The 288,358-nt window shown below is 48.7% G+C and overlaps 1 protein-coding gene across 1 annotated transcript; it reads right to left on the reverse strand.

The window, feature by feature from the left end:
• Positions 1 to 7,609: 7,609 nt before the first annotated feature.
• LOC146869436 (E3 ubiquitin-protein ligase TRIM39-like) lies at positions 7,610 to 230,913 on the reverse strand. Its single transcript, XM_085599839.1, has 7 exons — positions 230,101 to 230,913; positions 200,147 to 200,242; positions 191,225 to 191,455; positions 138,223 to 138,453; positions 118,879 to 118,901; positions 92,120 to 92,169; positions 7,610 to 9,898 (listed from the first exon to the last, which is right to left on the reverse strand). The coding sequence occupies exons 1-7, from the start codon at positions 230,581 to 230,583 to the stop codon at positions 9,369 to 9,371; spliced, it is 1,644 nt and encodes a 547-aa protein (XP_085455965.1). The 5' UTR covers positions 230,584 to 230,913; the 3' UTR covers positions 7,610 to 9,368.
• Positions 230,914 to 288,358: the final 57,445 nt, after the last annotated feature.

The raw sequence follows: 288,358 nt of genomic DNA on the forward strand, positions 1-288,358 counted from the left end.
CACATACAACATGCACACCCACCAGACACAAAAGCACAACTCACTGTGGGAACATGGCCCAGCCATGTACATTAGCCATCAATGGCATGGCACCTCAGCCACACAATAGCAGAATGTCGGAAGAGGTGGGGACCAGGCATGTGCAAAGGAAGCAAGTGAACGATGAATGAGAATGTACACAATGCCAAGTGTGGCATGGATGTGATGGCCAGACTGTGGTATGCAGACCACCCACACATCCGTGTCGACACACACTGCTGGTGTCTGGAGTGTAGTGGACAGTGGATGCAATCATGTCACCCCAGCCAGTGGGGAAGATTGCGGAACTGTAGCTTGTTATGTTTTCCCCCGTAAGCGTGAGCGGAGTGGGATTGCCCGGCGTACACCAGGCCAGCGTAGGGGTGTGAATAAAAGGCACGTAACTCAGGGCGTGGTCCTCTTCTGGAATGCCCAACGTCTCTGCCAGGGCGGCGCCTCTCACCCCGTCTCGAGGTCATCGCCGTGAGCGAGGTTGCCTGTGAGCGGGGTTGCCTGCGATCCGGTGCGCCTGCTGCACCCCGGGACGCTGGTTCCCGAACATGTCTGAGCCGCCTCTGCGCACCCAGGCCTCAATGCCCACCTGCCGACACCGGCGTGTGTCGAAGAGGGCCCACCACGTGCCAGTGCATGCTCCAAGCCAGATGCCTGCGACCCTGGCAACCTGCTACGACCGTCACCGCGAGCAAGGCGCACAGGACTCCTTTCTCATTTACGTACTCTACCGGCTGACACAGCGGACTAGTAGGTTAGACATTTGGAACTGAGTCTTGATTACACTATGGCAGAGGACGATGTTTATGGCTGACTTGAAATCACTATACTCCCTTCGATGTGGTGCCACCAAGTCTGGGCTTAGCATCACAACCACATGTGCATGTGGGCCCACGCAGACTACTGTCCGCGGCCTACGCTGCGCTCGAGTAGGTCACAGAATTGGAACTGGACATCTATGATTCAAAGGCAGAGTACATATCAATGCACGCAAGGAGAGGCGTAAGAGGATGACGGGTTGCATTTGGGACTAGAAAAGGATCAATGTTACGGAGGTGATCGGACACTACCGACAACTGCCCTGGTGCCACTAAGTCTGTGCATAGCGAGCCTACGACACATGGCTGTGGGCCACTGCTGACCGCTGCCTCCGGCCTACATTGCGATCCAGTAGGACACATAGTCCTGATTTAGCAATGGCGGAGTTCATATCAGTGTACCGGCATCATCACAGACTGCATCCCCTCTCAGTCTCGCTGCCACTAAGTCTGTTCCCCGAAATTCATGGACACTCACTGGTCGAACATTTGTGGCATCTGAGTCTATGGACTAGGGGGTAGTTTTCATCCTCATGCAGCTGACACCGAATTGTTGGTGGCAACGAGGCTGTCGCTTTCCACTCCCCCATTTGCTGTTTCCGGATAAGATCATACTTCTGCATCATGCCCTGGAGGACACCTTCCACTGTCCCCCGCAACCCTCCGTCACATTCCCCTTGGACCTCGACGAGGACCCGTTCAGTCCGCGTGGCCCTACCTCAGTGGACCGCAAGTCACCGTCTATGCCTGTGCTGGCCGCTGTGCATCCGTGGCCACTAACTTTTTGCTGTTCAGGTCCGGGACCCCTTCTTCTGAGTTAGTGGATGGCCTCCAAGGTGATGGTCTTGGGGTCATCTACGCCATGTGTCTGTGGCCCTGCGCTATCCGCTGCTTCCGGCCACAAATGCAGCCCACCAGGGCTCACACGTCAAATCAAGTCCCGACCGACCCGGACATCGCATCACCTCAGGAGGCACACGCCACCATCGCCAGGACCACCTCCAACTGCCGTCTGCCAGAGTCGAAATAGTGGTACTGACAGACTAACGCAGTTGCTCGCACCTGTCGTGGATTCCATCATCTGCCTGTTACCCTGCTCAGCACTCCAGGTGCCACTAACTCAGTGCACCGCAACCCATGGACCGTCACTGTGGTGTGGAGAGGTTGCGCAGCAATGTCACCTCAGGGATTGTGGGAGACCTGGGACGTTGATGTGGAGGATGATGCAGGTCTAACACACCCCACTGCGTCTGCATCAGGAATATCCCGAAGGGACACAATACAAGACATTTTCTTCACATGAGTGCCCCTACCTCAGTGCACTGCAACTCACTGACACTTCTGTTTGTATGTTGGGTGACCTCTGTACTTGCTCCGGCTCCCTCCATGTTGCTCAGCAGTAGACTCTGTTATGCAGGATTTCTATGTTTCTGTTGCACTGGTGTCCACTGTTCAGGTTGTTGCCAGCACCAAAATTTCCGTGCAGGCTGGCTTACACTCACCCCACACACATCCAGCACAGGCGTCACTCTACTTGTGGCCCTGTGTTTCATTCAGTAAAATAAAGATGAATGATTCCTCATTGTAATGTTCAAGTAGTATATTTATTCTTGGGATTAGATGGTCAGGTACAGCATTCAAGTAGAAATGTAATCTGGTAAGAAACCCCACCGGGAGCAGATAACCTCCTGCTCAGCCTCCAGGTAACTGATAAATCCCTTGAACAGCAACAGGTAGAATCATGGATGACATCAGAGAGATATGACATAGACAAGCAGACACTAACACTAAAGAGGGACAAACAGGGAGAAAGAGCAGGATGTAACACCCTGCCAATAAAGGGGCCGGGCGCACAAGCCCATAGCTAGTTCGAGATGATATCTGCATGTGACGCTGTGGCCTTGTTGTATGCATGAGGGCCCCGGGCCCTACCACATTACTATGTGCTGTGTACAGCGGATGCAACCATGTCACCGCAGGCAGCGGGTTCGAGCTTGGAGATGTAGCTTTGTCGATACCCATTCAATTCGTAAGGGTAGTGTACTGGGCCATGGTACGCAGAGCCAACGTGAGTGTGTGAATGGTGTTTGCGTGCCCCTGGGCGTGGTTATGTACTGGGTATGTGCATCTGCATGTGTCAATGGCAGTGTGAGTCTCCTCTGTGGGGTGTAGGTGGTCCCTGAAGGAGAATGGACACCCACGTCTGTGATCTAGTTCACCTTCCATGGGTTCGTACCCCACCCACACCTGTTCGGCCACCTCCTTTTGGGTTCTTACATCTGGCATTGGGGAGCCATGTGTGGCTCGGTGAAGTGTTGTGAGCCAGCCGTGCTTGCGGGTGCTTTCGGCTGTGGGGTCTGTGTTTTCCTCTGCGTAGCTTGGCTGCCCTGGTCCTGGTGGTGGGTTGCGTGGGATGTCCATGGGCTGTTGTAGCGGGTCGGTGTCGAAGGTGTGGTGGTCCTCCTCGGCATCACTGATGTGTGGTCTTCCCTGCTCTGCTGGAGGTGTTGTGTGTCCCTCTGCAATGTGAAGGGGAGATACATGTTGACATTGTGTTGACATGTATGTTGGCGCATTGTTCTTGTTTACATGCAGACTGTCTGACAATGTACATTGTGACTGTTTGGGAGGTGCAGGATTTGGATGCGGGACCGTGTACATTTGGACTACATGATGGATGTCAGTTTGTACACGTACCTGTCCATTTCAGTTTCCAGCTCTGTCAGATATAGTTGCCTGTTTCTGCGCGTGTGCGGACCCAGTTGTGTCCTCTGTTATGCAGTTGTGTTTGCGCATTGTACCACAATGTCGTCAATGTGGGTGTGCTGTTCTTGCTATGTGTGTGTGCAACATGGACATGATCCTGGGTCATTGTGGGTGTGCAGTGTGCTACACCTCGTTGTGCATGTGTGCCATTGTGCCCATCTCCCCCCATCTCCCCAGTCCCTGGTCGTTACTCACCCTGTTAATGTTGTGTCAGGTCCTCCAGAACTGTTTCCGCACTCCCGACTCCTTGCATCATCTCCATACTGATGACTGTGGCCTTCGTTTCTTCCAGCTCCTCCTGTGGCGCAGGACTCCCGCCTCCTGTCGCCGTTGCTGCCTTCCTGTTGGCAGCGGCTTTGGGCCTGGTTTAGATTTTCACATCCTGTCAGGGACTCTTGGCCTCCTCCATTGGCCTCCTCGACACTCCGACTGCATTCCCAGTAGTCTAATTGTGGGCAAGTTGATGGTAGTGTTCTGTCACCTCCGTGACGCTGATCTGGTTTTCCTGCGGACTGCACCCCGTCTTCCTCTCCCTCTTCTCCCTGGCCTTCCCCGACCCCGTTGTTCCTTGCTGGTGGTCTGTAGTGTTCGCGTCGGTCTCTGCACTCGGTCAGGGTGCATCCATGTTGCTACGCACTGTAGATTGTTTCTGGTGTGTTGTTTTTGTAGCTTTTATAGTGCATTTTCTCGCCAGACGCGTGGGATTTGCAGGCCTGTCGCTAGTTTTCGCTGCTTTTTGTACCGCGATTGGCCTCATCGCAGGATGTTTTTCATTTACGTCTCACATTTTCGCGACGTGGCGTTATCTGGAGACTATCGCATGCTGCGTTAACACGGTGTAATTTTCCTGAGATAGACTGAGATGGTGAAAGTTGCGTTAAGTTACTAACCAGTAGGCGGGTGTGTTCTGCCCTGCTCTCTCGCAGTCCCGTGGTAGATAGTGGGTCAGTGGCTGCGTGATTTTCGAGGTGAACTTACCAGTTTTCCAGATTGGTGAGATCTGCCTCTGTGTCCTATGCATGCGGGCCTGTGTGCCTAGGCAGTGTCCCCGTATCACCATCTTAAAGGCGTCCCATTCTACTAAAGCTGATGATGCGGTATCTGTATTTTCATCAAAATAGTTTGTTACGGCAGAACCGAAGGAGTCTTGGAATGGTTTGTCTTCTAATGTTTCTGATTGCATGCACCATCTAGGGATTGTCGTTGTGTCATTTCCCCATGCTATTTGTAATGTGTGTGGGTTGTGGTCAGAGTGTGTTCTCCTGAGATATTGAGGCTCTGCTATAACTGGTAGTAAGGCCTCTGTGACTAATACTCTGTCAAGTCGGACATGTAAGTCGTGTGATCCTGAGTAAAGTGAGTAGATCTGGTCCGTGGGATTTCTATGTCGCCAAGTGTCTACTAGGTGCCATTGTGTGGTCCAAATGTTTAATGCCTTCATGGCCGCAACAGTAGAAGCCCCGAGCAGAGGAGGAAAGGAACAGTCTAGGGACGTGTCGAGTATACAGTTAAAATCCCCTCCAAGGAGCATCAGAGTTCCGTGCCAAATCGAAAGTTTGCTCCATAGGAGTCAAGAAATAACACTTGCTCAGTATTGGGTGCATATATTGAGGCTATTACAATGGGTCTGCCATCTAGTCGACCGTTCACTATGACGTAACGACCATCTGTGTCTATGAGCGATTCCTTTGCTCAAAATGGGGTACCCGGCCTAAGCCAAACCAATATGCCTCTGGCCAGTGGCCACTGCCAGTGGCGTGTAACTGACCTCTCCATCTCCCCTGCAGATTCGACACCTCCGGCTCTGTGAGGTGTGTCTCTAGTAAGAGAGCTAATTGGACTTGGTGTCATTTAAGATCGGATTAGATCAGGTACCTGCGGGAAGGAGTATGTATCCCCCTAACGTTACATGTGCATATCTTGATAGACGTCATGATACAGGAGGGAATATGGACCCAAAACAAGTGAGGGGTGCTAAGGCATCTATGGCGTCTGCAGGGGAGCCTAGGGGTGGGGCCATCTGACGCTTCTCTTCTATGCCACCTTGAGTATTGTATCGAGCTGGTGTGTATTGGGTAGCTAAACTAATGAAAATCAAACCATGTAATGCCAGTATGGCGAGAATGCAACAAGCAGTCGTCCAACCTGTAAAACAGATATACATGCCGTCAGTGGCGGGGGTAGGGTCACCCAGGCGGTGTGTGTCAGTAGGAGTGAAAGAGTTTTTGGTCCCCCTTTGACAAAAGGAGAGCAATAACCGGGGCCTCGTAGACAACTGCGTATGTTGCCGTGCCGGCCGCAGCGGCATCCATGTAGATGTGGTTTACCCGCCCTTAGCTGCCATAGTTACACTTACATTATTTGTGGCTTATGCAGGGTGTTATAAATGTCATAGTTAGGAAGGAAATAATTGTTGCAGTGCTATATGAGTCCCTTAACACTTGCATGTTCGTCGCTCCATCCTCATGATTTGAACTCGTCAGACAGTGTTTAGTTAGTTATATTATGTCATCTGCTGTTTAGGGCGTGATCTCCAGCAGAGTCCCTGAGTCCTGTGAGTTTGAGGTTTCGTTTATGGATTCCGCGTCGCTTGCTCTGTCAAGTAGACTTGCCTCGGATAATTAATCGTCCTGAAGACTTCCGATTTCTGCTGCTGCTTATAACGAATTGCGCTGGTCCAACCTCATTTGCTCCAGATTTGGGCAGAGATTCTGTGACTGTGTTTGTTTTTTACGTCTCTTTTCCCCCCTGCATTATCCTGGCTCCACGTTCAAAGGCGATCTCACTGACCTATTGGGTAGGGCGTCTTCCTCAGGATTTATGGAGTCTAGCCATTCCCAGGCAGCGATGGGGGTATCAAAGAAATGGTCTTGCCTTTTGAAATCACTCGAAGGCAGGCAGGGAATAGCAGAGAATATTTAAGATCTAGTTTACAAAGTCTTCGTTTCACCTCCAGGCAGGAGTGCCTTTGCTTCTTCCGATGAAGTATAGTCCGGGCAGAACATGACTGCCCTGTTCGCCATTTATATTCTCAGCAGTTTTCTGGTCTCCTGTAGTATTGCAACTCTATCTTTGTAGTTCAGTACGTGGAACGGAAATGGCCTGGGAACCACTCTTGGGGGGGGGGGGGGGGGGGGATGGATTTGTCTGTTCAGTACTTTATGCGCTCGCTCTATGACAAAGTGATGCTATAGCGACTCTTCTGGCAGCAGGTTCCGGATCCATCCCTCTGTGTAGGCTGTTGTGTCTCTTCCTTCTTCATCCTCTGGAAGGCCTATAATGCATACATTGTTTCACCTGGAGCAACCATCTGAGTCTTCACTCTGAGAATTTCACTCTGGCCATAAGATCTTTGAGGCGATTTTCAGCATCCTGCGTCTGAGGGGAGAGTTCTGCCACGGTTGCCTCCAGCGTGCATGTTCTGTCTGTAAGTTTCCGATGGTCTACATGTAGGAGGTTCAGGTCAAGGGCTACCTTGTTAATTTTGTTTTCGAGCGAGTTTTGTGTCTGCTCCATTGTACTGCTTTAAACACAAAGAATGAGATACAATGATACAATTCACTTACAACATTAGCAACAGCAGTTTGGCGTTCTTGGACGTATGCGTAACAAAATCAAGCAAGGGATTGACAACCACAGTACACAAGAAAGAGACGGACGGCACAATCTATTACTGTTTCAAAGCTTTCACCCAGCAAATCTCATTCATAACCTACCTTACTCACGGATGTTAAGGACTAAAAGGATATCCTCAACGCCAGAAGCGTTTACTACAGCTCTTGAAGAACAAATAAACCATTCAAAAGAAAGGGGGAACCCACAGAGCATCGTAGACAAAGCAGTAAAAACATTGTCATCAATCAACGGTCAAGAATTGTAAATAACTAAATCTAAAGATCCTCAGGACCCTATAGTCCACTAAATCAACAGTAATCAAAAAGATAATCAATAAACGCTGGGAACTCTTACAAAAAGAACCAGACTTCAAAAACTTGTTTGAGAAAAAAACTTTATTAGCATACACAAGAAGCATATACATTAAAGAATTACTGACAAGTCCAACTTGGGAACTGGTACTAAAAAAAGCCACAACTGCATACATTGCAATAATGTGATAGTTGGTAATACAGTTTCACATCCCGTACAATAATTACATATTTGTGCTTAAGGCATGAATGGTAACCGCATATGTTTTGGTAAATAAGCACCTTTTTTTATATATATATTTACACACACACACACACATATATATATCTACACAAATGTATTTATTTAAATGTGTTTTTTTAAATATATTTTCACACACATTATTTATTAAGAATGTGGGTGTGTATATTTATCCATTAAATCCCAAACACAACCCAAAAATAAATACCCACCCTAAACCCTAAAATTACCCGTGCCACCCAAAAACCCATACACGCCCTAGATCCTAAAATACCATTGCCACCCTAAAACCCATACCCACATTAAACCCTAAAAATATATTTGCCACCCAAAAACCCTTACCCACCCTAAACCCTAAAAATGCCCCTGCCACCCAAGAACCCATACCCACCCTAAACCCTAACATTACCATTACCACCCAAAACCCCAAACCCACCTAAAACCCTAAAACTACCACTGTAACCCAAAAACCCATACCCACCCTAAACCCTAAAAATACCCTGGTCACCCAAAAACCCATACCCACCCTACCCTAAATAGTCAAAATAGGTCATGGCACATTGTTATCACTGCAGAAGGGGGTGGGAGGGAAGGATGAGGGGCAGAAGCTCCCTGCAGCTCTCACACCAGCCTCAGCCCCACTCCTCCCCTGTAGGGGGGGTGCGATGGAAGGATGAGGGGCTTAAGCTCCCTGCAGCTGTCACACTAGCCTCAGCCCCGCTACTCCCCTGTAGGGGGGAGGGGGTGCAATGGAAGGATGAGGGGCTGAAGCTCCCTGCAGCTCTCACACCAGCCTCAGCCCTGCTCCTCCCCTGTAGGGGGGTGTGCAATGGAAGGATGAGGGGCAGAAGCTCCCTGCAGCTCTCACATCAGCCTCAGTCCCGCTCCTCCCCTGTAGGGGGTGCGATGGAAGGATGAGGGGCAGAAGCTTCCTGCAGCTCTCACACCAGCCTCAGCCCGCTCCTCCCCTGTAGGGAGGGTGGGAGGGAAGTATGAGGGGCTGAAGCTCCCTGTAGCTCTCACACCAGCCTCAGCCCTGCTCCTCCCCTGTAGGGGGGTGCGATGGAAGGATGAGGGGCAGAAGCTCCCTGCAGCTCTCACACCAGCCTCAGCCCCGCTCCTCCCCTGTAGGGGGCGTGCGATGGAAGGATGAGGGGCAGAAACTCCCTGTAGCTCTCACACCAGCCTCAGACCCGCTCCTCCCCTGTAGGGGGGGTGTGCGATGGAAGGATGAGGGGCTGTAGCTCCCTGCAGCTCTCACACCAGCCTCAGGCCCGCTGCACCCCTGTAGGGGGGGTGTAATGGAAGGATGAGGGGCAGAAGCTCCCTGCAGCTCTCACACCAGCCTCAGCCCTGCTCCTCCCCTGTAGGGGGGAGGGGGTGCGATGGAAGGTTGAGGGTCTGAAGCTCCCTGCAGCTCTCACACCAGCCTCAGCCCCGCTCCTCCCCTGTAGGGTGAGGGGGTGCGATGGAAGGATGAGGGTCTGAAGCTCCCTGCAGCTCTCACACCAGCCTCAGCTCCGCTCCTCCCCTGTAGGGGGGAAGGGGTGCGATGGAAGGATGAGGGTCTGAAGCTCCTTGCAGCTCTCACACCAGCCTCAGCCCCACTCCACAGAGATAGAAGAGACCGAGACAGAAGATCGGGAAGAGCCTCTGTGTGAAGGGGGCCTGCGGAAAGGAGTAGAGAAGCTCCATGGAGTCAGCATTGTACAGGGACACCCGCCCCCCCTCGTAGTCCAGATACACTCCCAGTTTCAGGGGCTCCTCACGAGGGGACAGAGGGGTCCAAGTGGAGGTGTGAGCCCAGTACTGACCCTCCCACCCCTGCACAGCCCAGACTCCCTCCTCAGGTGACCATGTGATCAATCCCTTCCTGTTCACAGACTCTGCTGCGACCCCCACATACCACGCATCCCCCTCCTGCAGCAGCTGCACCTCCCAGTAATGTCTGCCGGAGGTGAACCCCTCGCTCCCCAGCACACAGGGGCAGGAGTAGTAGGTGAATCTCTTGGGGATGTCCGGCACGCTCAGTTGTCTGTCTGTCCGTCTCACTCGTCTCCGCCCCTCAGACAGGAGGAGCTGAGGATGAGCTGTGTAAGGATCCAGAGTCACCATCACTGCAGAGAAGAGATTCAGAGTTAGATATTTATTGACACAAATAAAGGCTGTAATTACTGCTTCTGTTTTACTTATGATTGATTTACAACACATCTGGCAGGAGCACGCGGCGCTAGAGAGCGCGGCACTAGACTGCTCACTACACTAAAGCGAACGGCACTAGACTGCTCACTACACTAAAGAACCCATTCATCCAGAGCACACACTACACCAAACAGCACACTGAACTACATAGTGGACATTCTACTGCACAATACACTGTTCCACGCAGAATACTACACTACACAACACTACCACACATGACACATACTACACTACACCATACTACAATACATGATGCATACTATACTGCAGCACATAGAAACTGAATTACACGACACTACCACGTATGAAGCATGCTACACCACACTACCACACGAGGCATACCACACTACATCACACTACCACACATGAAGTATGCAACACCACACAAGGCATACCACACTACATCACACTACCACACATGTAGCATGCTACACCACCTTACCACACGAGGCATACTACACTACATCACGCTACCACACATGAAGCATGCTACACCACCTTACCACACGAGGCATACTACACTACATCACAATACCACACATGAAACATGCTACACTACATCACACTACCACACGAGGTATACTACACTACATCACACTACCACACATGAAGCATGCTACACCACCCTACCACACGAGGCATACTACACTACATCACACTTCCACACATGAAGCATGCTACACCACACTACCACATGTGGCATACTACACTACAGCACACTACCACACATGAAGCATGCTACACTACATCACACTACCACACATGAAGGATGCTACACCACACTACCACACGAGGCATACTACACTACATCACACTACCACACATGAAGCACACTACACCACCCTACCACACGAGGCATACTACACTACATCACACTACCACACATGAAGCAAGCTACACCACACTACCACATGAGGCATACTACACTACAGCACACTACCACACATGAAGCATGCTACACTACATCACACTACCACACATGAAGCATGCTACACTACATCACACTACCACATGAGGCATACTACACTACATCACACTACCACACATGAAGCATGCTACACCACACTACCACACGAGGCATACTACACTACATCACACATGATGCATGCTAAACCACCCTACCACATGAGGTATACTACACTTCATCACACTACCACACATGAAGCAAGCTACACCACACTACCACACGAGGTATACTACACTACATCACACTACCACACATGAAGCATGCTACACCACCCTACCACACGAGGCATACTACACTACATCACACTACCACACATGATGCATGCTACACCACCCTACCACACGAGGCATAGTACACAACATCCCACTACCACACATGAAGCAAGCTATACCACACTACCACACGAGGCATACTACACTACATCACTCTACCACACATGAAGCATGCTACACCACACTACCACACGAGGCATACTACACTACATCACACTACCACACAAGAAGCATGCTACACCACACTACCGCACAAGGTATACTACACTACATCACACTATCACACATGAAGCATGCTACACCACACTACCACACGAGGCATACTACACTACATCACACTACCACACATGAAGCATGCTACACTACCTTACCAAACGAGGCATACTACACTACATCACACTACCACACATGAAGCATGCTACACTACCTTACCAAACGAGGCATACTACACTACATCACACTACCACACATGAAGCATGCTACACCACATAAAGCATACCACACTACATCACACTACCACACATGAAGCATGCTACACCACACTACCACACGAGGCATACTACACTACATCACACATGATGCATGCTACACCACCCTACCACATGAGGCATACTACACTACATCACACTACCACACATGAAGCATGCTACACCACCCTACCACACGAGGCATACTACACTACATCACACTACCACACATGATGCATGCTACACTACCCTACCACACAAGGCATACTACACTACATCACACTACCACACATGAAGCAAGCTACACCACACTACCACACGAGGTATACTACACTACAACACATGAAGCATGCTACACCACACTACCACACAAGGTATACTACACTACATCACACTACAACACAAGAAGCATGCCACACCACACTACCACACGAGGTATACTACACTACACCACACATGAAGCATGCTACACCACACTACCACACGAGGCATACTACACAACATCACACTACCACACATGAAGAATGCTACACTACACTACCACATGAGGAATACTACACAACATCACACTACCACACGAAGCATGCTACACCACCCTACCACACGAGACATACAACACTAAACCACACTACCACACATGAAGCATGCTACACCACGTTACTACACGAGGCATACTACACTACATCACACTACCACACATGAAGCATGCTACACCACACTACCACACAAGGCATACTACACTACATGTTATGTTATGTTATGTTAAAATGGGTCTTGTATAGCGCACGGCTACTCTACAGAGTGTCCCGGCGCTATACAAGACACACACTACCCCACATGAAGCATGCTACACCACACTACCACACATGAAGCATGCTACACCACCCTACCACACATGAAGCATGCTACACCACCCTACCACACAAGGCACACTACACTACATCACACTACCACACATGAAGCATGCTACACCAAACTACCACACAAGGCATACTATACTACATCACACTCCCACACATGAAGCATGCTACACCAAACTACCACACGAGGCATACTACACTACATCACACTACCACACATGAAGCATGCTACACCACCCTACCACACGAGGCATACTACACTACAGCACACATGAGACATGCTACACCACCCTACCACACGAGGCATACTACACTACATCACACTAACACACATGAAGTATGCTACACCACACTACCACACGAGGCATACAACACTTCATCACACTACCAAACATGAAGCAAGCTACACCACACTACCACACGAGGTATACACTACATCACACTACAACACATGAAGCATGCTACACCACACTACCACACATGAAGCATGCTACACCACCCTACCACACATGAAGCATGCTACACCACCCTACCACACAAGGCATACTACACAACATCACACTATCACACATGAAGCCTGCTACAGTACACTACCACATGAGGCATACTACACAACATCACACTACAACACATGAAGCATGCTCCACCATCCTACCACACGAGGCATACAACACTAAACCACACTACCATACATGAAGCATGCTACACCACGCTACCACACGAGGCATACTACACTACATCACACTACCACACATGAAGCATGCTACACAACACCACAGTACCACACACGAAGTATGCTACACCACCCTTCCACACATGAAGCATGCTACACCACCCTACCACACGAGGCACACTACACAACATCACACAACCACACATGAAGCATGCTACACCAAACTAACACACAAGGCATACTACACTAAATTACACTATCATATGTGACGCATACTACACCACACTACGCACGAGGCATACTACACTACATCACACTTCCACACATGAAGCATACTACATCACACTGCCGCACAATGCATGCTACACTACACCACACTACCACACGAGGCATACTACACTACGCTATCATACATGATGCATACTACACCACACTGCCACACGAGGCATACTACAATACATCAGACTACCACACATGAAGCATGCTACACCACACTACCACTTGAGACATACTACACTACACCACACTACCACACATGAAGCATGCTACATCACATTACCACACGAGGTATACTACACTACATCACACTACCACACATGAAGCATGGTACACCACACTACCACACGAGGCATACTACACAGCATCACACTACCACACATGATGCATGCTACACCACACTACCACACATGAAGCATGCTACACTACACAACACTACCACACATGAAGCATGCTACACTACACAACACTACCACGCAAGGTTGCCTACACTACATCACACTATCATACATGACGCATACTACACTGCACCACACAGTGCTAGATCGCACACTGTACTATACCGAACACTGCGGCAGATCAGGCACTGTACTAGTCAGTACACAGTATTAGATGGTACAGAGTGAGAGCTACTAGAAGGTATACAGTACTAGTCAGTACACAGTATTAGATGGTACAGAGTGAGAGCTACTAGAAGGAATACAGTACTAGTCAGTACATAGTATTAGATGGTACAGAGTGAGAGCTACTAGAAGGTATACAGTACTAGTCAGATGATGATGATGAATTTATAAAGTGCAACTGATACCCTGGGGTGTCTGTGCGCTACCTACAATGCATTCGGTACAGAGGGTGAGTAAACCAGTTACACCGAGAACAGCCAGGTTTTGAGGCCATTCCTGAACTTGAAGAGACTATTTTCATTTTTCAGAGTGATGGGTAATGAATTCCAGAGGCTTGCCGTTGTTACTGTGAAACTCTTTCCCCCCCATTTTACCTAGCTGATTCCAGGTACAGTTATGTTTCTGAGTGAGGCAGATCTAAGGGTTCTCATGGGGAATAGGGTTTCAAAAATTTCGTCAGCTCTACTGGCCCCATGTTAAGACATTTGAAGGCGATACATAGTGATTTAAATTGTATCCTCCAATTAGCGCCGGAGAAACAGAGACAAACTTCGGGATGCCTAGCAGTAGTCTAACTGCTGCGTACTGGGCTGTTTGAAGTTTGTTAATGCTGCGGCGTGAAGCACTGGAGAGGAGGGCATTACAATGATCAAGTCTTGAAGAAATCAAGACTGATACCATCGCCTTTCTTAAGTTCTTCGGTATTGCCGGGAGGACTTTCCTTAAGATCTTCAAAATTAAAAAGCATGCCGAGTTGGTGGCATTGATTTGATTTTCAAAGGTCAGCGTAGTGTCAAAGAGGACCCCGAGATGTTTTTTACTTAAGATACAGGCTTAGGCAGCAGACCCAATTGGTCAGGCCACCAGCTGTTGGTCCAAAAGGAGGGGTTATTTCCCAATAGCAGGACCTCGGTCTTGGACGAGTTCAATTTCAGACAACTGTCTGAGATCCACCTAGCTATGTGGCTCATACATTCCCTGAACCTAGTGGCCGTTTGGCTAGCCGAGCTACTTACTGAGACGATGATCTGTGTATCATCTGCATATGACACAAGGGTGAATCCAAAGGTTCTCACTAGATTAGCTAGCGGGGTGACATAAAGGTTGAACAGTGTTGGGCTAAGGGAGGAACCCTGGGGTACCCCAAAAGGCAAAACAAAGCGGGTTATGCAATTTTAGCCAATGCCACCTCCTGCAACCGTTTGGACAAAAAGGAGCTTAGCAGAGACAGTGTCTTGCCCCTGATCCCGATGATATATAGCCGGTCCCGCAGCAGCCTATGATTAACAGTATCAAAGGCTGCTGACAGGTCCAGTAGGATCAGTGCCGTGTTTCCACCTGCATCCAAGATCAGCCTGAGCTCCTCAGTAGCTGTAATGAGAGCTATTTTCGGTGCTGTGCTGAGCACGGAATCCAAATTGGGAAGGATCGAATAAGTTCTTGTCCTTAATAAAGGCTGAGAGTTCGATATTTATTGCCTTTTCTATAACTTTAGCAGGAAATGGGAGTCTAAAAATCAGTCTGTAATTAAGTGGCTCCTTAACATCCAGATTGGGTTTCTTTAGCAGCGGAAATATTAAAGCTCTCTTCCAGTCCACTGGGAAAAGTCCTGTTGTGAGCATTAAGTTAAAAATCTCCGTTAGGGGAATGGCTATCATTTCTGGCAAGATATGCAGAATTTTGGGGGGGACAGGGTCTAACGGAGAGCCTGATTTGGTGGCGGCGATAAGTGAGGTCGTTTGTTCAATTGTCAGTGTATTAAAATGGGACAAAGTGGTGATATCTGGATCGAGGGCACCTTGTGGAGTAGTGGGTGCAGCTGACTGGGTTATGTCAGCGACACTCACCAGTTGGCCTGGGCTTTCGTCCTGCTGCATGAAAAGGTAAAAAACCGATTTGACCTTTTGCTGAAAACATTCTGCTAGAGCATTGCAAAAGTCTTGACTCATACCTATGTAGGGTGTAGCTGGTAATTTAGCAAGATTTCGGACTGTGGTGAACAGGGCTTTAGGACATCTGTTAGCTGCCAGAAGTTTCTTGGAGAAGTAAGTAGCCTTTTCTTTAAGGATTCGTTTTTTGTAAGTCAGCAAGGGTGCCTTATACTCAAGTCTGGTGGTTGTATCATCATTGAGTGTCCACTTTCTCTCGAGTTTGCGGCATAGCTGCTTCTGAACTTTTAAGGCATCAGTGAACCAGGGTTCTGCAGGAGTTCTCCTAGATTGTCGACAAGTCTTTGGGGGCGCTAATGATGTCAAGGCCGAGTCAAGCCAAGAGCGATATTGCTCCGCAGCCTGATCAGGTCCCTAGCCAATTTTGGCATTGTTTTGTTTAAAATGATGGTTAGAGATCTTGCCTCTACTTTCTTCCACGGGCGGCTAACATAGTATTCACTGGGGATCTGAAACTTATTTTTTGGTGGTCGAGTAATTTGAAATAGGACGGCTTTGTGATCCGACCAGATCAAGGGTGTCACTCCAGTCCAACTTAGCATGGGGGTGTCTGAAAAGATGCCATCTAGACAATGCCCATCATTGTGTGCTGGAATCTTAACAATTTGGCACAACCCTGCACTATCCATAAGATCAAGAAGTGATTTAGTATCAGGACCATCAAGTTTTTCCAAATGGAAATTAAAGTCACCTAACATGGTAAAATTGGGGTGATCAATTTTATGGGCTAACATGGTGCCCGGGTTATCTAGGAAGGCAGCCTTAGATTTCGGCGAGCGATAAAGTAGAATTCCATTAAAGGAACATTGTCCAAACAGTTCAATTTTAAAAACAAATGCTTCAGTCTTCACTCTCCTTATTTATTTATATACAGGACTTAAAACTGGATTTAAGGATGAGAGCAATGCCCTCCCTTTCTTCCCTTCCCTGTACATTCTGTGAATTTTATACCCAACCGGTAAGGCCAGAAACAGATCCGGGTCAGAGGAAGCCTCTGCCCAGGTCTCAGTGTTAAAAGCTATGTCAATGTGGTTGGCCTCCTCGAACTCTCGAAATTCAAGCACGTTTTTGATCAATGATCTTGCATTGATCAAGGAGCATGCAACTCCACTAACTTGTGGCTTTAGTATGATATTGTTTTGATTACTAGGTGCAGTACATAGTGCTTTCAGACCGCATTTTATACTTTCTGCCCCCCTCTGAATTTTGAATAACTCAAAAATCAGTCCTGAGTAACTCTTACCCGCCCCTTGCAGATTGATGAGTTCCTCACGACTGTTTTGTAGATTAGAATGATGTTTGCAGGAGTCTGGTCTAAATCCGCCAGCATGGTTTGCGCTGAGCGCCTTCTGAGAGCTGACGGGTGCCTTCGTACCTTCGGCGCGCCTGCTGCGCACTGGGATACCGCCCATCTCAAGTAGTGGCAAGGTATCCTGCAATAGGCTGGAATGTAGCCCTCTCCCAATATAGCGGGACCGGAAGTGAGGTGAGCGTTGTACTCTGAGTCAACTCTCTCCGCAACAAACAGGAAAAATACACGGCAGCGGACCAGAGAGTTGATCCTGCTGGTATGCGCAGTGCAATCCTATATTTAACAGTCGGTGAGTACCCAGTGCTCTTAATGCTTCAATTAACCGTTTTTTAAAAAGAATGTGGGAACATAGAATTAGTTTGTGGAAACATAAAATAAGTTTTAAAATGCTATTAAATTTGCTAAAGCCGACACTACTGTCCCCCCCCCATTGATTCTCTTTGCCGTTTTCAGTAAAAAGTACTTACAGCCCCTCTAAAAATGAGCAAGTCCTAAAATGCTGAGGCAAGAGAGCTTGCGGCGCCAGGATTTAAACTAAGCACTAGTCAGTACATTGCAATAGACAGTACAGAGAAAGAGAGCTACTAGGAGGTATACAGTACTAGTCAGTGCATGGCATGAGATGGTAAAGAGCTACTAGAAGGTATAGTGTACTAATTATAGTGTACAAGTCAGTACCCTACATTAGATAGTACAGAGTAAGATAGTTACTAGAACGTATTCAGTACTAGTCAGTACACTGCGTTAGATGGTACAGACTGTGAGTGCTACTCAAATGTAGACTGTACTAGTCATTACACTGCTGTAGATAGTACAAAGTAAGATCTACTAGAAGGTATACAGTACTAGTCTGAACACTGCATTAGATGGTACAGAGTAAAAGAGCTACTAGAAGGTATACAGTACTAGTCAGTACATGGCATTACATGGAACAGAGCGACAGAGATACTAGAAGGCATATTGTACTAGTTAGTACACTTCATTACATAGTACATATGGACATAGCTACTGAAAGGTATACTTTACTAAACAGTAGACTGCATTAGATGGTACAGAGTGACAGAGCTACTAGAAGGTATAAAGTACTAGTCAGTACACTGTACTAGATTGAACGCAGTGACAGAACTACTAGAAGGTATAATGTACTAGTCAGTACACTACATTAGATGGTAGAGAGTGACTGAGCTACTGGAAGGTATACTGTACTAGTCGGTACACTGCATTAGATGGTACGCAGTGACAGCGCTACTATAAGGTCCACTGTAGTAGTGAGTACACTGAATTAGATGGCACAGAGTAACAGAGCTACTAGAAGGTATACAGTACTAGTCAGTACACAGCAGTACATGGTAGAGTGACAGAGCTACTAGAAGCCATACTGTACAAGTCAGTACTCTGCATTAGTTGGTACAGATTAACAGAGCTACTCGAAGGTTTACTGTACTAGTCAGTGCACTGCATTAGATGGCACGGAGTACGAGATCTACTAGAAGGTATTCATTACTAGTCAGGACATTGTATTAGATAGTACAGAGTAACAGAGCTACAACAAGGTATATTGCACTAGTCAGTACACTGCATTAGGTGGCATAAAGAAACAGAGCTAAAAGATGCTATACCATACTAGTTAGTACACTGCATTGGATGGTACTGAGTGACAGAGCTACTGAAATGTACTATTCAGTACATTGTATTATAGATGGTACGGAGAAGAAAACCTCCTCAAAGGTCTACTGTACTAGTCAGTACAATGTATTTGAGTGGCAGAGTTAGTCGAGCGTATACTAAACTACTCAGTACACTGTATGAGACGGTACGGAGTAACAGAGCAACTAGAAGGTATGCAGCACTAGTCAGTACACTGCATTAGATGGTGCAGAGTAACAGAACTACTCCAAGGTATACTGTACTAGTTGGCGAACTGAATTAGATGGTAGAGAGTGACAGAGGTACTGAAAGGTATACTGTACTAATCAGTACAGTGTTTTACATGGTACAGAGTAACATACCTATTCCAGGTGTACTGTACTAGTAAGTACACTGTGTTAGATGGTACAGAGTGACAGCGCTACAATAAGGTCTAGTGTAGTGGTTGGTACACTGAATTACATAGTACAGATAGACAAAGATACTGAAAGGTATACTTTACTAGTCAGTACACTGCATTAGATGGTACAGAGGGACAGAGCTACTCAAAGGTATGAAGTCAGTACATTGTATTAGATGGCACACAGTGACCGAGCGACTAGAAGGTATATAGGACTAGTCTGTACACTTTATTAAATGGTACAGAATAACAGAGCTACTAGAAGGTATAATACACTAGTCAATACACTACATTAGATGGTACCGAGTTATAGAGGTACCGAAAGGTACACTGCATTAGTCAGTACACTGCATTAGATGGCACAGAGTGACATAACTTCTGAAAGGTATACTGTACTAGACAGCACACAGTTTTACATACCTTCTCTAAGGTGTACTGTAATTGTCAGTGCATTACATTAGATGGTACAGAGAAACCGAGCTACTAGAAGGTATTGAATATGCTACTTACCAGTATGCATCTGTTCTTGGCATGTAGGGCTGCTGACATTCATATCTGTGCATAGATCGCCGCCTAGTGTTGGGTCCGGATGTTTGCACGTTGTTGTCCTGGAAGAGTCTTCGAAGTATCCTGAGATAGGTGACTCCTCCCCTGGACTACAGTGCGCATGGGCATCCTCTCCATCCTCAGATTGTTTTTCGCCATTGTGGCAGTGATGGAGTAGATACAGAAAGTGATGACCATGCTATACAGTAATTCTGAGAGCTGCAGTTGCTACAGGCGCCGGGGAGGAGGGTGGGCGATATGAATGTCAACAGCCCTACATGCCAAGAACAGATGCATACTGGTAAGTAGCATATTCAGTTCGAGGCATGTGGGCTGCTGAATTCATATCTGTGCATAGAATACATAGCAGTACCTCCTATTAGCGGCGGCTACCAGTGCCAGCTGCAGCAGTCTGAAAAAGAGTTTTGAGAACAGCCTGTCCCACAGCTGCCTGCTGTTTTGAGTGTACATCTACACAGTAGTGTTTGGTAAATGTATGTATAGTGGACCATGTGGCTGCTCTACATAATTCCTGTAAAGGAATGTTTCCCAGGAAAGCCATGGACGCCCCTAACTTACGTGTTGAGTGGGCTCGTGGGGGAATCGTTAATGTGCGTTTAGCCTTTTGATAGCAAATTTGAATACATTTAACGAACCATCTGGCTATACCTGCTTTGGAAATGGCGTTGCCCTTGTGCTGTGGAGAAAAGGCAACGAAAAGTTGTTTTGTCTTCCTGAAGACCTTAGTTCTGTGTATATAGTACATGAGGGCTCTCTTCACATCTAGTGTATGGAGCATTCTCTCTGCTACATTCTGTGGATTTTGAAAGAAAACAGGCAGTTCAATAGTTTGATTCATGTGGAACTGCGATATTACTTTAGGCATGAATTTGGGGTTGGTACGTAGTACGACCCTGTTTGCGTGAACCTGTATGAATGGCTCTTGAATGGTTAGTGCCTGGAGTTCACTAACTCTTCTTAACGAAGTGATTGCTACTAGGAAAGCTACTTTCCAGGTGAGGAATTGAATCTCACATGAGTGGAGAGGTTCGAAGGGTGGACCCATCAGTCGGGTGAGGACCAAGTTGAGGTTCCACACCGGTGCTGGTGGGTGTCTTGGGGGAATTACTCGTTTAAGTCCCTCCAAGAAAGCTTTGATGGCAGGCACTGTGAATAAAGAGAGGTGTTGCCTGTTCTGGAGATAGACTGCTATTGCGGTCAAATAGATACGTATTGAGGTGTATGCCAGATTGCATCGGTATAGGTGTAAGAGGTAACAGATTATATTTTGAATGGATGCGTCTAGCGGGTTAATGTCATTGTTGTTGCAATAAATGACAAACCTCTTCCATTTAGCTGCATAGCAAGCTCTGGTAGTAGGTCTCCTGGCCTCCTTAATGATCTCCATACAGTCAGGTGGCAGGTTTAGGTAGCCAAACTCTAGGACTTCAGGAGCCAGATTGCCAGGTTCAGCTGTTGCGGATCTGGGTGCTGAATTTCTCCATGGTTCTGCGTCAAAAGCGCGGGTTTGATCTGCAGCCTTTGATGCGGCACCACGGAAAGTTCCAGAAAGGTTGTGTACCATGGCTGGGGTGCCCATGTTGGAGCAACCAGGATGAGCGTCAGTGAGTGCTGTTGCAGTTTGCGTGCCACCAGCGGTATCAATGGCGCTGGGGGAAAAGCGTACGCAAATCTGCCGGACCAGTTCATCCATATCGCATTGCCCTGCGACCGTGGATGTGGGAACCTGGCGGCAAAGCTTTGGCATTTTGCGTTTTCGCTTGTCGCGAATAGGTCTATCTCCGGATGACCCCACTGCTGGAAGTATGGTTGGAGTACTGATGGGTGTAACTCCCACTCGTGCATCTGGTGGCTGTGTCTGCTGAGCAGATCCGCCATCTGGTTGTCCTTGCCCGGGAGGTGTTCCGCCATGAGGAATATGTTCCTCTGAATGGCCCACTTCCACATGCTCTGAGCCAGATGAGACAACTGTGGAGAGTGTGTTCCTCCCTGTTTCTGTATGTAGTACATGGCAGTCATGTTGTCCGTCCGGATCAACACGACCTTGTGGCACAGATGTACTTTGAATGCCTTCATGGCTAGGAAGATTGCCAACAGTTCCAGAAGGTTGATGTGCATCTTCTTTTGTTGTCTTGTCCATAGTCCCTGCACTGTGTAATTGAGTACATGAGCTCCCCATCCCTGGAGAGACGCGTCCGCTGTTAGTATTATTTGTGGAACAGGCTCTTGGAACGGTCGGCCCTTGCAAAGGTTTTGTGGATTCCACCAATGCAGAGAGTTGTATGCCCGACCGCTCACCAACACTAGGTCTTTTAATTGCCCGTGAGCCTGATTCCATTGACGTGCTAAGCACTCCTGAAGCGGGCGCATATGTAGTCTCGCGTGTGGGACTATGAAAATGCAGGAGGCCATCATGCCTATCAACTGCATGAACACTCGCGCAGGAAGGGAGTGTTGGGGTTTGAACTTGGAAATCAGCATTTGCATGCTGTTGATCCTCACTAAATTTGGCTGAGCTGTGGCTGCCAGAGTGTCTATGGTCGCACCTAGGTACTGTTGTACGTGTGCGGGTTGGAGATGTGATTTTGGGTAATTTAGTGAGAATCCTAGATTGTGAAGAAGCTGAATGGTGCGGGACATGTGGCTGGCACATTGCTGGGCTGACTTTGCCTGAACAAGCCAGTCGTCCAGGTAAGGGTAGACGTGAACGTGTTGCCTCCGTAGATGTGCAGCCACGGTAGCCAGGCACTTTGTGAAAACTCTGGGTGCTGTTGTCACTCCGAAGGGGAGGACTTTGAATTGATAGTGCTGACCCTGAATGGTGAACCGGAGATATTTTCTGTGTGATGGGTGTATGGGTATGTGGAAATACGCATCTTTGAGGTCTAGCGTGGCTAGGAAATCTCCCTGTCTGAGGAGCGGGAGAACCAGCTGCAGGGTGAGCATGTGAAAATGTTCTGAGAGAATGTATTGGTTGAGGGGTCTCAGGTCTAGGATAGGTCTGAGTGACTCGTCCTTTTTTGGTATTAAGAAGTACTGAGAGTACACCCCTGTTCCCTGCTGGTGTATGGGCACGACCTCTATTGCGCCTTTTTGCATCATACTTAGCGCTTCCTGCTGTAATAACGCTAAGTGCTCTGAGGACATAGGACGGTGCCTTGGCGGTATGGTGGGTGGAGTGGAGGTTAACTCGAGACAGTAACCGTGTTGGATAACATCTTTGACCCACCTGTCTGTGGTGATGGAATTCCACGTGGACAGAAACCGCTGGAGTCTCCCCCCGACAGGTGTTATGTGGTCGGGGGGAAGGGAGAGGGCGTCACTGTTTGTTCTTAGGGGAGGACCTGGTATTGCCGTAACCACGTCCTCTGCCCTTGGTGCTGGAGCCACGATATCCCCCTCGGGTGTTTTTATCGTAGGAGCTCTGTGTGCCCCCTTTATTGTAGGTTTGCTGTGCCCCCTGTCCTCTACCTGCACCTCTATTTCCGGGGCGACGAAAGGAGCCACTACGAAATGTCTGCGTTTGCAGAGCCCCCATTGACTTCGCAGTGTCCGTGTCTTTTTTTAATCTTTTCTAAGGTGGCGTCAACCTCCGGTCCAAATAAGTAGTCGGGGTTGACCGGTTGATTGAGGATGTTATTTTGGACCTCAGGTTTGAATCCGGAGATTCGTAACCAGGCGTGTCGTCGTAGCATGACGCTGGTGTTTATTGCCCTTGCAGCAGTGTCTGCAGCATCCAGTGCACACTTGATGGATGCGTTTGTGAGCAGTTGTCCCTCCCTGATGAGGAGCTCCGCTGCCTCTTTGTACTCGTCTGGCAGGTGTTGGAGTAGGGTCTCTAACGTGTCATAGTGTGAGCGGTCGTAGCGAGCTAGGAGGGCCTGTGTATTGGCGATGCGCCATATGTTTGCTGCCTGGGCTGCAATCCGTTTGCCGGAGGTCTCTAGAACCTTGGACTCTATGTCCGGGGGAGGAGCATCACCAGTTGTCTGCGAGTGCGCTCGTTTGCGAGCATTGGCAACCACAATGGAGTCCAGAGGCAATTGGCTCCTAATGTACGTGGGGTCCCCAGGTGCGGGTTTGTATTTTTTCTCGATCCTGGGGTTTATTACCCGTGCCCTGGTGGTCTCTTTGAAAATGTCCTTTGCTGGCTTGAGGACACCTTTTAACATGGGCAGAGTTTTTACAGTCCTCTCGGAGGATGCGAAGGTGTCCACCAAGAAATCATCCTCGATAGTGTCCGAGTGGAGTTGCACTCCATGATTGGCTGCGGCCCGTTCGATGAGGGCGTTGAATGCAGCAGTGTCCTCTGTGGGGGACGTTTTTGCGCCATAAAGTTGTGTGTCCTGTGTATCCAGAGGGGCACCTGGCTCTACTGGGTCATCCCAGACCTGATCAGGGTCTTGCTGGCCCTCAGGGTCCATGTCTTCGGGGTAGGTGGTGTCGTCACCCATGTAGTCCTCCACTGCATCTGCATCGGAGTGCGTTGGAGAGAATGATGGATCTGTGTAAGAGGTGTGGATGCATTCATAAAGAACTGGTTCCGATTCCGCCGGCATTTTTTGTTTTAGCGGGATCCTATAAGAGTCCAAAGCGTGCCCTGAAGTGATCTTCCGCTTTCGGAGCATAAGCCTACCGGTGTCGGCGTCGATGAAGTGGGACGGCGATGTCCCAGTAGTCGAGTGTTCGGTAGATGGGGACTTTGTCTGGGTAACGCGGGTCCTGATTTCGAACATCTTCGGCGCCGTGGGCGGCGGCAAACCAAAGGTGATGTTGGCCGGTGCTGAAGGTGCCTTCTGTGCCCGTTTCGGGTCGGAGCCCGACGAGGTCTGGAGGGCTGCCTTTTCCCTGATGCGTTGCAAGGACGCTGCCACTTGTTGCACCTGGAACGCCGACGGTTTTTTGGCGCCGAGCGGTTCCGTCGAGGCAGGTGTGGACTTCTTCGAGGTCACCGGGTCATCGAGCCGAGGAGGGGTAGTAGCCGTCGACGGCGTCGATTAATGTACCGTAGTAGGTGCCTTCGAGGTGGATAGCGATGAAGTGGCCATTTTCACTTTGATGGCCGGTGCCGATTGCTTCGGTGCCGGGGGCCGTGGCGCTTTGACGGTACCGATGGATTTTCTTTTTGGGTCGGCGCCGACATCGGCTGCAGCGAGTGCGGCACCGAAGTCCCTTTTGGTGCGGTCGGAGCCGACGGGTTTGGCTGGCGTCGAAGGTGTGGAGGTCCTCGAGCCGACCATTGTCAGTTTCACTTTCGGTTTCTGTTGAACCGGTGCGATGATTGGTTTCGATTTCGTGGTAGGGAAATCAGTCTTTTTAGGTAACAATGGCTCTCGCTGAACGTCCGTGGCCGGGCCAGAGGGCGGGGCCGAGGAACTGCGGGATTGGTCTTGGGTAAGGCCCGAAGGCGATCCCTCGACCGGAGCCGTCGACTGACTCACTGGGATATCCTCCATTTGGACGGGTAGGCCTTGCTCCTCACCGGAGCTACCTTCTTCGGCCCCTAAGGCCTCGTCGTAGTCTCCTACCTCATCGTTGGCTTCTTCCCTGTGAAAAAGCTCTTCATCGACATCTTCCGATCGGGAACCGTGTTCGGAAGTAGGGCTGGAGGGTATATTTTCCACGCTTTCGACATCTTCGTCCTCGGTGCTGAAGATGTTGGTCGGGGCCGGTGCCGCTTGCTGCGCTTCAAGTCTCGCGGCTCTTCGATTCCGTAGAGTCTTCTTGGATGGGAATCGTGCACAGGCCATGCATTTCGATTCGTCATGATCCGGTGAGAGGCATTTGTTACACACCGGGTGGACGTCGATATGGGGGTATTGGGCGTGGCTGTAACGCCCTGAACGTCTCAGGATCGTTTAACAGACACGACAATGAGGACGCAACCACTTGTGAAGGGTTAGTTCTTTTAATGAAGGCAAATAAAATACAAAGAACAAACAAAAGTTATAGTCACTGGAATCCTCCAGGCTAAGTACGTTACCAGCCCACAGCACGGATGGTCCTAACCGTCCTCTGCATATACGCCGATCCCGGCGTATGCCAACAGAGGGCAGAAATGAAATGGCCGACAATGCCAATCGGTAGGCTGTGAGGGGCACGAAGAGTGTTGGGGAGAATCGAGGAGTCAGGGAAACACCCAGCCGGGGTCTCTACCTGAAGGGAGCAGCCGCTCAACCTCTTCCTCAGACTGCACCGGGACGCGGAGTCACCTCCTGGTGATGCGTCACCGATACCCCAATCACAAGCAAGAAGACTGAACCGAGAGCAGCCGCTCGATCGATCCTGTGGACTTCCGAGTCTGTAACGCGGCAAACACCTCCTGGTGTGCGTTACAGCTGGCAGTCCCTGTGTCTCTGGTCGGGCTGGGAGTTACGACTCCAACCAGCAAAAGCGCCACTGCGCTTGGACTCAGCCGAGTCAAAAAGCGAAGCTCAATGGTTGACCGGTAGAGCTTCCGGGTCCTTCACAGGTGACGATGGGGCAAGACACGGCCCAGGGAGTAACGACTCGACCTACCTCCGTTCTTGCCTTACTGGAGCACCACTCCGGAACACTGCTCTTCACGAAGCAGGTACGTCGGTGTAAACACAATATCCGACAGCCTTGTACCTCCCGGTTCCTCCCTTTATAGGGCGTGTTTTCCTTGAGTTATGTAACAGCTCTCCTGTTTACATAAGGGCGTGTTTCCCTTGAGTTATGTAACAGCTCTCCTGTTTACATAAGGGCGTGTTTCCCTTGAGTTATGTAACAGCTCTCCTGTTTACATAAGGGCGTGTTTCCCTTGAGTTATGTAACAGCTCTCCTGTTTACATAAGGGCGTGTTTCCCTTGTATGACAGGAATTCTTGACAGTACATCCTCCCTCTCAGCGGCTCCCCACGGGCCCAGCGCTGGCAGGAAAACGCCGATGGAACAAGGAGACCAAGCGCGGAGCATGAACCCCTTCAGCCGGTTCCCATGAATGCTCCTCCGGGCCATAGCCTTTCCACGCAACCAGGTACCACAGCTTCCCCCTGCGCCATTTGGACGCCCGTATGCCCAACACTTCATACTCCACCTCCGACTCCACGCATACCGGCCTAGGTGTCCCAGACGGCTTGGAGGGTGCTGGTTTGAGCAATGATACATGAAAGACAGGGTGTATCCGCAATGACTGGGGCAAGCACACCTTCACGTTCACGGGACCCATACACTTGGTAATTCGATAGGGGCCCATGTACTTGGGATGGAACACACTGTTCTTTCGAAACCTCATGTTTCTTGTGGATATCCAGACGTAGTCTCCAGTGCGGTACAGTGGCCCGGGCCTTCTCTTCCTATCTGCCGCAGCCTTGTATCTTCTCTTGGCCTCAATTAGGGCAGCCCTTGAGCGCATCAACGTGTCTTTTATGTGTGCCACCCTGTCCGCTGTGGCAGGAATCCTGTCCTCTCTGAACGGATGTAGAAATTGCAAGAACCTGGGATGTTGGCCATAGTTGCTATAGAACGGAGATGACTGTGTGGAGCTGTGAGTGGCGTTGTTATAGGCTATCTCTGCAACCCATAGCAAGTCGACCCATTCTTCCCTGCCCTGGTCCACAAAACATCGCAGATACTGTTTGAGCGTTTGGTTCAGGCGCTCGGTTTGGCCGTCCGTTTGAGGGTGGTAGCTGGTGGACAGGGCGGTCTTAACATGCAGCGCAGTGCACCAAGTCTTCCAGAATTGTGCAGTAAACTGCGACCCCCGGTCCGACACGATCACCCCAGGTAATCCATGCAGTCGTACCACATTCTTTAGGAGTAGTGACGCCAATTCCCCGGCCGTAGGGACTCTCTTGCAGGGGATGAAGTGCCCCATTTTCGTCAAGTAATCCACCACCACCAGTATTGCCGTCATCCCCTGGTCTACCGGTAGGCCCACCACGAAGTCCAGTGATATGCTATCCCAAGGTCTATCCGGGGTCGGAAGTGGATGTAAGAGCCCTTGGGTTCGGCCATGGTCGGCCTTCATGGTAGCACACGTAGGACACTCCTGTCCCCACCTCCTGACATCCACTCTCATGGTTGGCCACCAGAAATGCCGTCCCATGCTAGCCACCGTTTTTTCAAAGCCCAAATGACCTGCGCATGGAGAGTCATGGCACCAGATGAATGCTTGTTTCCTTAGCCTAAGCGTGGGTATCAATAGGCACCTGCCCTTCAGGGGTATCCCGTCCTTCAGCTGCCATTCTCTGTGACTGAGGAGCCACCTCCGCCATGCGAATGACCTGATCCCTCTCTTTATTCCCCTCAGGAAAGTATCCGGTTGGATAACCCCCAATACCATCCTCGGGGAAATGATGGAACGCTCGGTTACAGGCAATGGTTCCTTAACTGCAGATTGACGGGACAGGGCGTCCGCCTTCCGGTTTTCCGTCCCCGGCCGATATGTGATGCGGAAGTTGAACCCCGCAAAGAAGATCATCCACCGCAGCTGCCTGGGAGAAAGGTGTCTAGTGGCCGTCATGAACTGTAGGTTCCGATGGTCCGTGTACACCGATACCACATGTCTTGCCCCCATCAACCAATGCCTCCATTCGGTGAAGGCGTCCTTGATTGCGAGAAGCTCCTTCTCCGCAATATGGTAGTTGCGTTCGGCGTCGTTGAGTTTGCGGGACATGTACGCAACGGGATGAAGCACCCCTGTGTCGTGGTTGCGTTGGGACAAGATAGCCCCCAGCGCCACATCCGACGCGTCCGCTTCCACCACGTAGGGGAGATCCGGATCGGGGTGAGCCAACACCGGCGCCTTACCAAAGGCGCTTTTCAGGGCCTCAAAGGCTTTGTTCGCTTCAGGGGACCAGACAAACTCCTTGGACTTCCTCAGTAGCTGTGTGATTGGGGCCACCACTCCTGAAAATCCATCTATAAACCGCCTGTAAAAGTTGGCGAAGCCAATGAAACTTTGGACGTCCTTCACGCTTTGGGGCACCGGCCATTCTTTCACCGCCTTGATCTTTCGTTCTGCCATCTCCTGTCCCTCTGGACTCAGCATCACTCCGAGGAATTCCACGGATGTGACGTGGAAGTCACACTTGCTGAGTTTACAAAACAGCATGTTTTCCCTCAGCTTTTGGAGCACAGCTTTGACGTGGTGTACGTGCTCCTCCACACTGGACGAATAGATGAGGATGTCGTCGATATATACGACCACGTAGATATCCAACTCCTCTCTGAATACCTCATTCAAAAAGTACTGAAAGGCTGCCGGGGCGTTGCACAGACCGAACGGCATGACGAGGTACTCAAAAAGGCCGAACCTGGTCTTAAAGGCGGTCTTCCACTCGTCTCCGTCCCTCATGCGCACCAGATGGTATGCCCCTTTCAAATCCAACTTGGTGTAGATACGAGCTTTCTTGACCTGTTCCAGAAGTACACTGATGAGAGGCAAGGGGTACCGATTTTTTATGGTTATCGCATTCAATGCCCTAAAGTCCACACAGGCTCTCAGCTCCCCATTAGCCTTCGGGATGAAGAAGAGTGGCGAGGCGGCCGGAGACTTGGACGGGCGGATGAATCCTAGCTTGAGGAGTTTATCCAGGTACCCCCGGAGATGCACGTTTTCAGGCTCCGTCAGGGCATACAGCCTGCCGCTGGGAACGCTGGCCCCTGGCACCAGGTCGATCTGGCAGTCAAACTGTCTATGTGGTGGTAGCACTTCCGCCTTCACCTCATCAAATACATCCTCAAAACTGTGATAAGCCTGGGGGAGAGCCACATCTTTTTCTGCCGCTGTAGCCACCGTCTGACTCCCGCTCTCATCTGCGTCAAGGGATTCCGTTCTTATTCCACAATGCAGGATGCAATACGGTGACGTCATTTCGATGCGATGTGTTGGCCAATCCACAAAGGGGTTGTGTTTCTGTAGCCACGGCAATCCCAATATGACGCCATATTGGGGCGCTCGGATGATGTTAAAATCGATTTGTTCCAAATGGTTCCTCCCATATCTCATCGGAAGGACCCCCGTGTGCTGTCCGATGGGCCCCGTCACCAATCGCCTTCCGTCTACCGCATAGACGTCTTCGGGTACTGCTTTGGGAAGAAGCACTAGCCCTAGCCTGCATGCCTCGTTGTGGTCCATAAACATGCCAGTGGCCCCTGAATCCACCATGGCCACAACGGGTATCCACTGGTCATGCACTCCCACGTGCACCGTGATAAACAGGTGTCGTTGTCCCTTAGTGACCGAGTTGGAAAGTGAAGGGATGGATGAGTGACTCCGAGATGCCCCTTCTCTGGTCTTGGAGTCCTCTAGTTTTCCGCCGGTATGTCCACCACGGCTGTTACCGACCGGTTGGCCCGATAACGTGACGTCTTCGGTTTGGCAGGGCATTCACGTACGTAGTGGCCTTTTTTGCCACAATATAGGCACAATCCTTGTTTACGGCGTGACTCTTTCTCCGTGGCTGTGAGGCTCGCTCGTATTGCACTGATGTCCATGGGTTCTCCCTTGGATGCGGTGGAAGTTTCAGGACTTCCCACCGTCACATAGGATGGAAGGGATTTTCCTTTTCTCCCATGATCCCCCTTTCTTTCACTTAGCCTATGTTCCAGCCGTAATACCAGGTTGATAAGGCCCTCACATGTCTTGGGTTGAGGGTCAATATGAGCCACGGCGTCCTTGAGCTCATCGCACAGCCCTTGATGGAAGAGCGCCGTCTGTTTAGCAACAGGCCACTTGGTTTCCGCAACCAGCCTTCGGAACGCGTTGAGATACTGCACCAGGTCGTTGGATCCCTGTCTCAACTCAAGCATTTCACGGTCCGCCGTGTACGAGTCAGCCCTTCTGTCGAATACCTTCAGGAATTGCTCGCGAAAAGCACCCCAATCACATAAGAGGGGGTCGTCCCTGCTCACCAGAGGTACGGCCCATTGTGCCGCATTTCCAGCCAAATAAGATATAAGGAAAGCCACACGAGCCTGACTCGTGGGGAACGCCCTTGGTTTGCACGATAAATGTAGCGCCACTTGTGTGAGGAATACCTGCACTGTGTTAGGATCCCCACTGTACCTCTCTGGTGTTGCCAAGGGGATGGCTACCGGCATTTCCACTACTACCGCAGGGGTCTGGTTCGTGAGGGAGGTGCTGGGCGTGAGCGGGTCCATTTGGATAGCATCCAGTCTGGCTTTTACATCGGCTGTTTCTTGCCTAGAGGCAGCCACTTCAACTTGCATGGCCGCTAAAGCAGCCAGCACATCATCAAGTGTTGCCATGTCTGTTATCGACCGGGAGACAGTTAGTGTTATTAAGGTCGGATATTTTGTAACGCCCTGAACGTCTCAGGATCGTTTAACAGACACGACAATGAGGACGCAACCACTTGTGAAGGGTTAGTTCTTTTAATGAAGGCAAATAAAATACAAAGAACAAACAAAAGTTATAGTCACTGGAATCCTCCAGGCTAAGTACGTTACCAGCCCACAGCACGGATGGTCCTAACCGTCCTCTGCATATACGCCGATCCCGGCGTATGCCAACAGAGGGCAGAAATGAAATGGCCGACAATGCCAATCGGTAGGCTGTGAGGGGCACGAAGAGTGTTGGGGAGAATCGAGGAGTCAGGGAAACACCCAGCCGGGGTCTCTACCTGAAGGGAGCAGCCGCTCAACCTCTTCCTCAGACTGCACCGGGACGCGGAGTCACCTCCTGGTGATGCGTCACCGATACCCCAATCACAAGCAAGAAGACTGAACCGAGAGCAGCCGCTCGATCGATCCTGTGGACTTCCGAGTCTGTAACGCGGCAAACACCTCCTGGTGTGCGTTACAGCTGGCAGTCCCTGTGTCTCTGGTCGGGCTGGGAGTTACGACTCCAACCAGCAAAAGCGCCACTGCGCTTGGACTCAGCCGAGTCAAAAAGCGAAGCTCAATGGTTGACCGGTAGAGCTTCCGGGTCCTTCACAGGTGACGATGGGGCAAGACACGGCCCAGGGAGTAACGACTCGACCTACCTCCGTTCTTGCCTTACTGGAGCACCACTCCGGAACACTGCTCTTCACGAAGCAGGTACGTCGGTGTAAACACAATATCCGACAGCCTTGTACCTCCCGGTTCCTCCCTTTATAGGGCGTGTTTTCCTTGAGTTATGTAACAGCTCTCCTGTTTACATAAGGGCGTGTTTCCCTTGAGTTATGTAACAGCTCTCCTGTTTACATAAGGGCGTGTTTCCCTTGAGTTATGTAACAGCTCTCCTGTTTACATAAGGGCGTGTTTCCCTTGAGTTATGTAACAGCTCTCCTGTTTACATAAGGGCGTGTTTCCCTTGTATGACAGGAATTCTTGACAGTGGCAAACAGGACACCGCTTGAATGGGGTCCTCGATTCCATCGTCGAAGTTCGGTCGATGGTCGGATTTAATGGATCCGAAAAGTTTTTAAAATCGCTAAACTAGCCTGTAAACTGTCGATACCGATCGGGAACAGTACCGACGAAAACTAAAGGCCTTTTGGCCTGAAACTAAATTTTCCTAACTTGAGTCAAGATAAGCACATCCGAACCCAATGGCGGAAAAAAACAATCTGAGGATGGAGAGGATGCCCATGCGCACTGTAGTCCAGGGGAGGAGTCACCTATCTCAGGATACTTCGAAGACTCTTCCAGGACAACAACGTGCAAACTTCCGGACCCAACACTAGGCGGCGATCTATGCACAGATATGAATTCAGCAGCCCACATGCCTCGAACACTGTACTAGTTAGTACACTGCATTGGATGGTACAGAGTGACAGATCTACTCCAAGGTATACTGTACTAGTCAGTACACTGCATTCGATGGTACGGAGTGACAGCGTTACTATTAGGTCTACTGTAGTAGTCAGTACACTGTATTAGATGATACAGAGCAGAAGAGCTAGTGCACTGCATTACATAGTACAGATTGACAACGCTACTGAAAGGTATACTTTACTAGACAGCACACTGCATTAGATGGCACAAAGTGACAGAGCTACTAGAAGGTATAAAGTACTAGACAGTACACTACTTTAGATGGTAGAGGGTGACAGAGCTACTAGAAGGTATAGTGTACTAGTCAGTACACTACTTTAGATGGTAGAGGGTGACAGAGCTACTAGAAGGTATAGTGTACTCGTCAGTACACTACTTTAGATGGTAGAGGGTGACAGCGCTACAGTAAGATCTACTGTAGTAGTCAGTACACTGAAATAGATGGTACAGAGTGGCAGACCTTCTCGAACTATTACTGTACTACTCAGTAAACTGTATTAGACAGTTCAGAGTAACAGAGCTACAAGAAGGTATACAGTACTAGTCAGTACACTGTATTAAATGTAACCGAGCTACTAGAAGGTACCCTGTTCTAGTCAGTACACTGCATTTCATATACAGAGTGACAGTCTTACTATAAGATCTACTGTACTAGTCAGTACACTGTATTAGATGGTACAGAGTGACAGCACTAGTATATGGTCCACTGTAGTAGTGAGTACACTAAATTAGATGGTGCAGAGTAACAGAGCTGCTAGAAGGTATACAGTACTACTCAGTACACTACTGTAGATTGTACAGAGTAGCAGAGCTACTCCAAGGCATACTGTACTAGACAGTACACTGCATTAGATCGTACAGAGTGAGAGAGCTACTAGAAGGTATACAGTACTAGTCATTAGATGGAACTACTCCAAGGTATACTGTACTGGGGAAGAGGGTAAGTGTGAGAAAGTGCCCTCTTTCTTGCATGGTATGCCCCCACTTTTTGCTGAATTGCTGATGTGCTTTGACTGAGTGTGCCCTGGGCTCCTGCCAATCAGGTACCCAGGGGCTGTGTTCCTTCCCTAAACCTGCATTGAAGCCTAACCCCAATTGGCATCTCTGGCCACATATCAGCCCCTGGTAAATGGTACCATAGGTACCCAGGGCACTGTGACCAGAGAAGGCCCCTAAGGGCTGCAGCACTCACTGTGCCACCCTTAGAGGCCCTGTGCCCTGACACACACACACTGCCTTTGCAGGCTGCGTGTCTTGGTGCAGAACAAAAAAAGAGTCGACATGGCACACATCCCTGTGTGCCATGGCCAGAAAACACTGCCCTTGCCTACATCAGTCACCCCTCTAGCTGGGTGCCCTATGTCAGTGGTGAGGGTACAGGTGCATGAGCCCTGTACCCTTACAGTACCCAGGTCCATTCCTGGGCACTGTAAGTGCAGTGCTGCCATTAAGAGTATATGGTGCTGGGAGTTTGTCATTACGAACTCCACAGCACCATAATGGCTGCACTGAAGACTGGGAAGTTTGGTATCAAACGTCTCAGCACATTAAACCCACACTGATGCCAGTGTGGGATACAATGTAAAATACACGACACAGGGCATCTTAGAGATGCCCCCTGAAACTCGACCAACTCTCAGTGACCTGACTGAGTGGCTGCCTAGGCTGCCACCACCAGACATGTTTCTGGACCCCTGGATCGAGAGCTTGCTGCTCTCGGTGGCCTGAAACAATCCACATCCTAGGACGAGGTGCCAAGCCTCCTCTCCCAGGATGGGCAGGGTTCACGAAGGAGAAGCTTCAAAGGCATTCCGCCTTTGTGAGCCTCTCCAGACCACTTGCTGATGTCAGCAACTGGTCCCCACTGGTTCTACCCCCCACTTTGGACAAGAGACCCGGCGGAAAAAACAAAGTGAGGAAGAGAGGTGTGCCCACCTCTGCCAACTCCACCCCTAAGGTGGGGGAGCCGAGGTGAAGCACAACCTCGAGTCCCCGCCAACTTGAGGATGGGGAGACCCAGCCAACCAGGGACAAGATCCTGCCCCACTCCCACAGGAGAGTGGCAGAATAGGGGGTGTAACCACCCCAGGGAAATGACCCATTGGTCCCTGATCTTTACCTACCTGTAACGCCCCAAATTTAGTATTTAGGGGCACCCTGAACCTTCCATACTCAGATCCAGCAACAACAAGAAAAGAAGAAGGACGAGAAGCCGTGCAGAGCCAACAAGAGGATGACGCCCACTGACCTGGCCCCAGCCCTACAGGCCTGTCTCCCCTCGAACCTGTCCCTGTGAAACCCCGGCGTGTCCAGCGGCCAGCAACCTCAAAAACCCCAGAGGACCTGCCTGCATTCACTTTCCAAGCTGTTTCTCCAGTGAACACCGGACGTTTTTAAACTGCAGCTTCTGGTGCCAGCCAGGAACCGCGAATCCGGCACACTCTGCACCCGCCGACCCCTGCCCGTATTTGAGTGAATAAACACCACAAGGAGGTCCCCCCGGTGATCCTGACCCGAGATCCGGCGACCCCTGACCTGTCTCAAGTCTCCAGATGATGCCTGCAGCCTCAATCCAGAGGACCCCCCCTACCGTGACCAGAGCGGGTAAGAAAATCCAATGTCCAAAGGCACCACGACGCCCCACAGCCTTGTGTGCCCAACCCAGCGGTGCCTAACCATCCCTCTACATCTCAACTTCCCCTCGAAGTGGTGATCACTCTTGAAAGATCCTCGTCCCCGAGCCTGCAGTGTTACTTTGTCCCAGAGAATCTCCATTGAATTCAACAGGGCACCGGACCGCAAAACAGCACCCTGCACCTGGCTGCCCTAGCGCCGCTGAGGGTGCCCCTTTTGTGCTAACTTGGTCCCCAACTTGCCCTGAGCTTAACCCTAGGAGCTTTGCTCCCACAACCCTGTGGCCTGCTTGCCAGACGCCACCAACCGGAGCCCCCCTATCCTCCATAGGATAACATTGGGTCTCAACACTCTGCACCCGGCCGCCCGAGTGCCGCTGAGGGTGCAACAACAGTGCATCACTGACCCTGGAAGACCCCTGAGTCTAACCCCAGAACCCTAACTCAAAAGACCGATTACTTACCTTGAAGCCGATAACTCATTTTTCCTCATAGGATAACATTGACACTTTTTCTCCCAAAAAGTTTTTGTGTCGACTTTTGAAAACTACAAATATTCCTTAAAAATCAAACGAATATCCAAAACGTATTTTCTCAACTGTTTTCAGGAAATGTCCCAGTGCTGAATCCAGGATCCAGCAATGAGTAAGAAAAAGTATCGATAACATAACTTACCCGCTAAGTGAATTTCCTCCCATAGGATGACATTGGTGATTCTATGTGAAAAAGTTTCTTAGTGTCAACTTTTGAAATGCAATAATATTCTTTAAAAATCGTACCTTTAACCAAAATGCATTTACTCACCTGTTTCCAGGAAATGTCCCAGGGCTGAATCTAGGATCCAGTCCTGTGTTAGCAAAAGTAATCTGAAAAGTAATGAACTGCATTTTACCTAAAAATCCTATTGAATTGAATGTACTATACCTGCAATGCGTTGCAAACTGATTACTTAAAACTGTAACCAGAACCAGTACAAGTTACACTGCAATTATGAACTGTGTTCATACAAGTAATTCACTACTGAAAAGTATTTTTATGCTTACCTGTACCAGGCTTGCTTGGTTCTAGAAATAAAACAACAGTATCTTTTTTATACAAAACCATTGGCCAAGAGTCCCGGTCTTTGAATGTGTGAATTCATGTGCTGACTGAGTGTGTATATCACATGCTTAAAACTGTCCTCTGAGACTGCCTTACTGATCGACCAAGCTACCACTTTAGAGAGTAAGGTTCTATCTAACTTTAACCTCTGCCAAACCTCTGGGGACCCTTGGACTCTATACACACTGTAACTCACTTTGGTACAGTATATATAGACCAGTTTCTTACAGTAAGAGACTACACCCAAACCTGAAACATTGTCTTCTGAAGCATTCTGCATATGGCAAACCAGGGAAAGCATAAAAAGACAACGTGAGCGCCCTGCCACTGACGTGGTCTGGCATATTACCTATTTTATATGTCACAACTGTCAGTTGTAAGGCGGCCTCGGAGGCATTCCTGAGGAAGTCACCTTTGTTCGATAGCTGACCACTACCTAAGGTGAATATAGTATAATAGAGTGTATAGCCCTTTATAGCTCCCAGGACGCTATTTTTGTGATACAGCTATCCTGATTGAGTGAAGTGGTCACCTCAGTCTCATAGCTTTTTAGCTCAAGGATTTCTCAGTGCTAATCAGGTTTCTCAACGCCATTCGTATCTGAAAGGAGTGTGGGACATGTGTGGTGCTTGGACCCTGGATGTGACACAGAGGGTGAAATCCTGTGCGTGACACAGGAGGTAATTCGGACTTTAAGGAAAACCTGGACCCAGGAAACTGGGCATAACTCATGTGTGGCCAAGAGAGGCCGGTGATTTAGAGGTTATTATTAAATGGTTTCTGTAAATTCCAACTTTGTCTAGAAGCAGATAGTGGCAGAGTATCCAGTTCACTTAGGAACATCTTCCATGCTTGCCTTCTCATGCTAGAGGATAATATGTGATGAACTTACCCATGTTTTATGTTGCTTTTTGGTCGGCTATTATTGAAATTCAAACCTAATAATAGGGGGGAGGGGCCTAGCGCGCAACCAAGATGGCCGCGTAGGCACAGGGCTCCCGAGGGCCTCCACAACTTCCCACGTCTATCCTGAATTTATCCTGATTCTATCGACGGGTTTCTACGGGCGAACCTATGTGGAGGTGATACCTGTTGTCCAAATCCAAATCGGACTTCAGGAACCGGAATAGCATCGATTCCAAGTTGGCGGCCTACTCCGGACCTTGCCCCGGACTCGAGTTGGCATGGTGCCCGGGCAGAAAGTGAACAACAACGGCATGCAAGACTTGGGCCAGTGCGCACCCCATACTTTCACTTTCGGGTCTCCTCGCTGAAACTGACTGAGGGGCCCCGGATTGTCAGCACGCATTTATAGTGGGACGATTGGGTATCCTGCCTGCTCTTGGACACTAGCCTGGACTACTTTTCGTGATCGCCGAGGCTCCCTAGATTGGCTCTCCGGGGATCGCTCATCGTGTTGGTGGCCGACACCCTTGGCGACCATCAGACAATGGCGGCTAGATTGGACGGAGATAAACAAAAATCCAAGACGACTAGGCGGGGAGCTCATACCCAAGCTAACAACATGAACCGCTATACCCAGTCGAAAGGATCCCCTAGTGGCCTGCATAAGTCACCGGAGAGACCCAAGGATGGCCCGGGATCGTCTACGGAGTTAACATTGCAGGACGTCATGGGTGCCATCGATGAGATGAAAGCGGCGGTCGGCCAGCAATTCGATACATTGGCCCATAAATTGGACACGGTTTTGATCGACGTTAAACTAGTCAGAGCGGACCTTTCACAAACGAATGAAAAGGTCAAATCCTTGGGTCTGACGACGTCGAGTCTGGTAACGGACGTGTCTGACCTGCAAGCCGAGGTCCGTAATCTGCGGACGTCCACTGCTTTGTCTGTCCGTCGACTGGAGGATTTTGAAAGTAGGGCTCGGCGGAATAATGTGCGCATAATCGGGGTGCCGGAGAAATCGGAGGTCACTGCGGCTGACCTTTTCGTGGAAGACCTCGTGATCAACCATCTCGCACCCAAAGGCTTGAGTAAATTCTTTGCGGTTGAGCGGGCCCATAGAGTTCCGGGTGGTAAGCCTAAACCGGGCGCTCCCCCACGGCCCATCATTGCCAGAATTTTTCATTTCAGGGACAGGGATGCTATACTGCAGGCCTCGAGGGTGAGTGGGCCGACGAAGTTCGAGAACACTCATAAATTTCTACCCGGACTTCACACAATTGGTCCAAAAGCAGCGACAGGAGTTCATGGGTGTCAAACGGCGACTGAGAGACATGGACCTGAAATATGCGATGCTCTTTCCGGCCAGGTTGCGTGTTGAGTTTGAGGAGCGGACGCATTTCTTCGATCGGCCGGAGGAGGTTGGAGATTGGCTTGATACCCTGCCTCAGCAACGACGTCGAGAGGGACAGACTGAAGGGAACGGTGTGGGCTTGGCTGGACAGGAATAGACTTTTGGTTCCCGGTGACTGACTATTGTGATGACACTTCCATATTTTGGTTTGGTGTTTCTATCCAGTGCCTTATCCTTCAATGCCCGGGGGTTGTGGGGTGCTCAGTGAGGCTCTTTCCTCCTCTGGGTTTTCTTTTTGTAGCGTAGTTAATGCTTAGGGCGACAGGCACACTGCAAGTTGGGGGGGCTATATGGGCTCACGCAGGGGTGCAGGGTGGGGGGAGTTGTAACGGGAAGGTTGGTGGGGAGGGGGGGAGTTGGGGAATGTTTGAATGTTCTACAAGGCAACGTCACGCCATACGACTGGTGGTCGGGATCGTGTTCTCTGGGGGGGGGGGAGGGGGGGGGGAGTTGTGCGCGGGGTTGGGATGGGGAGTAGGGGATTGAGCGTGCTCTCGTGGAATGTGAATGGCTTGGGGGATAGGATTAAACGTGGAGTAGTGCTGCAGTTTTTGAAACGGCTGTCGCCAGATATTGTCTTTCTGCAGGAAACGCATCTCATTGGGAACTCTTGCCATGCTATGAATAGGCGGGGATATCGTCTCGTTGTGCATTCTGGTTTCACTTCTGGCTCGCGTGGGGTGGGCATCTTGGTTAGAGCCTCTCTCCCGTTGGAGGTGGACGATGTGATCCATGATGATAGAGGGCGGTATGCTGCACTTGTAGGCCGATGGGAGGGCAGAACCATCTCGCTCGTTTCTGTTTATGTCCCACCAGGATTGCAGGCCGTAACTTTCGCTGATTTGGGGCGAATGGTCTTGGGACTCCCGGGGGGGGTTCTGGTGGTGGGGTGCGATTTTAACTCTGTAGTATCTGGCGGGGCGGATCGTCACCCTCCCAGGGATCTCCCGGGGGCACAGGCCTGGCTGAGTGAGTTTATAGATACCCTCGGACTGATAGACTGCTGGAGACCACTGCACCCGGGGCAGGCGCAATACACTTTCCACTCAGGGGCTCATGGGAGTTTGTCGAGACTTGATTATGTCCTCATGCCGGCGGCCCAAGCTGTGATGATTAGGGAAGTAAGACATCTGGCCCGGGGTATTTCCGATCACTCCCCACTACTGTTGCACATTGAGGTCACCCCCGGGGCTGAGGGGAGGGTGGCACCGATTAACCCCTGGTACCTGCGTAATCCTAAAATCCGGGCGGACCTGGTCAAGTCCATGGAGCGCTATTTCACTGAAAACGTGGGGTCAGTGTCCTCTGCTGTCTCGTTATGGGAAGCCTTCAAAACAGTGCTCCGTGGGCAGGCTCTTTCTCTAATTTCCCACTCCAAGAAAAGCAAGACTGAAGAGGTGGTTCGCCTTGAAAACGACATAGCCAAGTTGGAGGGGGACCTGGAGCTGGGTGTTACGAATGATAAGTTGCATGTTCTCAGTCTTAAGCAGCTTGACTATAGAGCGTTGGTTACTGACGCTGCCAAAGTGATGAGTAGAGAGCAACAGGGGCGCTTATACGATGTGGGGGACAAGGCTGGAAAATTGATTGCATGGTTGGACAAGAAGGAGAGAGCGAGTCGAGTGGTGCCGGTTATTGAGAGAGCGGATGGCGTGCGTGTGACTGACCCTGTGGAAATTGTTGAATGTTTTGCGACTTATTTCCGCGACGTATATTCTCCAGTCTCGAATGGCCTTGAGGATGACTCTCATCTGTTGCTGAGAGATATAGTGTTGCCGTCTTTGTCAGAGGCGGATAGGGTACTGATGGATGCGACGTTGTCGCCTGATGAGATTGCTTTGGCAATGGGTCCCAATGGCCTTCCCATTGAACTGTATAAACTGCGCCCGGACAAGATGGCGCCTCATCTCTGCGACATGTTTCTTGAGGCACGTGACGTGGGCTCCCTCCCCTATGATCTGCGTCTCGCTACCATAGTTGTGATTCACAAGAAGGGGAAGCCGCCGGATCGGTGTATTTCTTACAGGCCCATCTCCTTATTAAATGCTGAGCCTAAAATTCTTGCTAAGGTTTTAGCTAATCGTCTGGTTAGGGTCGTTGGCGACTTGATCCATCCGGACCAGTCCGGTTTCATACCTCACCGTAATACGGCTCTGAACCTGAGGCGTCTTCATGGAGTGCTCGCCAGAGCGGAGTACATACGTGAACTGGCCGTTTTGGCGTCCTTGGATGCCACTATGGCGTTCGATACCCTAGAATGGCCGTATCTTTGGGCGGCGCTTGCGAAGTTTGGTTTTGGCCCCGGGTTTATCGGTTGGGTGAAGTTGCTGTATAAGGAACCGTTGGCTCAGGTAGTTGTGAATGGCAGAGTGTCGGCACCCTTCGGGTTGGGAAGAGGCACGCGGCAGGGTTGTCCACTATCGCCCCTCCTCTTTGCACTTGCCTTGGAACCTCTGGCCGCCTGGTTACGATGGGAGCCCTCATTGCGCGGCATTGGGTGGACGCCTGAATTTGAGGACCGCATCTCTCTTTATGCGGACGACATTCTCCTGTACCTCACATCTCCCCGGCAGTCTTTGATAGTACTGGTCGATGTTCTGAACTCATTTGGTCGCAACTCCGGCTTGGTCATTAACTGGGCCAAGTCATGCGTCTATGTTCTCTCTGGGGATGCTCCTCTCCTTCCGCGTGGCTGCCCTATCCAGATTTCGCAGTCAGGGTTTAAATTTTTGGGAGTGTTCATAACTTTGGACCCTGTGGCCCGTTATGAGCGGAACAAACTCCCCCCACTCCAATGACTAAGGGCCGACGTCTCGAGGTGGCGACGGCTTCCGCTTTCGCCGCTCGGACGCGCGGCGTTGTTTAAAATGATGTCGCTGCCACGATTCCTGTATGCATTGCAAAATACACTCAACGTCATACCGGCCCGCTTTTTCCGTGAGGTGGAGAGCTTGCAGAGGCGGTTGTTTTGGGACGGGCGATCCCGAATCGCTCTCACAAAATTGACACTCCCTTGGTATGATGGAGGTATTGCACTCCCCGATATCAAGCGATATTATTGGGCGTCCCAATTGGCGGCGGTGAACCACGGGATGTACGGGCCGGCCCTGAACCCGGCGTACGAGATGGATAAAATGCTATTGCCTGGGGGGGATTATAATAGAGCACTCTATTCGAAGTCTCCTGGTGTGCAGTTGACAGGCCCAACAAAGATAGCGGTACGTGTGTGGCATGCTGCTAATGCTGCGATGGGTTGGAAGGACCGCCTGACTCGAGCGACTCCACTGTATGCTTCGGAAAGGCTGGGCTGTTTGTGGAAAACTAAAGGGTTTGAGAAATGGGATATGATTGGCATATGTAAGGTGAGTGACCTCTGGGTGAAAGGGGAGTTTAAAACGTTTGAAATGCTGAAAGCGGAATATAAGCTAAACGATAGGGAGTATTTCCGGTATGCTCAGGTCCGTCATGCGTTGCGCTCGGTTTTCCCTGATGCTACTGCTATCCCGGAAAATTCCCCGCTGGAGGATAGGGTGCTCGATGGCTACGTGCCTGACAGAACAATCTCCTTGATCTATAAAAAGCTTATCAACGATCGGGCGGATCTGTTGACCCGCTTGAGGGAGATCTGGGTGGCTGACGGTTTGGAATTAGATGATGAGGACTGGGTTTCGGCAATAGCCTCCCCGCGGGAGGTGGCAATTCCGGCCCGCCTTCGGTTCGTACAACTAAAGATACTCCATAGAGTGTATGTCACTGGTCCCCGCCTGATGCGCATGGGTTTCTCCGTGGATGGGATGTGTAAGCGTGGCTGTGGTTCGCTGGGTACTTTCCTTCACGTTATATGGGAATGCCCTGAGGTGGCGCTCTTTTGGCGTCGGGTGCATGCGGTAATGGAAGAGGTCACTCTCGTTGCTCTGCTTCCAGAAGCTAGGTGATGCTTGCTGAACGTGTGGGAGCCAAACGATTATAATGTGGCACAGACGCGGTGGGCGACTTTGGGGAATATGGTGGCTAAACGCAATATTGCCCAGTTATGGGGTTCCCAGAGGCCGCCCACGGTCTCGGTGTGGAAGGAGAATATGGATTGGTGCATGTTTAGAGAAAAGACGGTGTATGTAGCGAGAGGCAAGCCGAGGAAATGGACTGGGGTGTGGGGTCCGTGGAACGCTTATCGCGGAGACATTTGTGCCCCTCCTCTGGCTGTTGTATTGGATGCCTCTTTGTCCCCCTAGCCGAGCATTCCTCGTCTGTTAGGTTACGAGTGAGTTACAGTTTGATTTTTCCTCTGTTCCCGTGCCCCCCTCCCTTCTTTGCCGCTGATCATTGATTCCCTACCCCGGGGAGCGCGTCCTGACATTTACAATGCCTATTGCCTTGCTTGTGTGTAATGTTTTTTAGTTTTAACTTGAAAACTGAAACCGTATTTAATATTGTCACTCAACTATTGCTTCTGCCTTCACTGGGAGCATGATGGACTGACGGGCTCCTCGGATTGACCAATCTGTATAACGGTGAATGATACGTCTCATGCTAATTAGCGGCCGGCCCAAGGGTTGTAGGCCCATGTCTGTAACTCCTTGAAGTCAAATAAAGGTTTCTTTAAAAAAAAAAATAAAACCTAATAATAGCAGAAGCTGACAAGCCCCCCCACTGAAACAAGCATTGGCATAGCCAATAGGTCTCGCTTTTTGGACTGTATAAGTAATTCGTTATGCAGCAGAATATCCTTGGTGCAACAACACCAACTGTTGCATGGCTAAACACTTATAAGGTCCCAAATGCGAGACCTATTGGCTATGCCAATGCTTGTTTTAATTCTGCTTCTGCGACTGCATGGACGTTTGCGGTAATGTTTTCAGGTGAGTGTTGCATTGGGCTATATATAGATGATCCTAGCGCTCAAAACAACAGGAATCGTAAGTGTGCGCGTACGTTTACTGGTTAAATAAAGTGGAATTATGTAAGTAGTGACAATCTTTTACAACACGGAAATAAACTATGGAAAATAAAAATAGGACAAATACAGACGAGATGGACAAACAATTTATAACTATAGATGGAAATATTTAAAAAGTATTGACATAAAACTGAAAGCGGTTATTCTGGGTAAGAAAACCTTGGATACAAAAATTACTTTAGGTTCCCACAGTTTCAAGTTATCAAAAAAGACACTGAAATGCTATAATTCAATGGACACAGACGTTACTAGTCAAATGTACAGAGAACGCTGGCTATAAAAATATTTTAAACAATTTTTATTGCAAACTGAAGGATGTGGGTACCACAGAAAAAAATATATTGTGAACTTTGACACTGCAATTATATTATTGCATGCTCTTAGATAAGCTGTCGATAGCAGAAAGCCAGGGCGCTGAGATAGTACCGTATTTCCCTAATTCTAATTGTTGGGGTGAAGTCAGAGGCAAATGCGCGTGGGTGGGTTTGACCTCATGAACGTCACCACTTCCCATTTGCAGACCCCGCGTGAGTTTGTGCGGCACGCGCCGATGGCAATGACTTCACTTCCACCCGCCATGAACAAAGAGCCCGTAGAGTGGAAGGACTTAGGTCACTGCTCCTGAGCTGGGGAGGCGGAAGTCACATGTTGCTGATGTAACAACGAGACGAACGCAGATGTCCAGGATCAATGTGAGACGTAAAGATTTTTTTTAATTAGCTCACAGAGTACTGTGGATAACGTGGAGTGAGAATACGTCTCAAAAGTGAGTACGGAACGAGAAAGTGATCGCGGGGGAAAAATGCTACCGCCGGCCATAGCTTGCAGTGCATGTGCACGAGTGGTGCATGCGCAGCAGTAATCATGCCATATGGTGCCTCTGCTCAAGCTCAGATATGAACACCGATCCATCTACAACAGTACTCCATATATTGAATATGCTACTTACCAGTATGCATCTGTTCTTGGCATGTAGGGCTGCTGACATTCATATCTGTGCATAGATCGCCGCCTAGTGTTGGGTCCGGATGTTTGCACGTTGTTGTCCTGGAAGAGTCTTCGAAGTATCCTGAGATAGGTGACTCCTCCCCTGGACCACAGTGCGCATGGGCATCCTCTCCATCCTCAGACTGTTTTTCGCCATTGTGGCAGTGATGGAGTAGATACAGAAAGTGATGGCCATGCTATACAGTAATTCTGAGAGCTGCAGCTGCTACAGGCGCCGGGGAGGAGGGTGGGCAATATGAATGTCAGCAGCCCTACATGCCAAGAACAGATGCATACTGGTAAGTAGCATATTCAGTTCGAGGCATGTGGGCTGCTGAATTCATATCTGTGCATAGAATACATAGCAGTACCTCCCATTAGCGGCGGCCACCAGTGCCAGCTGCAGCGGTCTGAAAAAGAGTTTTGAGAACAGCCTGTCCTACAGCTGCCTGCTGTTTTGAGTGTACATCTACACAATAGTGTTTGGTAAATGTATGTATAGTGGACCATGTGGCTGCTCTACATATATCCTGTAAAGGAATGTTTCCCAGGAAAGCCATGGAGGCCCCTAACTTACGTGTTGAGTGGGCTCGTGGGGAAATCGTTAATGTGCGTTTAGCCTTTTGATAGCAAATTTGAATACATTTAACGATCCATCTGGCTATACCTGCTTTGGAGATGGCGTTGCCTTTGTGTTGTGGAGAAAAGGCAACGAAAAGTTGTTTTGTCTTCCTAAAGTGTTTAGTTCTGTCTATATAGTACATGAGGGCTCTTTTGACATCTAGTGTATGGAGCATTCTTTCAGCGACATTTGTTGGATTCTGAAAGAAAACAGGCAGTTCAATAGTTTGATTCATGTGGAACTGCGATATTACTTTAGGCATGAATTTGGGGTTGGTGCGTAGAACAACCCTGTTTGCGTGAACCTGTATGAATGGCTCTTGAATGGTTAGTGCCTGGAGTTCACTAACTCTTCTTAACGAAGTGATTGCCACTAGGAAAGCTACTTTCCAGGTGAGGAATTGAATCTCACATGAGTGGAGAGGTTCGAAGGGTGGACCCATCAGTCGGGTGAGGACCAAGTTGAGGTTCCACACCGGTGCTGGTGGGCGTCTTGGGGGAATCACTCGTTTAAGTCCCTCCAAGAAAGCTTTGATGGCAGGCACCCGGAATAAAGAGAGGTGCTGCCTGTTTTGGAGATAGGCTGCTATTGCGGTCAAATGGATACGTATTGAGGTATATGCCAGATTGCATCGGTATAGGTGTAAGAGGTAACAGATTATGTTTTGAATGGATGCGTCTAGCGGGTTAATGTCATTGTTGTTGCAATAAATGACAAACCTCTTCCATTTGGCTGCATAGCAAGCTCTGGTAGTGGGTCTCCTAGCTTCCTTAATGATCTCCATACAGTCAGGTGGTAGGTTTAAGTAGCCAAACTCTAGGACTTCAGGAGCCAGATTGCCAGGTTCAGCTGTTGCGGATCTGGGTGCTGAATTTCTCCATGGTTCTGCGTCAAAAGCGCGGGTTTGATCCGCAGCCTTTGATGCGGCACCACGGAAAGTTCCAGAAAGGTGGTGTACCATGGCTGGCGTGCCCATGTTGGAGCAACCAGGATGAGTGTCAGTGAGTGCTGTCGCAGTTTGCGTGCCACCAGCGGTATCAACGGCGCTGGGGGAAAAGCGTACGCAAATCTGCCGGACCAGTTCATCCATATCGCATTGCACTGCGACTGTGGATGTGGGAACCTGGCGGCAAAGCTTTGGCATTTTGCCTTTTCGCTTGTGGCGAATAGGTCTATCTCTGGATGACCCCACTGTTGGAAGTACGGTTGGAGTACTGACGGTGTTCCGCCATGAGGAACATGTTCCTCTGAATGGCCCACTTCCACATGCTCTGAGCCAGATGAGACAACTGTGGAGAGTGCGTTCCTCCCTGCTTCTGTATGTAGTACATGGCAGTCATGTTGTCCGTCCAGATCAACACGACTTTGTTGCACAAGTGTACCTTGAATGCTTTCATTGCCAGGAAGATTGCCATCAGTTCGAGAAGGTTGATGTGCATCTTCTTTTGCTGTATTGTCCATAGTCCCTGCACTGTGTAATTGAGTACATGAGCTCCCCATCCCTGGAGAGACGCGTCCGCTGTCAGTATTATTTGTGGAACAGGCTCTTGGAACGGTCGGCCCTTGCAAAGGTTTTGTGGATTCCACCAATGCAGAGACTTGTATGCCCGACCGCTCACCAACACTAGGTCTTTTAATTGCCCGTGAGCCTGATTCCATTGACGTGCCAAGCACTCCTGAAGCGGGCGCATATGTAGTCTCGCGTGTGGGACTATGAAAATGCAGGAGGCCATCATGCCTATCAACTGCATGAACACTCGCGCAGGAAGGGAGTGTTGGGGTTTGAACTTTGAGATCAGCATTTGCATGCCGTTGATCCTCACTAAATTTGGCTGAGCTGTGGCTGCCAGAGTGTCTATGGTCGCACCTAGGTACTGTTGTACGTGTGCGGGTTGGAGATGTGATTTTGGGTAATTTAGTGAGAATCCCAGACTGTGAAGAAGGTGAATGGTGAGGGACATGTGGCTGGCACATTGCTGGGCTGACTTTGCCTGAACAAGCCAGTCGTCCAGGTAAGGGTAGACGTGAATGTGTTGTCTCCGTAGATGCGCAGCCACTGTAGCTAGGCACTTTGTGAAAACTCTGGGTGCTGTTGTCACGCCGAAGGGGAGGACTTTGAATTGGTAGTGCTGCCCCTGAATAGTGAACCTGAGATATTTTCTGTGTGACGGGTGTATGGGTATGTGGAAATACGCATCTTTGAGGTCTAGCGTGGCTAGGAAGTCTCCCTGTCTGAGCAGCGGGAGAACCTGCTGCAGGGTGAGCATGTGGAAATGCTCTGAGAGAATGTAGTGGTTGAGGGGTCTCAGGTCTAGTATAGGTCTGAGTGACCCGTCCTTTTTTGGTATTAAGAAGTACAGAGAGTACACCCTTGTACTGGAGCCACGATATCCACCTCGGGTGTTTTTATCGTAGGTACTCTGTGTGCCCCCTTTATTGTAGGTTTGCTGTGACCCCTGTCCTCTACCCGCTCCTCTATTTCCGGGGCGACGAAAGGAGCCATTACGAAATGTCTGCGTTTGCAGAGCCCCCATTGACTTTGCAGTGTCTGTGTCTTTTTTGATCTTTTCTAGGGTGGTGTCAACCTCTGGTCCGAATAAGTAGTAGGCGTTGACAGGCTGATTGAGGATGTTATTTTGAACCTCAGGTTTGAATCCGGAGATTCGTAACCAGGCGTGTCGTCGTAGCATGACGCTGGTGTTTATCGCCCTCGCAGCTGTGTCGGCAGCATCCAGTGCACACTTAATGGATGCGTTTGTGAGAAGTTGTCCCTCCCTGATGAGGAGCTCCGCTGCCTCTTTGTACTCGTCTGGTAGATGTTGGAGTAGGGACTCTAACGTGTCATAGTGTGAGCGATCGTAGCGAGCTAGGAGCGCCTGTGTATTGGCAATGCGCCATATGTTTGCCGCCTGGGCTGCAATCCTTTTGCCGGAGGTCTCTAGCACCTTGGACTCCTTGTCCGGGGGAGGAGCATCACCAGTTGTCTACAAGTGTGCCCGTTTGCGAGCGTTAGCAACTACGATGGAGTCCAGAGGTAACTGGCCTCTAATGTACGTAGGGTCCCCAGGTGCAGGCTTGTATTTTTTCTCGATCCTGGGGTTTATTACCCGTGCCCTGGTTGTTTCCTTGAAAATGTCCTTTGCTGGCTTAAGGACACCTTTTAACATGGGCAGAGTCTTTACAGTCCTCTCTGAGGATGCGAAAGTGTCCACCAAGAAATCATCCTCGATTGTGTCTGAGTGGAGTTGCACTCCATGATTGGCTGCGGCACGTTCAATGAGGGCGTTGAATGCAGCAGTGTCCTCTGTGGGAGATGTTTTTGCGCCATAAAGCTGCGTGTCCTGGGTATCTGTAGCGGCACCCGGGTCTACAGGGTCATCCCAAGCTTGATCTGGGTCCTGCTGGTCCTCAGGATCCATATCCCTGGGGTAGGTGGTGTCGTCACCCATGTAGTCCTCCATTGCGTCCGTGTCGGAGTGCGTCGGAGAGAAGGACTGTGGATCTGGATAGGAGGTGTGGAAGCGTTCATAAAGAACTGGTTCCGATTCCGCCGGTAGTTTTTGCTTTAGAGGGATTCTGTAAGAGTCCAAAGCCTGCTCGGAAGCGATCTTCCGCTTTCAGAGCATGAGCCTGCCGGTGTCGGCGTCGATGAAGTGGGACGGTGATGTCCCAGTAGGAGAGTGTTCAGAAGATGGGGACCCTCTCTGGGTGACACGTGTTCTGATCTCGAATAGTTTTGGCGCCGTGGACGGCGGCAAACCAAAGGTGATGTTTGTTGGTGCCGAAGGTGCCTTTGGAGCCTTTTTCGGCTCGGAGCCCGACGTGGCCTGGAGGGCTGCCTTTTCTCTGATACGTTGCAAGGACGCTGCAACTTGTCGCACCGAGAACGCCGAAGGTTCTTTGGCGCCGAGTGGTTCTGTAGAGGTAGGTGTGGACTTCTTCGGAGCCACAGGGTCATCGAGTCGAGGAGAGGTAGTAGCTGTCGACGGCGCCGATGATTGGACCGTAGTCGCTGCTTTCGAGGTGGATCCCGAAGGAGCGGCCATTTTAACCTTGGTGGTGGGTGCCGATTGCTTTGGTGCCGGGGGCCGAGGTGCTTTGGTGGTACAGATGGCCTTTCTCTTTGGATCGGCGCCGACATCCGCTGCAGCGAGTTCGGCGCCGAAGTCCCTTTTGGTGCGGTCGGAGCCGACGGTTTTGGCTGGCGTCGAAGAAGTGGAGGTCTTCGAGCCGACCAGTGTCAGTTTCACTTTCGGTTTCTGTTGAACCGGTGCGACGATTGGTTTCGGTTTCGTTGAAGGGAAACCAGTCTTTTTGGGTAATAATGGCTCTCGCTGGAAGTTCGAGGCCGGGCCAGAGGGCGGGGCCGAAGAACTGCAGGATTGATCTTGGGTAAGGCCCGAAGGCGATCCCTCGACCGGAGCCGTAGACTGACGCACTTTGGTAGCCTCCGTTTGGACGGGTAGGCCCTGCTCGTCACCAGAGCTATCTTCTTCGGCCCCGAAGGCCTCATCGTAGTCTCCTACCTCATCGTCGGCTTCTTCCCTGTGAAAAAGCTCTTCATCTGCGTCTTCCGATCTGGAATCGTGTTCGGAAGCGGGGCTGGAGTGTATGTTTTCCACGCTTTCAACATCATCGTCCTCGGTGCTGAAGATGTTGGCCGGGGGCCGGTGCCGCTTGCTGCGCTTCTAGTCTCGCGGCTCGTCGATTCCGGAGAGTCTTCTTGGATCTGAATCGGGCACAGGCCATACATTTCGATTCGTCGTGATCCGGCGAGAGGCATTTGTTGCACACCGGGTGGACGTCGATATGTGGATATTTCGCGTGGCAAACAGGACACCGTGTGAATGGGGTCCTCGATTCCATCGTCGATGTAAGGTCGATGGTCGGATGAAACGGATCCGAAAAAGTTGTTAAGGTCGCTAAACTAGCAAGTAAACTGTCGATACCGATCGGGAACAGTACCGACGAAAACTAAAGGCCTTTTGGCCTGAAAACTAAATTTTCCTAACTTGAGTCAAGATAAGCACATCCGAACCCAATGGCGGAAAAAAACAATCTGAGGATGGAGAGGATGCCCATGCGCACTGTGGTCCAGGGGAGGAGTCACCTATCTCAGGATACTTCGAAGACTCTTCCAGGACAACAACGTGCAAACATCCGGACCCAACACTAGGCGGCGATCTATGCACAGATATGAATTCAGCAGCCCACATGCCTCGAACTGAATGAATACTGAAATGGTATCGATATATAGATTATGTGTGGTGCATCTGGGAAGGCAATGAGTCATCTCTAACTGAATTCAACGTCTGGCTTAACAACCGAAACCCAGATATTAAATTCAGTCTGTCACATAGTAAAAAACATCTTGCATTTCTGGATGTCGAAGTAAAAACATCGCCAACTGGTCTAATCACGTCGCTACACACCAAATCAACTGATAAGAACATCCTGCACTATAACAGCTATCATCCCAGAAATCTGAAAGATAATTTGCCATATGGCCAATTTTTACATATAAGACGTAACTGTACCAGAAGGGAAGATGACGAACTGCATGCCGAAACGTTGATTGGGAAATTGAAAGAAAGAGGCTATCACCACAAACTACTCAAGCACTCCATGAAGAGAGCGTGGTGCACACCAAGAGAACATCTTTTAACTAAAAAGTGTAAACTTCCAACAGAACGTCTGGCATGATTTACAACATTTGGGCCTCACAACCATTCATTCAAGAAGATTGTCAACAACAATTGGCATTTGATTGAAGGTTCGATACGAAAGATAGAGCCACCACTTTTCGCCCTCAAAAATAACGGCAGCATTGGACAACATATAATACGTGCCACAGAAATGCAAACAAAAAAAACAGATACCCTTCGCACTATGCTCAACCTCAAACCAGTTCAAGGACGCCACAAGTGTGGCAATTGTTCAGTGTGTAGCTCTACCCACGAAGGAACCACTTTTACAGATGGCCATTCACATTGGTAACATAACGAATTTACAAATTGTAAAATCAGAAACGTGGTGTACGCCATTGTATGCATATGTCAGAAAATCTACATTGGAAAAACCAATCAAGAAGTGAAGCAAAGGATGGTGCAACATCGTTCTAGACTCGAAAAACAAAATACTTACAACACCTATGGTAAATTGCTTCGTGGAATATAATCATGCTGAAAAAGATTTTAAGTGCCATCACAATGAACCCCAGAGGCGGAGACCCAGAAATGACAACACACAGCGAGTCATAAGCGGACAACATGCGAAAGAATACGCACACACGCTTAAATATTGTGATGCCTTCAATCGTCCAGCGCCCGCAGAGGGCAATCCTTTGAGCATTTATCAACCTACCACTATCACACGCTTCGGTGCGGGTTCCATATATGACTCAAAAATACACTGTCACCCAACAGGTTAAACCTATATTACCAGGCTTTGAAGTCACCATTTAACTGAGGAGCAGAGTTTTTCAAAAGACAAAGGCAAGACTCTCTGTCACTCTATCTAACTAGTCCACTCACACAGTGTCGATTACATATAATTATCCTAAGTGCCACACACTTTCTTCCAGTAGGAATCGGAGAGCTATTTTGGCTCCGCACCTGTTTTTCTCATGAAAATCTCCACTATAGGATAAAATACCTACAGTGTGTTTTCACATTAACAGTACTCTCTTGCTGACAAACTTTCCACCCAGTGTTTTAGATTTCAGTTAAGGACTGGTCATATGTGTATATGCTAAAAAGTCTGTATAACATGTTGAATTTTGCACATATGATTTTTTGTATATATAAGTGTTGTTTTTTGTAATTTCTGTATGTATATTGTTGACAAATAGTACTCGAAAATGGTCAGTGGTATGCTGTTAGGGAAATGGCGCTGCAAGGGTGATATCACCCACTATCTGTGTCTTAACACTTATCTATCTGACGGTGCTGCAAGGTGGGGAGAACAACTAGCCTTCCCAAACTTGTGCAGCCTAAGCTACACTCCCAGAACACAAAGCAGAACCCCAGCACACGTCCATTTAATATTTAGGCATAACAGCAGTTATATAGCACAGAACATACAAATATGATTCTTGTATTCTTTATTCTTTTCTTTGCTCCTTGGTTTTTCAGTTTTTTTTTGTTTTTTTTTTACAGAGGTTACAAGCCAATACGTGTTTCGTCGCCAACATGGGGATTAACCCACAACTTTTTCAAGGCTCCTGTGTCCCGTACTCAGTTTTCAAATGTGGTAATAATTTTGACCCACACGGTCCGTAGGTAAAATGTAGTCTCAAAGTGCGTCCAACAACCAGACCCGGTTTCTCGGTCTGTTGCCGTATGTGTAAACGGCGATCTCCTGTCGGTGTCTCCTTACGCATCCTCAATTACGAGGAATACGTTGCACAATCATGTGTTGCCCTTTATGATGACATGACTAAAATGCATCAAACACCCTTGTGAATAAGATAAAGATAAGTGAAATAAATCACACAGGCTTGTGAATTAGTGACACTGCCTTGTTTATTGGTAAAGTTTTGGATAACTAATGCACCTAGACACGAAGTTTGTATAACATTTTAAAATGGTCCTATCTAGTTGGCCTAGGGACCCAAGCCTCCCCTGGGTTACAAACTTTTCATGAGGGAAGCAGGGCCAGATACACGGCACAGCGCTGGGAAGAATAAGAGGTAGATGAAAGGCTCCTAGCAGGGCTCAGAGCCGCACCGTCCGGTCGACAAAGTAGAGGGGCTGACCAAGGAACAATGCAGTCTGGTACTTACTCACCCGTGTGGGGCCGGCTCAACATCTTTAAAAAAAAAAGATCTTTGCTGGTTTATATATGTTTATAGTAATCATCATTAATCCCCTCTAACTACTAGAAACGTGCTCAACAAGGATCACCTCCCAATACCTCACCAGATCGCGACAGGTAGATTGATGGGGTCACACGCCTGCAGTAAGAACCGGTTCTCCAAAATCATTAAGAACGGAACATTGTAAGATACTGGCTCTATATATACTGCACCAAAGTGAGGTACAGTGTGTATAGAGTCCAAGGGTCTCCAGATGTTTGGCAGAGGTTAAAGATAGATAGAACCTTACTCTCTAAAGTGGTAGCTTGGTCGAGCAGTAAGGCAGTATCAGAGGACAGTGTAAAGCATTTGATTTACACACTCAGTCAGCAAATGGTCTCACACACTCAAGAACTGAACTCTAGGCCAATTGTTTTGTATACAAAAAATATACTGTTGTTTTATTTCTAGAACCAAGCAAGCCTGGTGCAGGTACGCATAAAGGAATATGCTACTTACCAGTATGCATCTGTTCTTGGCATGTAGAGCTGCAGAGTTGTACACTTAGCATAGATCGCCATCTGGTGTTGGGCCCGGATGTTTGCAGTTTGTTTTTGTTCTTTGGACAGTCTTTGGAAGTCACGAGTTTGGTGACTCCTCCTTCGGTCCGTACTGCGCATGGGCTTCGGCTCCATCCTCAGATTGTTTTTCGCCAACTGGGAAATGATGGAGCGTAGTAATAACAGTGAGAAACCCATGTGTGTTGTATCTAAATAAGATGTACTGGAACGGATACAGGTAGCCGGGGAGGCGGGTGGGCGTGTACAACTCTGCAGCTCTACATGCCAAGAACAGATGCATACTGGTAAGTAGCATATTCCGTTCGAGGCATATGAGCTGCAGATTGTACACTTAGCATAGATTATATAGCAGTACCCAACCTTAGCGGCGACCACCGGTATCCGTTGCAGCTGTTTGAAAAAGTGTCTTTAGTACAGCCTGGCCCACCCTAGCTTGCTGCTTGGAATGCACATCTACACAGTAATGTTTTGTGAAGGTGTGCGGTGTAGACCATGTGGCTGCTTTGCAGATGTCATCTAAGGGTATATTCCCTAGAAAAGCCATAGAAGCCCCTAACTTTCTTGTAGAGTGGGCTTTAGGCGGAACAGATAATGTTCTCTTTGCCTTTTGATAGCAAATCTGTATGCACTTTACAATCCACCTAGCTATCCCTGATTTAGAAATGGGGTTGCCTTTATGTGGTGGAGAGAAGGAAACGAACAATTGTTTAGTCTTCCTGAAGGGTTGCGTTCTTTGTATGTAGTATAGCAAAGCCCTTTTCACATCAAGTGTGTGTAAGGCTCTTTCCGCAACAGATTGGGGTTGCGAGAAGAAGACAGGTAATTCCACCGATTGATTGAGATGGAAGGGGGAAATGACCTTGGGCAGAAACTTCGGATTTGTGCGAAGTATGACCTTGCTGTGATGTATTTGTATGAAGGGTTCCTGTATAGTTAACGCTTGTATTTCACCAACCCTTCTAAGGGAAGTGATAGCTACGAGAAAAGCTGTTTTCCAGGTGAGAAACTGTAGCTCACATTTATGCATTGGTTCGAAGGGCGGACCCATTAGTCGTGTAAGAACTAAATTTAGATTCCATACAGGGGAAGGTGGTGCCCTGGGAGGAATTACTCGTTTAAGGCCTTCCATAAAGGCTTTAATAGCGGGCACTCTGAAGAGTGATAAATGCTATCTGTTTTGTAGATAAGCAGCGATCGCTGCTAGGTGTAGGCGTATGGATGAATATGCCAGGTTACACCTGTGAAGATGGAGCAGATAGCATATAATGTGCTGTATGGATGCATCTAAAGGGTTGATTGTATTGTTACGGCAGTAAATTACAAATGTTTTCCACTTTGCGGGATAGCGTGCTCTAGTGGTAGGACGTCTGGCTTCCATGATGATGTTCATGCAATCAGGGGGAAGTTTAAGTTATCCGAATTCTAAGATTTCAGGAGCCAGATGGCCAGGTTGAGCTGAGCTGGGTCCGGGTGCCTGATTTCTCCATGGTTCTGGGTTAGGAGGCATGGGGATAGGTGCAGTTTTTGATGCGGTACCACTGACAGTTGTAGTAGCGTGGTGTACCACGGCTGCCTGGCCCATGTCGGAGCTACTAGAATGAGTGTGAGGGAGTGTTGTTGTAGCTTCCTTAACACTAATGGAATTAGTGGGAGAGGTGGAAAGGCGTATGCAAATCTGCCTGACCAGTTCATCCATATCACATTGCCCTTGGACAATGGGTGTGGGTATCTGGCGGCGAAGCTTGGGCATTTTTTGTTTTCGTGGGTGGCGAAGAGGTCTATCTGAGGATGCCCCCACTGTTGGAAGAATGGGTGAAGAACTTGTGGATGCAGTTCCCATTCGTGTAGTTGTTGCGTTTGTCTGCTGAGCAGATCTGCCATGGTGTTTTGTACGCCTGGAACGTGCTGTGCCAGGAGAAAGATGTTTTGGGGAACTGCCCATCACCATATGCTCTGGGCTAAGCGGGAGAGCTGGGGAGAGTGTGTCCCCCCCTGTTTTTGGATATAATACATTGCAGTCATGTTGTCTGTGCGAATAAGGACTGCTTTGCCCGAAATCTGTTTTTGGAAGGATTTTAGGGCTAGAAAGATCGCCAAGAGCTCCAGATGGTTGATGTGGAGCGTTTTTTGCTGTGGCGTCCATAGACCTTGCATTGTGAGGTGTAGGAGGTGCGCTCCCCAGCCGGAGAGCGATGCGTCCGCTGTTAGAAACACCTGAGGAACCGGGTCCAGGAACGGCCGCCCTTTGGAAAGGTTTGTGGTGTTCCACCACTGCAGAGAGTGATGTGTGCGGCCGTCCACCAACACCAGATCCGTCAGCTGACCCTGGGCCTGGTTCCACTGTTGTGCTAGGCACTCTTGAAGTGGACGCATGTGGAGTCTTGCATGGGGCACTATGAAGATGCAAGACGCCATCATTCCTATGAGCTTCATAAACACTCTTGCTGGAAGAGAGTGTTGGGGAAGGAATGTTTGGCGTAAGGCTTGAATGCTTGTGATTCTGGCTGAGTTTGGATAGGCAATACCTTTGGAGGTGTCTATAGTGGCCCCGAGATATTGCTTTGTGTGAGATGGTATGAGGTGGGACTTTTGGTAGTTCACCGTGAAGCCTAGCTGGTGGAGCAGTTGGATGGTGCTGTTTGTATGTTGCACACATTGGTGGTAGGACGCGGCTTTTATCAGCCAGTCGTCTAAGTAAGGGAAGACGTGAATATGTTGACGTCTGAGGTGTGCTGCTACTACCGCTAGGCATTTGGTAAACACCCGTGGTGCGGTGGTAACCCCGAAGGGGAGAACCGTGAATTGGTAATGTTGCCCGTCCACCACGAACCTGAGGTATTTCCTGTGAGAGGGGTGTATTGGAATGTGAAAGTATGCGTCTTTCAGATCCAAGGTTGTGAGAAAGTCTCCCTGATAGAGGAGCGGGAGGACTTGTTGTAGGGTGACCATGTGGAAATGGTCTGAATGTATGTAGGCATTTAGAGGCTGGAGGTCCAGAATGGGCCTGAGGGTCCCGTCTTTCTTTGGTATTAAGAAATATAGGGAGTAGACCCCTAGATTTTGCTGATTGACGGGGACCTGCTCTATAGCGTGTTTTTGGAGGAGGGAGAGTACCTCCTGTTTGAGTAGTGTGGAATGTTCTTGAGACATTGGACGGTGCCTTGGTGGGATATTGGGTGGGGTAGATGTTAGTTGGAGACAGTATCCTGACCGAATGATTTGGGTCACCCATTTGTCCGATGTTATGGACTCCCATGCGTGGATAAAGTTTTGTAGTCTGCCCCCGACCGGAGTGGGATGGTCTGGGGGGAGCTGAGGGAAGTCATTGTGTGGGCGGGGTGGCAGAACGGGTGTTGTTAGTTTTGCCCCTGCCCTTATTGTTGTTGCCTCTGTAACCACCCCTTTGGTTGCCCTTTGAAAAGGTATTTTGAGGAGGGGACTTGTAGGAGGTAGAGGCGCTATCGGTGGAGGAGCCTCTGCCTGTGCCACGAAAGGAGGAGCGTCGAAAGGAACGTTTAGAGGCTTGTGTTTGGAGTGCCCCCATAGACTTTGCTGTGTCTGTGTCCTTTTTCATCTTTTCCAACGCTTCGTCTACCTTTGGCCCAAAGAGTGTTTGTTGGTCAAAGGGGTGATTGAGTATGGACGCCTGGACTTCAGGCTTAAACCCTGAGATCCTGAGCCAGGCATGGCGACGAAGCAGGACACTAGTATTTATGGCTCTAGAAGCAGTGTCGGCTGCATCGAGGGCACACTTAATGGAGGTGTTCGTAATTAGTTTACCCTCCTGTATTAGTTCATGAGCCCTACGCTTGTGTTTCTCGGGAAGGTGCTGCATAAGAGCATCAAGTTCGTCGTAGTGTGCTCTGTCATAGCGCGCAAGTAGCGCTTGTGTGTTTGCAATGCGCCACATGTTTGCGGCTTGAGAGGCGGTGCGTTTGCCAGACGCGTCTAGGAGTTTGGATTCCTTGTCTGGAGGTGGGGCTTCTCCTGAGGACTGGGAGTTAGCCCGCTTTCTAGCTGTAGAGACAACTAGGGAATCTAAGGGAGCAGGGCCCTTAATGTATGCAGGGTCTGTGGGTGCCGCTTTGTACTTTTTCTCTATTCTAGGGTTTAGTACCCTGGCCCTGACAGGGTCTTTGAACACCTGTGCGGCATGCTTGGTGACACCCTTAAGCATGGGTAAAATAGATGTGGATTTGTCCTGTATGTCAAATGTGTCCAGTAAGAAGTCGTCTTCCACTGGGTCACTGTGCATGTCCACTCCATGGTAGTGTGCTGCTCTCTGCACTAAATGATGAAACCCTAAGGAGTCCTCTGGAGGAGACGGCCTGGATGGGTATAGGTCGTCCTGAGGCATATCGGGTACATCAGGGTTATTGTAATCCTCCTATGGGTCTGGGGTCCTTGGTGGAGTGGGATCCATTGGGGCGTCCGACGGGTAATTGTCCGGGTCCCCGTCGTCCGGATCTGGGGACGGGGTCGGAGAGTAATGAGGTAGAGGTGGCGGAGACCTGGGAGGGGGAGGGGGTGGAGGAGGTGGAGGAGGCAGGGGAGGAGGTAGTGGGGAGGGCACTCTGAGGGGAGAAGTAGCAGAGTCCTTCCGTTTGGGCGGTGGAGGAGGAGCCGGAGTATCAAGGCGTCTCTTCTTGATAATTAAAGTCAATAGCCCAGTCTTTGGATCTTTGGACAGAGTCTTTTGTAAAGGGTCTGGTGTAAAGAGAGCCAATGGTGCCGAGTCGTCCGTCGGCACCGATGATTTCGGAACCGAGGGCTTTGAAGGTTTCTGTGCGCCATGCTTTCTTGGGGCCTCCGGTTTTTCCGGCGTCGAGGGAGTTTTCGGCGCCGGAGCGTCGGTGCCGACGGGTTTGTGTTTGTGTTTGGTCGGCGCCGGGAGTCCAGGCTTCGGCACCGGTGGCTTCGGAGTCGAGCTGGGTATTACTTTCTTCGGTGCCGGATGCTGTTTTTCGGCACCGGGCGTCGGCTGGCTCGATCCCGAGCTGCCGTGAGACTTTGGAGGCTTCGATACCGGGCCCGAAGGTGGGGTGATAGAAGCTTTGGTCTTGGTTTTGCCCAGGCCAGCAGGCGAGGGTGTAACCTGAGTCTCTTTGGTTTTGGGCGCGGGGGTGGGAGGGGGCACAGTACTCACGGCCCGCTGCGCCGGTGTGATGTCCTCCACGTCGGAGTCGTCGGCCTCGGAAGCGCTGACGACGTCTTCTTCCTGCTCGGTGTGTATTTGCCCCGAAGCTTCGGCGCCATGGTGCGTCGAGCTCTTCGATCTCGGATGGTCTTCTTCGATCGAAAAGACTTAGAGGCGGGGCAGTCTCTGGCCTCGTGTTCTGGAGAGAGGCAAAGGTTACACACCTGATGGAGGTCGGTGTGGGGAAATTTAGACCCACATTTTGGGCACTTTTTGAACAGAGTCCTTTCCATCGGCCGGGACCGGAGTCGAGGAGGGCCCGAAGGCCGGTGCCGATGTACGGGATGGAGAAAGTGCCGCTTCGAGAGATGAAGATGATGATGAAGAAACTCGAAGAAACGAGGATTTTCCGTCGAGGCTGGAACCGTAGAAGTTCGAAGCCGGAGCACGAAGTATCACATCCGAGCCCGATGGCGGAAAAAAACAATCTGAGGATGGAGCCGAAGCCCATGCGCAGTACGGACCGAAGGAGGAGTCACCAAACTCGTGACTTCCAAAGACTGTCCAAAGAACAAAAACAAACTGCAAACATCCGGGCCCAACACCAGATGGCGATCTATGCTAAGTGTACAATCTGCAGCTCATATGCCTCGAACAATACTTTTCAGTAGTAAATTACTTGTATGGACACAGTTAAAAATAGCAGTGTAACTTGTACTGGTTTTGGTTACAGTTTTAAGAAAGCAGTTTGCAACACATTGCAGGTATAGTACATTCAACTGAATGGGCTTTTTAAGTAAAGTGCAGTTAATTATTTTTCAGATTACTTTTGCTAACACAGGACTGGATCCTAGATTCAGCCCTGGGACATTTCCTGAGAACAGGTGAGTAAATGCGTTTTGGTTAAAGGTACGATTTTTAAGGAATATTATTGCATTTCAAAAGTTGACACTTAGAAACTTTTTCACATAGAATCACCAATGTTATCCTATGGGAGGAAATTCACTTAGCAGGTAAGTTAGGTTATCGTTACTTTTTCTTACTCAGTGCTGGATCCTGGATTCAGCACTGGGACATTTCCTGAAAACACTTGACAAAATGCGTTTTGGTTAATCGGCTGATTTTTAAGGAATATTTGTAGTTTTCAAAAGTTGACACTTAAAAACTTTTTGAGAGAAAAAGGGTCAATGTTATCCTATGAGGAAGAATGAGTTATCGGTTTCAAGGTAAGTAATTGGTCTTTTGAGTTAGGGTTCTCGGGTCAGACTCATGGGTCTCCCAGGGTCAGTGATGCACTGTTGTTGCACCCTCAGCGGCACTCGGGCGGCCGGTGCAGAGTGTTGAGACCCAATGTTATCCTATGGAGGATAGGGGGGCTCCGGTTGGTGGCGGCTGGCAAGTAGGCCACAGGGTTGTGAGAGCAAAGCTCCTAGGGTTAAGCTCAGGGCACGTTGAGGTTAGCACCAAAGGGGCACCCTCAGCGGCGCTAGGGCAGCCGGGTGCAGGGTGCTGTTTTGAGGTCGGGTGCCCTGTTGATTTCAATGGGGATTCTCCGGAACAAAGAAACACTGCAGGCTCGGGGACGAGGATCTTCCAGGAGTGACCACCACATCGAGGGGTAAGTTGGGATGTAGAGGGATGGTTAGGCACTGCTGGGTAAGTTGGGATGTAGAGGGATGGTTAGGCACTGCTGGGTTGGGCACACAAGGCCGTGGGGCGTCGGGTGCAGGGGTGCCTTCGGACGTCGGAGGGGGGTCCTCTGGATTGAGGCTGCAGGCATCATCTAGAGGCTTGAGGCAGGTCAGGGGTCGCCGGATCTCAGGTCAGGATCCCTGGGGAGACCTCCTCGTGAAGTTTGTTCACTATAACACGGGCCGTGCTCGGCGGGTGCAGAGTGTGCTGGATTCGCAGTTTCCGGCTAGCACCAGAAGCTGTAGTTTAAACACATCCGATGTTCGCGGGAGAAAACAGCTTGGAAAGTGAATGCAGGCAGCTCCTGGGGAGACAGGCCTGTAGGGCTGGGGCCAAGTCAGTGGGAGCCGTCCTCTTGTTAGCTCTGCATGGCTTCTCGTCCTTCTTCTTTTCTTGTCGTTGCTGGATCTAAGGAAGGAAAGTTCAGGGTGCCACTAAATACTAAATTTACAGGTAGGTAAAGGGCAGGGACCAATGGGTCCCTTCCCTATTCTGGCACTCTCCAGTGGGAGTGGGGCAGGAGCCTGTCCCTGGTTGGCTGGGTCCCCCATCCTCAAGACGGCGGGGACTCGAGGTTGTGCTTCACATCGCCTCCCCCACCTTAGGGGTGGAGTTGGCAGAGGTGGGCACACCTCTCTTCCTCGCTGGTTCTCCCGCCCAAAGTGGGGGGTAGAACCAGTGGGGACCAGTTGCTGAGTACAGCAAGTGGTCTGGAGAGGCTCACAAAGGCGGAATGCCTTTGAAGCTTCTCCTTCGTGAACCCTGCCCATCCTGGGGGAGGAGGCTTGGCACCTCGTCCCAGGATGTGCTTTGGTTCAGGCCCCCGAGAGCAGCAAGCTCTCGACCGAGTGGTCCAGAAACATGTCTGTTGGTGGCAGCCTAGGCAGCCACTCAGTCAGGTCACTAGGAGTTGGTCGAGTTTCAGGGGGCATCTCGGAGATGCCCTCTATCGTGCATTTTACATTAAATCCCACACTGACATCAATTTGGGTTTAATGTGCTGAGAAGTTTGATAGCAAACTTCCCAGTCTTCAGTGCACCCATTATGGTGCTGTGGAGTTCGTAATGACAAACTCCCAGCACCATATAATCTTAAGGGCAGCACTGCACTTACAGTGCCCAGGAATGGACATGGGTACTGTAGGGGTACAGGGCTCATGCACCTGTACCCTCACCACTGGCACAGGGCACCCAGCTAGAGGGGTGACTGATGTATGCCAGGGCAGTGTTTTGTGGACATGGCACACAGGGATGTGTGTCATGTCGACCCTTCACTTTGTTTTGCACCAACACACGCAGCCTGCCAAGGCAGTGTGTGAGTATCAGGGTACAGGGCCTCTAAGGGTGGCACAGTGAGTGCTGCAGCACTTAGTGTTCTTTCCTGGTGCCATGGGTACCTGTGGTAGCACTTACCAGGAGCTGACTTGTGGCCAGAGGTGCCAATTGGGTTCGTTTTTGGGAGAAGAACACAGGCCCCGGGAACCTGATTGGCAGGGACCCAGGGCACACCAAGGAAAAGTACATCAGTAGTCTGGCAAAAAGTGAGGGGTTACTGCAACAGAAACCCACTTTCCTACAAACATGTAACGTAAGCTGAATTAACAGTCAACAAAGTTCTCATTCAAAAACAGTTATCCACAAGGACAACTAAGTGCACCAACTCCAACTTGTCATCACCCACCACGACCAAAGGAAGAAGCATTGGCATAGCCAATAGGTCTCGCCTTTGGGACCTTACAAGTGTTTAGTTATCCAGCACAATATCCTTGGTGCAACAACATCAGGTGTTGCATGGCTTAACACTTATAAGGTCCCAAAGGCGAGACCTATTGGCTATGCCAATGCTTGTTTTGAGTGAGTGGCTCGTGCAGGTATGCCACTGTAAGGTAGAGATGCTGCGAGTGCTTTTACAGGAGCCCCTGTGACATTGCACCTCTTCAAAATGTATCTTGGGTCTGGTGTAATACTTTTAGACCCTATTCCTGTCTTCTCGCACCCAATGCATCCTTAAATGTCCCATGTACAGCCAGGGTTGACACTCCTATTACCACTGCCCCCGTGACACTTTACCTGTTACGGGTGGTGGTGGTGGCGAACGTGGTGGTGGATGTGGTGATGGTGGATGTGGTGGTGGATGTGGTGGATGTGCTGGTGGATGTGGTGGTGGTGGACCTGGTGGTGGATGTGGTGGACATGGTGGTGGACGTGGTGGTGGTGGACGTGGTGGTGATGGAGGATGTGGTGGACATGGTGGTGGTGGACGTGGTGGTCGACATGGTGGTAGAAGTGGTGGTGGACATGGATGTGGTGGACGTGGTGTTGGACGTGATGGTGGTGGATGTGGTGCTGGTGTTGGACGTGGTGGTGGTGGACATGGTGGTGGAGGTTGATGTGGTGGACATGGTGGTGGTGGTGGATGTGGTGGACGTTGTGGTGGTAGATGTGGTGGTAGATGTGGTGGTGGTGGAGGACGTGGTGGTGGTGGACATGGTGGTTGTGGTGGATGTGGTTGTGGACGTGGTGGTGGACGTGGCGGTGGACGTGGTGGCAGTGATAGACATGGTGGTGGAGGATATGGATGTGGTGGTGGTGGACATGGTGTGGTGGACATGGTGGTGGTGGACATGGAGGTGGTGGATGTGGTGGTGGGCGTGGTGGTGGACATGGTGGTGGACATGGTGGTAGACATGGTGGTGGATGTGGTGGTAGTGGTAGATGTGGTGGTATACGTGGTGGTGGTGGACATGGTGGTGGACATGGTGGATGTGGACGTGGTTGTGGACATGGTAGTGGACGTGGTGGTAGTGAACGTGGTGGTGGTGGATGTGGTGGTGGTGGACGTGGTGGACGTGGTGGGGCTGGACGTGGTGGACATGGTGGTGGTGGATGTGGTGGTGGTAGATGTGGGGGTAGGCGTGATGGTAGTGGATGGGGTGTTGGTGGACGTGGTGGTGGTGGACATGGTGGTGGTGGATGTCGTGGTGGTAGCCTTGATGGTGGAAGTGGTAGTGGTGGATGTGGTGGTGGTGGATGTGGTGGTAGTGGATGTGGTGGTGGTGGTGATCATGGTGGGGGTGGACATGGTGGTGGTGGATGTGGTGGTGGTGAATGTGGTGGTGGTGGTGAACATTGTGGTGGTGGTGGACATGGTGATGGTGGTGGACATGGTGGTGGATGTGGTGGTAGGCATGGGGGTTGACGAGGTGGTGGTGGACGTAGTGGATGTGGTGGTGGTGCTAGACATGGTGGTGGTGGACGTGGTGGTGGTAGATGTGGTGGTCGATGTAGTGGTGGACGTGGTGGTGGTGGATGTGGTGGTGGACTTGGTGGTGGACGTGGTGGTGGACGTGGTGGATGTGGTGGTAGTGGATGTGGTGTTGGTGGTGGACGTGGTGGTAGTGAACGTGGTGGTGGTGGACGTGGTGGTGGTGGTCGCCGGAAGAACCCAGAGAGTCCGCCTCCCCCCGTTCCGGTCAGCGGCCACCGAAGTCATCTGCGGCGTTCCACAAGGGTCATCGCTCAGCCCCACCCTCTTCAACGTCTACATGAGCCCCCTCGCAACCATCGCACGTCAACACAACCTCAAGATCATCATCTACGCCGACGACACCCAGCTGATCCTCTCCCTCACCAGCGACCCGGACGCCGCCAGAGCCAGCCTACACGAAGGGATGAAAGACGTCGCCGAATGGATGAAGAACAGCCGCCTGAAACTGAACTCAGACAAGACGGAGGTCCTCATCCTGGGATCATCACCCTCCGCCTGGGACGACTCCTGGTGGCCCCCCGCCCTGGGAGCCACCCCCAAGCCAACGGACCATGCACGCAACCTAGGCTTCATCCTGGACTCCTCCCTCTCGATGACCAGACAAGTCAACGCCGTCTCGTCTTCATGCTTCAACACCCTGCGCATGCTTCGAAAGATCTTCCGGTGGATCCCCACCGAGACCAGGAAGACGGTCACCCAGGCCCTCGTCACCAGTCGGCTGGACTACGGGAACGCCCTCTACGCCGGCACCGCCGCCAAACTCCAGAAGAAACTCCAACGGATCCAGAACGCCTCAGCACGACTCATCCTGGACATCCCCCGACACAGCCACATCTCCGGACACCTGAGAGACCTGCACTGGCTCCCTGTCAACAAAAGAATCACGTTCCGACTCCTCACCCACGCACACAAGGTCCTCCACGACCTGGTCCCCAAGTTCCTCAACAGCCGCCTGACCTTCCACAAGCCCACCCGCCAGCTCCGCTCCGCCAGCCTCGCTCTCGCCACCGTCCCCCGCATCCGCAGAGCCACCGCCGGAGGAAGATCCTTCTCCTACCTGGCAGCCAAGACATGGAACTCCCTCCCCATCCACCTCCGGACAACGCAAGACCATTTCGCCTTCAGGAAGCAACTCAAGACCTGGCTGTTCGAGCAGTAGCGTTCCCCCCCCAGCGCCTTGAGACCCTCCGGGTGAGCAGTGCGCTATACAAATGCCTATGATTGATTGATTGGTGGACGTGGTGTTGGTGGATGTGGTGGTGGTGGATGTGGTGGTAGATGTGGTGGTAGATGTGGTGGTGGACATGGTGGTGGGTGGACATGGTGGTTGGACATGGTGTGGTAGACGTGGTGGTGGACGTGGAGGTGGTGGACGTGGAGGCGGTGGACGTGGAGGTGATGGACGTGGAGGTGATGGACGTGGAGGTGATGGACATGGAATTGGATGTGTTGGTGGTGGTGGACATGGTGGTAGACATGGTGGTGGATGTGGTGGAGTTGGTGGTGGTGGACGTGGTGGTGGTATATGTGGTGGTGGACATGGATGTGGTTGTTGACATGGTAGTGGACGTGGTGGTGGTGGATGTCGTGGTGGTAGATGTGGGGGTGGACGTGGTGCTAGTGGATATGGTGGTGGTGGACGTCGTGGTGGTAGACTTGGTGGTGGTGGACATGGTGGCGGATGAGGTGGTGGACATGGTGGTGGTGGATGTGGTGGTGGTGGACATGGTGGTGGTGGATGTGGTGGTGGTGGACGTGGTGGTGGACGTGGTGGATGTGGTGATGGACGTGGTGGACGTGGTGGTGGTGGACGTGGTGGTGGTGGATGTGGTCATGGTAGATGTGGGGATGGACGTGGTGGTAGTGGATGTGGTGGTGGTGTTGGTGGTGGACATGGTGGTGGTGGACATGGTGGTTGTTGGGGGTGTGGTGGTTGACGTAGTGGTGGTGGTGGATGTGGTGGTGGTGGACGTGGTGGTGGTGGATGTGGTGGTGGTGGTGGTGGACGTGGTGGTGGACGTGGTGGATGTGGTGATGGACGTGGTGGACGTGGTGGTGGTGGACGTGGTGGATGTGGTCATGGTAGATGTGGGGATGGACGTGGTGGTAGTGGATGTGGTGGTGGTGTTGGTGGTGGATGTGGTGGTGGTGGATGTGGTGGTAGTGGATGTGGTGGTGGTGTTGGTGGTGGATGTGGTGGTGGACATGGTGGTACATGTGGTGGTGGGTGGATGTGGTGGTGGTTGTGGGTGGACGTGGTGGTGGATGTGGTGGTGGACGTGGTGGTGGTGGACATGGTGGTGGATGTGGAGGTGATGGATGTGGAGGTGGTGAACATGGTGGTGGTGGTGGACGTGGTGGATGTGGTGGTGGTGGACTTGGTGGTGGATGTGGTGGTGGTGAATGTGGTGGTGGTGAATGTGGTGGTGGTGGATGTGGTGGTGGACGTGGTGGTGGATGTGGTGGTGGACATGGTGGTGGTGGACGTGGTGGTGGTGGACGTGGTGGATGTGGTCATGGTAGATATGGGGTTGGACGTGGTGGTAGTGAATGTGGTGGTGGTGTTGGTGGTGGACGTGGTGGTGGACATGGTGGTACATGTGGTGGTGGACATGGTGGTGGGTGGATGTGGTGGTGGTTGTGGGTGGACGTGGTGGTGGATGTGGTGGTGGTGGACATGGTGGTGGATGTGGAGGTGGTGGATGTGGAGGAGGTGAACGTGGTGGTGAACGTGGTGGTGGTGGATGTGGTGGTGGTGGACGTGGTGGTGGACGTGGTGGTGGATGTGGTGGTGGTGGACATAGTGGTGGACATGGTGGTGGTAGTGGACGTGGTGATGGTAGTGGACGTGGTGATGGTAGTGGACGTGGTGATGGTGGTGGACATGGTGGTGGTGGACATGGTGTTTGTTGGGGGTGTGGTGGTTGACGTAGTGGTCGTGGTGGACGTGGTGGATGTGATGGTGGTGAATGTGGTGGTGGTGAATGTGGTGGTGGTGAATGTGGTGGTGGTGAATGTGGTGGTGGTGGATGTCGTGGTGGTAGACTTGGTGGTGGAAGTGGTAGTGGTGGATGTGGTGGTGGATGTGGTGGTGGTGGATGTGGTGGTAGTGGATGTGGTGGTGGTGGTGATCATGGTGGGGGTGGACATGGTGGTGGTGGATGTGGTGGTGGTGAATGTGGTGGTGGTGAACATTGTGGTGGTGGTGGACATGGTGATGGTGGTGGACATGGGGGTGGATGTGGTGGTGGGCATGGGGGTTGACGAGGTGGTGGTGGACGTAGTGGATGTGGTGGTGGTGCTAGACATGGTGGTGGTGGACGTGGTGGTGGTAGATGTGGTGGTCGATGTAGTGGTGGACGTGGTGGTGGTGGATGTGGTGGTGGACTTGGTGGTGGACGTGGTGGTGGACGTGGTGGATGTGGTGGTAGTGGATGTGGTGTTGGTGGTGGACGTGGTGGTAGTGAACGTGGTGGTGGTGGACGTGGTGGTGGTGGTCGCCGGAAGAACCCAGAGAGTCCGCCTCCCCCCGTTCCGGTCAGCGGCCACCGAAGTCATCTGCGGCGTTCCACAAGGGTCATCGCTCAGCCCCACCCTCTTCAACGTCTACATGAGCCCCCTCGCAACCATCGCACGTCAACACAACCTCAAGATCATCACCTACGCCGACGACACCCAGCTGATCCTCTCCCTCACCAGCGACCCGGACGCCGCCAGAGCCAGCCTACACGAAGGGATGAAAGACGTCGCCGAATGGATGAAGAACAGCTGCCTGAAACTGAACTCAGACAAGACGGAGGTCCTCATCCTGGGATCATCACCCTCCGCCTGGGACGACTCCTGGTGGCCCCCCGCCCTGGGAGCCACCCCCAAGCCAACGGACCACGCACGCAACCTAGGCTTCATCCTGGACTCCTCCCTCTCGATGACCAGACAAGTCAACGCCGTCTCGTCTTCATGCTTCAACACCCTGCGCATGCTTCGAAAGATCTTCCGGTGGATCCCCACCGAGACCAGGAAGACGGTCACCCAGGCCCTCGTCACCAGTCGGCTGGACTACGGGAACGCCCTCTACGCCGGCACCGCCGCCAAACTCCAGAAGAAACTCCAACGGATCCAGAACGCCTCAGCACGACTCATCCTGGACATCCCCCGACACAGCCACATCTCCGGACACCTGAGAGACCTGCACTGGCTCCCTGTCAACAAAAGAATCACGTTCCGACTCCTCACCCACGCACACAAGGCCCTCCACGACCTGGTCCCCAAGTTCCTCAACAGCCGCCTGACCTTTCACAAGCCCACCCGCCAGCTCCGCTCCGCCAGCCTCGCTCTCGCCACCGTCCCCCGCATCCGCAGAGCCACCGCCGGAGGAAGATCCTTCTCCTACCTGGCAGCCAAGACATGGAACTCCCTCCCCATCCACCTCCGGACAACGCAAGACCATTTCGCCTTCAGGAAGCAACTCAAGACCTGGCTGTTCGAGCAGTAGCGTTCCCCCCCCCAGCGCCTTGAGACCCTCCGGGTGAGCAGTGCGCTATACAAATGCCTATGATTGATTGATTGGTGGACGTGGTGTTGGTGGATGTGGTGGTGGTGGATGTGGTGGTAGATGTGGTGGTAGATGTGGTGGTGGACATGGTGGTGGGTGGACATGGTGGTTGGACATGGTGTGGTAGACGTGGTGGTGGACGTGGAGGTGGTGGACGTGGAGGCGGTGGACGTGGAGGTGATGGACGTGGAGGTGATGGACGTGGAGGTGATGGATGTGGAGGTGATGGACATGGAATTAGACGTGTTGGTGGTGGTGGACATGGTGGTAGACATGGTGGTGGATGTGGTGGAGTTGGTGGTGGTGGTATATGTGGTGGTGGACATGGATGTGGTTGTTGACATGGTAGTGGACGTGGTGGTGGTGGATGTCGTGGTGGTAGATGTGGGGGTGGACGTGGTTGTTAGAAAGGGTAGACGGACCGGGAGGGTCGGCCGGGGTCAGGAGGAGAGGTCTCCGGGGAGAGCCGTCTCCAGCGATCGTACAGACAAGTAACTTCCCCCCCACAGACAGATACCACACACGGATAAGGTTCAGTGATCTTTATAAGCACTTCTTAAGGTACGGTTGAATGGTACAAGGAGGTCTGGACTCAGGGGTCCCCTCGATTCAAGTCTCTCAAAGCAGGGTAAGGGGTAGCGGGACAGTCAGTCTACCAGTCAGGTAGTCCGGATGAGATGATGACTAGCTCACAATCCTCGAGCTTGGTGGTTTAGTTGGTACGGGCCGCGGCAGCGCCAGCAGGTCCCGGTTGAGATGGTCGGTACACGGTCCGCGGCAGCGCCAGCAGGTCCCGGAAAGATGGTCGATGTACGGTCCGCGGCAGCGCCAGCAGGTCCCGGTGAGGATGGTCGATACAACGGGCCGCGGCAGCGCCAGCAGGTCCCGACCAGGATGGATGTTGCAGAAGGCCGCGGCAGCGCCAGCAGGCAGGACGATGGTTCACAAGAGCGGGCTACGGCAGCGCCAGTAGTCCGTCAAGGCTGAGTTCTCTCGGTGTCTCTCGACTCCAGGATACAACTGCCTTCTTGCTCTGGAGTTGCCCCAGTTATAGGGCAGGCGCCCTTTGATGTCCGGACCCTCGCACGTGGAGGTCGGAGGGCCCGGGATGAAGGTGTCCAGACACCCAGCAGGGAGTGGAGCCAGCGCCTGGGGGAGCTGGGGGCGATCGGCACCTGGCGGGGGAAGAGCTCTTGACACTTCGTTCTCCCATTGACCTGCCAAGTGGTCCGCTCACCTCCTGGGTGGAGGGTGGTGCCGGGATGTCGGGGCCGGCCAGGCCCGGGGTTAGGGTCGGGCCGAGGCCACGCGGCCTCGTGGTGCAGGGCCCAAGATGGCGGCTTGAACCGGCCGGGGGAGCCGGTGGGGCTGGGCCCCGTGATGAGTAGAGGTCCGAGGGCAGAAGATCCGTCGGGAGACGGGGTACAGGTGCTTTTCGTGGGTTATGCCTGGTGGGCCGGAGCTCGGGCCCTGTCGTGCGGGGAGGGAGCAAGCCCTTCGTGTGGCCTGTCCAACATGCGTCCCCCCCAGCTGAAGGCGGGGAGAGTCACCCATCTCCTTGGGGACTCTCTTCGTCGAGGCGGAAAAAGCGGGACAGGCCATCCGCGTTGGCGTGGTCTTGGCCTGGTCGGTGCTCCACAGTGAAGTCCATTCCCTGCAGGGAAATGGACCAGCGCAAGAGTTTTGGGTTCTCCCCACGCATCTGCATCAGCCACTGCAGGGGTCGATGGTCGGTTTGTACCCGGAAGTGGGTACCGAAGAGATAGGGCCGGAGCTTTTTGAGGGCCCACACCACTGCGAAGGCCTCCCTCTCGATGGTGCTCCAGCGCTGTTCTCGGGCCAGGAGACGTCGACTGATGAAGGCCACCGGCTGGTCATGACCCTCGGGGTTTAACTGAGAAAGGACGGCTCCGATGCCGTGCTCGGAGGCGTCGGTCTGTACCACGAATTCCCGACTGTAATCGGGGGCCTGGAGCACAGGGGCGGTGCACAGGGCGGCCTTCAGCTTCTCGAAGGCCGCTTGACAATCGGGGGTCCAGTTAATCCGCCTCGGCTGGTTCTTGGACGTGAGACCCGTGAGGGGCCCCACGATGCTGCCGTAGTCTTTCACGAACCGCCGGTAGTAGCCGGTGAGCCCCAAGAAGGCTCGGACCTCGGTCTGGGTGACGGGGGGCTGCCAGGACTGGATGGCAGCAATCTTAAGTTGTAGCGGGGCCACCAGCCCGCTTCCCACTTGGTGCCCAAGGTAGGTCACAGACCCTTGGCCAATTTGGCACTTGCCGGCCTTAATTGTGAGGCCGGCCCGCTGGAGGGCCTGTAGGACCTCTTGGAGGTGACGGAGGTGGTCGGGCCAGTGGCGGCTGTATACAGCGATATCGTCCAGGTAGGCAGCGCTGAACTCTTCGAGCCCCGCCAAGACCTGGTTCACGAGGCGTTGAAACGTGGCGGGGGCATTCTTCATGCCGAAGGGCATGACCTTGAATTGGTAGTGGCCATCGGGGGTAGAGAAGGCTGACCGTTCCTGAGCCCTGGGTGTGAGGCCGATCTGCCAGTAGCCCGCTGTTAGGTCGAAGGTACTAAGGTAGCGGGCGGCCCCCAGCCGGTCGATCAGCTCGTCTGCTCGGGGAATCGGATGAGCGTCGGTCCGGGTGACAGCGTTCAAGCCCCGGTAGTCGACGCAGAATCTCAGTTCAGGTGCGGTGCCGGGGGCAGCGGCTTTGGGAACCAATACAACCGGACTGGCCCAGGGACTGTCCGAGGGCTCGATGACCCCGATTGTGAGCATCTTGGCCACTTCCTCCTGTATGCGGGCCCGTACCCGATCTGGTACGCGGTAGGCCCGGTGTCGGACAGGGGGACTGTCCCCGGTGTCCACGTCGTTCAAACACCAAGGGGTGACCCCGGGGGTGAGGGAGAACAGGGTAGCGAACTGCAGCAGGAGGTTCCGGCAGCCCTGGCGTTGCTCCGAAGTGAGGGCGTCAGAGAGCCGGACCCCGTCCACGGAGCCGTCATTCTCCTGAGTCTTCAGAAGATCCGGGAGGGGTTCGGAGTCTTCCTCTGCCCCACTGTCCGTAGCCATCAGGAGGCTGAGTTCTGAGCGCACAAAGTGTGGTTTGAGTCGGTTGGTGTGGAGGACCCGGAGGGGGTTCCGGGAGGTCCCCAGGTCGATGAGATAAGTGACGGGGCTTTTGCGCTCGACCACTTTGAAGGGCCCCGTCCACTTATCTTGCAAGGCACATGGTTCGGTGGGGGACATCACCCATACTTGTTGTCCAGGCTCGAACTCAACGGAGGAGGCATTGTGATCATACCACCTCTTCATGTCCTCCTGGCTGGCCTCGAGGTTCGCCTTGGCCATCTCTCTGAAGCGCCGGGTCTGATTGCGTAGGGCCAGGATGTATTTGAAGACGTCTGGAGGGGTCTTTAGGGGGGCCATCTCCCAACCTTCTTTTACGAGGCTGAGGGGCCCTCGCACAGGGTGCCCGTACAGGAGTTCGAAAGGGCTAAAACCGAGGGACTTCTGGGGAACTTCTCGGTAGGCGAAGAGGAGGCACGGGAGTAGTACATCCCACTGGCGACGGAGGGGCTCTTCCAATCCCCCAATCATCCCCTTGAGAGTGCGGTTAAAACGCTCCACTAGTCCGTTCCCTTGGGGGTGATAGGGGGTCGTGAATCTGTAGGTGACCCCGCATTGTTGCCAGAGGGACTTCATGTATTTGGATATAAAGTTCGTGCCTCGGTCGCTGACGACTTCTCGGGGGAAGCCTACCCGGGAGAAGATCCCCATTAGGGCCCGGCCAACCACCGGAGCTGTCACGGTCCGTAGGGCACCGCCTCGGGGTAGCGGGTGGCATGGTCCACCAGTACTAAGATGAACCTGTGTCCTTGTGCCGTGCGGGGGTCCAGAGGCCCCACAATGTCTATCCCCACCCTTTCGAACGGGGTGGTGACCACAGGGAAGGGTTGCAGAGGGGCTTTCAGCTTCCGACCACTCTTCCCGCTGGCTTGGCATGTGGGGCAAGATCGGCAGTGGTTCAGGACGTCGTTCCTCATTTTCGGCCAGAAAAAGTGGGTCACTAGGCGGCTGTACGTTTTGTCCTGGCCCAGGTGTCCAGCCAGGGGGACATCGTGGGCCAGGTTGAGCAGAAAGTCTCTGAAGCGGAGAGGTACCACCAGTACTCGACCGGCCCCCAGCTCGGCGATTCTTTGCTCGCTGTATAGCAGGTCGTTATCCCAGTAGACCCAGTGAGTTCCGGTGGAGTCCCCTGCGTTCTGGGCGCTGGCTTGTTGGCGGAGTCCCTCGAGGGAGGGACAGGTCTTTTGTTCCTGGCGGAACTGTTCTTGGGTGGGCCCCCCTTGTTGACGCCACTGAGCCAGGTCAGGAAGGTCCTGGGGTTGCGCGCCCCCTTCGGTCGTCGGGTCTGGGAGGCTGGCCTCGTCGTTGTCTTCTACTGGGGCGACCGGGGGCGGAGGTGCTGGCTATTCCGGTTCTTCTGATCGAGGGACGGCACGGGCGGCCATGGACCGGGTGGTTATGCAGGCCCAGTCCGGGAGGCCCAGCATCCCCAGGTGCTCTCTTCTCTCAACGGTGGCCCACGGGGAACTCTCGAGGTCATTCCCCAGGAGGCAGTCCACGGGGGCATCGTCCCGGACCGTCACCTTCAACAGGCCGGAGACCCCTCCCCATTCGAATGGGACGCAGGCCATTTGACACATACTTTCAGGGTTGTCTGCCGAGCGGACGGGGCAGAGAATGTTCGGCAGGATCTGCTCGGGCTTCACCAGGTGACAGCGGACGGCCGTCACACTGGCGCCTGTGTCACGCAAGGCCTCGGCTCGCTGTCCATTAATGGTCACCCACTGACCGTATTTCCTGGTGTTAGCGGGTAGGGGAGCCCGCGGGACCATGTCTCTTCCCCCTAAGCACGCCAGGACCATGGCGGCCGGTTCCCACTCTTGCTGGGCCGGCTCATACTCTTCTGGTTCCTCCGATGATCGCTCTTCCCCCAGGGCGGCGGCAGCTACCTGGCGGGGCTTGGGTGTTTGGTTGTGCGGGCAGCTCGGGTCATTGGCGTATTGGCCGACTCGCTGGCATCGGTGGCACGTGACGTTGGCCCGGAACCCAGGACGCAACGGGGGGTTGCCCCGGCCGGCCGGAGGCGGGGTGCTGGCCACGGGTGTTGCCGGCAAGGCGTCTCTCCCTCGCCCCAGGCCTCCTCCTCCTCCCCGAGGACGGTGCTGGCCTTGGTTGCTTCGATTCTGCTCGTGTGGCCCTCTCCGGCCCACTCGGGTGCTTTCCCATCGGTCAGCTTCGGCGGCGAGCTGCCGGGGGTCAGTCAGCTTACTGTCGAGGAGGTGCTGCCTGAGCTCGACGAAACAGTTGTTCGACAGGTGCTCCCATACCATAAGGTTAAAGAGTTGTTCGTAGGTGGTGACATGGCTCCCCTTTATCCAACCCTCGAAGGCACGGCTGAAATAGTTCACGTATTCTACCCAAGTTGTACCTGGGATCCGGGTGCAATCTCTGAACCTCTGGCGGTACATCTCGGGTGTGAGGCCGTAGCGGGTGAGGAGGGCAGCCTTCATGTGGTCGTAGGACGACATTTGGTGATCTGGGAGCTGCAGTAGGGCGTCGCGACCCTCGTTGATAAACCTCCCCCAAAGTCCGGCTCCCCAATCACTCCGGTCGATCCGGTGGGAGGTCATGGCGATCTCGTAGGCTTTAAACCACTGTTGTATGTCGTCTTCTCGGACATACTCGCGGACAACATCCTTGGGGATGTGGACTTTTTTCTCGATTGGCCCCGGGGTGTGTGGTCGCTCAGGCACCCCCAGTTCTTTATTCTGTTTCCGAAGTTCTATCTCCGCTAGTTGGCGCTCGTGCTCGAGCGTTATTTTTTTCTCCTCCAGCTCTCTCTGTCTCTGCTTCTCTTCTCGTTCATCTCGGAGCCGCATATGCTCGAGGTTGAGTTTCTGTTCAGCTAACTTGAGTTCCCCATCCATCTTGAGTCGTGCCATTTCCAACTCGTGCAATCTGGTTCTTTCTCTTTCTCGGATCTCCTCCTGCGAGAGGCCCGTTCCCCGCTCCTCGGGAGCCGTGGCGTTCCCCTCTGGTGTGATGCTGCTTTGGTTGGAGGGTCCGGCGACCCCAGTTTCTGTCCACGACTCTAGGGCGTGCTTTAAATCATCCTTGGTACTCAGGCCGGTGGTAGCAATGCCAAGTTCTATGCAGAATTGTCTCAGTTCGCGGTGGTTGTATTCTTCTAATTTATCCATTTGGAATTTCTCGGTGGAGCTGCTATCTTTGGCTGACATCGTGTTTTTGTCGTGGGGTGAGCTACTCTCTGTACGATTACGCGTTGATTCGGATCGCGCCGCTGGCCACCAATGTTAGAAAGGGTAGACGGACCGGGAGGGTCGGCCGGGGTCAGGAGGAGAGGTCTCCGGGGAGAGCCGTCTCCAGCGATCGTACAGACAAGTAACTTCCCCCCCACAGACAGATACCACACACGGATAAGGTTCAGTGATCTTTATAAGCACTTCTTAAGGTACGGTTGAATGGTACAAGGAGGTCTGGACTCAGGGGTCCCCTCGATTCAAGTCTCTCAAAGCAGGGTAAGGGGTAGCGGGACAGTCAGTCTACCAGTCAGGTAGTCCGGATGAGATGATGACTAGCTCACAATCCTCGAGCTTGGTGGTTTAGTTGGTACGGGCCGCGGCAGCGCCAGCAGGTCCCGGTTGAGATGGTCGGTACACGGTCCGCGGCAGCGCCAGCAGGTCCCGGAAAGATGGTCGATGTACGGTCCGCGGCAGCGCCAGCAGGTCCCGGTGAGGATGGTCGATACAACGGGCCGCGGCAGCGCCAGCAGGTCCCGACGAAGATGGTCGTTACAACGGGCCGCGGCAGCGCCAGCAGGTCCCGACCAGGATGGATGTTGCAGAAGGCCGCGGCAGCGCCAGCAGGCAGGACGATGGTTCACAAGAGCGGGCTACGGCAGCGCCAGTAGTCCGTCAAGGCTGAGTTCTCTCGGTGTCTCTCGACTCCAGGATACAACTGCCTTCTTGCTCCGGAGTTGCCCCAGTTATAGGGCAGGCGCCCTTTGATGTCCGGACCCTCGCACGTGGAGGTCGGAGGGCCCGGGATGAAGGTGTCCAGACACCCAGCAGGGGGTGGAGCCAGCGCCTGGGGGAGCTGGGGGCGATCGGCACCTGGCGGGGGAAGAGCTCTTGACACTTCGTTCTCCCATTGACCTGCCAAGTGGTCCGCTCACCTCCTGGGTGGAGGGTGGTGCCGGGATGTCGGGGCCGGCCAGGCCCGGGGTTAGGGTCGGGCCGAGGCCACGCGGCCTCGTGGTGCAGGGCCCAAGATGGCGGCTTGAACCGGCCGGGGGAGCCGGTGGGGCTGGGCCCCGTGATGAGTAGAGGTCCGAGGGCAGAAGATCCGTCGGGAGACGGGGTACAGGTGCTTTTCGTGGGTTATGCCTGGTGGGCCGGAGCTCGGGCCCTGTCGTGCGGGGAGGGAGCAAGCCCTTCGTGTGGCCTGTCCAACAGTGGTGCTAGTGGATGTGGTGTTGGTGGACATGGTGGTGGTGGACGTCGTGGTGGTAGACTTGGTGGTGGTGGACATGGTGGCGGATGAGGTGGTGGACATGGTGGTGGTGGATGTGGTGGTCGTGGACATGGTGGTGGTAGTGGACGTGGTGATGGTGGTGGACATGGTGGTGGTGGACATGGTGGTTGTTGGGGGTGTGGTGGTTGACGTAGTGGTGGTGGTGGATGTGGTGGTGGTGGACGTGGTGGTGGTGGATGTGGTGGTGGACGTGGTGGTGGACGTGGTGGATGTGGTGGTGGACGTGGTGGACGTGGTGGTGGTGGACGTGGTGGTGGTGGACGTGGTCATGGTAGATGTGGGGATGGACGTGGTGGTAGTGGATGTGGTGGTGGTGTTGGTGGTGGATGTGGTGGTGGTGGATGTGGTGGTAGTGGATGTGGTGGTGGTGTTGGTGGTGGATGTGGTGGTGGACATGGTGGTACATGAGTTTGAGTTTGAGTTTAAAAATTCTTATATAGCGCTCTTACACCAGCGGTTTCATGGCGCTGTAAACTGGCAGATCTCCTCTAGACAAGGAAGGGAGGTCGGGTAACAAGGATTAAATGAAGATTTTGCTAAAGAAGTAGGCTTTAAGTTTCTTTCGAAACTGGGAGTATAGGGTTAGGGATCTGAGATCCAGGGGCAATGAGTTCCAAAGGATTGGGGCAAGAGTCGAAAATTTTGAGCCCCCCCACTTTTTCCGGCGAAACCGGGGAACTGTCAGGAGGGATTGGGAAGAAGATCGGAGCTCCCTAGTTGGCAAGTAGGGGTTAATCTCCGAGGAAATGAATGCAGGGGCCGTACCCAATCGAGCCTGGTAAGTGATAGATGCAAGCTTGAATTGGATGCGTTCCCGAACTGGAAGCCAATGTAAAAGTTTCAGCAGGGGAGTGACATGTGAGGATTTAGGAAGGTTAAAGACCAGCCGAGCCGCCTGGTTTTGGATCATCTGCAACCGCCTGAGACTATATGCAGGTATACCTGCATAAAGGGCGTTGCCATAATCCAGGCGGGAGATGACCATCGCAAGGACGATCAACTTCAAGGCCTCAAAGGTGAAAAATCGAGAGACCCTGCGGATGGTACGAAGAGACAGAAAAGAGGAAGAAACCACAGAACTAACCTGGGAGTGAAGGGTAAGGTGAGAGTTGAGTTTAATACCAAGGGTTTTGACCGAAGTAGAGGGGACCGGGGAGGGCCAAGGGAAGGGGGCCAAAAAAGTGAAGACCAGGGACTGGAACAACCACCCGTCAACACCAGCTCGGTCTTATCAGGGTTGAGTTTCAGGTGGTTGAAATCCATCCAGTCCCTGATGAAAACCATAGTAGACTGGAAATTAGAGATAGAATCAGAAGAAGAGGACAGATTGAAGACAAGTTGGAGGTCATCCGCATAATTATATACGGAGACCTCCATTTGTTGTAAAGAAAAAATGAGGGGAGAAATGTAAAGATTAAACAGAAGAGGTGAAAGGGAGGAGCCTTGGGGGACCCCGCACAGAACTTTCCGAGAGTCCGCAGTAAAGTCACCCAGGCGAACTGCCTGGGTGCGGTCCCTCAGGAAGGAGGACAACCAAATCAGGGCCGTACCCCCGATCATGTGGTGGTGGGTGGATGTGGTGGTGGTTGTGGGTGGACGTGGTGGTGGATGTGGTGGTGGACGTGGTGGTGGTGGACATGGTGGTGGATGTGGAGGTGATGGATGTGGAGGTGGTGAACATGGTGGTGGTGGTGGACGTGGTGGATGTGGTGGTGGTGGACTTGGTGGTGGATGTGGTGGTGGTGAATGTGGTGGTGAATGTGGTGGTGGTGGATGTGGTGGTGGACGTGGACGTGGTGGTGGATGTGGTGGTGGACATGGTGGTGGTGGACGTGGTGGTGGTGGATGTGGTCATGGTAGATGTGGGGTTGGACGTGGTGGTAGTGAATGTGGTGGTGGTGTTGGTGGTGGACGTGGTGGTGGACATGGTGGTACATGTGGTGGTGGACATGGTGGTGGGTGGATGTGGTGGTGGTTGTGGGTGGATGTGGTGGTGGTGGACATGGTGGTGGATGTGGAGGTGGTGGATGTGGAGGTGGTGGATGTGGAGGAGGTGAACGTGGTGGTGAACGTGGTGGTGGTGGATGTGGTGGTGGTGGACGTGGTGGTGGACGTGGTGGTGGACGTGGTGGTGGTGGACATAGTGGTGGACATGGTGGTGGTAGTGGACGTGGTGATGGTAGTGGACGTGGTGATGGTAGTGGACGTGGTGATGGTGGTGGTGGACATGGTGTTTGTTGGGGGTGTGGTGGTTGACGTAGTGGTCGTGGTGGACGTGGTGGATGTGATGGTGGTGAATGTGGTGGTGGTGAATGTGGTGGTGGTGAATGTGGTGGTGGTGAATGTGGTGGTGGTGGATGTGGTGGTGGTGGATGTGGTGGTGGTGGACGTGGTGGTGGACGTGGTGGTGGGGGACGTGGTGGATGTGGTGGTGGACGTGGTGAACATGGTGGTGGTGGACGTGGTGGATGTGGTCATGGTAGATGTGGGGGTAGACGTGTTGGTAGTGGATGTGGTGGTGGTGTTGGTGGTGGACGTGGTGGTGTTGGACGGGGTGGACGTGGTGGTGGTGGATGTGGTGGTGGGCATGGTGATACATGTGCTGGTGGACATGGTTGTGGGTGGACATGGTGGTGGATGTGGTGGTGGACGTGGTGGTGGTGGACATAGTGGTGGATGTGGAGGTGATGATGTGGAGGTGGTGACGTGGTGGTGGTGGATGTGGTGGTGGAGAATGTGGTGGTCGTGGATGTGGTGGTGGACGTGGTGGTGGACGTTGTGGTTGTGGACGTGGTGGATGTGGTGGTGGCAGATGTGGTGGTGGACGTGGTGGTGGACGTGGTGGATGTGGTGGTGGACATGGATGTGGTGGATGTGGTGGTAGTGGATGTGGTGGTGGTGTTGGTGGTGGACGTGGTGGTGTTGGACGGGGTGGACGTGGTGGTGGTGGATGTGGTAGTGGTGGAGGTGGACATGGTGGTGGACATGGTGGTACATGTGGTGGTGGACATGGTGGTGGGTGGACGTAGTGGTGGTTGTGGGTGGTGGGTGGACGTGGTGGTGGATGTGGAGGTGGACGTGGTGGTGGTGGACGCAGTGGTGGTGGACATGGTGGTGGATGTGGAGGTGGTGAACGAGGTGGTGAATGTGGTGGTGGTGGATGTGGTGGTGGTGGACATGGTGGTGGACGAGGTGGTGGTGGTGGATGAGGTAGTGTTGATAGACATGGTGGTGGTGGACGTGGCAATGGTGGATGCGGTGGTGGAGGTGGACATAGACGTGGTGGATGTAGTGGTGGACATGGTGGTGATGGTGGACGTGGTGCTGGTGGATGTGGTGGCAGTGGACATGGTGGTGGACATGGTGGTGGACGTGGTGGCGGATGTAGTGGTTGTGGACATGGTGAATGTGATGGTGGTGGATGTGGTGGTGGACATGGTGGTGGTGGACGTGGTGATGTACGTGGTGATGCTGGACATGGTGGTGGATGTGGTGGTGATGGTTATAGTTGCCTGCACTAACTATAACGGGGGAATTTCAATGGTTTTTCACGAGTGAAATGTCCAGCTAACTATAACATGTGTGAAACCTATGGGTTTTTAAGTGAATTTGCAAGGTTTTTTAAATGCTAATTCCCAACTATAACGTGTGTGAAACCTATGTTTTTTTCAGTGAATTTGTACGGTTTTTTAAATGCTAAGTTATGTATTTATTATTTTTTTTTTTTTAGGGTTTTTCACCGTGCGCGCACCGTACGCCCACGTTGCGCAGTTCGCGGAATTTTTCCGTTTCTACCCTGCGATTTATAGTTAAAAAAAATAAAACAAATTTTTGCCCTTGGGGGTCCTTCTGGGACCCCCTGACAAAGGCTAGGGGGTCAGGTACTGTCCACCCTGCCCCCTTTTCACGTTCTCCACCTTTGTTTTTCACCCCCTCAGACTGTGAGAGACAAAATGGCGGCCGACACTTCCTGGTTTCGACCGATTCGAATGTTTACTAAGATCTAACAACCAATCAGAAGCGCGCTATGTTTTACCGTAAGCGCACGGTGCGCGCCTATAGATATATATATGCTTTTAAATGCTATTTTCTCAGGAAATACTGAACAGATTTACACCATACCTGCAAAAGGCACATCCCTGAGGACTACCTCTCTGCCAAATTTCAAGTAATTCTGTTCAGCCGTTCGGGCTGTAGCTTGGACTAAAGGTCCTATGGAAAAATGCATGGGGAAAACGCGTTTTGGGACCCCCCCTTTTTCTCAGCCCCCGCTTGACGAATCCCCCCGAGACTTTCAGGGAAGGAGCGGAGCGGAGTGCCCCACCTATTTTGAAAATTTCGCGAGGATTCGTCAATTGGCGCCAAAGTTATTCCAAATAGAATGTTTCGGATTTCCTATGGAAACACGGTCCTAACTATAACTATCTACTGGCGACCGCCAGTAGATAATATATACACATATATATATATGAGATCAAAGGCAAGCAAGGGAGAAAGGAGCATACACCGCCCACTGGGGCAAGTAATTACGATTTGGTGTCTGCTCCGTACAGACTTACATGGCGAAGTCCGAGCCAGGTTTTCCCTACAGCACTGCCCGCAATGTTACCAGCCAATTGCAAATGGACATTGTATTTTTAAGAGTGGACTGGAGTAACTCACGTAATTGCGGCATCTGAGGAAGTTCAAACAAACGAAACGTGTCATGCCGAGTGATTTAATAAAGCGCTGCTTCCCTGAGAACCCGTGTGTGCTCAACTTCTGTGCTCACAGCAATAGGAGTGTGGTTTGGATATATATATCGAAAAGTTTCTTACCTGTCGGTGTAGTTTTGCAGCTTGAAGATCTTTCTGGATTCACTATGCTGTGCATTATTCCGCGATCTTGTGGTTGGGTCCGGATTCGTAGTCTTTTCTTTTTTTTTTTTTTTTTTGTAGCCCAGGTGGGCGGCGACGACCACCATTTGGTGCACCTTCCGTGACGTCGTCGTGCGGAAGTCCCACCTTTGGGGCGCCATCTTCGGGTTCTTTTTTCCCTCTTTTTTTTTATTTTTTATTTTTTTTTTATTTTTTTTACCCTAGGCGATTGCTTAATCCTTTTGTCCATTTTCTGAACGTTTCCATTTCTTTGATCTTTTCCATTTCACCCCCTCTTCCTCCAGCCTCATCTTCCTGGCGGAGGTGGGTGGGTTCGCTAGTGAATCCAGAAAGATCTTCAAGCTGCAAAACTACACCGACAGGTAAGAAACTTTTCGTTTTGCAGCGTGAATCTTTCTGGATTCACTATGCTGTGCATAGACTTTGTAGCGGTTTTCCTAATTTTGTGGTGGCTGGGTGGAAGATGAGCGTTGGTCGTTGAAAATGTGTTGTAGCACCTTCTGTCCGACCTGTGCTTCCTTATTCATCTGAATGTCTACGCAGTAGTGTTTTGTGAACGTGTGCACAGATGCCCAAGTTGCTGCGAGACAAATGTCTTGGATGGGCGTGTTTGCCAGGAAGGCAACGGTGGCCCCCTTCTTCCTTGTGGAGTGAGCCTGGGGTCCCTCCGCTAGCTCCTGTCCAGCCTGTTTGTGACAGAATTGAATAGTGAGGGCAATCCACCTAGCGATGGTGCCCTTGGTCACTGGTCTACCCATGAAGCTAGTAGCAAAGGACACAAACAGCTGCTTCGACTTCCTGAGTTCTTTGGTTCTTTCAATGTAGTGCATCACTGCTCTTCTGGCATCGAGGGTGTGCAGGGCCTTTTCTGCGTTTGTACTCGGGTTTTGGAAGAAACTTGGTATCTGGAAACTCTGATTCATGTGGAACGCCGACACTACCTTGGGCATGAAGTGTGGGTCTGTCCTCAGGACTACCCTGTCCTTGTGAATTTGAATGTAGGGTTCCTGTAGCGTTAGTGCTTGAAGCTCGCTCACCCTGCGTAGTGAGGTTATGGCCACTAGAAATGCTGTTTTCATCGTCAACATTTGCAGAGTGGCCTTGTGAATGGGTTCAAACGGCGCCTTCATGAGCTCCGTCAGAACCACGTTTAAATTCCATGCCGGCGGCGGCAACCTTTTCGGGGGGGCCATTCTTTTGGCTCCCTCCATGAATCTCTTCACCACCTGCGAGGTGAAGAAACTTGTACCCTTCTCACCTCTGGTGTAGGCAACGATCGCTGCTAGGTGTACCCTTAGGGAGCTCGAGCAGAGGTTACTCTTTAGAAGGTGTGTGAGGTACCTCAGCACAGTTGAGTCTCTTGTCATTCTGTTTTGCAGGCCTTTTTTCCTGCACCACACCGTGAATCTTTTCCATTTTGCGCTGTAGCATTTTCTTGTAGTTGGTTTCCTTGCCTCCCGTAGCACTCGCATAGTGCTCTGAGGTAACCTTAGGTGTGCGAACTCTAGGTCTTCAGGAGCCATGCTGCCAGGTTGAGGGTCTCTGGCTCTGGGTGCAGGACCTCCCCGTTTTGCATTGAGAGCAGGTCTTTTCTCCTCTCGAACCTGTACGGATTGCCTTGCGCCATTTCTTGAATTTGTGAGAACCATGTCTGCCTCGCCCACTGCGGGGCCACTAGGATTAGAGTCATGTTGCTGGTCCTGCACTTGCTGAGCACTGTGTGCAACAGGGGTATCGGTGGAAAGGCGTAGGCAAATGTCCTCGACCAGCTTATCCATAGGGCATTCCCCTGGGATTGCTGATCTGGTTCCCTGGACGCGAAGCTTTGGCATTTTGCATTTTGGCGTGTTGCAAATAGGTCTATTGTGGGAGTTCCCCATCTCCGGAAAAGCTTCTTCGTTTCCTGGCCATTGAGCTCCCACTCGTGAGATGCAGAGGTCTGCCTGCTTAGCCAGTCTGCCTCCACATTGTCCTTCCCCGGTAGGTGAATTGCCAGTAGATCTATCCTGAGAGGTATGGCCCATCTCCAAATCTCCTGAGCCAGAGAGGAGAGAGGGAACGACTGTGTCCCCCCCTGCTTGTTGATGTAGAACATTGCCGTGGTGTTGTCCGTTTGAACCAACACCCTCTGGTTGTACAGGTGCCTCTGGAATGCCTTCAGGGCTAGTAGGATTGTCTTCAACTCGAGGTAATTGATATGGCGAACCGCATCTGCTGGAGCCCACAGACCCCTCACTCTGAGGTTGTCCATGTGTGCCCCCCATCCCTTTTGCGATGCGTCCATGGTAATGGTCATTGTTGGGTTTGGTGGTGTCAGGCTTCTCCCTGCTGTCATGTTGTCTCTGTTCCACCAAGTTATCTCCTCCTGCACTGCGTGCGTAACAACCACTAGATCCTCCCAACTTCCGTTTGCTTGTGACCATTGCTGTTGTAGCCATTCCTGGAATGGTCTCATGTGCAAGCGTACATTCGGCACTAGCTGGATACACGACGCCATCATCCCCATCAATTTGCTCACCGCTCTCACTGTCAGAGCTCGCCCCTTCTGGTAGAGCCGCGTCTCCTTCAGTAGGGCATCTGTCCTCCTGTCGCTGGGCACCACGGTGCCGCTCAGGGAGTTGATTTTTGCCCCCAGGAAAATCTTCACCTGCTCCGGTTCCATGGACGACTTCCCCCAGTGGATTGAGAACCCCAGGTTCGTGAGAGTGTCTGTTACGCGTTTTGCGTGCGCTGCGCACTTTTCGCGCGAGTTTGCCTTGACCAGCCAGTCGTCTAAGTAGGGGTAGACGTGTATCCCCTGCTTTCGTAGGTGGGCCGCGACCGCCGACAGGCATTTTGTAAAAACCCTTGGTGCTGATTTTAATCCGAATGCCAGGGTTGTGAACTGGTAGTGTTCCTGGTCGATGTTGAACCTTAGAAGTCCCTTGTGTCTTCTGTTTACTGGGATGTGCAGGTAGGCATCTTTGAGGTCCACGGTGACCATGAAGTCTCCGTGTCTTATTTGTAGCAGCACCTCCTGCAGCGAAGTCATCTTGAACCTTTGCGTTCTGACGAACTTGTTTAGGTATCGCAGGTCTAGGATGGGTCTGAGGCTCCCGTCTACCTTCGGGACCACGAAGTAGTTTGAGTAGACCCCCTTGTTGCGTTCACTGGCTCTATGGCTTCCTTTTGTAGAAGCTTCCGTGTTTCTTCTCTGAGTAGGGTCAGTTCTTGGTCCGATCTTTGCCTTCCCCTTGGCTTCCTGTTTGGCGGTTTCCTTTCCAAATCTACGCAGTACCCGAACTGCATGATGTTCAGTATCCACTTGTCTGTGGTTATACGCTGCCACTCGTGAAGGTAGAGTCTCAGCCTTCCGCCTACTGGTGTTGTATGTTCGTAGGCTTCTGATCCTTCTCTCCCCCTCGATGTTACTGTTTCGCGCCTCACCCTTGGGGGCATGTCGAGGGTAGGCGTCCTCCTGCGTGCAGAGTCACTTTGATGAGGGCTGCTCCCCCCCTCTCCTTCTCTGGCCACGTCCGTTCCCTCTCCCGCGAAAGGACTGGCCCCGGGGCTGGTACTGCCAGTTTTGCTTCTGCTGACCCTGTCCGTGACCTTCACCCTGCTGACCCTGCTGGAACGTCTGGTGCGACGGGCCCTGCTGGTTTCCTCCCCTACCGTAGGGTCTCCTTGAGGGGTTGCCTCGCCTCATCCCCCTGTGCTGTAGGGCCCCCATGGACCTCGCCGTTTCGTTATCTCTTTTTAGCTGGGTGAGCTTCTCGTCAACTGTCGCTCCGAACAGTGTCTCTCCGTTGAAGGGGGTGCTAAGGATGTTGTTCTGCACCTCCGGTTTGAATCCCGAGATTCGTAACCATGCATGCCTTCTCTCGGTGACCCCTATGGCCATGAGTCTTGCTGAAGTCTCTGCCCCGTCCAACGCCGTCTTTATGCAGGAGTTGGCGATGTTTTTGCCTTCATCAACTAGGTGTGAGGCTCTCTGGCGGTATTCTTCGGGGAGATGCTTTACTAACTCTCCCATCTCGTCCCAGTGCTGGTACTGGTGTCTATTGAGGAGAGCATTGGAATTCGCCATGCGCCAGTGCATAGCGGCGTTCCTCTCGACCTTTCTTCCTGTGAGGTCTATCCTCCTGCTCTCTTTATCAGGTGGTGGGCCCGAGGTTGCTGGTACGTTGGCCCTTCTCCTGGCCGTGGACGCTATGATGGAGTCTGCGGTCACGCTACCCTTGATGTAAGGGGGGTCGAGGGAAGAGTGCTTATACTTCTTCTCAGTCCTCGGAGTGATCGACCGGCAGGTCGCTGGTTCCTTGAAGGCTTCTCTCCCCTGATTCATCACGCTTTGAAGCATGGGGAGGAACTGGCTCCTTGTCTGGATGGGAAGCAGGGTCTCGACGAGAAAATCGGCTTTCGGCTTCTCTTCGTCGAGTTTGACGCCGAAGGCTGCCGCTGCGCTCCTGACCACCATATTGTACACCCCGATGTCGTCGGGTGGCGAAGGCCTCGAAGGGTACGTGTCCACGGACTCCTCCGGGTTCTCGGTGTCGAGATCCTGCCATTCAATCTCGTGGCTGGTCGATGGTGCCGAGCCGTAGACCGACTGTTGGTCTTCTTCCTCGGCTTCCTCTTCATAATAGGTCTCGTCTTCCTCTTCGAGATCCCTCATCAGTCCCTCGGTGTCGAAATCGTTGGAATCTTGAATTCCTTCATCTTGGCGTCAAACTCCGTCTTCCTTTGAAGGATGTTCTCCATTTCGGCCTCGAGCCGCCTTTTCTTTTTCTCCATCTCGGAGATGCTTTCGGCGTCGACCGCGGATCTTTTCGTCGAAACTTGCGTCGACGTCGACCGTTCTTTCAGCGATCGGGCCGCTCCCTGGGTTGTCTTCGACGACCCTTGCCTTTCGGCGTCTTTCGGCACCAGGGAGTCCTTCTCTAAGGATCCGCTCGGCCTCTTGTCCATGGTTCCCCCTTTGGTCGTCGAAATTTTCGGCGCCGGGGCTCCCTTCGTGGACTTTGACTCAGATTTTTTCGAGTCACCCTCGTGTTTTCGAGGTACTTTCTGTTTTTCGCTCGACGATTCTCTTACCTCGTCTTCTTTTTTCTTGTCGGTCTCTACGACCGTGAAGTTTTCGGCTGTCCCGGCGACGTTGTCCTCGTCGTCCGAGGAGAGGCCCAGATCGTAGAGCGACGGGGCCTTACCCTTGCCATCCATGCTGGCGTTGGCTCTTCTCTGCCGATCTCTCACTCTGAGCGTCTTCGGCGCGAAGGCTGAGCAGGCGTTGCAGTCCTTACTCTGGTGTTCGACCGGTAGGCAGAGGTTGCAGACCGGATGCTGGTCCTTCTGCGCTAATTTGTGGTGGCAGTTTGGGCAGAACTTGAATGGCGTCTTGTCCATTGCGCTCAGGGCCTCTGAGTGCGCATTCTCCCAGGTCGTCGAAGAAAAAAGGGCGCTGAACCTCCTTTCTTCGCGCTGCTGATGAAATAACCTCCTTTCCTGTGAAACTCCGATGTATTTGTCGACGAAACTCGCTTTTCTTTCTTCTTTCTTCGGTTGTAACTCTGGAGCTTCTCGATGACGATCCAGACCCAACGGCGGAAAAAAGAATCTGAAGATGGCGCCCCAAAGGTGGGACTTCCGCAGGAAGCACGACGACGTCACGGAAGGTGCACCAAATGGTGGTCGTCGCCGCCCACCTGGGCTACAAAAAAAAAAAAAAAAAAAAAACAAAGAAAAGACTACGAATCCGGACCCAACCACAAGATCGCGGAATAATGCACAGCATAGTGAATCCAGAAAGATTCACGCTGCAAAAATATATATATCTATATTATCTACTAGCGGTCGCCAGTAGATAGTTATAGTTAGGACCTATTTTCCACAGGAAATTCGCAACATTCTATTCCCAATAACTTTGGCGCCAGTCGACGAATCTTCGCAAAATTTTCAAAACTCGTGGGGGGCTCCGGTTCGCTCCTATCTTGAAAGTTTCGGGGTGATTCGGCAAGCGGGGGCCAAGAAAAAAGGGGGGTCCCAAAACGTGTTTTACCCATGCAATTTCCCATAGGAAACTTTAGTCGGGGCTACAGCCCAAACTGCTGAACGGAATTACACCAAATTTGGCAAAAAGGTAGTTCTTGGTTCAGAAAGAACCCCCTTTTTTAAATGGTGTAAATCCGTTCAGTAGTTGCTGAGAAATTCATAAGCAGAAACACATATATATCTAGGGCCGCGGATCCTCCCGAGCACGAGCTTTCTGCTAATTGGCTGTCAACACTCCAAACGAGGAAGTGTTGGCAGTCATCTTGTGCCTCGGTAGAACCGAGGCACAAGAACCGAGGCACAAGAAAACAGAAATAAAACAGCGCAAAACACGAAAAGGGGGCAGGGTAGAAACACCCTGACCCCCTAGGCCTGCTCAGGGGGTCCCACAACGACCCCCACTGCCCAAATTTTATTTAAATCGGCAAAATCCACACAGGGTGCGCGGATCCGTCTGCGGGGAAAAAAACCAAAGCGCGGACTCCCACGCTTCGTTGCTAATTAGCCCCCGGGGGGGCTAAGTCCCGGGGGCAATGGGTTTAATGTAATGGGGGGCCCAGAAGGGCCCCCAGCCCCGGGAACAGCCACCCCCCGGGGCTTTTCTGAATTATAGGGGGCTCAGCCCCCCCAGCCCCAGGGACCGCCACCCCCCAGGGCTTCCATATACATGAGTGGGGGGGGCTCAAAGGCCCCCCCAAGCCCCTGGGAACACCACCCCCGGTGCTTCATGAAAATATATGCAGGGAGGCTCATGGCCCCCCGCAGACCCAGGGACCGCCACCCCCGGGCTTTTAAAAAAAAATAAACCTGTGTGGAGGGGCTTGAGCCCCCCCCCACACACCCCAGGGACCGCCACCTCTCAGGGGCACTAAGAGTTTACATTTGGGGGCCCGTTATGGACCCCCAACCCTGGGGACCACCACCCCCGGAGCTTTGAAAATGTTGGGTGGGGGGCCCTCCTGGAGCCCTTGATGGCCCTGGGGACCGCCACCCCCCAGGGCCGGCTCCTGCAGTGTCCCGGGTTGCCGACCCCGGGACACTGCTGTTTGCAATGACAGGGCGGGAAAACTGCTTTGCTTCATTGAAGCAAAAGCAGGGAAACCTGCTCTCGCTTCAATGAAGCAAAGCAGATTGCTTTTCCACATGGGGAGCTGCATGTTAGCAGGCCGCGGGGAGCCGGCTCGGACCGTGGGGGGATTGGGGACCCCCCACGGTCCCCAAAGAGAGGCCAGGCCCCAGGGGAAGGGGTCCCCAGGGCCATAAGTGGCCCGAGAGGGGGGCCACGCGGCCCTCCCCCCCCCCCCCAAAAAAAAAAACCAAGCAGAGCCCCGGGGGATGGGATCCCTGGGTCTAAAAGAAGTCTCAGGAGGGGGGCCACGCAGCCCCCCTCCTTGGTAAAAATAATAAAAATAAAGTGACCATGCTCCGGGGATGGGGTCCCTAGGGCCGAAAATGGCCTCAGGAGGGGGTCCAACGCAGCCCCCTTCCCGATTTCAAATTAAAAAAAATAATAATTAGGTGTCAGGCTCTGGGGGATGGGGTCCCTAGGGCCCAAAAAACAGTAAAGGAAGAGGGGGCCACTAAGCGCCCCTTCTAAAAAATAAAAATAAAAAAAAAGCCGGCATCGCGCTGGAGGCCCCGACCCTTCCCACCAACACTATGCAAAGGCACCCTGCGGCGCGTTTTAAGATGAGAAATGTTTCCCCTACAATCCTGAGGGTCCCTGGGGGCTACCTAGCCCACCAGGTACCTCCAGTTAGCGCCACAGGGCTAAGTTGCAGAGAGGTGGTCTGAGGCCACGCACCTTTTTTTACACCTCTCTGCAACGCAGCTCTGTGGCGCTTACTGGAGGTACATGGTGGGCTAGTTGGCCCCCAGGGACGCTCATGATTGAAGAGGAATTAATTCCCCAACTTAAAATGCGCCACAGGGCGTGCTTGCACACGTCACCTCAGGCCCCGCCCCCTTCCTTCACCATTGTGCAAACGCGCCCCCTGGCGAGTTGTAAGTTGGGGTATTAATTCCCCTTCAATACTGAGGGTCCCAGAGGGCCAACTAGCCCACCAGGTATCTCCGGTATGCGCCACGGAGCTGCGTTGCAGACAGGTGTTCAGAGACCACGCCCCTTTTTACACCTCTCTGCAACGCAGCTCTGTGGCGCTTACTGGAGGTACCTAGTGGGCTAATATGACCCTAGGGACCCTTAGGATTCAAGGGGACTTAATTTCCCAACTTAGAACGGACACAGGGCGCGTTTACACAGTGGTGAAGGGAAGGGGCCTGAGGTGACGTGTGCAAACACGCCCTGCGGTGTGTTTTAAGTTGGGGAATTAATTCCTCTTCAATCCTGATGGCCCATGGGGGTCAACTAGCCCACCAGGTGCTTCCAGTAAGTGACACTGCGCTGCGTTGCAGAGAGGTGCTGCAGGCCGTGCCCCTTTTACACCTCTCTGCAACGGCGCTTACTGGAGGTACCTAGTGGCTACTTGGACCCTAGGGACCCTCAGGGTTCAAGGGGACTTAATCTCCCAAATTAAAACGGCCATAGGGCGCGTTTACACAGTGGTGAAGGGAGGGGATGGGTCCTAAGGTGACGTGTGCAATCATGCCCTGTGGCGTGTTTTAAGATGGGGAAATAATTTGCCTTCAATCCTGAGGGCTCCTGGGGGCCAACTAGTCCACCAGGTGCTTCCAGTATGCGCCACTTGCAGAGAGATGGTCCAGGCCATGCCACTTTTTACACCTCTCTGCAATGCAGCTCTGTGGCCCTAACTGGAGATACCTGGTGGGCTAGTTAGACCCAAGGGACACTCAGGATTCAAGGGGACTTTATCCCAAAAATTAAAACGGCCACAGGGCACGTTTGCACACGTCAGCTTAGCCCCTCCCCCCCCCTTCACCAGTTGGCAAACGCGCCCTGTGGCACGTTTTAAGAGGTAGTTTTAATCCCCCTGCCCTATTATGTACTAGAGGCTTACAGAGGAGGTCATTCTAATCACAGGGGTACCCCAACGCATAGTGTTCCCTAGTGTATGTAGGTGTTTTAACTGTATTCTAAGTGTCTTTTAGCATAGCACTGGCTCTAGGACTCACTCCCCTTGCACTCCTCTAGTGACCCATTCAGCACCATCTACTAATCCACTCACTGCCCCAAAACCAAAACACTTATAAATTCACCTAGGCACTCTCCTTGCAGTACTCTAATCATTCAGTCAGTACCCTAGTACTCATGCAGTGAGCCAAGCCTTAGCACATGGACTGTTTCAAACGCCTATCCACTATGCATGCAGTCCTCTAACCACCTACACACTTGTCTTTCACAACTTCAATTCCCCAGTCAGTATCTATACACTTCCAGGAAAATCACTGTCACTCCCCTTGCACTCCTCTAGTGACCCATTCAGCACCATGTACTAATCCATTCACTGCGCCAAAACCCAAACACTTATAAATTCACCCAGGTACTCTCCTTGCAGTACTCTAATCATTCAGTCAGTACCTAAGTACTCATGCAGTGAGCCAGGCCTTAGCACATGAACTATGTTATGTTTGTTTTAGTGCTGCATGAGCATGATGGTCTATCTCCATGGTAGCGTCTCGTGTGAGACAGTTACTACCTGGAAAACTAAGCAGGCTGGCAGCTGGAGTTGGTGGCTCTATTAATGAAGAATAAAAAGGACGTTGAAACCTACCTGTGTAAGTCCTTTTAACACTGGGGACGATCGACGCTTTAGCATAAACGGTGACGCCGGCCAATGGAAAAGAGGGGTGGGACTTAAAGCCCTTTACAGAAATACCCCCAAAACGTTAAATCTGGCCAGCGAGACTGCGCATGTGCGCAGCCCACGCCAGCCGAGACCTAAAAGAACATTAAATCTCACCAGCGAGACTGCGCATGTGCGCAGCCCACACCAGCCGAGACCTGAAAATGAAGTCTAGATCTGGGTGGGGATGACGGAGTGGGTCGCTGGTTTTGAATAGGCGGCATCCGGGTGGGTCTATTGATGCAGTCTCCGTGGGAACTGCTGGAAAGATGTCCACACCAGGATGCATTGATGCTGCACTTACCAGAAAATGGTTTGGTGCGGTCCACAGGGCTGGAATTGATTAAAATAGTAAAAATGTATATAGAAACAGTGAAGGAGTCATGGAAAAAGACATTGGTAATGTGAAAGTAGTTGTTGCCCAAGACAGTTTGGAGGGGGGCAATAAAACCGACAGCTATCAATAAGGTATGGCAGGAGGTGAACAGAGAGGTGTGGGGATTTTGTAAGGTGCAGGGGGTAGCAGTAGTGAGGCATGTAGCCCTCACTTATGAGTGCCCACCCTTATTTAGACATGATAGTGTCCATTCTCCTTTGATGGGAAATACACTTTATTTAGAGAAGGCCACAGAGGTGCTGAGAAGGTGGTGGATGGGCAGGTCAGACAACCAATAGATTGGGGGGGCAGAAGTAACATCTCAAGGTTCCTTCTGGTGGTGGACTGAAGGGAGCTAAGGATGAGGCTGCACTGCCTTTTAGCTATGTTTGAGATATAGAAATGCCATATACATACATATTAATACGTGCAGCAATAAAACCAAGCGGTGCCTAGCTTGCTCCTGAATATAGTGGCTTTCTGACTACGAACAGGTGTCTGTGATAATTAACTCAGAAACAAACATTTCTGAGTTAATTTTCTCCTTCATGGGGAACATCTCAGAATACAGCAGTAATTGTGGAGCCTGAAATTACCGGTCTCCACAGTATCAGTATTTCCAAGAGCAAAATTACTGCAGTAGAATTTCTTAAGATCCAGGGAGGGAAGCAAGAATCAAACGGGAACCACGTCCGTAGGTCTATCAACTGCGGAGATGTTCAATGTTGAAAAAACACACTACATTTCAAAGGCATGAAATCCCAAAAAGTCTTTAAAACTTCTGGAAAAGTTCAAAGGTAGAGATACAAACCAATAAATTGCCCTATGATTTGAGAACTAGTGCATATTGTCATCACAAAAATACCTTCTAAGTTATTTTGCTTCTGCTGTCTTGAGTTGAACTGATTAATGTATTATATTGGGCTGTGTGTATAGTTAGATGTTTTGCTGTTTTGGCATGTGTGCACACTTTATCAAGCATATAGCTATAACGAACTATACCAATTTCATTAACAGTATCAAACATGCATAATAAACTCAATTGTATTTACCTTTATAACTCTTCACCACCTCTGGGCTCTGAGGCATCACATTATAACACCTGAAACCGCACATAAATCATGTTGGTGTTACAGAACAAACAGTGTTTACAGGATAACATGAAGAACACCACATACAGCCTGTTATTAGAACTATAATCCTGTGATCACAGGCGCTCCTGTGGACCAGGGCAAAGTGTGTGTTACTATTGATACACAACAATCAAAGCTCCAAAGATCCATGGCAGCCCAGTTACAACCGGCTGTGCAGTGGCTGGGTGAGGATAACAGGTGAAAACCCCACTAAAATCACAGAATACCGAACAAACCAGGGACACACAGCTTGCAATAATGAAGGGACATAGATTGGTAGCCAATGAAGCCTGTCAATTGGTAAAAAGGCTATTCGGCAACGCTTGATTCAAACTGGTCCAATTCAGTTATCGCCACATGAACTGTCCAACGCCCCTTACGTGGCCCTGGATAAGGACATACAGGGAGTTCTCCACAATCCCCAAGATGCTATGAAACACAGCTGACTCTCAGAGTATGCGGTGGCAATGTCCTTCAGTACAAACATACTAGTCTGAGTTAGAGAGAAGGTTGCCTCACTGCACTAAAAGGCTTCCCAAAACTGTGTTTGGTACTTACAGCAGATGAAAGAAAAGGAAAGATGAAAAGACAGGTCACTCCACTGGAGAATATACTAGCAGTACTTTCTAATGTCTTAAATAGCATCTTGTAATTAATCTCTAGATTCCAGCACTTGGGAATCTCCCGAATCCTGCATCTTGGAATCTCTGAGGTCCTGCATCTTGCAGTCTTTCAAGCCATGCACCTTGGAATCTGTGTGGTTCTATACCAGGGAATCTCTAAACTCCTGAATATTTGGGATGGTCATGTACTTGGGAATCTCTGTGGTCCTGCACCTGGGAATCTCTGTAGTCCTGCACCTTGGAATCTCTGTGGTCCTGTATCTTGGAATCTCTGTGGTCCGTCACCTGGGAATCTCTGGAGCCCTAAACAATTGAATCCTGTGATTTCTGCTCCTTTTGAGTGTATAGGGACATGCACCATGGAGTCTCTGGAGGCCGTCCCCTTGTAAACTTTCTAATGCTACATCATAGAATCTCTGAAGCCCAACTTGAACCAACACGTTCCAGCAACATGGAATCTCTGAACACTACACCTCAGAATCTTTCAGGCTCTTCTACTTAGAATCATCCCAGTCCTGCACTTTGGAATAATAGAGGCTCTGGCACCTTAGTATATCTGACGATGCCCATCTCAAATCCGTGAGGTCCTGCACCCATACCTTGAACTCTCTCAAGCCCTGCACTGGGGGATTTCTGATGCCATGCATCTTGGAGTCTGTGAAGTCCAGCCTGCTCTTTAAAAACCCACGAAGTCATGCACTTCAGAGTATCTGACATTCTGCCTCCTCAAACATCTAAAGATAGCCACCTTGCACTCTCTAAGGTCCTGCACCTTGGAATTTCAGCAATGCTGCATGTCTCCGTATCCCTGCACCTATGAATCTCCACAGCCCTGCACTTTGGAATCTCTGAAAACTGCACCTTGGAAGCTCTGAAGTCCTTTGTCTTTGAAATCTATGAAGCCTCACACTTTGCAATCTCTGAGGCATGGAATAGCTGAGGCCCTGTGCCTTCTACTTTCTCAGTTCCTGTACTTTTGAATCTCAGAGGTCCTGACCCTTTAAATCTCTAGTTCTGTAACTTAGAATTTCTGGGGTTCTAGAGAACAGAAACTCTGCTGTCCTGTATCTTGTAATCTGTGGTGTCTTGCATTTTGGAATCTACAGTGCCCTGCACACTAGAATCTCTGGTGCCCTGCCTCTTGGAATCTCTGGTGCCCTGCCTCTTGGAATCTCTGGCGCCCTGCCTCTTGGAATCTCTGGCGCCCTGCCTCTTGGAATCTCTGGCGCCCTGCCTCTTGGAATCTCTGGTGCCCTGCCTCTTGGAATCTCTGGTGCCCTGCTTCTTGGAACCTCTGGGGTCCTGCCTCTTGGAATCTCTGGGGTCCTGCCTCTTGGAATCTCTGGGGTCCTGCCTCTTGGAATCTCTGGGGTCCTGCCTCTTGGAATCTCTGGGGTCCTGCCTCTTGGAATCTCTGGTGCCCCATCTCTTGGAATCTCTGGTGTCCTGCCTCTTGGAATCTCTGGGGTCCTGCATCCTGGAGTCTCTGGTGCCCTGCCTCTTGGAATCTCTGGTACCCTGCACACTAGAGTCTCTGGGGTCCTGCATCCTGGAATCTCTGAAGTTCTGAACCTTGGAATCTGTGTTCTCCTGCACCTTGGAAGCTCTGAAGCCCTATAACTCAGAATATCTGAAGTCCTGAACCTGCAATCCAAGAGGTTGTGCTCACTGAAATCTTTGCATTTCTCAGTCCTGATTTCCCTGCTGTGAAATACGGAGTAGGTGACCCCTCTGCTGTGACCCACAACTGCTTACAGATTTATTATCAAGCAATTTGCAGATATCCACTCAAGGATAGCGCCACACAAGAGGGAATATATCTCATTCGCTCCGTCTCTGTATCTCTCTCTCTCTAAATCTTACTCTTGATATCGCTCTACATCTACCATTGTCTCGCTTGCTGTATCTTCCTCACTCTCCTTCTCCTGGGTCAATCTCCTTCTCTTCCTCTGTCACTCTGTCTCCCTCTTTCTTTCTCTCTCTCCCTCTCATCTCCTGTCCTGTCTCTTTATCTCTGTCTCTCTCTCACCCTCTCAATTTCATTCTCTCTTTACTTCTGCCCCACCCTTTCCTGTCTCCCCAATTTCTCCTTCCTCTCTCTTTGGCCATGTCCTTTAGGTATCCCTCTCTGCACTTCTCTCACTCTCTCTTTCTATCTCTGTTTGTTTCTCCCCTGCACTATCCCCTCTCTTATTCTACCACTCTGTTCTCCCTTCCTCTCGTTCTCTATTTCTCACTGTGTCCCTTTATGTCTATTTATGTCTCTCCCCATCCTTGCTTTCTGTATTCCTCTCCATCACAGTCGCTCCATCTCCGTCTGGCTAAGTCCCTCTCCTTCTGTCTTTATTCTAGTGCTTCTGTCACCCTCTCTCTCACTCTCCTTCTCAGTCTGTCTGTCTCTGTTCCTCTCTTACTCTCCTTTCGTCGTATCAGACCTGTTTATGAAGACTACAGTAGTTCATATTTATTTGTTTTGCCTTGTTTTATCAACATTTGACTAGGAATCGACCACCAACCTCGATACTTTATATTTGTTTAATTATCGGAGTAAAGTGAGTTCTCGAATCCATACCCAAAACAAGCCCAATTACTTTGTGTGGTCTGTCACCATCTTGAATTATTTTGTTAAGTGATCCAGAGGTCACGTATGCGTTAAGGCTTTGAAGAGATGGCGTTGTTAGCGACACAACAGAAGACATCTTTTAGAAGTACCATGTCTCATTAAGCTCTATTAATATTAATTCAGCCAAACTAGTCAGTAAACCACCAGGTAATGGGCTTATGTCATCTCTTTGAAGAGGGTTTGGATACTTTTTTATAGGATTGCACAGAGGCATGTGAAGACACAGCAGGGTGCACAGGAATGAAGGAGATTCACTGAGGACTTGGAGAAGCATTTGTGCCTGGAATGAGGGGTCAATAACCTGGGCAGAGGGTTGAGGATTGGAATGAGGCTTCTAAACACCCAAGAGATGGACTGAAAGGAAAGCACAGGCGACTTGGAGAAGCATTTGCTTCCTAGAATGAGCACTGAGTAACCTGGGCAGAGGTTTGAGGATTGAAACAAGGCTTCTAGAGACTCAAGAGGATGGACAGGAGGGAAGTACCAGACGACTGGAGAGAAATTAACAGGTCAAGGAGCAGATCTAAGGATTTCTGAGGTTTATGAGAACTGGATGAGATGTCTTCGGATTACAAGGAGCCAACTGGACAAAGTATTGAATATGCTACTTACCAGTATGCATCTGTTCTTGGCATGTAGGGCTGCTGACATTCATATCTGTGCATAGATCGCCGCCTAGTGTTGGGTCCGGATGTTTGCACGTTGTTGTCCTGGAAGAGTCTTCGAAGTATCCTGGGATAGGTGACTCCTCCCCTGGACTACAGTGCGCATGGGCATCCTCTCCATCCTCAGATCGTTTTTCGCCATTGTGGCAGTGATGGAGTAGATACAGTAAGTGATGACCATGCTTTACAGTAATTCTGAGAGCTGCAGCTGCGACAGGCGCAGGGGAGGAGGGAGGGCGATATGAATGTCAGCAGCCCTACATGCCAAGAACAGATGCATACTGGTAAGTAGCATATTCAGTTCGAGGCATGTGGGCTGCTGAATTCATATCTGTGCATAGAATATATAGCAGTGCCCTCTTATTAGCGGCGGCTACCAGTGCCAGCTGCAGCGGTCTGAAAAAGAGTTTTGAGAACAGCCTGTCCTACAGCTGCCTGCTGTTTTGATTGCACATCTACACAATAGTGTTTGGTAAATGTATGTGGTGGACCAGGTGGCTGCTCTACATATGTCATGCAAAGGAATGTTTCCTAGGAAAGCCATGGAGGCCCCTAACTTACGTGTTGAGTGGGCTCGTGGGGGAATCGTTAAAAGTGCGTTTAGCCTTTTGATAGCAAATTTGAATACATTTAACGATCCATCTGGCTATACCTGCTTTGGAGATAGCGTTACCTTTGTGGTGTGGGGCAAAGGCAACGAAAAGTTGTTTTGTTTTCCTAAAGGGTTTGGTCCTGTCGATATAATACATGAGGGCCCTCTTTACATCTAGTGTATGGAGTGCCCTTTCTGCGACAGTCTGTGGGTTTTGAAAGAAAACAGGCAGTTCAATAGTTTGATTCATGTGGAACTGCGAAACCACCTTGGGCATGAATTTGGGGTTGGTACGTAGTACGACCCTGTTGGCGTGAACCTGTATAAATGGCTCTTGGACGGTTAGTGCCTGGAGTTCACTAACTCTTCTTAAAGAAGTTATCGCTACTAGGAAAGCTACTTTCCAGGTAAGGAATTGAATCTCGCATGAGTGGAGAGGTTCAAAGGGTGGACCCATCAGGCGTGTGAGGACCAAGTTGAGGTTCCACATTGGGGCTGGTGGGTGGCTAGGTGGAATGACTCGTTTGAGTCCTTCCAAGAATGCTTTGATGGCAGGCACTCTGAATAGAGAGAGGTGCTGCCTGGTCTGTAGATAGGCTGATATTGCGGTCAAATGGACACGTATAGAGGTGTACGCCAGATTGCATCGGTATAGGTGTAATAGGTAACAAATAATGTTTTGGATGGATGCGTCTAGCGGGTTAATGTCATTATTATTGCAATAAATGACGAACCTTTTCCATTTGGCTGCATAGCAAGCTCTGGTAGTGGGTCTCCTGGCCTCCTTAATGATGTCCATACAGTCAGGTGGCAGGTTTAGGTAGCCAAACTCTAGGACTTCAGGAGCCAGATTGCCAGGTTCAGCTGTTGCGGATCTGGGTGCTGAATCTCTCCATGGTTCTGCGTCAAATGCTCGGGTTTGACCCGCAGCCTCTGATGCGGCACCACGGAAAGTTCGAGAAAGGTGGTGTACCACGGCTGGCGTGCCCACGTTGGAGCAACCAGGACGAGTGTCAGTGAGTGTTGTCTGAGTTTGCGTGCCACCAGCGGTATCAGTGGTGCTGGGGGAAAAGCGTACGCAAATCTGCCGGACCAGTTCATCCATATCGCATTGCCCTGCGACTGCGGATGTGGGAACCTGGCGGCAAAGCTTTGGCATTTTGCGTTTTCGCTTGTGGCGAATAGGTCTATCTCTGGATGACCCCACTGCTGGAAGTACGGTTGGAGTACTGATGGGTGTAACTCCCACTCGTGCATCTGGTGGCTGTGTCTGCTGAGCAGGTCCGCCACCTGGTTGTCCTTGCCGGGGAGGTGTTCTGCCATGAGGAACATGTTCCTCTGAATGGCCCACTTCCACATGCTCTGAGCCAGATGAGACAACTGTGGAGAGTGTGTTCCTCCCTGCTTTTGTATGTAGTACATGGCGGTCATGTTGTCCGTCCGGATGAACACGACTTTGTTGCACAAGTTTACTTTGAATGCTTTCATTGCGAGGAAGATTGCCATCAATTCGAGAACGTTGATGTGCATCTTCCTTTGTTGTGATGTCCATCGTCCCTGCACTGTGTAGTTGAGTACATGAGCTCCCCATCCCTGGAGAGACGCGTCCGCTGTCAGTATTATTTGTGGAACAGGCTCTTGGAACGGTCGGCCCTTGCAAAGGTTCTGTGGATTCCACCAATGCAGAGAGTTGTATGTCCGACCGCTCACCAACACTAGGTCTTTCAACTGTCCTTGAGCCTGATTCCACTGACGTGCTAAGCACTCCTGAAGCGGGCGCATATGTAGTCTCGCGTGTGGGACTATGAAAATGCAGGAGGCCATCATGCCTATCAACTGCATGAACACTCGCGCGGGCAGGGAGTGTTGTGGTTTGAACTTGGAAATCAGCATTTGTATGCTGTTGATTCTCACTAAATTTGGCTGAGCTGTGGCTGCCAGAGTGTCTATGGTCGCACCTAGGTACTGTTGTACGTGTGCGGGCTGGAGATGGGACTTTGGGTAATTTAGTGAGAACCCCAGACTGTGAAGGAGGTGAATGGTGCGGGACATGTGGTTGGCACATTGCTGGGCTGACTTTGCTTGAATGAGCCAGTCGTCCAGGTAAGGGTAGACGTGTATGTGCTGCCTCCGCAGATGTGCCGCCACAGTAGCCAGGCACTTTGTGAAAACCCTGGGTGCTGTTGTCACGCCGAAGGGAAGGACTTTGAATTGGTAGTGCTGCCCCTGAACAGTGAACCTGAGGTATTTTTTGTGTGAGGGGTGAATGGGTATGTGGAAATACGCATCTTTGAGGTCCAGTGTGGCCAGGAAGTCTCCCCGTTTGAGCAGCGGGAGGACTTGCTGTAAAGTGAGCATGTGAAAATGCTCTGAAAGAATGTACCGGTTCAGGGGTCTCAGGTCTAATATAGGTCTGAGCGACCCGTCTTTTTTTGGTATTAAAAAGTATAGGGAGTACACCCCCGTACCTTGCTCGTGGACGGGTACGACCTCTATTGCGCCTTTTAGTAGCATACTTAGTACCTCCTGTTGTAAGAGCGTTAAGTGCTCTGAGGACATAGGACGGTTTTTTGGAGGTAATGTGGGTGGAGTTGAGGTTAATTCTAGGCAGTAACCGTATTTGACAATATCTTTGACCCACCTGTCTGTGGTGATGGAGTTCCACGTGGACAGGAACCTTTGTAGCCTTCCCCCGACAGGTGTTATGTGGTCGGGAGGAAGGGAGAGGGCGTCACTGCTTGTTCTTGGGGGAGGACCTGGTGTTGCCGTAGCCGCGTCCTCTGCCCTTTGTGCTGGAGCCACGATATCCACCCCGGGTGTTTTTATCGTAGGTGCTTTGTGTGTTGCCCTTGTTGTATGTTTGCTGTGACCCCTGTCCTCTACCTGCTCCTCTATTTCCGGGGCGGCGAAAGGAGCCGCTCCGAAAGGACTGCATTTGGAGAGCCCCCATGGACTTTGCAGTGTCTGTGTCCTTTTTTATTTTCTCCAGGGTGGTGTCAACCTCCGGCCCGAATAAGTAGTCGGGGTGGACAGGCTGGTTGAGGATGTTATTTTGTACCTCAGGTTTGAATCCGGAGATTCGCAACCAGGCGTGTCGCCTCAACATGACGCTAGTGTTTATGGCTCTGGCAGCTGTGTCCGCGGCATCCAGTGCACACTTAATGGATGCATTTGTGAGGAGTTGTCCCTCCCTGATGAGGATATCTGCACCTTCTTTGTATTGGTCAGGGAGATGTTGGAGTAGTTGTTCCAGTGTGTCGTAGTGTGCTCGATCGTAGCGAGCGAGGAGCGCCTGAGTATTGGCAATACGCCATATGTTAGCTGCCTGGGCGGCAACCCGTTTGCCGGAGGTCTCTAGCACCTTGGACTCTTTGTCCGGGGGAGGAGCATCACCTGTTTGCGAGTGTGCCCTCTTGCGAGCATTTGCAACTACAATGGAATCCAGAGGTAACTGGCCTCTAGTGTAGGTAGGGTCCTCAGGCGCCGATCTGTATTTCTTGTCGATCCTGGGGTTTATTACTCTTGCCCTGGTGGGTTCCTTGAAGATGTCCTTTGCTGGTTTGAGGACACCCTTCAACATGGGTAGAGTTTTTACATTCCTTTCTGAGGATGCGAAAGTATCCATGAGAAAGTCGTCCTCGACGGTGTCAGAGTGAAGTTGCACCCCATGATTGGCCGCCGCACGTTCAATTAGGGCATTGAACGCGGCAGTGTCCTCTGTGGGAGATGTTTTTGCTCCATAGAGTTGCGGGTCCTGTGCATCCATAGGTGCACTTGAGTCTACAGGGTCATCCCAAGCCTGATCAGGGTCCTGTTGGCCTTCAGGGTCCATCTCTCCGGGGTAGGGGACGTGGTCACCCATGTAGTCCTCCAACACATCTGTGTCGGAGTGTGTGGGAGAGAAGGGCTGTGGATCCTGGTAGGGGGAATGGAGAGGTTCGTAAAGAACTGGTTCCGAAACCACTGGCAGCTTTCTCTTAAGTGGGATCCGGAAGGAGTCCAAAGCTGGCTCTGAAGTTATTCTCCTTTTGTGGAGCAGCATCTTGCCGGTGTCGGCGTCGTTGAAATGCGATGGAGACGTCTCCACAGGAGAGCGTTCGGCAGGCGTGATCGTGGTGTGGGTGACCCGTGTCCTGATTTGGAACAGTTTAGGGGCCGTGGATGGCGGCAGGCCAAAAGTAATGTTGGCCGGTGCCGAAGAGGCTGTTGGAGCTTTTTTCGGCTCGGAGTCTGATGTGTCCTGGAGGACTGTTTTGTGTTTGGTGCGTTGCGCAGCAACGGGCCGCACCTGGAGCGCCATCGAGTCCTTTGCGCCGACCGGTTCTGTAGAAGCGGGCGTGGACTTCTTCGGCGCCGGTGAGTCATCGAGTCGAGGGGCGGTAATGGCCGTCGACGTCTTCGATGAGTGTGCCTTTGTTGGTGCTGTCGAAGCAGTGTGAGAAGCAGCAGGCAGTTTGACCTTTGGGGTCGGTGCCGGGAGCCGAGTAGGTTTGGTGGCACCGAAGGTGTTTTTCCGTATGTCGACGCCGACGTCGGCCGTTGCAAGCTCGGCACCGAAGTCTCGTTTGGTGCGCTCAGTGCCGATGGGTTTTGCTGGCGAAGGTGTGGTGGGCCTCGATCCGACCAGCGTCACTTTCGGTTTCGGTTTCAGTTGAACCAATACAGCTTTCGGTTTCGATTTCATAGAAGGGAAACCAGCCGTTTTGGGTATTAATGGCTGCTGCTGAATGTCCGAGGCCGGGCCCGAAGAACTGCGGGATAGGTCTTGGGTAAGGCCCAAAGGCGATCCCTCGACCGGAGCCATAGACTGGCGTACCGGGATGTCCTCAGTCTGTACGGGTAGGCCTTGCTCGTCACCGGAGCTACTCTCTTCGGCCCCTAAGGCCTCATTGTAGTCTCCTACCTCGGTGTCGTCTTCATCTCTGCGAAAGAGTCTTTCTTCAACGTCTTCCGAGCCGGAGTCGTGTTCGGAAGCGGGGCTGGAGGGTAGGTTCTCCACGAGTTCGACATCTTCGGTCTCCGCGCTGAAGATGTCGGCCGGGGCCGGTGCCGCTTGCTGCGCTTCGAGTCTCGCTGCTCGTCGATTCCGGAGAGTCTTCTTGGATCGGAATCGGGCACAGGCCATACATGTAGACTCGTCGTGATCCGGTGAAAGGCATTTGTTGCACACCGGATGGACGTCGATGTGGGGATATTTCGCATTACATACCGGACACCGCTTGAATGGTGTCCTCGATTCCATCGTCGATGACGGGTAAGATGCGAGAAAGTTGGTTCTGGAAGTTAGTAAACTAACAAGATACTATCGATACCGATCGGGAACAGTACCGACGCGAACTAAAGGCCTTTTGGCCTAGAAAAAGTTTTTCCTAACTTGAGTCAAGATAAGCACATCCGAACCCAATGGCGGAAAGGAATATGCTACTTACCAGTATGCATCTGTTCTTGGCATGTAGAGCTGCAGAGTTGTACACTTAGCATAGGTCGCCATCTGGTGTTGGGCCCGGATGTTTGCAGTTTGTTTTTCTTCTTGGACCGTCTTTGGAAGTCACGAGTTTGGTGACTCCTCCTTCGGTCCGTACTGCGCATGGGCTTCGGCTCCATCCTCAGATTGTTTTTCGCCAACAGGGAAATGATGGAGCGTAGTAATAACAGTGAGAAACCCATGTGTGTTGTATCTAAATAAGATGGACTGGAACGGATACAGGTAGCCGGGGAGGCGGGTGGGCGTGTACAACTCTGCAGCTCTACATGCCAAGAACAGATGCATACTGGTAAGTAGCATATTCCGTTCGAGGCATATGAGCTGCAGATTGTACACTTAGCATAGATTATATAGCAGTACCCAACCTTAGCGGCGACCACCGGTATCCGTTGCAGCTGTTTGAAAGAGTGTTTTTAGTACAGCCTGGCCCACCCTAGCTTGCTGCTGGGAATGCACATCTACACAGTAGTGTTTTGTGAATGTGTGCGGTGTAGACCATGTGGCTGCCTTGCATATGTCATCTAAGGGTATATTCCCTAGAAAAGCCATAGAAGCCCCTAACTTTCTTGTAGAGTGGGCTTTAGGGGGAACAGATAATGTTCTCTTTGCCTTCTGATAGCAAATTTGTATGCATTTTACAATCCACCTAGCTATCCCTGATTTTGAGATGGGGTTGCCTTTATGTGGTGGAGAAAAGGAAACGAACAACTGTTTGGTCTTCCTGAAGGGTTGCGTTCTTTGTATGTAATATAGTAACGCTCTTTTCACATCTAGTGTGTGTAAGGCCCTTTCCGCAACAGATTGGGGTTGCGAAAAGAAGACAGGTAATTCCACTGATTGATTGAGGTGGAAGGGGGTAATGACTTTGGGCAGGAACTTCGGATTAGTTCGAAGTATGACCTTGCTGTGATGCATTTGTATGTAAGGTTCCTGTATGGTGAACGCTTGTATTTCACCAACCCTTCTAAGGGAAGTGATAGCTACAAGGAAAGCTGTTTTCCAGGTGAGAAATTGTAGCTCACATTTGTGCATTGGTTCGAAGGGCGGACCCATTAGTCGTGTAAGGACCAAATTTAGATTCCATACAGGGGAGGGTGGTGCCCTGGGAGGAATTACTCGTTTAAGGCCTTCCATGAAGGCTTTAATAGCGGGCACTCTGAAGAGTGACAAATGCTGTCTGTTTTGTAGATAGGCAGCGATCGCTGCTAGGTGTAGGCGTATGGATGAATACGCCAGGTTACACCTGTGAAGATGGAGCAGATAGCATATGATGTGTTGTATGGATGCATCTAGAGGGTTGATTGTATTGTTACGGCAGTACATTACAAATCTTTTCCACTTTGCGGCATAGCATGCTCTAGTGGTAGGACGTCTGGCTTCCATGATGATGTTTATGCAATCAGGGGGAAGGTTAAGGTATCCGAATTCTAGGATTTCAGGAGCCAGATCGCCAGGTTGAGCTGAGCTGGGTCCGGGTGCCTGATTTCTCCATGGTTCTGGGTTAGGAGGCATGGGGATAGATGCAGTTTTTGATGTGGTACCACTGACAGTTGTAGTAGCGTGGTGTACCACGGCTGCCTGGCCCACGTCGGAGCTACCAGAATGAGTGTGAGGGAGTGCTGTTGTAGCTTTCTGACCACTAATGGAATTAGTGGGAGAGGTGGAAAGGCGTATGCAAATCTGCCTGACCAGTTCATCCATATCGCATTGCCCTTGGACAATGGGTGTGGGTATCTGGCGGCGAAGCTTGGGCATTTTTTGTTTTCGTGGGTGGCGAAGAGGTCTATCTGAGGATGCCCCCACTGTTGGAAGAATGGGTGAAGAACTTGTGGATGCAGTTCCCATTCGTGTAGTTGTTGTGTTTGTCTGCTGAGCAGATCTGCCATGGTGTTTTGTACGCCTGGAACGTGCTGTGCCAGGAGAAAGATGTTTTGGGGAATTGCCCATCTCCATATGCTCTGGGCTAAGCGGGAGAGCTGGGGAGAGTGTGTCCCCCCCTGTTTTTGTATATAATACATCGCAGTCATATTGTCTGTGCGAATGAGGACTGCTTTGCCTGAAATCTGCTTTTGGAAAGATTTTAGGGCTAGAAAGATCGCCAAAAGCTCCAGATGGTTGATGTGGAGCGTTTTTTGCTGTGGCGTCCATAGACCTTGCATTGTGAGGTGTAAGAGGTGCGCTCCCCAGCCGGAGAGCGATGCGTCCGCTGTTAGAGTCACTTGGGGAACCGGGTCCAGGAACGGCCGTCCCTTGGAAAGGTTTGTGGTGTTCCACCACTGCAGAGAGTGATGTGTGCGGCCGTCCACCAACACCAGATCCGTCAGCTGACCCTGGGCCTGGTTCCACTGTTGTGCTAGGCACTCCTGAAGTGGACGCATGTGGAGTCTTGCATGGGGCACTATGAAGATGCAAGACGCCATCATCCCTATGAGCTTCATAAACACTCTTGCTGGTAGAGAGTGTTGAGGAAGGAATATTTTGCGTAAGGCTAGAATGCTTGTGATTCTGGCTGAGTTTGGATAGGCAATACCTTTTGAGGTGTCTATGGTGGCCCCGAGATATTGCTTTGTGTGAGATGGTATGAGGTGGGACTTTTGGTAGTTCACCGTGAAGCCTAGCTGATGAAGCAGTTGGATGGTGCTGTTTGTATGTTGCACGCATTGGTGGTAGGACGCGGCTTTTATGAGCCAGTCGTCTAAGTAAGGGAAGACGTGAACATGTTGACGTCTGAGGTGTGCTGCTACTACTGCTAGGCATTTGGTAAACACCCGTGGTGCAGTGGTGACCCCGAAGGGGAGAACCTTGAATTGGTAATGTTGCCCGTCCACCACGAACCTGAGGTATTTTCTGTGAGAGGGGTGTATTGGAATGTGAAAGTACGCGTCTTTCAGATCCAGTGTTGTGAGAAAGTCTCCCTGGCAGAGGAGTGGGAGGACTTGTTGTAAGGTGACCATGTGAAAGTGGTCTGAATGTATGTAGGCATTTAGAGGCCGGAGATCCAGAATGGGTCTGAGGGTCTCGTCTTTCTTTGGGATTAAGAAATATAGGGAGTAGACCCCTAGATTTCGTTGATTGTCGGGTACCTGCTCTATGGCGTGTTTCTGGAGGAGCGAGAGTACCTCTTGTTTGAGCAGTGTGGAATGCTCTTGGGACATTGGACGGTGCCTTGGTGGGATATTGGGTGGGGTAGATGTTAGCTCGAGGCAGTACCCTGACCGAATGATTTGGGTCACCCATTTGTCCGATGTTATGGACTCCCATACGTGGATAAAATCTTGTAGTCTGCCCCCGACCGGAGTGGAATGGTCTGGGGGGAGCGAAGGGGAGTCATTGTGCGGGTGGGGTGGCAGCACGGGTATTGTTGGTTTTGCCCCTGCCCTTATTGTTGTTGCCTCTGTAACCACCTCTTTGGTTGCCCTTTGAAAAGGTATTTTGAGGGGGGGATTTGTAGGAGGTAGAGGCATTATCGGTGGAGGAGCCTCTACCTGTGCCACGAAAGGACGAGCGTCGAAAGGAACGCTTAGAGGCTTGGGTCTGGAGCGCTCCCATAGACTTCGCTGTGTCTGTATCTTTCTTCATTTTTTCGAGCGCTTCGTCTACCTTTGGGCCAAAGAGTGTTTGCTGGTCAAAGGTGTGATTAAGTATTGATGTCTGGACCTCAGGCTTGAACCCTGATATCCTGAGCCAGGCATGGCGGCGAAGCAGGACACTGGTGTTTATGGCTCTAGAAGCAGTGTCTGCTGCATCGAGGGCACACTTAATGGAGGTGTTTGTGATTAGTTTGCCCTCCTGTATCAGGTCATGAGCTTGGCGTTTGTATTTCTCTGGAAGGTGCTGCATAAGAGCCTCTAATTCATCATAGTGTGCTCTATCATATCGCGCAAGCAGTGCTTGTGTATTTGCAATGCGCCACATGTTTGCAGCCTGGTAGGCGGTGCGTTTACCAGACGCGTCCAGAAGTTTAGATTCCTTGTCTGGTGGTGGGGCATCTCCTGAGGATTGGGAGTTAGCCCGCTTTCTAGCTGTGGAGACAACTAGGGAATCTAGAGGAGCAGGGCCCTTGATGTATGCAGGGTCTGTGGGTGCCGCCTTGTACTTCTTCTCTATTCTAGGGTTTAGTACTCTGGCTCTGACAGGGTCTTTGAATACCTCTGTAGCGTGCTTGGTGACACCCTTAAGCATGGGTAAAATAGCAGTGGAACGATCTTGTAAATCAAATGTATCCAGTAGGAAGTCTTCTTCCACTGGTTCAGTGTGCATGTCCACCCCATGGTAGTGTGCTGCTCTCTGCACTAAATGGTGAAACCCTAAAGAGTCCTCTGGAGGAGACGGCCTTGATGGGTATAGGTCGTCTTGAGGTACATTGGGTACATCAGGGTTATTATAATCCTCCCATGGATCTGGGGTCCCTGGTGGAGTGGGATCCATTGGGGCGTCCCCTGGGTCATTGTCCGGGTCCCCGTCATCCGGATCTGGGGATGGGGCCGGATCGTAGTGAGGTAAAGGTGGAGGGGGTGGTGGTGGGAGGGGGGGTGGCAGTGGGGAGGGTACTCTAAGGGGAGAAGTAGCTGAGTCCCTCTTTTTGGGTGGAGGAGGAGGAGCCGGAGCCTCAAGGCGACGCTTCTTAGTAATCACAGTCAAAAGGCCAGTCTTTGGATCTCTGGACAAAGTCTTTTGTAAAGGGTCCGGTGTAAACAGAGCCAATGGCGCCGAGTCGTCTGTCGGCACCGGCGATTTCGGAACCGGAGGTTTCGATGTTCTGTGTACGCCCTGCTTTTTGGAGGTCTCCGTGTGTTTCGGCGTCGAATGCTGTTTCGGCGCCGGAGCGTCGGTGCCGACCGATTTATGTTTGTGTTTGGTCGGCGCCGAGTGTCCAGGCTTCGGCACCGGTGGTTTCGGAGTCGAGCTGGATTTTGCAGGCTTCGGTGCCGAGTGGTGTTTATCGGCACCGGGCGTCGGCTGGCTCGATCCCGAGCTGCCGTGAGACTTTGAGTGCTTCGACACCGGGCCCGAAGGTGGGGTGATCGAGGCTTTGGTTTTGGTTTTGCCCAGGCCGGCAGGCGAGGGAGTAACCGGAGTCTCTTTGGTTTTCGGTGCGGGGCTGGGAGGGGGCATTGTACTCACGGCCCGCTGTCCTGGTGTTACGTCCTCCAGGTCGGAGTCGTCGGCCTCGGAAGCGCTGACGATGTCTTCTCCCAGTTCGGTGTGTGTCTGCCCCGAAGCTTCGGCGTCGTCTCCGAAGATGTCCGGTGGAGCTGTCGAGGATGAGTGCGCCATGGTGCGTCGAGCCCTTCGATCTCGGATCGTTTTCTTCGATCGAAAAGACTTGCAGGCGGGGCAGTCTCGAGCCTCGTGTTCCGGAGAGAGGCAAAGGTTACACACCTGATGGAGGTCGGTGTGGGGAAATTTAGACCCACATTTTGGGCACTTTTTAAACGGAGTCCTTTCCATCGGCCGGGACCGGAGTCGCGGAGGGCCCGAAGGCCGGTGTCGATGTACGGGATGGAAAAAGTGCCGCTTCGAGAGATGAAGATGATGAAGGAACTCGAAGAATCGAGGATTTTCCGTCGAGGCTGGAACCGTAGAAGTTCGAAGCCGGAGCACGAAGTATCACATCCGAGCCCGATGGCGGAAAAAAACAATCTGAGGATGGAGCCGAAGCCCATGCGCAGTACGGACCGAAGGAGGAGTCACCAAACTCGTGACTTCCAAAGACGGTCCAAGAAGAAAAACAAACTGCAAACATCCGGGCCCAACACCAGATGGCGACCTATGCTAAGTGTACAATCTGCAGCTCATATGCCTCGAACAAAACAATCTGAGGATGGAGAGGATGCCCATGCGCACTGTAGTCCAGGGAAGGAGTCACCTATCCCAGGATACTTCGAAGACTCTTCCAGGACAACAACGTGCAAACATCCGGACCCAACACTAGGCGGCGATCTATGCACAGATATGAAATCAGCAGCCCACATGCCTCGAACATTGTGTTACAATTGGATGTTTGACTTACTTGTCAGTCCCCAGTAAAGGGCACTGCGAGTGCCGGAGCTTGGGAGTCAATCGCTACACGTGGGCCCGCAGCACAGATTGTGCCTCCCACGTACGTAGCCCAAAAAAGCTATAAGTGAGTGAAGTTTGGTATGCCGGAACTCGGCGTCTAAAGACGCAACCTTTAGCGAGGGTGCCCTTTTCATTCCGAGTTCATAAACGCCACTTTTAGAAAGTGGATATTATTTTGCTCAGTCATTCCGTGTGCCTCTGTGGTTTTTGGACTACAGATGGCTAGGAAGCAGGGTGGCTCCCGATAGTCTAGATAGGTCAGGAAATGGTTAAATAGACCTAGGTTGCGATGGGGGAAGACGGAGGAGATTTCCTTGCACCTCAAAGGGCCTGGTCTGCCTCTGACAAAGCCGTCTCCACTTACTGCCAGGAATTCACACCAGAGACGGCCCAACTGGTTCTGGTCAGACACAATCACCCTCTGTGTGGAAGATCAAAGGATTTTTAGATACAAATACTGGGTCCCAGACCCCTGAACGGTAGAACTCATCTGGATCAAGAAGACTGCCGAGACGAGGGCTTGAAGTAGAGCTTGCTCCCTGTTCACAAAGTCTCAGGAACAGCAAAGACTTCACGTTCTTTGACCCACAGCACTGGGGACTGCGTGTTTTGTGCTACAACCTGAAGAACCCCAACCCGACGATGTCTACGACGCCATGGCCGACTCCGTGTCCTGAAGGCACCGCAGAGGTCACCACCGCACCGCAACCCTGGTCTCACCGACGACGCCTGTTGACGCTGCCACCGAGCTGCTGCTTGCACCGCGACCTGTGGGCACCGCACTACGCACCACCTCGCTTCACGCCGAAGCTTTGGCACTGCAGAGGGCACAGCCGCAACGCCGTACCGCAACCCTGGTCTCACTGAGGACGCCTGTTGACGCTGCCACCGAGCTGCTGCTTGCACCGCTGCCTGTGGGCACTGCACACCGCACCGCTTCGCACCGCAGCACCCGACGCCTGTTGGCGCCAGCGCTCCTGATCCCATCAAGAAAGGAGCTCGACCTGCTACGCGAGTGATTTCAAGTGCCCCATCGCCCTGCATCTCTGAAAGGTACTGTTTGCGGGTCTTCCCGACACTGTAGCTGGCCTGCGACCCCGCGGTCAGCCAGACCTGTTTGTGGATTTGTGTGTTCACGACGCCGTGGTAGCCCGGACGGAGCTATCAACACAAGGAACTCTTTTTAATCAGCGTATCTTTGAACTGTGAACTTTTAAGTATAGTATTGTTGATTTTTATCGTGATTGGTCTTGTTTTAATTATATAAAAATATTTTTCTGAACTGCTGTGGTGTCCTTTTGTAGTGCGTGCACTGTATTACTGTGGGTTCTGTGCAAATGCTTTACACACTGCCTCTAAGATATGACTTGCTGCTCGTGCCAAGCTACCAAGGGGGTGAGCAGGGGTTATTTTAGACGTGTAACTCCCTTATCCTGAATAGAGTGGTGGTTTTTGCCTGGCTTTGGCCCACGCCCTAGCCTACCGAAAGGAATATGCTACTTACCAGTATGCATCTGTTCTTGGCATGTAGAGCTGCAGATCTACACACTGTGCATAGATCGCCATCTGGTGTTGGGCCCGGATGTTGCAGTTGTTTTTCTCTTGGAAAGTCTTTGGAAGCCACGAGGTATGTGACTCTTCCTTTGGATCATATTGCGCATGGGCTTGGGCTCCATCCTCAGATTGTTTTTCGCCAGCGGGGAAATGATGGAGCTTTGTAAGAAAGAGGAAAGATGCCCATGTGTGCTGTATCTAAATAAGATAAAACTGGAACAGATGAAGGTAGCCGGGGAGGCGGGTGGGCGTGTGTAGATCTGCAGCTCTACATGCCAAGAACAGATGCATACTGGTAAGTAGCATATCCCGTTCGAGGCATATGAGCTACAGATTACACACTGTGCATAGATTATACAGCAGTACTCGCTCCTAGCGGCGACCACCAGTATCTGTTGCAGTTGTTTGAAACAATGTTTTGAGGACAGCCTGGCCCACACTAGCTTGTTGCTTAGTTTGCACATCTACACAATAGTTTTTAGTGAAAGTGTGCGGTGTAGACCATGTAGCTGCTCTGCAGATATCATGTAAGGGGATGTTTCCTAAAAATGCCATGGAAGCCCCAATCTTACGTGTAGAGTGGGCTTTAGGGGGAACAGATAGCGTTTGTTTTGCTTTGTGGTAGCAAATCTGTATGCATTTAACAATTCACCTAGCTATCCCAGATTTGGAGATGGGGTTACCTTTGTGTGGTGGTGAGAAAGACACAAATAGTTGTTTGGTCTTACGAAAAGGTTGTGTTCTCTTGATGTAGTAGAGTAAAGCACTTTTGACATCTAGGGTGTGCAGAGCTCTTTCTGCAATGGTTTGTGGCTGCAAGAAGAATACGGGTAGTTCCACAGATTGATTGAGGTGAAAGGGAGAAATGACTTTAGGAAGGAATTTTGGATTAGTGCGGAGAACAACCTTATTATGATGCATTTGCAGAAAGGATTCCTGAATGGTGAGTGCTTGTATCTCACTGACCCTTCTGAGCGAAGTAATGGCTACAAGGAAAGCAGTTTTCCATGTTAAAAATTGAAGCGCACATTTATGTAGAGGTTCAAATGGAGGCCCCATTAGTCTTGTGAGAACGATGTTTAGGTTCCACACAGGTGAGGGTGGCACATTGGGGGGAATTATTCTCTTAAGGCCTTCCATGAAGGCTTCTATGGCAGGTACTCTGAAGAGTGATAGATGCTGCCTATTTTGTAGATACGCTGCTATGGCAGCAAGGTGTAGTCTAATAGACGTGAAGGCTAGGTTGCATCTTTGTAGGTGCAGTAAGTAGCCTATGATGTGTTGGATAGACACATCTAAGGGATTTACTTTATTGTTGTGACAATAGATCACGAAACGTTTCCACTTGGCTGCATAGCAAGCTCTAGTGGTAGGTCGTCTAGCTTCTTTAATGACGTTCATACAGTCAGGGGGAAGATTAAGGTAACCAAATTCTAGGATTTCAGGAGCCAGATCAGAAGGTTGACCTGAGCTGGGTCCGGGTGTGTGATCTCTTCATGGTTCTGGGTTAAGAGGCGTGGAGAGAGGTGTAACTTTTGGTGCGGAACTATGGAGAGTTCCAGCAATGTGGTGTACCACGGTTGTCTGGCCCAAGTCGGAGCAACTAGGATGAGAGTTAGGGAATGTTGCTGTAGTTTGCGCATCACTAATGGAATAAGTGGGAGAGGCGGAAAAGCGTACGCAAATCTGCCTGACCAGTTCATCCATATCGCATTGCCTTTGGACAATGGGTGTGGATATCTGGCGGCGAAGCTTGGGCATTTGGCGTTTTCGTGGGTGGTGAAGAGGTCTATCTGTGGTTGCCCCCACATTTGAAAGAATGGTTGAAGAACTTTTGGATGAAGTTCCCACTCGTGGATCTGTTGTGTTTGACGGCTCAACAGATCTGCAATGGTATTTTGGACTCCTGGGACATGTTGGGCTAGGAGAAAAATGTTTTGAGGTATGGCCCACCTCCATATGCTCTGTGCTAGCTGAGAGAGCTGTGGAGAGTGTGTGCCGCCTTGTTTTTTGATGTAGTACATGGCTGTCATGTTGTCTGTGCGGACTAAGACAGACTTGCCTTAGACATGTGTTTGAAAGGCTTTTAGGGCTAGGAATATGGCCAGTAACTCCAGATGGTTGATGTGGAGTAACTTTTGTTGAGGTGTCCACCTGCCCTGCATGGTGTGATGTAGTAGGTGAGCTCCCCAGGCAGAGAGCGATGCGTCCGTTGTTAGTACTGTCTGAGGAACCGGCTCTAGGAACAGTCGCCCTTTAGAAAGGTTTTTGGTGTTCCACCACTGCAGAGAGCGATGGGCATCACCATCTACCAACACCAGATCTGATAATTGACCCTGAGCCTGGTTCCATTGGCGTGCTAAGCACTCTTGAAGAGGACGCATCTGGAGTCTTGCATGAGGTACTATGAATATGCAAGAGGCCATCATCCCTATAAATTGCATAAACACTCGGGCGGGAAGAGAGTGTTGTGGTTGAAATTTGGTGCGAGGGCCTGTATGCTTGTTATCCTGGCGGGACTGGGGTAGGCTAACTCTCTTGAGGCGTTTATGGTGGCACCGAGGTACGAACGGATGCAGATGGGACTTGGCGTAGTTTACTGTGAAGCCCAGGTCGTGCAAGTAGTTGGATAGTGGCGTGAGTGTGTTGTACACACTGGTTGTATGAGCTGGCTTTTATGAGCCAGTCGTCTAGGTATGGGAAGACGTGGATGTGTTGTCTTCTCAGGTGTGCTGCCACTACCGCTAGGCACTTGGTAAAAACTCGTGCTGCTGTAGTGACTCCGAATGGGAGTACTTTGAATTGGTAGTGCTGACCGTCCACTACAAATCTGAGAAACTTCCTGTGAGCGTTGTGAACGGGAATGTGGAAATAGGCGTCCTGGGAGAGCAGAGGAAGTACCTGCTGGAGTGTGACCATGTGAAAGTGGTCTGAGTGTATGTACTGGTTTAAGGGTCTGAGGTCCAGAATGGGTCTTAGAGAGCCGTCCTTTTTTGGTATGAGAAAATATAGAGCGTAAACTCCCTTGTTTTGTTGGTGGGTAGGAACTGGTTCTATTGCACTTTTTTGTAGGAGGGAGATCACCTCCTGCTTTAAAAGTGACAAATGTTTCTGTGACATTGGGCGCTGTTTGGGTGGAATGGTTGGAAGGTAGATGTTAGTTCTAGACAGTAGCCTGATTGAATTATCTGTTGCACCCATCTGTCTGAGGTGATGGTAGCCCAGACAGGAAGGAAATTGTGGAGTCTGCCTTCGACTGGAGTGGAATAGTCTGGGGGGAGTAGAGGGACGTCACTGGGTGGGGGTGGAGGCAGAGCGGGAGATGTTAGTTTTGCCTCTGCCTTTGTTGTTGTTACCCCTGTAACTGCCTCTTTGGTAACCCCTAGTGAATGTGGATTGGGTGGGGGCCTTGTAGGAAGTGGAGGCGCTGTCGGAAGAGTAGCCTCTGGTGGTGCTTCTAAAGGAGGAACGGCGAAAGGAGCGCCTCGGAGCTTGCAACTGCAAGGCTCCCATAAATTTTGCCGTGTTTGTGTCCTTTTTAATTTTTTCAAGGGCTACGTCGACATTAAGGCCAAACAGGTGTTTCTCATCAAAGGGGTGGTTGAGGATGGAACTTTGAACCTCAGGTTTGAACCCTGAAATGCGTAGCCAGGCATGCCTATGAAGAAGGATGCTAGTATTTATTGCCCTGGAGGCGGTGTCAGCTGCATCGAGGGCACAACGGATGGAGGTATTAGTGATAGATTTACCCTCCTGAATGAGTTTGTTGGCCCTATGTTTATATTTGTCAGGGAGGTGTTGCATTATTGACTCCAGCTCATCATAATGTGCCCTGTCATATCTGGCTAGGAGCGCTTGGGTGTTAGCAATGCGCCATATGTTGGCCGCTTGGGACGCTGTCCGCTTGCCAGAGGCGTCCAGGAGTTTAGACTCCTTATCTGGCGGTGGAGCCTCACCTGATGCCTGGGAATTGGCACGTTTCCTCGCATTGGAGATTACCAGGGAGTCTAATGGTGTGGGGCCTCTAATGTAGGTTGGATCTGTTGGGGTGGCCTTATATTTCTTCTCAATGCGAGGGTTGATGACCCTTGCCCTAACCGGGTCTTTAAAGACCTCTGGTGCGTGCTTAATAACCCCCTTAAGCATGGGCAGAATTGAGGTGGACCTGTGTGCAGTGTCAAATGTATCTAAGAGGAAATCCTCCTCCACAGGGTCTGTGTGGAGATCAACCCCGTGGTAGTGGGCATCCCTATGGAGTAGCTGGTTAAAGCCCATTGTGTCCTCTGGGGGGGAGGTTCTGGAAGGGTTAAGATCGTCCTGCGGGACGTTAGGGACGTCTGGGATGTTGTAGTCGTCCCATGGGTCTGGGGAGCCTGTAAGAGTAGGGTCCCCTGTTGGTTGGTTGTCCGCTCCGTCCCCTGTGTCGTAGATAATGTCATCATCATCATCCTCATCTGGAGATGGTGTGGGAGAATCATGGGGTGGGGGAGGCGGAGGAGGAGGTGGAGGAGGAGGAGGTGAAGGAATCCTCAAAGGGGAGGTGGCAAAGTCTCTCCTTTTTGGTGGTGGAGCTGGTGCAGGCTTGTCCAGTTGTCTTTTTCTGGTGCTAAGCGTCAAATGCCCCGTCTTTGGATCCTTTACAAGGGTTTTTTGGTAAGGATCGGGTCGAAACAGTTGATCTGTAGGGTTCAGATCCTTCGGTGCCGATGGTGTCGGAGCCGTGGGTTTTTTAGGCATCGATTTGGCACTGTTTCTTTGTTTGGAACCGTGGGGTTTAGAAATGTCTTTTGTCTTCCTCGGTTCCGGGGTGGGTTTCGGTTTCGAGGCTTGGGAGTCGAGGCTCTTCGATTTGTTGCTTGGCTCCGAGGATGTTATCGGTGCCGAGGAGCTGGTGCCAGTCTTCGTCGCCGAGTGCTTTGGTGTCGAGCTCGGCGCGGACGAGGAAAGGGGCGTTTTCTTTTTCGGTGCCGGTGTGAATGAGAGTTTTTCGGCACCGAGGGTAGGCTGGCTCGAACTCGAGCTGCCTGAAGGCTTGATGGGCTTCTTAACCGGGCCCGGAAGCGAGGTATGGGAAGCCGTCTCTCGGTGTATACCGAGGCCCGAAGGCGTGACTGAAGCCTTTCTTAATGGCGTGGAGGGGGGTTTGGGGTCGGGGTCGACGTCTGTACTCACGCCCCTCTGTGCCGGAGTGATGTCCTCGACGTCTGAGTCGTCAGCTTCGGAGGTGCTGACGAGGCTTTCTTCGGTGTGCTGTTATTCCGGAACATCAACGCCTTCTTCGAAGATGTCGTCGGGGATCAAAGTCGACGAGTGAGCCATAGTTCTCCTTGCTCGTCGGTCCCGAATCGTCTTCTTCGATCGGAAGGAGGCGCAAGCTGGACAGTCCCTTGCCTCGTGTTCTGGGGAGAGGCAGAGGTTGCACACCTCATGTAGATCGGTGTGGGGAAACTTCGACCCACATAGAGGACACTTTTTAAATGGCGTCCTTTCCATCAGCCAGGACAGGAGGCCCAGGTAGGCCCGAAGGCCTTCGTCGACGACCGGAATCGAAGACTTCGATCGTGGAGAGTTGCGTTGAGTGTGGAGAACACGATCGAGACAATACCGTCGAACGGGGAAGGAAGGGAAGAACACATCCGAGCCCGATGGCGGAAAAAACAATCTGAGGATGGAGCCCAAGCCCATGCGCAATATGATCCAAAGGAGGAGTCACATACCTTGTTACTTCCAAAGACTTTCCAAGAGAAAAACAACTGCAACACCCGGGCCCAACACCAGATGGCGATCTATGCACAGAGTGTAATCTGCAGCTCATATGCCTCGAACATCCCATTTTTAGCAATCATTTACTGTGTGGATAAGCAGCTAAAGCATAAAACTGGTTAATTCATACATTGAAGTGAGAAGGGTGCTGATCTGGAGTTAATCATATAGTCGGGTATGCTTCACAGTACTCGGTCTGCTGTGTAATTACTTTCCAATCTATCAGTTTGTGCCTTAACTATTCATCAGAACTCTATGGTTGTGACACTCACCCTCTGAGACCCACTGAGTCCCATGTGGATCTTCATCCTTTCACCCTATCGCCTCTTTGGCCTTTTGAGAATATCCTTGGAAACTGTTTTTCATAGGTCTTTTTGAGCTGTATGTGACGAGAAGTTTGGGATTGGCATCGAAGTCCAGCTGTGCACCACCCCTAAACCTGACAGAAAACTTGAGGGGCCTTTCCAGGAATGCAATGAAGTTTGCTGTGGCTCATGGCACTTTTTCTAGGTCTTGAGGTAGGTTAACAAAATGTAAAGAAGTTTTATGAAGATAGACATTCATTTGTGGAGGACTAATTCAATTATGTTATCTCTCAAACGAGTTTCCAGAGGATGGTAGTGAGTATTCTCAGGACTCAAGGATGTTTTCAGGGGACTTCGTAGAGATTTCTGAGATCTCAATTAAGTTTTATGAGGATCTGAAGATTTCTTAAAACCAAATGAAGGGTTTGAAAGAACCTGTGGATATATAGTGGATTTCGAGACCAAGGAGAATAGTGGGGTACAGTCTGGACCTTTCAAAGTACTGGACCATAAGTGGGTTTTTGAATTTTTTACAAAATGAGGTTCTCTGACATATTTCTTGTGCAGGATGGGTATTTGTGTGAGCTCAGCAGTGACCTTTATGTTATGTCATAGAAAATGTATGAAGCGCACTAACGCTCCAAGAAGCATCTTGGCACTATACGAAAGTTGAGACCAAAGGAGGTTCCAGGCTAATATAAACCTATCCAGGGATCAGATTAGAGAAAAGCACAGGGAGTCCGGCGCTGCAAAGACCCAGGTTATTAGCAGTTTCCGAAAGGCGGGTTGAGAGTTTGTGTGTCTGAGATGGTCAGGAAGTAGATTCCAGGCTTTAGCTCAAAGGACAGTAACCGTTTACCACCTTTGGTTTTACATCTGAAAGGGGCGGATGAGAAGGTTAGCCAAAGAAGATCGAAGCAGTCGAGACGTAACATATGAAGTAAACCTGGCCGATAGATAGTTAGGGCCAGATGTTATTTTCGTTCTGAAGGTGATAAGCAACATTTTGAATAGCACTCTTTTATGAATGGGAAACCAGTGTAGTGATTTGAGGACTGCTATCGCAGAGGAACAGTGAGGTAAATTCAGCACCAGGCGAGTTGCAGCATGTTGTACCATCTTTCATTTTTTTAGCGTTGTCCGATTGGTCCCTGCATACAGGCTATTACAACAGTCTAATCGTGAGGTGATAAGGGTTCTCGCCGTAAGAGGAAGTAAGTTGAATATTTTTTTAGTTTTAATCAGCTGGAAACACTTCCCAGCTACTGCTAGCACTTGTGGACGAAAGGAAAGTAGGGTATCAAATTTTACTCCCAAATCCTTTACCACTCCACCGTATCCGGTGGAGGGGAGCTATCTTTTGGCCACCAAAGACTGGGGGTGAAATGGTTGGCCTTGCCTATTAACATGATTTCAGTTTTCTCAGTGTTACATTTAAGATGATTAAATAGCAGCCAACGGAGGACTTCTTTAAGACATAGTTGAAATTGCACTTCTGCGATCCACTGAGTATCATCGGCATATGAAGTGGTTTAGATTTTAAAGGATTATATTAATTCAATGAGGGGAGCCATATATATGTTGAATAAAACCGGGCTGAGGGCGGATCCCTGAGGAACGTCAGATTTGAGTGGCTTTTCAGTTGACTGGTAGTGACCAAGCGTAACCACTTGCCTGCGACCAGTAATGAAGGACTTTAGCCAGGCCAAGGCTAGATGGGAAATGCCACACATCTTCAGGCGGTGCTCAAGAATATCAAGGGAGATCGTGTCAAATGCAGCTGATGGATCTAATAGGATCAGACTCCATTTTTCCCCACATCTAAGGCAAATTTGAGGGTCTCAGCGATGTCTAGAAGAGCGGATTCGGTGGAATGGTTAGGTCGAAAACCAGACTTGTGAGTGTGCAAAAGGTTGGTCGTTTCTACGAAAGTGGTCAATTGACTATTGACCAATTTCTCTGTGATCTTACTAAGATAGGGAAACAAAGAGATGGGACGTAGATTGGAGAGAGTAGTAGGATACTTTAATAGCTTTTTTTGAAGGGGCTTTACAGCAGCAACTTTCCAATCAGTGGGAACATCTGCAGTTAACAGGGAAGAAATGATTGTGTCATTGACAACATCAATAAAAGCGTGAAGAACCTCCAGCGGGCAAGCATAGAAAGGTGACCCCGACTTACAGGAAAGGATGGCTTGGCGTGACTGTTCTAGGCTAAGGGTCTAGAAGGTTTGCAGATTAAAGATGACCTTATAAGATACGGAAGACGTATCTATGGGAGGAACATGTCCAATATTAAATTCTGTTTTTAACTTTTTAATTTTTGGTTAAAAATAGTCTGCGATATTGTCACATAATACTTGAGAAGGGGGATATCTTGATTCAATACTTTAGGATGGGTGAATGATTTCACAAGTTTAAAGATATATTTTTATCTGATTCAGCTGATGTAATTCGATTCATGTAATATGCTTTTTCTCCACTTTAATTTGTTTGTGATAAGCTTTCAGAACTGTTTTGAACTGAGTTAAGTCTTCTGAATTGTATCCTTTCCGCCGTCTATGCTCAGATTGTCTACATTGAAGATGTCATTCAGTTAGTTTTTGAGCATACTTTGGTGGTCAATTTCCTTTTCAAGGAATTATGGGGGGTGAATATATTACTAAGAGTGATCATCCAATAGTTAAAGTTCTGGTTATGCTGAGAGGTGATGCCTGATAAGGTGGGTCTAAGCTCTAATGCATGGTTAACTGGTTAACTAGCTCTGAGTGCTTCAGCATGTTGCCCCACTTGGGTAATGTCTTGGGGAAACTAGTAGTAGGTGGCAGCGGGGGATTAACATGGGGCCCAGTGATTCTAAACGGAATAAGTGTATGGGCTGACCAAGGCAACAGAATCGGGGAGTTGACAGTTAATGAACATAGATTGGAGCAAATTCCATCCATTCACTGTGCCAGCAAGACGTGCTCCTTTCACACTGAGGGGAGGATAATAAATCAGCCATACCTGCTCAGGGTACTTCCGACATCCTGCAAAACAGAAAAAGAAATACAATGGACACAGTTGCCACTGAATATATTAAAATATTATATTACTTTAGGATTGAAACGTGTTTAGAAATCTAAGGTTCATATCTCTAGTTTAAAGACATTGGGAGCCGCCCCCACATCCTCGTACAAAGTCTGATATTCTGTCGGTACAGGCAGTGAGATCCTGAATGGAAATCCCATGACACAGCACAACTATAATATTCTGAATGGGGTCACATGACACGGCAGAAACTGATATTCTGAGTAATTTAAAAAGGGTCTCTACCCATGAAAACCCCAAGAGTTCACTTTTTCACCACTGGTACTTGACTTCTCCCGTGATGTAAGCCTTCCTAAAGACTTCTCACCCACTGTAATTGCTGCTAAAATGGAATTATGAGCAGCAATCTATAGAAATCGCTATTTTAAATGGCATCTTGCATTGCATTCAGGGCATCGCAATTTGCGAATCCTTAAATATAATCGCAATTTACAATTTTTGCATTTGGGATGATTCATCCCTAATGCAACAATACCGGTCGCAAAGGGGCAGATTCTGAGAATCTGCCCATTTGCGACAGTTTTTTTCCTTGATGCATGTGGCCCTATGTGTGCACTATTAGTGTTGCATGTGTGGATTAGGGTGAGCGTGGAGCGTGTCTGTTGTGCGTTAAGAGGACAGAATTTGTATCTGCTGTGTGTCAAGAATGCCAAACAAGGAGGTAAGTTATGGGTACATTAAAGTCCTTTGAAGCTGACCAGACTCCTCTGAAAGGAAGGAGGGAGACAGGTCACACTTAAAAGTGCCAGGACAGTCTTGGCCCACATCTTGCTTCATTCTTCTCCAGAATGGTTGCTGAAGCCAGGGTAGTTGAGTTGGAAGGCCTCTCCCTCTTTTGTGTCTTTGTCTCAGATTCCATCAAGCCACACCAACCTCTGCTCCCACTTACTGCCACGTTTGAGCAAATATTGGTTAGAAACCCAGATCAGTGTGCCAGGATTCTCTTTGACCATTGTCAGGACCATAAAGAAATGCAGGTGCGCAATACTGCAGCTTCAGAGCCAGGAAGCCTGATTGCTGACTTCCTGGGCGGGAGCCCTACAAGGAGAGCTGTAGACGGCCTAGAGAAAGCAGGAACTACCTGCTGGACATAGGGGGCCAGTGGACTGCATTCCCACCGAAACCTTCTTGTGAAGTCATCCATCAGCAGAACTGTCTGGTGACTAAGGAGCTGTGCGTGGGGCCTAACCCAGAAGGAGCTGCTGCATCTACCTTGAGGGTAGAGTCTAACTTACTAAGCAGATAGGCTACGAGAAGAGTACTATGCAAGTGGAGGTACGAGGAGAGGAGTGCTCTACATGAGGAGGTACAAGCAGATGGGGTATGAGAGGAGTGCTCTGCAGGAGGAGGTACAAGCAGATGGGGTATGAGAGAAGTGCTCTAAATGAGGAGGTACAAGCAGATGGGGTATGAGAGGAGTGCTCTAAATGAGGAGGTACAAGCAGATGGGGTATGAGAGGAGTGCTCTGCAAGAGGAGGTACAAGCAGATGGGGTATGAGAGGAGTGCTCTGCAAGAGGAGGTACACGCAGATGGGGTATGAGAGAAGTGCTCTAAATGAGGAGGTACAAGCAGATTGGGTATGAGAGGAGTGCTCTGCAAGAGGAGGTACAAGCAGATGGGGTATGAGAGGAGTGCTCTAAATGAGGAGGTACAAGCAGATGGGGTACGATAGGAGTGCTCTAAATGAAGAGGTACAAGCAGATGGGGTACGAGAAGAGCGCTCTGCAAGAGGAAGTACAAGCAGATGGGGTACGAGAAGAGTGCTCTGCAAGAGGAGGCACAAGCAGATAGGGTACGAGAAGAGCACCCTGCATGAGGAGGTACAAGCAGATGGGGTACGAGAAGAGCGCCCTGCATCAGGAGGTACATGCAGCGAGGGGCACTAGAAAAGCACCTTGTAGGAGGAGGTACAAGCAGATCAGGTACGAGAGGAGCGCCCTGCATGAGGAGGTACAAGCCGGGAGGGGCACTAGAAAAGCACCTTGCAGGAGGACGTACAAGCAGAAGGGGCACCTGAAGAGTGCGCTGAAGGAGGAGATACGTGCAGGTAGGGGTATGAGAAGTGCCTTGCAGGAGGACTCTGACTAGGAAAGGAGATTGCAGATATCCGGGAAGAACTAAGAACAGTGCCCACCTCTAAGGCAGGGGCTTCTCTGTGCAGCTGGATACTACAAACCCACATTAAAATGGGTGCAGCGCTAGTGGAGTTATGGACTTTTGGAGCCTCTGATTGAGTGTCTTGCTAATTTCCTGCCAGAGACCACAGCACCTGCACCAATCACTCAGGGCAGGACCAGCCGAATGCTCGAAGACGGCCCATGTCAGGAAGAAGTTCCCTCAAAAGTGTATTCCAGAAAGGAAAAGGCAGATGCCCTGGAGGAGCAGACACCTGTTTAAAGACCATCCTTGTGGGTCTAATGTTTGTTAAGGCACTGCGGGAAGGCGACCCATGTGTGGAGGGTCAAACAGGGTTTCCAGGCAACAGTGTAAACAAAGAGAACCCGACTCAGGTAACAAGTCATCTTGCATCTGGCTACATGATGGAACCGGAATGTCCTCAGTGCATGGAGTACGGGCATGTACCCTTGCCTTAGGGGTCCGAATGCATGTGAAACTGATATCCGGACATTTTGTGTAGCCCTGAAACACACTCATTAAGCAAGTGCACACAAGCCAGGCCTTCCCATGAAAATGTGAGGTTAGTCATAGAATGCAGTGATGGCACCGTTCCGAGATTTGTGAAACATTAGGCTTCAAAAGACATTTATTCTATGCCTGAGTAGAGTACAGCACATATAGAAAGAGGAAAATGCCTGAGGTGATTGTTTCTGTGCAAGAAGGTACCCCTTCCTGAACAAAAACAATCCTGCTTACAATGCAGACACCCATCTTCGTCCAACCATCACAAGGACCCCTGCTTCCCTTACATCAGAACTGAGGTGCCCCACAAGAATCGCTTACTCGTCTGAAGCCTTACATAAAATTGACAATTTGCAAAGAACCTCTGCTCCTCCAGACATCTCTTGCAACGGGCCTTTCCCAACCCAATTAGAAGGCCCTGTAGCCTGTCTACCCTGTTGATTTCACTGTCTTCACGAGGCTTTAAAAGACCCAAGCATGTCATCATGGTCAGTTAACAACAATAAACATAAGGCAGTTGACACCCCATAGACTCAAGTAGCACACCCCCTCTGCCGGTTGAGTCCTTAGCCCCCAAGTGCACTGACAGCCTCCTTCTCAATGTCCGGAGCAAAGCATGCGGTCGATCACTGGGACTTGCTTTCATCAATGCCATCCATAATGTTAAATATGCCCCTTAATTTCCTTTGCGTGGAGCCATTTCCCAGGAGGCTTCTCGGCTGTGAACTAATCATCCTATTTGAGCAGAGCATCAGTGTTAAGGGGACAGCGCATGACCATCATAAGTGGGTTTGTACCTCTATTCCTATCCTAAGCCATATCTGGTTCCAGTTCATGTTGTCCAGAAAATCGAGTTATAAATCAAAGTTTCTTGCTACCGGGCAGAAATTTGCCGACATTCATGTAGTGCACTTAGTGTTAGAAATTGGGTGTCTAGTTGACCGAGGTATCAGCCTTGTCCAAGTAGGGCCACAATCCTAGTCAGGGTAAGTCAGACACACACCATAAATTATCCTGTCTGTTAGTTTGACACTGAGCAGGCAGGACTAACTTAGGAGGAAAAGGGTAAAGTATTTGTGCAACACAACACACAGTAACACAATGAAAGCACCACAAAACGACTCCACACCAGGTTAGAACAATAGATATTATTTTTATTAATAAAACAATACCAAAACAGCACAAATTGAATAGGGAGAAGTCAAGTTATGAATTTATAAAGAATAAAAGTGTCTCTAGTCCTTAGAAGCAATAAGCACCAATGGGAGCCATCTGGTCGCACTGGACCGGGGCAAAGTCAACCGTTCAGGCCGACCACAATGGCGCATGGGCCGTAACAGGAGCCACGCAGGCCCGGTGAACACACTACCTTCATCGTGGTCACAACCACGAGATGCGGGGTGCAGACTAGCAATGCGTCGATGTTGATCCCTCAGTGGAAGTGATGCGTTGAATTCCATTATGCAGTAGTGATGATGCCGTGGTTCTGAAGACGATATGTTGAGCAAGAGGCATTGGTTCCATAGACTATGCTCTGGGTTTCTCCACTCAGTCAAGGAAATGTTCCCACACTGCATAGGCGGCAATGCGGCAGGTCTTTGAGGCGATGCGCCAATTCTGCTCCTGCAACAGGGTTGATGCGCCAGTTCTGCTACAGGCAGACTGGAGTTGCGTCGAGTACACTGGAGCAAGCACCTGGGCCCACTAGTATTTAGGGGCACCCTGAACCTTTCTTCCTCAGATTCCAGATTCTGAAAAACCAAAGAAGAACAAGAAGAAAGAAGACCTGCCGTGCAGCTGCTAAGAAGAGGGAGACACCAACTGCTTTGGCGCCAGCCCTACCGGCCTGTCGACCCTCGAACCGGCTTCTGCTAAATCCCGGAACCTTCTGTGGCCAGCAACCTCACAAACCCCGGAGGACCTGGCTACCTTGTGACTCTGAGCATCTGGGACTCCCTTGAGCAGTGGCTCTGCTCAAAGCAAAGTTTCTAACCCCTGGCATCAGCCCGGAACCGCGAACCCTGCACACTCTGCACCCGCCAAGCCTGGCCTGTGCCGGAGTGGACAAAGACCCCGAGGACATCCCCCCGGTGACTGTGACCCCGAATCCGGCACCCAAGGACCCACCTCAACGCTCCTGACAACGCCTGCAGCCTCAGAACCAGGGACCCCCCCAACCGCGATCAACAGAGGGTAAGATTTCCCGACACCAAAAGGCACCCCTGCACCCGGCGCCCCACGGCCCCCTGTGCCCAACTCCTGGGTACCTACCCATCCTCCAACTACCCAACTTACCTCTCGAATGGTGGTGGCACCTGAAGAATCTTCGTCCCCGAGCTTGCAGCCTTTGTTCGTCCTTGAGCTTTCCCATTGAAATCCATTGAGCGCTCGAAGGCTCAAAAGCACCCTGCACCCAGCCGCCCGATTGGCCTTGGCAGTGTAACTTCTACTCCTACCTACTTCCCCATTTGCCCTGAGCAAGTGACCAAGAGCCCAGCCCTGGATTACAAAAGTAACGAGAACATACTTTACCCGTAACTTGAATTTTCTTCCATAGGGAACCATTGACTGTTTTTCTATGAAATTTCTTCTAAGTGTCGATTTTGTAAACTTATAAATATTCCTTAAAAATCGCCTGTATAACTTAAACACAGTTTCTCAACTGCTTACAGGTGGTACACTAGTGCTGAATCCAGGATCCAACACTGACCTAGAAAAAGTAACCATAACCCCACTTACCTGCTAAGTGAATTTCCTTCCATAGGATAACATTGGTAATTTGATCAGAAAAAGTTTCTAAGTGTCAACTTTTTAAAATAGCAAAATATTGTTTAAAAATCACAACAGTGGGGGAGGAGCCTAGCGCGCATCCAAGATGGTCGCGTGAGCACAGGGCTCCCCGGACCCTCGCTGCTCCTCGGAATTTATCCTGACTTTATCCTGACTTGGCTGATGGAATCTGGAGGGCGAATTCTGGCTGAACATTGACCTTCTTTCAGAAATCGAATCGGACCTGGGAATCCTGATCTAAGGTGGTTTGAATTTTTGAGGCCCAATCGATGGCTGTGCCCGGTGCGAGGGTGAACTGTGGAGCAGGGGCGTAATTGAACAACAGCGGCAGCGGATTTGTGCCAGTGGCCGCTCCATTACTTTCGGTTTCACTTTTGGATCTCTGAGGGGCTGGAAATTGTAATTGCTTGGTGCGGCTGGGTGTTTACCTCTGCTGGATGCCTCTGTCTCCGCCTGCCACCAGTGTGCCCATTGACTTTGGTCCCCTCGCCCGGCCACATCACGGTCTCTGGTGCGGCTCCTGACTGAGTTGCCGGTGCCCCCTTGACGCTTGGCCGGTGGTCCCCTTTGGTGAGCGTGGTTCTCATGGGTGGCAGGGGGGGGCCCCGAGGGGCGTAAGACTAAGACATCCCTCCGCGGGGGATCGGTCCAGACGAACAACATGGACCGCTATACTCAAGGAAGAGGGTCCCCTGGAGCGGCCGGTGTCCCCCCGGACGACGCTGGTGGTGGCCCGTCCGTTTCTTCGGATCTGTCCCTGCAGGACATTATGGGCGCCATTAACGGCATCAAGGAGACCATCGCTACGCAGTACGAGGCCTTGGCCCGTAAAATGGACACGGTGGCCATTGATGTCGCACTGATTCGGGCGGATCTCTCTAAGACCAACGAGAGGGTTCAATCGCTTGATGTGCGGACGTCCACCCTGGTTGCGGATGTGTCGGACCAACGGCCACTCTCGGCGACCTCAAGTCGGCCAACGATCAGATGGCCCGGCGGCTGGAGGACTTTGAGGGACGGGCCCGCCGCAATAACATCCGCGTCATAGGCGTCCCGGAGACCTCCGACAACCACCCGGTTGATCTCATGGTGGAGGAGCTCATCCTCAGGCAGCTTGCCCCCGCTGGCCTGAGTAAGTTCTTTGCCGTGGAGCGGGCCCATCGAGTTCCGGGCGGTCGGCCGCGGCCGGGAGCCCCCCCGAGGCCTATTGTTGCCAAACTTTTCTATTACAGAGACCGAGATGTGATTCTGCAGGCCTCGCGGGCCCATGGCCCGGTCCGCCATGAGAATGCGTCTATTAACTTTTTCCCGGACTTCACCCAACTTGTCCAGAAACAGAGGATGGGTTTCCAGGGGGTAAAGCGTCGTCTCCGAGACCTGGGTCTCAAGTACTCCATGCTTTTTCCTGCTAGGCTCCGAGTGGAACACGAAGATCGGACTACCTTTTTTGACTCTCCCGCGACTGTGAGTGACTGGCTTGACTCGCTGCCGGGCCGGGGTGACCGGCCTGGGCCCTTTGCCGGTACCGAGGGTGGCGGGTCTCCCTCGGAGTGACTTTGGTCCTTGACTTTGCCATTTTGTATTGTTCGGCTGGGTTCAACTTCTTTTGTGCATTTTGTTTCATTATGATCTATGTGGGGGGCGGTCGGGGACGGGTCCCTCTCCTCCTCCGGGGTCTTTCCGTAGAATGGGGTTTGTGGGGCGACAGGCACACTGCAAGTTGGGGTGGTTTTTTGGGTCGCAGGGGTGCAGGGTGGGGGGAGTTGGAATTGGGGGGGGGGGGGGGTTGGGGGGTTTTGATTTGTGTGTTTTGTTTTTAATGCGAGGTCTTTGTTCTGTTCCAGTTTCGGGTGTTGCGCTATCTGCTGGGGGACCCTTGATCTATTGGAGGGGATGGGGGGGGACGGGTTGAGGTTGATGTCATGGAACGTCAATGGGTTGGGGGACCGTATCAAACGGGGTGTTGTGCTGCAGTATTTGCGTCGTATGTCTCCTGATGTGGTGTTTTTACAGGAGACGCATCTGGTGGGTAACGTTTGTCATGCCATGAACAGGGGGGGTTACCGACTCGTGGCCCATTCTGGTTTCACCACTGGCTCTAGAGGGGTAGGCATTCTCCTGCGTTCTTCACTTCCGTTAGAGATCACCAGGGTAGTCCCGGACGATAGAGGGCGCTATGTGGCTTTGACTGGGCGGTGGGAGGGGCAGTCCCTTTCCTTGGTCTCTGTCTATGTTCCCCCGGGCCTCCAGAACTCCACCTTTTCAGACTTGGGTCGTATGCTGCTTGAGCTTCCTGACAGTCTTCTGCTTATGGGTGGGGATTTCAATTCGGTAGTCTCGGGTGACCGGGATCGCCACCCGCCCAGGGCCCTCCCTGCTGCCCAGGCGTGGCTTGGCGGATTCTTGGAGACCTTCGGTCTGGTAGATTGCTGGAGGTTAATGCATCCTACACAGTGTCAGTACACCTTTCACTCTGGGGCACATGGGAGTCTCTCCAGATTGGATTACTTTCTTATGCCCGTGGCCCAGACTGCCCGGATTCGAGAGGTTAAGCACCTGGCCCGGGGTATTTCTGATCATTCCCCACTGTGGTTGCTTTTTGACACTGGGACGCGGTCTGCTGGGCGGATCGCTCCCATTAACCCTTGGTACCTGCGGGACCCCACGATCCGCGATAGCCTGGTCAAGTCGATTGACCAATACTTCCTTGAGAATGATGGGTCGGTGTTGTCCGCAGTGTCCCTGTGGGAAGCTTTTAAGGCAGTACTCCGCGGGCAGGCCCTATCCCAGATAGTGGTGGCTAAGAAGGTTAAGATGGAGGCGGTGGTGAAGCTGGAGACTGACATATTGGGGTTGGAGGCGGCCTTGGAGACGGGTGTCACTCCGGATGGGCTCCATGACCTCAGCCTGAAGCAGTTCGAGTACAAGTCCCTTGTCACTGACGCTGCCAAGACCATGTATAGGGAGCAGCAGGGTAGGTTGTATGATGCCGGGGACAAGGCGGGTAAACTGATTGCTTGGCTGGATAGGAAGGAGAGAGTGAATCGTGTGGTCCCAGAGCTCCGGGTTGCGGATGGAGTGTGTGTGACTGAGCCTGGCGAGATTGTGGAGTGTTTTGCTGATCACCTCTGGGCGGTGTATTCCCCGGTGTCTGATAGAGATGAAGACGACTCTCGTCTTCTACTGCGGGATATTGCCCTGCCCGGCTTATCCGTCGAGGACCGTGAGCAGCTGGATGCCCCCTTGTCTGTCGATGAGATTGCTACTGCGATTTGCTCCCTTCGCTCGGGCAAAGCCATGGGCCCCAATGGCCTGCCGATCGAACTGTATAAACTACGCCCGGATAAAATCGCGCCTTTCCTTCGTCGTATGTTTCAGGAGTCGCTCGAGAGGGGTTCCTTTCCCGCCGACCAGCGTCTGGCGACTATAGTCGCGATTCCCAAGGATGGTAAACCACGAGACCGCTGTGCTTCATATAGGCCTATTTCCCTCTTAAACGCAGAACCCAAAATCCTTGCTAAAGTCCTCGCCAATCGCTTGCTGAGCGTTATCTGTGATCTGATTCATCCGGATCAATGCGGCTTCATCCCCCACCGTAATACCGCTCTTAATCTGCGGCGTCTGCACGGCGTCCTAGCTAGGGCGGAGTACTTCTCTGAACCAGCCGTATTGGTTTCTTTAGACGCCACGATGGCCTTTGATACCATCGAGTGGCCATTCCTCTGGGCTGTCTTGGAGAAGTTTGGCTTTGGGGAGGGATTTCTTAGCTGGGTGAAGCTTCTTTATGCCGGACCAATGGCTCAGGTGGTTGTCAATGGGCGGGTTTCTCAGCCTTTTGCTCTCGGGAGGGGCACTAGGCAGGGGTGCCCGTTGTCCCCTCTGCTCTTTGCTCTTGCCTTGGAACCGCTCGCCGCCTGGCTCCGCTGGGAGCCCTCGATCAGAGGGATCCGGTGGGCCCCGGGCTTCGAGGATCGGGTCTCGTTGTACGCGGATGATATTCTTTTGTACCTCACCTCGCCGCGACAGTCGCTTAATGTTCTCTTTGATGTCCTTACTTCCTTTGGGAGAAACTCGGGTCTGATAATTAACTGGTCCAAATCTTGCGTGTACCCTATCTCTGGTGGCCCTCCTCTTTTGCCGCCTCTACTTCCTATCCAAACGTCTTCATCCGGCTTTAAGTACCTGGGGGTATATGTTTCGTTGGACCCGGCGGTCCGCTATGAGCAGAACCTCCTGTCTCCACTCCGACGTTTGAGGGTGGATACGGCTCGGTGGTGTAAGCTGCCCCTGTCTCCGCTTGGTCGCGCGGCCCTGTTTAAATGATGTCCCTTCCCAGATTTCTTTACGCACTTCAGAACTCCTTTGATGTCATTCCGGTGGCCTACTTTCGGGAGGTGGAGAGTCTACAGAGGAGACTGGTTTGGGTCGGGCGGGCGCGTATCGCTCTGGCAAAGCTTACTCTCCCCTGGTATGACGGGGGCATCGCGCTTCCTGACATTAGACGGTACTATTGGGCCTCCCAACTGTCGGCGATTAACCATGCCACGTATGCTCCTGGTTTGAACCCGGCGTATGAGATGGATAAATTCCTGCTTCCCGGCGGTAATTATAACAGAGCGCTTTACTCCCGATCGGCTGGTAGGACCCTTACGGGCCCTACTAGGATTGCGGTACGGGTGTGGAAGGCGGCGAATGTAGCGATGGGCTGGAGTGAGCGTTTAACGTGTGCTACTCCCTTGTTCGCCTCAGACCGCCTGGGGAGCCTCTGGACGACGAAAGGCTTTGAGCACTGGGACACGATCGGCATTAGCAGAGTGGGGGATCTGTGGGTTAAAGGCGCGGTCAAGACCTTCGCGGCGCTCCGGAGCGAGTATGAGCTTAGTGAGAGGGAGTTTTTCCGTTACGCCCAGGTTCGGCATGCCCTGCTCTCGGTCTTTGGGGAAGGGACCAAGGTCCCTGTTTCTTCGCCCCTCGAGGACCGCATACTTGACGGTCACGTTCCCGATAGTACTATCTCTCTGATCTATAAAAAGCTGATAAATAATCGGGCTGACCTCTTGGTGCGTCTGCGGGAGGCGTGGACGGGGGATGGGGTTGAGTTGGACGACGAGGACTGGCAGTCCGCGCTGTCATCTCCTAAGGAGGTTACCATCCCGGCCCGTCTCCGTTTGGTCCAGCTTAAGATTCTCCACCGCGTTTACGTGACGGGTCCCCGATTGGTCTCGATGGGGTTTTCTGAGGACGGGCTCTGTAAGCGTGGCTGTGGGCTCAGTGCCACCTTTCTCCACATCCTGTGGGAGTGCCGCGCGGTGGTGGAATACTGGCGCCAGGTGCATGAGGTTATGAGGCGAGTCACCGGGGTCACTGTTGCCGGAGGTGCGTCACTGTGTTCTGAATGTGTGGGAGCCCAATGACTATAACGCGGCCCAGACTCGGTGGGCGGCCCTGGGGAACATGATAGCAAAGAGGGACATAGCGCAGCTTTGGGGTTCCCAGCGGCCTCCCACCGTGTCTGTCTGGAAGGAGAACATGGACTGGTGCATGTTCAGGGAAAAGACTGTGTATGTGGCTCGTGGTAAACCCGGGGCTTGGGGTAGAATTTGGGGGCAGTGGAATGTGTATCGTGGGAATATTTGTGCTCCCCCCCTGGTGGATACGTCTGAGGTAGCCTTGTCCCCCTGATCCTTGAGGGTTACTTACTTATCTGGCACATCTGAGTATAGATTTGGTACTCCCGTTTCCCCCCCCTACCTCTTAGTTCTCCTTCTTCTTGACTGCCATCGGGTGGTCGGGTATGGAAGTGCCCCTGCTGTGGTCCGACGCCCATCTCATGTCTTCTTGCCTCGCCTTTTGTTTTTAGTTGTTATTTATGTTAAAAGGGTGTATCCTGATTTTCCTTTATGTGCAGTCTGATCTTCTGTAATGTGCGGAGCCCCGGTGGGCCAGTCATTGTGTTTGCACTGTTTGAGCTTTTTAACTATTAGCGGCCGGCCCAGGCGGTTGTAGGCCCGTGCTTGTACCCTTCTTTCTGCACAATAAAATTTTCAAAAAAAAAAATCACAACAGTAACTTAACCGAATTTACTCACTTGTTTCCAACAACCTGTAACTATTACCTACAAAAGTCAATTGCATATTGCAAAAGTATTTAACTAAAGCATCTCATTCTGAGAAAGTATATTTTCATACATAATGTTGGTTCTAAAATAAAACAACCATTTTTTTTTGTTAAAAACCATTGGCCTAGAGTGCAGTTCTTGAGTGTGTGAGACCATTTGCTGACTGAGTGTGTACAACAAATGCTTTACACTGTCCTCTGATACTGCCTTACTGCTCGACCAAGCTACCACTTTAGAGAGTAAGGTTATATCTAACTTTAACCTCTGCCAAACCTCTGGGGACTGTGGACTCTGTACACACTGTACCTATTTGGGAACAGTATATACGGAGCCACTTTCTCACAGTTGGTATGTATGCTCTAGGTATACAGGGTTTTAGGCAACACAAGGCTCCGGTCAGTAAAATCCGGCACGCGAAGCAGAAACAACCGAGGGCAACAGTACAAAGCATTTGGTTTCAATCCACACACGTTAGTTAATGTCAGCGCTGAAATGTTTGCTTTGAGTAAAGCGCCGCTGTTGAGGGATGCTAAGGGCTTCCTCCTCTTCGTTCCTTTGATCAAATGATGGCTGCCCCGTGCCCTCCCCCTGCTGCTCGGTCTTGGAGTATATTTACCATCAGGAGGTGGGGAAGTCCATCTCATGAGACCCACCTCCCTGTGCTTTTCCTCAACCATAGGAAAACCTCTCCCATCCTACAACTTCTCCAGCGGGACTCCTGCAGAGTCTCCAAGGCAGGCAGCATGTCAGAGGAGAACTCTCTCGTGATGGCAGATGGGCACCCCAAAGCGGGAACCCCGGTGAGCCCCAACTGTATCACCAGCACCCCTGGGCCTTTGATGGCGCCGCAAGGCTATAATGGGTGTAGACAGAGCCTAACAAGACTGTGAGCTTTTGCATTCGGTGAAAGAGATCTGAACCAGTGGTTAGTGCATCAGTTATGGCACCAGCACATGCGAGGTCTGCGAACTGTGTGATCCTGAGCAGACTACTTTATTTTCCTGTTTCTCAGTTATCCCCGTATCTACTAAATTGTGAATGCTTCAATGAAGGCTAACTGGGAGTACTGATCGCATTGTATAAAACAGTGCTTTTGAAAACCCTTTATTTTCCTTTGCTACAGAGGCAAATTAGCATTAATTGACATCTTCAGTTTCCAAAAAGCAATCGGAAGATTAGAGGCATATCTTACTCCTACCACGGATCATTTACTCATTCGTCTTGTAAATAGAAGACCCGTTATTTCGACACTAGGGACGGTTCATAAAATGGGATATTTGGGGATTTTACAGGGCTCTCATGTTTCCCGATTCCGTGCCCGAGTAACTCGTCCAGTTTAAATTAGTTTCAATTCAAAATGCTCTTTAGGAACCCCGCAGAAATGACACAGGGGAGACAGAGAGACAGAAAACAAAGAGGGTTATCTTACGCTTTCTGGGCAGGTTTCCGCGTATTTCGGCTTGCATAAATGGCATTGGTGTTTATCGTGAGCCCCTCCTGCGATGACGGCGCCCACTCTGTGGTCAAAATGCACTGCCACAGAGCTTTCCTTCTTCTGTTTACACTTTTGGCTCGGCTGGCGATGCTGGCTGTGCCCGGCTGCCGGAAACGCTCTGCGCCGCTCCAATGGTGGAAATGGACAGTAGGGGGGACCGGTGTCAACAGCCGTAAAGGAGGCTGTGCTGCAGTGACAGCTGCTGCCTTTAACTTTTCAGGTCAAATTATTCAAGCGCCGACAGCTGAGAGCCGGAGACGCACAGAACACGCTTAATTACTGTTATCACGTGTGCACAGAACCGAGCCCAACTTGGAGACACCCAGCCCACGAAGCACCGAGCTGGAATGCAGCATTGAGAGATTATTCACGGGCTAAAGTACGGGCGAAGCGCAGCCGAAGAGCGTTTTAGAACAGATACGGCAGATCCGTGTCCACGCAGGAAATTGGAAAAGTGAAAGCGTGCCATGCGAGTGTTCTGCTGAAACGCCGACAAGCCGTACACGTGCACGTCGCCTTTTAGGGCGCGTGCACATCTCCTGTCCCCCTTCCAAAGCGAAATCGACAATGTGCACATCGCCTGTGGGGGCGCGTGCACATCTCCTGTCCCCCTTCCAATGCAAAATCGACAACTATAGATCTCGCAAGCGAGAAACGCATGCGCTGCGTTGCTAGGCGAGACCTAAAACTGCTTATTAATGTGTTTCTTTCAAGCAAACCTACAACCCGCAGCTCTTATCCTGCAGGTCTGTGATCGAACTACTAGTGCACCAACACTGCCGAGGTCCGCCATTCCCTCGATCAAAACTTTCAAAGACTTTTTTTAACAAGGGCATTTGCTAAAGTAACGCAAATTCTGAACTGATATTTCTAGCCTTGTCTTAAAAGACATTTTTCTGCACCGCACCAGGACACAACACGTCTGGGTGCCCAGACACCGGACAACAGACAACAACAAGAAACAGACGACAGGCCCAGACGACAGACATCTCCCTTGAAGACAACTCTAAAGCCTACGAAATGCTTCCTAAGTTATGTGTTTTTGTATTTGTGTACATGCTCTCTCTAGCCCGGGTGCTCCCGAGCTCCACCAAAGTCAAAGGTTTACCTAATATCATGAGTTCCGCTTCTACATTTTTGCAACGCATGTGCAGAGACCTTCTCACCTCACATACACCTACACTGAACCAAATGCGAGTAGTCCTCATGCACTACACAGCGCACTTCCACACAACACCTGGTATCAACACATGACTGACGTGGGCACACAAACTACAAACAGGCCATCTTAAATATGTTCACTGATACCTTACGCCGTAGGCGCAGACAGGCTTTACTTATCACAGAAGATAGCCTTTGAAAAAGCAAAGTGCCTTGTAAATCTGTACCTATGCAGAAACAGGGCAAAAACCCAACCCAACAGAGTAGAACCCCTTCGGACACTAATAAACATCACCCGGGATGAGAGCACCATAGGGCTGGACACTGTTTGGCCCCAGGACTGTGTAGAAAAGAGGTTACTCGATGTAACAAGACCACCGTACTAGCGCACAAACACATCCACTCCTGCCTCAGTCTGCGGCCCTTAAAATCTTTGGAGCCAACTTCTTTACCGTCAAATGGGCACGGGACATGGAATTACAGTGCAGAGCCGCTCATTTCCATCACGCGGGGGGAAATGAGTCCCATAGAAGGGGGTCGCCCTGTGCAAGGAAATCCTGGATAGCGAGATCGATAGGTACACATGGTTGGAGGGAAAGTGGCAATCCTTAATTGTATGGAAACACACATTGTACTCTTTATGTTTCAGAGGCAAAAGAACCATACTGTCGGGCAACAATGACAATTGCTGCATGGTAATGCACATACCCGGTCTGCAAAGGTGCACCTCCACGTTGTTGGATTACTATTGGCAGTGTGGGGACCTTGCCTACTCACAGCTTGTCCAAGGATGGCGGGGTCACTGCAACCTCGTGACCATACACCCCAACCCTGATTATCCCTGGCAAAGATCTGTCTGAGTTGTCTCAACGTATGTTACAGAAGAGAACATCTCTGTTGCATCAGGCTTGAAGGAGAAGAACTGCTGATTATTTTGGCTGGGTTCAATCAAGGAAATTCTAGACGAGTTCTGACTGGCCACAGAGACTCGAATAAACGTAGGAGGGTCAATCCCCTTTTTCACAATGTAAACAAAAGCGATCTCCCGCTGGTTACAAATAACCAGGTGGGAGATGATGAAAATGATAACCAATACTGATACTTTATTTTCAGGACTTCTGATGAACTTACATCATTGCTGTTGAATTCGCCCACGGTGACCTTCCCATCAACCCCGAGTCAGAGACATGTGGTAAGACATGTCCTACGACCGACACCCACGCCTATCGAATACAAGGTCACAGGTGGGGTCTCTCTTAACCTAAAGACAAACGCACACCTAGGAAAAACCCTGGTCGACCCCACAGATAGATAGTTGCATCACAAACAGGTCCACGGAAATTGGACTCAATAAAACACGTTTGACCAAAGGCTTACGTCCCCCAGAAATACCACAAAGCTAGCTACCACATGTAGATAGAAACACTCAACCAAACAGGACACAACATGCACACCACATGTAGTGATCACGTGCTCCTCATGCTGGACATCTGGACACATACACACTAGCCCAAACTAGCTTTCCTCGAATAAAGCTATCTGTGTACTTATCAGATGCCCGCACTTGTTAATTTATGACTGAAATGCTTTTTTGAATGCAGAAAATTGCTTTATTGTACCTCATTAACTGTATATAACAAAGACCAAAACTTTGTACACAAAGAGACTTTGAGCAGTCGCACTCTGTCGAGGCTCTCCCAGTAGCCGAGTTTAATTAAACCAACTTGTTCCTGGTTTCCCAAACACCTCTTGTCTTTTCATTTATTTAAGGTAAATTCATATCCAAGCAACATTATCGCCCATAATTTGTGCGCTGGCTATGGAGCCATTTGATGAGTTGCTGAGAACCCGGGGCCCAGATTGGGATGTGGTGGTGGGAACAGATTGGCACACCGTCTCCTTATATGCGGACGACATGTTGGTTTACCTATGGCGTCACAAACGAGAACTGCCAACCTTGCATTATCTGCTAGAACTTTTCGAAGATGTGACAAGTCTCCGAGTAAGTTGGGGAGAAGTACTATATGTTTCCCTTACATACAATGGAGCATGCAGACGTGGAGGGGCAGGAGCCCGGATGCTTGCCATGGTGCCTTGAGAACTTGGATACCTTGGTGTCAATGTATACGACACAACAAGGATCTCCTGGACGGTAATCATGGCAGGCCTCTAACGTCGCTGTGCCAATCCCTGAGGTCTTGGATAGGCCTGCCCCTGTCGTCTATGGGACGCGCTTCCTTAGCCAAGGTGATAGTTCTTCCACGGCTCCTATATTTTTTGCAGTGATATCGATGATACCAACCAGAGACTTCTTCGTAGATTTGCAGGGCGTGAGCTCTGACAAGATATGGGGCGGTGATCGGAAAGTGGTGTCCATTTAGATATTTCACAGGTCGCTGTTGGAGGGAGGTCTGGGAGCACCTGACCTCGAGTTATAATTTGCGGCCACACAGATATAGTGGCCCTTGCCTTAACTGATAGGCGACATAATGGAGGAGAGCAGAGCTGGGTGATGTTGGAGTGTTGTCCTGGTTGCTGACTCCTGGGGGACTGTCCGGGGAACTGATTGCTAAACTCTGCTGGTATTGATATATCCAGCCCGACACGGGCGGATACCCTATGCCCCGCAGTTACTGCTGTGAAGCAATCCAGGGATGAGCCCTGCTGGTGGCGCAGGTTTCGACACCGTGTGAAAAAGTGGGAGTGTCCCATATAGGCGACTTATATAACAAAGGCACCCTGTGCTCCTTTCAAAATCTGCAAGACACATACAGACTGCGGGCTGATCTCTTTCTGGCTTATAATGCACTTATTTTGTAAGTCAGGAATACCTGATCAGTGGGACCAGAGGAACCACCATCATACTATAGGATACAGTGTATCCTAACACATGGGTTGGGCAGAAGGGCAGTCACAATGCTCTACACATGAGACTGGATTATGGGAATGCCCTCTCCCTCGGTCTCCCTGATTTTCTTCTCAATAGACTCCAGGCAGTGCAGAATTTGGCAGCTAGACTGCTACTTAGACTCCCACCTAGGTCTCACATGCCCTTTCATCTGAGGGCCCTCCCCTTGATCCCTATTAAAAAGAGGATTGTTTTTAAGGCCATTGTCTTAATGCATAAGTCCCATAAGGCCTTACACGGCGTGGGTGTGGTTTACCTCAGAGACAGGGTCAGCGAATACATCCCAGAGCGAACCCTTCGTTCATCCTCTGCGCGCCTTGCAAGAGTGCCCCAGATCAATCATCTTAGCGTAGGCGGGAGATCCTTTTCTTACTTGGGACCGCTCAACTGGAACAAAATTCCAACAGACCTCCATTTGGTCAGTAATCTTACTGCCTTCAAGAGGAAACTGAAGACATGGCTCTTCATGCAGTCAAGTTAGGTTCCTTGGTCTGTTGTCCTTAGCCTGAGCGCCGGGACACTCTGCTGAGTAGCCGTGTGCTTTACAAATCAGGTTAACATAACATAACATACACATGTCTGCAGGCTGCTGACGTGGACCATGCACTTCACAGCAAGCCTCGATGAGGAGTGTTTTGGGGGGCATTGACAGTTAAACAGTGGGGGGTGGCACTGGAACAAGGGAAGAGCGTTTCATGGACACCCAGAAGCGACATTTTTACACATGGTGTGGGATTGTCCGACACTAGCAAAGATATTGGTGCAGGTGATGGAACATATTTTAGCAGTAATTGATGTGCGCTTACCTCCCAAACCTCTGCTGTGCTCGAAAGAGTTTGCTAAACAAACGAAACGCACCAACACTAAATGAAATTGGATCTATTTAAGTGCTTGATAGCAATGTCCTGGAAGGCAGCACAGCCCCCTCGGTGGAATGTTGCATCCGAGCGGTACATAAATGGGCAGTAGCGGAGGCTGACGCCATGTCTCATGACCAGCAGCTCCGAGGGGGTGGTGGTGCTGCAAGGCTCTGGGATACTTAAGTGCTTAAACTCCTTGACAAATCAGACACCCCCGTGTGATGGTTGGTTTTGTGAGATGGCTCGGCGTTGATGCTAGCCTCAACTGTGAACTTCGTTGGGGAACCCAGGAGACCTGGTTTGTCTCCACGGCCCGTTGGGTGCTTTCTTGGGCCGGATGTTCTGTGTGCACTGCGCTTCCCATCCCCGCTCCTGCTATACACCCTGTTCTTACAGTGATCATGTTATTGTGCTTCAGTTGTCGCCCCCGAGGACCTAATCTGTTGTTGGCAATTTTTGGTATTATAAGGATAACTTTCTATTTTTGCCATCACCCTGATGTAGCTATAACCACTTTGTTACTTCCATTTGCTATAATATTGAAACAACACATTTCCATGTACACTAATTCCACTTCTACATTGCTTGCTGATATGTGGTCATGCTACTGTTTCCAGTGTGAACTTAAGGGCTGATATATTTATTGATGTATATCCGTGATCTGCTGTTATGTTATAACAAAATGCCAAAAAAGAAATATTTAAAAAAAATCAATACCTTTTCTAAATTACGAATTATATAGCTCACTGTTCACCCTAACATGAGGTTAAAAATATGTAGAGTCCATTAGGAAAAAAGTAAGCGCTGTAGAACAGAAAGAAGTGTTTTCACACTTCTGAGAAAATTGGTTTCTTTCAAATTCTTACAGATTTTGCTTCTCATTATGCTGCACATTTTCATCCTGCTTTTTTTTTACATACTGCTCCCTTTCTCCATATGTTAATTGCTTTCACTTGGATTGGTTGGTGTGCTGTACCGCCCATAATAGAAATAAATGCATAAATATAAAACAACTCGTCTTCATATTGAGATGGGTTATTGACATGTATGTGACACTGTAAGAAGTTAACGTAAAGTCAACGGTTTGTATGTTGTATTGAGCTCTCAGCATAAAAGGCGACAGAATAAAAATGTCTGTATGTTGTGTGCCTGTCGGAGTGCATGGCATCACTGTGCATTGACCCTGACAGGAGATCATGTGTGTTCCACCGACACATGTAATACTGCACACAAAATATGAATATTTCACATCCATTTTTTGTTGTATTTGCCAAACAGTATCTCACCTTCAGGAGTTCCCACGCCGGCGCCTCACACTTCCTTTCTATCTCCATTATCAGGGCATTGAGAGAGGTGATTTGATTGGACAGTTTTGTGATATTTGCATTTTCTACCATGGTGATTTTCTTCTCCATCTCCTCCAGTTTTTCATGCAGCGTTTCCTTATTTTCTTTCAGGAGCTGCTGCAGTTTTTCAAACTCAGATTCAATGTTCTGTTTGTCAATTCTTAACGTGTCCTGTGAGAACCAAAGAAAAGCTGGTTAGATATTAAAAAGCTTTCTACAAGCCGTCCAGAGGGAGGTGGAGAGGTTAATAGTTTCTTCAGAACACAAGCGTACTTTTCCTAATTTCTGAACTGCAGTCTCTTACTACCTTCCCTTCTACCGTCTTCTGTCCTTCTCACACTCCTGCCCTTCCCTCAGACACCTCACGAACTGTAGAGAGGTCAGAATTTGTGAAGCTGCAGAGACGCTCGACCCATAGAGCTAGTGCACGGAAGAGATCCCACTACAGGCAGAGACGCTCGATTCATGGAGCAAGTGCAAGGAAGAGAACCCACCGCAGGCAGAGACGCTCGATCCATGGAGCAAGTGCAAGGAAAAGAACCCACCGCAGGCAGAGACGCTCGATCCATGGAGCGAGTGCACGAAGAGATCCCACTGCAGATAGAAACGCTCAATCCATGGAGCAAGTGCAAGGAAAATAACCCACGGCAGGCAGAGACGCTCGATCCATGGAGCGAGTGCAAGGAACAGAATCCACCGCAGGTAGAGATGCTCGATCCATGGAGCGAGTGCAAGGAAGAGAACCCACTGCAGGCAGATATGCTCGATCCATTGAGCGAGTGCATGGAAGAGAACCTACTGCAGTCAAAGACCCAGAGACAGGCTGAGTGGAGAGACTGGCTGAAGTCAAGTGTGAGTCAATGTGACTCACATGAGAGAATGTAAAAGATGTGAAACAGGAAGTTTCAGCACTGGGGATGGAAGCCAAAACATTTAGGGAGTCCGGGCTGCCCCAGTGCTGAAAGGACATTGGCTGTGTTTGCCGAGGAGACACTCAGGGGATATCCTACTATTGCCCCCCATGGAGAGTGATGTGGAATTACTAATGTACTCGCAATTATACCAGGATAATGAGTTTTGTGCTATGAAACCAAGAGATCAAGAGATCAAGATTTCCCAGATAAATCAATATTACAGCACCAGTTCCTTCAGGTAATTTACAACAAATTCCTATAGAGGATGGACGAGGAGGTTGGTGTGACATCTTGTCCTATCCGAGGATAGGAGGCTGTGAGTTATCAGATAAGGTGTGTCACACCCTAGCGTAGGATAACAGGGTGTGCGTGTGAGAAAGTGCCATCTTTCTTGCATGGTATGCCCACACTTTTTGCTGAATGTACTTTGACTGAGTGTGCCCTGGACTCCTGCCAATCAGGTGCCCAGGGCCTATGTTCCTTCCCTAAAACAAACCAAACCCAAATTGGCAAACCCTGGCCACATGTCAGCCCCTGGTAAATGGTACCCTAGGTACCCAGGGCCTTGTGACCAGGGGCTGCAGAACTCCTTGTGCCACCCTTAGAGGCCCTGTACCCTTACACACACACACACTGCCTTTGCAGGCTGAGTGTTTGGGTGCAAGACAAAAACAAAGTCGACATGGCACACATCCCTGTGTGCCATGCCCATCACCTACACTGCCATGGCATACATCAGTCACCCCTCTAGCTGGGTGCCTTATGCCAATGGTGTGGGCACAGGAGCAGGAGCCCTGTGCCCCTACAGTACCCAGGTCCATTCCTGGGCACTGTAAGTGCAGTGCTGCCATTTAAGAGTACATGGTGCTGAGAGCTCATCAAACACGAGCTCCACAGCACCATAATGGCAACACTAAAAACTGAGAAGTTTGGTATCAAACTTCTCAGCACATTAAACCCACACTGATGCCAGTGTGGGATTTAATGTACCCAGCACCCCAGAGGGCATCTTAGAGGTGCCCCCTTAAACCTAACCTACAATCCACGTCTGCTCTGAGGCTGCCTAGGCTGCCACCCAGCAGACATGTTGCTGGACCCCTGGGTAGGAGAGCCCCTGCTCTCCTGGGCCTGCAACAATGCACATCCTGGGCAAGGTGCTAAATCTCCTCCCCCAGGATGGGCAGGGGGAAGCTTCAAAGGCATGCCGCCTCTGTGAGCTTCCCCAGGCCCCTGCAACCCCCACTCTGGCGGGAAGCTTTGGCCGGAAACCCCAAATAAGGACAGGGGATGTGCCAGCCTGCCAACCCCACCCCTCAGGTGGGGGAGGCGAGGTGAAGCACATCTCCGGGCTCTCGCCATCTTGAAGATGGGGAGCCCGACCCTATCAGGACTAGGCTACTGCCCCCCTCCCACAGGAGAGAGGCAGTATAGGGGGTGTACCCACCCCAGGACATGGACCCGTTGGTCCCTGCCCTTCACCTACCTGTAACGCCCCTAAATCTAGTCTTTAGGGGCATCCTGAACCTTCCTTCCCCAGATTCAAAACTACAAAGAGCAAGAAGAAAGAAGACCTGTCCTGCAGCTGCTGAAAAGAGGAAGACACCAACTGCTTTGGCCCCAGCCCTACCGGCCTGTCGACCCTCGAACCTGCTCCTGCTCCAACCCGGCATCTCTCGTGGCCAGCAACCTCACCAACCCCGGAGGACCTGGCTACCTTTTGGCTCTAAGCCCCTGGGACTCCCATGGCTCTACTCAAAACCCATCTCTAATCCCTGGCAGCAGCACGGAACCGCAAACCCAGCACACTCTGCACCAGCCAAGCCTGGCCAGTGCCGGAGTGGACAAAGACGCGGAGGACGACCCCACGGCGACTGTCACCCCGAGTCCAGCACCCAAGGACCTCCCTCGACACTCCTGAAGAAGCCTGAAGCCTCAGAACAAGGTGCCCCCCAACCGCGATCAACAGAGGGTAAGATTTCCCAACACCAAAAGGCACCCCTGCACGCGGCGCCCCACGGCCCCCTGTGCCCAATCCCGGGGTACCTACCTATCCTCCAACTACCCAACTTACCTCTCGAAGTGGTGGTGGCACCTGAAGAGTCCTCGTCCCCGAGCTTGCAGTCTTTTTCTAAACCGGAGATTTCCCATTGAAATCAATTGAGCGCCCGAAGGCTCAAAAGCACTCTGCACACAGCCGCCCGAGTGGCCCTGGCAGTGAAAACTCTACACCTACCCACTTCCCCACTTGCCCTGAGTAAGTGACCAGGAGCCCAGCTCCCACAGCCGCGTGGCTTGCCTGTCAGCAGCCACCAACCAAGGCCCCCTATCCCTCATAGGATAACATTGGGCCTAACTCTCTCTGCACCCGGCCGCCCTAGAGCCGCTGAGGGTGAACCAACTGTACCTACCTGACCCTGGGGGACCCCTGAGTCTATGCCCAGAACCTCAACTCTGCCAGTCGAGTACTTACCCTTAAACCGCAAACTCTATTTTCCTCATAGGGTAACATTGACTGGCTTTTTCCTGAAATTTCTTCTAAGTGTGGACTTTTCAAATCTTAAAATATTCACCAAAAATCAGCCGAGTAACGAAAACGAAATTACTCACCTGCTCTTAGGTGAGCTCCCAGTGCTGGATCTTGGTGCCCAGCACTGACTCTGAAAAATACTTACAACTGTACTTACCCTTAACTAAATTTTCTTCCATAGGAAACCATTGACTGTTTTTATGTGAAATTTCTTCTAAGTGTCGATTTCTGCAATCTTTAAATATTCTTCAAAAATCGTATAATATCTGAAAACGTAATTACTTACCTGTTTTGGATAAAGGTCCCAGTACTGAGTCTAGGCACCCAGTACTGGATTACAAAAGTAACGAGAACCTACTGTACCTGTAACCTGAATTTTCTTCCATAGGGAATCATTGACTGTTTTCTTTGAAATATTTTCTAAGTGTCAACTTTTAAAATAGCTAAATATTGTTTAAAAATCATTACAGTAATTAAGTCGACTTTCATCACTTGATTCTGAGTACTGACCCAGGACTGAATCTAGGATCCAGTCCTGGAATTCCAAAAGTAATCTAAAAAGTAATCTGTTGCAAATAACCTGAATTTACCATTGAGCTCAATGCATTGTTGTGTTTAAAAAAATAGAGTTGCCGACTGCAACCACTTGTAACTGTTTACAAAAGTCTATTGCATTTAGCAAAAGTATTTATATGAAACATCTCATGCTGAGAAAGTATATTTTAAATCCAAGTGTTGGTTCTAAAATAAAACAAGCATATATTTTTTATATATAAACCATTGGCCTAGAGTTCAGTTATTGAGTGTGTGAGACCATTTGCTGACTGAGTGTGTACAACAAATGCTTTACACTGTCCTCTGATACTGCCTTACTGCTCGACCAAGCTACCACTTTAGAGAGTAAGGTTATATCTAACTTTAACCTCTGTCAAACCCTGGGGGACTGTGGACTCTGTACACCCTGTACCTATTAAGGAACAGTATATACAGAGCCACTTTTTCACATTGGTGGATCAGCGGTGGGATACAAACTTGCATTTGTTGGACTACTTGGATACCATCTGATCACACGACAGAACTCTTAAAAATTGCCTTTAGAATTCTGATTGGTCTTTTCCAAAATTACTAAAAGTCTTGCTAGGGCCTTGCTTAAGTCCCATTAGAATTTTAGAAAAATAAAAGTCATAATAGTCAGGGTAGAGGATTAGAACTGTCAGGTTAGAATGTCTCAAACCAACCCAGCTGTTAGTGACAATAATAACATGGACCTGGTGGAGGAGCTCGACCTCACACCTTACTTACACTTGTCTTTCAAGGAATTGAGGTCCTTATGCAAACTTAAAAATTTACCAATGGGCCTGCATCCAACCAAACTAGGGCTCCAGGAGCTCTTGGCTGAGTATGCCAAGGACCACCCATCTGAACATGGTGATGACCAGTCAGATGAGTAAGGGGAAGCAGAGGAGGTTGACAATAACCCCCCATACTATTCCTTAGGGAGGAGAGGGCACCCATACCCTCCAATCCAAGGATTAGCATCTGGGCACCTAGAGACTACACAGGTGGCTCTGGTACCAGAGAGAACACTGGGGGACCCCCCAGTGAAGAGGACAGCCTTGTGAGGTTGGCCAAAAGACTAGAGCTAGAGTCCAGGCTCCTGGCTCTAGAAAAAGAAAGGAGAGCGATGGGTTTAGCACCCATCAATGGTGGCAGCAATAATAAAAATAAGGATAGGGAGGAAACTTCTGACCTTAAAATCCCCAAAGGGATTGTCCCTAAATTTGAGGAAGGTGATGATATCACCAAATGGTTCACAGCCTTTGATTGGGCTTGTGATATCAGAAAAGTAAGGAAACCTCTCTGGGGGCACTCCTGTGGGAACTGTTCTTTGGTAACTGCAGAGACAGGCTTCTGACCCTCTCTGGGCCAGAAGCAGGATCCTATGATATGGCAATATGGTTTCTTTTTAGAAGAGGAAGGATTTTGGGACCCACCCCCAGCACTGGGTTTTTGGGGCCCTTCAGGGGACTTTTCTGTTTTATTATCCCCACCTTTCTCTTTGGGCTTGGTAGAATCTTTCTTCTGGCCACCACCTTGGTTCTTGGGCCTGATCCTGGTTCTGACCCATTTGTCTGCCTTCGTTCCCAATTCTTTGTGAGAGGTCAGATCAGAGTCCACCAGGTGCTGGTGTAAGAGTTGGTTATGACAATTATTAAGAATCTGCTCCCTCATTATGAGATTGTACAATCCTTTGTAATCATTAACTTTACTGCCATTTAACCAACCTTCCAATGCCTTGGTAGCACAATCAACAAAGTCTACCCAATCTTGATCCTGTGCTTTTTGGGAGTCTCTGAACTTAAGTCTGTATTGATCAGTGGTTAAGCCAAACCCATCTATTAAAGCATCTCTCAAGATATAGTAATCATCTGCATCCTCTTCTCTTACAGAGAGGAGCTTGTCTCTACCTTTGTCTGCAAAGGAGAGCCACAGGATTGCTGCCCACTGCTCTACTGGGACCCTTTGTACTTTACAGGCCCTCTCAAGAGCAGAGATCCATTTGTGGATATCATCCCCTGTCTTATAGGGGGGCACAATCTTGTGGAGGTTCCTATTGTCAGGGACTTTCTCTCTAACTCTAGGGGTTTCATTACTGCCACCAGGGGTCTCTACACCCCACTTTCTTGAAGCTTTCTGAAGCTCCAGGGCTTCCCTGTCCAATGCTAACTGTTCTCTCTTAAGCTGTAGCTTAGCCTGCTCAAATTTGATCAGTCTGCATCTCCTCTCATGAGAGGATTCTCTTCTCTGAGAAGAGGCAGAGGTCCCTCTGGATCTCCCAGAATGGTTGGATCCCACTGAGGGGGATCTGTTCCTTCTTGGATCCACCACTCTCCCTCTAGGGATGGAGGGAGTGCCTCTTGGGCCATCACCTCCATGTTGTGAGTGGTCTGGTTCTTCCAGGTCAGGATCTTCATCCTCTCCCTGGTCCTCATCAGAGTCCTCTCTTGGAGGGTCCTCTTCTGATGGATGCCCACCCAACCTGTCTACCCCACCAGACCCTAAAGTCTGCATAAAGTCTGCTATGAGCAGGATTTCCCTGAGACGTTGGGTATTGGCACCTTTGTTTGTCTTAAGTTTCCTAAGGGTGCACATCTCCCTGAGATCAGCAAAGGAGAGATGATCATACTTGTCGACTGGGACCCTTTGGGGTCCTTCCAGAGCCTTAGGGGCACCTGAACCTAAAGACATTTCTAGTGTAGTGATAGTGGTGTATCTACCTACACTAAGTGTGGCCTACTGAACCCTTTCTTGAGTTGTAGTCAAGGTGTGCTAAACCCTCTACACACAACTCCTAAGTTCAGTAGAACTTATTGTATACCAAGCTTGTATTTATATGTACCTTTGGTACCAAGTGGCTTCCACTTTAGAAATTCAAATTGTTATCTGGTAAAACAATGGCAGGCTTGAATCCAACCGCTGCACACCAATGTGAGAAGTTGGCCTGGCATATGCTGGTCACTAGTTATAGTGGCCACCTTGCACCAGTCCAATTTGACTCTTATGATGTTAGGTTTAAAAGACAACCTTTAAAGAAAGCTATCCTAGTGGTAGCTGTGGAGAGCAGCCTCCAGGCTAAGTCTTGAAGGAGTGTTAAGCTTATTGTTTTACCATAGATAACCTCTTGAATGACCAAATGAAAGAGTATTCCACACAGGTATATATATAAAATATATGTATTTATTCTAGACAGAATCCCCAGGTCTCTTTATGAGGCTTGGGCAAAGTTATACATCAAACAAGCATTGATAGATACAAATAAATAGCACTGTTTACATTGGGCCCCGGGGGGGACCAAACCATATACTAAAATAGTGGTATAAGAACCACGACAATTCTACAGACAATGCCTAGGGCATTCAGGGTCGCTTGCCCCTTAAGAATCCACCCCAAGTGAAGAGGAAGGGGACCCACGGGAGGCGCGTGCAGTGGAAGTAGCTGCTATCGGGATCTCTATTAAAGCCTACGGAGAATGTCGCGGTTGGAAATAAAACATTTAAAAATACTTCTAGCAGGAGCACAAAGTTAACACTTTAGAGTTAGGCTTTTGAAGGGCCCACAACCTCGAGAGTACCGTAGTACCACTGTTACCTGCCCCAGGGAAGCCGGGTGCATAGGTCGATTCTGGTGTCGGGTCGCGGGCTGCTTTTCAATGGGAAAAGAGTCAAAAGTTCTGCTAGCCAAAAGCGTCGATGATTCCGTGAAGATCAAAGATGTGAAGATTGTAGAGAAGAACCTGAAAGCAGAGGGGACAGAGTCTGGGTCACGGCAAAGTGACCAGGAGGTTCAAAGCAAAGAGCCCTTCGATGTCGGGTGCTTCAAGTTGAAAGTGGTGTAGCTTGGATCTGCAGCCACGGGCTCTGGGAGGCTTCAAGGAAGGCCAGCTTCGGGAGGGCGACTGTCCCACGTCGGATGAGGGTCGCTGCGGTGTTAGTGTCCGGATTGGATCCACTAAGCCTTGGCAGCCGCAACCCACGCAAGATACACAAATCTGCTACTGTTGCAGACCCACGAGGTCTGAGAGAAGTCTCCTTTGGGGAGACTGTAGAGCAGGCCTGGAGCAACCAGGGGAACTCTTTAAAATCAAGATTGTCCGCCACTAGGGCCCACAAGTCAAGCGACAAGGGACCGCGGAAGGCAGCAAAATGGAGTGCGTAAAAGGACGCCCACAGGCCACCGGAAGGTGCTGGGGCGCTGGTCTTTGGCACTGATGCTGTTTGGTGGTTGGCTCAGAAATGGGCCAAAGCACGACTTCCCCACTGGTCAGGGTCGTGTGCTACGCAAGAGGTGGCCGGTGTCCTGGGGTATCGGGGATCTCGGCACCCACGGGGTCCACGGTGCCCAAACTCGTTGAGCACACTCACTGGCCTCTGGGATGCACTGGAAACCCACCTCAAGGGAGCTGGAGGTCGTCGAAGATCGTTAGAGCAGCGAAGTTCCAACCGGGTCACTTGCAGTGTTTCGGGTGCCTGCCAAGCAGGGGGATAACTCCTTTATCCCAAGGGAGATTTCTTCAGTCAGCTGGGCAGCAGCTCGTCGAAGGTCAAGTCTTTGAAGTCCAAGATTAATCTGAGGCTCTGGGGCCACGTTATTCACCTTTATGCCCAAGATTAGGGGAGTGTCCAGAGTAGCGTCCACCAATGGCTGGTGAGGCGGGAAAGGGTGGCTACACCCCCTCCCCTTTGTGTGTTTCCCGCCTGGGCGAGGGGCAGGATGCCCCTGAACCGGTTCCAAGCGGTGTATGCAGAATGAGGCTTCTGCAGCTGCCTACGTGCAACTCTGAAAGGACATTTGGTGCACCCACCCTGTTCCAATCCACATAATCCTGTCTGGGGAGATGCTAGCACCTCCCTGCCACAGGAGCCCTATTGTCCAGCTGGCGAGGCTGGGGTTTTCCCCAGCAACAGCCAGCCAGAGTCGTGTGGGTGGCGGGCATTAGCCATTTTGTACTACTAGTGCACTTTTAAATTGGTATCTAAATTCTACCGCTTTTCCCATATCGCCCCTCTAGCAGGGGGGAATCGTACCCTCATGCCCATGGCTGGACTGGGGGTATGATTCCTACATGTTTGACACCAAACACGATATGGTTCTGTGTAGCCATTCCCAAGTTATCGCGATGTCGCGATTTACTTATAATGCGGTTAAGGGTATATGGTATGGTTACACTACAAACAACCCAGCAAGGATTTACGAAGGTTGCAGAGAGGCCCTACACTCATGTAGGGGTCCCCCCTCACACACACCTCAGCACCCTGCAGGATTAGCAGGGCCTGCTATAGGGGTGACCTATGAGAGTATATGTGTTGTAATGGGGTGGGATATAGGGTACCTATATCCCTGTAAGGGGTGCTAGCACCACCTTACCCAGATTGCAGTAGTGGTCTGGTGGTGTCAGTTTGTATGGCTGTCCCAGGGTGGCACAATAAGTGCTGCAGCCCTGGTAGGCCTACTGAGGGACCCATGCCCTGGGTACCTAGGGTACCATCTACAAGGGACTGTCAGGGCATCCTCAGCATCCAATTAGTTTGTACCTAGGGTACTTCACATTAGTTTTAGGGAGAAAGCAGATAGGCTGGGGTCCTGGATAGCAGGATCCCAGCCAGACTAGTCAAAAACCACTCAAATACCAGGCAAAAAGTTGGGGGCAACCATTAGTCGTATTCCACCTTCCTACAGAGTTTGTCATCTCCTGTGTTACCTGTCAAGCCAGTGGCAAGACAGGTGGCCACCCAAAGGCCCCCCTAATCCCACTACCAGTGGTGGGGGTCCCCTTGGAAAGGGTAGGAGTGGACATTGTGGGTCCACCTGAACCTCCCACAGCCTCAGGGAACACATTTGTTCTAGTGGTAGTGGATCATGCCACTAGGTACCCTGAAGCAATTCCACTTAGGACTACTACAGCTCCTGCAGTAGCCAAGGCCCTCCTGGGTGTCTTCACCAGAGTGGGGTTTCCTAAGGAGGTGGTTTCAGACAGAGGTTCCAACTTCATGTCTGCTTACCTAACACACATGTGGAAGGAGTGTGGGGTGCAGTATAAGTTTACTACACCCTACCACCCACAAACCAATGGCCTTGTTGAGAGATTCAACAAGACATTGAAAGGTATGATCATGGGGCTCACTGAAAAACTCAAAAGGAGAAGGGAGTAGGTTTCTCACCCTTTGAATTTCTGTTTGGTCATCCTGTAAGGGGACCACTTTGCCTTGTAAAAGAGGACTGGGAGAGGCCTCTCCAAGAGTCCAAACAAGACATAGTGGACTATGTGCTTGGCCTAAGGTCCAGAATGGCTGAGTACATGGAAAAAGCATCCAAGAACCTTGAGGCCAGCCAGGAGCTCCAGAAGCACTGGTATGACCAAAAAGCTGCACTGGTTGAATTTCAACCTGGGCAACAGGTGTGTGTAGGAGAGTAGGGTCTGCTATCCTATGGTCACCCCAAATTTTTGCTTTTTGCTTCACTGGTTTTTGACATATTGAGGCTGTGGGCCTGCCAATCAGACCCCCAGCCTGCTGTTCTCTCTACTAAATTAAAACTATGCACCCTAGGTGCATAACCAATTGGAAGTGGATCACCCTGTCAGCCCCTGTACCAGTGTACACTAGGTACCCAGGGCATTGGTGTACCCAAGGCCTGCCAGGGGCTGCAGCATGTATTATGCCACCCCAGGCTTGGCCTAACAATCTGACACAACTGGCTGATCACTCAGCTGGGGTAAGTTGGTGTAATCACCTCTTACTTAGGTGTAGTATACCTATACCTAACCTTAAATGGGACACCTGGTAACCTCTAAGTCACTCCTATGGCAGGCCTTAACAATCCTGAAGGCAGAGTGCTTGGTTCCATGTGAGATGGTGCTCTGGCATGAGCTGAGCCTGTCTGCAGTGGTCGGAACAACTTCCTTCTACTGTTTCCAGATATCGTCATACCATATACTCTTAAGTGCATTATGAACCTCGCGGTTAAATGCTATCTTTGGTTTGGCTTTATCAAAACATGTCGAGTAAGGTGTCATACGAATTGGAATACTAACCCCTCGCCAATTCTGGCGACGGGGTTAGCATTCCACCCTTCTAGAGGGACACGACATGTACAGTACCTGAAACCCGGGTAAAATCAGACATAGCCTCAGCTCCACAAAATGGATGCTGCCACCACAGACACAAGTCTGCCCTCCTGCTGCTGGGAGTCCTTCCAGCTTGGGAGGTGTGGACAAAGGGTTTCCTGCCAGGGGAGGTGCATGCACCACCCCAGACAGGATTTTGTGTATTGGTCAGGTAGGGCTTGAAAGAAACCAGACATGCCTGTGGCTCACAAGGAGCCTCGGGGCATATGCCAGTTCAAACCGGTCCTGGGGCACACCAGTCCCGGGCCTGGGGCGAGCTGGACAAAGGATTGGGGGTGTAACCACCCCCCTTCCTGGTCCCACCCATAGGGAGGGACCTAGCAGGTAGTCCGGCCCCTAGAATCCGAATAAAGGTAGGAGCTGTGTCCTAAGACTTTAGACATCCTGGAATCAACTTGAAACTAAGAAGAAGACGGGAACTTCGACATTCTGCTGCACAGAAGACTGAAGAAAATCTCCCCTGTGGTCAGGGAGTGACCACCTTGCTAACGCAAGCACCATCCAGCGAATCAACGTCTGCTTTGCCGCCGCCTCCCGCCGGAGCCCGAGCCCAGAGACTGACAAGACCTGGACCTCCAGACCTCTCACCGCCCGATCCACAGTCCCTGAAAAGAGGAGACCCGTGGAGGCACCGAGACACGTGGAGCCAGCCATCTTGGAACGACTACGACAAGCTGACCAGTGCAACAACCGAGGCTCCCTCCAAGTTGTGCTTTGGGTCCTGAGAAGCCCAACCCTCGAGCAGCATCTGCACCAAAGGTGAGCCCTCCAGCATCTCCACGATCTGCGTGGGGCCCTTCTGCATTTTGCCACTCGACGCGCCTAACCGGTTGCTGGCCCGCTGGCTAGTGGCCATCTTGGCGACGAAATCTACGACAAACACCGCTGGTCTGGTTGCTCCAGACTGGCCCTTGCTCCCCTCCAAAGGAGCAATCCCTCTGACCTTGCTGGTCAGAACCAACAGCTGATTTCCGAATCCTCCTGCAATTGCTTTTGCCAAGGCTTGTTTGCTTCGATCAAGTCGCCGACACCGCCGACAGCGAGAGCCTGCGTGGGACAGCTCGTGAGCCGACTCCTGGACGTCGTCGACCTTCAGGGACCACGTGGCTGCGGAGACAAGCTACCCCTCATCACCTGTTTGCACCCGACATCGCCTGGTACCCACCTGGTGCCACGCTGGTCACTGGCTAGTGACTGTGAACACTGTCCCCTCTGCTTACAGGTCTTCAACATCTCCGATCCACTCTTGGATCCACTGCATCTCTTCCCGACCGACCGCCTGCAGCACTTTTGTCTACAGGCCCCACGGAACAGATAGAAGAAACCCGACGCACTTCGAGGCCTATGCACCCGCTTCCTGTGGGTGAGGTAAAGCTGGCACACCTGTGCCCAAGTGTAGTATTACATCTCTAGTGCCTGTGTTCCAAATCTTAAGTTCCTAGGTCATCCGGAAGATTCCTTTTGCAGTAACTTTGTACTTTTTACGCACCCATTGAAACCTATGGGAGCACGCGTGTGACTATTTGCTCTGCACACGCCACCCGTGGACCTCCTGGTCACTAACTGACGTTAGCTCCTTGTAGGCCCAGCGATTCTAGAGGCCCTAGGCCTTTTCCCTTTTCTGTTCGTGGTACTTATACCACTATTTTAGTATATGGTTCGAGTGGCCACCAGGGCCTATCCATATAAAGTGCAACTTCTGTGTATTCTGTGATAATCTTGTTTGACGATTTGTGCTCCTGTGCTCATAAAGAGACTAGGGGTTACTTTGAGAAATAAATACATATATATTTTGAATATATATCTGTGTGGTGTCCTTTCATTGGTATAAAAGGGGGTTGCATTTGGTAAAACAGCTGGCTTAACACGCTTCACGAGTTTAGCCTCAAAGACTGCTTAGCCTACGCTACCACTAGGGCAGCTAGTCCGAAAAGGTTGACTTACAACCACACCATAAGGGTTGCTTGGCATGGTACAAGGTGGTCACTAGAACTAGTGAACAGCATATACCAGGCCAACTTCTCACATTGGTGGCAGCGGTGGGATTTGAGCTTGCTGTGTTTTACCATTGTAATCTCTTGGTTACCAATTGAAAGATCACATAGGTACCTGTAGGTACATATAAAACAAGATTAGATATACTTAAGTTCTACTGAACTTAGTTGTTGTAGAGCAAAGGGAGTAGCACACCCTGACTACAACTACTAGATAGGTTTAGTAGGTAAACCCAAGTGTAGGTAGATTGCAACACATCCACCCACACTTAAGAGCAATGGCCGGGGCAGAGGGGTCCACTGTACCCATCTCTGTTGAGAGTGACCCCCAGAGGGCACCATCCAGCTTTGCTACCCTTAATCAGAATGAGCTCAGGCATTTGGCAACTCTTAGAGGCCTTAAACAGCCCAAGAACCCAAACTCTGCTGAGCTCAGAGAGCTCTTACAGAATGATGAGAATCAGAGAGCACTCAAGAAAGCTTCCCAGTTAGCCCCCTTAGGGACAGGAACAGGAGGCCCCCCTTCTAAAGATGCCACTGAAGTACCCCTTCCCAATAGTCACCCCTTAGATGGGATGCCTACCACAGAGGATGAGAGTGAAAAGGATACTGACAGTAGTGAGGATGAAGGGAGAACTAGCCCAGTGCCAAGTATTATACTTGGCCCAGCTAAACCAAGGCTATTGGGGACTGACAGTGGGTTCAACCCACTGGATCTCCCCAGTGGACTTAACACAGGGCTTGGAAGGCAAAGGAATCGCTCAGGTGACTCCAATGCTTCCCATGGCTCTAGAGGCTCTCAAGGTCACTCCAGGAGAAGGATGACCACCCCTCAGAGGAGGGAACATGAGGCCAAGATGCAAGAGGCTCAGCTGAGGATCAGGAAGCAGGAGCTAGAAGTAGCCCTGATGGAAGAGAAACTTAGCAAGGCTAGACAGCATAAAGAGAGTGGGTCTATACCCACTGGTGGCAGCATTGTCCCTAAGGACAAAGATAGGGTCTTTGACAATAGGAACCTGTCTAAGGTTGTGCCCCCCTACAAAAGTGGGGATGACATCCACAAATGGATAACTGCTCTTGAGAGAGCCTGCAAAGTACAGCAGGTTCCTGAAGACCAGTGGGCAGCAATCCTCTGGCTCTCCTTTGAAGGAAGAGGCAGAGACAGACTCCTCACTGTTAGAGAAGAGGATGTCAGAAACTACAGAGTCCTGAAGAGTGTTCTGGTAGATGGGTTAGGCTTAACCACTGAACAGTACAGGTTAATGTTCAGAGACACCCAAAAGACACAGACTCAGGACTGGTCTGAATACATTGAATGTGCCACTAAGGCTTTGGAGGGTTGGTTGCTGGGAAGTAAGGTATCTGATTTTACAGGATTGTATAATTTGATGATGAGAGAGCAGATTTTAAATAACTGTCAAAACCAGCAACTGCATCAACACTTGGTTGACTCTGATCTGACCTCTCCCCAAGAATTGGGAAAGAAGGCAGACAAATGGGTCAGAACCAGGGTTAAGCAAAAGAACCAGAACCAGGGCCAAGGGGGTGATCAGAAGAAAACAGACCAAAAGGGTGGAGATCAGAAACCTAAAGACCAGAAGTCTTCAACAGGGCCCCAAACTACTACTAAGGAGGGTGGGTCCCAACAGTCCAAAAAGAAGAAAGAAGGTCAGAAGAAACCCTGGTGCAATCATTGTAAAAATACAACTCACTGGACTAGTGATTGCAAAAAGGGTGGAGCCCCCAACACTGTTGCCCCTAAGGCACCTGCTCCCAGTACTACTGTTAGCAGTGTTGGTCCCCAGACAAAGGGTGTAGTGGGAATCACTATGGGAACTGAAGGAGATTCTGACTTAGACAGAACCCTTACACAGGCAGTCTTGATCTGTGATGGGGACATTGATTTGTCCCTGACTGTGAGCCCCAGTAACCTGGGCAAGTACAGACAGACTCCTTTAATTAATGACAAAGTGGCTCAAGCCTACAGGGACACATGTGCCAGTGTCACTATGGTGACACCAGGCTTTGTGGATCCTGGACAGTACATACCAGGTGAGAACTACCTGGTGACCAATGCCAGCAATGCCACTACTTCACATAGTGTGGCAGTTGTTAACTTCTCATGGGGAGGGGTAACTGGCCTCAAAAGGGTTGTGGTTAGTGCAGACCTCCCAGTAGAATGTTTGTTGGGCAATGACCTAGAGAGTTCTCTATGGTCAGAAGTGGAGTACAGGACTCATGCAGAGATGTTAGGTATATCATCACATGTCCTTGCTGTGACCAGGTCACAGGCCAAAAAGTGCCTCACTGAACCACAGGTCTTGGATCCTGGAACAATGGACCAAGCACCTACCAAGAAGAAGAACAGGAGGGTCAAGGCTGTGCCTTCCCCCCTGCCTCAGAGTGATGATCAGCCTTCCCAGGAAGCTGATCTAGAGGACCCTGAAGGAACTGTCCCTGAAGAGCTTGAACCTGATCAGGTTGAGTTTCTGGGGACAGGGGGACCTTCAAGGGCTGACTTGAGGCAGGCTCAGTTATCCTGTCCCTCTCTTGAACCCCTCAGACAGCTGGCTGCTGCTGAGGCTGCTGGGAATGCTCAAGGTACCCATAAAGTGTATTGGGATGAAGGGCTCCTTTATTCAGAGGCTAGAGACCCCAAGCCTGGTGCAACCAGGAGGTTGGTCATACCTCTGCAATTTAGGGGCTTCCTTCTTACCTTGGCCCATGACATTCCTTTAGCAGGACACTTAGGCCAGAACAAGACTTGGGACAGGCTTGTCCCTCACTTTCACTGGCCTCATATGAATGAAGATACAAAGGAGTTTTGTCGCTCCTGTGTTACCTGCCAAGCCAGTGGCAAATCAGGTGGCACAACAAAGGCCCCCCTAATACCACTACCTGTGGTGGGGGTCCCCTTTGAAAGAGTGGGAATAGACATAGTGGGTCCCATGGATCCTCCCACTGCATCTGGACACAGATTTATACTGGTGGTAGTGGATCATGCCACCAGGTATCCAGAGGCAATTCCCCTTAGGACCACTACAGCTCCTGTTGTGGCCAGGGCCCTGCTGGGAGTATTCTCCAGAGTGGGGTTTCCTAAGGAGGTAGTATCTGACAGAGGTACCAACTTTATGTCAGGATACTTGACAGCTATGTGGAAGGAATGTGGTGTCAACTACAAGTTCACCACCCCTTATCACCCACAATGCAATGGGCTTGTTGAGAGATTCAACAAGACCCTAAAGGGTATGATCAAAGGATTACCTGAAAAGCTCAGGCGAAGATGGGATATCCTTCTACCCTGCCTTCTGTTTGCTTACAGAGAGGTCCCACAAAAAGGAGTTGGCTACAGCCCCTTTGAATTGTTGTTTGGGCACCCTGTGAGAGGCCCACTGTGTTTGGTGAAGGAAGGATGGGAGTTACCTCTCAAAAAGCCTAAGCTAGACATAGTGGACTATGTACTTGGTCTCCGCTCCAGGATGGCTGAGTATATGGAGAAGGCATCTAAAAACCTTGAGGCAAGCCAGGCCTTACAGAAAGCTTGGCATGACCAAAAGGCTGTCTTGGTTGAGTATCAGCCAGGACAGAAGGTATGGGTGTTGGAGCCGGTGGCCCCAGCAGCACTCCAAGACAAATGGTCTGGACCCCATACAATCCTGGAAAAGAAGGGAGAGGTCACCTACTTGGTCGACCTAGGAACTCCCAGGAGTCCCCACAGGGTACTCCATGTTAACAGGCTTAAAGCATATGTTGACAGGGCAGACATGGGCTTGCTCATGGCTACAGATGAGGGACAGGAGGAAGAGAGTGACCCTCTCCCAGACCTGTTGTCTCAGAACCCTGAAGATGGCTCAGTTGAAGGAGTGACCCTTGGAGGCAACCTCACTGCCCATCAGCAGACTGAATGTAGACAGGTTCTACAATCATTTTCACATATGTTTTCCTTGATACCTAGTCAAACTGACTGGTGTACCCATGTTGTGGACACTGGTGACAGTCTGCCTGTAAAGAACAAACTTTACAGACAACCTGACCACGTCAGGGACTGTATAAAGGCTGAGGTACATAAAATGCTGGAATTAGGTGTCATTGAACCCTCAGAGAGCCCCTGGGCTAGCCCAGTGGTTCTGGTCCCCAAACCTCACACCAAAGATGGCAAGAGAGAGATGAGGTTCTGTGTGGATTACAGAGGACTCAATGCTGTCACCAGGACAGATGCACACCCTATTCCAAGGGCAGATGAGCTCATAGACAAACTAGCTTCTGCAAAGTTTTTGAGCACATTTGACTTGACAGCTGGCTATTGGCAAATCAGGTTAGCTGAGGAGTCTAAGGCCAAAACAGCATTCTCAACCCCAGGTGGGCATTATCAGTTTGTGGTGATGCCCTTTGGTCTGAAGAATGCACCTGCCACCTTCCAAAGGCTGGTGAACCAAGTCCTTACTGGGTTGGATGACTTTTGCGCAGCATATCTTGATGACATTGCTGTCTTTAGTTCCACCTGGGAGGATCACCTGATCCACCTGAAGAAGGCTCTTGAGGCTCTGCAAAGGGCAGGCCTCACTATCAAGGCTACTAAGTGCCAGATAGGGCAGAGTAAGGTTGTGTATTTGGGCCACCTTGTAGGTGGGGGCCAAGTTCAACCACTGGAGAGTAAGATACAGTCCATCAAGGATTGGTCCCCTCCAACCACCCAGACTCAAGTTCGAGCTTTCTTGGGCTTGACTGGGTATTACAGGAAGTTTGTTAAGAACTATGGGTCCATTGTGACTCCTCTTAATGATCTGACATCCAAGAAGATGCCCAAAAAGGTTCAGTGGACAGTAAGCTGTCAAAAGGCATTTGATGACCTGAAGGAGGCCATGTGCTCTGCACCTATCCTGAAAAGTCCTGACTACTCCAAAGAGTTTATTGTCCAAACAGATGCTTCTGAGTTGGGTGTGGGAGCTGTGCTGTCACAACTTAATGTAGATGGTCAAGACCAACCCATTGCTTTTATTAGCAGAAGGTTGACCCCCAGAGAGAAGAATTGGTCAGCTATTGAGAGGGAGGCCTTTGCTGTGGTGTGGGCCCTGAAGAAGCTGAGGCCATACTTGTTTGGCACTCACTTCAAGATTCAGACCGACCATAAGCCCCTCTTGTGGCTAAATCAGATGAAGGGTGAAAACCCCAAACTGCTTAGGTGGTCCATTTCCCTACAGGGGATGGACTTTACAGTGGAGCACCGGCCAGGTACTGACCATGGGAATGCAGATGGTCTCTCCAGGTACTTCCACTTAGGACATGAAGACGAGACTGGTCAAGGCTAGTTTAATGTCCCAGCGTTTGGGGGGGGGTTGTGTAGGAGAGTAGGGTCTGCTATCCTATGGTCACCCCAAATTTTTGCTTTTTGCTTCACTGGTTTTTGACATATTGAGGCTGTGGGCCTGCCAATCAGACCCCCAGCCTGCTGTTCTCTCTACTAAATTAAAACTATGCACCCTAGGTGCATAACCAATTGGAAGTGGATCACCCTGTCAGCCCCTGTACCAGTGTACACTAGGTACCCAGGGCATTGGTGTACCCAAGGCCTGCCAGGGGCTGCAGCATGTATTATGCCACCCCAGGCTTGGCCTAACAATCTGACACAACTGGCTGATCACTCAGCTGGGGTAAGTTGGTGTAATCACCTCTTACTTAGGTGTAGTATACCTATACCTAACCTTAAATGGGACACCTGGTAACCTCTAAGTCACTCCTATGGCAGGCCTTAACAATCCTGAAGGCAGAGTGCTTGGTTCCATGTGAGATGGTGCTCTGGCATGAGCTGAGCCTGTCTGCAGTGGTCGGAACAACTTCCTTCTACTGTTTCCAGATATCGTCATACCATATACTCTTAAGTGCATTATGAACCTCGCGGTTAAATGCTATCTTTGGTTTGGCTTTATCAAAACATGTCGAGTAAGGTGTCATACGAATTGGAATACTAACCCCTCGCCAATTCTGGCGACGGGGTTAGCATTCCACCCTTCTAGAGGGACACGACATGTACAGTACCTGAAACCCGGGTAAAATCAGACATAGCCTCAGCTCCACAAAATGGATGCTGCCACCACAGACACAAGTCTGCCCTCCTGCTGCTGGGAGTCCTTCCAGCTTGGGAGGTGTGGACAAAGGGTTTCCTGCCAGGGGAGGTGCATGCACCACCCCAGACAGGATTTTGTGTATTGGTCAGGTAGGGCTTGAAAGAAACCAGACATGCCTGTGGCTCACAAGGAGCCTCGGGGCATATGCCAGTTCAAACCGGTCCTGGGGCACACCAGTCCCGGGCCTGGGGCGAGCTGGACAAAGGATTGGGGGTGTAACCACCCCCCTTCCTGGTCCCACCCATAGGGAGGGACCTAGCAGGTAGTCCGGCCCCTAGAATCCGAATAAAGGTAGGAGCTGTGTCCTAAGACTTTAGACATCCTGGAATCAACTTGAAACTAAGAAGAAGACGGGAACTTCGACATTCTGCTGCACAGAAGACTGAAGAAAATCTCCCCTGTGGTCAGGGAGTGACCACCTTGCTAACGCAAGCACCATCCAGCGAATCAACGTCTGCTTTGCCGCCGCCTCCCGCCGGAGCCCGAGCCCAGAGACTGACAAGACCTGGACCTCCAGACCTCTCACCGCCCGATCCACAGTCCCTGAAAAGAGGAGACCCGTGGAGGCACCGAGACACGTGGAGCCAGCCATCTTGGAACGACTACGACAAGCTGACCAGTGCAACAACCGAGGCTCCCTCCAAGTTGTGCTTTGGGTCCTGAGAAGCCCAACCCTCGAGCAGCATCTGCACCAAAGGTGAGCCCTCCAGCATCTCCACGATCTGCGTGGGGCCCTTCTGCATTTTGCCACTCGACGCGCCTAACCGGTTGCTGGCCCGCTGGCTAGTGGCCATCTTGGCGACGAAATCTACGACAAACACCGCTGGTCTGGTTGCTCCAGACTGGCCCTTGCTCCCCTCCAAAGGAGCAATCCCTCTGACCTTGCTGGTCAGAACCAACAGCTGATTTCCGAATCCTCCTGCAATTGCTTTTGCCAAGGCTTGTTTGCTTCGATCAAGTCGCCGACACCGCCGACAGCGAGAGCCTGCGTGGGACAGCTCGTGAGCCGACTCCTGGACGTCGTCGACCTTCAGGGACCACGTGGCTGCGGAGACAAGCTACCCCTCATCACCTGTTTGCACCCGACATCGCCTGGTACCCACCTGGTGCCACGCTGGTCACTGGCTAGTGACTGTGAACACTGTCCCCTCTGCTTACAGGTCTTCAACATCTCCGATCCACTCTTGGATCCACTGCATCTCTTCCCGACCGACCGCCTGCAGCACTTTTGTCTACAGGCCCCACGGAACAGATAGAAGAAACCCGACGCACTTCGAGGCCTATGCACCCGCTTCCTGTGGGTGAGGTAAAGCTGGCACACCTGTGCCCAAGTGTAGTATTACATCTCTAGTGCCTGTGTTCCAAATCTTAAGTTCCTAGGTCATCCGGAAGATTCCTTTTGCAGTAACTTTGTACTTTTTACGCACCCATTGAAACCTATGGGAGCACGCGTGTGACTATTTGCTCTGCACACGCCACCCGTGGACCTCCTGGTCACTAACTGACGTTAGCTCCTTGTAGGCCCAGCGATTCTAGAGGCCCTAGGCCTTTTCCCTTTTCTGTTCGTGGTACTTATACCACTATTTTAGTATATGGTTCGAGTGGCCACCAGGGCCTATCCATATAAAGTGCAACTTCTGTGTATTCTGTGATAATCTTGTTTGACGATTTGTGCTCCTGTGCTCATAAAGAGACTAGGGGTTACTTTGAGAAATAAATACATATATATTTTGAATATATATCTGTGTGGTGTCCTTTCATTGGTATAAAAGGGGGTTGCATTTGGTAAAACAGCTGGCTTAACACGCTTCACGAGTTTAGCCTCAAAGACTGCTTAGCCTACGCTACCACTAGGGCAGCTAGTCCGAAAAGGTTGACTTACAACCACACCATAAGGGTTGCTTGGCATGGTACAAGGTGGTCACTAGAACTAGTGAACAGCATATACCAGGCCAACTTCTCACAGTGTGGGTTTTGGAGCCAGTGGCACCAAGGGCTCTCCTAGATAAATGGAGTGGCCCTTACCCTATCCTAGAAAAAAGAGTGAGGTCACCTATCTAGTTGACCTGGGCACTAGCAGGACACCCAAGAGGGTCATCCATGTGAGCCATCTCAAGCTCTACAATGACAGGGCTGACATCACCATGCTGATGGTGACTGATGAGGAGCAGGAAGCAGAGAGTGAATCTCTCCCTGACCTTCTCTCCTACAGCCCAAAAGATGGATCAGTAGATGGTGTGATCTTCTCAGACACCCTCTCTGCCCAACAGCAGACTGACTGCAAGCAAGTCTTGCAGCAGTATGCTAGCCTCTTTTCCCTGACCCCGGGTCTGACAAACTGGTGTACCCATGATGTTGACACTGGTGACAGTGCACCTGTCAAAAACAAAATCTATCGACAGTCAGACCAAGTCAAGGAGAGCATCAAAGCTGAGGTCAGCAAGATGCTGGAGTTGTTATTGTTATTGTTATAGTGGGTTTGTATAGCGCCTGGGTCACCTGCAGGTCTCAGGGCGCTTTGACCACAGAACATAACATCCGGGATATCGAAAAGGGGGAGTACTTAGGCTGAGCTGAGTGCTGTTCTGAACAAATTTGTCTTCAAGGCTTTCCTGAAACGGAGTAGATTTCCCTCCTTTCGGAGTGTCTCAGGCAGGGCGTTCCAGAGGTTCGGTAGTAAAACCGAAAAGGATCTCCCTCCCATTGTGGACAGTTTAAAACGAGGACATACAAGGAGATTGGCATCAGCGGACCTGAGATTTCTTTCCGGCCTATATATCTCGATCCGCTCCTTGATATAGGTCGGGGCCTTCCCATAGATGGCTTTGTGGGCTATACAAAGGCTTTTAAAAACGGACCTCTGTCCAATTGGCAGCCAATGTAGACTTTTTAGTAGTGGAGAGGCGTGCGTTCTCCGCGGAAGGTTAAAAATAAGTCTTGCGGCGTCATTTAGGACTACCTGAAGTCTGTTTGTCAGCATTTTTGGCAGGCCTAAGTAGAGCGCATTGCCATAGTCAAGTCTAGATACTATGGTAGCTGAGACCACAGTGCGTAGCATCGACTGGGAGAGGAGAGGGACTAATTTGCGCAACTGTCTTAGAAGACCTGTACAGGTGCCAACCACGGTAGAAACCTGGTTGGTCATTGAGAGGGCACTGTCCAATTTAATACCCAGACTTTTTACCGTGGCTGCTGGCTGTGGAGTTGGGCCCAGCTCCTGGGGCCAGTACACATCACTCCAGGAGGAGCACTTGGATGGTACTACCAGCACCTCTGTCTTTTCGGGGTTAATTTTAAGCTGGTTGGTGGACATCCAGTTGACCGTGTATCTAAGAATGTCCTGAGCGTGGGACTGGGCTTGTGCTGTGTCACCTATGCCCAGCAGCAACTGTGTGTCGTCGGCATAGTTGAACACCCGGCAGCCCATCCCCGCTAGTGTATGAATCAGGGGCTGTAGATATATGTTGAACAGGAGTGGGGATAGAGCTGAACCCTGGGGGACGCCGCAAGTCAGACTTCCCACTCCTGATACATTATCTCCCATCTGGATTCTCTGGGTTCTCCCAGATAGAAATGATTCCAGCCACCGGAGGGCTAAGTCCTGAATTCCAAACCCAGCTAGCCTATTCAACAGAATGGAATGGCTGACAGTATCGAACGCCGCTGATAGGTCTAACAAAATCAGGGCGCTCGGTCTTTTACTGTCAGCCATCCTTCTGAGATCGTCCAGCACCGAGAGCATGACCAACTCGGTGCTGTGATGTGCACGGAAGCCTGCCTGCCTCTCATGGAGTAGATGGTTAGACTCCAGATAGCTTGACATATATTTTAGTACATGTTGCTCAAGTACTTTAGACAGGAAGGGCAGCTGGGATATGGGTCGATAGTTTTTTAAGACATTGGGGTCTGCCCCCACCTTTTTCAGCAACGGTCTTACACGAGCTTCCTTGAAGCTAGTGGGGAGCCTGCCAGTGCTCAGCGATTTATTCAATGTAGTTAGGATATGGTCCTCTAGGATTGGACCTGCCAGGCAGAAAATACTTGGAGGGCATGGATCTGCTGGGGAGCCGGATTTTGTCTTTCTCATCAATGATTCGAGGGTTAGTGAATCTATGGGGGGAAATGATGATAGGCAGCTGGCAGTTGGATTTAGAGCGATATGCTGCTCAATTGGGCTGCACCCCATGCTTTTTATTTCGCACATGATAGTATCGACCTTATCCAGAAAATATTTCTGGAAAGTATCGCAGTCTATGCTACTTTCTGCATCCTGGGCTCTTTTTGTTAGTTCCTTCAGGATTTTAAATGTTTCCTTTTGAACATTGTTCGCCCTATTTATACGGACCTCATAGAATGCAGCTTTAGTTGTCCGAATAGATTTTTTGTAGCTACGAAACGCCGAGTTAGGGGTCATTGAACCCTCTGGGAGCCCCTGGGCCAGCCCAGTGGTTCTGGTCCCCAAACCTCATCAACAGGGTGAAAAGAGAGAGATTAGGTTCTGTGTGGACTATAGAGGGCTCAACTCTGTCACCAAGACAGATGCTCACCCTATCCCAAGAGCAGATAAGCTGATAGATAAATTAGGGGCTGCCCAATTCCTCAGTACCTTTCACTTAACTGCAGGATACTGGCAGATTGGCATGGCCCCAGGAGCAAAAGAAAAGACAGCATTCTCCACCCCTGATGGGCATTACCAGTTTACTGTGATGCCCTTTGGGTTAAAGAATGCCCCTGCCACTTTCCAGAGGCTGATGAACCATGTCCTGGCAGGGCTGGAGTCCTTTAGTGCAGCTTATCTTTATGATATTGCTGTCTTTAGCTCCACCTGGCAGGATCACCTGATCCACCTTGGAAAAGTTTTAGAGGCTCTGCACAATGCAGGTCTCACTATCAAGGCATCCAAATGCCAGATAGGGCAAGGCACTGTGGTGTACTTGGGCCACCTTGTAGGTGGAGGCCAGGTACAGCCCTTACAACCCAAGATCCAGGCCATCATGGACTGGATAGCTCCAACAACCCAGACCCAAGTCAGGGCATTCCTTGGCTTGACTGGATACTACAGGAGGTTTGTGAAGGGGTATGGGTCCATTGTGACCCCCCTCACAGAACTCACCTTCAAGAAGATGCCCAAGAAGGTGAACTGGACAGTTAGTTGCCAAAAGGCTTTTGACACCCTAAAAGAAGCAATGTGCTCAGCACCAATTCTAAAAGCTCCAGATTATGCCAAGCAGTTCATAGTGCAGACTGATGCCTCTGAGCTAGGGATAGGAGCGGTCCTATCACAGACCAATGATGAAGGCCAAGACCAACCTGTTGCTTTTATAAGCAGGAGGCTACTCCCCAGAGAGCAGTGTTGGAGTGCCATTGAGAAGGAGGCCTTTGCTGTAGTTTGGTCCCTGAAGGAGTTGAGGCCATACCTGTTTGGGACTCACTTCCTGGTTCAAACTGACCACAGACCTCTCAGATGGCTAATGCAGATGAAAGGGGAAAATCCAAAACTACTAAGGTGGTCCATCTCCCTACAGGGAATGGACTTTGAAGTGGAACACAGACCAGGGACTAACGCGGCGATCTAGGCTGCGTGTTGTATGTTGATGTGGACTCTGCTTATGTCATTGTACTTTGCTGCTGATTTTAATGAGCACGTTTAAAAAGCTTTTTTTTAAAACAGTATATTGCATTTCTTGTACTGACCTGCTTTTCGCTCCCTCGTGACCCCGTTCCGTCCCGGCTTTGTGCCGTTTGTGCGGAGGGTCAGTTCGAGGAATCTCACTCCCTGCTCGCGACACCACTTCCGCCCTGCACGTCATCTTTGCAGGTTAGCGGTCTAGTGCTGCCGAGCCTGAAGAGTATTTAGACTTCGTTTGCAGCTCCCAGCCCATTGACTAACGCGGCGATCTAGGCTGCGTGTTGTATGTTGATGTGGACTCTGCTTATGTCATTGTACTTTGCTGCTGATTTTAATGAGCACGTTTAAAAAGCTTTTTTTTTTAAAACAGTATATTGCATTTCTTGTACTGACCTGCTTTTCGCTCCCTCGTGACCCCGTTCCGTCCCGGCTTTGTGCCGTTTGTGCGGAGGGTCAGTTCGAGAAATCTCACTCCCTGCTCGCGACACCACTTCCGCCCTGCACGTCATCTTTGCAGGTTAGCGGTCTAGTGCTCCCTCGCCTCAAGTATTTAATGGCAATATGGAGGAAGCGAAGCGGACGAGCGCAGCGGGAGCGCCGTCTTCGCGCCGAAGTCGCGCACAAGTCAAGCCCGTCTGCACCCGTCCGCGGCCGACCAGGCCCAGGGCCCTGCCGTAATGCCCAATCTTTGTCTTATTCCTCCTCCGATCTTATGAGACTCAAATCCTCAGGACCCGTTCCCGCCCGTGCTGTCAGAGCGGCCCAGGCATGTGGCATTTTCGTTCCTTCTGACTTCTCGGCACCTGATTCTCTGTATGACCCTTTCCCCTCACCACCGCAGATCTCCGCCTCCTTATTGATTTACTATCTGAATACCCGTTCCCTTATCCGCCATCAGCTTGAGATTTTTCAATTATTGCATCAAAGCACCATAGATATCCTTCTTTTAGCAGAAACCTGGATCACTGAAGATTCAGCCCCGGACATTCTTGCTGCAATCCCTTTGGGATACTATATTATGCACACAAACCGGCCTGCGGGGAAGACTGGTGGCGGAGTGGCGGCCATCATCCGCTCGGCACATACCTTCTCCGAGGTCACGGCGACTGCTATCCCTAAAACTGATCACTTGGCACTAAAATTCACTTCCCCTAAGTCGTCTTTCATCTGTGTTCTTGTATATCGACCCCCCGATCATATGCCTCTCTTTCCCAAACTCTTTAGCGATTCTATTGCCCAATTAGCAATTAACCACGCTAACCTCGTGGTGATTGGTGATTTTAATTATTGGCCTTCTGATGTCCACGAAAGCCAACTGTCGGTCGAATTCACTGACCTTTTAAAAGGCATGAATCTTTCCCAACACATTCACACCCCCACTCATCAAAAAGGTCATATCCTCGACCAAGTCTGGACTTCTGACCTCGACATTTCATCTCCTTTAGTTTTCCCTTGCTCCTGGTCTGACCACTACTTTATCTCCTTCTACCTTCATTTGCACATTCTGTGTCCTCCTCCCCGCATTAAGAATCTTATGGCCCGAAATTGGAAAAGAGCCAACCTGTCTGAATTTTATGACACTCTAGCCTCTACTGCTCCCACATCTCTGACCTCTCTTGAGGGACAGGCAGACAATCTTGACGAATGGATACGTCAGGCTAGTGACAAAGTAGCCCCTCTAAACAAGATCAAAACTAAGCGCCCCCACGACGCACAACGATGGTTTACGGACCAACTTAAAGCAGACAAACTTGCTTTGCGGCAAGCTGAACGCCGTTGGCGTCGCCATTATGACCCACAGCTAAAACTTGCTTATACTGGGGCGTTAAAATCCTATAAACAATCGATCCTAACAGCCAAGACGGCATATTTCTCACAACTAATCCTGGACTCTAATAACAAATCGAAAGATATTTTCTCAATTGTAAATGAGCTCTCCCTGCCGGACAGGGTCACTCCTCAGCCCCAGCCGACCCAAACCCTCTGTGACTCGCTAAACTCCTATTTTATAGAGAAAATAACAATCATAAGGAACAATATCCCGAACCCGTCATCTCCTATTCCCCCTCCTCTCCCTCCCAGAAACACTAGTACTTTGTCGGAGTTTCCACCTATCTCTTTCCAAGAATTCGCCTCACTCCTTCTCAAAGTCAAGTCAGGTTCCCCCAATGATTGTTGCCCCCCGCAGATCTTGAGAGAGGCCCTCCTTGCATGTCCAGGCCCCCCCCTAGCTCTACTTAACAACTCTCTCGCAATGGGGGAGGTCCCTCTCTCCTTCAAGCAAGCTGCCATCCTACCCATCTTGAAGAAATCCAACGCAGATCCCACAATACTCAGCAACTATAGACCCATCTCCCTCCTCCCCTACCTAGGAAAAATTCTGGAGACCTACGTTACCCGCTGCTTGAGCTCTTTTATAGAGAAATCCTCCTATTTGGATCCTCAACAAGCGGGATTCAGACCCCTCCATTCCACCGAGGCGGTCACAGTAGCAGTCTTGGACACCCTTAGGAAGGGCGCTGACAATAACATCCCCCAGGCCCTTGTCCTACTAGATCTCTCGGCGGCATTCGACACGGTCGATCATACCATCTTGATCGACCGTGTCCACAATGCCGGCATTCAGGGAGTGGTCCTCGACTGGCTCAGATCTTTCCTCCACCAGCGATCACAGTCCGTCCATCTCTCCACTTTGTCCGCACCCTACACATCCCTTCCCTGCGGAGTCCCACAGGGCTCTGCATTATCCCCGCTTCTTTTTAATTTGTATCTCCAACCCCTATTAGCCTCCCTTCGCAACTCCCCGGTCACAATCTTTAACTATGCGGATGACCTTCAGTTAATTTTTCCTATAGATTCCCTTCCTTCCTCCCGCGTTAATTTTCAGACCACCATGTTGACCATTGCGGAGTGGATGTATCACAGCCACTTAAAACTGAACCCTACCAAAACTGAGCTCGTCTTGGTAGGAGGCCCTAATCACCCATGGAATTCCACCTACTGGCCAACATCTTTGGGGACAGCACCCACTCCCGTGCGCTCAGTCAAAAGCCTGGGGGTGATCATTTCTGAAGATCTCTCGATGAAACCGCAAATCAACTCGGTCACTTCAGCCTGCTTTTTCCACCTCAGGCGGATCCGTAAGATCAGCAGGTTTCTTACCAAAGACGCCCTGACCCAAGTTGTTATTGCACTCATCACCTCAAGGCTCGACTACGCCAACACGCTGTATGCGGGTATCCCGGCTTGCCTCCTTCACCGACTACAGCTGGTGCAGAATCAAGCTGCCCGCCTGATTTTCCACCAGCCCAAACATCAGCACGTCACTCCCCTCCTCCATAGTCTGCACTGGCTCCCTATCTCCAAACGTTGCACCCACAAATTGGCATGTTCTACCTTCAAGGCCCTCTCGAATGCAGCCCCCGCGTTCATCTCTTCGTGCTTGACTCGCTATACCCCTTCTAGGGCTCTTCGTTCAGCTTCTCTCAATCTTCTTGAGGTCCCCAAATTTAAAAGGAAAAAGCATGGTGGCTTGAGTTTTTCTGTCCAGGCCTCCTCTACCTGGAACTCTCTGCCACTCTCACTCCGTCTCTGCCCACAGTATGACTGTTTCCGCAGACTTTTTAAAACTCTGCTTTTTCATTCTGCGTATAACTAACCCTCTCATCCTGGATCACGCTACCTGTCAATTGAGCGCCAAGAAACCAATGGTGATAGTGCGCGTTACAAATATTTTTTAACATAACATAACATAACATAACATGCCAATGCAGATGGACTTTCCAAGTTCTTCTACTTAGACAATGAAGACTCCATAGGGCAAGGTTAGTCTCATCACCTTTCGTTTGTGTGAGAAAGTGCCATCTTTCTTGCATGGTATGCCCTCACTTTTTGCTGAATTGCTGAATGTACTTTGACTGAGTGTGCCCTGGACTCCTGCCAATCAGGTGCCCAGGGCCTATGTTCCTTCCCTAAAACAAACCAAACCCAAATTGACAAACCCTGGCCACATGTCAGCCCCTGGTAAATGGTACCCTAGGTACCCAGGGCCTTGTGACCAGGGAAGGCCTCTAAGGGCTGCAGCACTCCTTGTGCCACCCTTGGAGGCCCTGTACCCTTACACACACACAATGCCTTTGCAGGCTGAGTGTTTGGGTGCAAGATAAAAACAAAGTCGACATGGCACACATCCCTGTGTGCCATGCCCATCACCTACACTGCCATGGCATACATCAGTCACCCCTCTAGCTGGGTGCCTTATGCCAATGGTGTGGGCACAGGAGCAGGAGCCCTGTGCCCCTACAGTACCCAGGTCCATTCCTGGGCACTGTAAGTGCAGTGCTGCCATTTAAGAGTACATGGTGCTGAGAGCTCGTCAAACACGAGCTCCACAGCACCATAATGGCAACACTAAAAACTTTTGGTATAAAACTTCTCAGCACATTAAATCCCACACTGGCATCAGTGTGGGTTTAATGTACCCAGCACCCCAGAGGGCATCTTAGAGGTGCCCCCTTAAACCTAACCTACAATCCACGTCTGCTCTGAGGCTGCCTAGGCTGCCACCCAGCAGACATGTTGCTGGACCCCTGGGTAGGAGAGCCCCTGCTCTCTTGGGCCTGCAACAATGCACATCCTGGGCGAGGTGCTTCAAAGGCATGCCGCCTCTGTGAGCTTCCCCAGGCCCCTGCAACCCCCACTCTTGCGGGAAGCTTTGGCCGGAAACCCCAAATAAGGACAGGGGATGTGCCAGCCTGCCAACCCCACCCCTCAGGTGGGGGAGGCGAGGTGAAGCACATCTCCGGGCTCTCGCCATCTTGAAGATGGGGAGCCCTACCCTATCAGGACTAGGCTACTGCCCCCCTCCCACAGGAGAGAGGCAGGATAGGGGGTGTACCCACCCCAGGACAGGGACCCATTGGTCCCTGCCCTTCACCTACCTGTAACACCCCTAAATCTAGTATTTAGGGGCCCCCTGAACCTTCCCTCTCCAGATTCCAGATTCAAAACTACAAAGAGCAAGAAGAAAGAAGACCTGCCCTGCAGCTGCTGAAAAGAGGAAGACACCAACTGCTTTGGCCCCAGCCATACCGGCCTGTCGACCCTCGAACCTGCTCCTGCTCCAACCCGGCATCTCTTGTAGCCAGCAACCTCACCAACCCCGGAGGACCTGGCTACCTTTTGGCTCTAAGCCCCTGGGACTCCCATGAGTAGAGGCTCTACTCAAAACCTATCTCTAATCCCTGGCAGCAGCCCGGAACCGTGAACCCAGCACACTCTTTACCAGCCATGCCTAGCCAGTTCCGGAGTGAACAAAGACCCTGAGGACGATCCCATGGCGACTGTGACCCCGAGTCCGGCACCCAAGGACCTCCCTCGACACTCCTGAAGAAGCCTGAAGCCTCAGAACAAGGTGCCCCCCCAACCGTGATCAACAGAGGGTAAGATTTCCCGACACCAAAAGGCACCCCTGCACGCGGCGCCCCACGGCCCCCTGTGCCCAATCCCGGGGTACCTACCTATCCTCCAACTACCCAACTTACCTCTCGAAGTGGTGGTGGCACCTGAAGAGTCCTCGTCCCCGAGCTTGCAGTCTTTTTCTAAACCGGAGATTTCCCATTGAAATCAATGGAGCGCCCGAAGGCTCAAAAGCACTCTGCACCCAGCCGCTCGAGTGGCCCTGGCAGTGAAAACTCTACACCTACCCACTTCCCCACTTGCCCTGAGTAAGTGACCAGGAGCCCAGCTCCCACAGCCGCGTGGCTTGCCAGTCAGCAGCCACCAACCAAGGCCCCCCTATCCCTCATAGGATAACATTAGGCCTAACTCTCTCTGCACCCGGCCGCCCTAGAGCCGCTGAGGGTGAACCAACTGTACCTACCTGACCCTGGGGGACCCCTGAGTCTATGCCCAGAACCTCAACTCTGCCAGTCGAGTACTTACCCTTAAACCGCAAACTCTATTTTCCTCATAGGGTAACATTGACTGGCTTTTTCCTGAAATTTCTTCTAAGTGTGGACTTTTCAAATCTTAAAATATTCACCAAAAATCAGCCGAGTAACGAAAACGAAATTACTCACCTGCTCTTAGGTGAGCTCCCAGTGCTGGATCTTGGTGCCCAGCACTGACTCTGAAAAATACTTACAACTGTACTTACCCTTAACTAAATTTTCTTCCATAGGAAACCATTGACTGTTTTTATGTGAAATTTCTTCTAAGTGTCGATTTCTGCAATCTTTAAATATTCTTCAAAAATCGTATAATATCTGAAAACGTAATTACTTACCTGTTTTGGATAAAGGTCCCAGTACTGAGTCTAGGCACCCAGTACTGGATTACAAAAGTAACGAGAACCTACTTGTTTTCTTTTTGTTTATCTTTTAACCTGTTTTTAGTTGTTGTTGTGTTATTCTGAAATCTGTTTCCCTTACCTAAAAGCGCCGGGACACTTTTTTTGAGTAACCGTTGCGGTATACAAAAGAATAAATAACATAACATAACATACTGTACCTGTAACCTGAATTTTCTTCCATAGGGAATCATTGACTGTTTTCTTTGAAATATTTTCTAAGTGTCAACTTTTAAAATAGCTAAATATTGTTTAAAAATCATTACAGTAATTAAGTTGACTTTCATCACTTGATTCGGAGTACTGACCCAGGACTGAATCTAGGATCCAGTCCTGGAATTCCAAAAGTAATCTGTTGCAAATAACCTGAATTTACTCAATGCATTGTTGTATTTAAAAAAATAGAGTTGCCTACTGCAACCACTTGTAACTGTTTACAAAAGTCTATTGCATTTAGCAAAAGTATTTATATGAAACATCTCATGCTGAGAAAGTATATTTTAAATCCAAGTGTTGGTTCTAAAATAAAACAAGCATATATTTTTTATATATAAACCATTGGCCTAGAGTTCAGTTATTGAGTGTATGGGACCATTTGCTGACTGAGTGTGTACAACAAATGCTTTACACTGTCCTCTGATACTGCCTTACTGCTCGACCAAGCTACCACTTTAGAGAGTAAGGTTATATCTAACTTTAACCTCTGTCAACCCCTGGGGGACTGTGGACTCTGTACACCCTGTACCTATTAAGGAACAGTATATACAGAGCCACTTTCTCACAGTGCGCCATCAGGTGAAGTATATCGCACCCCAGCCTGGAATAGGAGGGTTTCAGCTGATGAGAGGTTTGTCTCTCAAGCGTCACCATGAAGAGCTGTACTGAGGAATACTGCGGAGTCAGGTACGTCTCCACTCCTGCTGGTGGCCTGGGCTCCTATATGTGTCACTAGTATACAGGTGGAGGGTGGTGCTCTTGTAGGTGTCGATAGTATACAGGTAGTGGGTTGTGCTGCTGTATGTATCACTAGTATACAGGTAGAGGAACGTGCTCCTGTATGGGTCACTAGTATACAGGTAGAGGGACGTTCTCCTGTGCAGTGTCACTAGTATACAGGAAGAGGGTTGTGCTCTTGTATGTGTCACTAGTATACAGGTAGATGGTCGTGCTCCTGTGATGTTCCACTAGTATACAGGTAGTGGGTTGTGCTCCTGTATGTGTCACTAGTATACAGTGGAGGGCTGTGCTCCTGTATGTGTCACTAATATACAGGTAGAGGGTTGTGCTCTTGTGCTGTGTCACTAGTATACAGGTAGAGGGTTGTGCTCCTGTGATGTACCACTAGTATACAGGTAGAGAGTTGTGCTCCTGTATGTGTCACTAGTATACAGGTGGAGGGTGGTGCTCCTCTGCTGTGTCACTAGTATACAGGTAGAGGGACGTGCTCCTATGCTACGTCACTAGTATACAGGTAGAGGGATGTGCTCCTGTGATGTGCCACTAGTATACAGGTAGAGGGTGGTGCTCCTGTATGTGTCACTAGTATACAGGTAGAGGGACGTGCTCTTGTGCAGTGTCACTAGTATACAAGAAGAGGGACATGCTCCTGTAAGTGTCACTAGTATACAGGTAGAGGGTTGTGCTCCTGTATGTGTCACTACAATACAGGTAGAGGGTTGTGCTCCTGTATGTGTCACTAGTGTACAGTGGAGGGTTGTGCTCCTGTATGTGTCACTAGTATACAGGTAGAGGGTTGTGCTCCTCTGCTGTGTCACTAGTATACAGGTAGAGGGACGTGCTCCTGTGCTGTGTCACTAGTATACAGGTAGAGGGTTGTGCTGCTCCTCTGATGTGCCACTAGTATACAGGTAGAGAGTTATGCTCCTGTATGTGTCACTAGTATACAGGTGGAGGGTTGTGCTCCTCTGCTCTGTCACTAGTATACAGGTAGAGGGACGTGCTCTTAAGCGGTGTCACTAGTATACAATTAGAGGGAAGTGCTCCTTGACTGTGTCACTATTATACAGGTACAGAGGGATGTGCTCCTCGGCTGTGTCACTAGTATACAGGTACAGAGGTCTGTTCCTGTGCTGTGTCACTAGTATACAGATGGAGGGTTGTGCTCCTGTATGTGTCACTAGTATACAGGTGGAAGGTTGTAATCCTCTGCTGTGTCACTAGTATACAGGTAGAGGGACGTGCTCCTATGCTGTCTCACTAGTATACAGGTAGAGGGATGTGCTCCTTGCCTGTGTCACTAGTATACAGGTAGAGGCCTGTGATGTGTCATTAGTACACAGGTAGAAGGTTGTGCTCTTTTGATGTGTCACTAGTATACAGGTAGAGGGTTGTACTCCTCTGCTGTGTCACTAATATACAGGTGGAGAGTTGTGCTGCTTTGCTGTGTTACAAGTATACAAGTGGAGGGCTGTGCTCCTGTGCTGTCACTAATATACAGGGGGAGAGTATTGTTTTTGTGCTGTGTCACTATGATACAGGTAGAGGGTTGTGCTCCTGTGGTGGGCCACTAGTATGCAGGTAGATGTTTGTGCTCCTGTGCTGTGTCACTAGTAATCAGGTACAAGGCCGTGCCCCTGTGCTATGTCACTGGTATAAAGTTTTAGGGCTTTGCTTCTGTGTGTGTCACTAGCATAAAGGTAGAGAGGAGGTTGTGCTCCTGTGCTGTGTCATTAGTATGCAACAGGTACATGATTGTGCTCCTGTGATGTGTCACTAGTATATAGCTAGACAGCTGTGCTCCTGGTATGTCAAAAGCATACAGGTAGAGGTTTGTGCTCCTCTTCTGTGCCACAAGTATACGGTAGAGGAATGTGCTCCTGTGCTGTGTCACTAGTATATAGGTAGAGGATTTTGCACCTGTGCTGTGTCACTAGTATACAGGCAGAGGGTTGTGCTTCCGGGCTCTGTCACTAGTATACAGCTATAAGGAAGTGCTCCTGTATCTGTCAGTAGTGTACAGGTAGAGAGGGTTTGTGCTCCTGTGATGTGTCACTTGTATACTGGTAGAGGGTTCCGCTGATGCGCCACTAGTATACAGGTAGAGGGTTGCGCTCCTGTGATGTGTCACTAGTAGAAGGTAAAAGGTGGAGGATTGCGCTCCTGTGATGTGTTACTAGTATAAGGTAAAAAGTTGTGCTCCTGTGCTGTGTCACTGGAGTGCAGGTAGAGGATTGTGCTCCTGTGATGTGTTAGTAGTATACAGGAAGAGGGTTACGCGCCTGTGATGTGTCACTAGTATACAGGTAGAGAGTTGCGCTTCTGTAATATACCACTAGTGTACAGGTAGATGGTTGCACTCTTGAGCTGTGTCACTAGTACACAGGTAGAGAGTTGCACTTCTGTGATGTGTCACTAGTATACAGGTAGAGTGTTGTGCTCCTACTGTGGTGTGACACTAGTATACAGGTAGAGGGACGTGCTCCTATGCTGTGTCACTAGTATACAGGTAGAGGGACGTGCTCCTCGACTGTGTCACTAGTATACAGGTAGAGGGACGTGCTCCTCGACTGTGTCACTAGTATACAGGTACAGAGGTCTGTTCCTGTGCTGTGTTACTGGTGTACAGGTGGAGGGTTGTGCTTCTCTGCTGTGTCACTAGTATACAGGTAGAGGGACGTGCTCCTATGCTATGTCACTAGTATACAGGTAGAGGGATGTGCTCCTCGCCGGTGTCACTAGTATACAGGTAGAGGCCTGTGATCTGTCACTAGTATAAGGTAAACAGTTGTGCTCCTGTGCTGTGTCACTGGAGTGCAGGTAGAGGATTGTGCTCCTGTAATGTGTCACTAGTACACAGGTAGAGAGTTGCACTTCTGTGATGTGTCACTAGTATACAGGTAGAGTGTTGTGCTCCTGCTGTGGTGTGACACTAGTATACAGGTAGAGGGACGTGCTCCTATGCTGTGTCACTAGTATACAGGTAGAGGGACGTGCTCCTCGACTGTGTCACTAGTATACAGGTACAGAGGTCTGTTCCTGTGCTGTGTTACGGTGTACAGGTGGAGGGTTGTGCTTCTCTGCTGTGTCACTAGTATACAGGTAGAGGGACGTGCTCCTATGCTATGTCACTAGTATACAGTGAGAGGGATGTGCTCCTCGCCGGTGTCACTAGTATACAGGTAGAGGCCTGTGATCTGTTACTAGTATAAGGCAAACAGTTGTGCTCCTGTGCTGTGTCACTGGAGTGCAGGTAGAGGATTGTGCTCCTGTAATGTGTTAGTAGTATACAGGAAGAGGGCTACGTGCCTGTGATGTGTCACTAGTATACAGGTAGAGGGTTGCGCTTCTGTAATATACCACTAGTATACAGGTAGAGGGTTGCGCTTCTGTAATATACCACTAGTGTACAGGTGGAGAGTTGCACTCCTGTGATGTGCCACTAGTATACAGGTAGAAGGCTGTGCTCATGTGGTGTGTCACTAGTTTAGAGGTAAATGGTTGTGCTCCTGTGCCGCGTCACTAGCATGCAGGTAGGGGGTTGTGCCCCTGTGCTGTATCACTAAAGATACAGGTAGAGGGTTGCACTCCTGTAATGTGTCACTAGTATACAGATGGAGGGTTGTGCTCTTGTGGTGGGCCACTAGTATGCAGGTAGAGGTTTGTGCTCCTGTGCTGTGTCACTAGTAATCAGGTACAAGGCCGTGCCCCTGTGCTATGTCACTGGTATAAAGTTTTAGGGCTTTGCTTCTGTGTGTGTCACTAGCATAAAGGTAGAGAGGAGGTTGTGCTCCTGTGCTGTGTCATTAGTATGCAACAGGTACATGATTGTGCTCCTGTGATGTGTCACTAGTATATAGCTAGACAGCTGTGCTCCTGGAATGTCAAAAGCATACAGGTAGAGGTTTGTGCTCCTCTTCTGTGCCACAAGTATACGGTAGAGGAATGTGCTCCTGTGCTGTGTCACTAGTATATAGGTAGAGGATTTTGCACCTGTGCTGTGTCACTAGTATACAGGCAGAGGGTTGTGCTTCCGGGCTCTGTCACTAGTATACAGCTATAAGGAAGTGCTCCTGTATCTGTCAGTAGTGTACAGGTAGAGAGGGTTTGTGCTCCTGTGATGTGTCACTTGTATACTGGTAGAGGGTTCCGCTCATGCGCCACTAGTATACAGGTAGAGGGTTGCGCTCCTGTGATGTGTCACTAGTATAAGGTAAAAGGTGGAGGATTGCGCTCCTGTGATGTGTCACTAGTATAAGGTAAAAAGTTGTGCTCCTGTGCTGTGTCACTGGAGTGCAGGTAGAGGACTGTGCTCCTGTGATGTGTTAGTAGTATACAGGAAGAGGGTTACGCACCTGTGATGTGTCACTAGTATACAGGTAGAGAGTTGCGCTTCTGTAATATACCACTAGTGTACAGGTAGATGGTTGCACTCTTGAGCTGTGTCACTAGTACACAGGTAGAGAGTTGCACTTCTGTGATGTGTCACTAGTATACAGGTAGAGTGTTGTGCTCCTGCTGTGGTGTGACACTAGTATACAGGTAGAGGGACGTGCTCCTATGCTGTGTCACTAGTATACAGGTAGAGGGACGTGCTCCTCGACTGTGTCACTAGTATACAGGTACAGAGGTCTGTTCCTGTGCTGTGTCACTGGTGTACAGGTGGAGGGTTGTGCTTCTCTGCTGTGTCACTAGTATACAGGTCGAGGGACGTGTTCCTATGCTGTGTCACTAGTATACAGGTAGAGGGATGTGCTCCTCGCCGGTGTCACTAGTATACAGGTAGAGGCCTGTGATCTGTCACTAGTATAAGGTAAACAGTTGTGCTCCTGTGCTGTGTCACTGGAGTGCAGGTAGAGGATTGTGCTCCTGTAATGTGTTAGTAGTATACAGGAAGAGGGCTACGCGCCTGTGATGTGTCACTAGTATACAGGTAGAGGGTTGCGCTTCTGTAATATACCACTAGTATACAGGTAGAGGGTTGCGCTTCTGTAATATACCACTAGTATACAGGTAGAGGGTTGCGCTTCTGTAATATACCACTAGTGTACAGGTGGAGAGTTGCACTCCTGTGATGTGCCACTAGTATACAGGTAGAAGGCTGTGCTCATGTGGTGTGTCACTAGTTTAGAGGTAAATGGTTGTGCTCCTGTGCCGCGTCACTAGCATGCAGGTAGGGGGTTGTGCCCCTGTGCTGTATCACTAAAGATACAGGTAGAGGGTTGCACTCCTGGTGTGTCACTAGTACACAGGTAGAGAGATGCGCTCTTGTGCTGTGTCATTAGTATACAGGTAGAGGGTTGCACTCCTGTATGTGTCACTAGTACACACGTAGAGGGTTGTGCTTCTGTGATTTGTCACTAATATACAGGTAGGGGGTTGTGCTCTTGTGCTGAGCCACGAGTATAGCGGAAGAGGGTTGTGCTCCTAAGCTGTGTCACTAGCATGCAGGTAGGGGATTGCATTCCTGTGATGTGTCACTATTATATAGGTAGAGGATTGAGCTCCTGTGATGTATCACTAGAATACAGACAGAGAGTTGTGCTTGTGTGTGGAGGCACTAGTCTAGAGGTAGATTGTAGGAAGGTAGTATCTACCCCCTCTTTTTGCCTGGTGTTTTACTGGCTAGTCTGCCTGGGATCCTGCTAATCAGGACGGGAAACAACCATTACAATGCAGTCATTACAACACACTACATTTACAACACAGTCATTACAACGCAACTGCCTTTACATCGCATGCCATTACAACACATGTCACTACAACACATGTCACTACAACGCATGCCATTACAACACATGTCACTACAACGCATGCCATTAAAACGCATGTCACTACAACGCATGCCATTACAACGCATGTCACTACAACGCATGCCATTACGACGCATTATAAGGTAAGTAACGGGGAGTAGTAATTTTTATCCCTACACTATCCAACACACCCTTCTGTTGCACTCACTGGAGTGGGAATAGTAATTTTTACCCCTACACTATCCAACACTTACCCTACTGTTGCCCTAAAAGTATTATGCGTTGTAATGGTATGCGTTACAATGGTATGGGTTGTAATAAAATGCGTTGTAAATGTAGTTTCTAAAAATGCATTGTGATGACATGCATTTTAAAATCATGCGCTGTAATGGATGTTGCGATGTAACGTGTCCTATTCAATCAGGACCCCAGTCTAACTGCTTTCTCCCTAAAATGTTATGTCATGTTACTTAGGTACGCTCCAGATTGGATACTGAGGTACCCTTGTCAGTCCCTAGTATATGGTACATATGTACCCAGGGCATAGGTACCCCAGAGGCCTCCCAAGGGCTGAAGCATGTATTATGCCACCCATGGGAGGTCGTCCAAAATGGAACTACAGGCCTGCCATTGCAGCCTGTGTAAGATGGTGCATGCACCACTTTCTTTAGATATAGGTTTACTATATCTATAGGTCACTACACTTAAAACCTATAAGTCACCCTATAGCAGGCATTGACAATCCTGAAGGCATGGTGCTAGGTTTTATGTGAGAGGGTGCCCCTGCATGAGCAGAGCACCGCTGCAGCCTTCGGAGACCAGCTGTGGGTGACACAGCCAGACATATAGGTAGAGGTGCATTATATGCTTGCTTTGGTATCAAACACCTTGAAATCATACCTCCAGATCGGTACCGGTGTGAGAGGTATGATTCCACCCCTCAGAAGCAAGCTTCGTGGGTCCCTGGTCTTCCCAGTACCAGCCTTCTCGACCCGGACAGCACAAAATTGTTGCTGCCGACCAGAGACACATTTCTTCCCTCCTGCTGCTGAGCCAAGCTCGAGCAGAGGAAGGCAGCACAATAGGCATCCTGTCACAGGGAGGTGTGACCACCTCCCAGACAGAATTTAGTGTATAGGGGAGGGGTGGGTGCACTTCCAAAGTGCCTCAAAGTCTGCATGAGGGGTACATTTGGTGCCCCTGTGCATACTCCAATTCAAACCAGTCCTGGGAGCCGTTAGCTCCTGCTCTGGTGTGAACCTGGACAAAGGACACAGGACATGGGAGTAACCTCCCCACTGTCCAGACCCTCCCCTGGGAGTGTACCCTGAATCTGTCAAACCCTCTCCTGTGGGTGCCTAAGGGCTTACCTGACTGTAGAACCCTAGATTCAACATGGACAAGATTCTGAACAAAAAACCACTGACCTTCGATCGTCTGGACACTCCTGACTTCGCTTGACTTCAACTGGGCCCGACTTCGTCTCGCTCTCCGTCCAAAGCATAGTCTGTGCCTGTGCACCATACAAGCTTTGTGCAGGACCTGTGGAGCATCAAGGACAACTGAAGTTATCTCTCGTGGGGTGAAGGAGTCACTAACCTGCATTCGCAGGGACTGTAACACAAATGAGTGGTCTGCTGATCCTGAGCTCCTCTGGACCCCGAAGGCTCCAGCAACACAGGAGGTGGGTTTCTACGTTCCTTGAGGTCGAGCTGCCCTCTCACTGTGTTTGAGGCCAGTATCCCTTGTGGGGACCGCATACCCAAAACCCCTCTGCACCGCGTACTTTTGCAAGTGAATATGCTTGTTGGTGTTCCCAAACTCCGCACATTGGGCTATCCATAGCCCCAACCTATGCGCACATTTCATACAAAGGACTCCGGCCTCCTCGCACTCTGTGCCCTGCAAGCTGTGACTTTGTGAAACTGCTAAGAGGTCCCCAAGCGACTCCGGTGCCTTCGGCCTGTGGGTCCAATTGAGGGACAACACTGCTTTACTTGGGCTCCCCTGGTTGCTCCAGGCCTGCCCTGACTGACCTTGCTGTGGTGAGTCCCCTGGTCCTTGCTGGGCCAGACCATAACCTTCGTTGACCTTCTTCGTGGGTTGCCGCTGCCAAGACTAGTTGGTGCTCCCGCAGGGCACCGACCCCTCAGCACTCGACATCCTTCGTGGGACAGCTCATATCCAGCTCCTGGTTGTCCTCAACGTATCGTGGTCCCTGAAGCTGTAGAGTCAAGGTCTCCATCATCACACCTGAAGCACTCGACATCGGTGGGCATTCGTCTAACGAGCCCCTGGTCACTCCTGAGTGACCCAGACTCTGCCCCCTCTGCTTTCAGGTTCCTTCCTTCAAGAATCCACTTGTAGATTCCACCTGACACTTTTCTTCTTTCCAGCAGTGGCATTTCTTTGAAGAACGACGGTGGTTTCCGATGCCACTTCGACCCTATGCACCCAGCTTCCCTGGGATAGGTAACTGGTACTTTGGTATCCACAGGTGGAGTGGCTCTCCAACCTTCTAGGTTCCACAGGGTTTATTTGTAGTACACTGGGAAGGGTCCTTAAACAGTAAAACTGCAACCATGACTCTCCCATTGAATGGTACGTAGCATGCGGTCATGTTCTCACACTGAACCAGTCCTCCCTGGAGTCCTTCCTTACTCACCTTGGGTGGTTCCTTGGGGTCCCAGTCATTCTACATCCTCTAGAGACTGTCTTGACTCGAGTCATGGTTCTTATACCACTATTTTAGTATATGGCTTGGTCACCCCCTGGATCCCACTGTGTATTAGTACTACTTACAATTGTTTCTGTGCTACAGTATTCTGTGCTGTGTGTTTATCTGCGTGTAGCAGATACTGAGGTATTTAAGGTGTGTTATAATAATAAATGCATATCTTTATAACTACTGTGTGGTTCTCCTTTCATTTAACCAATACTATAAGGCTGCATTCTGGTAAAACAGCTGCTTAACATTCCTTCTAGACTAAGCCTGGAGGCTGCTCTCCACAGCTACCACTTGGATAGCTTTCTAAGGTTATCTTTGACTTCTTAATCACCATAAGGGTTGTTTGAACTGGTGCAAGGTGCCCATTTTAATTAGTGGACATCATATACCAGGCCAACTTCTCACATTGGTGTGCAGCGGTTGGGATCCAAGCCTGCATTGTTTTACCAGATAAATCTTTGTATTGATTTAACTGAAAACCACTAAGTACTAGGTACATATAATACTAGCTTAGAATAAGTAACTTCTACTGAATGTAGGGTTGGGTAAGTCAAGGGTCTAGCACACCCTTTCTCCAGTCACAGAGAGTTTAGTTCCAACTAGGTTAGGTAGGTGCAACACCTCACCACACTTAGTATGTCTTCTAATAAAAATGCCGCCAGTGGCTCTCTGCCCTCTGGATACAGTGAGCTTTTCTTTCATGAACTGAAAGCCCTGTGTATCTCTAGAAAGCTGAAGACAGGGAGAAATGCCAACACTCAGAAACATAGAAACATTACTTCTTGATGACCTTGGGAAGACCCCTGGGTCAGACGAACAGGTGAGAGTGGGAGGGACAGGGAATGAGGAAAGGTCAGGAGGTGACACCTTTTATGACCTAGACTCAAACCTTGGCCAGGAGGAACAAGCTGGTTCCCACCTGGACAGCTCAGCTCTTCAGTGAGATAATGGAGAAGACAAAGATGGCCCCCATGTTACTTGCAGTTTACCAGGAGGCACATCAACGGGGAATGTTGCCTGATTCCCTACAGGAGCCCATCATAGTAGTGTTGCCCACGCTTGGCAGAGATCCCTTCGAGGTGGGCCCTTATAGCCCGTTATCAATGCTCAACATTGATTATAAAAGTTTTGGCAAGCACCTTGCTTATCGGTTGCTTCCACTGCTTTGTTCACTGGTCCACCCTGAATATGTGGGTTTACCTCCCAAAGGACAAACTACTATAACACACGTCGGTTGTGTCACATTATGGGAAAGGTGGAGGAAAGCGTGGAACTTCCAATGGTGGTCTCCTTGAATTTTGAGAAGGCATTCAACACCTTAAGGGTGTTGTATTTGCTGTTTGTGTTAGAGGCCCTGGGGATGAGACTGGAGTTCCTTGGTTGGGTCAGATTGCTCTACACGGCACCAAGAGCCAGGGTGAGAACGGGACACCAGATATCGCGTCAGTTTCAGAACAGCAAAGACACCCACCAGGGCTGCTCTCTATTGTTGGAACGGGTGAATACGATGTCAATGAATACCATGATATGTGCAGGCCTGACAACGGCAATACCAATAAATGCAATATCAACATATACCATAACCTGTGCCCGCATGACCATGCCAATACCCGCCAATGCAATATCAATGTATGTCATAACCTGTACTCGCACTATAGCGCCGACACCAGCAATGACGATAACAATCCACGCACAAATGACAATACTATTACTAGTTAGAACAATGTTGATGTGCGTTAAGACCTAAGCAAACATAACCGTGTCAATACCAGTAAGAACAATGTTAATGTATGCTATGACAACTGTATGCACAATGTTACGTATTTCGATACAAATGATAACAGTGACTGCCGGACCCCCAGTTATGGCAAGGTGAGCGACTGTCTCGGGTGGCAATGCCCTTAGCACGATCAAAGGGTACAAACACAACATAAGTCCAAACCATTTGCCCAAAACGACGCAACCCCTACATATCACTCCCAGTCTCACTTCCTTACCTGCCTCCACAGCCGGTCTTCAGGACAGCAATGCTATGTCAACAAGGAAAACACACTAGAGTTCGCCATCCGGGCCCCCACTGGTGCATAAAAACTGGCACACAGGTCCAACTTTGGGCAGGCTTTGCAAGTCTCAACCACCTCAGGGTTTACCACAAAACAGAGGCCCTCCTATAGTTCCAAAAAAAGGCAGCTTCTCCAGTGACGGAAGCCAGGCTCCCGGGCATATGTGAGAAGCAGTTTTTGAGAAGGCCGGAAAACTCAGCCAGCCATTCACAAATTGGGCACCAAGTCAGTGGGAAAGATCCACTCAGGCGAGTAGCCAGTTTGGTTCACTTACTCACAACATAACAAGCCCCAGCTGCCACCTGATTCACATCATAGGGAGAACATTCAGCCATCTCCTTCCCTTCCCTAAAAGCTTCTGAGAAACATCCAATGTCAGCCCAGTGGATAGACCGGGTAGGAATCCTCAGTTTACCACCAAGTGCAGTAAAACCAGAACATCCTGGGGCCGATGGAGAGGGGTGCGACGAGAGGGAAAGGGTCTCCATAGATGACTTTCGTAGCCCGCCCCTGGGGTGTAGGGATAGGCTCACCAGCCTTGCTCAGCAGGTCAAAATGACATTCACAAGACCTCATGATCGTCCGACCCCAGGCATGGCCATATCCAAGTCATAGAGACCACAGCCCAGCAATGGCCATGACGGCCGCACTATCGTCTAGGGAAAATCTATTGAATTCATTAGCACCACCTCCATCAGACTGAATATATAAAAGTCCCAACGAGACCCCTGTCTCTTGCTGAGAATACACAGCAAACCAACATAGTCCCAGGCTTTTTCCCCTGCAGGCTCCAACGGGGGTCCACACACAACCTCCAGTGTCCCTTGTTGAAGTTAGCAACACCCAAAACCGCAGGTAACAGCCCTCTGGGACCTGCAAAAAACAGCCTGACAACAGCCCAAAGATTCTCAACCCTTCCAGAAGAAGGGCATAACCCAGTAACTCAGCTCAATTAGAAAGAAACCTCGTTCCACGCCCCGTGCAGAGACCCAAGGGACACGCATGTGTCAACAGAAACATTATCCTAAAACATCTGCCTCTCCTCACAATTGCACACTGCCCATGCAGGCCAAAGGGTCACCCCTGTGCTGGTTAAAACATCACATTTAAGCAGAGCAGCCAGCAGGTAGGAGTACTGGCCCCCTGTGGCAAGGAGAGGGGGAAAGCCAGAATTCGAATAGCCTTCAAAAGTTTATAAGTCACCAATTTCCTCAAAATGCAAGCACCTATTAAATTATGTTAAAACCCCACCATTCCACTAAAATGATGTCACCTCCATCCAGTCCTAAAATATTTGCCCCCAGTAAAACCACAGAGTCTACCATTTACAAATGAACACAGGAAGGTTCAAAAACTGCCTAATAATGTGTTTCTCTCAAGCAAACCTACAACCCGCAGCTCTTATCATGCAGGTCTGTGATCGAACTACAAATGCACCAACACTGCCGAGGTCCGCCATTCCCTCGATCAAAACTTTCAAAGACTTTTTTTAACAAGGGCATTTGCTAAAGTAACACAAATTCTGAACTGACATTTCTAGCCTTGTCTTAAAAGACATTTTTCTGCACCGCACCATGACATGGCACCTCTGGGTGCCCAGACACCAGACAACAGACAACAACAAGAAACAGACGACAGGCCCAGACGACAGACATCTCCCGTGAAGACAACTCTAAAACCTACTAAATGCTTCCTAAGTTATGTGTTTTTGTATTTGTGTACATGCTCTCTCTAGCCGGGGTGCTCTCTAGCCCCTACAAAGTCAAAGGTTTGCCTAATATCATGAGTTCTGCTTCTACATTCTTGCAACGCATGCGCAGAGAACTTCTCACCTCACATGCACCTACACTGAACAAAACGCTAGTATTCCTCACGCACTAAACAGTGCACTTATGAACACAACACCTGGTATCAACACATGACTGACGTGGGCACACAAACTACAAACAGCCCATGTTATATTTGGTCACTGATACCTCACGCCGTAGGCGCAGACAGGCTTTACTTATCACAGAAGATAGCCTTTGAAAAAGCAAAGTGCCTCGTCCATCTGTACCAATGCAGAAACAGGGCAAAAATCCAACCCAATAGAGTAGAACCCCATCGGACACTAGTAAACATCACCCGGTGTGAGAGCACCATAGGGGAAGACACTGTTTGGCCCCAGGACTGTGTAGAAAAGAGGTACCTCGATGTAGCAAGACCACCGTACCAGCGCACAAACACATCCACTCCCGCCTCAGTCTGCGGCCCATAGAATCTTTGGAACCAACTTCTTTACGGTCAAATGGGCACAGGACATGCAATTCCAGTGCAGAGTCGCTCATTTCAATCAAGCGGGGGAAATGAGTTCCATGGGAGGGGGTCACCCTGTGCAAGGAAATCCTGGATAGCGAGATCGATAGGTACACATGGTTGGAGGGAAAGTGGCAATCCTTAATTGTATGGAAACACACATCAGAGGCAATAGAACCATACCGTTGGGCAACAATGACAATTGCGGCATGGTAATGCACATACCCGGCCTGCAAAGGTGCACCTCCACGTTGTTGGATTACTACAGGCAGTGTGGGGACCTTGCCTACTCCCAGCTCGTCCCCGGATGGTGGGGTCTCTGCAAACTCGTGATCATACACACTCCAACCCTGATTATCCCTGGCAAAGATCTGTCTGAGTTGTCTCAACATATGTTACAGAATAAAACTCTGTTGAATCAGGCTTGAAGGAGAAGAACTGCTGATTATTTTGGCTGGGTTCAGTCAAGGACATTCTAGAAGAATTCAGACTGACCACAGAGACTCGAATAAAGGCGGGTCAATCCCCTTTTTAGGTCGAGGACTACCGGTCTGCCGAAGGCAGAACCGGAAGTCGGAAGATTTAATGTTTCCTAGAGTGGCTATTTAACCCGCCTCTCTTTTAGCTTCTCCTCCATTGGCTGGCTTCCTAAACGGAGGCCAGCCATTGGAGGAGAGAGCCGTCCCTCCAAATAGGCTCCGTCTTTTCCAGATTCGGGGGCGTGTTCCTTGCTGTTCTTTCCACTTTTTAGCCACGCCCTTTTAGAACAGCAGGAACACGCCCTCGAAGCCGAAAAAGTTTTGGAGCTTCCATCCGTCCTTTTCGGATTCGGGGGCGTGTTTTTGTTTTTCTCTCCTCCAGCCAATGGCAAGAGGAGAGAAAAAGAAACACGCCCCCGAATCCGAAAACGTCACTGCGTTTCTCCGAGGCATTTCTGCTTCGCCTCGGAGAAAGGCAATTGGTTTAATGGCGTCCTCTCCCCCTGCTCTCGGTCCCCGTGTGGTGAATTACTTGGCTGGCTGTTGTTCCGTCGTCCTGAATGCACTGTCTGTACTTGTTGTAATTGTATCGCATCCTCGGCTGCTAGTAGGGGTTGACAATTGCGCAACAAAGTGGCTGCTGGTGGCAGGACAGGGCACTGAGATCCGGCCTGATTAGACAATCGTTAAAACCGATTTGGCGCTCAAAAGGTAATCTGATGTCAAGGCTCCGTGATCTGCATCCGGATTTGTTGTGTCCGTCGAGAGTTCTGCAGGCTGTGACGGCTGCATGTGTAATGGAGTCTGATGTGTTGAAAGTAAACTGCAGGATTCTTTACCCTACTGAAGCTCAGTACGTCAGTGTGCGCTGGGATTTTGGGAACCGGTTAGTCGGCGGTGCGCGTTTTCCCGCAGCTTGATGTAAAAGTGCAGCCTGTAAACCCCCCCCCCGCCTTCGTCCGAACCATGAGCGTTCGGAAGCTGACTGTTGCTCCATTTGTCAGTGCGTCCCGATCCAGTGTACCTCAGTGTAAACCTGACCTGTCTTTTGCTTGGAGCCTTCCAACGCTTGCGCAGTAATCCAAGCATTAAAAGCATACGCTGTCACTGTTTTTTGTGCCAGGTGGCGGGATGGCATTTGTATTTCGATTTTCTTCTCCACCCGCCCCCCCCCCTGATGTTCGCATAGCTGCTGGTGCGCTCTTTCCTCAACCCACCCTTGGGAATGTTGGCCTCCATGTTGAGCACTGTTCCATGGGGCTCAGCTCACTGAGATACCTCTGCACCAGTGTGCTTGTTTCTAGCGCTCATTCCACTGCACGGGCCATTCCCTTGCTTCACCTGACACTTGTACCCTTATTACAATTTAGTGGGAAACAGTATCTTTATTTCTCATAGAAGCCAGACTTGTTCCACGAATTAAAGAGTCACTTTAGCTTATTTTTAAAATCACCTTTTTAAAAAAAATGCAATCAGTGGCCACGTTTTCGAGTCTGGGCAACATAACTGTTGTCTTATTTGTGCTGGGTCCTGGCAGCCACGGGTGTTCCTCGTTCTGGAGGATTCTTTTACTTGCCCCACGCATGCCATCTCTGGTTAAAGTTGTGGCGCAGTAGAGCCGTGTTACCTAGGCCAGTGTTCTAGTTTTGTGCTGGGCCTTGGCCCAAGGTTCTACGCTGAACTGGTACAGTGTGACTGTATTGTGGCATCTGTGGACCGTGAAGGGCTGAGGATTGGGGCCTCTCTATTGGAGCTAGGCTTTCAGAATAAACTAAAGGGCATGTTTACGTCCCTTCTAGTGACGTTCTGGTAGTGTTCACTCCTTCGCCTTATTTACACAGTAGCGTTAAGCCACTTTAAGTGGCTTAACCCCGCCATGCAAATAATGCCCCTGTTCACGCAGCACTTAGCGTGAAAGGGACAGGCAACGGACAGGCAACGGGTGTTGCAGTGGGCTTTCGGCCACAACACCCATTGGTTTTTGATGCGGACCCATATCTACAAGCTATGGGCATGCGCCAAAAATGAGGCCAGGAAATACCTGGTCTTAAACAGGTGCTACACAGAGATGTTTTATTTCTCATCTTGTATTACTCTTTCCACGTGTGCTGCATTCTGCAGCTCACATGGATAGAGCAAATCGCCTGTTAACATTATGTGCAGGAAGATATCCATTCCTTCACATAAACAATTGCTCCTGCAGCACAGGCACCCAAGCAAAATGGCAGCAGAGTGCCTGTGCTGGCGCTAGGCTGCTCCAGCGCTAAGGGAAATGCTGGGGTGCACCATATTTTTGTAAATACGGTGCATCCCTGCGTTTTGAAACTGATGAAGTGCGGTGTTACAATTTTTGGCATAACACCGCGCTTGGCCAGTTTCTTGTACATACGCCCCTAGGTTTGGTTTTAGCCCCTATGTCCTGGAGTTTATTGGACAACACTTCAAGCACCTGTTTCTGAAAGCAGTATTCAGTTAGTACTCCAAGAGTGAGTTCAGGTTCCCGAAGTGACAAACCAGTTTTTAATTTTTTACTCTTTAGGTCATGCAGTATTGAATGTTCTTTGAAATGTAGTGTGTTTGGTCTTTTTACATCTCTCCTGAGACTGCGCATGTACTTTAACTTGCAGGCCTTTTTTTTTTTTTATTTTAAACTTACAGCTGATTTGGAGAGGGCTCATTGCTTACCACTGGTTGACTTTTTCGTTTCTCATTTCCTTGTTTCTTTGGTCTGCACTTGCTGGCTTCACTACCTCTTTGTGTGTTTGTCCCTCAACTGGAGCATTGTCCAACCTTTCATTGTAATTTTATTATTTTAGTTTTTTTGTTGAAGGGCTCCATAAGAGTGCCTAAGCTTGCAGGCAGTCTCCCTCATGTGCTGCTACATCATTTCGTTCTGTTGCATTCCCCCCTCCCACCCTCCTGTCCCTTTTTATTGTCACTTGCTCTCTTTCCTTACCCACTCCCTTATTGTTGCTTGCCCCCTCCTGCTCCTTCCTACTTTGTTGCATGCCTACCTCCACCCTCCTGCATTGTCCGCTCCCCCCTCCTGGCAGGGGAACAAAAAAAGCATTGACAAAGCCAGTAGTTCTCACCAACACAAACTGTTGGTTTTGTCCATGTTAATAGACAAGTTGCACAAAAGTGTGGCTGCAATGCAACATGGCTAACAAGTAAAACATTTTTTTAAAAAAAGCGCTTATGATCTGGCCAGAGATGGCTCACTCTCTCTCTGCTAATGCAATAGGTATCACATATGCAAAAAAAAAGCTAATGCCAATAGAAATGACAATGCCATTTATTTAGGGATACAAAAATAATAAAAAAATAATGAGCAATACCAATAGCTCTACCTATAATATTGCCGAGACCATTGCATTGTAAATGCTTGTTCACTATGTAAACAAAAGCAGGTGGGAGATGATGAAAATAATAAACAAAACTGATATTTTATTTTCAGGACTTCTGATGAACTCACATTATTGCTGTCGAATTCACCCAAGGAGACCTTCTCATCAACCCTGAGTCAGAGATATGTGGTAAGAGAAGTCCTACGACCGACACCCATGCCTATTGAATACAAGGTCACAGGTGGGGTCTCTCTTAACCTAAAGACAAACGCATGCCCAGGGAAAACCCTGGTGGATCCCACAGTTAGATAGTTGCACCACAAACAGGTCCGAGGAAATTGGACTCAATAAAACACGTTTTCCCAAAAGGCTCACATGCCCCAAAAATACCACACAACTAGATACCACATGTAGATAGAAACAAACAACCAAACAGGACAAGACATGAACACCACATGTAGTGATCACACGCTCCTCATGCTGGACACCTGGACACATACACACTGGCCCAAACTAGCGCTCCCCGAGGTCAAGAGCCATCTGTGTCCTTATCAGATGCCCGCACTTGTTAATTTATGACTGAGATGCTTTTTTGAATGCAGAAAATTGCTTTATTGTACCGTCATGAACTGTATATAACAAAGACCAAAACGTTGTACTCGAAGAGACTTTGAGCAGTCGCACTCTGTCGAGGCTCTCACAGCAGCTGAATTTAATTAAACAAACTTGTTCCTGGTTTCCCAAACACCTCTTGTCTTTTAATTTATTTAAGGTAAATTCATATCCAAGCAACATTATCGCCCATAATTTGTGCGCTGGCTATGGAGCCATTTGATGAGTTGCTGAGAACCCGGGGCCCAGATTGAGGTGTGGTGGTGGGAACAGATTGGCACACCGTCTCCTTATATGCGGAAGACATGTTGGTTTACCTACGGGATCACAAACGAGAACTGCCAACCTTGTATGATCTGCTAGAACTTTTCGGAGATGTGACAGGTCTCAGAGTAAGTTGGGGAGAAATACTATATTTTTCCCTTACATACAATGGAGACGTGGAGGGGCTGGAGCCCGGATGCTTGCCCTGGTGCCTTGAGAACTTTGATACCTTGGTGTCAATGTATACGACACAACAAGGATCTCCTAGACGGTAATCATGGTAGGCCTCTAATGCCACTGTGGCAATCCCTGGGGTCTTCGATGAGCCTTCCCCTGTCGCCTATGGGACTCGCTTCCTTAACCAAGGTGATAGTCCTTCCACGGCTCCTATATTCTTTGCAGTGATATCGATGATACCAACCAGAGACTTCTTCGTAGATTTGAGGGGCGTGAGCTCTGACAACATATGGGGCGGCGATCGGAAAGTGGTGTTCATTTAGATATTTGACTGGTCGCTTTTGGAGGGAGATCTGGGGGCACCTGACCTCGAGCTATAATTTGCAGCCGCTGAGATATAGTGGCCCATGCTTTAACTGATAGGCGACATAATGGAGGAGAGCAGAGCAATTCGGGAGGAGCTGGGTGATGTTGAAGTGTTGTACTAGCTGATGACTCCTGGGGACCTGTCCAGGGAACTGGTTGCTAAACTCTGCTGGTATTGATATATCCAGCCCGACACAGGCGGATGCCCTACGCCCCGCAGTTACTGCTGTGAAGCACTCCAGGGATGAGCTCTGCTGGTGGCGCATGTTTCGACAACGTGGGAAGAAGTGGGAGTGTCCCATATACGCACCTTATATAACGAAGGCAACCTGTGCTCCTTTCAAGATCTGCCAGACACATACAGACTGGGGTCTGATCTCTTTCTGGCTTATAATGCACTTATTTTGTAAGTCAGGAATACCTGGGACAAGAGGAACCACCATCAAACTATAGGATACAGTGTATCCTAACACATGGATTGGGCAGACGGGCAGTCACAAAGCTCTACACATGAGACTGGATTATGGGAATGCCCTCTCCCTCGGTCTCCCTGATTTTCTTCTCAATAGACTCCAGGCTGTGCAGAATTTGGCAGCTAGACTGCCTCCACTCGATCCCTATAAAAAGGAGGATTGTTTTTAAGGCCATGGTCTTAATGCATAAGGTCCATAAGGCCTTACACGGCGCGGGCATGGTTTACCTCAGAGACAGGATCAGCGAATACATCCCCGCACGTATCCTTCGTTCATCCTCTGCACGCCTTGCAAGAGTGCCCCAGATCAATAGTCTTAGCGTGGGCGGGAGATCCTTTTCTTACTTGGGACCGCTCAACTGGAAGAAAATTCCAACAGACCTCCATTTGGTCAGTAATCTTACCGCCTTCAAGAGAAAACTGAAGATATGCTCTTCAGCCAGTCAAGTTAAGTTCCTTGGTCTGTTGTCCTTAGCCTGAGCGCCGGGACACTCTGCAGAGTAGCCGTGTTCTATACAAATCAGGTTAACATAACATAATATGACATACATATCTCAGCAGGCTGCTGACACGGACCATGCACTACACAGTAAGCCTCGATGGGAGGAGTGTTTTGGGGGGGCACTGACAGTTAAACAGTGGGGGATAGCACTGGAACATGTGAGGAGCGTTTCTTGTAAAGCCCGCCTGAGGTTTACGCAGTTTCATTATTTACAGCAAAGCTACCTTACACCGCAGGGGCTCCACAAGATGTTCCCAGGTGTGGATCCACTCTTCCTGCACTCTGGACACCCAGAAGCAACTTTTTTACACATGGTGTGGGATTGTCCGACACTAGCACAGGTCTCGGTGCAGGTGATGGAACATATTTTGAGGTAAATGTGCGCTTACCTCCCAATCCTCTGCTCGAAAGAGTTTGCTAAACAGATGAAACGCACCAAACACTAAATGAAACTGGTAGACCTGGCCACAGCTCTATTTAAGTGCCTGATAGCAATGTCCTGGAAGGCAGCACAACCCCCCTCGGTACAATGTTGGCTCCGAGTGGCACATAAATGGGCAGCAGAGGAGGCTGACGCCATGTCCCATGCTCTGCAGCTCCGGGTGGTGGTGCTGCTGCCAGGCTCTGGGATACTCAAGTGCTTAAACTCCTTGACAAATCAGACATCCCTGCATAATGGTTGAGATGGCTCGGCGTCAATGCTGGCCTCAACTGTGAGCTTCGTTGGGGTACCCAAGAGACCTGGTCTGTCTCCACCCCCCGTTGGGTGAATTCTTGGGCCGGATGTTCTCTGTGCACTGCGCTTCCCACCCCCCCTCGCACAGATGCTCCTGCGATACACCCTGTTCTTACAGTGATCATGTTGTTGTGCTTCAGTTTCCGCCTCAAGGACCTAATCTGTTGTTGGCAGTTTTCGTTATTATAACCGTAATGTTCTAATTTTGGCATCACCCTGATGGAGTGTTAACAACTTTGTTAATTCCATTTGCTATATTATTGGAACAACACGTTTCCATGTACACTAATTCCACTTCTACATTGCTTGCTGATATGTGGTCATACTACTGTTTCAAGTGTGAACTTAAGTGCTGATATATTTATTGATATATATCTGTGATCTGCTGTTGTGATCAATACCTTTTCTAAATGGCGAATTATATAGCTCACTGTTCACCCTAACATGAGGTTAAAAATATGTAGTGCCCATTAGGAAAAATGTAAGCGCTGTAGAACAGAAAGAAGTGTCTTCACACTTCTGAGAAAGTTGGTTTTTTTCCATTTCTCACAGATTTTGCTTCTCATTATGCTGCACATTTTCATCCTGTTTTTTTACATTCTGCTCCCTTTCTCCATATGTTAATTACTGTCACTGGGATTGGTTGGTGTGCTGCACCGCCCATAACAGAAAAAAATGCATAAATATAAAACAACTCATCTTCATATTGAGATGGGTTATTGACATGTATGTGACACTGTAAGAAGTTAATGTAGTCAACGGTTTGTATGTTTGTATTGAGCTCCCAGCATAAAAGGGACCGTATAGAAATGTCTGTATGTATGTTGTGTGCCTGTCGGAGTGCATGGCGTGACTGTGCATTGACCCTGACAGGAGATCATGTGTGTTCTGCCGACACATGTAACACTGCACACAAAATATGAATAATTCACCTAATTCTTTTGTTGTATTTACCAAACTGTATCTCACCTTCAGGAGTTCCCACGCCGGCGCCTCACACTTCTTTTCTGTCTCCGTTCTCAGGGCATTGAGAGAGGTGATTTGATTGGACAGTTTGGTGATATTTGCATTTTCTATTATGTTAATTTTCTTCTCCATCTCCTCCAGTTTTTTAAGGAGTGTTTGCTTATTGTTTTTCAGGAGCTGCTGCAGTTTTTCAAACTCAGATTCAATTTTCTGCTTCTCAATTCTTAACCTGTCCTGTCAGGAGCAAAGAAAAGCTGGTTAGATATAAAAACGCTTTCTACAAGCCGTCCTTAGAGTGGGAGTCCAGAGGGAGGTGGAGAGGTTGATAGTTTCTTCAGAACACTAGCGTGCTTCTCCTAATTTCTGACCTGCAGCCTCTTACTACCTTCCCTTCTACCGTCTTACGTCCTTCTCACACTCCTGCCCTCCCCCTTCCCTCTGACACCTCATGAACTGTAGAGCGGTCGGAATTTGTGAAGCTGCAGAGACGCTCGATCCATGGAGAGAGTGCACGGATGGGAGAACCCACGGCAGGCAGAGACAGTCAAAGACCCAGAGACGGGCTGAGTGGAGCGACTGGCTAAAATCAAGTGTGAGTCGATGTGACTGACAGGAGAGAATGTAAAAGAGGTGAAACAGGAACTTTCAGTACTTGGGATGGAAGACACAAGATGCGGGGAGTGCGGGCTACCCCTGTGCTGAAAGGACATTGGCTGTATTTGCCGAGGAGACACTCAGGGGATATCCTACTATTGCCCCCATGGAGAGTGATGTGGAATTACTAATGTAGTAATTTCCTACTCAAAATTGTACCAGGATTATGGGTTTTGTGCTATGAAACCAAGAGATCAAGAATTACCAGATCAATCAATGTTACAGCACCAGTTCCTTCAGGTAATTCGCAACAAATTCCTATAGAGGATGGGCGAGGAGGTTGGTGTGACTTCTTGTCCTATCCAAGGATAGGAGGCTGTGAGTTATCAGATAAGGTATGTCACACTCTAGAGTAGAATAACAGGGTGTGAGCCATCAGGAGTACGGTGGAGTCACGTATGTCTCATATCCTGCTGGGGGCCTAGGCTCCTGTATGTGTCACTAGTATACAGGTGGAGGGACGTGCTCCTGTGCAGTGTCACTAGTATACAGGAAGAGGGACGTGCTCCTGTGCAGTGTCACTAGTATACAGGAAGAGGGACGTGCTCCTGTGCAGTGTCACTAGTATACAGGAAGAGGGACATGCTCCTGTGCAGTGTCACTAGTATACAGGAAGAGGGACGTGCTCCTGTATGTGTCACTAGTATACTGTAGAGGGTTGTGGTCCTGTATGTGTCACTAGTATACGGTAGATGGTTGTGGTCCTGTATGTGTCACTAGTATACGGTGGAGGGTTGTGCTCCTGTATGTGTCACTAGTATACGGTAGAGGGTTGTGTTCTTGTGCTCTGTCACTAGTATGCAGGTAGAGGGTTGTGCTCCTGTATGTATCACTAGTATACAGGTAGAGGGGCTGTGCTCCTGTGCTGTGTCACTATTATATCGGTAGAGGGTTGTGCTGTCACTAGTACACAGGTAGATGGTTGTGCTCCTGTGATGTGACACTAGTATACAGGCAGAGGGTTGTGCTCCTTGTCTTTGTCACTAGTATACAGCTATAATGATGTGCTCCTGTATCTGTCACTAGTATACTGGTAGAAGGTTGTGCTCCTGTGCTGTGTCACTGGAGTCCAGGTAGAGGATTGTGCACCTGTGATGTGTTAGTAGTATACAGGAAGAGGGTTGCACGCCTTTTATGTGTCACTAGTATACAGATAGAGAGTTGCGCTTCTGTAATGTACCACTAGTATACAGGTAGAGCGCTCCTGAGCTGCTTCACTAGTATACAGGCAGAGGTCTCTTCTGGGTCTGCCAGGTGCTGCCATGTGTGATTGCGTTTAGCCCGATGTAGCCGATCCAGAAGAGGACCGCGCTGCATCGCTGAAGGGCTACCTACCACCGGAATAGTTAAGCCAATATTTGTGCCTTTGGGACCGCAGGGGACATACCACCATTGGTACTGCACACCCCTTGACTCTAGTGACTGAACTTACTAACAGAGTCCAAGATAAGAATTATTGAGTACGACTTACTGATTTACATTCCCTGGATGGGGCCATCAGTGAATGGGGAATAACACTGAACCTGTTGCACTGGAGGAGGGAGGACAGGGAGTAGCTTGACAACTACAAGAACCCTGATTCCAACGGGTTTGTAATATTGCTTTTGAACATTGTTTACCTTTGTTTGTGTAGAGTTAGAATTAAAATACTTCTTTTTATATATAAACAAGTATTTGACAGGACATTGATTTATTGTTTGCACTGCTCACACATTGAGTTATGAGTCATGTTCAGTGATCTGTATCTGAGCTTCCCTCGAAGGAGCCTTGATATAGATTCATATCTCCGCTCTGTGCACACATAACCTCACTGAGGCACATATTCACACAGATGCACACATTAGTGTGCGCACCTACAGATGCATAGATGCATGCACATACTCACAGATGGATATCTCTGACCCGTGCATACATAACCTCACAGAGGCACACACTCAGACAGATGTACACAGTGTGCACACTCACTGGTGCACGCACATACTCACAGATGGATATCTCCGCTCCGTGCATACATAACCTAACCGAGGCACACATTCACACTGATGCACTCATTAGTGTGCGCACGTACAGATGCATAGATGCATGCACATGCTCACAGATGGATATCTCTGGTCCGTGCATACATAACCTCACAGAGGCACACACTCATACAGATGCACACATTAGTGTGCACACTCAGAGATGCATAGATGCATGCACATACTCACAGATGCATATCTTCACTCCATGCATACATAACCTCACAGAGGCACACATTCACACAGATGCACACATTAGTGTGAGCACTTACAAATGCATAGATGCTTTCACTTACTCACTAATGGATACCCTCACACCATGCATATATAACCTCACCGAGGCACACATTCACACAGATGCACACATTAGTGTTCACACTCACAGATGCATCGATGCCTGCACATACTCACAGATGGATATCCCCGCTCCGTGCACACATAACCCCACAGAGGCACACACTCACACAGATGCGCACATTAGTGCATGCACTCAAAAATGTATGTGCATACTCACAGCTGGATATCTCCGCTCCAGGCCTACATAACCTCAGAGAGGCACACACTCATACAGATGTACACATTAGAGTGTGCGCTCACAGATGCATCGATGCATGCACATACTCACAGATGGATATCTCTGGCCCGTGTATACATAACCACACAGAGGCACACATTCACACAGATGCACACATTAGTATGCGCTCTCACAAGATTCATAGATGCATGCACATACTCACACATGCATAGATGCACACACCTCGCAGAGGTACAAACTCACACAGATGCGCACATTAGTGTGCACACTCACAGATGCATCGATGCATGCATACTCTCAGATGGATATCCCCGCTCCGTGCACATATAACCCCACAGAGGCACCCACCCACACAGATGCACACATAGATGCATGCACACACTCAACGATAGATATCTCTGCTCCATTCACACATAAGCTCAGAGGCACACACCCGCACAGATGCACACATTAGCATGCGTGCTCACAGATGCATAGATGCATGCACATACTCACAGATTCATATCTCCGCTCCGTGTATACATAACCTCACTGAGGCACACATTCACACAGATGCACACATTAGTGTGCGCACGTACAGATGCATAGATGTATGCACATACTCACAGCTGGATATCTCCATACCATGCATTCATAACCTCACAGAGTCACACATACACAGATGCACACATCAGTGTGCGCACTTATAGATGCATGCACATACTTGCAGATGGATATCTCTGGCCTGTGCATACATAACCTCACAGAGGCACATACTCATACAGATGCACACAGTGTGCACACTCACAGATACACAGATGCATGCACATACTCACAGATGGATATCTCCGCTCCGTGCATACATAACCTCACGGAGGCACACATTCACACAGATGCAAACACATTAGTGTGCACACTCACAGATGCATAGATGCATGCACATACTCACAGATGGGTATCTTCACTCCATGCACACATAACCTCACAGAGGTACAAACTCACACAGATGCGCACATTAGTGTGCACACTCACATATGCATCAATGCATGCACATACTCACAGATGGATATCTCCGCTCCGTGCATACATAACCTTACAGAGGCACACACTCACACAGATGCTCACATTAGTGTGCACACTCACAGATGCACCGATGCATGCACATACTCACAGATGGATATCCCCGCTCCGTGCACACATAACCTCACAGAGGCACACACCCACACAGATGCACACATAGATGCATGCACATACTCACAGATAGATATCTCTGCTCCATTCACACATAACCTCACAGAGGCACCCACCCACACAGATGCACACATTAGTGTGCGCATTCACAGATGCATAGATGTATGCACATACTCACAGATGGATACCTCCGCTCCGTGCATACATAACCTTACAGAGGCACACACTCACACAGATGCTCACATTAGTGTGCACACTCACAGATGCACCGATGCATGCACATACTCACAGATGGATATCCCCGCTCCGTGCACACATAACCTCACAGAGGCACACACCCACACAGATGCACACATAGATGCATGCACATACTCACAGATAGATATCTCTGCTCCATTCACACATAACCTCACAGAGGCACCCACACAGATGCACACATTAGTGTGCGCATTCACAGATGCATAGATGTATGCACATACTCACAGATGGATACCTCCGCTGTGTGCATACATAACCTCACAGAGGCACACACTCATACAGATGCACACATTAGTGTGCGCACGTACAGATGCATAGATGTATGCACATACTCACAGCTGGATATCTCCATACCATGCATTCATAACCTCACAGAGTCACACACACACAGATGCACACATCAGTGTGCGCACTTACAGATGCATAGATGCATGTACATACTCACAGATGCATATATTCACTCCATGCATACATAACCTCACAGCGGCAAACATTCACACAGATACAACCATTAGTGTGCACTCTCACAGATTCATAGATGCATGCACATACTCACAGATGAGTATCTCTGTTCTGTGCATACATAACCTCAACAGAGGCACACACTCATACAGATGCACACATTAGTGTGGGCACTCACAGATTCATAGATGCATGCACATACTCACAGCTGGATATCTCCATACCATGCATTCATAACCTCACAGAGTCACACATACACAGATGCACACATCAGTGTGCGCACTTATAGATGCATGCACATACTTGCAGATGGATATCTCTGGCCTGTGCATACATAACCTCACAGAGGCACATACTCATACAGATGCACACAGTGTGCACACTCACAGATACACAGATGCATGCACATACTCACAGATGGATATCTCCGCTCCGTGCATACATAACCTCACGGAGGCACACATTCACACAGATGCAAACACATTAGTGTGCACACTCACAGATGCATAGATGCATGCACATACTCACAGATGGGTATCTTCACTCCATGCACACATAACCTCACAGAGGTACAAACTCACACAGATGCGCACATTAGTGTGCACACTCACATATGCATCAATGCATGCACATACTCACAGATGGATATCTCCGCTCCGTGCATACATAACCTTACAGAGGCACACACTCACACAGATGCTCACATTAGTGTGCACACTCACAGATGCACCGATGCATGCACATACTCACAGATGGATATCCCCGCTCCGTGCACACATAACCTCACAGAGGCACCCACCCACACAGATGCACACATTAGTGTGCGCATTCACAGATGCATAGATGTATGCACATACTCACAGATGGATACCTCCGCTCCGTGCATACATAACCTTACAGAGGCACACACTCACACAGATGCTCACATTAGTGTGCACACTCACAGATGCACCGATGCATGCACATACTCACAGATGGATATCCCCGCTCCGTGCACACACAACCTCACAGAGGCACACACCCACACAGATGCACACATAGATGCATGCACATACTCACAGATAGATATCTCTGCTCCATTCACACATAACCTCACAGAGGCACCCACCCACACAGATGCACACATTAGTGTGCGCATTCACAGATGCATAGATGTATGCACATACTCACAGATGGATACCTCCGCTGTGTGCATACATAACCTCACAGAGGCACACACTCATACAGATGCACACATTAGTGTGCGCACGTACAGATGCATAGATGTATGCACATACTCACAGCTGGATATCTCCATACCATGCATTCATAACCTCACAGAGTCACACACACACAGATGCACACATCAGTGTGCGCACTTACAGATGCATAGATGCATGTACAAACTCACAGATGCATATATTCACTCCATGCATACATAACCTCACAGCGGCAAACATTCACACAGATACAACCATTAGTGTGCACTCTCACAGATTCATAGATGCATGCACATACTCACAGATGAGTATCTCTGTTCTGTGCATACATAACCTCAACAGAGGCACACACTCATACAGATGCACACATTAGTGTGGGCACTCACAGATTCATAGATGCATGCACATTCTCACAGCTGGATATCTCCACACCATGCATTCATAACCTCATAGAGGCACACATTCACACAGATGCACACATTAGTGTGCACACTTACAGATGCATAGATGCTTTCACTTACTCAAAGATGAATACCCCCACACCATGCATACATAACCTCACAGAGGCACACATTCACACAGATGCACACATTAGTGTGCACACTTACAGATGCATAGATGCTTTCACTTACTCAAAGATGAATACCCCCACACCATGCATACATAACCTCACAGAGGCACACATTCACACAGATGCACACATTAGTGTGCACACTTACAGATGCATAGATGCTTTCACTTACTCAAAGATGAATACCCCCACACCATGCATACATAACCTCACAGAGGCACACATTCACACAGATGCACACATTAGTGTGCACACTTACAGATGCATAGATGCGTTCACTTACTTAAAGATGAATACCCCCACACAATGCATACATAACCTCAACAAAGGCACACACTCATACAGATGCACACATTAGTGTGCACACTCACAGATGCATGCACATACTCAAATGGGTATCTTCACTCTATGCACACATAACCTCACAGAGGCACACAGATGCACACATTAGTGTGCACACTTACAGATGCATAGATGCATGTATATACTCCCAGATGCATATCTTCACTCCATGCATACATAACCTCACAGAGGCCGACATTCACACAGATGCACACATTAGTATGCGCTCTCACAGATTCATAGATGCATGCACATACTCACACATGCATAGATGCACACACCTCGCAGAGGTACAAATTCACACAGATGCGCACATTAGTGTGCACACTCACAGATACATCGATGCAAGCACATACTCACAGATGGATATCTCTGCTCTGTGCACACATAACCTCAGAGGCACACACTCACACAGATGCTCACATTAGTGTGCACACTCACAGATGCATCGATGCATGCACATACTCTCAGATGGATATCCCCGCTCCGTGCACATATAACCCCACAGAGGCACACACCCACACAGATGCACACATAGAGGCATGCACACACTCAATGATCGATATCTCTGCTCCATTAACACATAAGCTCAGAGGCACACACCCACACAGATGCACACATTAGCATGCGTGCTCACAGATGCATAGATGCATGCACATACTCACAGATGGATATCCCCGCTCTGTGCACATATAACCCCACAGAGGCACACACCCACACAGATGCACACATAGAGGCATGCACACACTCAATGATCGATATCTCTGCTCCGTTAACACATAAGCTCAGAGGCACACACCCACACAGATGCACACATTAGCATGCGTGCTCATAGATGCATGCACATACTCACAGATGGATATCCCCGCTCCGTGCACATATAACCCCACAGAGGCACACACCCACACAGATGCACACATAGAGGCATGCACACACTCAATGATAAATATCTCTGCTCCATTAACACATAAGCTCAGAGGCACACACCCACACAGGTGCACACATTAGTGTGCACACTCACAGATGCATAGATGCATGCTCATACTCACAGATGGATATCCCCGCTCCGTGCACATATAACCTCACAGAGGCATACATTCACACAGATGCGCACATGAGTGTGCGCACTCACAGACGCATAGATGCATGCTCATACTCACAGATGGATATCTCCGCTCCGTGCATACATAACCTCACAAAGGCACACATTGACACACATGCACACATTAGTGTGTGCACTTACAGATGCATAGATGGATGCACATACTCACAGATGGATATCTCCGCTCCGTGCATACATAACCTCACAAAGGCACACATTGACACACATGCACACATTAGTGTGTGCACTTACAGATGCATAGATGGATGCACATACTCACAGATGGATATCTCCGCTCTGTGCATACATAACCTCACAGAGGCACACATTAGTGTGCGCACTAACAGATGCAGTCTTTAGGAACTGAGAAAAGTTCTATTGTAGAAAATGTCTTTTAGCACACTACACTTTGTTCATTTTAGGACAAACCCTGGGCAAATTTGAGCCCCAATATCCATGGCAGTGACTCCGGTCAGTGAATTTACCTGGTGGGGATGATAACCCATTCTTTTGGGTGACTCGTCGATTTTTGTATGTTTGGAACCTTAACAGGTCCACGCATAGACAAGGGCACAGACATGAACAGACACACAGGACTCACTGCTGGCACTCACCCTTATGGTTTTATATTGTTCCTCTTCCTTGACTTTAGACTCCAGAATATATTCCTCATCCTTCTTCAGAGGACGCAGCTGCTCTTGAAGTTTTACCTGCAGAGATTAGAGTTCAAGAAATATGTAAAGATGGATAGGGAGTGGACTCACTAAAGAGTCAACTGCACAAGCCCTGGGCCCGATTCACAAAGGTAAACTTAGATCAAATGTCTAAGTTTAGAACCGAAGTCCAAGTTTAGCCCTAAAGTCTAACTTTACTACCAGTAAAGTTAGACTTTAGGTCTAAACTTAGACTTCAGGTCAAAATGTAAACTTTTGGTTAAAGTTTGCCTTTGTGAATCAGGCCCCCACACTTGAAGTACCAGCCAATCCTATCCCGCTACTTGCCTGTGGACTTCAGTTCCTGCTTGTGCCGGCCTGATCCACTTGCTGCTGTTTGACCAAGCGACACCGCCGCTGCCTAGGTTTTCATGCCTGGTCTTTCTCGACCAGGCATTCCCACCTGTTTTTTTCCCCACTCACTGGGAATTCCTATAGCCCGATGCTCAGGACAAATTTTCTGGGGTCAAGTACAACAAGTTTTCATGTTTACTTTGTCCTTGAAAGAAGTAGGCCCAACCCCCTGCATCATAAACCCATTTGGCTGCCGGATTTTAGTACTGCATTAGAGATTAGGAAAGGGCACTGTTTGCAGTTAAGGTAATATTTGTGCCCATATGTTAATGCTGTCTGAACTTATATTTATGCTCCCTTAATACTAGGCCTATATTATTAGGGTGAGTGCTCTAAGGACATTTTTTAAGTTCAGACTGCACTACTGATAGTGATTACAGTATAAAAATGTGTACACACGGTTGCAAAGTTGAACAATATGCAGGGTAGTATTTCCAAAAAATACTTATAATGGAAAATCCCTGTAACCAATTTTAACAAAATTATAGGAAACGTGAAAATAAACAAACATTGGCAAAGCCAATAGCTATGAAATTGGTGATCAGCCTTTTGGTTTTGTCAATGTGTGTCTTGTTTTAACATGGTTTTTGTACAACTTTATTGTTGTGGGAGCTGCCAGGCCCTCATCATTCTACCAAACATTGGCAAAAGAAAAAATATTTTTTGTCTCAAAAAAACACATTGCCACAGTAGTTCCTGGCACAGAACAAAACTACTTTGTGTGCTGAAATGCTCCTTGCTACAGAGCGGATGCAGTCACTCACAGTGAAGCCAGAAGGTAGGTAGAGAGAGAGAGAGAGAGAGGAATTGAATTTTAATAAAAACATACGGTCTTGGTTAACGCCAGATCTAAATAGGGGCCCAATTCTTAAAGAAAGCCACAAAAGTGCACCAATGGTATATGTCCTTGCATTAGTACAGATTTGCAGCTTTCATAAACCCACTAGAATTTACAGAAGTAGGCCAGGAAATCCTACTCCTAGAAAATATTTGTGAACTGCATTTTAGCACGAGCAAATTTGCATGTGTGGATTTGCTCATGCGAAAATCTGTTGAGCGGTAACAGTCCTCTTTCCCACAAACCACCCACCCCCCAACCCTGGAAAAAGTTTAACTTCTACCCTTCTCAGGAGTAAATTTCCAGCCTCTCTCTGTATTGGAAAAGATTAGAGATGAGTTGATGAAACCCCATTGAACATACATGTTCGTAGGTTTGCAGAGGCTCAAAAGGGTATTCTAACCATGGGGAACTATTGCTTACTGCTACCTCCAGCCCCAGTATGTAGATCTGCAGAAAGGTGGTAAAATAAGGGAATTGCTAGTATTCAAACCCTACTATGGTATGAGCACTGGCATAATCAAAGGGGCTATTATCAGAGCTTTTAAATAATGAAATTGCTGACATAATGTGTCATCACTCTACATAGCATCAAAAGGACAAGTGAATTTCGTTACAGGTTAAGTAGATTTATGAAACAAACTGTCCCATGGACAAGTAGATATTTTATTAAATTCCACACCCCTGATGTAAGTACCGGCCACCCACATCCAGATTGTAGGTACCAGTCCCAAGTATCATAGACAAGGACACAGACAATGGTGTCACCTATTTAGGCCTGTTTGGGCCTAGGTCCAGACTCCCTGGTAAACTAGCTTCATCATTGGCACTTATTGCTAATTGATAAAGACATTGTGAAGCCCTTTACGCCTAAATGCTTGGCAACATTTAGACATGGAACTACTTTAAAGAAGTCAACTAGACAAGAGAGAAGGACCCCACAAACCAAGGGAACAGAGCACCGTATTAACAGTAAATTCAATTCTCCCCTTGAGGAAGGAAATACGAAAACCACCTATTTATCTTCAGACAATCACTCCACAGTCTTCGCTCACACCACAAATATATACATCACTAAATCCATACCGAGTCAATGCCAAGATTGCACAGAGTTTTAATTTCTCGTAAAATCCCACACAGGAGTTCACAAAATATTCCTATACAGCGCAATGCAGTAAAAATCCCACATTTCATCACAGTGTTCTAAACAGAATAAAATTGTTTTCCGACAAATAATAAGCAGGGAAGCAAGGGAAAGAAAGCACCTTTTGGCACCTGGACTAGAAAGTGAAGGCCAGGCAGATTACGTTTTATCGTTATTGAATGGGGAGTGTAAAAGGTTTGCAGTATGATTGTAAGAGATGTGTGGGTTTGGAACCACTGGGTGTATTGACAAAAATTTGACTGAGAAATAAATAATTCACATAACTGTATGACACTGAAAACTGGGGAACCGAAATGATAACTTGGAACCCACAGTACCCTAATGAGAATGGGTGTTAGGGTGAATTAACTCCACTGTGGGAACAAAGTAGAACGGGGTGCTGTGCGAATGCACATGGGTGTTGAAGGTAATAAAAACACTGCATATTGTGTGGGGAAGAAGTACAAAGGAGTGCTGCATAAATGTATATGGTGGTACTGAGGCAGTAGGAATACCCCCTTTGAGAATGCATATGAAAGAAGAAATAACTTATGAGTAAGATGTAAAGTATCATGTCGATGTTTTGTACACTGAGATTTGACGTTTGGGAAATAACAGTCGAGTTATTGTTATTTTATATATTACTCCACACAGGTATTTGTTTTAATTTTTTTTTTTGTGAAGTAGTGTGGGATATTGCATTTTATGTTTTTGTCCTGAAGAAGGTGGCAACATATCAAAAAATCCACCGAAAAGCATTGACGTACAATTTTTTATTGCAGGATCCGCTTGACATTTTGATATGGTAGAGAAATACCTTTGTGAAAATACCACATACTATGTATCTTTTTCTTAACTGATTATGTGATTTTGTGTATTTTTAACTGTTATTACATTTCTACGCCGTATTGTGGGGAGGGGGTCAAGAGTTGCATCGTGAGAACTCAAAGCTCTGGGGCCCGTCCCGTTTATAATTTTATTCTTCTTAGAACACTGACGAAATGTGGGATTTGAACTGCATAATGATGTATAGGAGAATGTTCTGAACTCCTGTGCAGGATTTTATGAAAAATTAAAACTCTGTGAAAACTTAACATTGACTTGGTACTGATTTATGGATGTAGATCTTTGTGGTATGAGCGAAGACTGTGGAGTGATTGTCTGAAGATAATAGGTGATTTTCAGATTTGCTTCTTCGAGGGGAGAAATTATTTTCCTATCACTTTAAAAAAGAACTTTTTTCTAGTGAAACTATCAAACACTTCAGAACAAAACTAAACAAAGTGAAAATATTTATTCTAACAAGTTTTGTAAGCATAATAACTGTATATGCTGCCCACATACGAATAATAAACAAAACATTTGGGACTTTAAGCACAAAAAAGATGCATTATTGGTGAATTTCTATAGTGTAACAGTTCATACTGTGTTTGTATCACAACCACACACTCAGATGATGCTCATTGATGCACACCGTGCAGTTATACTCGCTCCAGACATTAATGACATGGTCATCCAGCACAACCTAGATTTACTCTTCATCAGTGAAACTTGGTTCACACCCTCCTGGACACATCCTGGACCATCTCATGATTTAAATTAGGCCCGTCCAACACATAGAGCACTCATTCAAAAAGAGGAGGGGGATTGACGTCTTCATAGGACCTTCTGACCCTCGCTCTTAGTAATTCTACCACAGACAAGTTATTCAACCTCCTCTCCTGCCACTTCCATCCATCACTCTCCAGATCAGCATCCTTTTTGATGATCTACAGACCACCCGGACCAAACAAGCACCTAACAGAAGGAACATCGGACATCACCTCTGCTTTCATCCATCACAACCACCACACATTCCTGGGAGACTACAACTTCCACCATAACTCCACCACAAAAAAACATGGAGGAAGCGTTTTACACACTTCTCAACATACTGGAAATAACACAACTCTTCAAAAACCCAACCGATTCTAATGGCAAAACATCTACCTCACAATCCCCTTCACCGTCATATACTACACCTCAGCAGTAAGGGTGAATAAAAAGAGGAAAAATACCCCTACACTCGATCAAAGACATACTTCTGAAAAAATTCAAGAACTTGTCAGAACACTTCATCCCTTCACAGATGTCAGCGATTAATGGAAATAAATGTACCATACGAAAACAGGAGACGTTCAAACTCCCGGACCGTCTGACCCTACTAAAATCTCCAACTGCGGATCCTTCATCATAGCAGCCATCAGAGAGGTAACTGACAGAAACAAAGCCCTCTTCAAGGCGGTCAGACATTGAACCAATCCTCTCCCAGAAACTATAGCCCCTCCATCAGTCGACAGATGCAATGCCGTGAACCTCTCCTTCATCAAGAAGATCGACAAAATCAGATCCCATATTATTACCTCCTTGACGTCCCCCAACTTCCAAATACTCCCCTATTGCCTCCCCACCAAATGAACATCCATCAATTCAGTCTTGTCCATGGGTCTCACTAATATCCTGAACACTCTCAAGTCAACCTCCAATGAAGACAACGCCCTTCCTTCATCCATCATCAAACTGCTCCAAGGAGGGCGCCTTACACACTTTTGCTACATTGTCAACATGTTTCTCAGTCAAGGGGCCCTCAGATGCTCTGAAGGTAGGTCAGAACCTTTACCCTGCTAAAGACACTATCCCTGGGCCCAACCTACCTCACCAACTTCTGCCCTATTACCTACCTTCCATTTATAGAGAAAATCATCAAGAAAGCTGTCACCGCACAGCTGCAGGAGCACGACTACAAGAATAATCTACAGGAATACCAATGTCTTCAGACCACGCTGCAGCACTCAGAGCCACACTCCAAGCAGTCAACGACGCTCTCGTCCTCAATGAGAAGAACAATCCCTGACCTCCTGGTCCTGGACCTCTCTGCAGCGCTCAGAGCCACACTCCAAGCAGCCAATGACACCCTTGTCCTCATTGAGAACAACCACAGACCTCCTTGTGCTGGACCTCTCTGCAGCGCTCAGAGACACACTCCAAGCAGCCAATGACACCCTTGTCCTCATTGAGAAGAACAACCACAGACCTCTTTGTGCTGGACCTCTCTGCAGCCCTGACACAGCCACACTCCAAGCAGTCAATGACACCCTCAATGAGAAGAACAACTACTGACCTCCTGGTCCTGGACCTCTCTGCAGGGCTCAGAGCCACACTCCAAGCAGTCAATGACGCCCTCGTCCTCAATATGAAGAACAACCACTGACCACCTGGTCCTGGACCTCTCTGCCTCCCTGACATAGCCACACTCCAAGCAGTCAATGACGCCCTCGTCCTCAATGAGAAGAATAACTACTGACCTCCTGGTCCTGGACCTCTGTGATATGTTTTCTAGATCATCATCTAGAACACAGTCCGTAATTCGTTTGTCTAGATGCGCCGGCACTAAGGAGTTATGGCCTAATTTATATGTTGGCTGAGAGGGAACTCCGTTGCAACGGTGACGGTATTTCCTCTCTGCCAAAATAGTGGTCTACCAGATCTAAATGTAGGCGGACCATAGTTCATCACGGCAGAGACTACTCCGTCCCTGCCGTATTTAAATCCCTCCAATACACGTGTGGAATTAGAGCCATTGGAGGCAGAACTCAGACCAAACCTTGAGGTGCCTCAAGATCGCACTATTGGCACACAGACTGACGACGCCCTACTGGAGCCCGTAAGCGGTGCTCTTGGGAACACTGTGCCCGTCATCGCTGGGGGAATCACTGTGGGTATGGCTATTGCACAACTGAAAGAATTAATCAATAACAGCTTTGCTGAACTGCGGGTCGACTAGACTTTTTGGACACCAAATTACGTAAATTGCAGAGCCTAAATGGGTCATCGCAGCTTACTGCTCCCATAGGAGAAGGCCTCGGTATAAATGCTCCACAGACTATGGTTATAGCGCCTCTAGAAACCATGTTGGTCAGGGTAACAGCTATTGAGGATTTGCTGAGAAAGGGTCATACAGTACATATCACTAATTCTTTACGCAATCCCCCAGATTGTTTATTGGTAGATGGAGCTGTGACCTCTTCCTCCCAGGCAAATTCTTTGCACACTTCAAACTGGGGGCCCTCATGACCCACGCTTATAATTGGCCCAATACATAATCCTGCTTTAGCCTATTCCAAGCCCAGTGAAATCCAACTGCCACCCCTCTCAGACACAATCCCTATGGGAAGGGAGGAGAAGAGTCTGAACTTGCCCCCCAAAGCCACCCCACATACCATAATTATAGTGACTGTACCTCACCCTTCCACCCAGGTATTTGAATCATGGGAGACATTGAGAAACAAGGCCCTCTGTTGGCGCGCGACTAAAACCGGGCTCACAGAGGCCTTGTTTGGCGAATTCAAAATGGTGAGAAGAGTAGGCTGGGTTGGGAGAAGGGAAAAAAAATTGCCCGGCGACTGCATTGTTCTTACCTTTAGGTCACCGAGATTGGTACGTGAGATCCTGTGTAGACTTGGTAGTGAACATGTGTCCCAAAACGGAATCAGTTCTACCACTAGGATACTTTTACCCTACTAGGTACCATGTACATCAGCCTTCATTACGGAGACCTATAATCCCTACTATTTGCCAACAGTTCAGTCGACCGCTACAAAACTGAAGATATAGACTGACTTATTTCTACTGCACAACAAGCAGATTTTAGCGGGACCACTGAATACAATTGCCCTAGCCTTGCCCTGGCACCCATGGACTAAACGGAGGTTGCTTGCATTGGCCATAGCAATTTTTGAACTTTTAAAAGACAACCCTACTTTGCAATGCCCAAGGCCAACGTTCGAAGCACATCCATGTAGCAAAGGGGCTCCTGGCCATACTGCGTTCTGTAATAACATGCAGTGACATCATTTGACAACCACAAATACTAATTACCCTTATCCCCCAAATTACATTGTCTACGATTCTGTTTCTAAAGCGGTTTGAGGTCCTACCAGGTGCACTACCATTGGCGAATCCCAGCGCAGCTCTATGAATATCCTCTTCTGGAACGAGGCAGGTTTAACAACCAAATTGGTTAATTCCGACTGGCTTAATTTTATTTATGGTTTTGATATTTTATGCTTTCAAGAAACCTGGGCAGCCGATATTTGTCACATGGGTCAATGGGTTTAAAACATTTTTTACCCCTGCTACTTTGTCCAGTCATGGGAGGAACAAGGGTGGACTATGTACTTTCGTATCATATAGGCTGAAAGTAATTAGGATAACCCTTGAAGTATCCAATACCTATTATCAGGTTTTAAAAATACATATTGACAAATCCTATTGTTCTGTTCTTTTAAACTTTTACAATAACATACCCACGCTGCAAACCAGGGAAGTTTTAAGGCAGTTACAGGAGGATTTGGACTCTATTTATGGCACCATAACTAAAGACCTTGGTGTAATCTAGGGCGGGGACTTTAATACTAGTCTTTGCACTCATATGGTAGGAGGATATTGCGGTCTATCACCTGATGATGATATAGACAGCTCTCATTTCTCTCATTCCCTCCTTGAGGATATGTTAAACCTGGTCATTTACACTTTTGATTTGGGCTTTGCCAATGTCCTTTGTTCACCACTTATACCGTTTAGCTCTACTTTTAACGGTCGCGGGTCATGCACAATTACAGACTTTCTTTTAATATCTAATAGATACGCCGATAGAATACATAATTTTAAAACTCACTCTGTCGCCTTTAGCGACCATTTTCCAATTAGTGTTGCTGTAGGCCTGCCGTCCAAATTGCTATCAATAGGACATATGGTCAAAGGGCCTTTACAGGACCCTGTTATTAATAGAACTAATGGATACATGATTAGATGGGCAGGTGTAGAGACTTCTTTTTTAACTAAATCACTTCTAATTGCAAAACAGATTTTTTAGCAAGTCTCGACGAGACTGCGTTAGATGTCAACATTCTTAACTTTTTCTGTAAAATTTCAAAGGCCATCAACAATAGTTTGAAAATGACCCCAAAAGATCCTCTAATGGTACGCGAGGTTGGTTCGATTCCCAGTGCAGTAAGTCACATGCAGCTTTGAAATTTGCCCTACACCAGCCGAGGAGAGATCAGGAAGCAATAAGAAGGGCTAGGGTGGCGTATAAAACGTCGCTCAAAGCATGCAAGGAGGCTATCAGAATTAAAACTATGGCAGGCCCTTAAGCGAGCCTCTGCCGTAAAGGATATGAAAGGCTTTTGGAAGGCCGCGAATGCTCCGTTCTTGGCCCCGAAAAAAACTCTACATGTTTTGAAAACGCGATCAGGGAAGACCTTTCGGTGTCCCACTTTTCCAGCATTTACTGTAACAACCCAATCCCCAATACCAGAGAGGACACTGGACCAGGCACTGTAAGTCACCTCCCAATCTGCATTGATTTCAATGTGAACGAGGTGATCCTGGCTATTAATGCAAGTATAGGGGGAAAAGCTCCGGGACCCAACAGTATTCCTGTTGATTTATATAAATCCTGCCCGTTGCTTTGGGGCCCACTTTTATCCCTGGTTCTAAGGGCTTGCTGCACACAAGGGTTTACCCCGACATGGACGGAATCCATCCTCCTTCCTATCTTCAAGAGAGGCGATCATAACGACCCGGCCTGTTACAGACCAATTTCTTTGTTAGATTCCCTTGTGAAAGTGGCTGGACGTGTAGTATTGAACAGACTGCAGTCGTGGGTGGAGGATTCAGGTGTCATCTCAGAGCTACAGTACGGATTCCTTCAAGGTCTTGGTACTGTGGAACAGAGCTTGAACCTGAACCGTATAATGATTAAATACATGCAGACAAAAAGAGGGAGCCTTTTTATGTGTTTCGTTGGCTTAAGTTCGGCGTTCAACTGTGTCAATCACCGGAAGTTGCAGTGGCATAACGAAAGTTGAGGGAGCCCCCCAGCCACACACACGGAGGGGCCCCCGCTCCAGATTTAATTCAGAGCAATTTGTCTTGAGTACAGTGCTGAGGGGGCCCCCTGCAGCAAGGGGCCCCCCCGCACCGCGGGGGCCTGTGTTACGCCCCTGAGAGTTGTGCTGCATCCTAGAGGACATGGGGTGGAAAAGTTATTAATCAACTTCCTCCAACAGTCGTACTTAGACGCTCGGGCTAGGGTGCGTTATGGTAGATCTGGTGAACTCAGTCCTAGTTTCCCTGTTAGGAAGGGTGTCAGGCAGGGGTGCTAAAACGCACCCATCCTTTTTACCTTTTACATAAACAACCTAGGGGACACCTTATCAACGGAATGCCAAGACCTACACAGATTAGGTACAAGGACAATAGGTGCTTTGCTATACGCCGACGATGCGGTCTTGTTAGCCCGCACCCCAATAGGCCTGCAGAAAATTGTGACGAGTTTTGCCTCTTATATGTCGAGCCTGGATCGCCATGTTAATATAAGTAAAACCTCTGTAATGAAATGTAGTAGGCCCAGTGTGAAGTGCCGCAATATTTTTATTAATACTAAAAAACTTGAATTCACTAATCACTTTTCCTACCTGGGAATTGTCTTCGATAATAGGGGCTCATGGTCAAAACCTATTAACTGCAGAAAACTGCTTTTTGCCAAAGCCACCGGTGCCTTGATTAAGTTTTCCAAGAAGTTAGGAAAGCGCTCCATCGAGGACTTGCTGGTAATATATAAAGCTAAATGTATTTCAGTTGCTCAACATGGAGCTGGCATTTGGGGTTATGCAAATGTAGAGTCCCTTCAGCAAGTTGAGAATAGGTTTTTGAGATTTCTGATAGCCATCCCAATTTCTACGGCTAAGTACATTTGCCATGCTGAACTAGGGCTGTCATACCTGTCCGACCTTATTAGAATCCAGCCAATTTTATTATGGCATAAGGTTTGGACAGCTGTTACAACCAGCCTTAATCAGGATGTGATCAAAGACTGTCTGAACTTGCAACGGGCCCAACGTATTCCGTGACTCGCCAATGTCAAAAACGTTATGCATGACCTAGATTGATCAGATTAGTTTGCCAAACCTGATACCCTGTCTCTTATCTCAAGGAAGGACCCCAAGGCTTTATGTATTAACCACCTGGAGACGATTAGGTTGTCATTTAATATCATGAAAATCTCAGTCAGAGCCAATCAATTGCTCTTGACTCAGCCACGAATCCAACCCTACTTATTAACAACTCATAGAAATTATGACAGGATGCTACGGACACGTCTACGTCTTGGCAATTTCCATAACCTGGTAACATTCCCTCAGGTAAATGACTGGTCAAACGCTCTTTGTTCATGCCCCTGTGACAAATCATCTGCACAGTCCACCATTTACACACTATTTTTCTGTAAGTTTTTTACCCTTCTTAGGAAAAGATGGATTCTTCTTTACTTGAAACTGCAAGGCCTGAGACAATATCGACCCGTTTTTGTTAAGCTGCAACTTCAAGATGACTACATTTTTAATGATCATATTGTAAAATACCTGAAAGGGGTGATAAGAACAAGGAAATCAATGCAAGGCCCATCTTCTGCTTAATTGATTTTGGTTTTTAGGTCTCGCCTACGGAGCGCGCATGTGCTACATAGGAGACCTTTAGCCGTCGTGCAGCTCTTTTTCAAAGCACATACTCGTGAATGTGGCGGCATACGCCTTGCGGGAGTGCGCAGCAGCGCGCCACAAGCACGAGTATGTGCTTTGAAAAAGAGCAGACTGCTCTCCCCAGCGCGCACACACCACTTGCGGGTGCACCCCTCCGCCTCTCTCTCCCGCTGCAGCCTGCACGCCTCTTTTTCCCCCTCTCCTTTGTTTTTGAGTGAGCTTTTTTGCCCCTTTAATTCCCTTGTATTCGTCCCTTTCTCTCTTTAATTATTTGATTCTCTACTCCTCCTCCTCCTTCGTCGCATTCTTCTCTTCTTCTTTTGTCTCCTGTAGTTCTGTTTTTTTCCTTCTCTTTAAACTGCCTGTTCTCAATCTGTGTCCCCTTGCTTGTTTCTTGACCTGTTTTCCATACTATGTCCGTGAGTTTTCTTTCTTTGATGACTAGGGTGTATTCATAGTACCGCGTCCCAGTATTTATTTTGCACGCATCTTTTCGCTTCTTCTCTTCTTCTTTCCCCTTTCCTGGCGTTGATTCCATTTCTCACAATGTAGATCTAAGTTCAGAGTTCACCACACCTTGTGCGTTCGAATCTTTATCATGACGCATTTGTTTTTCATAAACAGATCCTCTCATTAAACGTGCAGTTCTTTTTCCAGTGCAGTAGTTACAATGCAAATTTGTTACCCATGCAAATTCACGGGCTTCACCTTAACATTTAAATGCCGGCTCCATTATGTAAACTTTGGTCAGTCTGCAAATTTAATTGTGTTTTTCATGATTGCTGTGACTCATGGTAGCGCTCTCCGTTTTGTTGGCTCTTTGAATTAAAATTAGTGTCATAATTCCTGAACAGTGGGAGAAGACAAGAGTGGTGATTTGCATCGTCGTAAAAAGCACAATTGTTGTCTCGTAATTTGTAAGTACAATGGGGTCAAATTAGAAAATTCATTCAAGGTGTGTGTTCCCGGGAGCATTAATCGGTCTTCGCTCGGGGACCTTTACCGCTTTCAATGTTGGCATAGCATAGGGAACACCCCTATGCAACCAACTCTAGACTGCACAGCAGACAGAACATCAAGCTGACCTAGCGCCGTACATTTCTGCCTCACGGCGCGCGATCGCAGTTTAGAGCAGCCAGAGCCTCCAGTCTCAGCACCTCGACAGGAGGGACTGCATCCAGCTCTAGCTTTTACCAAAACTACAGCAATCATACAGACACGGGGCAAAGGCCAAACTCAGCCGCCCATCGGACCCCCTTAACACTCAAGCCTTCTGGGGTTTTCAGACTCGCTCTATTCAGGGCTGGCTGTGGGTAGTCACAAACACAGTCCGCAGCAAGACAACCCTCACCAGTTCTAGGCAGACCCAAAAACAGACTCCAAAGCAGTCCCAGAAGAGGGGCCCATCGCTCCAATCTAATCTCTACCGGCCCTCACAGGAATCTCTCCGATCTACACCAGAGCCAGGGCCTGATGGCCCCTCTCAGTGCACCCCATGCTGTGCCATCTACTCTGGCTCCCCATTACATGGCCACCCGCCAAGCCCCCTACTCCAACTGCACACGCCGCTTCACACGCAACGGATGTGTGGCCCAGCTTACGCCATGGCAGCTGCTCTATCATACCAGTCGGACAAACTAGATGGCCAAGTGGACATCTTGGGATCTCTAGCGACTCTCATCACGGACATCGATAACAAATTGGACAACTTGAATACCTTGATCAAACGCGCGCGATCAGCGGCTGAACTGGCTGACCCTCCAACAAGCCAGTGGGGCACCTGTCCGTGTTCTCCGATCTTAAACAAGCTGCCCACCCTTCCGCAAGCCATGGAAACCCTGCTGCAGGGTCTCAAGACCCCTCGGCCGTCCCTCCGTTCTCAGCAAAACAAAGCTTGCCTCCAAGTCGTCTCCCAGGGGAACGGACACGCCACAAGGCTTTTTACAATGCCAGCCTGCACACTCTGGCCCCGACAATGGCTCAAATGCTGGATGCAGCAGAGTCCAACAATCAGGGAGTGACGCTCGCTTTCCTGCCCAAGAGCCATCTCCACAGCCGCCCACAGCTCTGCAGTCGCCCCAGCACCCTAATGGCAACTCCCAACAGTCTAGTGCCTCTAGCTCCCAACAGTCTAGCGCCTCTAGCTCTCAACAGTCTAGCGCCTCTAGCTCCCAACAGTCTAGCGCCTCTAGCTCCCAACAGTCTAGCGCCTCTAGCTCCCAACAGTCTAGCGCCTCTAGCTCCCAACAGTCTAGCGTCTCTTGCTCCCAACAGTCTAGCGTCTCTAGCTCCCAACAGTCTAGCGTCTCTAGCTCCCAACAGTCTAGCGTCTCTAGCTCCCAACAGTCTAGCGTCTCTAGCTCCCAACAGTCTGGCGTCTCTAGCTCCAAACAGTCTGGCACCTCTAGCTCCCAACAGTCTAGCACCTCTAGCTCCCAACAGTCTAGCACCTCTAGCTCCCAACAGTCTAGCACCTCTAGCTCCCAACAGTCTAGCACCTCTAGCTCCCAACAGTCTAGCACCTCTAGCTCCCAACAGTCTAGCACCTCTAGCTCCCAACAGTCTAGCACCTCTAGCTCCCAACAGTCTAGCACCGCTAGCTCCCAACAGTCTAGCACCTCTAGCTCCCAACAGTCTAGCACCTCTAGCTCCCAACAGTCTAGCACCTCTAGCTCCCAACAGTCTAGCACCTCTAGCTCCCAACAGTCTAGCACCGCTAGCTCCCAACAGTCTAGCGCCGCTAGCTCCCAACAGTCTAGCGCCGCTAGCTCCCAACAGTCTAGCGCCGCTAGCTCCCAACAGTCTAGCGCCTCTAGCTCCCAACAGTCTAGCGCCTCTAGCTCCCAACAGTTTAGCGCCTCTAGCTCCCAACAGTCTAGCGCCTCTAGCTCCCAACAGTCTAGCGCCTCTAGCTCTCAACAGTCTAGCGCCTCTAGCTCTCAACAGTCTAGCGCCTCTAGCTCTCAACAGTCTAGCGCCTCTAGCTCCCAACAGTCTGGCGCCTCTAGCTCCCAACAGTCTAGCGCCTCTAGCTCCCAACAGTCTAGCGCCTCTAGCTCCCAACAGTCTAGCGCCTCTAGCTCCCAACAGTCTGGCGCCTCTAGCTCCCAACAGTATGGCGCCTCTAGCTCTCAACAGTCTAGCGCCTCTAGCTCCCAACAGTCTAGCGCCTCTAGCTCCCAACAGTCTAGCGCCTCTAGCTCCCAACAGTCTAGCGCCTCTAGCTCCCAACAGTCTAGCGTCTCTAGCTCCAAACAGTCTGGCACCTCTAGCTCCCAACAGTCTAGCGCCTCTAGCTCCCAACAGTCTAGCGCCTCTAGCTCCCAACAGTCTAGCGCCTCTAGCTCTCAACAGTCTAGCGCCTCTAGCTCCCAACAGTCTAGCGCCTCTAGCTCCCAACAGTCTAGCGCCTCTAGCTCCCAACAGTCTAGCGCCTCTAGCTCCCAACAGTCTAGCGCCTCTAGCTCCCAACAGTCTAGCGCCTCTAGCTCTCAACAGTCTAGCGCCTCTAGCTCTCAACAGTCTAGCGCCTCTAGCTCTCAACAGTCTAGCGCCTCTAGCTCCCAACAGTCTAGCGTCTCTAGCTCCCAACAGTCTAGCGTCTCTAGCTCCCAACAGTCTAGCGTCTCTAGCTCCCAACAGTCTAGCACCTCTAGCTCCCAACAGTCTAGCACCTCTAGCTCCCAACAGTCTAGCACCTCTAGCTCCCAACAGTCTAGCACCTCTAGCTCCCAATAGTCTAGCACCTCTAGCTCCCAACAGTCTAGCACCTCTAGCTCCCAACAGTCTAGCACCTCTAGCTCCCAACAGTCTAGCACCTCTAGCTCCCAACAGTCTAGCACCTCTAGCTCCCAACAGTCTAGCACCTCTAGCTCCCAACAGTCTAGCACCTCTAGCTCCCAACAGTCTAGCACCTCTAGCTCCCAACAGTCTAGCACCGCTAGCTCCCAACAATCTGGCGCCTCTAGCTCCCAACAGTCTAGCGCCTTTAGCTCCCAATAGTCTAGCACCTCTCCTCTAGCAAGACTAAGCAAACGCTCCCACAAAAATGACTAAGGAAGCAAAGGAACAAAATCCACAAGTTATTCCTCACAGCAAAGCAGGAGTTGATATATCCCATCTTTAACAAGACCAAACCCAAGAAAGCCTCTCCCTCCTCGGACACAATGGCGCCGTCTCCGGAAACCCCGTTAAAGGCCCCCTCAATAGACCTGGCATTGCTGAACAAGCAGGTCAAACATGCCGCGAAGCAGCAGCAAGTACCAGTGCCACCTGTCCCGAAGGCAGGACTACAGTCAGGGTCTGGGCCAAGGCCCCTCGACCTCCCAAGTAGGGTAGTCGCAAATCACCTCATGTGCGCCAGAACATCCCATTCGGTCAAGCAACCTAAGCAGGCCGTCCAAGGTACATGTTGATACTCAGCAATTTAAAAACCCAATCAAATCCACGCTCGGAGTCTTCTATCTGAGTACATGACAGCAATACATTATATACCAGGACCCTAACAAAGAATGCGACCCTCTGCTTCAAACCTTGAACAAGCATTGGCATAGCCAATAGGTCTCGCCTTTGGGACCTTATAAGTGTTTAGTTTCCCAGCACAATATCCTTGGAGCAACAACATCAAGTGTTGCATGGCTAAACACTTATAAGGTCCCAAAGGCGAGACCTATTGGCAATGCCAATGCTTGTTATTCAGGATAATATATTAAGTAACAACAAGAGCACCCAGAAAGGTCAGCTAGGGACCTTGGGAATTAGGTAATTCTAAACAACAAAAGCCCCTAGTCATAGGAAGAATAAGGTTAATGATAAATAAGGACCCAATCAGTACTTATTTTGAGGAAGACTTGTCCAGCCGGACAGAGGTCATGAATTTTACTAATATACAAAAATAACCAAAATTTAAGAAGATTTATAAAGTGGGACACAAGCCAGCGTCCAGTACATACATTAGGTCAAGAAGACAAAGAGGTTTAGGCATAAAAACATAGTGTGCTTAGAAGTATCAAGAATAATTGAGAAACAAACATTTTAAACAACAACACCCTTATGTGTCAAAATCACGGTTTTTTCAACATATCGGGTATTTGTAAGTGTCGACGGCGTTTCGATCCTACTGAACAATTGCAAGGATCATCATCAGGACAAGGGACAGTAATGCCTGTACGATATAACCTGAATAACCTTAAGGAGAAGAGGAAGGAAGAGGGAGAGGGTATTTAAGATCATTATGGACTCGTGAGAGCCATGACTGAAATGGTGACAACAAGAGAAACACAGGAAACCATAGTGCACCATTTGTACCGTGTGCTCGTAATAATACTCAGAGGAAAGGATACACATAAGCACAACACATTGAATTATTACAACTCTAGGTTGAAGATGAAACAATAAGGAGTGAAATTGGCACTCAATTTAAGGTGCAAGTAATGCATATTGCTGGAATCCGATAGCATTGGAGAATAAAGACAGCAAGAAATAGAAAAAGTTGTCAGGCAGGTGTGCAAAAACCGATCAGCTAACGCGTGAGCATTCAGGTGCATGCTGTTTAGGTTACGATGCCGGGTAAGGTGTGTGCTCGTGATAATCTTAGTACGGAATCGCTACGGTGAACGGGACGGATGGCAAAGTGAAGAGCGAAGGCTTACCGCAGCCGCGGTTGAATCAGAGACGTTCAACTGTAAAAGGAGAGGGTACGAATTAGTGGAGAAGGTGAGAGGGTAGACGGAATCAGTGTGCTAACCGCGGGGAAATAAACTTACTTGGAATAAACAAGAAGAAAGGCGTAGCCAAGGGGCTAGGGTGATAAATTACTTTTTTTCGTCTGGACTGGTAGGTCAGGGCACCGCGGACCTAGGATGAGGTTCCTACGGATTGGGAGGAAGGCAGAGTCAAGGAAGGTACTGGTAGTGAGGAGGGTGGGCAGGCGTGTGTGAGCAGGAAGGGCACTTACCAGAGTGACTGCGATACTGCAAAACCGGCGATGCGGGAGCAGGATTCCGACAATACGGCTGCTAACGGGTGCTTGGGAGCATGCGTGTTAAATCCGCGTTGTAGTGGGACGGGCTACGGCTGCTTAGAGGAAAGAGTAAAAGGACTTCAATAGAATAGAAAACAAAGCGGCCATCTTGGGATGGTGAGGGATGATTGAAAAGAGATTAGCCAGCGTATAAGGACAAAGTAAGGAATAAAAATTATAGAGTTGTAGTGAGCACGTAGTTCAACCAAGGGGGACAGTATCCCATGGGACAAAAGGAGAACACATGAGTACATAATGGAAACAGAATGGTGGATGGATCGAATGGTTTACAGTTCAAGGATTTCAAGGAAAAGAGTTTAACTTCGGAATCAAATGATGGTAGTCCAATCCTCAAAACGATTTAGCCCCGTGTTCAGGCTGTCAGTTTTAAGGATCCATTTCAGCTCTTCTTTACTTAGAATTTTAGTAATGTCACCGCCCCTCGGTGGTAGCTTCACAACAGTAATCACAGTCCAACGTAGTTAGTCCTCAGAGTGGTTCTTTTCAAGAAAATGTTCAACCAAGGGGGCAGTAAGGATTTTGCAGCGAATTCTGCTCCTGTGTTGTGAGATACGCAAGCGAATCTTTTGCGTGGTTTGACCGACATAAATTTTGTCGCATGGACAAAAAATAGCATAAATTACATTGGTAGAGTTACAGTTGGTAAACAGTTTTAATTTGTTTCTAATGTCACCAAAAACAAATATTTTACATTCAATCGTCAATGGACATACAGCACAATTGCCACATTTAGCATGACCAGTTAATGGAGGAAGTGACCAGAGTTCATTCAAAGTGTTCAAATTGGCAGTTACAGGGAGTGCTGCGCGGACCAAGTGGTCTTTAATATTTTTGTTCTTCTTGAATGCAAACAAAGGTCGATCGAAACCGAGATTGCCTGCATTCAAGATAGGCCAATTTCGTAGAATAGTTTTGCGTATGGCACTCGAGATTGTGGAAAATGTTGTGACACATACTAGTCGATTGGACTCCTGTTTGGTTTTTGGTTCTAAAAGAGTTTCACGGGGGCAGTACCAGGCGCGTTTCATAAAATTGCGCACTAGTCTGCATGGGTAACCTCTTTTGAGCAGTTTTTGACAAAGTATTTTAGCTTCATAAAAGTAATCTATTTTTAGGAAGCAGTTTCTTCGAATTCTCAGGAATTGTGAAAATGGCAAAGAATCTCTAAGAGCACGAGGGTGGCTGCTATCATAGCTAAGTAAGGTATTGCGTTCAGTGGACTTTCGGAAGAGGCTAGTTATAAGATAGCCGTCCGTGTGTTTAATTGTCAAGTCAAGAAAGGGAATTGATTCTTTGTCGTGTGACATCGTAAAATTAAGTCCACCGCAATTATTGTTTAGCCAGTGGAGGAAAGGCGCAAGTAAGTTATCATCGTCCTGCCAAATCATGAATATATCGTCTATGTATCTTTTCCATTTATAGATACATGACGAAAAGGGGTTGTCTGTAGTGAGTATATGTCCCATTTCCAATGTGTCCATGTAGAGAATAGCCAAATTGGGTGCAAAAATTGCGCCCATGGAAGTGCCTTTGACCTGTTGAAAGAACTGCTGTTCAAAGGTGAAAAAGTTCCTGGTGAGGCATACTTCCAATAGTTGCAATATAAAGTTGGTCGGAACAGCATGGGGACGGGGTCTTTGGTTAAGAATGGTTTCAATGACAAGTAGCGAAACCCTTTGAGGTATATTAGTGTACAGGGATTCAACGTCCAAAGTACATAGGGTATTAGAATCAGGATCATAGGGAAGATTCTCTACCATATTTATCATTGCCATGCTGTCACGAATATAACAGTGGGTATTGGGAACAAAATCTTTAATAAAGTAGTTGACATAGTGGCCCAATGGCTCCAAAATTGAGCCACATCCAGACACAATTGGACGACCTGGTGGTTTCTCAAGACTTTTATGAATCTTTGGCAGCGTATAGATTACAGACAGCCTTGGGTTTTTTGTGTTTAGGAATTGGTATTCTAACTTGCTCAGGAAGCCCTGGTGTAAGCCTTCATCAGTGATCTGTTTAATCATAGTTTGTAGTTCTTTGGTCGGGTTAGTGAAAAGTTTACAGTAATGATCTGTATTTGCCAATTGCCGATTTATTTCAGCTTTATAGTCATTTTTCTCCTGTAAAACTATACCCCCACCCTTATCTGCCGGTTTGATTATCAGTTTAGTATTTTCACGTAATGATGATATTGCTGCCTTTTCGTCCCTGGTTATATTATAGGGAATGTAGTGATGTGCGGCAGAAATATTCATTACTTCTTTTAGTACCAGTTTTTCATATGTAATGATCTCACTGGGGATCAAATTAGCAGGTGGGGAAAATGTGGATGGGAGTCTAAGCGGGGTGTTAGATGCTTTAGGCGTAAAGGGATTCACTTGGAAGTAGCTCTGAAGTCTTAACTTCCGAAAGAACCTTAAGAGTTCCGTTTGCAGGTCTAAGAAGTTGGGGTAAGTGGTAGGGACAAATGACAACCCTTTGCTCAGTAGTGAGATCTCATGACTAGATAGTACGTGTGCTGAGAGATTGAAAAGGGAAACTGTTAGAGTTTCATCAGTCATATTGGTTTGCAGTGTGGGGTTTACCACCGATAAAACTTCTGTCGCGTTTGGCGTTCTCCTGGAGGATTGTACCAGCGAGAGCGTTGTCTCCCCCTGCCTCTCCTGGGTGGGTCTTGTTGGTCTCGACCTAAAAAACAGAGGATTCGGGGTTCTGGTGATGTTACTTGTGCCCTCTCCTGGATCTGAATTATCTGAGGACTCTGCTGATGTGTCAGAGAACCCTACCAAATTCTGCCGTTTATTGAAATGGCCCCAAGGGAGAGAGTTCCGAGGGTTATTGTAAGCGCGATTGGCATAGAAATCTTTATTAAGATAAGGGTACGCTCTCTCTTGGGTGAATGATTTTATATCCCTTTTGACTTTATTGGATTTCTTGTTCTGTTCCAGACGATGGAATTCTTCAGATGTTTTTTCAACTTTTTCCAGAAGTTTTTTAGCTTCAGGAATTGTGTTGTTATCTTTAATGTTTTTCTCTATGTCATTAATGATTTTGGTTAACTCTTTGAGTTCCTCAGAGGCAATGTCTATTCCGAGTACAAGCCAGTGCCTTGAGCAGGTGGTACCAATAGAACTAAAATTATTGATATATTTAGGGTTGTCAGTGAAGACACCAGGAATGTTCCTCACTATTATTCAGGATAAGGCAACACTGAAACCTGTTTTTAGTCTTTGCTTTTTGTGTAAATTGTAGATAGCTGTCTTCCATTTAAAATATTCTTTTTAACTTCTAATGTTGTTATTTTATTATATGTCTGTCAAATTGTGATTACATGAATTTACTTTCTTATGCTTATTGCTATGTATTCCGCTTTTATGATTTGACATTTTTAAAATCGATAAAACGTATCATGACTTGAATAACAAGACACATAGTTGTCAACCTTGCATGAAATGTTGTTCACAATTCAATAACAATAAATAAAAAGAATAATCTGCTTCAGATTAAATACTGTGAATATGTTCAAGCAGGCTTGATTATCAGGTTGAAAAGAATAATGACAAACTAAATGTGCATTCAATATTAATCACACGCCTTCCCTTCTAAATTACTAACATGTGTAACCTGACAAGCGGATACCTGGAAGAGCAAAGCTATGATAACCATAACATCAGCAGTTGATACAAAGAGGTTCTACAATATCACAGACATTCCCCGTCTCTTGCGGAGTGCCTCGGGGCTCCCCCCGTTTCCCATCATCTTGAACTTCTACAAGGGATCTCTCAGATCCATCCTTACAGACAGCAGCATCAAGATCCAGCAATATACTGATGACACTCAACTCCACCTCAAAAATATCCTCACCCAACAACATCCCTAAATCCAACTCCTAATCCTACTTATTCATACTTGAATGTCAACTAATGTCCTGAATTTAAACTCCACAAAGATTGAATTCTTCCTGTATGCCACCAGCTCAAAACAGCCCCAGGTTTAAGCCCAGCTTTCCAACTACCGTGTGTTACCCCACCCTCGACACAGACCTCTCATTCAAGCCACACGCTGGAAAGAAGTAAATTTGGTTCCAAATCTCTCTCTTGAAGAAAATAAAGTTACCTTGGAAGATGACTTCAGAATAACCGAACAAGTTCTCTCCGTAGTGGAAGTAGTCAAAGCCATGTTCAATGGTCTCCCCAATACTACACTAACACCCCTGAAAGGTAGCATACACAAAGTAACATCAGACCAATAGTACAAGTCCTCTTTCACGTGGGTGGAGGCAAAGCCCTGCTCAACTCTTTCCCCAATACCACACCGGCATCTATTAAAGGAAGCACACACGAAGCGGCACCTCTCATCAAGGTCTTGAAGGAATTTGATCATATCATCTCCACGTCAAAAGACCTACACTGGAGGTAACCGACCTACTTGGCCTCACTCAACGTAGCCCTGATTCTTCACCTAAACAGTCACAGCGCTCTTCCAGTGATGGCTGGCAGCGGAAGGGACGTCGTCGATCACCAGCGACGGCAGTGAAGCCGGACCACGCCACGATGACCATCGAACGGGCCTCGGCTCTTGCAGCAGTCACAAGAGACACTTCAAGGCCGGACTCTCCGTGACCTCACCATGGGGGGCCTTACTTAGCATCATACTTTCGCACCCGTGGGGGGGGGGGGGTGAGGGTTGACGCCATGATTACCCAGCTCTTCATTTCCCGTTTGTCCTTGGGTTGTGCTGCGTACACTGGACAATCTTTGGTTTCTGGAACTGTTTCGGGGGGGATTGAGGGAGGGGGAGGGGGTAGGGAAGGGAAGGGAGTTTTGGAGGTGGGGTAGGGGGTTGTAGCCAGGGTCAGGCAATGGAAGCAGAGGGCACCCTGGAATGTGAACCCACTTATAGCGGCGTCACTGAGTTGATGCTTCATAGGCACCACTTCTTGTTCAGCTGATACACACTCCTTGAACCTCGATGTCTCCCATGGCAACCCAGGTTCTTACTATTAATGTAAAGGGGTTAAACAACCCCATTAAGAGACGGGCAGTTCTGAGCTACCTAGAGAACTCCGGGGCCTCGATTTGTCTGTTGCAGGAAACACACTTACTTCCCAAAGACTGGCATAGAATGCGTTTTCGAGCATTTCCCCACCAGTTCTACTTGTCTATGCCGGACAAGAAAGGGGGGGTTGCCATACTGTTGGTGCGACATTTTCAGAGCGGTGTTAGGGAGAAAATAGCGGAGGTGAAGGGGAGGCTATTGGCCTACTATAGGCTCTGGGTGGGGGGTTTCCCCGTTATTGTAGGCTCCCTCTACGCTCTTAACGCTGGACAAGAGGCGTTTCTCATTGATTCCCTGTCTGAAATCCTTCGGCACCACGACCGACACATTTTAATCGGGGGCGACCCCAATCTCGTTATGGACCCTGGGAGGGATCGATCGGGTCATCGCCAGGGGTGTGCAGGAGCGATCTCGATTGCAGGACGGGATTTGCTGCAGAGTAGGGGACTGATAGATCTTTGGCGGGTGGCCCATTCTTTGGCACGCAATATTCCTTTAATTCCCACGTACATCACACGTATTCCCGGCTAGATCACTTTATAGGGTCATCCGACCTTAACGCACTGGTCCAGACCATTGACATAGTCCCGGCGGCTCTTTCTGATCATGACGCCGTGACCGCCACGCTTGACCTTCGCCCTTTGCATCGTCCAACTGGGAGGTGGCGTCTTCGAGAATCCCTACTACAGCGTCCCGACGTTGTCCAGCAGGTACATCAACACATCACAAACTATTTGATGACTAATGACCTCCCTGACGTCTCCTTGACTGCATTATGGGGGGCACTTAAAGCTGTGGTGCGAGGGGAACTAATAGCCATTTCCGCGGCCGATAACAAAACACGCAGGGAGGAGAGAAGCTGAAGGCCAAGGTGGCGGAACTCGAACGGGTTCATAGTCGTACTGGGGCCCCGAGAATGTGGCGGCAACTGAAATCAGCCAGGGCCCAGCTGGCTAGCCTGGACCTAGACAGGGCGGAGTACGCCACCCTACGACTTAAACACTCCTACTATATCGGGGGTGATAAGACGGGGAAGCTCCTGGCGAGTAAACTTCAAGCAAGGGCTCAACGATCCAAAATAGTGGCCCTCAGCATGATGAGCGGATTGCAGAAGCCCTTTGGGAGTTTTACGCCACATTGTATAGTAGGGATCTTACGGTCGACGGTTCGGGAGAGGCCTATCTTAGCCAGGCAGCGGTTACCGCCCTAAATGCGTCTGGTGCGGCGGCATTGGACGCTCCCATTCGGGTGGAGGAGGTTGTGGGTGCGATATCCCACCTCAAGCCTCTAAAGTCCCCTGGGCCGGATGGGTTCTCGGCGGGTTTTTATAAGGCCTTCTGCCAGCCCCTGGCACCGATTTTAACCCGCTTGTTCACCTCCTTCGAGGGACTGGGCTCTATCCCTGCGGATATGCTGGAAGCCGAGGTGGTGGTCATCCCCAAGCCTGGGAAGGATCCTACTCAGTGCGCAGCTTATCGTCCAATCTCTCTTCTCAATCTTGACCTAAAGCTCTTCACGGGTGTCTTGGCTGCCAGACGGGGCCCGCGCTTGCCGGGTATTATCGAGCCTGACCAATCGGAGTTTATACCCAACAGGAAAAGTAGTGACAACCTCAAACGGTTGATGCATTTAATAGACAAGGCCCACTTTATGGACCTGGACGCTGTCCTGCTTTCAGTCGACGCTGAGAAAGCGTTTGACAGAGTGGATTGGGGCTTTTTGGACAAGATGTTGGCACACTTTGGCATAGGCACACGTTTTAGGGTTTGGGTCGCGAGCTGCTATGATCAACCCACTGCGACTATCTGGGTTAATGGGGTCCGATCCTAGACGTTTGACATCCGGAGAGGAACACAACAGGGGTGTCCTCTTTCACCCCTGCTCTTTGCGCTATATATTGAACCCCTGGCGCACAGGATTAGGGACAACCCCGACATCTCTGGAATTCCCTTTGGGGGGGAACGTCACACGGTTAATCTATACGCAGACGATATCTTGGCGACTATTGATACTCCCAGCCGCTCTGTCCCAGCGTTCCTACAGGAGTTGACGGACTTTGGTAAAGTTTCGGGCTTTAAGGTTAATGTGGGGAAATCCATGTTGCTGTTGCTGGGTCTTAATGCGACTGCTTCTGAGAACATAGTGGTAGGAGCTGGGGAATTGCGAACTCAATCTGAAATCCCCTACTTGGGGATAACCTTGACCCCATCCACCGACCAAACTATTGCCTGGAATTACTCCGCCCTCTACTCTCAGATCACTTGCGATCTTCGCAGATGGCAGTCTCACCCCCTATCGCTGCTCGGCCGCGTTGCAGCGGTTAAAATGTCCGTCTTGCCTAAAATACTTTACATATTTCAGACAATACCAGTGGTGCCCCCTATAAGGCACATCCAATCTTTGCAGTGAGAACTCCTCCGTTTCATTTGGGCGGGGAAGCGTCCGCGGGTCGTTAGAGACATTGCCTACCACTCTCCGGATGAAGGTGGGTTGGGGATCCCTCACTTACTGACTTACTTTAGGGCGGCGCAACTTCGCTATCTCGTGGAATGGAGTAGACCTGAGTCAGAGACGAGACGGCTGTTTCAGAACAGATCTATGGCAGGTGTCTCCTTGTGGAAGATACCATTTCTGAACCCTGCAGACAAACCAAGGTACCTCAATAGATCTCCCATTACGCTTTACGTGGTGCGGACGTGGGATGCGGTGGCAACCCAGCGGCGGCTTACGACCTTTCCCTCGCCGCTGACGCCTTTGTTTGATAACCCGGCCTTCCCCCCGGGATTTGACGCGAGGGCGTTTTCGGAGTGGCGGGAGTCGGCCTGTAAGTTAGCAGGACACCTCTTCGATATTGATGGGTTCCTCCCCTACGCAGAGTTGACTCCTTGGCACGGCATTCAGCGCCCCAAAAGATTCCAATATCTCCAACTTCGCATTGGCTACTTACTCCGGACACTCGCCCGTTTGTGAATAGACACCTTACGACCAATGAGAAGAGGCTGTTATCGAAGCACTCCGACCGCCATTTGATTTCTGAACTATATCTTATGTTGCGACCGCCGGCTTCTACGGAGCGTTCGGCTGGGCAGCGACGGTGGGAGGCGGAGTTAGGTAGAAGCCTTTCATTAAAGGAGTGGCAACAGATCTACTACAGAGCGAATCATACCGCTAGGAACACGGCCAGCAGAGAAGCAGCGGTTAAGGTCGCCCTGTACTGGCACCTGACTCCGGCCCGCCTTCATAAAATTAACCCAGATCGCAGCCCTACCTGTTGGAGGGCTGTGATGAGGAGGGCACATTGACGCATATCCTTTGGGACTGTAGGGAGGTGACCGGTTTCTGGAAAACAGTCCTTGACGATATAGACACTTACTTTGACACCGAAATACCCCACTTCCCAGCTTACACTCTGTTAGGGTTACCTAATACACTCACCTTCCCGTTGAAGTCCATTCGGGGGAAACAAATGGGACTAGCAATGGGCGCAGCGGTACATCATATTTTATCACTCTGGGGCACACACACTCGTCCAACGCACACCAGGTGGCTACACAAACTGTGGTACATTATTGGGATGGAACGCATACACGCTACCCTGACTCACTCATCAGACTCCTTCTGCACTATCTGGCGCCCAATCCTGGCTCTGCTGGCGCACAAATTTAATGAAGTCACATGCCCCAAATACCTCCGCTCACTCCGACTCACTGACGACCCACGTACTCCGGCTACAGATTAGGGGATACTTCGTCTTTTAGCTCACGAGGAATGGCAGCACACCGGTTCCGGGGAGGGAGGGGGTGTTGGGAGGAGTTGGGCTAGGGAGGTAGGGAGGGGTAATTCATGGGTGAATTTCGTTAGGGTGCTGAACTAGCCTCTGCCCCCTCAATGTATGTTATGGTATCTGGGCCTCATGATGGACATTTCCCCTTTTTTCGAATGGGCAGTCGATGTCAATTCTGGTTATGCCTGATGGGGATCCATCGCTTACCTTTAGGCATGAGGTCTGGTGGGCCACGACTGGGCAAGGTTGAGCTTGTTGGAATGTCAATTTACCTGCTTAAACTCCTTATATAAAGTTATTAAAAAAAAAAAGACCTATACTGGCTCCCTCGTCCAGCCCAGGCCCTCTTCAAGATCATCTGCATCACTTATAAAGCGCTTGATTACAAGACCCTGGCTTACCTGGCAAAGAAATTAGCCAAGTCTAGGGGATGCAAGCTATCCTGGCTGATGAAAGGTGAAACCCCGAAAGCAATCCTAGGATGCTTGTTTCCAGTCCATGGAAGACCTGGCTTGGCAGTTCGGGCTGGACTGTTCCCATGAGGCACAGGGTCAAGACTGATTTGCATATGGCCAGGTCTAAACTGTGGTGGCAAGGTGAGCAAAAGAATGATGGATTTAACCCAAGTCTCCTGACTGAGGGTGAATGTTTTGATTTGTTCTGCATTTCATTCATCAATTGGGTGTCTTTTCCCAAGTCTAGGGGTCAACATCAGTCCAGGAGCATTGGTATCAACTGACTGGAGACAAAACAAACGTAAGATGGAGACAAAATAGAAGGTTAGCCTTCTCCGTTCATGCTCTCAGGATGTGGCACAGCATCCGTATCCTGCAATATAGAAAAATGCTGAAGACGCATCTCTGCAAGGAACTCTACCCCTGACCCGTCAGCCCACCTTGACCTTCCCCGACAATTGTATCTTCCTAGTGACCCACCTGGTATACTGCTCTATACTGGCTAATAATGAAAACTCAGATAGTAAATTCTGGCCACACATATCCATATTGCTCTTGAATATGTTACATCAATACCTCCCTGACTAATTAAATATTTACCCTAAGTCTTTTTGCATTTGTGAGGTACCCTTTGGGTGTCTCTATTCCAGTTCCCTTTAAATGTCCTCAGGGCCGTGCCCTACAGTGATCCCTCTTTGAGGCTTCTCTATAGAGCAATGCTTTCTACTACTAAACATTAAATAGGAGCAAGAGCAGACAGTGAGAGAGCAGATGCTAGCACCATGCATGGCATGCAACAGAGAACAGACAATCAGAGAACAGACAAACAGAGACCAGCCTCATACAGGGTCTGCAACAGTACAGACAACCAGAGACCAGCCTCACACAGGGTTTGCAACAGAGAACAGACAACCAGAGACCAGCCTCATACAGGGTCTGCAACAGAAAACGGACAACCAGAGACCAGCCTCATACACGGTCTGCAACAGAGAACAGACGACCACAGACAAGCCTCATACAGGGTCTGCAACAGAGAACAGACAACCAGAGACCAGCCTCATACAGGGTCTGCAACAGAGAACAGACAACCAGAGACCAGCCTCATACAGGGGCTGCAACAGAGAACAGACAACCAGACACCAGCCTCATACAGGGTCTGTAACAGAGAACAGACAACCACAGACTAGCCTCATACAGGGTCTACAACAGATGACCAGAGACCAGCCTCATACAGGGTCTGCAACAGAGAACAGACGACCAGAGACCAGCCTCATACAGGGTCTGCAACTGAGAACAGACAACCAGAGGCCAGCCTCATACAGGGTCTGCAATGAAGAACAGACAACCAGAGACCAGCCTCATACAGGGTCTGCAAAAGAGAACAGACAACCAGCCTCATACAGGGTCTGTAACAGAGAACAGACGACCAGAGACCAGCCTCATACAGGGTCTGCAACAGAGAACAGACAACCAGAGACCAGCCTCATACAGGGTCTGCAACAGAGAACAGACAACCAGCCTCATACAGGGTCTCTAACAGAGAACAGACAACCAGACACCGACCTCATAGAGGGTCTGTAAAAGAGAACAGCCAACCAGAGACCAGCCTCATACAGGGTCTGCAAAAGAGAACGGCCAAGAGACCAGGCTCATATAGGCTCTGCAACAGAGGAAAGACAAACAGAGACCAGCCTGATACAGGGTCCACAACAGAGAACAGGTAGCCAGAGACCAGCCTCATAAGGGGTCTGCAACAGAGTACAGACAACCAGAGCCCAGCCTCTTACAGGGTCTACAACAGAGAACGGAGCCAGAGACCAGCCTCATACAGGATCTGCAACAGAGAACAGACGACCAGAGACCAGCCTCATACAGGGTCTGCAATGAGGAACAGACAACCAGCAACCAGCCTCATACAGGGTCTGCAAAAGAGAACAGACAACCAGCCTCATACAGGGTCTGCAACAGAGAACAGACAACCAGAGACCAGCCTCATACAGGTTCTACAACAGAGAACAGACAACCAGAGACCAGCCTCAAACAGGATCTGCAACAGAGACAGACAACCAGAGACCAGCCTCATACAGTCTGCTAGATGGAACAGACAACCAGAGACCAGCCTCATACAGGGTCTACAACACAGAACAGACAACCAGCCTCATACAGGGTCTGTAACAGAGAACAGACGACCAGAGACCAGCCTCATTCAGGGTTTCACAAGTGATTCATTAAATGTTTAAGAGGATACAAAGTATGTTTGGTTTTGTAATGGATCAAAAGTCACTCTGAGGCTCCTAAAGAGAAGGGTGCCCAAGAGCACACAGTACGTATACAACTTGCGAACCCTAAAAGCTGACATATATTCCTTGAATTTTTCTATTTGACTCAGAAAGTGTCTTCACCTGTCAATCCTGACTACCAATGTGCACACTATGCACTCTTAGGAACCCTACTCAATGGGATTTCTCAATGGGATTGTCGGTGTGATATTTATCCCTTCACCCACAAAATATACTTTGTATCTTCTTAAAGACTTAACGAGTGAATTCACTAGTACCTTGTGCTCCTCTGCAACTTCTTCCTGTGTGGAAATTACGTCTTTACTTGTGAACCCTCAAAATCCACAAACTTTCCGTGATGTTTTCTGCAGCCTCCTCCGTGGGACACACAGGGTGACTTGTGACCTGTGAACATTTGTACACACTGCTTTTGATCTCCAGGTGCCCCTTGATGTGAAGCACCAAGGGCCATATGTAGGCAATTTCTATTTACCGATTCCTAAATACCGAATTTTACCGATTTGGTATTTAAGAATCGGTAAATAGAATGTAGGTAAAAAATTGGTAAATTTTACCGATTCGGTGATATTCGTTATTACCGATTCGGTATTTACCGAATCGGTAATAAGGGATACCTTCCCATTCATTCCTATGGGCCCCGAGGCCCATAGGAATGAATGGGAAGCCATTCACTATTACCGATTCGGTAAATACCGAATCGGTAATAGGGGGAGCATAATCAAGGGTGGCAGGGTGTCACATTGACACCCTGTTGCACCCCTGAATTGTGCATGTGTGCACATGTGGCGCACATACATGCCCGAAGGGCATGTATGTCTGCCACATGGCACTTTTAAAAAAGCACAAAATTGCTTTTGAAAAGGTATTCGGTATTTACCATCAACTTGTAGTTGGTGGTAAATAACGAATCCTTAAACCAAAAAGGCACTCACTTGAGTGCTCCCTACATAGGATTTAAGGATTCGGTAATTTACCGATTCGGTATTTTACCGATTTCTTAAAATACTGAATCGGTAAATTACCGAATCCTTCAATCCAGCCTCCTACATCTCAAAGGGCTAAATACCGGTCGGTAACGGGAAATTTACCGATTTTCGGCCGTTACCGACCGGTATTAGCCCACCTACATATGGCCCCAAGTGACTTTCTGATCTCTGAATTTCCACAGACACTCGTTGTGGTCTTCTGTTGTCCTTCCAGACACAAACATACACACACACCATGTACACCTTTGCAGGCTCCTCAACAGGGTTAATATTATGAGTTTGTGGTCCCTGAATGCCCACAGACGTACCTTGTACTCCTCTGCAGCCTCCTCTATAGGACTGGCTGAGTGAGTTTTATGCTCCTTGGACTCCCGGCAGACCAAGCATAGCATCGTCTGATCCTCTGCACAGAACAGCCTCAGTTTCTCATCATGTTTCCCACACTTATTCTCATCCGGGGCCCTCATTGGGGGCAGATAAAGCTGTTTTGCAATGTCCACTATGTTCCCCAGTTGCCTGTTTGGCCGGAGTTTTTTCCTCCGAGATATTTCCCTGCATTGTGGACAGGGGAAGTTTCCATCTCTTCCCTCCCAGCTCTGAGTGATGCAGGCGCGGCAGAAGTTGTGTCCACACTCTATGGATACAGGATCTTTAAAATACTCCAAACAGATGGAACACGTGGCCTCTTCCTGAAGGTTCCGGAGCTGAGCTGCTGCCGCCATGATGCAGAAAGTAAGCTTGAGTTTCAGTTTCTTAAGTGGGCGTGTTTGGGCTGGGACTTCCGGGTTCATGTTGCAGGTGTTGTATAATATCCGGTATCACCATTTTTGTTGGTTGCATATTTATATAGCGCGAATAGCACCGTATTTACATTACACATTCAGGCACGGGGAGGTTGGTTGCATATTTTTTATATAGCGCGAACTCGATCCGAAGGTATTGGAGGCTTTACATAGCACCGTATTTACATTACACATTCAGGCACGGGGAGGTGAAGTGATTTGCCCAGAATCACAGGATGTGGACGCGACCCCGAGGCTCGAACGCTGGTTTCCTGCACCAAAGTCGGCAGTCTAGCCGAGAGACCACACCTCTCCCTTTCGGACCGTGTATCTCCGAGAATTAACTCAGCCCGGGCAGGATCAGACAGAAGCAGTCGATCTCTGGTCGGGCTGAGTGCGGGGATACACGATTTCATGGGATACCAGACTAGGCACACGCAATAAATTACCTGACGTTTCTCTGAACCCTGGAGCCACTGCTGCTCAAGAGACAGGAACCAAAACGCAAGCAGTTCAAAGAGGGAAAGGAAATGAACATTGAATGCATACACAGAGTAGAGGTGAAAGAATGGAATGCTTATTTTCCAAGCAAATCGCATCAAGTGCAAAGAAAGAAAGGTGAAATTAATGAAATGCACGCGAAAGAAAGGTGAAATTAATTAAATGCACGCAATTTGCAAGTAGGACAAAGAAGGAAGCGTGAAATAAATGAACATTAAATATATGCACGGAGTCGGAGTGGAAGAATGGAATTTTTACTTTTAAACAAATCGCAAGTAGTACAAAGGAGGAAACATGAAATAAGTGAAAATCAAACATGCACAGAGTCGGAGTGAAAGAATGGAATTTTTATTTTTGAAGAGATGGAATCACATTGTAAATGAAAACACGAGGAGAGAGAATGGCAGAGCAGGAAACATTGCTACCAAGGTTTTAGATTGCTATGTGTTACATTCTCATACATTCAGGGTAATTATGTGTGACATTTCAACAACTATGTAACCCTGGACGTAGTTTGCAAAGTAGCGCTACGTGTAGCTACGCGAAGTGCACTTCGCAAGCTACGCGTAGCTTCGCAAACTGCGTAGTGCACTGTGCAAGATGCTGTTCGCACTGATTGCACAGTGCCGGATGCTTGTCCGCACTGTGCAATCAGTGCAAACTGCATCTTGCACAGTGCAAGCGGTCGTTTTCTGCTGCTCAAGTAGATTTCTACTCGAGCGGCAGCTTTCTCAACACGGACTGGTAGTTTCTCATCGCGAGCATACGCGACCACTCGCAATGAGAAACCTGACCTCCCCGCGTTGAGAAGCTCGCCGGGAGGTTTATTTTCCACGCTCGCGATCGAACGTGGAAAAAGTCTCGCCGGGATGTCATTTTGCTTGCTCACCGTCACCAACTTGACGTTGAGGACCGCGAGCAAGCAAAAAATGACCGCTGCACTACGCTGCGCGTGTTTGCACTATGCTACATGCAATTCGCGTAGTGCGAAGTAGCGCAAACTTCGCAAACTACGCGAGCGTAGCGTAGTGCTTTGCCCAGGCTTACAACTATGAGTGACTCTTTCTCGCAAGCAAATGTTGATGTTTAATCTCTATCTGCAACCCCTGATGGATGAACTCACGCGCAGGAACTGTGAGGTCTTTAACTACGCAGACGACACGCAGTTGCTGGTTCAGCTGGGAGATACACCAGAGGCCCATGAATCAGTCAGGAATCTTCTGAGATTCACGGTCAACTGGATGACCAACAACTTCCTCAAAGTTAATGCAGAGAAAACGGAGGTGTTGGTGGTAACCAACAAAGCCAATCCCTGGGATGATTTGTACTGGCCCCCAGAACTCGGCAAAACCCCTATCCCCGGGACGGTAGTGAAGAGTCTTGGCCTAAAGATCGATGCGGATCTTACTATGGCCCCTCAAGTGTCGGCTGTGGTGGGCTCGTGCACAGCCGTGATGCGGCAGTTACGTAAGCTTACTACCATTCTCTCTGCCTCCACGCTGCAAACTATCGTCTCAGCGACTGTCATCTCGAGGCTAGATTATGGTAATGCTTTGTATCTGGGCCTATCACAGAAGCTGATGAGGAAACTGCAGGTTGTGCAAAACGACGCGGCCAGACTGGTTTTCTCTCTTCCCAGAAGTTCGCATGCATCTACTCTTCTTCGCAAACTGCATTGGCTTCCCGTGAAGCTTAGGGTCCAATTCAAAGGCCTCTGCATGGCCCACAAAGCATTCTTTGGCAATGCCCCGGAATATGTCAAACAGCGCCTGAGGAAGTATGTTCCCGGTAGGCCCTTACGCTCGGGGTCTGTCCCAAATCTGGCTCAACCCAGATTCAATTTAAAAACTAAAGGAGGTTGTGCTCTCTCATTACTCATTCCTCAACTTTGGAATGATCTTCCATCCAGCCTGAAGGAAGACTTTCACCTTCTCTCCTTCAGGAAAAAACTGAAGACATTTCTGTTCGGAAAGGTAACATCTTCGGTCTAATTGGAGCTGGCAGATGGTTTTGGAGGCGTCATTATGTTGTTGGTCGTCTGTCTTGCGCTTAGAGACCGGTGGTGATAGGCGCTTTATAAGAACCATATAACATAACATAACATAACATAACAAAGTCAAGTAATAAAGATGATGGAAGCATATAAATATCAGAAATTATACCCATTTCACCAGAGAGAAACTCTAAGAAGTTCTTAAAATTACTGCAAAGCCCCAGCTCTGGAAGGGCACTAACCTAGTACTCGCGAGCCGCCCCAGACAGCAGCAAGGGCATTGAGAAGGCTCAGGAGAGTGAGGTGCACACCTTACAGCCAGCCAGGATGCTATTTGTTTCAAATCTGAGGGTGTCAGCCCGGTTGGCACGCCACTACCTGCCCCACCCCGCAGCACCAGATCTCACCAGCAGGCTGCAGCTGTACCAGAGCTACTGAAAACACCAGGCTCGTGAGTGGACTCCTCCCTCTCCATGACCAGGCAAGTCAACAACGTCTCCTCGGCGTGCTTCAACATCCTACGCATGCTACGGAAGATCTTCTGGTGGATCCCCACCGAGACCAGGAAGACCGTCACCCAGGCCCTCGTCACCAGCCGACTGGACTACGGCAACGCCCTCTACGCCGGTACCACCGCCAAGCTCCAGAAGAGACTCCAGCGGATCCAGAACGCCTCAGCCAGACTCATCCTCGACATCCCACGAACCAGCCACATCTCCGGACATCTGAGAGACCTTCACTGGCTCCCCGTCAACAAAAGAATCACCTTCCGCCTCCTCACCCACGCACACAAAGCCCTACACGACCAAGGCCCGAGCTACCTCAACAGCCGAGTCAACTTCTACGCTCCCAAACGCCACCTCCGATCAGCCAACCACGCCCTCGCCGCCGTCCCCCGCATCCGAAGAGCGACTACAGGAGGAAGGTCCTTCTCCTACCTGGCCGCCAAGACCTGGAACTCCCTCCCGACCGACCTGCGCCTGACCCAAGACCACCTCTCCTTCAGGAAGAAGCTGAAGACCTGGCTGTTCGAGCAGTAGCGGCACCCTCCCCCCCCCCCAGCGCCTTGAGACCCTACGGGTATGTAGCGCGCTTTATAAGTGTCACTGATTGATTGATTGATTGACACAGCTGCAGGCCATGCTGAAAGTTGGATTGGCACCATTACCACAATAAGGTATCAAGTTGTCGATGCTAGGGGCCGGACTCACTCCGCTAGGCAGGCGCTAACAGACAGGCTCTAGGGAGGCCGCAACCATCCTGGTGACTGCTCCCTAGGACACAGCTTCCAGTTTGTTTATATGTAGGCCTACTCACCTGTGGCAGTCTTGTGTGCAGGGGGTGTGCCCGGTCAGTCCTATGCAGAAGGGAAGTATGGAAGCGGGGATGCTGGGTGGAGAGTGGACAAGTGTATGGGTTTCTCTGGTGTTTTTAGAGGGTGTGGGGGAAAGATGCTAGGTGTAGGCCGGTGTCTCATGCAGGGTCCCTTACTTCTTATGGCACTGCAGATAACTGCTGTTTATCTGCTGTGAAGCACCAGTAGGGTAGCATGCCATTTGGGGGGTTAGGTGCTAAGTGCAGACCCCTTCACCCCTGTGGCGCCCATTACCTGCTGAGTGCGAGTAGAATCCCTAACTTGTTTTTCTGGCCTGCTCTGTGGGAATTTAAGACCAACCGACTGGGGAAGCTAGTACTGGCCCACGTGGAGTGAGATTAAGTTTCAAGGTGGGGGCGCAGGTTGCCTTACCTGCTGCCGGTGTAGGCACACTCTCTCCCTCCTGGGTGCTGCTGTTTTTGGAGTCGGCTGCAGCCACTCCCCTCCAGGAGTCGAGTTGACGATTCCTTGCTGGCTGCGCCACAGCATGCATTCTGAGATGAGCTCAGTGCTGCCTGTCAGACACCACCAATCCTGCGGCTGTCTGGACTGGGACGGGACTGGCCGCTTGTTATGCCATGACTGTCGCGTTTTTCGCTCGCACCGTGCCGGCTCGCCAATATATAAAGAGAGCGAGTCTCTTGATAGGAGCTGTGGGCCATAATTTTAACACTGACTGTGAGGTGCCATCATGTGATGGGTCTCACAGTGAGTCACACAGTTAACCTGAATGAATTGCCGGTGTCAAGGGGAAGTAAATAAACCTTGCTACATTGTAGCTTCTGCTCTCAGTCTTCCTAAGTAAGCCCAGTCACGAGCTAAGCCAGCCGCCCTAAGACTGCGCAAGCAGAGCAAACCGTGGGCTGCAACCTGGATTTGAGTTTCTAACAGAGCACTAATAGCACTCTGGATTGATACTGAGGTCCTACAAATACATGACGTTCCATTTCAGTACTGTGATGCAGACCACCACACTGAAATGCGTTAGTCTAACCCCTGATGCATGGTACTTGGCAGAGCTGAGGGAAACAATGGCATAACCAATAGGTCTCGCCTATGGGACCTTGTAAGTGTTTAGACATGCAGCACATGCATCACCGGGCAGATTTCTGTAAAGGAACTAGTACTTATGTAAAGTGCTTTGATACCTTCATTCATGCTACATAATGCAAAAAATAAAAAGGAATGAAAAGCGAAATGTTTGCAGATTTCTGAGGTGGCAGAACCATTAGGTTATAGGATACGATATTCGTTTGTGGCAAATGTATAATCACAGCTAATCGACATTCTAACACTTGACAATTATCGACGTCCATTAACTGCTTTAAACTGAAAATGCAAATACGTGTCAGCAAAGACAGAATCATAACAAAGTGAAGTATGCAATTGGCAACGCAATGAAAGGGTGAAACATACAAAACGGGCTCCAAATCCGCACAAGGCCGGCCCAACCTTCGCACTGTTTGTAAACATGTTGCACGTATTAATGTATGTATATTCTCATCGTTCGGTATATTGTTTTGAAATTGGCAGTTCAGTTGTATACTCCTTTCTACAGAAAGAAACACTATTTTGGGATAAATACTCGTTCGAAACACGTTCTACACAAAAGTTGTTATAAACTAAGGGGTGACTATTTGCATTTGAAGCATCTAAGAAGAGGGAAGTCACTAGCCAATCAGCAGTAAAGCAATTAACAACAACGTGGGAATAACATGTACCCTGTATCTAATTGGATACAAGGGATCTGCTTTTTAAAGGGATTATATATCAGGTATGCTTGAATCACGTTTTAGAGGTGGTTTGATGTAGTTTTTAGGCATAAAACGTTTTTGAAGGGATTAAACCTCAATTCAGACATTATAACGTTTAATCAAGTATAAAAGGCAAATCACTCCATAAGAGGGGTATTTATACAACATATAAGGGTACGCGTATTCTAAATGATGTCAAAAATCAAAAAATAGTATGCGTGATGGGAGACCGCTTAAATTTCAGGGGTAACAGAGCTCCGCATATTCCAAATAATGCGAGAGTATCACGTATACAATTATACATTCTGACTGAGTGACGTGTTAATAGGATTCAAAATAATTTGCCATTGACAATACAGACTAGACTAGCTCACGGAGCGGGAACTGTACTGGAAAGTTACAACACCTTCGGACAGCAATCACCCCACTGCGAGCCAATAACTGCGCAAACACGACGCGCTAAAGGTCCCCCGGGGGCACTTTAAAAATGGCGAAGAAATAAAATGAACCGAGCTGCTTCACTTTGCAGCGAGTATAGCCAGGACTCCCCGCTGCTACCGAGCCTTCGTAATGCGTGTATAAAGCCCGGCCGTCCTGTAAACACGGCTTCCGCGTGCGGGGAGTGGTGGGGGTCACCCGCCCTGAGAGAACACGTGTGTGTTTGTGTGTGTAGTGCCCAGATGTGCAGCAGCCGGGCGCGCTGCTATGTGCCAGGGCCGAATGGTTGCGGAGAGTTGTTTATGACATAACGTAGACACCGGATGTTCGTGCAGGTTGGGGCCTGGCACAAGTCAGGGATATCTGGTACAGCCACAGGGTGGAACGATGAAGGCTCGGGTGTGTAGTAGTGTTGGACGGAGTTGTTCGCTAGTGGAGACTGTAGGCGTTAAGGCAGGGAACATCCAACAGTGCATGCACGGGGTGTGAGAGTGCACGGCGTGGATGTTAGTAGAGTACACTATAAGTGTTAAGGCAGGGAACTACCATTACAACGAAACTGTTACAACGCAAGTGGATTTACAACGCATGCCATTACAACGCAAGTCTTTACATCGACTTGCGCTAGATGGCGTGCTAACATTACAAATAGTGTAGTTTACTATCCCAACACCTTCCCTACTGTTAAGTGGACTGGAGTTGGAATAGTAAATTACACTTTTCTAATGTTAGCACATCATCTAGTGCAAGTCGTTGTAAAAACTTGCGTTGTAATGGCATGCGTTGTAAATCCACTTGCGTTGTAACAGTTTTGTTGTAACAGCACGCGTTGTAACGTCATACATCCAAACCATAGGCAGGAAGTCCAGAGCAATTCCAAGAGGTCGTTTTCTTAGAGCAGCGCATGCACGAGCTGCTCTAGGCTCGACCTAAAAAACCTAAAAGGGTAAAACCCATCAATATGGGAGAAATATTAAAGTGTGAGGGATAGAAAAAAGGCAATGGGAAAAAGCAGGATAGGAAAATGGAGAAATAAAACATTTCATATTATATACAATGAACAATTTACAAAACTGTTTTCAAAACATAACTGACACTATAAGTACAAAAACAGTGATTGTTTCATTATATACATACAGTTATTAAGCTGCCACCTTACTGGCATACCACTAGCCTGCATTTTATTTCTCTGCCAATTAAAACAAGCATTGGCAAAGTTAATATGTTTTGCCTATAGAGAGATATTTGTCTATGTTTTGAAGTAATGTTGTGTAGCAGCATGGCTGGAGTGCTGCATGAATGAAAGTGAAACAAGCATTCACAATGCAAATTGGTCTTGAATTTGTGAGAGCTAGAGGTATTAGCGCTGTAAATGACAACGTCTTTTACCCATGTGTTTTGAATTGGTGTGAAGTGGATATATGTGCTGTGGAGTGGAATTATGTGGGTTGGATTGGAATTATTAGTTGTGGAATTGTGTGGTGTGGAGTGGACTTGTTAAGTGGAGTTATGTGGAATGGTATGCAATTAAAATATGTGGACATTAATTATGTGATATTGAGTTAAGTGTACTGGAATTATGTGGAGTGTACTTGTGTGTCAAAGAGATTTTAATTATGTGATGTGCTGTTGAATTTTGTGGCATGATATGGAATTATATGGTGTGGTTTAGATGTATTTGGTGTGTTCTGTACTTGTGTTGTTGAGTTGAAATATGTGGTTTGTTGCCGAATTGTGTGGTGTGGAAGGAAAATGGTAGAGTTGAATTGTGTGGTTTGGAAGTGTGCAGCATTGAGTGAAACTATGCTGATTGGAATTATGTTGCATGGTGTGGAGTGTATTTGTGTGGAATGTGTTCCCAAGTATTAAAATCATGAAACATAATTATGAAGAAAGGCAGCCTTTCATTGCGCACAAATTTACAAAACCTTATTATATGCAAAGACTTGTCCAAATATCTTAATGAACACATGCAAAGTGAATCCCTAGTGACACCTCAGACCGCCACTGTTCCATTGGAGTGGAAGCAGGCCAAACTTCTTCCTTTACTTAAAAAGCCATCCTTGGACACTTCCACCCGGCTAGCTTCCGCCCCATCTCACTTCTTCCTGCCATAGCAAAAGTGTGTGAGAAAGCAGTTTATAAACAGCTTGCCAATTTTGTAGAAACATCCGGCTTGCTTCATTCAGCCCAATCAGGGTTCAGGGCCACGTACAGTACCAAGACAGCACTGGTGGAAATGTCGAAAGCAATTAGAGAGTGTTTGGATGCCGGTGGCAGAGCGGCCCTGATTTTATTAGACCTCACGGCCGCGTTTGACACGGTACCACACTCCCAACTCTTAGCCCGCCTTGCCAATGTCAGTGTTTCTGTTCTAGCGTGGAATTGGCTTAAGTCATTCCTAGAGGATAGATCACAGCAAGTATGGCTACCCTCTTCCTCCTCGGCTCCTCAAAAGGTGACTACGGGAGTGCCGCAGAGATCTACCCTTAGCCCTCTTCTTTTTAATATATATGTCACCCCTATGATCTATCTTGCAGAGTAGCTGGGAGCTAAGATCATCGCTTATTCAGATGATACCCAGATCCTCTTCACTTGGAGGGATGCAGACATTAGGGGTGGGCGGAATTTGCAAAATTCACTTTCGCAAACCATCGCGAAAATGTTAAATATCCCCGCAAACACGCGGAAATATCGCGAAGACGCAGAAGTTTTTTTCCTGCCCGTTCGCGGTATTTTCTGCGTGATCGCGGCTCGCCAACTTACCCATGCGGTTGCTCATGGGCGCGGCCATCTTATTTTCACTTGTCTCACGGTGCATGATCGCGAGAAGAAAGACGTGATCGCGCGACGAAAGACGTCATCGCGCGATGAATGACGTTACTGCGGGCGTGAACTGTCGCGAGACAGCGCAAATGGCTACCAACAATCCAACATCTCGTGGCGAACGCGACCGGATTGGGAAAACTTGTCGGCGAACGCGGGCATTCAGGTAAGGCGAACACGCGCACACGAGAATGTATTTTTTTACAGCGCGAGCAAGAAAAAAAATTCCGGTAAGATGCGGATTGCGGAAATTTTTACATTTTCGCGCTCTCCGCGGAACGCGAAAATTACAAATTATCGCAATTACCGCGAGCGGAACGGAATTTTTGCCCAGGCCTAGCAGACATATCCCCAGTCCAGGCCAAAGACTGTCTTACGGCGGTCTTTAAATGGCTGGCATCAGCTCAGCTTAAGTGCAACAAGGAGAAGTCGGAGGTTCTTCTATATGGATCCTTTCTTCCGCAGTTTAGAGAGGCTCTCTGGCCGATAGATTACCCTCTACCCAGCTCTATGGGTCAGTCAGTTAAAAACCTGGGCGTCTGGTTCGATGAGAACCTCCGGTTCTCTACTCATAAAGAAATTGGCTGGGGCTTTGGCACATTGAAAACTCTCAGGAAGTTCCTGCCCCTGTGTAAAGATTTCTAGAGCTGATGTCATGGGATGGTTACTTAGCTACAAGAAGAATGTAAAGGAATGGAGGTTCCGAGGTTGGCCAGTTACTGAAGGAAAGAATTGATATGATGAAGATGCTTTATGCTGGGATGCTGAGTTAAGAATAAACCTGCTTAAATTACAAGAAACCTGTGAAGGCTCTTCTTTTCATGGCGACGGGAAGCTGCGCAAGGAGCAGAAATCAGCATCTCATCCTTGGATTCACAACAAAAGATTAAGGCAAGACTGAACCAACTTTAAACAAACTGAAACGACTTAAAACTGTAAGACCTCTTAAAAAAGTAATTTTAAAGGGCAAGTTTATAAATAACCATATTCATAATTATGCATGGTTTTGAACAATCGGGACGCGCTGCTTAAAAGAAACCAGATGCCATGAATTGCATATTTAAAACAAGCAATGTTCTGCGCTGCTTGAATTAGACCACCTTGTTTGCCTTTGTTCACCAGCGAGCATAAATATATGGCATTTAGCCATACTGTTTAATTTCAAGCTGAAGTGCTCGACAAAAAACGAATGATTTTTAAAGTAAACACCAACGCGTTATCATGAAGTGCATCTTGAAAGATTAATGGAAACATCAGAAGTATGTAATTTTAAACATTTCCTGTGAAACGCTCAACCAAATCCATCATTTCTAAAGTAAATACTAGCGCGTATACAGAGAAAGCTTTAACAGTTTAAGTGTTTACTTTCAAAGCATTTCTGGCTGCATCACACTCCAAGCTGCCTTCACGCTCGAATGCTCGAGCTAATTGAACAATGCCACTCTGTCTGGCCTTCATGCTCGAGTGCTCTGACTAAGTGAATAATGCCGGTTAACTGCTCGAGTTAAATAAATAATGCCGCTTTTCACCTGAAAGCTAAAAATCAACATAAGTCCACAGAATACATGCAGGGATAACGCGTGTGTGAAAGGAAGTGTTTAAACATCGGTAAACTAATAATTTCTTCTACAAAGGACTGTACCTTAATTTATTTCACCAGTTGCCTTCTCTATGGTCCAAACGAAGTAGAGTGTCAGTGCAAACAACACTGAAAAAGGACTACAGCAGATACAATAAAGAAACTACATTCACAAGGAAGTGAACACTTTTCTCTTAGAACATTTGGAACACACAGAAAGAGGACTAAAACTTACAACAACACTAAAAAAAAATTCTCAAGTACATAAGCAATAATAAAAGTTTATTATTTTATTCAAATTGTTATTTTAATTTATTGTTTTAGATTATTATCTTAAAGTTTTGCGTATTTTTTAGGAAAATGTCGGACCAATCTATGTCATCACCACCTCCCTTTTTAGTGTCTCCAGGGGAGCCGTCTATACCATGGTTACAGTGGAAGAAATTATTTGTAACTTACCTTTTGGCCATCGGGGGAGACAAATATGGTCCTGTTAGACGACAAGCAATCCTTTTACATCATTTAGGAGTAAAGGTAGAAGAATTTATGAAGAAATACCAGAAATATCATTAGGTATGGGAGATGGCCAACCTACTAACATATACGATATGTCCTTGCAAATGCTAGAATTACATTTTAAACCTAAAACAAATGTTGTGCTTGAACGTCATAAGTTTTTTTCAAGAAGCCAAAAAGATGGGGAAGATATAAAATCATACATATCAACCTTGAGAGGATTAGCAGTAACATGTAAGTTTGAACAGCTAAACGATTCTTTAATTAGAGATCAATTGGTGCGTTGTGTAAATAATAAAAAAATAAGAGAAAAGCTGTTAACAAAAGAATATAGCTTAGATGAAGCAATTGGTATTGCAAAAGCAATGGAACATACAGACATATGGATAAAGGAAATGGATAAACCGGTTAATAGCTTCAAGCAAGAGAAAGTGGAACTTATTGAGAAAAAGAATGACAACAAAAGTGACGCAAAGACTAATATTGACATTAAGAGAATATCACCCCAGTCGTCTAAAACAAGTTATCAACCAAGAGAAATCAAATGTTTCAGATGTGGTGCTCCAGGGCATATAGCTACTAGTCTTAATTGCGCTGCAAGAGGGACATTATGTAGAAATTGTGGTAAGAGGGGACATTTCTCTAGGATGTGTCGAACAAAGGGGATTGGAAGAAATAAGATTCAAGAGGTAGAAGATGTCTGCGAATATGTCGACGATATCTTTTTAATGGTTAATGTAGATCATGAAGAAGTTCCGGTAAATGAGGTCAAAGAATTGTCCAATACTAATGTGAAAATGGAAAGTACGGATGAATTAGAAAAGCCACACTGTAACATTACGCTTGATGGAAGGGAGATTAGAATATTAGCAGATTCAGGAAGTTTATACACTCTTGTGTCAAAAAATTCCTTTGAAAAGAATTGGTCGGAAGATCATAATTTGTCTATATGCAAATCAGACATCCGTGCAGTGGGTTATGCTGGAAAAAGAATAGAAATTCTAGGAATGTGTTGGATGACTTTAAGGTTTAAAAATGAAGCAGTGAGGGGAAGAGTCTATATTACGGACTTTGGATCAGATCTCCTAGGATGGAGACATCAAAAAGATTTAAACATCATCATTGATCCAAACGCCAAAGAACCAGTTATGGTCTTAGAAAAAACAAATGTGCAAGATGTATCTGAGGACGGGGAATTGTTTGATAAATATCCCAATGTGTTTTCTTCTAGATTAGGATTGTTAAAGGGATTTTCACATAAGATTATTTTAAAGGACAATGCGAAATCAGTAGTCCACAAAGTAAGAAATGTACCTAATTTGATGCTAGAACCTCTACGTCAAGAAATTGATAATTTATTAAATCAAGGTATCATTGAGCCAATAGAGGCCTCTGAATGGTTGGCTCCGATTGTAATTGCGCCAAAAGATGGAAAAAAAATCGCTTATGTATTGACTTACGCGATTTAAACAAAAATATTTGGGTAGATAGGGAGCCTTTACCGAACATATCTGAAATGCTATCAACTATGGGAAAGGGACAAGTTTTTAGCGTTTTAGATATGTCAGCAGCATATCATCAAATTAACATGCATGAAGCATCCAGGCACTTAACTTCTTTCGCCACGCCCTTCAGATATAAAAGGATGCCATTTGGTCTAGCATCAGCTTCAGCTGTCTTTCAGAGGGCGATGAAGAGTATTTTTGGAGACATAAAAAATGTATGGTGTTTTCAAGATGACATTTTGATTGCAGGAAGAGATCATTCTGATCATGATAGATTATTTGAAGAGGTAATGAGAAGATTGGAAAAACACAATTTAACTATAAAGAGAGAAAAATGTCAGCTGAGAAAGGGTGTGGTTGATTATTTGGGGCACGAAATAAGTACAGAGGGGATAAAACCGAAAAGAAGTATTGTTAAGGCTGTGACTTTGGCACCAGAACCCAAGAATAAGGATGAATTGAGGTCATTTCTAGGTCTTGCAGAATATTGTTCAAAATATGTTAACAATTTTGCGGAAACTGTTGAGGCCTTAAGAGAAATTATGAAGAAAGGTGTCCCATTTGAATGGTCAGAGAAATGTAAAACAAGTTTCGAACTGGTAAAAAAGAAAATTTCTGAAGCACCCACGTTAGGACGGTTTGAAGTTGGTGGGAGAACGTTTTTAACCACAGATGCTAGCGGTGTTGGAATCGGGGCAGTGTTGTCTCAAGTAATTAAAGGTGAAGAAAAAATTATTGGGTTTGCAAGTAGAAGGCTGCAAGGCGCAGAGAGGTCATATTCAGTGATAGAGAGAGAAGCGTTAGCGTGTTGCTGGGGTATGTGTCATTTCAAATTTTATTTATGGGGTATCCCGTTCAAAGTACGAACTGACCACAAGCCCTTACTATATATATTTAAAGGTGGGAAAGGTTTGGAAGGAAGTGTGACACCAAGAATCTCTAGATGGTTACTATCGGTCATGGAGTTTAACTATGAGGTGGAATATGTTAAGGGAGAAAAGAATGTGATTGCGGATTGTTTATCGAGGATGCCTTTGGAGGAAGATTTTGATGAAGTATGTGGTGATGTAAGTGGTGATGTATGTGGTAATGTAGGAGTGTGTGCTTTGTTGTCTGAAGATTGGAAGAGAGCTATGAAGAATGATCCGGTGTTGGAAAAGGTGATGTTGAGAATTGTTCAGGGCTGGAATGTGCATGATTGCAAGGATTCAGATTTGATAGATTTCTTTAAAATTAAAGAGGAGTTAAGTCTTTGTGGTGACAATATTATGAGAAGATGGCAGATCATACCTCCAAAAGAGGTGAGGAAACAGATTTTGGAGATAATTCATGAGGGTCATCCAGGTCAAGGGATGTCTAAACGCAGGATTAGAGAATCGTTCTGGTGGCCGGGGATTGATAGTGAAGTTGAGGCCTTGGTGAAAGATTGTCAATTTTGTGTGAATAGTGACAAATCAAAGATTGTGCGTCAACCTCCTCTAGAATGTACTAAGTTTCCGTCAAAACCTTGGGAAAAATTATCCATGGACTTTATCGGGCCTGTTAATAAATTAGGAATGAGGGATAGATTTATCTTAGTCCTAGTTGATTATCATTCCAAGTGGTTTGTAATACAGACCATGGGTGAAATTAGTACAAGTCATGTCATAAAATTTCTTGAAAAGGTTTTTCTGGAGGAAGGATTGCCAGGCAGTATTGTGACTGATAATGGGGTGCAGTTTGTATCTAGAGAGATGGTAGATTATTTGAACAAGTTGGGAATTGTACATGAGAGAGTGGCTCTTTTCAGACCACAGGCAAATGGTTTAGTGGAAAGAACTAATCGAATTGTTATGGAAAACATACAATTATCACTTGCTAATGGATTGTCGTGGAGAGAAGAATTGAGAAAAATGATGCGGATGCACAGGATTACTCCACATTCTAGTACAGGAGTAGCTCCTTTTGTGTCACTTAAAGGAAGGGAGCCTGGGAAGAAAGAGTGTCCTGTATGGCTGTGCAAGAAGGAAAAGATATGGGTTGATCGGGAGGAAATGTTGAAAAAGGTGCAAGGGAATCAAGAAAGAATGAAAGGGTTATATGATTCCAGAAAAGGTGTAAAAACAGTCTGTGTTCAAAGAGGTGATTGGGTAGTAGTGCGGAAAAACGAATGGGTTCGAAAAGGGGAAAGCAAGTATCTTGGGCCTTTCCAAGTTAAAGGTGTGAGATCCAATGTTGTTGATTTGGAAGATGGCACAACTTGGAGTTGGGGAATGTTTGTAAAGTACGCCAACCATAGAAACGTCAGTGACAATCTGGAGTTAAATAGATTTAGTCATGAAATTAGAGTTGTAATGTATTATCTTATGCTGTTTTTATTTTATCTTATCAATCTATGATTTTATTATTTGTTGTAAAAAAAGGAGATATGTAAAGATTTCTAGAGCTGATGTCATGGGATGGTTACTTAGCTACAAGAAGAATGTAAAGGAATGGAGGTTCCGAGGTTGGCCAGTTACTGAAGGAAAGAATTGATATGATGAAGATGCTTTATGCTGGGATGCTGAGTTAAGAATAAACCTGCTTAAATTACAAGAAACCTGTGAAGGCTCTTCTTTTCACCCTGCTTCCCAGAGCAGCTAAGGAAATGGTCACCCGTGCCCTGATTCTCTCACACCTGGACTATGCCAATGCACTGTACATAGGCCTGCCAGGGTTCCAGTTAAGAAAAATGCAAGTTATACAAAATGCGGCGGCCAGAGTTCTGTATAACATCCCCGGAAGGACTAGTGTGAAGCAGCATTTGTTTGAGTTGCACTGGCTTCCCGTGGCCCAACGAGTCAAATTTAAGGCCCTCACTCTGGCCCATGCAGCCCTTCATGGTCCAGGCCCACTTTATCTTAGGAATTGTTTTAGTTTCTACGTGCCACGGAGACAGCTGCGCTCAGCCTCTCTGCGTCTAGCAGTGATCCCCCGATATCGTCTTGCAAGAGTGGGGGGCAGCTCCCTTTCTTTCAAGATGGCTGAAGCCTGGAATTCCCTCCCCTACGCATTGCAGAACACCCCTGACCCTAGGCTTTTCAGGAAATTGTTAAAAACCTGGCTGTTCACTTAATCTGCAGGTGCTTCCCAGCTCATCTCTGTCCATCATTTGGCTTCCGCGCCGGGACACTCTTGAGTAGCCGTGTGCGATATAAATGATAATAACATAACATAACATTTGGTTTGAATAATTTTAGGGGGTGCTTGAGCAATGTGGGTTGCTGTTTTGGTTGCAAATGGTGCTAGGGCTATGCACATCGGTGGGAGGGCATGCACCATTGTGGTAAATTAATTCAATATTACCTCATCTCAGAATTTCTATACTTAATAATCATAATTTCGGTCAAAGCAAAGAGAGGAGTCCGTGGTGCTTGAGTACAAAAAAAGGGTCCAGTAACTCGAGTTAAGGGGAGAGCTCCAGCACCAAGCGGGTACAGGAGTGGTCTGCAGCTTTATTCACACATCAGAGTATTTATACAGTTTTCAGTCAATTGGCAAAAGAAGAAAAGAGAAGTGACAAGAAAAGGGAAGTGACAAGCAGTAATTTCCAACAGATGTGTCAAGGTAGGGGCGTGTCTTGTATCTCGTGAGAGGGCATGCGATGTGTGGAAATGTGTTCTCCTTCAGTTGAAGGCCCTTCCTCATTCAGGGGTTTATCTCTGGCTTAGAGTCAAGAACAGGAACCATCTTGTGTAAAACAGAGACCATCTGCTCTCTGGCTTGCAGTCAAGAACAGGAACTATTTCGTAAAACAGGAACTATCTGCTGCTGGTTCCCAGAATTGGCAGAACCACAGAAATGTGTGGTCAATGAACGGGGGTGCCAGAGGTAGGGTGTCTTGCTTGTAGGTCTGAAGACAAAATGGATGTCACACACAAAATGGGTGCTTGTCTGAATGAGAAAAATGGCTGTCAGGCAGAAACAGGGAAATGATGGGGCACAATTGTCAATTTTATTTCCACATTCCCTCCTTGCCCCAGAGTGTACCTACATTATATCTCAATTTGCATGAGATCTTCTATACATTCTTGTAGCATAATTCTTTCCCTTTCTCTCTGCTGGACAAGTGGTTTAGGAATGCAGTTTGCAGCGCATAGACCGCACAGGGCAGGACCACATTGGATGCAAAGGCAGCATCCAGTTATTATCAGGAATATTATACCTGCTGCTGACAGCAGTTGCCATCCCCAGGACGATATTATCTTCCAGAACCAATCAGACCACGTCCAAGTGCCAGGTTCTTGATGTAAACTTACGGCTATCTTGTGTAATTTTGTTATGGCTGTGTATACAGATGGGGAATTATCAGGAATAAATATACAGCAGCTAGAGCCTATAATTTCACAGGCTCCGCCTCTGTCAGCCAGGATGATGTCAAGGACAAGGCGATTTTGGAGAGTAACCAATCGTATGGCGGACTGCTCCTGGGTTAAGCTCCCCAGGGCAGACACCGTCTGGTTTACAACAGCCTCTAAGGTCCTTGTCAACCTGCGTATAAGCTTGCTGTTCTGTACAGGGCCAACAAAGAAGAAGAACCCCTTGTTAAAATCTGTATACTGTTCCCATGAGGTTTCTGTTCGGTCAACCAAGGAGGTATCGATCGTTCTTTTATGTCTGACATGGGGCACTAGGAGGTCTCGCTGTTAAGTGGATGGGGCCACAAAGACAGGGGGTAACAGGAATGCTATATAGCAAGTTCCCCCCCAGTTCAAGGGCAGCTGCACATAGGCCGTTTGGCCACAGATGAAATAAGTATGGCGAGATGCTAGAAATAAGGACTTTCCTCTGTCTTCAAAACTTATAGTGGTATGACAGTCACTGTGTTCTAATGGAACAGAGCCATTTTTCTGGATGCACAGGTGTCCTTTTACTGGTGAGACCGAGATGGAAGGGGGACCAGCATTCTTTTTAGGTTTGGTATTTAACATCTTGTAGGACATGGTCATGTTCCCTTGCTTGTATTCTTCACTTTCTAGGACTGTACCTGTCGCCTGAGGATTTCCATCCTCATTTGGGTAACAAGCAGCATTAAGTACTTTGTTTAAGTCCCCCCAAGGCCACCCATTCTTGCATGAATTATTTCCGTCAGGGCAGGAGGTGGGGGTAGTATTGTCAGCTGTTATTAGGGCGAACCAGGCTTCACAAGTCCCATTATAGGAAAATGGAAAGGGGAAAAGAGGCATCCCTCCCTTTTTCTGATGAGGTGGGAGGCGGCCACATATCCAGCAATTTGTGCTATTGCTGGCCTGATGAGTGTAGTGTAACATCTGTATAAAGGTATTGTTTTGCAAGGCTAGTCTATGGGCTTGTTCATGAGGGGGTAGGTCATGATATGTGTGTTCCTGAGTGCTGTTGGGTGCATGAGAGGTGTGTGGTGTTGGAGGAAAAATAGTGTGGAGGATCCAACCAAGACACGTCATAATGGTTATGAAGAAAATCAATATCATTAAACATATGATAGGACCACTACGCAATTTCTTAAAGTTCTTGTTTCTGCGTTTCATTCTATCTTTTTCCCACATAGTCAAGGTGTTTAAATCCATCCCCATGCTCCAACCACTTCACCACTGGACCTGCGCCCAGTGGACTTAATTAGCCAGAGTCCGGATGGCAGACCTCAACTTTGATTTATATTCTTGTTGTGGGGTCAGTTCCAAGGGCACAAAAGATTGTTCTGTTACAATGTCACTAGGGTTGGCAGTGTCGCCGGCAACAGTGTCTCTTTGTCCAAAATATTTCCGGCAGTGGCTCGCGTGTAGCCAGCCCTTCCTGCCTTCAACCTTCACCGCCGTCCGCGTGGTTAGGAGCGCGAGCTTCGGAGTCTTCCACCTGGGCTGAAGAGGACTGGTCCTGTCGAAGTTTCTTATCATCACCCAGTCGCCGGGTCGGATGGTGTGTTCTCCAGGGGCGGTTTTGTCAGGGAAGGCTGCAGTGACCTGTGAACGACAAGATTGGAGTGCATACATCAAGGAAGCCAGGTAATCAGTCAATATTCTGCTGTCTACATCAGTAATTCTTTTAGGCATTGGCGTACCCCAAATATTTGGTGGTCTGCCAAAGACCACCTCATACGGATATAGACCAGTTCTGGAATGTGCTACCATACGCATGTAGAAGAGGGCAACAGGAAAGGCTACCATCCAGTCCACACCTTTGTCTGTACATATCTTGGCCAATTTTGTCTTCAAAGTCTGGTTGTGTCTCTCTACTAGACCTGCTGCTTGAGGATGTCTTACACAGTGAAATTTCCAAGTGTACCCTAACAGAAGAGACACTTGCTTCATGAGTTCAGAGGAGAAGGGCTGGCCGTTGTCTGAGTAGCTGACGCGGGGCAACCCATATCTCGGGAAATATTCTCTTACTAGTTGCTTAGCAGTTGTCGTTGCAGTGTAATCTGGGACGGGATAGGCTTCTGTCCATCTGGTCAGAGCACATACTACAACTAGCACATACTTGTGACCTCTACATCTCTCCATCTGGATATAGTCTATTTGGAGAACTTCAAATGGATGGTCAGGGGGTTGGAACCCACCCTGCTCCACCTTTGTGCCTTTACCTGGGTTGAACTGATTACAAATCATGCACGTTTTAACTTTTTGTTTGGCTGCAGCTCTCAAATGTTTGTTGTGCCATATGTTCTGTATGCTGTCTAACATTGCTTTTTCTCCCAGATGCGCTGGTCCATGTATGGTGTTTATTATAACCTGTACCATAGCATCCGGCAGAAACCATACTGCTCTTTCAGGTGTCATCCAACCCTGATCTGTAAGGACCCCTCCTTTTTCCTTCCATTCTAGCAGTTCCTGTGGTGTGGTGTGACTTTGGACATCCTGGATGTCAGAAAAGGGGTCTCGTATTGCGTATTGGCGGTGTAGTATTTTCAATTCTGTGTTTGCTGCTAATTTGGCTGCACTGTCTGCGGAATCATTTCCTTTTGATATTTCATCGGTTCCTTTTGTGTGCGCTCTACACTTTAATACTGCAACTTTCGCTGGTAACTGACTGGCCTCTAAGAGGGCAGTGATGAGTGTAGCATGCTGTATTTTAGACCCGTGTGATGTGAGGAATCCTCTCTCTTTCCATAATGTGCCGAAGTTGTGTACAACCCCGAAAGCGTACTGTGAATCAGTGTAAATGTTAACTGATTTTCCTTTTGCTAAGTGACATGCTCGTGTTAGTGCTATGAGTTCGGCTGCTTGTGCCGACAGTATCTCTATCTTGTGTGCTTCCAAAGTGTTTGTACCATTTGTGACAGCATAGGCTGCTGCTAGTTCTCCAGTGGGGAGTCTCATGCAAGAACCATCAACAAAAAGTGTCATTTCTGCCTTAGAAAGGGGAGTATCTTGTAAATCTGGTCTGGGTTTGGTCACTAAATCAATTATGTCAATACAATCGTGAAGTTGTTCAGTAGGAGAGGTCAGTGGCAACAGTGTTGCTGGGTTTAAAATGTTGCATCGTCTAATCTCAATATGTGGCTGAAAAAGCGTCATCTCATATCCGGTGAGTCTGGCTATTGTCAGATGCTGTGTTTGCGTTCTGTTTAGCAGAAGTTCTACAGCGTGTGGGACCTGGACTATCAGATGATGTCCCAATACAATAGTATCGCTTTGTCTAATAGCTTGTGCAGTAGCTGCTACTGATTTTAGACATGCAGGTAATGCTTGTGCTACTGGATCTAATGTACTTGAAAAATAACCACATGGTCTATGTCTGTCTGCTTGAAGTTGGGTCAGGACTGATAGTGCTGTACCTGAGTTTTCTGTTACAAACAAGGTAAAATCTTTGCTGTAATCAGGTGTTGCTAACACTGGGGCTTGACACATAGCCTTTTTAAGAGACTGAAAAGCTTGCGTGTGTTCATCTGTCCAGGGTAATTGTGGAGTAGCACCAGCTTCGAGTGTTGTCAGCTGCACTAATGGTTTAGAAATGAGTGCAAATTGCGGGATCCACTGTCTACAATATGAGGTGAGACCAACAAAAGCTCGAACTTGTTTCTGTGTTGTTGGTTGTGGTATTTGTTGTATGAGTTGGATGCGTTCCTGTGTAAGCTGCCTACCCTCCTTTGACAGCAAGTGCCCTAAGTATGCCACTTGCTGTAAACAAAATTGGAGCTTACCAGGGGAAACTTTATGGCCATTTGCAGCTAGGAATTCTAGTACTAGTAGTGATGCTTCAGCACATGCTGCGTCAGATCTGGCCGTAATGAGGATATCATCAACATATTGTAGTATGGCTGTATCTGTGGGCATTTGAATAGTATCCAATTGTCTTTTCAGCGCTTGGCTGTATACACTTGGACTTTCGGTGAAACCTTGAGGAGCTCTTGCGAATTGGAAACTTCGTCCTTGTAAGGAGAAGCCGAAAAGGTATTGACTGTCTGGGTGAATGGGTATACTGAAAAATGCGTTTTTTAAGTCAAAGAAAAATGCGTTGCTTCTCCATCTATGGCTGTGAGTGAAGTGGAGATGTCTGGGACCACAGGGTGTTGTGGAATGACACATTTATTGAGCTCTCTCAAATCCACCACTAGTCTGTAGACAGGTGGTGTTCCTGGTTCCACTTTTTTATGAACTGGTAAAACAGGGGAATTGCAAATGTTCGAAGTTGTTTCTTTAATCACACCTGACTGTATTAGGTCCTGAATAATTAACATTAATGCTTGTTCAGCTTGAGGTAGAATTTTGTATTGTCTTATACGTGGTAGTTGGGCTCCCTCTTTCAGTGTAACCTTGTGAGGTGTTATTTCCATACATCCTACTGTGGTGGAATCAGTGGCCCAAAGGGTGTGTGGCAAATCTTTCAAACGCTCGTCTAATTCTCTACTTGTGTAGTGGCCCTTAAAATCTCGTAGGAATAATCTGACATCTTTAGGTGAGCAAACAATAACAGCTCCTAATTCTTTCAATGTTTTTATACCAAGCAAATTTTCTGGACATGATTTTATCAATATAAGATCTGTAGTTGTCGTGAGGGGACCAACCTGCAAGGGCAGTGGTTTTGACGTGGCGTTTGTCACAGGTTGTCCGGAGAAACCCAGAGAAATACTTTTTGAACCCGAGAGAGGAGCCTCTGGGACCTCTTGATGGCTTATTGTTGTTTTACTGGCCCCAGTGTCTAGTAGAAACTTCCTATCCTCCCCAAGAAGTCGGACCTCTATAAATGGGCCTTTCTGATCTACTGGGATGGGGATTAGGGGCAGTTTGTCATCTTCTCTCCCTGGGCAACATCATGAAAAATCTGGGTAGTATTCAGTGTAGTCGCTGTCGATAATGTTCATTTGGGCCATTTGTGTTGTCGGTGGAACTGAAGGTGTTAAACTGCCTTGGGAAACATTCTGTTTTGGCTGATATGGACGAGGTTGTGTCTTACCAGTGGCCAAATTGTGCTTTAAGACAGGGCAGTCTTTAACGAAGTGTCCCGTCTTTTTGCAATAATTACAAGTGCTCTTCACGTTTGTCTGGCTACCTGGTGTCTGTTGGCGCTGGGGTGCAGTTTGGGCTACTAATGCTTTCATTTTGGTGTCTTTCATGCGTTTCTTATCATTTTCTTCTTCATCCCTAATGCGATTTTGGTGATATTGTAGCATTTGTATCACCTGTGGTGGTGTATGTGCTTGCCAGGTACTTTCTACTTTTAGTACTTTTTCCTTAATAGCTGGCAAGGCGTTGTCTGCTAATTTGGAAACAAACAGATGCGGGTAAGCTTCGCTTGTCGGCGTAAGGCCGCTATTTACCGCAAAACATTTTTCAAGTCTGGTGTAATAATCTCCTATGTCTTCACCATGTTTCTGTTTGCAGGAGGAAATGGTATCCCAGTCCTCCTTTTTCACTGTCAGTAACTGTGGTAGCACCTTTAAAATAGTGCCAGGAAGTGCTTTTAGTTTGTTTCCTATACCTTGACCTGCTACTCTAATATTTTCGTAATTCTGAAGTTCGGTCCATCTAATGTGTTCATCTGCTACTTCCCAATCTTTTTCTCTTAGTTTGTCATATATACCCGATGGCAACAATAATTTCAGAATTGCTGTGATATCAGAAAGAGTATATGTTCCCATCATTAATACATCTCCTAATTCTTTAAAGAATCGAGCAGGATCCTTTGAGTGGGAGGGAACCATCTCTTTTATCCTTAGTAACTCAAGTTTTGTCAAGGGTACATAAATAAAAACGCGTTGTAGCGCGCCATTCGTGTCAGCTCTGGGGTGGACCTCTCTCATGGGGAACTGGCGTGTTTGAGGAAGTCTATTAATTGGTCCACAAGTATTATTGAAAGATTTATATTCAGTTGTTTTCTGGTATTTCTGTCTAAAATCTATAAATGTGTTGAGAAAAACTGAACTATTGTGGAGGAACATGTTATCAGCGCAATCAGACAGAAAATCTTCGAGTCTTGGATCATGTTTAAAATGAGTGTCATTGAGTGTGATGAGATGTTGTACCATGTAGAGACTTGCTAATCTTTGATGTGAGCGTGGTAATGCTAGAAAAAGTTGGGCTATGAGATCATTGTCATATATCTTATATTGAGAGACCCATAGGGTCACAGTTCTAGCTATTTCCTCCTCCTCCGGTGTAAGCGGAGGTTCCTGGTCTAACCAGTAGTCTAATGCATTGGATGTATTTTCAAATAACTCATCTGGAGATGACCGTTCAGAGTGACCTTGGAGGAATGTAGGCGGTAGTATTCGTGAATTAGGTGCGGAAGAACGAACGGGTAGGACTTTTTCAGTAGGTTCAGTAATTTCCTCCTCAAGTTTCATATTCTCTTCATTTGTTTGCAAGTTTTGCAGAATACGGGTCACCTTACGGGTGAACCTGTCTAGTGCATCATTTATAAGTTCTAGACTAGTGTGGTCGGATGCGGAATCTAATAAGTCAAAAAGTGAAACTGGTACATTTCTTTCCTCTGCTTGTATGTGTTTTATGAAACAGCAAAGAAGGAACCTATACATGTGCATTTTTACAGGGTGTGATCTTCTTGTACTCATAGCGTTAATGGCTCGTGAGTTCTCTCCAGTACGAAGAAACTCAGAGGCCGCTTGAAGAAACGTGTCAATTGCTGGTAGATGTCTTATTTCTTCCCAGGAGTCATGAAGTATTTTACTTATTCAACCCGCCTCCCCTGTGTTGCTCGGAGTCGGGTCATAGGGGCAGTCGGGAATTGTTTTACCTGGGTCTGGACCTACGGCACCCCCTTCTGGAGTGAGAGGTGGTGTGTTATGTTGTAAAAGGGGTGGCGGAGGCAGAGGGTGCTGAATTACTGGAACCTCATATGGAGGTGGAGTATCTAAGAGGAAATTGGTGAAAGTATCCTCTGGTGATGGGGCGGTAGGTTGTGTCTTAGGTGGTGCAATGTTAAGGTTTTCAGGTGCAGATGGCAATACAGGATAAAAACCAGTAGAAATGGCTGATTGTTCCCTTCTATTCCTTTCACTAACTACTTCTTTCCCTATTTCTTGTAACTGTTCTTTCTTGGCCTGCTCTGACATTCTCTTACCCTTTTCAACTTTATGCAATTCCTTCTGTTGCCTCCTATGGGCTTCTTTTCTCCATAATTCCACTGAGTCACTTTGTGACTGGCGGACTCCCTTTTTCTTCCACAACTGTTCCTCTAATTTTATAATACATTCCATGTCAAAAGTACCATTTTTAGGCCATTTATATCTGTGTTCTATGTCTTTAGTATAATCCACCCATAAATCACAATAAATAATTGCACCAACACCATGTTTTGCATACATGAAGTGTCCTGGAGTATCCCGAGGAGGAAGGGGAATTTCCTTCTCAAGAATACTCCTTTTGGTTGCTATCTTACGTATTTTCGGGAAAATAGGCATGATGGCAAGACTTTTCAAAGATTTAACAAACAGAACATATATCTTTACCGTACCCACGAAAGTGGTGAGTCCGTCTTTTATACTAGTTTAGCAGTCCTCACAAAATAAGTGAGAAACCAACAAAAACATGTATCTTTACCGCACCCACAAAATGGTGAGTCCGTCTTTTATACTAGTTTAGCAGTCCTCACCAAAGATAGGTGAGAAACCAACAAAAACATGTATCTTTACTGCACCCACAAAAGCTGTGGGTTCGTCTTTATACTTTTCAGCAGTACTCACCGAAAAAATAACTGGAAGGCCTCTTGAAGATCTTGAAATGCGCGCTGCTTCTAAGGTGGGGCTCGCAGAACCTCGGACTCGTCTCTTCACAGGTTGGGCTCTGGGTCAGGACGTTCCGCAATTTTCCTCACTGCCTCGTGTGGATGCCGAGCCGCAGTCGGTCCCCCTCTTTGCCTCGAGGGAGTTAGCGGGAATTCCCCGCGTTGTGCACTTTGAAGTCGGTCAAAGGTCAGGAGGGGACAGTACTGGGTCCAATATCGCCGGCGCGTGGGGAAAAGGGAACGTCCCCATTCGGGCGCCAATTAATGTGGTAAATTAATTCAATATTACCTCATCTCAGAATTTCTATACTTAATAATCATAATTTCGGTCAAAGCAAAGAGAGGAGTCCGTGGTGCTTGAGTACAAAAAAAGGGTCCAGTAACTCGAGTTAAGGGGAGAGCTCCAGCACCAAGCGGGTACAGGAGTGGTCTGCAGCTTTATTCACACATCAGAGTATTTATACAGTTTTCAGTCAATAGGCAAAAGAAGAAAAGAGAAGTGACAAGAAAAGGGAAGTGACAAGCAGTAATTTCCAACAGATGTGTCAAGGTAGGGGCGTGTCTTGTGTCTCGTGAGAGGGCATGCGATGTGTGGAAATGTGTTCTCCTTCAGTTGAAGGCCCTTCCTCATTCAGGGGTTTATCTCTGGCTTAGAGTCAAGAACAGGAACCATCTTGTGTAAAACAGAGACCATCTGCTCTCTGGCTTGCAGTCAAGAACAGGAACTATTTCTTAAAACAGGAACTATCTGCTGCTGGTTCCCAGACTTGGCAGAACCACAGAAATGTGTGGTCAATGAACGGGGGTGCCAGAGGCAGGGTGTCTGTTGATGTGGCATTTAGTTCTTCAATCCTACCGTTTTCTTCCAGCCCATTGGTTTTCTGGTCGCACCGACCCATGGGAGACCGCTTTACTTTTGATCCCGACGGCTTTTCATTATTTTCTCGTGACATTGCTCATCGTGGTGAGTTTTGTGTACAGTTTTCCTTCCGCACTATGTTGTTATTGATTTCATTAGAATACCCTCCTCTCAGCCTGCTCCTACATTTTTCCGTTTTGCCTTTCATAGTCTTAGCTGTCTCTTGACATCACCTGTCGACGTAGACTTGTTGTTTTTAATCTTATTTACATGGTGCCACGCACCGCTTGATAGTTGCATGATCTAGCGCCTGTATACTCTTTTTCACTACTTTGTAAACTTTTCACTCCGTTCTTTTTACGGCACCCCTACCTCGTTTTCTGCCCCTTTGCCTCACAGTTGTTGCATCTTTGACGTTCAATGTTTTACATGTTCTCGAATTTCCGTGGTTTTACGCCATTGAGGCTGTTTTTCTTAATACAATTGTTTTTTTCTTTCTAATTTGCTTCTGCTGAAATTTTCCCATCACTTATTTTGTTAATTATGTCAAGACATTCTCTACATTTTGTTTCGTGCCAATATTATGTCAATTAGGCAGCACCACTTGTTGAGACCTTATTTATCCTAGAGCTGTTCATTTCTCATGCTTTTTGTCATTAAGTCTCCATTTTTGAACCCTTACCTTTCTGTTCAAATTCTCTTGCCGTTTTTCTTCTCCCTTTTTGTTGTTACCCCTTTTTCATTGGCATTTGTCCTTTTTCATATAGTGTAATGTCACTTATTGTGTCACTTTATTTACCGTGTTCTGGGTTTGTTTTTCTTCTTTTTTTTCTTTTTTTAATTCACTATGTTTTGTCACCTTCATGTTTATTTTTATTGTCACTCCGTTCCTTTTGCTTTGTGTTTTTTTTTGATCCAATATCATATTGTTTCCCAGCCCTGAAGAGTCACAGTTGTTCTACTGTTGACGAAACACGTGTCGGCTGGCGCCCTTTGTACTGATGAAAGACATCGTTTGAATTAAAACAACATCTTTCCATTGTTCATTGAACTTTGTTGTTTTTTCTGTGATCTCATTAACAATATTGTCACGTGTGCACAGGATTTGCTTATAATTGTTCTGGTATGGGCTTTTGCCCACGCCTTATACAGGGGTTTTGGGTATTCCCCTGACCTGTTTGCACCGTTAAGCATTGGTACTTTGTTCTTCTCACTTCATCTGTCCGTTTATCTGCCTTAGCGCCATTTATCCTGTCTCCAAAACCCTCTCTGGTCCATATACGTTTCTACACAGGATAGGCAGCCATTGCAGAACGGTACCTCTCTTTCTAAATATCTCTTACCTATTATGGATAGGGATAAGATTGCATCAGAACTTTTCGAGAACTTGGAGAAGGGGTCCTACAAAAAGGATACACCATCAGGTGGAATTCCCAAAGAAGGCCTTAAAGACAAATTCATTAAACTTGAGAGGCTAAAGAAAACTGAGAACTCTAGATGGTGGGATAGTGCAACCCTTAAACAGTACCTAAGACTTAATAGAGTACCACGGGGTTTGCGCTCCCAAATCTTCCCTACTTTTGACGACCTGGATGATGATTTACTAGGCAAATGGGAGGAAGCACTCACAATCAACTCTAATACACTTATCCACATTCTCATAGAGAACGCTGAACGCAAAGTAAAAAAATTACAAAGCGAAATCTCACAACTTGAAGTAGAAATCAAAGATCTCAATCTCAAAGAAGCGACTGAAAAGAACTACACCATTCTTAACGAAATACTCAACAGACACCAAAACGAAATCAAGGACAGGAAGAGTAGACAGTTGAAAAGAGACGAGGCTGACTACAAAGAAGGACGTGTTTTCACCTTCGCCAAAAAGTATGATGGACTGGTGAATTCGAACAAATAAAGTGACAATTCTGAGAGAGGTGATACTTCTTCTGTCTCTTCAAGCACCTCTTCATTAAATACACCTGTTACTAGCGATACCGAAGCTGATCCCCAAGGAAGCACCAATACCTCCAATTTTTTACGCGAGGTCAGAACCATAAGAAGGGAAAACAGAACACAGCAAAGACAGAACACACTAGAAAAACCAGGAGAGGGAAGAGATCAGGCAAAAGACGAATACAAGAGGAAACTCAGATCGGGCGATCCCAACAAGTAACTACCAACCCAGAGGAGGTCCAAGTCATCAATCTTTCCTCTACACCACTGAACAAAGATATGACCTCCCTTCTCAGCTTAGGCCTTAATTTCAACCCTCATGAAACTGGGGATCTCTGTAGAACTAAGATTGATCTTTTTAAGTTCATTAGAAATCTCAAACTGAAGAAACACTTTGCTTGTTCCCTGAGTGGTAATAGTTTATCTGAAACTATGAATCGGACCACCGCCCTGAACACACAGAGCATCAGAGAAATCAAAGATACTCATCTGCTCATGACACTCAGTGAAATGGATGATCATCCCTATACACTTGAACGTCTACTTACGGAATTGACATTGACACTGACCACACCATTACCAGCGGACTCAAGGTGAAATCCAAATGGACACCCACACTACCGGGTAGTAATCCCATCGATATCTTCTACAATCTGGTGCTTGAAGATCTCAACAAACATGAAAACAAATTAGATAAATCTAGACACAAAGGCAGAGACAATCTATCAAGAAATGAGCGTTTGGCACTTGAGGAACTCACTTCCAATCATGACATAATCATTAAGGAGGCCGACAAGAGCGGAAATGTAATTGTCATGAACAAATCTGACTATCATGCTGAAATCATCTCTCAACTTAACGACTCAACTTGCTATGAACCTCTCACCAGCAATCCTACTGGCAACCTTACCAAACTGATCAACAAAAACCTAAGTGATTGGCACTCCCTTGGTTTACTAGACGACGAAGAAGTACTGTACATGAGGGTTGATAAACCTGTGTCTCCCTGGTTATACACACTACCTAAAATACACAAGCATCCCACCCGGCCGCCCGGTAGACCTATTGTCTCAGGGATAGGAGGCCCTACGGAACGACTAGCTCAATATGTGGATGTATTTCTCAATCCCCTGGTTAGGAACCTTCCGTCTTTCATACAGGATACTAAACATATTCTGAGTATTCTCAATGATCTCCAATGGCAACCAGGCATGATTATGGCAACACTGGATGTGGTGTCTTTATACACCTCAATCAAACCTGATCTTGGTCTTGAAGCGGTCACACAATTTTTGGAGGTTAGATCGGCTTCTCTATGGCAACATACCAACATGTTAATATCCATGATGGATATAATGCTTAAAAACAATTGTTTTTTGTTTGAAGGGAAATGGTACAAACAAACCAAAGGTGTAGCCATGGGCTCAAGGTTTTCACCTTCGTTCGCCAACCTCTACATGGGCTCATTAGAGGCAACCTGGATTTGGGGCATTAAGGGCGCAATGTGGACTAATTCCATTGTATACTGGGGTCGTTACATCGACGATTGCTTTTTACTATGGTCTGGCACCCAAGAAGAGCTTGATGACTTCTGCATCCACCTCAATTCTAATAACATGGACATGAAGTTCACATGCAATTGTAGTACCTCACACATTACCTTTTTAGACGTAGAATTTTATGTTAAGGACAACACCTTACAAAGCAGACTTTTTCGTAAGGAGACAGCGTGTAACGCCATTCTCCATGCCACCAGCTCTCACCCCATACATCAGATTCAAGCCATTCCTTATGGTGAACTCATCAGAGCTAGAAGGAGCTGTAGTGAAGACACTGAATTCAACAAATGCATGACTGACATGGGAAAAAGATTCTCTCAACGCGGATACAATACTAACCTCATCAATAAAGCTGTCAACAGAGTCATCAAAACGGACAGAAATAACACACTTCGACCCAAAACTCTGATCAAACCCTCCAAACAACTAGACTGATAACCAACTACAATGGCCTCAGCTCTGTGATCAGAAGAAGCATGAACAAACATTGGAACATTCTTCTCACAGACAGAAATCTCAAAGAGATCATCACCACCAAACCTTCAATCACATTCAGACGTGGAAGAACTTTGCGCAACAGGCTTAGCCCTACTGTTCCTCATACTGCCCCCACACGCTCTTGGCTCACACCACACACCATTGGCTTCCACAAATGTGGATGCTGTGGTGTTTGCAAATGGGCATTGAATGGAGTCAAGGAATTCTCCAGCCATCATAAACGCCGTTTTGAAATCAGGTCTAACATTAATTGCAACACCAAATTCGTTGTGTATGTGCTTGAGTGCACCTGCAAGAGCCAATACGTGGGCAGCACCATCAGAGCCCTGAAAGAAAGAATCAGCGAACATGCCAGAGCCATTCACACCAACGACTCAAGATACCCCCTGGCCATACATATAGGCTCTTGCCCCACCCAAGGAGCTCACAAGAGATTTTCCTTTTTTGGAATTGACATTGCCCAACCCAACATAAGGGGTGGCAACCGTGAACTAAGATTGAGACGCCTTGAAGCAACCTGGATAATGCGTCTTCGCACAGTGAGCCACGGCCAAAATTCTGACCACGAACTTCAATATTTCTTGGGTTCTTAACTTGTACTGCTCTTTTTTCTTATCTCCCACTCATTGCTCTTTTGCCCTTTATTGCTGACTACTCCTCTTGTGCTCTTAAAATTAAGCCTTTTTAAACTTTTTTCCATGCTTTGTTGTCCACCTTTTCTTTCCATAACTGTTTCTCTATTCCTTCCTTGTTTTTCTCCACTAGAACTTTAGCCTTATTTTCCTATTTCCGAACTTTCAATTATTTTGTTCGTTTGATACACTGCGAAATATATACTATTTCTAAGACATGTTATTTCTTTTTAAACGTTTACTTTCTTGTGTTACTCATATTCACAGCACGTATCATTCTCTTTTAGTATATTTTTCTGCAACAATTGTAATTATGTGAATACTATAATTTTGCTTCCTCCTCTTTTTCTATCTTTTCCTACATTCATCTCGCCACTCCCCCCCTTTTTTTTTCCTACTATGTCATGTATATTCCGTGTTCACTTGCTCACAATTAATTTTGTTCTGTCTTAAACACTTGTACTGTTGATGTGGCATTTGCCCATTTCGCGATTGTGTATTCATGCTTTTTTGCTATATAAATACTTTTTCACGTCTTTTGCTTGCAACAACTTGATCCAGTGGGCGTAGTCTCTTCTTTGTTTTTACATCACCTACGTCACCAGAACCCTCACTTCCGGCTATTCTCACGAAGGTTAGCCTTCTAGTCCTCAGTTTATTTTTCCTTTATAACCGCTTTCCGGTTTTCCCTCCATCCTCCCGCACTTCGGCAGACAGTTCTTCTACCTTGCACCGACTTAAACAGGTAATTGTTTTATCCCCGTACGCATTGGCCTTCATGCCGTACTTTTTGCTGTGCCCTTTAGTTCTTCAACCCTACCGTTTTCTTCCAGCCCATTGGTTTCCTGGTCGCACCGACCCATGGGAGACCGCTTTACTTTTGATCCCGACGGCTTTTCATTATTTTCTCGTGACATTGCTCATCGTGGTGAGTTTTGTGTACAGTTTTCCTTCCGCACTACGTTGTTATTGATTTCATTAGAATACCCTCCTCTCAGCCTGCTCCTACATTTTTCTGTTTTGCCTTTCATAGTCTTAGCTGTCTCTTGACATCACCTGTCGACGTAGACTTGTTGTTTTTAATCTTATTTACATGGTGCCACGCACCGCTTGATAGTTGCATGATCTAGCGCCTGTATACTGTTTTTCACTACTTTGTAAACTTTTCACTCCGTTCTTTTTACGGCACCCCTACCTCGTTTTCTGTCCCTTTGCCTCACAGTTGTTGCATCTTTGACGTTCAATGTTTTACATGTTCTCGAATTTCTGTGGTTTTACGCCATTGAGGCTGTTTTTCTTAATACAATTGTTTTTTTCTTTCTAATTTGCTTCTGCTGAAATTTTCCCATCACTCATTTTGTTAATTATGTCAAGACATTCTCTACATTTTGTTTCGTGCCAATATTATGTCAATTAGGCAGCACCACTTGTTGAGACCTTATTTATCCTAGAGCTGTTCATTTCTCATGCTTTTTGTCATTAAGTCTCCATTTATGAACCCTTACCTTTCTGTTCAAATTCTCTTGCCGTTTTTCTTCTCCCTTTTTGTTGTTACCCCTTTTTCATTGGCATTTGTCCTTTTTCATATAGTGTAATGTCACTTATTGTGTCACTTTATTTACCGTGTTCTGGGTTTGTTTTTCTTCTTTTTTTAATTCACTTTATGTTTTGTCACCTTCATGTTTATTTTTATTGTCACTCCGTTCCTTTTGCTTTGTGTTTTTTTTGATCCAATTTCATATTGTTTCCCAGCCCTGAAGAGTCACAGTTGTTCTACTGTTGACGAAACACGTGTCGGCTGGCGCCCTTTGTACTGATGAAAGACATCGTTTGAATTAAAACAACATCTTTCCATTGTTCATTGAACTTTGTTGTTTTTTCTGTGATCTCATTAACAATATTGTCACGTGTGCACAGGATTTGCTTATAATTGTTCTGGTATGGGCTTTTGCCCACACCTTATACAGGGGTTTTGGGTATTCCCCTGACCTGTTTGCACCGTTAAGCATTGGTTCTTTGTTCTTCTCACATCATCTGTCCGTTTATCTGCCTTAGCGCCATTTATCCTGTCTCCAAAACCCTCTCTGGTCCATATGTCTTGCTTGTGGGTCTGAAGACAAAATGGATGTCACACACAAAATGGGTGCTTGTCTGAATGAGAAAAATGGCTGTCAGGCAGAAACAGGGAAATGATGGGGCACAATTGTCAATTTTATTTCCACACCATAGTCATCTAAACTTAGCTTGGCACATTTGTCAGGGGAGTTCTGATTCTGGTGCTCCAAACCATGCACCCATCGATGTGTATGTGGTTCACAGGATTCTGAATTCACTGCTTAGTAGGCAACGAGCAGGGTGCTTGTAAAACTGTAAACGTATCAAATGCCAAAAACTATTGAGTGAGGTAAAAAAAACAAGCATAAACATTTATGCCAGATAAAATAGGGAAGACACCTGCATCATTGCTTCTGACAGTGCAGAGTTGGGTTACTGGTACCCCATACCTTTTCCTCGCTGCAATCTCGAGCTGTTGTTGCCTTGCTTATCTTTTGAGACATGAGATAGTGGTTGGATCTTGCTTGGGGCAGTCTTGTTTCTTTTATAATGATGCTGACCTGTGCCTGGCCTGCCTCAACATCAATGTGATTGCTTGTGTGTCAGCTGGTCTTCTCAGTAGGTTATGTGTTCCCTGCTGTTGTTACTGTGCGACCAGCCAGGTTGAATTCCAGCAGGGGCAGTTCAGCCTTGCATCAATCCAACATAGACAAAATGAGTAGCATTAAATTGGGTAACGTGTTATTACAACGCCTACAACTGCAAACCTCTGACATTACATACTATAAAAAACTATTTATCATCATCATTATTGTTATAAACCTCCTAGTCACAGGTTTGATAGTGGCAGGGCCGACTGTCTGTTTCTTAGTTCTAAAATCGGCTGAGTGAGTTGGGCAATGATGACCACTTGTTCTTCACAGCGCTATAAACGGTAAACACTTGCAAGCACTGTAAAAATAACCAGGTTCTTATTTGATGGTAAGGCCAACGAGTACACCTAGCAGGTAATCTGCTTTAGATACCACCTGTCCTCTTCTATTCGCAAAATCAAACAGAGAAGAAATGTGTGGCGCCTGCCTGACAACAGACTGAGTCAACAGCCACATCACCACTACTGCGGACAGATCGCAGCCGTAGTGGAGGGCACAGTATGAAATCTGAGCTCGGTGTGAAAAAGGACTCATCTTCCAGAGTCAGTTTAAAAAACAAGGCAAGAGTAGGCCACTGCCTTAACTCTAGAGGAGCAGAAGACCATCAGCATCATGATAAAATTAGCAAAGACTACAGGGAGTGACGAGGCGCAAAATGTCACTTTGCCAATGTGGCAAAAATCCATGCAACAGCCCTAGTTAGCTTTCTCGGGTACCCACTGTTTACCTTGGATAATTTTTTAAGGGATAGAGGCCTGCAAAGCACTTTAAGGTGAACTACACAATGTATCTTATATGCTGGGGTTTCACAAATGTTCCCGAATCTCCACACTATAGCTTGGAGAAACAAGGGATCGTGTGCGTAAATAGTTACAGCTTTGAAACATCGTACAGGATCACTTCTATAGAAGCAGTATATACTCAAAAGCAAGAGAGGCACAGAGCGCGCTCAGTCTAAATCTCTCGAGTAACATTTCTGTTTGTCTTTTGTGCTTCCCGTGATTGGTCTTTCAGGTGTAAACATAAGACCACATTGGCAGATACCCCCCACTGCAATAATGATCGCTTGAGCGGAAACATACCAAATACACTGAGAAACACGTAGCGTTCAAGATGTTTGTCTGTTTGAAGCATGCAGTTTAAAGTGCAAATGAGTCCATGCTTAAAATTGATGCTCGATGGGCCACACAGATGAATGGATAAAGCACTGCATTCTGTGCTGATCGAGTTGAAAAGAGAAGCGGAAGCTCGCATTGCGATGGCAGACCAGGAGGACCCATGAACGTGTGATAGCCAATCCGAAGGAACAGTTAGTGAAATTGCCTGGGCATGAACCAAGCACCCAAAGGAGGGACAATTACATGCAATGCACAAATAAAAAGGCAGCATTTCTGAAAGGCACAAAAATCAACTAATGGCAATCGATGGGCTTGGTTAAAGCCCATATTGTAGATACATCCTGCCTTGCAGAGCAGCACATGCGCTCCGACTCAAGGCTTGACCTAAAAAGGAGATATGATACGGTCGTAACACTTTTTTAAAAATTGCTGGCGTTGTAGGAGGGAAGGCAGGGGATACAAGGAGGGAGGGAAGTAATGGGTGTTGGGGGCAACATGGGCAATGAAGGGTGTGGGAATTAAAGAACTTTTTTGTTTTTTTCAGGCTGCAGGTACCGCTCTGCCAAGTATCATGCAAATATGGTTAGACGAATGCAGTTTAGCATGGAAGTCCTCATCACCACACTAAAATGCTTAGTCATGCATTTATAGCTCCTCCTATCACAGCGGCAGTACTAGGCATAAGAAACTGCAAATAGGATCAGACCATTGCAAAAGCGGGAGCAGCGGGCTGCCTGCTGGCAGTGCTGTGCAAACTGTGCTTGCCAGTGAGCCTGCATTATACAGTGCCACCTTCAAGGTTGAGTTTCTTCACTACCTAAAATGAACACAAATTGTCATCACACAGCAGAGAGCAGCCTCAGGCTCTGGCTGCAGCGCAAAATAAAGCTGAGCCTCAGGAACCCAGCCATGTGACATGCCATAGCTAAGTCTGTGAAACAGACTCTTACAATTACATCCTCTCTGGAGAGTAGTAATCACCCTGAGACTACCCTGCAGTGCACTGCCCCTTGCTCAGACTGAGAGTGATGATGAATCCAGTGGGCGGCGACTTGCCCTGTTGTATTTCAAAAATTGGCGCCACCTGCACGGCAACGTCAGTAACAGTCGACTCAATTCCACAAAGTTAGTGATTGGATGATGATTGGCCAGTGACCCAGTAACTGGTGGGCAAAATTATGTTTTTGTGTTGCTGCACATTGTGTGCTCCCCTGCAGGCATAGAGTGAGTGGGGCTGTCGTAACCTCTCTGACCACGCAGCGCTATAGACCCCAGACCTCATTGGCAGTGCTTTGTTTGTACTACCTTTTATTTTATAGCAGATTACAGTATCTTTTCAGATTTTTTACATCAATCTCACAAGATTTACATCCGGTTCCCTTAGGGGATACCATATATAATGGCCTATACCAGCTATGCTATCTGGTATTCCCTGTGTTTCTGGGGTTAAAACTTCCCAGTATTCAAATTGGCATGGTCTTATGTTGGATGGGTGAGCACAGTATTTCTATGCCAAACAGCGACCTTCCTTTTGCTTTCCAACATCGTTTACTGTGGGGAGACTAACTATTATGGCTCACGCATTGCTGTAATATCTCTTTTCTCCTACGTTTCATGATTTGCGCTTTAGTCATTGGCCACTTGAAGTTGTCTTTGATTTGATAGCAGACTCTTTTCAGATTTTTTACATCATTCCGCAAGATTTTACATCCGGTTCCCTAGGGAATACTAAATATTATGGTTCACACATTGCTGTGATATCTTGTATCCCCTACATTTCATGGGTTACCCTTTAGCCATTGACCACTTTAAGTTGCATTTTATTTGATAGCAGACTACAGTAACTTTTCACAGTTTTTAAAATAATTTCACCAGATTTTACATCCGGTTCCCTTAAGGATATAAATCCTATACCGGCTAAAATATGTGGTTTCCCGGTGTTTCTAGGTTTAGAACTTACCAGGATTAAATTAGACGTGGTCTTAAATTGGATGGGTGAGCACTGTACCTCTCTGCCATATAGCTCCCTTCCTTTTGCTTTCCAACATCGTTTACTATGGGGATACCAAATATTATGGCTCACGCATTGCTGTGATACCTTGCATCCCCTACGTTTTATGGGTTAGCCTTTAACCATTGACCACTTGAAGTTGTCTACCATTTGATAGCAGATTACGGTATCTTTTCACATTTATTACATCATTCCACAAGATTGTACGTCCAATTCCCTTAGGGGATACCATATATAATGGCCTATACTGGCTATAATATTTGGTATCTCCTGTATTTCTTGGGTTAGAACTCACCAGGATTCAATTTGACATGGTCTTATGTTGGATGGCTGAGCATAGTTTTCCATGCTGATTTCAACCCTTCCTTTTGATTTCAAACATCGTTCACTATGGGGAAACCAAATATTATGGCTCACACATTGCAGTAATATCTCGTATCCCCTATGTTTCATAGGTTACCCTTTAGCCATTCACCAGTTGCAGTTACCTTTTATTATATAGCAGATTACAGTATCTTTTCAGATTTTGAACATCAATCCCACAAGATTTTACAGCCGGTACCCTTAAGGGATACCCCATATAATGGCCTATACCAGCTATAATATCTTTTATCCCCTGTGTTTCTGGGGTTAGAATTGACCAGTATTCAATTTCACATAGTCTTATGTTGATGGATTAGCACAGTAGTCCCACGGCAAATAGCACCCTTCCTTTTGCTTTCCAATATCACTTACAATGGGGAAACCAAATATTATGGCTCACGCATTGCTGTAATAACTCGTATCCCCTATGTTTCATGGGTTACCCTTTAGCCATTGACCACTTGAAGTTGTGTTTTACTTTATCGCAGACTACAGTAACTGTTCATATTTTTTACACCATTCCTCAAGATTTTACCTCTTCTTCCCTTAGGGAATACAATATATAATGGCCTATACCAGCTATAATATCAGGTATCCCTTGCGTTTCGGGGGTTAGGACTTACCAGTATTCAATTCGACATGGTCTTTAGTTGGGTGGATGAGCACAGTATTTGTACTGCATAAATATAAACCTTCCTTTTGCTTTCCATCATCGTTTACAATGGGAATACCAAATATTATGGCTCATGCATTGCTGTAATATCTTGTATCTTCTACGTTTCAGCTAGTGACCACTTGAAGTTGCCTTTTAGTTGATAGCAGACTACAGTAACTGTTTACATTTTTTACATCATTCCAAGAGATTTTTCAACCGGTTCGTTTAAGGGATACCAAATATATTGGCCTATAACGGCTATAATATCTGGTATCCACGGTGTTTCCTGGTTTAGAACTTACTAGGATTCAATTAGATATGGTCTTACGTTGAATGGTTGAGCGCAGTATTTCTATGCCAAATAGCACCCTTCTGTAAAGATCTCTCCAACAAAAGGATGAGGTTATGAAATCTTTATTTGTGGTACAGAGTATCGAGTACCTCCAGCTTCCTTCTCCAGCTCATCAACTTCAACCTCCCCTTCCTTGAACATCAACATTCCACCCTGGCAACTTTCTTAACATTCCGTCTTAAAGAGATCCCTACACATCTCCCCCTTACACAAAACATTATAAAAACATGAGTAAAATTGGTTATCCAAATAACAAAAATTGCACATTAGTTACATTACAAGGAACAGGACAATAGGAAGCAGTCCTGGTATTATTATTTTTATTTTCTTTTGATAAATAGGTATTCGATTAGCACAAAAATACAATTGTGACTCACATCCCTCAAGGAGCACGACATTTGGAAACATTCCCAGTACTCCAAGCAGAACCATCTGCAAGAATGAGAACATTTTTCTTTACTGATTTTACTTGTACGGGTAGAGAATATTTACTCTCCCCCTTAATAACAACTCCCCCTCTTTTCACAACAACCCAATCCCCTTCTTTTATGTCAGTATCCCTTACTCCTTTCCTCATGTTATTATAACCTCTAGCAATTTCTTGTTGCCTTGCCACACTATTTCCTACTGCAGCACGGTCAACCCACACACATTCCTTTTTCTTGAGCCAACCAGGAACTTCTTTTACTCCCGGTTCACGTCCTTTAAGAGACATGAACGGAGAGATACCCGTAACAGAATGTGGCATTACCCTATAAGACCACACTAATTTTTTAAGTTCCTCTGACCATGACAATCCGTTAGCTATCGAAAGTTGAATATTTTCCATCAACAATCGATTGACCCTTTCAACCAAGCCATTAGCTTACGGTCTGAACATTGCAACTCTCTCATGAATAATGCCTAGATTTCCAAGAAAATCTGTCATCCTTTTGGAAACCAGCTGTACTCCATTATCCGAAACAAGGGTTTTAGGTATTCCCTCGTTCATAAATGTCCTTTCCATCACCTTCTCAGTCTCAATACAGTCAGTAGATTCAACGACAAACCATTTAGAATGGTAGTCTACAGGAACCATTAAAAATTTCCCTCTTGGACCAAGTTTGGAAACTGGAACGAGAAAATCTATTGCCACTTTCTCCCAAGGACACTTTGGAAACTCTACACAAGCAAGAGGAGGTTGTCTTATAACTTTTGTTTTATCACTCCTTGCACACGCACAACACTCCTTCACGACCTCTTCTATGTCACTATCCATCCCCGGCCACCAGAAAGATTGTTGAATACACCTTTTATTTTATAGAAACAATTTGTCCTTCAAAAAAAGGTTAAAGTGATAAATAAATATAGACCAGAATCGGCTCTATGTTAATACAAATGTCCAGCCGGACATGTAGATTTAATGATAAGCATGATTAATAAATATGCAACCAACAAATTAGAATGGGCCACAATCCTGTGAGCCTTCAATATACACCCTCATCTGAATCTCCATCAAGTACATCCACTGGCATTCTGGATAAGCAATCAGCCACCACATTCTTTAAACCCTTCACATACTCCACCTCGAAATTGTACTCAAGCACAGATAATATCCACCTTGAGATTCTGGGAGTCACATTCCCTTCCAAGCCTCTACCACCTTTAAACAAATGCACTAGAGGTTTATGATCAGTGCGTATTCTAAAGGGCAAACCCCAGACAAAGTATCGCAAATGTTTGATGCCCCAACAGCATGCAAGAGCTTCCTTCTCAATTACACAATATGACGTTTCTGCCCCCTGAAGTCCTCTGGAACCAAATCCAATGATTCTTTTTAAACCATCACACACTTGAGACAAGACAGCCCCTATTCCTACCGCACTCGCATCGGTGGTGATAAAGGTTTAAGCATTAACATTAAAGTGTCCAAGAGTGGGTGCATGAAGAATACACTTCTTTATATCACAGAACGCTTTCTCACATGCATCATCCCACTCAAATGCAGCTCCACACTTCATTAATAACCTCAATGGTTCCACTAACTCTGTAAATCCCTTTACAAACTTAGAACAGTATTCCGCAAACCCCAAGAAGGATTTCAGCTGATTCTCATCAATAGGTGTAGGAGCATTATTAATAGCAGAGACAATGCTTTTCTTAGGCTTTATCCCTTCCTTCGATATCTCGTGTCCTAGGTAAGTTACACATTCCTTCTTCAATTGGCATTTTTCCTTTTTTATGGTTAAACCATTACTCGCCATATGTCTCAAAACTTCATATAACACTTCATCATGATGGTTACTATTCTTACCCACAATCAGTACATCATCTTGGAAACACAGTACATTCTTTAAACCAACAAATATTTGCTGCATGACTCTTTGAAATACTTCTGAGGCAGATGCTAGACCAAATGGCATTCTTAGGTAACGAAATGCACCCAAAGGTGTCACAAATGAAGTAAGATGCCTAGATTCTTCACTTAGATTAATCTAATGATATGCCGCAGACATATCAATGACACTGAAAACTTCTCCACCGCCCATGGCAGTTAACATTTTTGAAATATTAGGAAGGGGTTGTCTGTCAATCCAAATATTCCTATTCAAATCGTGCAAGTCAACACATAAACAAATTTTGGCACCACCATCCTTGGGTGCCACTACAATTGGCGCCAACCATTCTGAGGCTTCGATTGGCTCAATGATCCCTTCCTGCAATAGCTTGTTAAGTTCATCTTGAAGGGCTCATCAAATGAGGAACATTCCTCACCTTGTGGACAACAGGTTTTGCATTTTTCTTGAGAATTATCTTGTGGGAAAAATTTGCGAGCTTACCTAATTTGTCAGAAAAAACATTGGAAAATTCCTCCATCACCCTAGTTTCAAAATTATCAATATCATGGATGACTGTGGACTTAACAGGTTCAACGGCATTAAGATTTAGCATTATTCCTAGGTATTTCTGGTGACGCCAACCCAATAGATTAGAACCTTGTTTAGTTAGATAGACTCGACCATACACTTTTCTTCCTACAAATCCAATCACCATCCATCTTAGTCCCAAGATGTCAATAGTTTTTCCACCGTAACCTACTGCTTTGATATCTGGCTTGCTCCAGGATTCCAAATCGCCTTTGTCACCCCATACCTCAAGATACATTTCCTTAGATAGTAGAGTATATAAACTACCTGAGTCCACTAACATTCTTACATTTTTTGAGTCAAAGCTAATAATACAATGTGGTTTCTCTAATCTATCAGTGCTTTCAGTAATTATGTCGATATCACCAATACTATTAGAGCAATCATTATTAGCAATAGAAATGCCTTCAATACATAACATGAATTCATGGATGCTTTCGCAGGTATCATCAACCTCATGTACATACTGGGTTTTAAAATTACATACTTTCGCAAAGTGCCCCCTCTTTCCACAGGCTCTGCAAATCGTATTTCTAGCCATGCATCTAGTACTGGACGCAATATGTCCAGGAGAACCACACCTGTAACATTGAAAAACACGCGTATTAGGTCGTGGAATTATATTTCCTGAATTGGGAAAATCACTAGCTTTGTTATAGGATTTGGGTTGTGACTTTCCTACTAATTTCCATATTGGTTTTGCAATTTTTGTTTCATTAAAACATGCTTGAATTTCAGATCCCTTGGAATCTAAACCTTTGGACACTGAATCATTCGGTCCCATATCTTTAGGGACTATCCAACTGGTACATTTATCCATCTCCTTTATCCACAAGTCCGTGTGTTCAAAACCCTTTGCTTTTTGAATCGCTTCTTCCAACAAGGATTCTTTTAGAAGTAACTTCTCACGTACTCTTTTGTTATTAGTACACCTTACTATCTGGTCACGTATAAGTGAATCTGCTAACTCTCCAAAATGACAAGTCAGGGAAAGTTCCCTAAGTGCAGCAACATAAGTTGCGATATCCTCATCTATTTTTTGCGCCCGACAAAAAAATTTGTGTCTCTCTAGGACAGTATTAATCTTTGAAACAAATCTTTTTTCCAACATTCGCATACTCATATCATAAACATTGATGGGTTGCCCATCACTCACACCTAAAGATATTTCAGGAAGATCTTCGTAAAGACGACGTTGTTCGACTCCTAGATGATGGAGTAATATTGCCTGTTTGCGTACAGGACCATATTTATCTGCACCTGTTGCTAAAACATAAGTTAGAAATAATTTTTTCCATTCTTTCTAGGGAATGAGAGGATTGCCAGGAGTAGGGAGAAAGGAGGGGGGAGCTGTTAGACTTTGGTCAGCCATTGAGTGTTTAACAAAACCCAATTATATAAATATGCGACAATTAAGACCTGAAAAGAGCATTTTAATTAGTGAAAATAACAAATTGAAATAATAAATTGGTGTCAGTTACTGTTATTGGGTTGTTGACACGAAGAAATTCCAATTTTAAAGATGAAGAAATCCAAGAAGAATAACGATTGCTATTAGCATAGTGGAGAATCCTTTGAATCTTTGAAACTCTGTTGGAAATGAGGAAATCCCAGATTAGTATCTCTAGAGATCTCGGTATGTGTGTTGAAGTTGAACGCACCTATTTCACACTGCGACGCGTGCACAGCGCATGCGCGAAATAGTAGATCCAGAGATCTTGGTATGCGCGTTGAAGTTCACGCGATGCGATGCATGCACAGCGCATGCGCGACTGGTGTGTCTGTAGTGTCTGCAGATTAGGAGGTCATGACTTACGTGAAGACGTGCGTGAAGACGACAGCAGTCTCTTTGTGAACAACGTACGTAGATGAAAATGACGGCACTCCTCTTTCTCTGCAGTTCCGAATGCACGAAACGCCACGAGAAAATTGCCCACGTAGAAGACCTTACAACCTCGCGCACCACATTCAGAAAATGCCGTTCAGAGAATGGAGTTCTTTTGAAACGGTAACAGTAACATTTAATGCTATTCAATACTAAATCCGGGGACTGAAGTAAATAACCATAAGTACGAAGAAATTGAAGGTATTAAAGTTCGTTTAACTCAGAGCCAAAGTTGAAAAGGGTTGAAAATACTGTTTAGCTCAGTAGTAGAAAGCGGCAGAACATTTCTTAATCTTGAATTTGGGCAAATGTAAAAGTACATATCAATCAGTCAACATACAGATCCACTTAGAAAACGCTGGGTCCATACGAAAACGCTGGGTCCATACGAAAACGCTGGGTCCATTTAGAAATGAAATGAAATTCCTTTTTCCAGGTGTGGAGGTACTTCTTGGCTGCCCCCTGCGCAGAAAACTCGCTCGTCACCAATGTAAAGATCTCTCCAACAAAAGGATGAGGTTATGAAATCTTTATTTGTGGTACAGAGTATAAAGTACCTCCAGCTTCCTTCTCCAGCTCATCAACTTCAACCTCCCCTTCCTTGAACATCAACATTCCACCCTGGCAACCTTCTTAACATTCCGTCTTAAAGAGAACCCTACACCTTCCTTTTGCTTTCCAACTTCGTTTAGCATGGGGATACCAAATATTATGTTATGTTATGTTATTTTATATTTATAAAGCGCACAGATGCCACAGCCAAGCGGCGTCCCGGCGCTACAAAGGACGAGCAACACAACAACAGATGTATCGTACCAGCCATGACCACTAGGCCAAAGAAAACAAGAATGTTTTCACCGCTTTCCTGAAAGGAAGCAAGTCCGGAATAGATCGAATACTGACAGGCAATGCATTGCTGTAATATCTCGTATCCCCTATGTTTCATTGGTTACACTTTAGCCATTGACCACTTGAAGTTGTCTTGTACTTGATAGCAGACTACAGTATCTTTTCACATTTTGTACATCATTCCACAAGATTGTGCGTACGGTTCCCTAAGGTGATATCATATATTATGGCCTATACCGACTATTATATTTGGTATCCCCTATGTTTTTTAGGTTAGAACATACCAGTATTCAATTTGATATGGTCTTATGTTGGATGGGTGAACACAGTATTTGTATGCCAAATAGCACCCTTCTTTTTGCTTTCCAACATCATTTACTATGGGGATACCAAATATTATGGCTCACGCATTGTCATAATATCTCCTATCCCCTATGTTTCATGGGTTACCCTTTAGCCATTGACCAATTGAGTTTGCCTTTTATTTGATAGCAGGCTACAGTATCTTTTCACATTTTGTACTTCATTCCACAAGATTTTGCATCCGGTACCCTTAGGGGATACCAAATATAATAGCCTGTACGGCCTATAATATTTGGTATCTCCAGTGTTTCTCCGGTTAGAAGTTACCAGGATTCAATTTGACTTTGCCTTATGTTGGATGGGGGAGAATAGTATTCCTATACCAAAGAGCACCTTTCCTTTTGCTTTCCAACATCATTAACTATGGGGATACCAAATATTATGGCTCACACATTTCTGTAATATGTTGTATCCCCTATATTTCATGGGTTACCCTTTAGCCATTGACCACTTGAAATTGTCTTTTATTTCACAGCAGACGACAGTATCTTTTCACATTTTGTACATCATTCCACAAGGTTTTACATCCGGTTCCTTTAGCGAATACCAAATATAGTAGCCTATACGGGCTATAATATTTGGTATCCAAGTGTTTCTTGGGTTAAAACTTACTAGGATTCAATTTGATATGGTCTTATGTTGGCTGGATGAGCACAGTATTGTTCTGCCAAATGGCACCCTCCCGTGAGTTTTCCAACACCTTTTACTATGGGGATACCACATATTACGGTTTATGTGTTGCTGTAATATCTTGTTAACCCTACTTTTCAAGGGTTACCTTTTAGCCATTGACCAACTGTAGATGCCTTCTGGCTTGATACCAGATTGCAGTTTTTGCAAATTTTTGATTTAATTCCTCAAACTTTCACATCCGGTTCCTTTGGGGAATACCAGATTTAATGGCCCATACCGACTATAATATTTTGTATCATCAAGGTTTATAAATTACCTGGGTTCAATTTGACATGTCCTTATGTTGGCTTGGTGAGCACAGTATTTTTCTGCCAACTGACATCCTTTCTTGAGTTTTCTAACATATCTTACTATGGGGATACCAAATATTACAGCTTTTGCATGGGCTGTAATATCTTGAATCCCCTACTTTTCATGGGTTACCCTTTAGCCATTGACCACCTAAAGTTGCCTTTTAATTGATAGCAGATTACAGTATTTGTTCGCATTTTTGATAATATTCCACAAGCTTTTACATTCAGTTCCTTTGAGGGGGTGTGACAGACACCACGTTAAGGAGGTGGCCCAATTAGGGTCACCCGGGTCACTAATGACCATCTCTAAGCCTTCCATACGAAATGAAGAGTCGGTCAGACAGTAGAGAATACAAACCAATAACTGTTTATTCATATACACTCAGAGGGGAGCCCAGTCTGCCTAGTCACTAGGAGTGCTTGAGAGGGACTGAAATCAACAAGCATAAAGATACATTATGTACGTTTCATGACTGGGCGAAGGCATGCCCACAGTGACATTTTCCAGGCAGGTGCAGCTGGGCAGTGAAATACAAAATACAAAAATAAGTTTCGGTTCTCATATCTCACACCACCTAATACAACCCAAGGTCATTCAACCTGCACCCACCACCAGACAAGTGGGAGAGGGCCTCTATCTAGTAAGAATGGTATGCACTAATATGAACAGTCTATTCATCAGTGAAGCTAAACAGAGGTCTTTTCTCAGAAGTAGCAAAGGATTAGTTTCGATCATGATTCAAAATGGCGCCTGAATAGAACATGGTGCCACAATTGCTAACTTACATAGGGCAATGCACAAACATGAATATTTCTATTCTAACACAAGTGCAGCTCCAGCATTGCACTGCACTTACCTACGACTCAAACCTGGTGGAGAGTCAGGGGCGATAGCACGCTGTCTAGAACCTGCTGGAGCATCTGCTTGGGGTTGATACCAATGTGGGCATGGTGGTGAAGCCGAAATCTGCTAAGAACTCCACCTCAGGCATTGGGGATGCAGCGGGCCCTTCCGTCCCTCCTGATAATGGAGTCGGCACTCTAGGCCACTCTCCGCAGTCACTCTTTACAGTTTGAAAAGATATTGCAGGCAATTCTAGACACAAAAGCCACGCTGAGGTCCAAGATCAAGGCAGTCTCCTTGGATGTGAACCTGCTCTGTACAGACCACAGGAAACTGGTGGACTGTGTCGACAATGCTGAATCCACATTAACCATGATGCGACCCACATTGCAGAAACTCCAAACCCATCTGAAGGACATTAGGGTGGAGATGACCTCTCCACATCGGAGGATGCAGAGGGCTTCTCGAGGCATAATAATGTCCACTTCTTGAGCTTTCTGGAATGCTTGGGGGGGGGGCCTGAGTACGGAACTCTTCCTCGAATAGTGGCTGTCAGACAATGTACCTAAATTCTTCTCTGTGGAGAGGGCACATTGTCTACCAGGGAAGTCAGCACCATCGGGGGCCCATACGTGTACTGTAAGTGCAAAACAACTTAATGATAAAGACTGAGACTTGATTCTGCAGTTCTTTTGGTTGAAAGGTCCTTGGCACTTTGAGGGCAGATTTTACTGTGGACATGCAGCATCTTCGCAAGTTGCATACTGTGGTCAAGCAATTCCTCCAGGAGCTAGGCCTGAAGTATGCTCTTCTCTATCCTGCTAAACTTTTTTTTTTTTTTTTGGAAACCGTTTATTACAGGTCTTAAAAGTATACAAGTATGGGCCCACAACCTTCCGGCCGGCCGCTAGCAATGGTAGGAACATACGACATACATTTATGGAACACGTGGTATTACGGATGAGCATTTCTCAGTAGGTAACAATGTCAAAGGCCACATCGTCCAGACCCCATTATGCGGTTTCATTTTAAATTAAGAACAACAAAAATTAAAACCACACCCACAAGGCAACCCACAATCGAACATAGCAGCACGTGCTCCCCTAGAGGGGGGATCCCAACTATACACAGAAGTATAAAGAGGGGGAAGAGAACAAAGCGAGGACTGGGGGAACCCAATGCCCGGCAGCGGGGGAATGAGTCGGCTAAGGGGACGGGGCTGGCGAGGCATCAGGCAGCAGCGGTGGTGCACAGATACCCCCTCGGTAGGCGTTCCAGGGGCCCCATACTTTCACCCATGTCCCAGGCTTACCCCTCGCCACATACACCACCTTTTCTCGAAACATGCACCAGTCCATGTGTTCTTTCCAGGCCGAGACCGTCGGGGGCCTCTGGGACCCCCACAGTTGAGCAATATCACGCTTGGCTATCATGTATCCCAGAGTCACCCACCACGTCTGCGGCGCCGAGTAATCAGTCGGTTCCCACACATTCAACAGGCATCTTCTCGCTTCAGGCAACAGCGCCACATGCGTAACCAGTCGCAGCACCTCATGTACACCACGCCAGAACCCTTCCACCTCCGGGCACTCCCACAAAATATGCAGAAAGGTCCCCAAAGCACCACACCCACGCTTACACAACCCATCTCCAGCATAGCCCATACGCAGAAGCTTTGGCCCCGTCATGTAGACCCGGTGGAGTATCTTGAGCTGGACGAAGCGAAGGCGAGCCGGTATGGCCACCTCCTTCGGGGAGGCCACCGCGGAGGTCCAGTCCTCGTCGTCCAACTCCAGCCCGTCAGCAACCCAAGCCGCACGAAGGGCAGTCAGCAGGCCTGAGCGGTCGTTTATCAGCTTTTTGTAGATCAGTGAGATCGTGCTGTCCGGGACGTGTCCATCCAGCACTCTATCCTCCAGGGGGGAATATTCTGGGATGGAGGCAACGTCCGAGAAGACGGAGCCCAGCGCATGACGGACCTGCAAATACCGAAAGTATTCACTGCCCTGCAACTGAAATTCCGTCTGCAACATATCGAACGTTTTAAATCCTCCCCTCGTCCAGAGATCCCCCACTGTACTGATACCTATTATGTCCCACTTCTCAAAGCCCTTAGAGGTCCACAGGGAGCCTAACCGCTCAGACGCGTATAGTGGTGACGCCCGGGTCAAGCGGTCCTTCCACCCCATAGCTGCATTGGCCGCGTGCCAGACTTGCACCATGACACGCGTGGGGCCCGTCAGACGAGCATCGGGCGCGCCAGAGTAGAGCGCTTGATTGTAGTCGCCACCTGGCAGGAGCATCTTGTCCATTTCAAATGCCGGGTTTAAGGCGGGCCCGTATAGGCCATGGTTAATGGCAGCGAGCTGGGAGGCCCAATAGTACTGTTTAATATCCGGGAGGGCAATCCCCCCGTCAAACCATGGGAGCGTCAGCTTCGCCAGGGCAATGCGCGGCCTCCCGTCCCAGAACAGGCGGCGTTGCAGACTCTCCACCTCACGGAAGTAGCGCGCCGGGACTAAGTCCATAGTATTCTGCAAAGCGTACAGGAAACGCGGCAGAGACATCATCTTGAACAATGCCGCCCGGCCGAGCGGCGAAAGCGGCAGGCGCCGCCAGCGTGCGACATCTACCCGCAGACGCTGGAGGGGGGGAAGCAGATTACGTTCATACCGGGCCTCCGGGTCCAGAGTAATGAAGACACCCAGGTACCGAAATCCCTGCGGGGCGATCTGAATCGGACAGCCCCGCGGGAGAATAGGAGCCTCCCCAGAGAGAACATACACACACGATTTAGCCCAGTCGATGACGAGACCGGAGTTACGACCAAACGATTGCAAAACATCAACTAGCACTATAAGTGATTTACGTGGGGAGGCTAGGTACAGAAGGATGTCATCAGCGTATAGGGATACGCGGTCCTCATACTCGGGGGTCCAACGGAGACCACGGATGGAAGGCTCCCACCGCAGCCACTCCGCCAGGGGCTCCAAGGCAAGCGCAAAAAGAAGCGGCGACAAGGGACAGCCCTGTCGCGTGCCCCGGCCCAGCTCAAACGGGGCCGATACTCTTCCGTTCACGACCACCTGCGCCAAGGGGCCCGCATACAACAATTTGACCCAACTGATGAATCCTGGGCCAAATCCGAACTTCGCAAGCATCGCCCAGATGTATGGCCACTCAAGCGTGTCAAACGCCATGGTGGCGTCTAAGGACGCCAAAATGGCCGGTTCCCGTATAAATGGGACGCGCGCGAGCACCCCATGCAAACACCGCAGGTTAAGGGCTGTGTTGCGATGGGGAATAAAGCCAGACTGGTCCTGATGAACCAGATCTCCCACCACACCGACCAGCCGATTGGCGAGTACCTTGGCGAGAATTTTGGGCTCCGCATTCAATAGTGAGATAGGCCGATAAGAAGTAACCCGATCCCGAGGTCTCCCCTCCTTGTGAATCACCACGATTGTAGCCAGACGCTGGTCAAGCGGGAGGGAGCCCAGCGAGTGGGCCGCGAGGAACATTGCGCGGAGGTGAGGCGCCAATGTATCCGGTCGCAGCTTATACAACTCGATAGGGATACCATTCGGGCCCATGGCCTTGCCAGAAGCGACCGAGCGTATGGCGAGGGCGACTTCGTCGGAGGTGGGAGCGGCGTCCATCGACACCCTGTCCTCCCCAGAAAGGGAAGGCAGCGCGATATCCCTAAGCAGGGCACGGGAATCCTCTTCCGAGCAAGAAGAGACCGGGGAATACACCTCGCGGAAGTAATCCGCGAAACAGGAGACAATTTCTTCTGGCTCAGTTACACACACACCATTCGTTTTCTCAATCAGCGGGACCACACGATTCGCTCTCTCCTTTTTATCCAACCACGCTATCAGTTTACCAGCCTTATCACACACATCATACAGTCGCCCCTGTTGCTCTCTACTAAGGCCCCTGGCCGCCTCCGTAACGAGGGCCCTATAAGCCGCTTGTTTGAGCTGGAGGACATGTAGTGCAGCATCCGTCACCCCATCTTCTAGATTACCCTCCAGCTCAGCTATTTCAGCCTCCACCCGGGTCACCTCCTCCCGCTCGCGCCTCCGGGCGTGGGAAATAAGGGATAGGGCCTCCCCTCTAAGCACTATTTTGAAGGCCTCCCACAGGGAGATAGCTGAAGGCACTGACCCCACATTCTCATCAAAATAGCGCTGGAGGGATTTAATCAAGTCAGCGCGAATGGTGGGGTCACGCAGGTACCAGGAATTGATTGGGACCACCCTGCTCTCACCCCTCGGAAAGACATCGAAATGCAGCAGAAGCGGGGAGTGGTCCGAGATACCCCGTGCCAAATGGCGCACCTCCCCCACCCTCCCGACATAGGCCGCCGGGACAAGGACATAATCAAGCCGTGAGAGACTACCATGGGCCCCCGAGTGGAAAGTGTATTGCAGCTGCGTGGGATGTTTTAAGCGCCAGCAGTCCACCAATCCCAGTGTGTCCAAGAGGCCGAATAGCCACACCTGTGCCCGGGGGAGGTCCCTAGGGGGGTGACGATCCACAGTCCCAGAAACCACCGCGTTGAAATCCCCCCCCACCACCAGAAGCCCCCCCGGAAGGCCAAGGAGGAGGCGCCCCAGGTCTGCAAAGGTGGTCGACTGCAACCCCGGTGGGACGTACACTGACACAAAAACAACCACTTTGCCCTCCATTCTCCCCACCAAGACAGTGTAACGTCCCCTGTCGTCGTGGAGCACCTCATCAATTTCTAACGGGAGCGAGTTCTTTACCATGATACCCAGACCCCTCGAGCCTGACGTGAAGCCCGAGTGGGCCACGAGGCGGTAGCCACGCCGATTCATGGCGCAAAAGGAATTACCAATAAGGTGTGTCTCCTGCAGGAAAACTACATCGGGCGAGAGTCGCTTCAGATACTGTAGGACCACACCTCGTTTGATCCTGTCCCCCAGACCATTAACGTTCCAAGACAACAAAGTTAATTCCCTACCCCCCATCATACACAGAAACCATCATTCGTCCCCCCGAGAGCACAGTAGAACCAACACAAAAAAAGGGTTGCCTTGTGATAATAACGAACAACACCCCATCCCTGCCCACCCACCCCAACAAAACTCCCCCCTCCCTGCACCCCTGCATGAGCCCAGAGAGCCCCCCCAACGTGCAGTGTGCCTGTCGCCCCATAGATAGTTAAACTAACTAAACCCCCAGAGGAGGAGGGAGAACCCCCAAGAGACCCCACACAACCTCCATAGGAGGGGAACTTAAGCAATCCGACGTATGGTCAAAAAGTGGCATCATGTTTGTCCCGAGCGAGGCCTAATATTAGTCCCTCAGTCTTGATCCGGCGAGCCCTCTCCCCCGGCCGCTCCCCCCCCGCCACCCCGATCCCGATCCCGAGACAGAGTATCCAGCCAGTCCCCGGCCGCTTCGGGACGATCAAAAAAGTGTGTGCGACCATCCACCTCCACTCGCAGCTTAGCTGGGAAAAGCATGGCGTATTTGAGATTTAGGTCCCGAAGACGACGCTTGACACCAAGGAAGCTCAGTCTCTGCTTCTGGACCGCAGGGGTGAAATCAGGCTAGAAATTGATGTCCACATTGTCAAGTCTAATCGGTCCCTGTAGTCTGGAGGATTGCAGGATAGCAATCCGGGCAATGAGAGGTCTCGGAGCGGCTCCGACCTTAGGCCTTCCCCCGGGAACCCTGTGGGCCCTCTCTACAGCGAAGAATTTACTCAGCCCCCGTGGCTGGAGATGGGTAACAATCAGGTCTTCCACGAAAAGGTCCGCCGCCGCCTCCTCACGTCCCTCAGGCACCCCTATGATACGGATGTTGTTCCTCCGGGCCTGACTCTCGGAGTCCTCCAGGCGGCGATCCATCAGCGCACTCGCCCGAGCAAGCCGGCGCACCTCCGTTTGTAGGGCCGCCACATCTGTCGTAAGGCCCGATGCGGTGTGGGCCAAAGAATCGACTCGGTCGTTGGTCTTGGAGAGATCGGCCCTTACCAGGCCAACATCCACGAGGACCGAGTCGAACTTCTGCGCCAGTGTATCAAAACGCTGGCCCACAGAGGCCTTCATCTCGGCGATGGCGCCCATGACATCCCGCAGAGTCAGGTCCGTGGGCAGATCGGGGGCATCAGTAGGGCCCTCAGGGGACCTGCGTGGCACCTCGGGAGAACCCTTCTGGAGGGTATAGCGATCCATGCTGTTGGACTGATGGGCTGCGCCACGCCGGGTCGATTTTACCTTTGCCCGATCACCATCTCGTTTCGTGGCCATGGTCCCAGTCTCCCGGTCGCACCAGCCACGTCGTGAAGGGCGGGCAAGCCGGTCCACGGGCTCCGGGGGGGTGCCACCCGAGATCTGCGGGGCGGATCACAGCCGGCGGGCAGGCAGGGTCCCCGGGCGAGGCCACACCAACACACAAAGCCCCGCGACCCAACCTCGCATAGACAGCAAGGAGGGTGCGAAAGCGAAAGTGAAAGTGCGGGTTACGCGAGCCACCAAGCCCTGCCCGCCGCTGTTGTTCACTTCGTCACTGGATCGCCCCACAACGCAAATCCGGGGTTCGGCTAGGAGAAGGCCGCAAACCTCAATCGGTGCTAAAGTCGGTGTCCGAGGTCCGATTTGGAAGCGGAAAACGGGCGCCACCTCAGCTCAGGCTCACCAACACAGTCCCCTCATCTGGGACAGGATATGCTCAGGATAGTCATAGGAGGTCGCGGAGGTCCTCGGGAGCCTCGCACCTACGCGGCCATCTTGGTTGCGCGCTAGCTATCCTGCTAAACTTGAGGTGATGAATGATGAGTGAACCCATTCTTTCTTGACTCCTGGAGGCGCATAAGTCTGGTTTCATGCCAAGGGTATTGCGAAGCCAACATCAGATGACCGGAACGTTAGTAAATGGCTGACATTGCAACTGAGGCGTAGGAGGAGCGTGGGACCCGGGGCTGCCCCTTCATGGCACAGACGGCCAGGGAGAGAGCAGAGGCAGGGCAAGTGGTGCTGCAACATGACCAGAACTCTTTTGAGGCGTTGCAGTCAAACCATGCCTCTGACAGTCAGATACCAATGGCTCCATGGTGTTATGAACCCCAATGTACCCCAATATATGCCTAGGGAGTTACATGACCTTTTACCTACATCTGTCCTACCATTGTTCTACATAACGGGTCTGGCGCTAACATTTTACCTAGTTAGGTGCTACATGACTGTCGTGTGGTTTTCTCCGAAAACTAGCCTCATGTATTATGCCTTAGGATTCTCAGTATCAATGCAGGATCACCATCTTCTGCATAATAACTCTGTATAAGGGCCATCTCTATCGTCATCCGTGCCCGACATGCCCATTGTATATTTCTAGGTAGAACCCCTGAGGGTACCTTTCGGGTATATAAGCACTACATCTTCACTGGGCAAACCAGAGGAGAAAGACTCCCATTCTGACTTGCTGACAAGCTGACGTGAGACGCTGAGGTCCCTGCATGAAGACACTGCAGCACGCAGTGGTCTGACATCCCTTGCGGCGTGTCCATCTCGAGACCAAGACAGGGTTCTTCGCTCTCCCACATCAGGTAATGAGGTTGGCTCTACCCTATGGGGGTTCTTGGCTATACACCTACATCCATGCTAGGCAAATGTAGGTACATCTAGTTAGGGTCTGCATTGTAGGAGTACGCATTTTTACTGTTATGTATCTATATGCCTGCATATAGTCATTGTTTTAGCACTATGGTAGAATTCTACCTTTTATTACTTTACTGGTGCTCATAATCATATATATCTGTTTCCGTCTCATGGTTGTTGCAGCACACGTATTCTATACTAGAATGATGCTGGTTCAAAAAATACTTATTGAAAACGTCCCCACCATTTATTCTGTGTATGTCTCTGAGACACAGTGAGCACGAGTGACTGAGTGAAACGTATTGTACTGTTTCCACGATTCCTGAGGGGTCAGGGTTGTCATGTTCAATAGTTGCAGGAAATATTCACTCCTTGGTAAGAGGGGCTCATAGTGGCACTGTGAGCTAGCTGGTCTACAGACTAACATATCCTTTGGGGGCTCCTGGAATCAGTCTGGACACCAGTCCCTTAGTTTATATTATCTCAACGCACAGATCCTATATAGATTTGTAGGAACTACACGACAATGGCCCCTGCTTGGGAGTACTCCCAGGGGCAGGAGTTGACGCCATGACTGACGGATAATCTGCTATGAAGGGTGGGGGTTTGGGCTTTGCTGTGTGAGAAGTGGTGTGAACTGTGCACCAGTAACTTTTGGAGACACCTTGGAACCTCACGAGAGAGGATTGGACGCCCAGATCATTGGAGAGGACCCTTGTGTCTGTGAGCCCTGACCTCTCCGAACGGGACATGTATTTTATTACACATTTCTCTTTGGTTGTTGTTCATTTGTTGGATGATTATGTCTAGTCACTCAGGGGAGTCCTGGTCAGGGGGTTACAAATCTTGTGTTTTCTTTTGATGCACAGATGAAGTTTTCTACATATAATTCTGTGGCGTGGCCCTGTACTCCACTGGTCTCTTTATTGTTGATCGGACATTTGGGGTTGCCTTCACACTTACGTTTTGGGGAATGGGAATTGTTGAATGTGATACATCACTACTTACCACCATACCCAATGGGCACACCTACAGGCCACATGACCCCACACTATAACTTGCTGACCTGGAATGTGAAGGGCATGGCCACTACCACAGAGAAGTACTGGGTTCATACATATCTTAAGCAGCGCTGCACACACATAGCTTTTTGCCAGAGATTCATTTGACACAGGCAGACTTACAAAAAGTACATGCAAAATGGAGGGGGCAGGTGTATAGCACTACGGCATCCCATATGCAAAGGGGGTCATGATATGGATTGCCCTGGGGGTACCAATTGTGAAAGATATGCCCAGAGTTGACACCGAGGATAGGTACTAGGTGGTGGAAGAACAAATGGATGGTGCTCCCCTCATGCTGGTGGTTGTTTATGCCCCCAACACTATTCGCTCTACTTTTTTAGGTCTCCTCACCCCAGCTATTTTCTGGGACCCACACAATCCAAGCACATCGGGCAGCAACTTTAATTGTGTTCCTGATGTTGCCCGGGACTGCTCCACCCCTCCCCTGAACTACGCTATGTGTGTCAGGGTGTCACATTACTTTCAGGACTCGATGGTTAACAAGAGCGTGTTCGATATGTGGCGCTTGCACCATCTGGTCATGGACCACCTGGCTTGCTTTATTGCCTGGTCCATGACCTCCAAACTAAACTTGATCTTTTTCTCTGCAATGAACCATTGGGCACGCAGATAACTGTGACGGAGTCCTTGGTGCGAACCCTTTCAGCTCACTGCCCACTGCTGATGACATTACAGCCCTGGAGGTTCCAGACCAAGGCACTTGAGAACCCCCCTTCAGGGAGGCCTTTTCAATACAAATTACTCAATATTTCGAACTTAACACAGGCACCACTCCAGTGGCGTAACGAACCTTGAGGGGGCCCCCCTGCAAAGTACATGGAGGGGGCCCCCCATTCTCTGTGCCAGTCAAGAGTTCTCAAGCCAGCGACCCGCCACACTGCCCATGAAACACATAAAAACGTGCCTCCCTGTGGCTTTATTCGACCCTCTCTGAAAACCAGGACATGTACTTGTACTAAAACTGTCGAAATCTAATGGGGCAGCTGGTGAAAAACCTGGACTGTCCTGGCGAATTCCGGACACCGTCATCCTAAGCCCTCCAGAGGTTGGTGCCTTGTGCTCTTCTCTAGTAGTCAGAGCTAGCCGCGAGGCAGGTGCTCCTAGTGAGGCCCTGCAGCAGAGGCAGGAGCCAATGAAAAGTACCAAGAGGAAGGATGCAGCCATCGACTATCATTTAGAAGCTGCGAGGCAGGGGATCCTAGTGAGGCACTGCAGCAGAGGCAGCAGCCAATGAAAAGTACCAAGAGGAAGGATGCAGCCATCGACTATCATTTAGAAGTCGCCAGGGATCGCTCATGCAACACCTTGCTGACAATGGCTCTCCCCTTGCGACCCATGGCACTCCCCTTGCGACCCATGGCACTCCCCTTGCAACCCATGGCACTCCCCTTGCGACCCATGGCACTCCCCTTGCAACCCATGGCACTCCCCTTCCAACCCATGGCACTCCCCTTCCAACCCATGGCACTCCCCTTGCAACCCATGGCACTCCCCTTGCAACCCATGGCACTCCCCTTGCGACCCATGGCAGGTAGATCAAAATGAAGAGCAGAAGGCAAACAGGATGCCGATAAGAACTGTTTACTTTCAGAAACTTCTCGTTCTTGTGTCAGTCGCTTTCTGTTTTGTGAAATAAATATATTCATCCTGGCAATGTACGCTCTGAAAAATTTCCTCGGTTGTCTTGATTGCAAAGATTAATACAATATACGATCCTTCAAATGTAAAGCCTTATTTCTGTATTCTGGCCAGATAGATAGATTCCAAATTACAATGCTTTGTAAAAGGACTAGATGGCCCTGAATAGGGTGCCCCTGGTGACATGCCTATCTGGTAAACTTACTATACATTAATACCAGCCTAAGGGCCTGATGTAGAGGAGATTGTATATCTGATAGATATTGAGAACAAAGCCAAAGTTTGCAATTATAAAAACGTTTTAAAAATAAATGATGTGACTCGAGACTATCCCTGATTCAGCCATACACATTCTGGCAGGGGACTTTAACCTACCATCTGATCCAGTATTGGATAGGGATTCCAGATGCTCCTTTCGAAGCAATAGATCTCATAGGGCCTTCACTAACCTATGTACTCGGTTCCATTTAGTAGACACATGGAGGTTGCAGAACCCTGATGGGAGGGATTATACCTTTTACTCTCCTCCACATGATTCATTCTCCAGGATTGATTATTCATTCATTACAAAGAATGGCATTCCCAGAATAGAAGGAACATCCATAGAAACAAGGGTTTTATCCGATCACTCATGTATCTCCCTATCCATCTCCAACGTCAAATCTTCCACTCAACAATCAATCTGGAGGTTTAATGAGGAGGTCCTCGAAAAAGAACAGCATAGGGTAGCGATCGAGAGTACTTAGAACATAACAGTAGGGGAGACACTACTGACTTGATCCGTTGGGAGGCACTAAAGAGTACGATAAGAGGGGTCGTTATTAAAATAAAATCTGCCATAAACAAGAACCATAATAAAGCTCTGGAGACTTTAGAGGGAGAAATTGCCGCTCTAGAGAAGAAACACTTGTTTGACAGGAAGGAGGAAACGCTGAATAAACTAGCCAATAAGAAGTATGAATATAACAAAATAGTAAGTGAAAGAGCGGGGATTTGGTTAACTAGGAGGAAACAATTCAAACTATGTGAATCAAATAAGGCAGGGTAGAGCCTCGCTGCATACCTCAAATTCAAAATACAGAAAAATATGATAAATTTCATCAGGGACCAGGGGGGAACAACACACTCGGACCCGGTCAAGATAGCGGAGGTATTCAAACAATTCTATGAGCAACTTTATGCCAAAAATACAGAGGTAGTCGACTCCAAAATCGAGGGTTATTTGGATGAGTGCAATCTCCCCCCACTCTCCACTACGGATCGTGATGACCTTAACGGTCCCATCACGCTTCAGGAAGTCGAGATGGTCATTAGGTCGTTAAAATGCGGTAAGGCACCCGGACCGGACGGGTTCACTGCTAGATTCTATAAGGGCTTTTCCTCACTTATATCACAACCACTCTTGCACCCATTCCAAGAAATCAGTACTATAGGGGAGGTGAAAGGTACGCTATCTGAAGCCATCACTGCGGTGCTTCCAAAAGAAGGGAAAGATCCAACGTTACCAAAGAATTATAGGCCTATCTCACTCATTAATCTTGATTGTAAGCTCCTAGCCATGATTCTGGCTAACCGACTTCAAAAGGTCCTGCCCAAACTGATACATGCCTCACAGGCGGGTTTTTTAAAACATAGACTGTCCAGTGATAATACCAGAATACTAGCGCATGTACTTGAAAAAGCAAAACTGTTATCTACCCCTACTGCTGCAATCACACTTGACGCCGAAAAGGCATTCGACAGAGTTGACTGGAACTATTTGAATGCAGTCCTAAATAAGTTCAACCTGGGTCAATTTTTTACAAAGATGGTGATGTCTCTATATTCTTGCCCCTCTGCTAGAGTTAGAGCTGGCGGCTCATTTTCCTCCGCGTTTCAATTGCACCAAGGTACCAGACAGGGATGTCCTCTCTCACCCTCACTGTTTAGGTCTCGCGAGCCAAAGGCTCGAAGAGACATTTTATAACTGAGTTTTTCAAAGTGCTGCCGTGGCCTAAAGCTACAGTGCACGTGAACGTGCACGCGCGCAGCCGCCAATCACTGCTGCGCGCGCACCACTGGCGTGCTTGCCACACAGCTCTCCCGTCCAAGCGATCGCGATCACTTTCGCTTGGATCGCGATCGCTATTACTTTCGTTGCATTCCCGCTTTCGAGTTTACGCACGCTAGACACATCTAGTTTCGTTCATGAGCTGCCATCGGTAACTCGGCTTCTTTTAGCT

This window comes from Triturus cristatus, chromosome 1_1 (assembly GCF_964204655.1).
Source record: "Triturus cristatus chromosome 1_1, aTriCri1.1, whole genome shotgun sequence".
NCBI classification, from domain to species: Eukaryota; Metazoa; Chordata; class Amphibia; order Caudata; family Salamandridae; genus Triturus; species Triturus cristatus.

Bases quoted from the DNA above. Each gene is read 5' to 3' on its own strand.
- LOC146869436 (XM_085599839.1), bottom strand. From the start codon at position 230,583: ATGAACCCGGAAGTCCCAGCCCAAACACGCCCACTTAAGAAACTGAAA. The intron at 118,902-138,222 runs GTGAGATACTGT...TCTGTTTTGCAG, and splicing joins CGGCGTGGGAACTCCTGAAG to GATGTCGGAAGTACCCTGAG. The intron at 92,170-118,878 runs GTATGGCTGATT...GTGCGGTTTCAG, and splicing joins GTCGGAAGTACCCTGAGCAG to GTGTTATAATGTGATGCCTC.